The sequence below is a fragment of the Tursiops truncatus genome, chromosome 11 (assembly GCF_011762595.2).
Source record: "Tursiops truncatus isolate mTurTru1 chromosome 11, mTurTru1.mat.Y, whole genome shotgun sequence".
NCBI classification, from domain to species: domain Eukaryota; kingdom Metazoa; phylum Chordata; class Mammalia; order Artiodactyla; family Delphinidae; genus Tursiops; species Tursiops truncatus.
Window position 1 is genome coordinate 91,256,653 of NC_047044.1, and position 288,358 is coordinate 91,545,010.

Here is a 288,358-nt window from a genome sequence, read left to right on the forward strand (position 1 = left end):
CAAGGACTCAATCTGGGTTGTACTGTGAAGAATGCAGCTTGAGAAATACACCTTGTGTCACTGGGCAAGAAGGGGAAGCAGAAAAAAACACAGTCTTGCTAATGGAATCACTGAAGGGCAAGCTGCTGCCTAGGTTGAAGACTCCACCGGAGAATACAGAACCCACTCAATTCCTAAATGTGGGGTGCTGAAGTTATTAAACTGACTGAAAGATTCTTCTCTAAATTCTTCTCTAAGTATATCAAAGTAATTCTTTCAAAAATGATTCCTAGAAGTTCTATTTTCTAAGTCCTTAAACATTTGCTACCATAACACATGAACTAAAATTAACTCAGTATAAAATTTCATGGTCACAACGTTTTCTCTCAACAGAGTCTGCAGATGATTCTTCAACGGCCACATCAATCTGATTTTTACTATTTTGCAGGTAACATTTTCCACTTTCCCTTCACTGGAACGTTCACAGTTCCTTTTTTTTTTTTTCCCCCTTATGTACCAATTCAGAGACTACTATTTTCTTAATAGTTGGTATGCAGTTACCCCTAGGGAGAGACTTACCTTTGTTGAGCAAAGGTTTTGATAAGCCTAAAACGTAAAGGTTTAACCTCCAGGACCAGGGCCCATAGACTGATGGGTTTAGGCTTGAGAGATGGGGTATATTTGACTGAACATGTCATGTGCCTATGAAGCTAGCCCCAGCCAAATGTGATCCCCATGATTTGATTTAGGTGAAACATTTTTGCCAAGACTACTACGTAGGTGATGTTATGCACCTCCCATCACATCATATCAGGAAAAAACACTAAGGTTTGTTTATTCAGTTCAGGAAAGTTTTCTTGATAGTGTTTTTTTTTTTTTTTTTTTTTTTTTTTTTTCTTGATAGTGTTTTGATCAGTGCTTCTATTCAATATTTAATTTGATTTCATCTTCAGTAAGAATATCATTTTTAGGCTGGACTTTAAATTCTTTTGTGTCTCTCACCTTGACATTCCTTTTCCTTTTTATCTTTTCCCTCTAATTTTTGGAGGGCCTCATCAATTTTTCCTTCAAATGACTGACTCAGTTTTCAACAGTGTCAATTCCTGCTCTTTGCTATTAGCCTCCAATGGAAATATCAATTCTACTATGAAATTTTTAGTTTTCTATCAACCTTTTCTTATTCTATCCATCTCCCCTTTCATCTCATGCATTTTCTTCTCAACCTGTTTTTCTTTATAAACATTCTTCTCTTGGGAAAGAGAGGCTATTTTCTCATATCCTATAGAATATGCTAAATTTTTTTTCTAAAATTCCTTTGGGTGCCTAAAATTGGGAGCGTCTAGAAATCTGAGCTTTCAGGGTGATGTTCCTTTCCCCTCGGTCTGCAATATTTTTCAGACTCCATGTTGTGGAGTTCTGGTTCTTGTTTCTGATTTAAATTGAAATCTTTACATTGAAAGAGCTAGCAGACAGTGTATGTTTCTCAACAGAGACAGTATTCAAATTTCTCTTGGCAACACTCCTCAGAACTCCCTTCTCAAACTGCAGTTTTCTGAAAGATTGATATGCACAGTTTATATCAAAATTCCCTGTATCCAGGAGATGTTCATCTAATTTACTCAGCTAGACTGAATTAGGATCTTTTCCAAGTAGCATTATCTTGAGTTTTGACCCCGGGTTATATTTACATGTTAATTTGTAGCCACTTTCCAAGAATTAACTGCCTATGATTTGTGTTCTTTCTGTCTTCGTTTGAAAATTATCAATAGCAAACTGGACTCACCAAATATTGATCAAGCACTTTTCATTTATTCATTGTTACACACCATTCAGGCTTAAATCCTTCCTTATAACCTGAAAGAAGATCGGGGACATTTAACACAGGAATATTTTGCATCCGTAGTCAAGGTTAAACACCACTACGAAGGGGTTGTGTTTTGCTAATTGTTTTTATTTGGCATTTGTACTTCTGTCTGTAGAATGAGGAGAAAATGCTAAGATGTTAAGAGTGGGAGAAGAAACGTAAATTGAGGAACTTGGTGGCAGCTACTCCAGGATATAGCCATTTAATTTAGAAAAGAGGTAGAAAAAGAGAAATCATGAAAAAAAAAGAGCTGTCAGGCAAAAAAAGATTACATCCCTTAAACAATGCAGAAAATATTCTTGGCCCCAAAAGTATTCAGGAGTGCCTTTCTCAGCCTCTTTGGAAGTAAAGATGGAGACCAAGATGCCTGTCAGCAGGGTAGAAAGTGTATAGTTGTCATCTGTAGGAAAAAAAATAATAATAATAAACCATCTAATTAGTATTCAGCTTGTACAGAAACTTCTCTCTTAACCTCTGCTCTTTCTGCTTCAGTCAGCCCACGCTTGATTCACATCTCGCCCCTATACCATTGTCCCAAAGCCAAGACATGCTAGTGGCCTTACGATCACTGACCAATGGCAACCCCACTTTTCTGTACCCAATTTACAAGACACCTGCAGTCTGGAAATTATAATGGATTGCAGCCTTTTTAAAGCACGAGCAAATGAGTCGAAGAGAGGATAGGCAGACAGCACAGAATTGCACTATAAGTCATCAAGGGACTTCCCTGGTGGCGCAGTTGTTAAGAATCCGCCTGCCAATGCAGGGGACATGGGTCTGATCCCTGGTCCGGGAAGATCCCACATGCCGTGGAGCAGCTAAACCCGTACACCACAACTACTGAACCTGCACTCTAGAGCCCGCGAGCCACAACTACTGAGCCCACGTGCTACAACTACTAAAGCCCATGCGCCTAGAGCCTGTGCTCCGAAACAAAGAGAAGCCACCACAATGAGAAGCCCACGCACGGCAACAAACAGCAGACCCCGCTCGCCGCAACTAGAGAAAGCCTGTGTGCAGCAAAGAAGACCCAACGCAGCCAAAAATAAATAAATCAATTAAGTAAAAAAAAAATAAGTCACCAAAACAAGCTCCGCAGGCATCAGGCTTGAGCCCAGGATTTCTGAGGAATGTCCATTTTTTTCTTTGGTTCTGCAGCAATTTGAACTCAATATTCTGATCCCCAAGTACCAAATGATCAGTTTAACGACCAAAACAACCTGCACACACACAAATGGAGGAAAAGAACAAAAAAGAAAGGGAAAATTAACTACGGAAGTAAACACACAGAAGAGAAGTTGAATAGTAGTCTAAAATATTACCCTACACACTTTTCTTCCGAGAAATTCATGTTTAACTTAGTAAATTTTGCACTACTAGGTTAATTCGGAGAGGCTGAGGCTTATTGCTCAAGGAAGAAGAAAACAAAAAGACCAAAGAGTAAAATTTGTGGTCTTGCGTAGACACAAACCATAATCTTCAAAGCCATTAAAATGTAAGGTCTGTGCACCTGAGAAAGAAAAATGTTTTGAAATATTCAAAAGCTTGGCTTGGACGCTTAAAAGGCACAGTTGAAATAAAAGGGCATAAAGTATATTCAAGAGCAATAAAGTGGAATAAGGACATATAATAAGGTATTTAGTAGATAATAAATGTCTGTAAGGTAATAATTTATAAGGATGTATAATAACTCTTATCCAAGCAACTAAAATGTTTGAAGAGTGGTTAAGAGAAATACACAGCAGTTTGATGCAAGGACCAGCGCCATCCTTCCCCTAGGGGTTGAGTTGCCTATTTGATGGGTGGGGTAGGATGTGGGAACATTTGGTAATAGGAACTCCAGTTAGGTCTAGAGTTACCAGAGCAGAGGAGGTTATGTTTAAACTTTCCAGAATGTAGCTCATGAACTTGCAAGGAGTTAGGTCTCCTACATGACATCTGAGTTGTAGAAAAGCAATGACCGAAGGTGGCATCTGGGGAGACTGGCTGACACACACCAAGTCGGAGTATCTTTGACTCCCTACTCCACACACTCCCCCACAGGGCTCAGGTGGGTCTGATAGTGAGCCAGAGGGCCCAGAAGAATCCAAGTCTGGTTGGAGAGGTTGCCAAGAGTACCAAAAACAGCTGGCTGACTTCCAAAAAAATGTGTGTTTTATTTCCGTACTGAGAGGTGACATCCCAGCTGGAGGCTGCATTTCCCAGCCTCTTCAGCATCTAGGTGTGGCAGTATGTCTAGTTATCGCCAGTGGAATGAAGCAGGAGAACTTTCCCATATTCTTTCCCCTTCTCTGGCTGGAAGAAAACATTCCAAGACCCCGAGTGATTGTTCCTGCATACAGTTTGACAACCACAATGAATTCACAAGGGGTACCTAGGATATACTAAATATTCACAGGAAATAATGTTATCAGCAGGACATACCACAGGGGACTAAAGGGGGCACCTGAGATATTATAAATCTTTGAGGAAAACATAGTACCATCTGGGACACCGAGTACATTACTACTTCTAAATTGTTTGGCCCTAACTAATTAATGAAAGAAACTGTTAGATATTTCTTTGGGCCTGCAGCCCCAAGATTGTATTACTGAGACGCTCGGGGCACTATATGAGCGAGGAAAGATTAGAACATCTGCCTTAGAGAATGGTGGAACCACAGGTGAAAGGACACTGGATTCTTACATTTCTACATGAAAGAAAGCCAGCAACTAAGCAACTCCCACATTGGTCTGGAATATGAGTCAGAAATACATTTTGGTTGCATTAATCCATTGAACTTTGTCATTACCTAACTAATACACAGAGCACATAGGAATCCAGGCCTGAGGCCAAGAGCCTCAGATGTCAACAGTGGATTCCTGCCACTGTTGTACCACAAGGAGGACGGAAGAGATGAACTTCATCTCACTGGAGTCCACCAAGCCAAGAAGATGGCTCACAGAATAGATGCCTCCTATTCAATGCCCAGTCAATACATAAGCCCCTGAAATGACGATCAGCCTCAGGAAAGGGGGAAAGAATAAGGAGGAGGTGAAGTTTGCTTAGAATTTAGCCCAAATGAGACGGAGTAACCTTAAGTTTGGTATTCTCAAATTTCTACCATCGATGGATAAGTGTTTGAATGCTAAGCTAATCATACCTTTTGGAAAAAAAACAAATTTACATGATGTACATTTTATTCTGGAACTGTAAGATTTTGAATCCACCACATATATGTTACAGCAAGGGAAGAAACATAGACAGAGGCCACTGTCTCTGTTTCTACAACTGGTCCCCCAGCTCTAGTTATTCATGACTTCTCTTTTCCTGTTCCCTTTGCTTTGGGCCAGCATCCCAGCTGGTTGGCGTTCTTTGCCTATTGGAGTGAGGGGCCTGAGTCACTGGAGGGGCGGCCTAGGAGAGGTGACAGCACTCTAGTTAACCTTTTCAGGAGGACATGGTGATACAAGGGACTCTCCTGAGCTCCTTCTACTGCCCCCTCCTGCTGAGTAGCAGTGCTATATTCATTCAATTGTCAGGCTCACTCACTCTGACCAACACTACAATCCTATTCTTGCCTGTTTCTTTCACAGGAGCCCAATAAAGGCCAGGCAGAAATTTAAAATTCCAATTCAGTGAAACAGTTATTGTGTCTCTTGGTGGAAACATATCTCCTCCCTTGCTCACTGAAACTTCAAAACCAATAGGGTCCAGATTCATGAAAAATTGGTAATAGGAACTGGGTAATGAGTGGTGAGTAGCCCAAACCGCACGTGTCTATCTGCTACAGAAGTGATAAAAACATTGCACAGTCAACGTCTTCTTTGGTCCCCCTCCCCTCAGCTTTGCTGAGTTTAGCTGCTCATCTCCCTCCTGGATATGTAAACTGACAATTTAAAGAAGGCAAGATCTATCATCCTCGAATTCAGTGATTCTCGACTGAGGGCAACTTTGCTCCCTAGGGGAACGTGTGGCAATGACTGAAGACGTTTCTGATAGTCACAACTTAGAGGGAGGTTCCAGTGCATAAAGACCAGAGGATGCGTAGGACCACACCCACAACGAAGAATTGCAGTGGTCCAAAATGTCTCGGCACTGAGGCTGCTAAACCCTGATCCACTTAATTTGTTTACATGTATAACTTGCTTCCCGCACTAGAACGCAAGCTCTGTGAGGGCAGGGACTTGGTCCTGTTTACTGTTCTGTGCCTGGAACGTGGAATTCAGCAAGTATTTGATGACTAAATAATAGATGAATGAGTGTCTCTGCATCTTACACATGATCGCATCCAACCACTTGCTTCTTGGATTGGAAGGGTTATAAGGTGAAAGAGGGTGGTGGAGGGTAGCATGACTGAAATATTTGGGGTGACACAACTTCCTTTTTAAATTTTTTTTATCATCTATTTTATACATATTAGTGTGTATATGTCAATCCCAATCTCCCAGTTCATCCCACCACCACCACCCCGCTTTCCCCCCTTGGTGTCCATATGTTTGTTCTCTACAACTGCGTCTCTATTTCTGCCTTGCGTTTTTCTAGATTCCACATGTATGCGTTAATATACGATATTCGTTTTCCTCTTTCTGACTTACTTTCTGACTTCCCTGAATGTCCTATTGTAGCTCTCTTCTCGACATGGCACAATCAAAATGTTCATCATTTTCCTTCACTATTATTTTCTAACTTAAAGAAAAACGGACATTGCAATTTTTACAGTGTCCTCAATTCCTTCATTCATGTCTATTCATTACATGATATTATCATCCAAGTACTGTGATAGGTGTTGTCACCAAACAAAATTATGACTTAGGACTCGTGTTTAACATTTTGCACAGAGAGTTGATGTAACTGTTCTGTATCTCTTCTAGCGATTACAAATGTGTTTCCCCTTCTAGGAAATGTGCCTCTTCTCCTCCCTTCCCATTAACACTTCAGTTAAGCTTGGAAGAAAGATGGAGAAGAAGGGAGTGTCTAGGCCCCCAGCTGGGTTCCCTCACAGACCCTTAAGCAGAGCTTTATTGCGGCAATAACGTCAGCTTCCAGTACCTGTTTATTTATACAGTTTTATCCCTACTTGCCTGTCATAGACATGCTGTTAATGGTCTTTATATCACTGGTACCTGACACAAAAGGTGGGCTCAACAGATGCTTACTGAATAAATAAAATGCCTTTTGCCTACTTCACAGTGTCACCCAGGGCACCCTCTGCCGACTTCACAATGTTACCCAAGGCATAGTTTTGCCTACTTCACAATGTCTCTTTCAACTGGTCCCGCACAGAAATGGGGACTTCACAGAGGGTTTGGAGATATATCTGGTTTCAGACCCATCTGAATCACTCGCCAGTGGTGGATCCAGCCAATGAAGAGAAAAGCAAACGATCCAAAGTCTTGAGCAACAGTCAACGGATTTAGGTTAAACAGCCTGAGATGGAAGGGCACTGACCTGGAGTTAGAAGGACCAGTGAAGACCTCTCCAGAATGGCGAAGAATCGGAGCTGCGTGTAGGCAGGGGTATGCATTTCTCCACGGCCAGGGGGTCTCCTCCCAGCTGCTGCAGACGAGTGGCCGGCCCTAGAGGCTAGCCGTGTGGAGATGAACTGATTTGTTCCAGCCCAGGGCCGCCAAACCGCCCGACGAGTGAGGGGAAAGCAGCACGTAGCCTCGGCAGGCCCCAGAAGTTGAGCAGGGGAACTGTCCCAGCCCTGCCCACAGGGCGCTAGAGGGTCAGAAAGGTCCCGCCCTTCCCCGACTGGGGCCCAGCAGGGCGAAGGTTGTCGTCAAGGCCACGTGAGCCTTCCTCGCCTCTAAAAGCCCCAAACAGGTCGGGCTCAGGAGAGAGGAAAGTTAAGGACGCTCCAACCTCTGCATCGCTGCGCCCCACCACCGGCAGCAGAACCGCTCTGCCAACAGCCGCCTGGTCCAGCCGAGCGGAGATCGCGGCCGCCGAGCGATGTCCCGCCGCAGCCCGGACGGGAGCCTCGGGCTGCTCTCGCCGCCGGCCCTGCTGCTGCTGCTGCTGCTTCTGGCCGCCGTGGTGCCGTCGGGCCTGGCAGGTGAGCAGCGCGCCCCGCGGGCAGCCCGGGCGGGGGGCGCCGGGAGGGGCCCTGGACGCCCGCGCGCTCCACGCTGAGCCCATGCCGCTCGGTGAGTTCCAGAGTCGGGTCAAGTTTACTTCCCGCGGGTGTGTCCGTCTGGCTTCTGGGTGGACGCCAAGGAACGCGCTTCTGCCGCGGTTGCTCCAGCCCTGCTGGAGCTCGGGGATGGCCCCAGACGAGGGCATAGGGTGTGTGCTTCTGCGAGCTTAAGAAGCGCTGGCCAGAATTCCTGGCAGACAAATCGGTTCGCTCCTGCACGACTCTTGGCTTTGCTGAGCCTTGGCTGGTCCTAAAAGCGTCAGCCAAAGGACATCTGAATATATTTATTCGCACCATAGAGAGGTATGATCCCAGAATGCCACTTTTTTTTTTTCCTTAATTGACAATGACTTTGGTTTAAAATGATGAGAAGTGCAGCCTGGTATTGTCAGTTTGATATGTGCCAGGCAGCGTGCGGAAGGATGTGTGTTCTTTCATATAATGCTCACTACAATCCTAAGTAGGCTTATTATCCCCATAATACAGATGAGAAAGTTTGAGACTGAGAGATTTCAGTAATTTGCATAAAGATACACGGCCAGTGAAGGCAGAGCTGAAGTGCAAAAGGCCATTTACTTGACTACTCCCCTCTTAGTAAAACAGGTTTTAAAACTGTTTTATTCCTACAGGTATGGACACTGACCCTTTGCCTAAAAAAGAAAAAAAAAGTTTGGGCTTTGTCACTTTCATTCCCAATGAGTAAAACCAACATTAAGTTAAAAAAAAAAAAACTTGAAAGACTTGAAAAGTAATATTAAGAGAGGATTCATTTCATTTTATTTCCTAATCCCTTTTCTGTGCTGACCTTGTGAAAGACTAGGGTGGGGTTTGGGAGAGCAACCCCTTCCTAAAAGCACCTACTGCTTCTTGTTCCTCCACCTTCCTTCAGCAAGTGTGTGCAGTCCAGATTTCAAGACCTTTGCTTTCGCAACTTGCCCACTTATCATTCTTAAATATTTCCAGTCTTTGAAGCTGCCTGGGCTTCTGCGCTCAGAAGTGACCAATCCCAGGCTCCTGACCCATGATTTGCCTGCACAGTCTGGAAGTGGTGGAGTCCCCATGCCACCCCTTAGCCCATTGAGACTGCTCATTAGGACACACCTGGGACAGGCTAGGGAGCGCCCTGGAAATGGAAATGGCTTCTGTGTCTGGAGTGCTGGCGGAATCTTCTCTCCCTTTTCTGTTCTTCTTTTGGATTATTGGGATTGTTTTAAATGTTTCTGTAGATGTGAGGGGCAGCCTAAGGAGTGAGGTGGAGACGTTGTTTTTCTGAAGATGGGGCACCGTTTATTCAAGAAAATATCAGCCAACAAGAAACAGCTTCTTAAACTGAGCTCCCCAAATAAGAAGCTGAAGCCATGCCAGGTGGAGGGAGTCAAGGCAAAGAGTGAGGGCACTTCTGCGCAACTGGTCCTGATGGCACTGTGCCCAGCCATCCAGAAAGACGTCTTATCATGGCATTGAGGAATGACTGGTGATGCCCACCCCGACTATCTCAAAAGATGCGATCTCTGTTTCCTTTGTTCCACCCATATTAACCTGTATTCTAGTGCAGCTTTTGGGGTCTTTGTCTTACCCTCAACTGCTGGACTGCCAACAACTTTTGGGCAGAAAATGGGGCCTTTGCTACCCCTTGCTTTCCATGTTCTCTCTGAAATGCCCAGCTCAGTACTCAGCATTTAACGAGTGCCCAATAAACACTAAAGGGATTGTATTTTCAACCCCCTGGAATGAATTTTGTATCTGCTAACATACACCTCTTTATCCAAAACCAACTTCCTTAATTTTTGAAAGTTACGTTGTAGTTTCATTATTCTAGAAATCGGCAAACAACTACCAATTCATCCTAGCCATATATTTCAAACTATTAAAGACTTCAGACATATAATCGCATTGCCTTTATCTTTCCAGACTTTCAAGCCCCACATGTGTTTTTAGGATGTCTTGTATAATTTTTCTTTTCTTTTCTTTTCTTTTTTTTTTTTTTTTTTGCTGCATAGCTTGCAGCTCCTACCAGGGATTGAACTCGAGCCCTTGGCAGTGAAAGCTCGGAGTTCTAGCCATTGGACCACCAGGGAATTACCAGTTTTTCTAAGTCGTATGTATAGTGCAGTCAGGTTGTCACCAGGGAAAGAGGTGGGTTGGTTGCCAAGAGACTCGTAAGGTGGCATGTGCCTTGTAAAACTGGTTCCAGATCTGGCCCTGGGACTTGCAGGGCTAGACTCCAGAAATTCATTCTTTCCAGTTCTCCAGAGCTGATCAGATACAAGGAAGCTGATTTGTCCTGATAAACACACGTCTATTCATCAAAATACTAATTGTTGTTCATTTTTATCAGACTGGTTATTTGTGTAGCCTGCTCCAGGCACATCCTCACTGCAATCAAACTACACAAGATAAAAGAATATCAGGGATTCTTAGGCTGGGGACCTGATTCATCTGCATCTCACTAGGACTGGACACTTCAGTCAGCCCATGGGTCCTCCTTACCAGACACTGCTTGCCCAAAAACCTGGTCACCAACTCCTTTTCCACTCTCCCATGACTCACCAGTGCCACGTGAGACTAACAGATTGCCTCTCTAAAGAAGCTAATCCCTTTATGTGGCTGTCGAGGAGTTTACAGTCCTGGGAGTTGTTCAGTCTCCTTAACTGATGTAGCAGACCTATGGCTGAGGCCAATCTCAATTGATCCTTTATCTCTGAGAACTTTCTTGTTTCCAGATTCCCTGAGGAAGTTGCTCCATATGTTCACTCTTTCTATGGCAGGTCTTCATTCTTGGAAGTCAAGTATTAGAGAGATATGATGGAATTCCAAGACAGAAGCTGTAGAGCCAGACTGCCTATGTTTGAATCCTGGCTTCAATACTTACTAACCACATGACCTTCGGTCAGTTATCTAACCTCTCCATGCCTCAATTTCCTCATCTGTAAAATGGGTATTATAATAATATCTATATCATAAGTTTGTTGTGAGGAACAGTGCCTGGCACATAGTAGGGGCTATAAAATTGACCAGCCATTGGAATTGCTTTTCTCTGAAAAGGCGTCGTGGATCTCTTGATAAGGCAAAAGGATTGCAAAAAGATTGTTATAAAAACAGAATTTTTTCTTAATCATGGCCTAACATTGGGGTCCATACCAGCACATTAAGCAGCTGTTTCAGAAAACACTTTCCTTGGTTATAACTGTCTGAAATCATCTTGATTATTTTTGCCACAGTGCAATTTTTATTAACCATGGCTGCTTTAGAATTTCCCAACACTTTTCTGTCTTTCTGAGACTCACTAAGTCTTCCTACAGCTCATTCCCATTGTCTTAGTGTTTTAGACCCAAAAGAAGACAGTGCTCTGTGTGAACTCAAACATTTTCTTGTGCTCTTTCTATACTAGTTTTTTTTAATGTGGTATCTTTTTTTTTGAACTTTTTATTTTATATTGGAGTATAGCTGATTAACAATGTTGTGATAGTTTCAGGTGCACAGCAAAGTGACTCAGACATACACGTATCCACTCTCCCCCTAACTACCCCCCCATCCAGGCTGCCACATAACATTGAGCAGAGTTCCCTGTGCTATACGGTAGATCCTGGCTGGTTACTGGTTTTAAATATAGCTGTGTGTATATGTCAATCCCAAACACCCTCACTATCCCTTTCCTCCACCCTTAGCCCCTGGTAACCATAACTTCATTCTCTAAGTCTGGTTCTGTTCTGTAAATAAGTTCATTTGTATCATTTCTTTTTACATTCCGCATATAAGCGATATCATACAATGTTTCTCTTTCTCTCTGTGACTTAGTTCACTCAGTAAGACAATCTCTAGGTCCATCCATGTTGCTGCAAATGGCATTATTTTATTCTTTTTAATGGCTGAGTAATATTCCACTGTATATATGTACCACATCTTCTTTATCCATTCCTCTGTTGATGGACATTTAGGTTGCTTCCATGTCTTGGCTATTGTAAACAGTGCTGCAGTGAACATTGGGGTGTGTGTATATTTTCGAACCATGTTTTTCTCTGGATATATGCCCAGGAGTGGGATTGCAGGGTCATATGGTAGCTCTATTTTTAGTTTTTTAAGAAACCTCCATAGCGGCTGTACCAATTTACATTCCCACCAACAGTGCAGGAGGGTTCCCTTCTCTCCACACCCTCTCCAGCATTTATTGTTTGTGGACTTTTTGAAAATAGCCATTTTGACTGGTGTGAGGTGATATCTCACTGTAATTTTGATTTGCATTTCTCTAAAACTTTGCGATGTTGAACATCTTTTCATGTGCCTCTCGGCCATCTGTATGTCTTCTTTGGAGAAATGTCTATTTAGGTCTTCTGCCCATTTTTTGATTGGGTTGTTTGTTTTGATGATATTAAGCCACATGAGCTGTTTGTATATTTTGGAGACTAATCCCTTGTCGGTCACATCATTTGCAAATATTTTCTCCCATTCTGTGGGTTGTCTTTTCATTGTGTTTATGGTTTTCTTTGCTGTGCAAAAGCTTTTGAGTTGAATTAGGTCTCATTTGTTTATTCTTGTTTTTATTCCCATTACTCTGGGAGATGGATCGAAAAAGATATTGCTGCAATTTATGTCAGAGAGTGTTCTGCCTATGTTTTCCTCTAGGAGTTTTATAGTGTTTGGTCTCACATTTAGGTCTTTAATCCATTTTGAGCTTATTTTTTTGTATGGTGTTAAAGAATGATCTGATTTTATTGTTTTACATGTAGCTGTCCAGTTTTCCCAGCACCATTTGTTGAAGAGACTGTCTTTCCACCACTGTATAGTCTTGCCTCCTTTGTCATAGATTAATTGACCATAGATGCATAGGTTTATTTCTGGGCTTTCTATCCTGCTCCATTGATCTATATGTCTGTTTTTGTGCCAGTACCATATTGTTTTGATTGCTATAGCTTTGTAGTGTAGTCTGAAGTGAGGGAGCCTGATTCCTCCAGCTCCGTTTTTCTTTCTCAAGATTGTTTTGGCTATTCGGGGTCTTCTGAGTCTCCGTACAAATTTTAAGATTTTTTGTTCTAGTTCTGTGAAAAATGCCATTGGCAATTTGATAGGGATTGCAATAAATCTGTAGATTGTCTTGGGTAGTATAGTCATCTGGACAATATTGATTCTTCCAATCCAAGAACACGGTATATCTTTCCATCTGTTGGTGTCGTCTTCAATTTCTTTTATCAGTGTCTTATAGTTTTCAGAGTACAGGTCTTTAGCCTCCTTAGGTAGGTTTATTCCTAGGTATTTTATTCTTTTTGATGTGATGGTAAATGGGATTGTTTCTTTTTTTTTTTTTTTTTTTTTTTTTTGCGGTACGCGGGCCTCTCACTGTTGTGGCCTCTTCCGTTGCAGAGCACAGACTCCGGACGCACAGGCTAGCGGCCATGGCTCACGGGCCTAGCCACTCTGCAGCATGTGGGATCTTCCCGGACCGGGGCACGAACCCATGTCGCCTGCATTGGCAGGTGAACTCTCAACCACTGCGCCACCAGGGAAGCCTGGGATTGTTTCTTGAATTTGTCTTTCTGATCTTTCATTGTTAGTGTATAGAAATGCAACAGATTTCTGTGTATTAATTTTGTAACCTACAGCTTTACCAAATTCATTGATGAACTCTAGTAGTTTTCTGGTAGTGTCTTTAGGATTTTCTATGCCTAGTGTCCTGTCATCTGCAAACAGTGACAGTTTAACGTCTTTTCCAATTTGGATTCCTTTTATTTCTTTTTCTTCTCTGCTTGCTGCGGCTAGGACTTCCAAAACTCTGTTGAATAAAAGTGGTGAGAGTGGACATCCTTGTCTTGTTCCCGATCTTAGAGGAAATGCTTTCAGCTTTACACTGTTGAGTATGATGTTAGCTATGGGTTTGTCATATATGGCCTTATTATGTTGAGGTAGGTTCCCTCTATGCCCACTTTCCAGAGAGTTTTTATTGTAAATGGATATTGAATTTTTATCAAAAGCTTTTTCTGCATCTATTGAGATGATCATATGGTTTTTCTTCAATTTCTTAATGTGGTATATCACACTGATTGATTTGCAGATATTGAAACATTCTTGCATTCCCTGGAATAAATCCCACTTGATTGTGGTATATGATCCTTTTAATGAATTGTGCTTTCGAATTGCTAGTATTTTGTTGAGGATATTTGCATCTATGTTCATCAGTGATATTGGCCTGTAATTTTCTTTTTTTGTGATATCTTTGTCTGATTTTTGTATCAGGGTGATGGTGGCTTCATAGAATGAGTTTGGGAATTTTCCTTTCTCTGCCATTTTTCAGAACAGTTTCAGAAGGATAGGTGTTAGCTCTTCTCTAAATGTTTGATAGAAATCACCTGTGAAGCCATCAGGACCTCGACTTGTTTCTTGGGAGTTTTTTAATCACAGTTTCAATTTCAGTGCTTGTGATTGGCCTGTTCATATTTTCTATTTCTTCCTGGTTCAGTCTTGGTCTATATGTCTATTTTTGTGCCAGTACCATCTAAGAATTTGTCCATTTCTTCCAGGTTGTCCATTTCATTGGCATACAGTTGCTTGTAGTAGTTTCTTATGATCCTTTGTATTTCTGTGGTATCAGTTGTAACTTCTCCTTTTTCATTTCTAATTTTATTGATTTGAGTCCTCTCCCTTTTTTTCTTAATGAGTTTACTAAAGGTTTATCAGTTTTGCTTATCTTTTCAAAGAACCAGCTTTTAGTTTCATTGATCTTTGCTCGTCTCTATTTCATTTATTTCTGCTCTGATCTTTATGATTTCTTTCCTTCTACGAACTTTAAGTTTTGTTTGTTCTTCTCTAGTTGCTTTAGGTGTAAGATTATGTTGTTTGAGATTTTTCTTTTTTCCTGAAGTAAGATTGCATTGCTGTAAACTTCCCTCTTATAACTGCTTTTGCCACATCCCTTAGGTTTTGGGTCATTGTGCTTTCATTTTCATTTGTCTCTAGGTGTTTTTTGATTTCCTCCTTGATTTCTTCAGTGATCCATTGGTTGTTTAGTAACATATTGTTTAGCCTCCACGTGTTTGTGTTTTTTACAGTTTCTTTTTTTCTTGTAGTTTATTTCTAATCTCATAGTGTTGTGGTTGGAAAGCATGCTTGATATGATCTCAAATTTCTTATATTTACCAAGGCTCTCTTTGTGGCCCAGCATGTGGTCAATCCTGGAGAATGTTCTGTGTGCACTTGAGAAGAATGTATATCCTGCTGCTTTTGGTTAGAATGTTCTATAAATATCAATTAAGTCCATCTGGTCTAATGTGTTATTTAAAGCTTGTGTTTCCTTATTTGTTTTCTGTCTGGACGATCTGTCCATTGATGAAGGTGGGGTGTTAAAGTCCCCAACTATTACTCTGTTACTGTCGATTTCTCCCTTTATGGCTCTTAGTATTTGCCTTATATATTGAGGTGCTCCTATGTTGGGTGCATATGTATTTACAATTGTTATATCTTCTTCTTGGATTGATCCCTTGATTATTACATAGTGTCCTTTTTTGTCTCTTGTAATAGTCTTTATTTTAAAGTCTATTTTGTCTGATATGAGAATTGCTACTCCAGCTTTCTTTTGATTTCCATTTGCATGGAATATCTTTTTCCATCCCCACTTTCAGTCTCTGTGTCCCTAGGTCTGAAGTGGGTCTCTTGTAGACAGCATATATATGGGTCTTGTTTTTGTATCCATTCAGCCAGTCTGTGTCTTTTGGTTGGAGCATTTCATCCATTTACATTTAAGGTAATTATCGATATATATGTTCCTATTACCATTTTCTTAATTGTTTTGGGTTTGTTATTGTAGGTCTTTTCCTTGTCTTGTTTTCCTGCCTAGAGCAGTTCCTTTAGAATTTGTTGTAAAGCTGGTTTGGTGATGCTGAATTCTCTTAGCTTTTGCTTGTCTGTAAAGCTTTTAATTTCTCTGTTGAATCTGAGTGAGATCCTTGCTGGGTAGAGTAATCTTGATTGTAGGTTTTTCCCTTTCATCATTTTAAATATGTCCTACCACTCCCTTCTGGCTTGCAGAGTTTCTGCTGAAAGATCAGCTGTTAACCTTATGGGGTCTTGCTCTTGTGGGCAGGGATGTGCTCAGTAAAACTTTAGTCCACTTGTCTGTTGATGGATGTGGCTGTGTTCCTTCCCTCTTGGTTGTTTGGCCTGAGACAACCCAGCACTGGAGCCTACAGGCTGTTTGGTGTGGCAGCCTCTGGGAGGGCTCATGCCAATGAGTATTTCCAAGAAGTGCTGTTGTCAGTGCCAGTGTCCTTGTCCCTGTGGTGAGCCACAGCCGTCCCCCCCCAACCCCGTCACAGGAGACCCTCCAACACTAGCAGGTAGGTCTGGTTCAGTCTCCTATGGGGTCACTGCTCCTTTCTCCTGGGTGCAAATGCACACAGGCCTTTGTGTGTGCCCTCCAAGAGTGGAGTCTCTCACTGTGGCTTCTCCTTTGTCTCTGGATGTGGGTATCTTTTTTGGTTGGTTCCAACGACTTACTGTTGATGTTGTTCAGAAGTTAGTTGTGATTCCAGTGCTCTTGCAAGAAGGGGTGAGTGCATGCCCTTCTACTCCACCATCTTGAACCAATCCAAGCTCTATACTAGGGTGCTTATAAGAATGTATACAAGATCAGTTCCAGAAATGGGAAGAGCTTCAACTAAAGTGATACATAGGGAAGAAAAGGAAATAGATAAAAGCCTGAGGACTTGGTAAATGGCCAGGAGGGATGACTTCCAGATCAAAGTGGTGGATGTTTCTTGCCTTTATCAAGGTGAGAACTAAAGGAAAAGGCACTTTTTTGAGGACTGGGAACAGGGTGACTTTAGTTTGGGACACATGGAGTTTGGAATATTTTGAGAAAATTTAGGGAGGTTCTCTCATAAAGATTAACCTACACATATTTTGACTGAACATTTATTGTAGACTTTGACAGGGCAGAGACAAGCGTAACACCACGTTTATTGATTAGACCTTAGCAAAAAACTTTTTTTTCAAATAGATAAGTTCCAGAAGAATTTCTGGGAGAAGTACTTATGAATCTTTATTATTAAATTTTGTTTCCTGGTCCTGAATCTGATAGCAAAGATCAAAAACTTTCTCTGGAAGAAAATTTAAAAGATCTTCCTTCAGTATTGAAATTGAGGTAGAACATTTTAAGTAACTATTTCATGGTGATTTACTTTCCATGATATATTAACTGTTTATCACGTGAACTTCATCTTGGGTCTTGGTTCTGACACGCAAAATAGAAACTTTAGTTTTCACACTTATTTAGACATTATTTTTACTTTTGTCACCTGTTATGTTTTGTTGGATTCCAAATTTCAAAGCATTACTATTGAAATAGCAAAAAAGGTAGTAGCAACAATAATGGAATGAATCTCAAGGGATTAATTTTGTTTAACATTTAAGAGTTTTTTAAAAAAATGCATTTGTTTCACCTTTTTTTTTTAATAGAGAAGATTCCAGTTGCTCCTACAACTTATATTTCACAATCTTTTGATAATTTGGCTTTAAGATGTGGCTAGAAAATGTATTAATAATGTTATTATGTAGGTTTTTTGTACTACTGTGAAACAGGAATTTACTTAATGTGGTTAAAAAATGAAACTAATAGAGGTAGTGAAATTATGAGGAAACCTTGCGTCGAAAATTTGAAACTCTCTGTCTGTATAGACAACAGATATGTTATCATCTTCTTGGGGAAAATTGTGCAAGTCTCTTGATTGAGAGAGACAGGCTTGCTCTGAAATTTGTCCTTCAGTCTTGCACACACAGCTACAATTCCAATATAAGGTAGTGTCGAGTTACTCAAACCAGACCTAAGATATCAAAATTCTAATCTGCAATTAGAAATTAAGAATTAATATACTGTAGATGTGATGTGAATCTGTCTCCAATGGTGACCCTCCAGCCAGTGTGAAAGTTGGGGATTTACGTGGCCATATAATAAAGCATTGTGTTAAGCCCAAAGGAGCCAATACAATGAAATTTAAGATGCTACCCCTCATTCTTAAGAAGTTTGTAATGAAATTTATTGGACCAAATACACACAAATACATGTAACTGAAGAGTGATCTAGATGAGCAGTGAGCTGGGTGCCGAATCAGAATGGGGCAAAGTTGACTTTCTGTTGATAAGACTTTTGGCAAGAACTCTGAGTTAAGCCAGCAATGAAGAATAGGTACATTTTTAGGAGATGAAGGAAAGAGATCATTCCAGAGCCAAGCAAATCTCCAGCATTTTAATGTATTAGTATTTTGTTTCCTTGAAGCTCTTTTTTTTTTTTTTTTAAACTAATCCCTTTCAACCTGCCTTGTGTATCAGGCACATTATTCATCCCACCTCACATCTTCTCACCTGCCTTTTATTCTAGTTTCTCGTATATAAGCTGAGGCACCTCACCTCAGCCAGACTGCAGGAGCCCCCTGCTTTCTACCTCAGAGCTCCTCCGAAATCATAACTGTTTAACACTGGAGCATGTGCAAACCTGAGAGTGAAGGATTTAGCACCTCATTTGACACTCCCTTTGACCTATGTGGGATGGGAGCAGTTGGATAAATGCTCCCTCTTCCATCCCTGGGATGGGATCTTCAGAGGCTTATTCTGCACACCTCTTTGGACCATCTCAAAATGCACCCTCCTGCTTTCCCTCCCTCCCTGTTTCACTCTCCTGGCCCCCTAATCCTGTTCTCTGGGAGCACTTCCCCAAATAATTCTCCTTTCATCAACAATCCCAGGCTCTGATTTCTGGAGGGAGTGAGAGCTAAAATACCTACTTACAGTTTTGCTGCCTAGAGGTTGATTATTCATGAATCAGTTATTTTCTTAATGACTCTGATGAAGAGACAAAGCAAATCTAAAACAAGGTATCAATTTACTGAAAGCCCTTTCGAAGAAGGAAAGGTGCAAAGCCAAGGTACACAGAGGGATGCTGAATGACCATGCTCATTGAGCATAAAAGAGAAAAGCAATTCAAGGATCACAGTCAGTAAACTATTAGCTAAAACCAATCTGGATAGATTAAGTTGCAATTTTATTGTTTTTATATTTTTCTCTGACATATTCTGCCTCTGCTTTCTCATGCTTCTTTTTTTCTCTAACTGACTGACTACATCAGGCAAAAATTGTATTGCTCAGGGTTGAAAACTACTTCCTCTTTCATAAATGAGGTGCTAGCAAACTTAGGTTCCAAATATGGGAAAGAGTGATTTAGGCCACTTATGATTATTTTACAAATTCTAAGACAGGGTTAGGAATTATTTTTCAACTGAAAACAATTAACTCATAGAAAATATTAGAATAAACAGGTAAATAAAAGAAATTCAATTTGGGTGTTTGGGTTTTTAGAGAGAAATAGGAAAATGATGGGACCTCTTTCATCTTTATTTACAGAAGAAAAATACTCTGCTTTTAGAAAGTAATATTCCCATTCATTCAACAAATATTTATCAAGTGCATTGATTCTAAGGATGTTAATGTTAAAAATGTTTAAATCTGGGACTTCCCTGATGGCGCAGTGGTTAAGAATCCTCCTGCCAATGCAGGGGACACAGGTTTGATCCCTTGTCCGGGAAGATCCCACATGCCACGGAGCAGCTAAGCCCGTGCACCACGACTACAGAGCCCGCACTCTAGAGCCCATGCTCCGCAACAAGAGAAGCCACCACAATAAGAAGCCTATGCACCGCAGCGAAGAGTAGCTCCCACTTGCCACAACTAGACAAAGCACGTGCACAGCAATGAAGGCCCAACGCAGCCAAAAAAAAAAAGTTTAAATCTCATTTTCATTTTCATGACTCTAGAGAAAATATCAACACGTGGCCCTTGTCCCTTGGGCATCTGAACGTCCTCTAGGCTCCTTACCCAAGCACGAAGACATACGACTTGAGTTATTTTAGATTAACTTCCGTGAATGTTCAGATAAATTTCACTTTTGGGTCAAGAACACACACAATTAAACGAGATTCATCAAAGAAACATTACTGTGCCAGCTACAGCACTCCCAGGATATAGGGTCATAAGCAGAAGAGGTCCCTGCCTTCACAGAGCTTGTATCGAGCTAGACTGAGATTAGAATTATGTGATATTTTTCTACCTTTTTGCTATTGCCCTTTCCACACCATTCGCCTCACAACATGATGTTTTTTTAAAAATAGAAAAGCATAAGGCTTAAATTATTCGAGGATTTAAGAAAATCAGAAAAAAGCATGGGACTGGGCAACCAGGAAGAGTTGATACATGGAGAAAACATTGAGGAACGGAGGACATCAATTAGGGGTAGCAGGAGAAACTCAGATTTTGGCTTAATTCTCAAAGCATTTGCTAAATTGGTCAGTGTGGGGCTTCCCTGGTGGTGCAGTGGTTGAGAGTCCGCCTGCCGATGCAGGGGACACGGGTTCGTGCCCCAGTCCGGGAAGATCCCACATGCCGTGGAGCGGCTGGGCCGGTGAGCCGTGGCCGCTGAGCCTGCGCGTCCGGAGCCTGTGCTCCGCAACGGGAGAGGCCACAGCAGTGAGAGGCCCGCGTACCGCAAAAAAAAAAAAAAAAAAAAAAAGTAAATTGGTCAGTGTGTTAGCAGTAAATTTTTCTCATTGAATTCTCTTGAGGACTGGGTAAAAGATTTTTTTTCCATGCATGGGGGCACATGAGTGTCAAAAAAGCACAGATTTACAGAAGTTTATTATTTGTGGTCAGAAAAGTAGATAGTACCAGTAACAGTGAAACAGCCACCCTTTTTCATTTCCTACAAAGCTCACTGGAGGTGAGGGTGGGAGAGAATGCATGAGAAAAGCTGGAGAGGGGCTGAGGCTGTGTCCCAAAATCAGTTTGGAAAACATACTTATTATATTTGGGAGGAGAAGAAAGGACATATCTATGGATGATGCCAACAATTGTCCAACTGTGGTCAATTGACTTAGTAACAGTTAGACTCATTCATCACCAGCAGCCTGTTGACATGTATTCTGCGCCTGCCTATGTTTATCAGTGCCATTACTTCCACGTTACCGTTTTTAAAGAAATCCAATATGGATTTCAATATGGTCATGACTCAGTTCAGAATAAATTGACTTTCCTGCTCAAGATCATTCTTTAAGGGTCATAATCAGCATTAGCTGATTAGCGTCTTGACCAAGTCCCAGTGTATCACCCTCTTGGGCCAAGGTGCCACGATGCTCTAGTATTAAGTTTCTAATTTTAGTGCTAATTTTCATAGACAATCTTTGCATCAAAAAAGATAAAATACTGAGTCAGTTTTGAATGTGGAAAATAGATAACCATAGATAAATATTTAATCTGAGCTTTATAGTATCTTAACCACTAAAAACTTAGTGTGTCCGAAACTAAACTCATATTCCCTCCCAGACCTGTTTCCCATCTGCTCCCTCTCTCAGTGATGATACAACAACCATCCACTGAGTCACAGCCTAGAATCTGAGTCATTCTGGCCTCCTCCCACCTCTTTGATGACCTTAATAAGTTTGTCTTTAACCTGAGCAGCTGTACAGTGGTTTCTTAGGCAGAGAGATAAATGCACTACATACCATTTCTTCTCTTCATTTCTTCTTTTTTCTTTTCTCTCTCTTCCTAAGTCTTCCTTCCTTTCACAGATGTTTATTGAGCACCTGTTGTGGGTCAGACACCATATCAAGTGCTGAGGAAACAATCTCTGGCCTCGAGTTCACAGGCTAGAAGCAGGGGCAGACGTATAAATTGCATTACAATGTGATACAACTGGAAGAAGACCTGCTTTCAAGGTACATGGAGCTTGTAGAGCAAGTCAGTCCCTACAAAGGGGGTGTTGCTTCCTGAGTCTTAAATAGCAATTTTGAGATTGCTAGGTATTTCACAAGGGAGAAAATGTCAGACATAGGAAACAGCATATGCAAAGTCAGAGGTGCTGGACCAGCTCATGGCAGGTTGGAGAGCTGTGTGTGCAATGGTTTCAAGATCACAAAGTGCATGGAGTGGTGGATGAAACTAGATAGGTAGGCAGAAAGCAGGTCATGAATGTCAAGAGGGTAAGTCAAAGAATTTTAATTCTAGGAAGTAGAAGCCATTGAAGATTTGGGGTAATTAAGTAAACAAATCAGTTTTGCATTTTAGAAAGGTCACTCTGGTAAAGTATGAACAATGGTTTAAAGGTCAGAGAGACCTGGAAAAAAAGCCTCTTCATAGTTCAGAAACTATGAGAAAACTCTTTGCATTGCTGTTTATCAAGAAGATCCAGACTACTTATGGAAATGTTTGCAATCTGTGAAAAGGCCAACCTACCCTGGAATTAAAGTTGTCATGGTCATAGATGGAAATTCAGAAGATGATCTTTACATGATGGACATCTTCATTGCAGTCATGGGCAGGGACAAATCAGCCACTTAGATCTGGAAGAACAACTTCCACATGAAGGGTCCTGGTGAGACAGATGAGTCACATAAAGAAAGCTCACAACATGTCACCCAGTTGGTCTTGTCCAACAAGAGTATTTGCATCATGCAAAAATGGGGTGGAAAAAAAAAAAAAAAAAAAACAAAAATGGGGTGGAAAAAGAGAAGTCATGTCCACGGCTTTCAGAGCACTGGGACCAAGTGTGGATTATGCACAGGTTGGTGATTCAGACACCATGCTTGACCCTGCCTCATCAGTGGAGACAGTAAAAGTTTTAGAAGATCCCATGGTTGGAGGTGTCAGGGGAGATGTCCAGATTTTAAACAAGTGTGATTCCTAGATCTCCTTCCTCAGCAGACTGAGATACTGGATGGCTTTTAACATAGAAAGGGCCTGTCAGTCTTATTTTGGATGCGTCCAGTGCATCAGTGGACCTCTGGGAATGTACAGAAACTCCTTACTGCATGAATTTGTGGAAGACTGGTACAATCAAAAATTTATGGGCAGGGGACTTCCCTGGTGGTCCAATGGGTAGGACTCTGTGCTCCCAATGCAGGGGGCCCGGGTTCTGTCTCTGGTTGGGGAACTAGATTCCACATGTATGCTGCAACTAAGGATCCTGCATGCCGCAACTAAAGACACGCGTGAGCCAAAAATAAATGATAAACAAATAAATATTAAAAAAAAATTATGGGCAGCCATTGTGGTTTTGGAGATGACAGGCATCTAACAAACTGAGTGCTGAGCCTGGGCTATGCAAGAAAATACACAGCTCGATCCAAATGCCTTACTGAAACACCTAAGGGATATCTCAGATGGTTAAACCAGCAGACCTGTTGGAGCAAGTCCTGCATCCGAGAGTGGCTGTACAATGCAATGTGGTTTCATAAACATCACTTGCGGATGACCTATGAAGCAGTCATCACTGGGTTCTTCCCTTTCTTTCTCATTGCCACAGTAATCCAGCTCTTCTACAGGGGTAAAATTTGGAACATCCTCCTTTTCTGGTTAACTGTCCAGTTAGTGCGTCTCATAAAATCATCTTCTGCCAGCTGCCTTAGAGGAAATATCATCATGGTCTTCATGTCCCTCTACTCAATGTTATACATGTCAAGTTTACTTCCCGCCAAGATGTTCCCAGTTGCAACAATAAGCAAAGCTGGGTGGGGCACATCTGGAAGGAAATCCATTGTTAATTTCACAGGACTCATTCCAGTATCAGTTTGGTATACAGTCCTCCTGGGTGGTGTGATTTTCACCATTTATAAGGAATCTAAAAAGCCATTCTCAGAATCCAAACAGACAGTTTTAATTGTTGGAACATTGCTCTATGCATGCTATTGGGTCATGTTTTCGACACTGTATGTGGTTCTCATCAAAAACTGTGGCAGGCGGAAGAAGGGACAACAGTATGACACGGTGCTTGATGTACGATCTTACATTTGATGTTTGTAGTTACAGATGCAGACACACACAAAACCTTACTTCCTCTAGGGACTGTATGGTTGTGGCATCAGATAATGCCACCAAAGGAGACACATCACTGCTGCTGGGACTTGAACAAAGACATTTGTAGGGGTTTATTTTAATTCTGCCAAAGTAAAATGATACATGAAGAAGAAGAACTCACATTTAATCTGATACTTCTATGAAAATGGGAAGAATTCTTTGTTTATGCACTTTTTCCTTATTGTACATCCACCTAACAGTGTTTTGCCCTATATACCTCACTAGTCATGCTTTATGTGGGTAACCATGGAAGAAGAGGATTTTGGAAGCTCAAGGAAAAGTTCTTTCAACATATACAACCTAACTTATGGACTGCGTTGATGCTAATTTTTTTTTAAGGAAGGGTTTTCTGTTTAACTCTACCAAATGAAAGGCCGAAGGAAATTTTACAGGCTGTTGTCTGTGCTATATTTTTATATAATTGTACTGTGTTTTAAAATTTTGTATGCAAATTTTAAAACAAATTTTGTATACTTTATATTTTACTTCTCTGCCAAAATACACCTGTTCTTCCTTTTTTTTTTAAATAAAATAGGTTCTGAAAAAATTCATACTTAAAAAATTTCTACCCAAAATGTGAAGCTTGGTTGATTTATGTTGTTCATGATAGAAAGAATAAAATGTTTCTCTCTCTCTCTCTCTTTAAAATTGAATAGTTTGTTTCTGTGAAAAAGTATTTAAACTTTCAATATTTTAACTTTTTTTCATTTCTTTAGAAAAGGCCAATATACCTGTCACACTTTGGGAGGAGAAATTCATACTTATGTGTACAAAAAAGAAGTCACTGAAAACCAAGGCCAAAGGGGTAGAAAAGTACAATTTTTTCATAAGATTGAAAAAAAAGGGAATGCTAGTTCTCAAAAGAAAACACTAGGCGTCCAGCAGTGGACAAAATCTGGGTATTAAAGATAGTCTTTGGAGATTCTCACAGTGTTTTCCCAGGCTAAGTAAAAAGGAAAGTGGGAAAAATTATCTGTACAATTTGGACAAATACAAAGCAGTTCATCATTTTGTTCTGTGACCTGTATTCACTGGATCCTGTCTATATATTGAACATACTTTACCTACCCTTTTTTTTTTTCCAGCTTGTCAGTTCACTTTACATGTTAGTATGAGGTTTATACGGGTGAGTGGGATAAATTATAATAAGGCTAAGGCATACAGATTTAAAATTGGAAGAATCAAGCTCCACATGTCCTCTTTAACTTGCTAGGGAAGATTTTTTTCTGAATTATACAGATAATTGCTTCATCTCTTCTGTTCCTGGCCTACATAAATGTGTTTACATAGTAGACATGATATCAAGGCTTAATAGTTATATCAAGAATTGGCACAGGGCTTCCCGGGTGGCACAGTGGTTGAGAGTCCGCCTGCCGATGCAGGGGACACGGGTTCAGGCCCCGGTCCGGGAAGATCCCACATGCCGCGGAGCGGCTGGGCCCGTGAGCCATGGCCGCTGAGCCTGCGCGTCCGGAGCCTGTGCTCCGCAACGGGAGAGGCCACAGCAGTGAGAGCCCCGCGTACCTCAAAAAAAAAAAAAAAAAAAAAGAATTGGCACATAAAAAATTGATGGACCAGGTATCCTCAGCCTTGTTAATTTAGCTACTCTGGGGTCTTAGTTATCCAGTTTGACTTTTGACATGACCCATCTTGCCTTGTAGCTGGTGCTGTGTAGACCTGTGTTTAAAAACAATTGAACACATGAAGAGTCGCATAAAAAGTATTGTGAGGAAGCATAAATGGGGAGAAGTATTCAACCATGTGTTTCTTGCCTTTCTGCTTCCTTTTTATGCAGACACCTATATTCCATCCATCCTGCTTAAGAAAAAACTGCACATTCTACCTTCAGAGTACAAAAACTTACATAATGTTCTACAACTTAGACTCTCACTGATTGGAGAGCTTGTGAGAAACGAACAGACCATGCCATTAAATGAGACTAAAACTTGAGTTTGCCTTTTTGACTTTTTATGTTCTAAGTTAAGCTTTGATAACATTCAAATGTCAATTTCTCTCATTCTCATAAAACATGGAATTAATTGCCTATATTTATTCTAGCAATTATTCAATGCATTTCCAGTGTAGGATGTACAGTATAATTGAATTTTTTTGTAAATAAGGTATTTTTGATAAGGAAAAACAAAAAGAATTAAGCAGGAGAGATAGGATAGAAAGTGAGAGAATACGGGTGCTTTGGTCCAACTATTGAGGGGGATGGAAAGGGTTGCAGACCAGGGATGTGAACCCTATTCTTGGTTGAATGACAAGGTGGGTGAGAGCTCCAGCTCCTGCCTTGCCCAGAATCCCATCTCTAAGGATGAAGCACTTAGACCCACCTCTTTGATGCTCCAGCTACGCCCCTACCTTTGACCTGGTTCTTTGTGCTCTAGGCTCATCCCCCTTGGTCAAGGCTCTGGTATTTTCCCACTTGTAACAAGGACAGACTATAGCGTGGCAGATTTCCCAATTCTGTTGTAACAGAACAGAACTCTTTAAAAGCAAATGTGCTGGAATTGTTGGTTACAAAGAAAAAAAAATGTATCAGCAGTTCAGTTCAATGACATCCTATCATTATTCGTTTTTCTTTTTTTCCAGGGGTCTACTATGCAACTGCATACTGGATGCCTACTGAGAAGAGAATACAAGTCCAAAATGTCCTAGACAGGAATGGGGATGCCTATGGCTTTTACAATAACTCTGTGAAAACCACAGGCTGGGGCATCCTTGAGATCAGAGCGGGGTACGGTTCTCGATCCCTGAGCAATGAGATCGTCATGTTTGCAGCCGGCTTTTTGGAGGGTTACCTCACTGCCCCGTAAGTACCCAGTCATGGTGGAGAACTGCCAGGCAACCTCTGTCCTTTTCTTTGCCCAACAGTGGTTTTTTCTTCCTGGCATTGTACACTAGAATTGAAAATTTGCCATGGTTTTTCTCATACGATAGAAAGATTATCAGAATTACATTTGAACCTGTAGTAGTCATACCTGCCTAGAAGGAGCAAAGCCCCCAATTGTGACACATTTTAAAATCTTTCCCTCTCATGAAACTCTTTTAAAAGACTGCTATGTCATTTCATCATACTAGTCATTTATTGTCAGGTAGAAAGCAAATGGAGGTGGAGTGGCTCTTTGAGGACCACAAACAGAGAAGATTAATTCAAAATAAAAATAAAATGTAAGAGCATTTATTTTCAACCATCTTAGAACAATACTTTCAAGTGGGGGAAGATTTTAAATTGAAATTTTAATGTCTAACATGAATGTTCTTTCCAACTCTATTGTTATTTAATTCTTGTGTTCTTCCCTTGTCTTATGGAAATAACAAAATATGTACTTATAATAATGCAATCATGACTCATCCTTTTTAGAGAACAGATCTTTGAGGAAAGGAAAGTTGCAACTCATTTAAACAAGCCTCATTCTTCCTTTGATATAAAATGTCTTGAGGACGTGGTTTTCTTCTTTTATGCTCTGTGACCTAGATTGTTGAGTGCAGTTTAACCAAACCTTATTTTGCACTGTTACCATCTTAGTCATAGTAAATGCAGTGCTGATCTTAATCTGTTTATGAGTACTGGCAATTGTATCAAATGTTGAATGACTAATTGCTGGACTCTGGCTGCTCTTTTTTAAAATTTAAACGAAAAATTCCTGGTTTTGTTTTTATGCCAAATTTTTGTTACCTTACCATACAAGTCCCCTTAATAGGGGACTCTCAGTTTGGAGATGTAGAAAACTTTATAAACTAAATACGATTTAAAAAACATGTTTAAAACTGTATTCAACATGTAAAAATCTGAACTTCTTCTTTTCCCCTACAAATCTTTATTTCGGGATCCACTGGTTTCTGACTGCATTCTTGAAATTGAGTTGCAAGTTTGGAGAAATAATTCAGATTGAAGTTGTGTGAACGTAAATATATTCAATGAAGTCATGCATAAGATACATATGAGTTATTAAGGGAAGCTATGTAACTTGAGTGGAGCATCTCTAATCTGTGTTAGAGATGCTAACATAGATTGAACGTTGAGAGCCTAAGCTTGTCTTCCTTGGACTTTGTCATCAGTACTAGAGAGCTCAGGGAGTTTGACCGAGGAGACTTCTGACAAAAGTGACCCTTCTGTTATTCTTATGTCTCAGGAAAACCTAAGTTTTAACATCTCACTTTGGGAAGTAGCTTTATGATTTCTGCCTTATTCATAATATAAAGTACTGACCTATCCTTGAGTTCCTTTATCCATAACCACAAGCTGTGGGGCTAAATAAATAAATAAATGCTACTATGTAAAAAAAAAAAAAGAAAGAAATACAACCAAAACCATCTTTAGAAGGGCATTTCCCAGAAGCTCCTTTTCAGAGGCTGTCATTCTGACTGCATTGCTGAAAAGTCCAATAAGTAGGGGAATTTCTGAATCAGCATGCATTCAAAGGCTCTGCTCTGTGCTTCACTCAAAGCTCAGAACAGTGGGATGTGACCCGGCAAGCTTAAAACAGACCCCTGGCAGTGGGTTGGGGAAGAGGGAAGAGACAGAAGTGGTTACCAGTTTCCTGCCTTCCTCTTCTGATATGGTCTAGGAGGTGAAGGCTTACTACACATTCTGTTGCCCAAGAGTTTAATTTGGAGGAAGGAGAAATGCCAAATGGAGTAAAGAATCAGGGCTCACAGAGACAAGAGCTCTGGCAGGGAGACAGGGCAGAGGGGAGGCTGGAAGAATTCATGTGCTTGAGACTCTCAGACCCAAGGCGCCACCCAGGAAGGACTGCACCAATAGGCACCCCGTGCACTGTCTCAACTGAGCAGAGAGGCAGTGAGGCTCCCTCCGAGCAAAGGTATCCAGCATTCTCTGAAGCAAAGCAGAAGAGCTTAAAATGTCAACCCTCTGGAAGTTGTGACTGTAGCCACAAACCAATGGCGGAGAAAGAATACAGGTCATAGGCTAGAGTTTTTTGTTTTCAGCTACACAGGGACAGTTGTATGAGAAGCAATAGCATCTTCATACAGACATCATTTTATCAATTTAAGACATATACTGCTGGGGACTGTTTTGCAAAGGACAATTCCACGTACCAAGACACAGCCTTGGAGCCAGGGCAGAGAAGGTGAGTTTGTGCCAGAGGCCAAAAGAAAGAACTGCCTTGTTTTCCTCTCATCTTGCAGAGCTGCTCAGGCAGCTGCCAAGAGCAGTGGGAAGTATAGGGCTGCCACGTTTTCCCACATCACCACATTTAAAATGCAGTGGTGTGCCTTATATTCTGCCGCACTTCGGGGGGAGATGTGTGAAAGGACGAACATCGTGCGATGAACGACTGAGATAGGCAGATAAGGACGTTGGTTTGACGGCCTCAGAAAATATAATTTGCTTTTACCAACCTATGAAACGCTCGAGAGACCAAATCAAAACACAAAGAAATACGCTCAAATCCTCCATCACTGCCTTCGAAGCACGCAGCAATTTGTTGCTTCTTTGAGCTTTTACGACACTTTTACGACACCTTCCCGGGCCCGCCCTCTGTCCTGTATCCGGAAGCTCCTGGCGGTGTACCTGCGCGGCTCCTGCAGGGTTATCTCGCCGTGCGCAGCGGAGGCAGATCCACCAGGCCCACAGCCTCGGGTAGGCATTCACAATTTTCAGGAGCTTCTCTCGCTGTCTTGCTCTTCTTCACACTCTCTTCTCCCTCTTCTTCCACTGCCCCACCCCCGGCCCCTGAGGAGCCCCTCACTGCGTGATGCACCACGCAGACATGCATTCGGAGGGCCCCCTGAGGCTTGCTGTGATGCCCCTTCAGCCTCCCGCACAGCCCCATCCTAGCATCTCTTAGAACTGTGATTCCTGAGAGCCAGATGCTGCCTCTGCCGTCTCCACCTATCAAAATCCTGCGCAGGGCTTCCCTGGTGGCGCAGTGGTTGAGAGTCTGCCTGCCTATGCAGGGGACACGGGTTTGTGCCCCGGTCCGGGAAGATCCCACATGCCGCGGAGCGGCTGGGCCCGTGAGCCATGGCCGCTGAGCCTGCGCGTCCGGAGCCTGTGCTCCGCAACGGGAGAGGCCACAACAGTGAGAGGCCTGCGTACTGCAAAAAAAAAAAAAATAGATCCTGCTCAACCTCCAAGACCCATCTCAGATGCTCTCTTCTTTTTGTTTTATGCCTTTTTTTGAAATTACAATATTTTGTATTGTGTGTCAATATGATGCTACATCATATAGCTGTTAGAAATGACCTTTTTTTTTTTTTTTTTTTTGCGGTACGCGGGCCTCTCACTGCTGTGGCCTCTCCTGTTGCGGAGCACAGGCTCCGGACGCGCAGGCTCAGCGGCCATGGCTCACGGGCCAGCCGCTCCGCGGCACGTGGGATCCTCCCGGACCGGGGCACAAACCCGCGTCCCCTGCATCGGCAGGCGGACTCTCAACCACTGCGCCACCAGGGAAGCCCAGAAATGACCTTTTTTAATACATCTTTATTGGAGTATAATTGCTTTACGATGCTGTGTTAGTTTCTGCTGTACAACTAATTGAATCAGTTATATGATGCTCTCTTCTTGATGAAGCTCTTTCTGATTCCATTTCCACTGGATCAGAGCCCCATCTCTCCCCTCCACCACCTGTTAGTGCCTTGAGGACAGGGTCCCCATCTTATTCATCTTTATATACCCCAGGCGCCTGGCATAGCACTTCTGCCCCCCCCCCCCCACAGTGGTTACTTAACTACACGCTTATGAAGTTTAATTGAATCCTGTTGTTCCTGTTTTATGAGAGATGAATCGGAAGTGTCAGCTACGTATTTCCATGTAATGCATCGTCTAGCAGCCTTGGCCAAATGGAATTTCTGTCTTCATTTTTTTTAACTCTACTGGGTGGCTCCCTAACAGTTGCAAATTAAGAGTCTCTGATGCTCACTAATGATGTAAAACCTGATAAATAGTCATTGATAGTCAATAAAATAAGTCAGGAAACCTTTCTGGAAAGAATGGTGATGGGGGTGTGAGGACCTGGTCTGCTCTAGTTTTTAACAAAGTGGCTGATCTCTTGTGTTGCTGAGGCACATGTAGAAATGACCTCCTCTGGAATTACCTAGCCAGTTTGGATGCCACAATTCAATGCGACACACCCTCGTTATACTACCTTGTGCCGGGCTCTGGGGATAGAGAGACAGTGGGGAGTGAGTTCCTGAGTACTCTCCCCACTCGTTTTAAGGTAATGTGTTGACACAGCAGTTGGTAAAACTATGATGAAAAGAGGTTCTAGCAAGATTATGGCACAAGTAGAGAGACTAGTCAAAGGCGGAACCTTTTTGGGTGTTTGTCTTACCATCGAGAGATACTTCAAGAATCTCCTCCGTACCCCCCAACTTGCTCCTTCTGATATTAGAAACTGAATATGGCTCCAGGTCAAGGCTGTAGCCAAAGCAAAGATAAGTAAGACACAGTCACACCCTCAAAATTATCAAATGACCCATCAGTTGGTAATTATTTGGGACTTAACATGAAGCACAAAATAGTGATGATGATGATGATGATGATGACGACTAGCACTTATATTTATATATATATACACACACATACACAGATATATATAATTTAAAATATGCCGGGCATTGTTCAAAACATTTTATATATGTTAAATTATTTAATCCACAGCCACGCTGTGAGGTATATATTATTACTATCCCCATATTACTGAGAGAAAACTTGGGCACAGAGAGGTAAAATAAGTAGCTGAAAGTCACAGAGCTAGTTAGCAGCAGCCAGAATTGGAGACCAGCTGTCCAGCTACGGAGTCTGTGCAAATGCACACACACACACACACACACAAGTGGATTAATCACAATGGGAAATACTAAAGGAGCCTGATACGGTGTCAGACCCAGGAAGTAGGAAGTTGAAACAACTAGGAAAGAGTAGGAGAGATCACCTGACAAGCACTAAATGATATGGTATTAACATAATGCAAAAAGACGCAGGGAAAAGTAGGTGTCCATATGTCTTTGTGATTGTCACAAAGTGTGTGTGAGAGATGGAAAGATGGGCAAAGTCTCGGCCAACTTAGGAGGAAACTTACTGACTTTACACACCACAGGAGCTGAAACGAAATCTAACACATCCTTGACATGGAGACTGGTCTTGGCTCTGTTCGATGAGAATTCGGAAGCATGGTGAAGTTGGGAATCCTGCTTATGGTTGTAGAGCCTACAAGGAGTGGATCAAGCTTTGAGTTCAGAATTCAAAGCCTCTGCTCTTATCTGCTGTCCTGTGTTGCTCCAGCACGCTAAGGTATAGGGCCCCAGGCTCAAAGATCAGAGAAGGGCCTCAACCTTCGCAAAGGTATAGGGCCCCAGGCTCAAAGATCAGAGAAGGGCCTCAACCTTCTCAGGGGACTGTGAATGGATTATGTTCCTCAGGGCCTCTGGGTGGGGCAGGGTCAGGTGAAGCCTCCACTTCTGGTCTCAAGGTGCAGGTTTCTCTTCCGCAGCTCTGAATATCAGAATCAAAAAGTTTAGCCCCTCCCCCTCCCCCCCAAAAAAGAAAGAAAAAATATTAGTAATTCTGGCCTAGTTACCCTCTTTTATCTACATCTGTCTTTACCGTTACATGGACCTCCACAGCAACCACCCCCAAGTCAGGATGAATGTTCCTCTGTTTCAGGGTTTCTCAACCTCAGCACTTTTGACGTTTGGGATTGAATTATCCTTTGTTGTGCATTGTAGGAAGTTGAGCGGCATCCCTGGCCTCTACCCACTAGATGCCAGTTGCACCTTCCACCCCCCTATTGTGACAACAAAATATGTCTCCAGACATTGCCAAATGCCCCTTGGAGGGAAAAATCACTCCGGTTGAGAAACAGCCCTATATTGAAATAGAATGAAAAATCGAGAGGATCTGGAGCTCTGGGTGGAGCTGGGCAGGGTGCAGTGATGGAGACTTTAGGTAAAAAGTACGAATTTTTGTATCTTTACCTGAGTGCGCATTGGTAGGTCAATAGCCCACAAATTATTTTTTCCCAAAACAGAGAACTTTATTTCCATTTAAATCATTCTAATTTTAAGAGCCCATTCCTCCTCATGGCAGGAAATGTTACCATAGTCATTTCTATAGGGACAAAATCTCATTGAAACTGAGTCAATTCAGAATGTTCCAGTCCTCTTCCAAACACTTTTTTCCAGAATGGATTGGTGTTACTGAGGCATCTTGGAGGGAGGGGGGATGTTTAAGCAGTGGTTGTCCTGTGTCCTTCTCTGGCACGTTTACTGAAGTGGAACAGTCTCATTGAGTCTTTAGCTGGGGTGTTTCCCCACCTGACACCTGATGAGGCTTCCATGGTCTCCCTGGTCTCCAGTTGCAAAATCAATGCCATTGAGGTTGCAGTAGTCACCCCAAGTATAAGTCCTCTGCCCCCAGGAGGTCCATCAACTCCCAATGTCCTCTTATTCCACCCCAGGCCAGACAAGAAAGCCTTTAGCTGCTCCCTGAAACTCATGGAGGGGGGCAGGGGTGCTGCATTTGGCTTCTGAGCCCAGACAGTCCTGGCAGCCATCTCTACTTCCCCATGCAACCTCGGAGGGAAAACTGAAGGGCTTTTGCTTCCCTAAGCAACTAAATCAAGCTGTCCCACTCACCTGGAGTTTCTGCATTCCATTCACCTGAAATATGAGGCCAGGGCAGAGGGTCCCTTCCCTGTCAGCCACATACCTGTCTAGCTTTATTGCTGTTCTCTCCCTCAGTTTTAGAGATGATAGAAAAGGGGCCAACTTGATAGAAGAATAGGTGTGGCAGCATAAAAGATATGTAAACAAATATGATAATTCAATTTTAAAAAAATATTTACAGATAATTTGAAGGAAAAGCACTCATGAAGTTTGTTGAATTCAAGGACCATAAACTAAAAAATTTCAAAGGATTTTAGTGTTCTTTGCCTCACTGGCAATAAAACTCTATTCGCATCAATTTCAGTTCTGGAAACTATTAGATAAAGATATCTAAAGTTCCACAGTGCTGGGGGCCAAATTCCCATTTTTGGAAGCCGAGTCACCTCCTGCTTACAGTGCTGACCTCTAGGTCGATAAAAAGCATCAAATAAAAACCAGAACTCAGACTTTAGGTAAACTTCCAGTCCAGAGGGTGCAAGGGGCTCACAATTTGACCCACTTCGCTCCAAACTTAGAGCAAATAGTAGATAAAATGTATAGAAAGAGAGCATCATGGTAATATAGCTGGAGCCCCCAAACAAGATTAAAGATCTCTTGAACCAGAAATGAAGCAGAAAAGCACTGGGGTCTGGATCTGCTGGGCCCTTGGCATGAAGCAGGCAGAGACAGCCACCCCGGCTGGTGGGTGAAGGCCTCTGTGACCTGAGGGAGCTGAATCAAGGCTGGGAAGCAGAAGTAACCTTGCTGCTTTGGACTGTTTGGAAAATAGGAGGCCACACAATAACTTCTGCTGATGTGCACTCTGGTGTAGAGATTTATAAGAAACCGTGAGCTTGACGGGAGGCGGGGTGTGCAAAAGAACCAAATCATCCATGTGCTGGTTCCAGGACACATATACGTGCAGCATTCCATAGGAAAGAAGTCCCCCAGAGCCGCTACAAGACCTGGTTCTCAGGGAGTCTGATGGAAGTACCTAGAAGGAAATGAGAGGCAAGAAAGAGGGAGGGAGAAAGGAAGGGGGTGGGGGGGGGAAGAATTTAAGAATGTAAACAAACACATAACTTAAAATGCCTGAATACCAAGTTCAAAAAAGCACAAAGACATTTTTTTCTTAAATTCCATATATATGTGTTAGCATACAGTATTTGTCTTTCTCTTTCTGACTTACTTCACTCTGTATGACAGACTCTAGGTCTATCCACCTCATTACAAATAGCTCAATTTCGTTTCTTTTTATGGCTGAGTAATATTCCATTGTATATATGTGCCACATCTTCTTTATCCATTCATCCGACGATGGACACATGAAGAACCTAGGGATAAGACAGGAATAAAGACACAGACCTACTAGAGAATGGACTTGAGGATATGGGGAGGGGGAAGGGTAAGCTGTGACAAAGCGAGAGAGAGGCATGGACATATATACGCTACCAAACGTAAGGTAGATAGCTAGTGGGAAGCAGCCGCATAGCACAGGGATATCAGCTTGGTGCTTTGTGACCGCCTGGAGGGGTGGGATAGGGAGGGTGGGAGGGAGGGAGATGCAAGAGGGAAGAGATATGGGAACATATGTATATGTATAACTGATTCACTTTGTTATAAAGCAGAAACTAACACACCATTGTAAAGCAATTATACTCCAATAAAGATGTAAAAAAAATGATAAAAAAAAGCACAAAGAAACTGAATGCTAAGAAAAAGCAAAATCAATAAAGTAAGTCATTAATACACTCCAGATGAATTTTGTAGATGGTTTAACAAAGACTTTAAATATGCTTAAGGTACTCTAAGTTTTAAATGAAGGAAAACTTGGAAATTCCCTGGTGGTCCAGTGGTTAGGACTATGCGCTTTCACTGCCGAGGGCGCAGGTTCAGTCCCTGATTGGGGAGCTAGGATCACTCAAGCTGCAGGTCCCAACAATGACAACAAAATATATGTATACACACACACACACACACACACACACACACACACACACACACACACATATATGAAGGAAAACTTGAAAAATTTATGGAACAAAAAGGAAGAAATAAGACAGGTAGATATTTTAAAAGAAACTGCTTGAAATATCATAAATGAAAATTATGGAAATTAATTTTTAAAAATATCAATAAGTGGGCAAACCCTGGTCTAGACCATCTCAGAGAAATAATTTCTGAATCAGACATTAGTATTGAGGGATTTATACAGTACACTGCCCCAAAAGAGAAAGGGGTAAAAATAATGAGAAAGCAACTCCAACATATGTCTATTAGGAGTCCCAGAAAAAGAAACTGGAGGGAATTGCAGATAAGCAATAGTTGACAGGGTAACAGTGAGAATTGATCAAAATTGAGAAAGACACGAGTCCTTAGTTGGAATACACAGCCTATTAAATTGCTACAACACAGGATGAAACTACAGAAATTTGAGGATAAAGGGAATACTTTTAAAAGCTATCAGAAAGAAAAACATTGATTTCAAAGGCATCTCAGCTTGACTGCCAGCATACCTCTCATTAGCAACAATAGACCTAGAAGGTGAGGATGATATTTTTAAAGTACTGAGGAAGAATAACTAACTAGAGTTTTAAAACCGTTTAAATTATCCAAGAGCAAGGGCAAAACAAGGATATTTTTAGATATATAAGTTAAAATATTTTACCATTCACAGACTTCTAATAAACTATTATAGGACATACATTAACAAAAATAGCAAGAGGGAACATTTGGGATATAAGGAACAATAGTTAACACAAAAAACAAAGAAGTTAATAAAATTTGATTGTAAAAGTTAAACAATAAAAATTATTTTAATATTTTTTTAATTGAAAAGGTAAAACTAAATCTTCGAACAATAACATGATGGGTGATGTCAATGGGTAAAGCTTGCTAAAATATGTATGTTTGGAGGAGGAGAGAAATAGAAAATTCATTTAGATTTTATATAAGAATTCCCTGGCAGTCCGGTGGGTAGGACTCCATGCTTCCATTGCAGTGGGCACGGGTTGATCCCTGGTCGAGGAATTAAGATCCTGCATGCCACGTGGTACTGCCCCCCCCCAAAAAGTCATTTATATTTTATAATAAAATGCATAATAATGAATGTTTTCACAATTTTTAATGATGATCACTAATGGAATAGAAATGCAGCTGACCCTTGAACAATGCTGGGATTAGAGATGCTGAGTCCTCACCCCCAACCCTGCACAGTCAAAAATCATGTAGACTTATGGTCGGCCCTCCATATCCAAAGAGTATGTATTTGCTGAAAAAATCCATGTATAAGTGGACCCTTGCTGTACAAAGTCATGTTGTTCAAGAGTCAATTGTACATTTTATATAAAGCTTCTAAATTAGCAGAAGTAAAAAGAAGGATAATGAAAATGTTATTTAAACAGAGAAACCATAAAAGAGAAACAAAAAAAAGGGATGGTAAATGGAAAACAGAAGGAACTGCAGAAATAAATCCAAGTATATGAAAATCACAACAGATGTAAATGGATTATTTTCATCAATTCAAAAACTAATTGAGGAGATGTTGTTCAAGGATACAGACTTGCAGCTAGTAGATAAGCCCTGGAGAGCCAACACACAGCATAGTGATTATAGTCAACAATACTGTATTATAAACTTCAGAGTTTCTAAGAGATTAGATCTTAATTGTTCTTACCACCAAAAAGAAATTACAATTACGTGACATGGTAGAGGTGTTAGCTGATGCTATGGTGATAATCACATTGCAATATATAAATGTATCAAATCATTATACAATGTTGTATGTCAATTGTAGCTCACCAAAAATGTTTACTGTATAGCGTATGAGGGACATTTAACTTTTTAAATAAGTTTTAAAAAATCTCAAATAGCCAGTAATGCTGAGGGGAATGGAAATTAAAACACAGAATCATTTCACATACAACAGACTGTTGAAAATTTGAAAGTCTGACTGTGCCAAGTGTTGGCGAGGGTAAGGAGCAAGGAGAGATCTAACATGTAGTTGGGGAGAACGTAATTTGGTACAATCACTGTGGAGAACAATTTGGCAGTATCTAGTAACTATAGATGTATAGAATATTCAACCCAGAAATTCTACTTTTATATGTATATGTATATATACACATACATACTAGAAAAACAAATGTGTAAAAAGAGACATTTACAACAATGAAGTTGCACTGTAATAGCGAAAAATTAAAAACCAGTTAAATGTCTATCATAGGACTGCATAAATGAATTTTTATATAGTCATAACATGGAATACCATCAACACATGAAAAGAATAAGTTTAAGCTGCAGATGATAACAGATAATTCTTTTAAAATATCATGTGGAGAAAAATAAACAAGTTAGGGTGGTAGATAGTATGATCTTATTTATATTTGTCCTGAAACATTATTAATAATAATATACATTATTTATGATTAAATATATATATAGAGAGAGATGGTATAAAAATGTGCATGAGAACAATAAATCACTCATTCAAGACTGCAGTTGCCTCTGGGGAGAAGGGAGGACAGTTAGTGTCAGCGGTTGAACTCTATCTTATGTTTTATATCTTTTTTAAAAAATATGAAGCAAATATGGCAAAATATAATGATTTTATATAGTTGGGTAGTGGATACTTGGGTGTTTGTTATATTCTATGCTTTTCTATATGTTGGGAATATTTCCCAATTTTATTTTTTTATTTTTTTAAAATTTATTTATTTATTTATTTTTGGCTGCGCTGGGTCTTCACTGCTGCGCGCGGGCTTTCTCTAGTTGCGGCGTGGCGAGCAGGGGCTACTCTTTGCTGCGGTGCGCGGGCTTCTCATTGCGGTGGCTTCTCTTATTGCAGAGACCTGGCTCTAGAGCACAGTCTCAGTAGCTGTGGCGCACAGGCTTAGTTGCTCCACGGCCTGTGGGATCTTCTCGGACCAGGGATCGAACCCTTGTTCCCTGCATTGGCAGGAGGATTCTCAACCATTGCGCCACCAGGGAAGTCCCAATATTTCCCCATTTTAAATTGTGCATTTGATGTATAAAAGAAGATAGGGAAGGTTTGCCATAGGGAACATCCCAGTTAGCCAAAATACTGGATAATTTACTGTGATGGGAAAATCCAAGAAGAAAAATGGAAATGTAACAATTTTCATCTCTCCTTTCAGACATATGTTTGACCACTTCACAAACCTCTACCCACAGCTGATTAAGGAACGTTCCGTGTTGGATAAAGTACAGGAGTTTTTAACGTAAGTATTCCTCTTTCTTTAACGTAAGCTTTCCTCTTCTCATTGCTGTTGAGGCTTCAGGGCTTGAATCTGTCATTTCAAACAGCAATTTCTCCTTCACCAATTTCTTTTCCATCTCTTAGGCAGGACTCTGGAGTAATTCTTGTAGTTAAGTATAGCACCTTTTGGTGATGGCATGAAAACTGGTTGTGGACAAATGCCTTCTAATTTGTGCTCTTTCAGAGGTCAGGTTGAATATCCCATTATCAATTGCTGACGCAGCTAGAGGAAGATCTCACCAGTGCAAGACAGGCAAAGTCAAATCCCCGGATCCCTTCCACCTGGGGGCTCCTCTCCTTGCAGAAATCATTCCTTCTCCCTCTGAAAGGTGCTTCCATTTCATGGACCTGGTGACTCTTCTTAGCTGGGAAGTTAGCTCATATCTAAAGTTATAATTCTTAACATCCTCTGAGAATATTTCCATTTTAGTAAAGTTTTCTGAAGACTAATAATTCTCAATATTCAGAAAATATGTTTTATATTTGTGGGATGACAGACTATGAGACTAATTTGGGGATAAAGGAGCTCTTGGTTTGGCCCTCCAAATTATATACTAAGCAACCCCTTCATCGGATGCTAAGGTCCTACAGAGCATCTGGGCTAGATCCCATGAAGCAGTGACACTGTATTTTTAAATTGATCTAGAGATAGCCTGAACACATCAGAAATAGCTTTTAGTATACAAATTTATATCAACTCATCCTGCATAAAGTGCAGACAACAAATAGAGAAGAGAGAATGAAAGGACTATTAAAAAAAAAGACTTTTTCCTAGGACAGAGGCATTGAGGCTGTTATTAGCGACAACTGGAATAGGGCAAACCATAAACTATGAAAATGATCTGAGAGAAATACAAATACAAACCACCCTGTCCTTAAGAGCTTTTGTTTTTTTCCTGTTGTTTATCACTTCTATCTACAAAGTAAAGTTAATCAACTTGTCCTTACCGATTTAGTGAAACATGATTTTATATAAGATATATTTGAACCAGTCTATCCTCAACTTTCTTAGGTCTCAGTATCACAGATAAGTAAATATTACACCTGTGTTTCTAGATAGTTCTAGATAGAGCATGGGGGAAGTTATAATGGAAGAGTCCTAGTCCTTGGGAGAAATTGAAAATCACTTAGGATTTGCTCTGATATCCTTTCAAAGTGATTGGAATGTTATAAGATCCAGAATTTAAATTATACTAGCTAACATAAGTATCTGAATATATAATCTCTAAATACCTGGGTTTAATTTAGCTTTGGATGAACAACCATGGAGACCTCTAGTACAAATCTAATTTGTCTTCCAGGAAGCAAGATCAGTGGGCCCGGGCTAACATCAAAAATTACAAGGATGACCCGTTTTGGAGACACACAGGCTATGTTATGGCACAAATGGATGGGCTATATGTAGGGGCAAAGAAGAGGGCTACAGTAGAAGGAACAAAGGTAAGATGTTTTAAAAGCTACTCAGGATTTATATGGTATGGCAAGAATATTGAAAATTATCTTTAAAATTATTGATACATTCCAATTAAGGAGAAGATCAAATTAGGACTAGAGAATAAATTTCTTGCACAGAAGAACTGTCTTATCTATCTCATTGCTAGCACCTGACTCAGTGTCAGGTTAACTCACAAATAAACCAGCTTGTTGCTGTGTTCTTTCAGTCTCATTCATGCTATTCTCTGGGGTAGGTTAAAGAGCCCCATATGAATGTACTGGCTATTTAATTAACCTAATAAAGCAAGTGTTTTAGACAATACGTTTGTTAAGAAAAATGTCTAAGTTTTATAAAATGTACAATAATATTCTATGATTATATATTATTATATATTATTATGTATAATATTCTATTTTTTAAAAACTGTGAGGTGGGTAATAGGAGTTTATTATTTTTCCTTAAACTGTGCATATACATCTTTATTCTTTCATATGTATGGTATCATTCTTAATTTTTAAAATAAAGGCAAAATATTTAAAAGCAAATTACAAACTGAAAGATATATTGCAATTCATCTCGGAGACAATGAACTAATCTCTCTAATACTTAAAGAACTCTTAAAAGTAGGTAAACAAGAATAACCTGGTAGAAAAACAGATAAAGCACATTCACAGTTCACAAAAAATAAATCCAAAGATTTTTAAACATATGCTCAGCAGTGCTCATGGTAGAAGAAATGCCAGTATAAACTACAATGAGATACTGTTTTTCACCTATCAAACTGGAAATAAACTAATTGTTTAATATGTTGTTAGGCTGTAATAGTATAATTGAAATAAGCCCTATGAAGACAATTTGGAAATATCTATTAAAATCAAAATCATTTCTAGAGCTCTGTCCCACACACAGACTCACACACATACAAAATGATGTGTCCAAGTCTGACTATTGTTACATTATTTATATTAGCAAAAGACTAGAAACCACCTGAAAGTCTACCAATAAAATACTGGTTAAAAATATTATAATGCATCCATTCATTGGAATACTATTTAAAAGAATGAGGAAGATTTTTATATCAAATATGGAAAGGTCCCCAAGATATGAAAAGATATTAAGAGAAAAAAATCAAGGTGAAGAGAAGTACATATAACACACTATCGTTTATGTTAAAAAATGTATTTGTAAGACATTTTTAGAAGTCTAGAGATATGCAAGAAACCAATAAAAGTGGTAGTAAGCTGGAGACAGGGTGGGTCTTGAGTGAACAGAGGATAGGAATGAAGAGAATTTCCACTATAGATCTTATAATTAAAAAAAATATTGAATAATGAATGGATTACTTATTCAAAAACAAAACAAAGAGAATGTTTATATAAATAAATAATCAGGTGTTTTTTCTTTTCTTGCTTTTGCTTTTGTTAAAATTGTCATGTGTATTTGCTTCTCACCACCTCTGCCCGAAAACCAATTTGTTTGTAGATGCCTAGCCCTGGGCGACTCTGGTGGTTTGAATCTTGCTGGAGCAGTGCTCTCTAGTTAACACAGAGTTCATGTTCAAGCCTGATAATTGCTTCAGGTTTAATGCTGTCAAGTCTGTTAGTCCTGTTTTAAACATACGATCAAAATCAAAAGCACCTTAGTTGAATATTTTCGCTGTAAAGCAGTGCTTCTCAGCTAAGGATGACTTCTCACCAGAGGACATTTTGCAATGCCTAGGCATTTTGGGTTGTCAAAATTGGGAGGGTGCTACTGATATCTAGTGGGTAGAGGCCAGGGACGCTGCTAAACTTCCTACAATGCCCAGCCCCCCTGCCCAACAAGAAAGACTTATTTGGCCCCAAATATCACTAGTGCCAAGACTGAAAAAACCTGCTGAAGAGGAATGCAAGCAGAGGGCTCTGTTCATTTTACTCTCATAGGACCCACTCCCCAGATCTGTGGCTAACAGGCTAAAATGTCTCACAAACTATAAAGTAATAAAAATCATTTTATAAACTACAATAAAATCTAGTGTATCTGTTACATTAGGGAACCTTCACAAAGGAGTAATGTAATGGATACCTAGCAACAGGAGCCCTCACAATAGAAAATGACATCTGAGTGTCTGAAATCAATGTTAAGTGCTGTCTCTCTCTTTTCCCAGCCCATGACCCTGTTCCAGATTCAGTTCCTGAATGCTGTTGGAGATCTGCTGGACCTGATTCCCTCACTTTCTCCCACAAAAAACTCCGGCCTGGAGGCTTTTAAGAGATGGGACATGGGACATTGCTCTGCTCTTATTAAGGTGAGACATGCGACAGCCTTTCTCTTCGTCCTTCTTCTGGTCCATATGGACTTTTTCTATATGTCACCCAAGTATGGTAACATCTCATCACTCCCAGCTATAGTTACATATCAGCTCATGGGTTCCTCTGTCATAGAAGTTAAGAACTAGAAGGAACTGATGGAGGGAATTGGATGTACGTGATGTTACCCGTTTCTTCCATCATTTTTCCCATGCTCTATGTACCTGCCACTCCCACCATCCAGAATCTTCCATTTTGGAAGCTAGGACAGACTCTGTTTTGTGCACATTAAAGGTTAATTTTCCAGTAACAAAAATAGCAGTAAACGCCTTAATAGACATAATCCCTCTACACTTCCTACATTTGTAGTCAGTTATCTGTATACTTCACTATGATTCTGGCTATAGGTTCTTCCTGGATTTGAGAACATCTTTTTTGCTCACTCAAGCTGGTACACGTATGCTGCCATGCTCAGGATATATAAACACTGGGACTTCAACATCATTGATAAAGACACCAGGAGTAGTCGCCTCTCTTTCAGCAGTTACCCAGGTAAATAAATTTAGAGAGACATCTGAGTACTCTGAGTACTATTTCAGGATAAAACCTTAGTGATTTAACTGGAATGGAAGAAGAAATGTTTAGTGATTAGCATACATTAATCAAAATTGGTTTTTAGAGTGCTATGAAATATAGCTCTAATACTTGTATTTAATAGAATGTCATAAACTATGTTAATAGGGTTGACAAAACTTTACTTCAACAAATGCCAATTGAGTATTTAAGCACAAGGCACTTGCCTAGGCTCTGCAGTAGAATCAAAGATGAACGAGGTAGATCCTGTCTCAGCATCTCCTTGAGAGCCTGTCTCCATTTCTCTTTTTTTATGATTTCTTTTTTTTAATTGGAGTGTAGGTGATTTATGCATTTCTCTTATTCTTTGCAATATCCACAGCAGTTTACCTAGTATGTGGCACCTAGTACTTAATAAATTTTTGCTGAATGGATGGGTGAATGAATGTACGAGCTTATAGATCTTACACAGACAAGATAAGTACTATACAGATAAGAACAATATTATTACTGGATACTGTTTAGGCTACAAAAGAAGTGTAAGAAATGTTGTGAGTATTCAAAATAGGGACAACTCACATCTGATTGTTGGGAAAAGGAAAAAGGTGGACATTTGAGATGAACCATGAGCGATGACTAGAATTTGAGCAGGTAGAGATGGATGGGAAGGATGATCTTTGTAGAGTTGGGATTGCAAACTCCTATACCTAAAGGAGACAGAAGATGATGCAAATGAATAAAGGGGCTGGTATAAGAAAATAGAAATGGAAACAATTTTAGCAAATACATGGTCCACTGACAGGGAGCCAGTCAGTTCCCACTGACTATTGTCACCCAGCCATGTGGAGATCAGTATTTCCATATCCTCTAGCTTCTCAAGAGAGAAATATGGACTTGAAAAACAAAACCCCAAAACGTGTGTCTGCTAGCTGGAATTGCCCTCAACTGCAGGTTTGCACCCTCTTCAGGAAACATCATGAGCAAAGGCAAAGGGGAAATTCTTACCAAACATCTAAGTGTCCGATGCAGATGTGATGTGGACACTTTTGACCTTTAATTACATATATGCAACTTACAGGGCGGTTATACCAACCACCTGTCATATCTAGCTTTGTAAGAGTATTTGTGTCAGAGTATTATTGTCCCTTCTGGCACTGTTGTTCTTGATAATATTAACATCACCCTATTGGGAATTCTGACCAGGGGAATAAAGTGATGTCTTTCTGTCCTTGTGACCTGATCCTTCCTTTGAGACCACTTTGATTTCATCTTTGTCATAGTTTGCTTAATTGTTTTAGTACTGAGGGGGACTGAGAACTCCTTTCTCCAAGTTAGACTGTGCTTCGATTCTTCTGTGTTCCTTTGCACTGAAATGTAACGACGGCAAGATACTGAGACAGTCAAATATTCGTACTCTTCCTCTTGTTTGTGATAGAATGCAAAGTCCAGCTGTTACCTGAAACTTTTGCTTTGAAATCTCTGCAGAATGGTGTTCTTCCATAGTCTTACTAGTCTTGAATCCCAAAGGTAGTGGTGGAGAAGGACGTGGAGGGATTACCTGTGAAACTTTTGACCTTGCTCATATTTGCATATATATCTTCCAGAATAGATAGATTTAGAAGTAGACATATAGATAATAGAGCTCTTTTTTTTTTTTTTACTCCAAGATGTTTTTGCAGGAGCCAGTGGAGCAATGTCATTCATAATTTCTCTAACTGGACTGCTTTGTTCTCAACAGCAAACATGTCGAATTTTATTTATATTACAAAGAATTGTTTAGTTATGGGATCAGCCACACGGAATTCATCGCATAGACATAAAACTAAGCTTTACCATGAACTTTATGCCATGTGTATGTGCTGTTGATGCCAGAAATAAGCTAGGTGACTTGTTGTTTTTCTTTGGTGCAGGAGTACCGTGATAGATTGAGTGGGTTAGGAGCGTGGTGTCAGTTTTGTATTCTAAGGGGCAGGACCTGGAGGCTCTTCCTGATACGGACAAGGATATTAAGAGTTATTGAGTCAGAACCAATAGATCAAGTCATGATATAATTTATTCAGCTACAATTTTCTATTAAAATGTCCTAAGCAGAGTATTTGTGATGAAAAACAGGACAAATGCAGCCCCTATTCTAACAAACTTTACATTCTGGTGAAAAATAGACACAAATAAAAAAGCAATGACTAAAGTGTGATTTGGGTAATAATAGAGAAGCCTAGTTTGGGGATGAATAGATAGCTTTTAAGAGAAAGTAAAATTTATGTTGAGACACAAAGGCCAGTGTAAATTCCCTGGGATAATGGGGTGATAGAATGTTCCCTGTGGAACAAGCAGCACATGTAAAGGCCTATGGGCAAGAGGAAGTGCGGAGAAGGCCAGGGAGAGGGAATGAAGGGCAGTGCAAGACCATTAAAATTACAAGTGAAAGTGACATTAATAGATTTGCATTTTAGAATTACAAAATGTCTGGCCCACGAGAGGAGGACTGGAGAGGCTTCCCACAGAACATGTAGAAGCCTGAGGCAACAGTCCAGGCAACTCAAACCACATAAAGTTTTGCAGATGGTCAGTCAATATACGGATGGAAGATTGATATTGTAATAGTGTTCCTGTTGTCCTTGCCAGAATCCTTGAGGGATAATTGCCTAATAAGAATTGTTGGAAGGGCACTCCCAAAACTGTACTCTAGCATAGAATAGGAGGAATAATAGTCATCCTTCACAATACAGTCATCGATGTTGCAAAAGGATTTGCAGACCCCAGCTCACCCAGGCTTATCTAAGCCAGTCTCATGCTCTGTGTTCACGAGAGTCCCAGCTGACTCCGTAAAAATACAGGTAGTTATTCAAGGAAATAATATAATAACCTCCATCCTAATCTGGAAAGGATTTACGGTGGGGTCCAAGGTGGCAGAGTAGGAAGATTCTGAACTCACCTGCTCTCACAGGCACATTAAATCTACAGCTACATTTGTATCATTTCCTCTGAAAAAGATCTGAAAGTGAGATGAGCTGATTCCCACAACAGAGAATGAAAGGACCACACTGAGACAGGTAGGAGAGGTGGAGACATGGTCTTGCAAAAGACCCCACTTTGTTGTGTGCAGCAACACGCGATAAGGAGGGATCTCATGAGACAGGTGCTTCTCCAGGAGGAGCAAGGGATTGGTGACGCCCACCAGGCACCCCAGCCCCTGCGATCCGCACCAGAATGATGAGCTCCCAAAACGTCTGGCTTAGAAACCCAACGGGGCTGATGTCCAAGGGTACCAAAGTGCTATAGGAGACTGAGATTCCCCCAGTAAAGGATTTGCATGTGGCCTTACACACCCCAAGACCCAGCAAAATAGCAACAGTTTGGAAAGTGCCAAATGTGAGGAAGATTCATTTGCCCATCTAAAGGCTGGAGGGGCCGGGGACAGCCGAAACGGTCTGCAGGCAGAGGCGCTGGCGGAAGCCATTGGCGCATTCTCCACCTAGCGTGCTAGCACAGGTGGGTGAGCCTGGATGCAACACCCTCCCACTGCCTAGCGAAGCGGGCAGCGGTGAGTGGTTGTTGCAGTGTCCTACTTCCTTGCTGAAGTCTGCACGTGCAGTGGTTGCAACACTCCCCTGCCCCCTGGGGGGGGGGCTGAAGAACTGCCTTCCTGAAGCCAGTGAGCGGGCCCCATCCCCTCCACTCTCCAGCTGACCTGCTAAAGCCAGTGAGCACTTTCAGTCCACATAGGGGACACCTCTTGATCTCCCAGCCTTGCTCGCCAGGGGCCCTGGCATTCCTGAGCTCCACAGGACGGTAACGATCAGAAAGACAGCTCTTGGCAGGCTACCACGCCCAGGGCACTGCACAGACAGCAAGCTGAAATAAAACCCAAGTATCCCTGTGAAAAAGACCTGTTTACTTAGCCTGATGCTTCAGCTTCAGACAGGCTTCAGGTTTCCCATGCATCTAGAGGCTAAGGAGACATTGCCAGGAGACATAAGCTGGGAGACACCATCTTTGTACATCCCCTTGGCCTCACTACAGCTCGGCAACACTTCCCAGGTAAAAAGCTTATTCACTTGTCTGGAGCCCCAGTTTTTGCAACTGTCACTAGGCCCTAGGCTGCCAAAGGTCACGCTTACCCTTGGGCTTAAGCGTCTACTTTCACCTGTGTTCTCAGTGCAGTGCTGCTTCCTTTCTACCCAAGGGCAGCAGGGGAGGTGACAAGTGAGCTTTACTCTGTATGCTCCCCCACTGACCCCTGTGGCAGTCACGGCACCCCCTGCAGGCTCTGCACCACGTGTTCAGCAGTGCTGTGGGGAGGGCTGGCCCTGGCCCCTAAAAGGGCTTTAAAAACCTTACTTTCGGGCTTCCCTGATGGTGCAGTGGTTGAGAGTCCGCCTGCCAATGCAGGGAACACGGGTTCGTGCCCCGGTCCGGGAAGATCCCACATGCCGCAGAGCGGCTGGGCCCGTGAGCCATGGCCGCTGAGCCTGTGCATCCGGAGCCTGTGCTCCGCAACGGGAGAGGCCACAACAGTGGAGGCCCGCGTACCTTGCTTTCTAACACAACCAGGCCTTTGTAACAGATCTCATGCCTCCAGCTGATGAGGTGACTTCCTGCTTTCACGAGTTGGTTACAAGTTGGATGGATATTCTGTGGAGCAGCTGAGACTGCTCATCTGCCTCTTACCTCAGGCTTCTCACCTCTCCTACCCACAGGTGGGAGTGTATCAAAGGTAGGGGTATAGGCAGCATGGATAGAGATCGCATTCTAGGAGAGCACTGATTATAGCATAAGAAGTCTGAGAGAAGACAGACAAAAGTTGGAAATACGTTGATGTATGTTTACTGTATAAAATTCTGAATGTAATTAATGACCAGGAAAAGAATTATCATTCACATTTTTCTTAATACTGTGGGTAAGACTTGCTATTGTGGTCATGATTAACAAAGCACAGTAATGATTTCTGAGACAGTCATTAGAATTCAGTATTCATAGGCGACATGATAAACGTTGAAGAGTCATTAAGTAAATGGTGTTAAGGAACTGCAGAGGCAAAGAAATCTATGTTGTTTCAGTGCAAACAGGTCACAAAGAGTCATGGCTTTGAGAGTAATAATAGTATTGCTGCTTTTTTCTCATGAAGGGAGATATAAAATTTTCCAGAAATAATGTATCGGACTATAAAGAATACAAAGAGGTGGTACCTGGACATTACAAAGCATCTTCACATACACTGATTGGGTGATAGACAAATACATTAGTATGTTTCTCTGCTCATTATTCTAAATCTTCATTAATAAATCCCTACACTTCACATGGGCCCTTGAATTTTGTCATCTATTTCTTAATCCAATTGTTTATTTAGGCAGGGGCCCTGCAAAAATTACTTGCCTGAAGCTCTGAATACTCTTAAGAAAGGTGGCCCTGTATTATTGAAGCAAAAAAAGAAGGTTTTGAATAGCCATGGTCTGTTTTACCTAAGAGGTGATAGGGCAAAGAAAGATAAAAGCCCTGGCTAGTCCTCCGCCAGGATACTGTATACAGACAACTCTTGATTTGGCTGTGCAGTCAAGAATCCCATAGGGAATGACGGCATTGAAAAGGTGGGCATTACCACTGCATGAACACTGCAGTGCAGAGATCTCCTTACCATCAAAAAGAACACAAATAACAAATGTTGGCAAGGATGTTGAGAAAGGGAACCCTCGTACACTGTTGGTGGGAATGTAAATTGCTGCAGCCACTGTGGAAAACATTATGGAAGTTTCTCAGAAAACTAAAAATACAACTACCATATGACCCAGGAATTCCACTCCTGGGTATATATCTGAAAAGAACAATAACACTAACTTGAAAAGATACATGCACCCCAATGTTCATAGCAGCATTATTTACAATAGCCAAGACATGGAAGCACCCTAAGTGTCCATCAACAGATGAACGGATAAAGAAGATGTGGTACATATACACAATGGAATATTACTCAGCCGTAATAAAGAATGAAATCTTGCCATTTGCAGCAACATGGATGGACTTGGAGGGCGTTACACTAAGTTAATTATTTCACTTATGTCAGACAGAGAAAGACAAATACTATGTGATATCACTTATGTGGAATCTAAAAAATACAACAAACTACTGAATTTAACGAAAAAGAAGCAGACTCACAGATATAGAGAACAAACTAGTGGTTACCAGTGGAGAGGTGGGGGAGGGGTTTATAGGGTAGGGGGAGTGGGAGGTACAGACTATTGGGTGTAAGATAGGCTACAAGGATGTATTGTACAACATGGGGAATATAGCCAATATTTTGTAATAACTGTAAGTGGAATGTGACCTTTAGAAATTGTATTAAAAAATAAAAATAAATAAAATTTGTTCATGTCAAGAAAAAGATCTGCTGATTTCCATTGCATTGAAGGTTTAAGTCAATCAGAGATAATCAACCTGTCAGTAATACTGAGTCTTCCAGCCCACAAATATTGTTTCTCTATTTATTTAGATCTTCTTTAATTTGAGCGATGTTTTGTAGTTTTTAGTATATGGGTCTTACATACCTTAAATTAATTTGAATCCTAAATGATTTTTGATGCTACTATAATCAGAATCAATTTTTTAGTCCTTTTTCCAATTGTTCATTGCTTGTATATATGCATTAGTTATCTATCGCTACATAACAAATCACCCCCAAAATTAGTGACTTGAAATGACAGTAACCATTTAGTATCTCATAGTCTCTATGGATAAAGAACTTAGATAGGGCCCAGTGAGGAGAGCTTGTCTCTACTTCACTATATCTGGGGTTTTAGCTGAAGACTCAAGAGACTGAGGGGCTGAAATCTCTGGTAACTTAACCAAAGCTAAAGGATGTACTTCCAAGGTGACTCACTTCCATGGTCAAGAAGATGGTGCTGGGAAATTGATTCCCCTCCATGGGCCTCTTCACAGGACTGCTCAAGTATCCTCAGGGCAGGATTCCTGGTTTCCCCCAGACCAAGTGATCTGAAAGAACACGGCAGAGACAGCAATACCTATTATGACCTAGTCTCAGAAGTCATATACTCTCACTTCCACCACATTCTATTTGTTAGAAGGAAGTTATTTTGATCAGCCCACATTCAAGAAAAGGAAATTAGAATCTATCGTTTAAAGGGAAAATTGTCAAGGAATTTGTGGAAAGTTAAACACCACCACAATATAGAAATATTATTTTTTTGTATATTTACTTGTTCTCTTGAGAACTTTCTAAGTTAATGTATCAATCTAATAGCTTTTTGTAGATTTCTTGGGATTTTTCTAGTTACATAATCAGGCCATCTTTGCATAAAGACAGTATTACTTCTCTCTTACCTTGTATGTCTTTGTTTTCTTTCATGAATGTACTGGATAAGACCTCCAGGACACTGTAGACTAGAAGTGGCATGGAAATCTTTGCCTTGTTCCTGATCTTAAAGGGAAAAGTATTCAGTCATTCACCATTAAGTATGATGTTAATTGTAGGTTTTCTGGATACCCTTTATAAGGTTAAAGAAGATCCCATCTCTTCCTACTTTGCTTAATGTTTTTATCATGAATGAGTGCTGCATTTTGTGCAGTTCTCAGCTTCTATCTATGATCATGTGATATTCATCCTGTATTAATATGGTGAGTTCCACTGATTAATTTTCAGATATTAAATCAACTTGGCATTTCTGGGATTAACCCCACTTAATCATAATATATTATTCTTTTTTATTTATTTTTTATTCAACATACTAATATTTTGTTAAGGATTTTTTCATCTAGTATTCATGAAACATATTGGACTGTGGCTTCCTTTTCTTTTAATTGTTTTGGTATTGGGGTAAGCTTGTTCTTATAAACTGAGTTTAGAATTATTTTTTCCTTCTATGTTTTCTGAAAGAGTTTGTGTAGGACTGCAATTATTTTTTTCTTTAAATGTTTTAAAGAATTCATTGACTAAGCCATCTAGACATGGAATTTTATCTGTTGGAAAGTTTTTAACTATGAGTTCAATTTCTTTCATTAATATAGGTCTATTCAGGTTTTCTAATTCTTCTTGAGTCAGTTTTGAAAATTTGTGTCTTTCAAGGAATTTGCCCATTGACTCTAATTTATCATGTTCATTGATATAAAGTTATTTATAATATTTTTATTTACTTTTTAATGTTGGTAGGATCTGTAGCTAAGTACCTTTAATCATTCATGATATTATGTCTTTTTTTCTTTATCTGTCTAGCTAGAGGTGTATAAATTGTATTGATATTTTCCAATAACCAGATTTTCTTTTCATTGATTTGTTTCCTATTGTCTATTTTTCTTCCTCATTGATTTTCATTCTTATCTTTATGATTTTCTTTTTCTCTACTTACTTTGTGTTTAATCAGTGTAGTTTAATAGAGAGCCAAAGGTTTTGGCAGGGACTAGCTGAGATTTTAGAGCTAACTCTCTCTGTGGTTTTCTTGTTTCTAAGGTTTTCTCTAACTTTCCACTTGTTCTTCCAGCTCTGGGTTTTGCCCTTTGATAGCTGGAGCAGTCTCAGCTGTGTATGAGCTCGGAGCAGAGCACCCTCTGTCAGAGTTGCAGCAGATTTGTATATCTCTCCAGTAAGAATTCGGTCTTACAAGGGTAAATCTCTCAATTCTTTCTGGTTTTATCCCAAGCTCTTTGGCATCTCTCACATCCTTGCATAGTTAGTGGTCAGCCAGGAAACTAGGCAGAACTTATGTTCAGATTTTGGATCTCTGCTCTTCTATACTTCTCTCTTGCTTTCAAAATTTCCCCCTTTGGGACTTTCCTGGTGGTCCAGTGCTTAAGACTCCCTGCTTCCACTGCAGGGGGCATGGGTTCGATCCCTCGTCCAGGAACTAAGATCCCGTATGCTGCGTGATGCAGCCAAAAAAAAAAAAAAAAAAAAATTCCCCCTTAATTTCTCAGATATCTACAGCACTGAACTTCGAATACCATCTCAAGTCACTATGGCTGCAGTTCCCCACCACCAGAGCTGGCAGTGGGGGATTAAGGAATGCACTCAAGCAATGAAGCCACATACTCATATTCTTTTTTAAAAAAATTTTTGTTTGTTTGTTTTGCCGCACTGTGCAGCATGCAGGATCTTAGTTCCCCCACCAGGATTGAACCTGTGGCCCCTGCAGTGGAGGCGTGGAGTCTCAGCCACTGGACAACCAAGGACGTCCCCGTACTCATATTCTTAACTAATAGGATCACTGCTCAGTTTTTCCCTGCCTTTGGTCATTTTCTAGTACCTTCAACTAGTTATTTTACATAATTTTATACAGTGTTTATCCTTTTTACTTGTGGGAGAAATCATCAAATTTCTTTGTGCTGCCACTGGAATACTCACCCTTGGTATGAGCATTTTTATTGCCTTTTAATGCGTTTTACCCAAATGTTTTCCATATTAACAAAAGTATCGCAAGAGCTCCTGGTCGAAGCCTTCGCTAATTTTCAGGCTGAGTCAGCTACCCCTCCTTTCAGCTTCCTCGGTGCCTCGTGCACAGCTTCTTCAGAGCCCAGGTTCTGTATTCATGTCTGCATCCTCAGGGCCAGCAGAGCCTTGCACGTTGTAATCACTGAACAAATATTTATGCAAGGAAGGAGAAAAGGAAGGAAGGAGGAAAAGATAATGGGAAGAAAAAAGAAAGGAAACAGGCAGACAGGTTACAGATAACCCCTTCTGATGTGGACAGGTGGAAACTGGAGAAAGACAGACGGGAAATGCAGTGAGAGGTGGAGGAGGGGCTGCCTGAGAGAGCATCATCTATCAACATATCACAAGCTCATTGTTTTCTCTTCATCCTGCCCTCCCTTTTATACCCTTGATTTGAAAAGAAGAGTCCGAGATGTTCATGAATTGGTATCAAGGCATCTCAGATGCAAACCTGTATGTTCAGCACAGGGATTGGACCTTGAAGCCAATCCTTTGCAGCCACCCTGACTATGAATGACATGAATAGGACCCAGCTAGTTTTATGGGAATTGGGCAGCACCCAAGATTTAAGTAAGTTACCTTAAAATCGTTTGTGCTTAACTTGTTATTGAAATAAAAAGAGAAGTAATGTTTGTTTAGCTTCTATTTATGTGCCTGGCGTTATAACTGACACCCTGTGTATGCATAATACACATTTGGTGTGTATCATGTCACTTAATTTTCATAATAAACCTAACAAGGAGGGTATTGTATCAGCATTTTTCAAATAAAGAAACAGGTTCAGGGAAGTTAAATACCCAGCTCAGGAGTTGGGCACTGGGGTTCAAACACGATGTATCTGACTATAAAATACCCAGTGTTCGTTTTCAGAAATGGTTCTGTTTGTATCTAAGTTAAATGGCTAACACTAAAAGAGCCATGAACTCAAAGGACCTCCTGGGATGCCAGGTGGGTGGAGCTTTTGTGTGGGAACAAAGTGTTTTAATTGAGGATTACAGTAAATAATGATGATCCCTAGGAGGCTGAGGCTTCATGCTTAACTATCTGTAAGTGGAGCTCTCTGGAACACACTTAGTGTGTTTCACCCAGCATGCATGTGTTCCTACTTTGCATCACATCTGGGCATCCCATCACCTCCCACACACATGTACATACCCCTTAAATTTTCCTCTGGAGCTTGCTAAAAATGCGGATTCTAAAGTGCCATCCGTAAGAATTCTTATTTAGTTGAGCGGGGCTGGTGCATTTGTAACAAGCACCCTAGGTGATTCTAACATATTGGGTCCAAGCCCATCCTTTCAGACTCTGGCAGTCTTTCTGGTCTGGGTAGCCATGACTTTGCTCAGCCTTCTCCTGTTTGAAGTTCAAATACTTGAAAGTAGGTGCACAGGGAGATAAAAGAATAGTCTTAAGGCCCCAAGAAAATGTAGTCAAGTCTCCTTCGTAATCCATAATGTTATTACTTTCATGTGTTATTAAATTGCCTCTGTAGTTGTAAACATTTTTAATGTAATTGTATAATTACTTTTATTAATTTCATGTTACCTCTTTTATCTTAGATCCTTTGATCATAAGGCTGAAATATATACAAACAATCTGTGATTTAACACATGCCAAGATTCATATCTTCTGCCTTTAAAAAGTAGAACCAAAGGAGAAGAAATAAAAGTAGAACTAGGGCACCCATTCCAAAGGACCATAGATAGATTTTGTAGCACTTCATTTCTGCTTTCCTAAGTATCAATACCTTCCTTTTGTTTTGTATTCCTCTTTGGCACCATCCCAGGATATTGATGACTTCTGCCAGGCCACAGCTGTCTTGAACATCTTTCCCCACCTAGCTAAGGAAGCTTCCTGCCTTCTATCTTTCCAGAAATCCCACCTTATTTTCCACACTTTTCTTGACTGACTGGTCATAAGGTGATTTTCCCCAACTCCACCCTGTCTAAACATGCAACCCCCCATGATTTACTCTCTTCCCAATTGCTTTGAATGCATTTGCTCTATTGTGTAGAAGTGTCACTGTTTGCCATGACTACCTATCTGTTTCCCTCACATCTGTCAGGCGTATGTTGTAGTGGAAAAGGCATGTGTTGAGGTTCAGTCCTAAATTTATTCCTGACAATGCTGTTTATTAGCTTTAAATAGCTAAATATTTTTTAAATTAGCTCATCTAAGTGCTCTTTTTGTGAAGATCAAATGATAGTATCCATCCTTCTAAAGCAGGGTTTCTGGTGTGTCATAGGTACACAGTGAATGTTAGTGACCACCATCTCTTTCTTCCTTGGATTTAACAGTTATTTATTGAGCACCTACTATGTGTCAGATCCTTTTCTGGCGCTAGAGTGAACAAGACAGAAAAAGTTCCTGCCCTGGTGGAACTTACATGCTATGGGATAGATGGAAAAGGAAACAGTAAACAAGCAAATAATATAACCTAAAATAAATAATTTATTATTGAAGAAAAACAATTTTATGTGGATAATAACAGAATATTGGTTAAATGTAAGCCACCTCTTCATAATTACTTTCTATAATCTTTAAGAGATTATTATTATTATCTTAGAATTAGAATTATACTAATTCTTTTATTTGGACCACTGCAGGATATTCAAACTCCCAAGTATGGCTTCATGTGCTTGAATATCTAATAGTATGAATCCTTCATTGATCACCTTCCTATTGCAGGATTAAGCAGAAATCTGCTAAAAAAAAAATACATACTTGATAGAAGAATAATTACTGGAAAGTGAAGGGGAAATTTATTGGTTCCAGTTAGGGTCTTGGCAGGAAGAGAAGTAAATGAATGCCATTCTGGAAGGTAGGAAGACTGAGTCCATTGCAGAGTAGACAGAATAAACGGCTGGAGGATTTCATGTCCTGGGGTAACAAGGAGAGCACAGGCTGCCTTTTCTTAGGCAGGAAGCGGAAGACTTTCCAGCTGTAGACAGTAACCTTACATAGGAGTTCTGGTGGAGACTCAGAGGGGAGCAGAGGTGGGCAGAGAGGGCAGTCTGGGCATATGCCTTTTGAAGAAGCTCCTGAGGGAATTCTGATACAGTCTCTGGGCTGAGACCCATTGCACAGTGCTTGAGATACAGTAAGTGTTTAATAAACATCTATTGACTGTCAGACTGGCTTAGAGAAATCAGACAGCCCAGCATAGGTGGGTGCTTTTCACAGGTCTGAGAAGTGATACAGTTCCTCTTCAGCTGTGGGAAAAAGCTGAGCAGAAAGGCTGAGTATGGCGCCAAGATGTTATTTTGTTTTTTCTCTTTTTAAAAAAAAAGAAAGAAAAGAGTTCCCAAAGTGTCACATCCATCTGTGTTAAAATCAAATGGCAGGGCTTCCCTGGTGCCGCAGTGGTTAAGAATCTGCCTGCCAATGCAGGAGACATGGGTTCGAGCCCTGGTCCAGGAAGATCTCACATGCCACGGAGCGACTAAGCCCATGCGCCACAACTACTGAGCCTGTGCTCTAGAGCCTGTGAGCCACAGCTATGGAGCCTGCGTGCCACAACTACTGAGCCCGCGCACCTAAAGCCCGTGCTCCACAACAAGAGAAGCCGCCGCAGTGAGAAGACCGCGCACCGCAACGAAGAGTAGCTCCCGCTCTCTGCAACTGGAGAAAGCCCGCGGCAGCAGTGAGGACCCAGCGCAGCCAGAAATAAATAAATAATTTTTTTTAAAAAAGAGAGAAAAGAATCAAAATAAAATAAAAAATCAAATGGCAGTAAGGCATTTCAAAGCAAAATATGTTGTATAATTGGATTATTATTATTATATTAGCTACTGCTGAACCTCCAAATTTTGTGCTGGAAACGTGATTATTATTGCTTTTGAGTCCACACGGCAGCTAAATGGTTCTTTCTGGTGTCTCCGCTGGGCACATCGTGGGTCTGAGGTTGGCTGGGGTTGGGTGTGCAGCTCTGCTGACCTTGGATGAACTCTGTAGCACTTCGGGGGACTGGCCAGCTAGAGGCTGGCCCTCCTGCACGTGGTCTCCCATCCCAGAGACCAAATTAGACTGGGCTGGTTTACACTGCTGTAACAGGGTTACAAGAGGTGAGAAGAAGTATGCAAGGTCTCCTGAAGCCTAGACTCAGAAGTGGCGCATTTTGTTAGCCGAAGCGAGTTCCGGATCCAGCTCAGATCTAAGAGATGGGGAAACAGACAATGCCTCTTTCTGGGAGATGTTGCAAAGTCCCGTTGCTGAGTATGGATAGAAGGAGGGGTGAGGAAATGCAGCACAGCTATTTTTACAATCATGATCCACACTCCTGACCCTGAGTTGTATGTCATTTATGTCCTTTGTCAACGCTGAATCTACTCTTTTGGAAGGAAGGAATGTGTGTGGTCTTCAGAGGTTTGGAGCAGCTAATGCATGTGATATGCAAATAAGCACATTTTAAGTTTTTTATTTTATTTTTTAATGGTTTATAACATGGTATAAGTTTTTTGTGTACCTACGTATTATGTTTCGACTTCTCTATATACTACAGCATGCTCATTCCCAAAGGTCTAGCTTCCATTCCTCACCATGCAGTTGACCCCCTGTATCCATTTTGCCATCCCCCTGCCACCCTTCCCCTCTGGTAACTGCTGCTCTGTTCACTGTATCTATGTGTTTGTTTTTGTTTGGTTTGTTCATTTATTTTTGTATTCCACATATGAGTGAAATCATATGATATTTGTCTTTCTCCATCTGACTTACTTCACTTAGCATAATACATTCTAGGTCCATCCATGCTGTCACAAATGGCAAGATTTCATCTTTTTATGGCTTAGTAGTATTCCATGATACACACACACACACCACATCTTCTTTATCCATTCATGTGTTTATGGGCACTTAAGTTGTTTCCATATGTTAGCTTTTTTTTTTTTTTTTTTTTTTTTTTTTTGCTGGTACGCGGGCCTCTCACTGTTGTGGCCTCTCCTGTTGCGGAGCACGGGCTCCGGACGCGCAGGCCCAGCAGCCATGGCTCATGGGCCCAGCCGCTCCGCAGCATGTGGGATCCTCCCGGACCGGGGCACGAACCCACGTCCCCTGCATCAGCAGGCAGACTCAACCACTGCACCACCAAGGAAGCCCCATATGTTAGCTATTTGTAAAGAATGCTGCAGTGAGCATAGGGCCGCATATATCTTTTTCCAATTAGTGTTTTCATATTCTTTCAATAAATACCCAGAAGTGGAATAGCTGGGTCATATGTTAGTTCTATTCTTAATTTTTTGAGGAACTTCCATATTGTTTTCCACTGTGGCTGCACCACTTTACCTTCCCACCAACGTATGAGGGTTCCCTTTTCTCCACGTTCTCTCCATCACTCTGGAAGGAGAGAACCATTCTGACAGGCATGAGGTGATACCTCATTGTGATTTTGACAGGCATGAGGTGATATCTGACAGGCATGAGGTGATATCGCATTGCGATTTTGATTTGCATTTCCCTAATAAGAGTGATGTTGCACTTCTTTGTATGTGCCTGTTGGCCATCTGTATGTCTTTAGAAAAATGTCTTTTTTAGCTTCTCTGCCCATTTTTAAATTGGGTTGTTTGTTTTCCTGTTGTTAAGTTGTATGAGTTCTTTATATATTTTGGACATTAACCTGTCATTTGATATATGATTTGCAAATATCTTCCCTCATTTGGTAGGTTGTCTTTTCAATTTGTTAACGGTTTCTTTTGCTGTGAAGAACCTTTTTAGTTTGATGAGGTCCAATGTGTTTATTTTTGCTTTTGTTCCTCTTTCCTGAGGAGACATATTCAGAAAGATATTGCTAAAACCAATATCAAAGAGCATCTTGCCTATGTTTTCTTCTAGGAGTTTTATGGTTTCAGATCTTACATTCAAGTCCTTAATCCATTGTGAGTTGATTTTTGTGTATAATGTAAGATAGTGGTCTAGTTTCATTCTTTTGCATGTGGCTGTCCAGTTTTCCCAACACCATTTGTTAAACAGACTATACTTTCTCCATTGTATGTTGTTTGTTCCTTTGTCATAAATTGATTGTCCATGTATATGTGAGTTTATTTCTGGGCTCTCAATTCTCTTCCATTGATCTCTGTGTTTTTCTGCCAATATCATGCGAAATCAAGGAGTGTGACACCCCCAGTTTTGTTCTTTTTTCTCAGGATTGTTTTGGCTATCTGGGGTCTTTTGTAGTTCCATATAAATTTTAGGATTTTTGTTCCATTTCTGTGAAAAATGTCATTGGAATTTTGATAAGGAGTGTACTGAATCCATAGATTGCTTTAAGTAATATGGACATTTTAATAATGTTAATTCTTTCAGTCAATGAGCACAGAATATCTTTCCATTTGTGTCATCTTCAACTTCTTTCAACAATGTCTTATAGTTTTCAGTGTACACGTCTTTCATCTCCATGCTTGAATTTATTCTTAGGGATTTTATTCTTTTTGATGCAATTATAAATGGAATTGATTTCTTAATTTCTCTTTCTGCACAACAGATTTTTGTATACTGATTTAGTACCCCGAAACTTGACTGTATTCATTTATTATTTCTAATCGTTTTTAGGTGATGTCTTTAGGGTTTTCTATACATAGTATCATGTCATCTGCAAACAGTGACAGTTTTACTTCTTCCTTTCCATTTTGGATGCCTTTTATTTCTTTTTCTTGCTTAATTGATCTGGCTAGGGCTTGCAATATTATGTTGAATAAGAGTGGCAAGAGTGGATGCAGAAAAAGCTTTTGACAAAATTCAACATCCATATGATAAAAACCCTCCAGAAAGTGGGCATAGAGGGAACATACCTCAACATAATAAGGGCCATATATGACAAACCCACAGCTAACATCATATTCAATGGTGAAAAGCTGAAATCATGTCCTCTAAGATCAGGAACAAGACAAGGATGCCCACTCTTACCACTTTTAGTCAACATAATATTGGAAGTCCTAGCCACAGGAATCAGACAAGAAAAATAAAAGGAATCCAAATTGGAAAGGAAGAAGTAAAATTGTCACTGTTTGCAGATGGCATGATATTATACACAGAAAATTATAAAGATGCTACTAAAAAACTACTAGAGCTCAACAGTGAATTTGATAAAGTTGCAGGATGCAAAATTCATATACAGAAATCTGTTGTATTTCTATACACTAACAACAAACTGTCAGAAAGAGAAATTAAGGGAACAGTTCCGTGTACAGTAGCATCAAAAAGAATAAAATACCTAGGAATAAACCTATCTAAGGAGATAAAAAGACCTGTACTCAGAAAACTATGACACTGATGAAAGAAATTGAAGACCACACAAACACATAGAAAGATATACCATGTTCATGGATTGGAAGAATTAATATTGAAATGACCATACTACCCAAGGCAATCTACAGATTCAATGTAATCCCTATCAAAATACCAAAGGTATTTTTCACAGAACCAGAACAAATAATTCAAAAATTTGTATGGAAACACACAAGACCCTGAATAGCCAAAATAATCTTGAGAAAGAAGAACAGGGCTGGAGGAATCATGCACCCTGACTTCGGACTATACTACAAAGCTACAGTTATCAAAACAGTATGGTATTGGCACACAAAAAAAACAGATACATGAATCAGTGATACAGAATAGAGAGTCCAGAAATAAACCCACACACTGATGGTCAGTTAATCCACAACAAAGGAGGCAAGAATATACAATGGAGAAAAGACAGTCTCTTTAATAAGTGGTGCTGGAAAAACTTGACAGCTACATGCAAAAGAATGAAATTAGAACATTCTCTAACACCATATAGAAAAATAAACTCAAAATGGATTAAAGACCTAAATGTAACACTGGAAACCATAAAAGTACTAGAAAAAAACATAGGCAGGACACTCTTTGACATAAACTGTAGCAATATTTTTTGGATCTGTCTCCTCAGGGAAGGGAAACAAAAGCAAAAATAAACAAATGGAACCGAATTAAACTTTTGCACAGCAAAGGAAACCACTGACAAAACAAAAAGAGAACCTACTGAATGGGAGAAAATATTTGCAAATGATATGACTGATAAGGAGTTAATATCCAAAATATATAAACAGCTCATATAACTCAACATTAAAAAAAAACCCAACTTGATTAAAAATGGGCAGAAGACTTGAATAGATGTTTTTCCAACAAGACATACAGATGGCCAACAGGCAGATGAAAAGATGCTCAAAATCATCAATCATCAGAGAAATGCAATTAAAACCACAATGAGATATTACCTCACACCTGTCAGAATGGCATCATCAAAAAGAACACAAATGACAAATGTTGGTGAGGATGTGGAGAAAGGGAACCCTTGTACATTGTTGGTGGGAATGTAATTGGTGCAGCCACTGTGGAAAACAGTATGGAGGTTTCTTAAAAACTTAGAAATAGAACTACTATATGACCCAACAATTCCATTCCTGGGTATATATCAAAAAAAACAAAAACACTAACTTGAAAATATACATGCACTCCAATGTTTATAGCAGCATTATTTACAATTGTCAAGATATGGAAGCAACCTAAGTGTCCATAAACAGATAAATGGATAAAGAAGATGTGGGATATATATATATATATATATATATATATATATATATATATATACACACACACACGCGCACACATATATGATGGAATGTTACTCAGCCATAAAAAAGAAATATTGCCATTTACAGTATTACTAGAATCTTCCCTCTTGATACTGCTTTTGCTTCATCCCATAGATTTTGGTAAGCCATATTTCCATTTTCATTTGTGTCTGATTTTTAAAAATTTCTCCTTTGATATCTTTGTTGACCCAATAATTGTTCAGTAGCATGTTGCCTAGTTGCCACATATTTGTGATATTTCTGGCTTTCTTCTTGTAGTTGATCTCTAGTTTCACACCGTTTTGATTGGAAAAGATGCTTGATATGATTTTAATCTTCCTAAATTTATTGAGACTTGTTTTGTATCCCAACATATGGTTTATCCCTGAGAATGTTCCACGTGCACTTGAGAATAATGTGTATTCGGCTGCATTTGGATAGAATGTTTTATATATGTCTATCAAATCAATCTGGTCTAAGGTTCATTTAAGGCTGCTGTTTCCTTGTTGACTTTCTGTCTAGGTGATCTATTCACTGATGTAAGTTGGGTATTAAAATCACCTACTGTTATTTTGTTGTCTCCCTTTAGGTATGTTAATAATTGCTTTATATATTTTGGTGCTCCTATGTTAGGTCAGTATATATTAATAACTGTTATGTCTTCTGGACGAATTGTCTGCTTTACCGTTACTTAATGTCGTCTTTGTCTCTTGCTACCATTTTTGCCTTGAAGTCTGTTTTTTCCCATGTGAGAATGGCTACACCCACTTTCTTTTGGCTGTTATTTGCTTGGAGTATCAACTTCCATTCCTTCACTTTGAGCCTGTGTTTCTCTTTAAAGCTGAGATATGTCTCCTGGAGGCAGCATATAGTGGGGTCTTATTTTCTAATCCATCCAGTTATTCTGTGTCTTTTGATTGGTAAAGTCAATCCATTCACATTTAAGGTGATCGTTGATAGATGAGGACTTAGAACTGCTATTTTATCTTTTATTTTCTGGTCGCTCTGTATCTCCATTGTTCCTTTTTTTTTTTTTTAACATCTTTATTGGAGTATAATTGCTTTACAATGGTGTGATATATAACAAAGTGAATCATTTATACATATACATACATCCCCATATCTCCTCCCTCTTGCGTCTCCCTCCCATCCTCCCTATCCCACCCCTCTAGGTGGTCACAAAGCCCTGAGCTGATCTCCCTGTGCTATGCGGCTGCTTCCCTCCATTTTTCCTTTTTCCTTGTGTTTCTGTCTGCCATTTTAGTATGGTGGTTTTCTATGATGTTTTTCCCTATTTCCCCTTGTTTTTATGTTTCCTCTCTCTGCTCTAGATTTGTGTTTTGTGGTTACCATGAGATTTGTATGAAACCTATCATGGATAAAATTGTTCTTTTTCTGCTGATAGTATCTTATCTTCATTTGCCTACATGCGTTTCTTCCTTTTCCTCTCCCCTTTTTACTTTTTTGTCGTCTTAAATTATTCCTTTTTGTGTTGTTTGTTACTAAATTAAAGTAGCTAGAGTTATTTTTACTGCTTTTTTCCCTTTAATCTTTATGCTGTAATTAAGTTTTTAACAACCTATTCTGATATAGAATAAGTTGCAATTTTTTTATTCTGTCTGTCCAGTTACCATTTTACTCAAAGTTTTGTGTACAGTACTTTTCCCTTTTCATTTCAGGTAGAAGAGCTTCTTTCAACGTTTCTTTTAAGGCACATCTAATGTTGATGAGCTCAGTCAGCTTTTGTTCGTCTGGGAACGTCTTTATTTCTCCTTCATATCTGAAGGATAACTTTGCTAAATAGAGTATTCTTGGGTGATGGTTTTTATCTTTCAGTATTTCGAGTATGTCCTTCCACTCTCTCCTGGCCTGTAGAGTTTCTGCTGAGAAGTCTGCTGATAGACTGATGGGGATTCCTTTGTAGGTTACCATCCTTTTTTCCCTGGCTGCCTTTAGAATATTCTTTCTTTGTCATTGACTTTTGACAGTTTTAATATACCGTGTCTTGAAGAAGGTCTTTTTGTATTGAGGTAATTAGAAGTTCTCTTGGCTTTGTGGACTTGTCCATCCAGTTCCCTCCCCAGGTTTGGGAAGTCCTCAGCTATTATTTCTTTAAATAAACCCTCTGCACTCTTCAGTCTCCCTTTTCCTCCTGGGATACCCATTACCCTAATGATGCCCTTCCTAAAAGAGTCAGATGGTTCTATAGGATTTCTTTACTTTTTAGATCTTAATTCACTCTCCTCTTCTCCCTGTATCATTTCTAGATTTCAATCTTTAAGCTCACTAATTCTCTCTTCCATGTGGTCTGCTCTATTTCCAGTGCTTTCTAATGCATCCTTCATCTCATTTATTGAGTTCTTCAGCTCCAGAATTCCTATTTGGTGCTTTTTTTGAATTTCAGTCTCTTTGGTAAAGTATTCCTTCTGTTCATTCATTTCATTCCTGAGGTCATTGAACTGCCTTTCAAAGTTTTCTTGTAGCTGGTTGAGTATCTTCATGACAGCTATTTTGAATTCTCTATCAGATCACAACATTCCGTGACTTTAAATTTGGTTTCTGGAGGACTGTCATTTTCTTTTTGTGGTACTGTGTTACCGTGGTTCTTCATGGGGCTTGATGAGTGCTCCTCTGCCAGTGCATTTGAAGTGGTGAACATGTTTCTTCTTTAGGTAAAGCTTTTTTTTTTTTTCCTCACTTGCTTGTAGCTATTCACTAGGTTAGTAATTAGATGCCTTTCTTTTGTTTCCCAGTAGGTGGCGCTATAGCACAAGTTTTTGGTTTCTCTTACCCGTGCTGGTTATTTTTGAGAGCTGGCACTTTCCACCCTCCACTGTCCGTGTCAGAGGTGTCGCCTGGTGCCCTCCTTGTCACTATTTCTGTCTCCAGGGTTGTCGGTTCCTTGCTGCTGCCGGTGTTGCTGACAGTGCCACCTGGGGCACGGAGATGGCCAGCACTGCCTTCACCGTCCCTCTGGTTCCACCTACTTTATGTGTTCCAGTCCACCCACCCTTAGATGACAGAGATGTGGAACTCTCCAGCATGCTGCTGTGTTGGGCCGAGGAACCTTTGTTGAGTCATGGAAGTTTTACTGGTTTTACTGGTCGTAGATTGAAGGGGAGAGACAAAGGGAGTGTCTCACACCCCCCATGATGTTGATGTCACTCTGCCAAATGGGCACATTTTAAATACATTTGATAGGATCGTAAGGGTAAACTTTTCTGTGTTTTACTAAGCAGTAGGTCTAAATGGAATCAGAGGAAAGTGGTCCTTGTTCATGTTTACAATTCAAGCGGTCACATATTTTTTAAGTCCTGAAAGATGCTTTATTAACGGTAAGGGTTCTCTTATTTCTTGATTAAATTTAGCAAGAAGCTTACTATGAAATGTTACTTGCTGGCTGGCTTTCATACTGAAGTGTTTCACTTTACCCTGATCTAAAATAGTGTGCCTTCCAAAGCTACTAGTGACAGATAAGAGCAGGAATACAACTTTACACAGTCAAGGAACATTTGTTTCTCTTATAATGCACTGTTCCAGGACTTTGTCCCCTCTCTGGGCCTTTTCCATTTTTTAATCTTAAACTCTGAACTATAGAGTTAAACTCCTTGACTAAAGTTTTCTGTAAGACAATTTATCTTCTTTGTTTCAGAACTATGTTTCAGAACTCTGGCCTACATTTCTTTTGTCTTCAACAAACAGTCTTGCTCTTGAATGAAGGACTGCTCCTTTCATGTTAGTATTAGTCACTCACACATATGAAAGAACGCCTGCCCTCTTGTGTCCATAGAGACTGCTACAATAAGGAGTGAATTAGCAAGTTTATCACGCCAGAAATACAGAGTTCTCTCCTGTGGAGATTTGTTACCAGAGTTTGCTCAAGGCTGCCAAGTATGGCTGTACAGTTCAAACACTGCAGAACAACCTCAGCCCAAGAGCTGAATGAACAGTCATTGAGGGACTTCCCTGGTGGCGCAGTGGTTAAGAATCCGCCTGCCAATGCAGGGGACACGGGTTCGAGCCCTAGTCCGGGAAGATCCCACATGCCACGGAGCAGCTAAGCCCGTGCACCGCAACTACTGAGCCCGCACTCTAGAGCCCACGAGCCACAGGTACTGAAGCCCTGGCACCTAGAGCCCTTGCTCCCCAACAAGAGAAGCCACCACAGTGAGAAGCCTGGGCACCACAAAGAAGAGTAGCCCCTGCTCACCGCAATTAGAGAAAGCCCGCGTGCAGCAGTGAAACCCAACGCAGTCTAAATAAATAAATAAAATTTTTAAAAAAGTCATTGAAATTCATCTCATACTTTGCTTGTCAATCACGCCTCCTATGTCTAGACTGTGTCTTCTCAGAGGGGTTGCCCATTAAAATTTCATTCAAGGCTGCCATCCCCTCATAAAGCTTTGCACCACCTGAAGTGTGCCTCCTTCTGTCATTTATGCAAATCTCTGTATTGGCTAATGACAGCCTCGTGGAGGCTCATTGTGAGTTAGTTGTACACTGCTCTCATCATGTAACTTTGCTACTCAGAAATTTCCAGGAATTAAAATTCAGAATTGGAGGTGAATGACATCACATAGTCCCTGGTTATCAGAGGAAGGGAATAAGGAACAGAGAGGCAAGAGAAGTGCTAAATTTGTTGGTGGCGATGCAGGGAACTAAAAGGCCGGCCTTCTGACTCCCAGCATATACGCTCTGAAGTCTTAGGCGATCCCGTTGTTTTACCCCACCCCACCTATCCCTGTCAGGTCTAGAGTAAATGCACAATAGTTTGTTTGTTGAGTGAATGAATGAATGACTGTCTTTGCCCGGCTTCCCAGAACACGCACTCTCCTGTGCTACATCTACTGCTGTGCACCTTCACTCATAGTATTGTTCCCACCTGTGATGCTCACTGCTCTCTACCTGGTCAGCACTTACACCAGCTTCAAGACTCAGATCCACTTCCTCCATGAAGCTCTCCTCTTCCAGCCTTCATTAAGCCAGAAGAGGGAGCGCCATGGAGGCTGAGCATAGGTGTTCAGACTTAGCAGAAGAGCCCTGGACTGGATCAAGGACCTGCATTCCAGGCCCAGGTCTGCCAGGAGCTGGCTCTGTGATCCTGGATAGATCCCATCACCTCTCCTCTCGGAGCGCCATTGGTGTTGCTCAGTGCAGGACATGCATAGTTCTAGTGAGGTGACATTAGGGACTTCCTGAAAATGTATTTTCTTGCATGTTAATAGAAATGTATTTGCTTAAATGTACTGGTTTTGGGGGGAAAAAGCCCCCAAAACATTAGACCCATGGTTCCTTGGATATTATTTTATGTGATAAGGCTAAGTATTTTAAGTTTAAAAAGAGAGCTCATGTAAGGAAAAATATTAAGTAAAGCATGATACAAGTAGTAATCAGACATGGCAAAAATAATAAAGTAGTATAAAAATGGTGGGAGTTTGCGAAGCCCTGGAGGAGCTCACCACCCTGGTTCCTTTTAACTCTCCCTGGGCTCTTCTCTGACCTTAATGTAGCACCGCCAGTTTGCCCATCACTGTTAGTTACTGACGACAATATAGCCTCTCTCGTTGTTACAGCTGTGTCTGATATTCCTTGATCTCTACCACACTCATCACAAAATAAATCACACAATAGGCCTTTAAAAAAGACTTGTGGGCTTCCCTGGTGGCACAGTGGTTAAGAATCCGCCTGCCAGTGCAGGGGACACAGGTTCAAGCCCTGGTCTGGGAAGATCCCACATGCCGCGGAGCAACTAAGCCCGTGCACCACAACTACTGAGCCTGCGCTCTAGAGCCTGCGAGCCACAACTACTGAGCCCGCATGCCATAACTACTGAAGCCCACGTGCCTAGAGCCTGTGCTCCGCAACAAGAGAAGTCACGGCAATGAGAAGCCCGCGCGCCGCAACAAGAGTAGCCCCCGCTCGCCGCAACTAGAGAAAGCCCGCGCACGGCAACGAAGACCCAACACAGCCAAAAATAAAAACAAATAAAATAAATTTATTTAAAAAGACTTGTGGCTCTGCTGATTTTCCAACATTTGTAAAACACATTGACCCAGAGTGTCAAAACCATGTTCACTTTTATAAATGTAGATACTTTTTCTACTTAAAAAAATTAAGTAGACTCATTACATAAAATGTGGAAAATACAGAAAAGGAGAAAGAAAGAAGGCATCCGTATTCCCTCTATCCAACAATGAATCCTGCTAATATCTCCCCCTAATTAAAAGTTTTCCTGGAAAATCCTAGCAAGTGAGGATCTACTCTGTTCGTCATTTTGGAAACTTGGAATAGTCCCGAGTTAATGTATTCTTGTCATCCCAAATCATAAAATCAAAAATTTTCAATGGCAGATCCAGGGATGGAGGTCCACTGGCACCTTTAGAAACGGCAGTTGAGTAACTGCCACAGAGGGGAACCAAGGCTGGGAGAGGATAATAATCACGGCCACTGCACAATGCACTGTGTACACGAAGCTCTGTGCTAACACTGATGGCTCAGTATTTTGCATATGTGTTACGCTGATTTGTATATTCGTGTTTCCTGTAGGGTTTTTGGAGTCTCTGGACGACTTTTACCTTCTCAGCAGTGGTTTGGTATTGCTGCAGACCACAAACAGCGTGTATAATAAAACCCTGCTGCAGCACGTGGTACCCAAGTCTCTCCTGGCCTGGCAAAGAGTCCGGGTGGCCAATATGATGGCAAACGGAGGCAAGCAGTGGGCAGAGGTCTTTTCAAAATACAACTCTGGTAAGTGGCCCTGCAGAGTAACTTTTAGGCATGTACGTACGTTTAGATCTGGAGTTAACCAGTAAAGCCATACCCATGCCCTGTCTTCATGTCTCCCGATATTTCAGGCACGTATAACAATCAGTACATGGTCCTGGACCTGAAGAAGGTAAATCTGAACTACAGCCTTGGTAAAGGCACTCTGTACATCGTGGAGCAAATTCCTGCCTATGTAGAATATTCTGAACAAACTGATGTTCTGCGGACAGGTATTTTCTTCATGCTAGAAGTCTGGAAGTCTGGTGTGTGTGTGTGTGTGTGTGTGTGTGTGTGTGTGTGTGTGTGTGTGTGTGTGTGTGTGTGTGTGTGTGTGTGTGTGTGTGTGTGTGTGTGTGTGTGTGTGATGGGTAATATGTGCTGTGTGAATGTATGATGCGGGGAGTATATGGTGGGGAAGGAAGGAGGGGAATGCCGTTGCTAGTCACACAGGGAAAAGAATGACCAGGTTCAGCACAACATGTAAAACCTGCCCCTCAAACTCTTACGTCACAGCATGATCTACCTTTATGCGTAGACTGGGACAGAGCCAGGCATTCACAATCTTATGACTACTTATGGTTCCAGTATTACCTTCTCTGCTGGGTTCCCAAGTAAAATTTTAGTTCAGCAACTATTTATGGGAGTGCTACTCCGGCCAGGGACTGGAAAAGCGTGGATGTAGAATCCCCAACACACAGTCTGATAGGGAAGCAAGGCACCTAAAGAAGCTGTTAGAGCCCAGAAAGCAAACAGCAGTGATGCGCTCTGGTGTAGCAAACCTGGTGGTGACGCCGTCAGTGGGAGGGATGAGAGAAGGCGGTTCTGGAGGGCAGGGTCACAGCCCAGACGTTGGAAGTACTGGTTTTGGAGTCACATTGCCTTGATTGGACTATCTGTTCCTCAAAATCTTATCCACTCTGTCCAAGCCTCACTTTCTTCATCTGTAAATCCTGACAGTAATGGTACAGGTCCCTAGTCACTTATTCGTAATTACAAAATCTCAAAACTCTGTAAGTTCTTTGTTCCTTTGTCTTTTGTCCTAGCTCACTTGTGGTAGCCAAGTATGACCTGATCTGAACTCACTCGGCAGCAAAAACTAACTTGAACTATTTATGGCCTCTATTTATTCCCTCTCCTCTGGAGAGAATTTATACGTCAGGCTACAGAGTTATCAATGTCTTTGATTATGAGGGGCTCCCCACAGAGACTGCAACATCATCTGTAATTTACACACCATTGCTGTTCTACAATCTGGAAAACCCTGAGTTCTGAAACACATCTGGCCCCCAAGAGTTTTGCGATGTGGGAGTGTAGACCTTTGCAATTTCACAGGGTTGTCACGATAATTAACTGAGATAATTTTTGTGGATTCTTGAGCACATTGCCGACACTTGGCAAGTCCTAACATCTTGCATTGAACGTAGTGCTCAGCACACATAAGAAGTCCTCACTGAATATTTGTTAAATAAATGAAAGAGAAGATGATGTCTGCGTGGAGGTTTACAGGCTAGAAAGGAGCTCAGCCATTTGACAAGGGGACAAGGTCAAACAAATAGAGGCATGAAGACCATGGTGTGAAGGAGAAACTATTAGCCCAAGACAGCTAGAGAGAAGGCTGTGACACGGAAGATAGGTAGTCAGAGGAAAATACAGCCTTTGGATCCTGATGAGCAGTCAGTTTAGCCTTTATACAAAGTCCAGAGATAAACCCATGAACCTATGGTCACCTAATCTACGGCAAAGGAGGCAAGAATATAAAATGGAGAAAAGACACTCTCTTCAATAAGTGGTGCTGGGAAAGCTGGACAGCTACTTGTAAAAGAATGAAATTAGAACACTCCCTAACACCACACACAAAAATAAATTCAAAATGGATTAAAGACCTAAATGTAAGACTGGACACTATAAAACTCTTAGAGGAAAACATAGGCAGGGAAAACATAGGCAGAACACTCTTTGACATAAATCACAGCAAGATCCTTTTTGACCCACCTACTAGAGTAATGGAAATTAAAACAAAAATAAACAAATGGGACCTAATTAAACTTAAAAGCTTTTGCACAGCAAAGGAAACCATAAGCAAAACAAAAAATCAACCCTCAGAATGGGAGAAAATATTTGCAAACGAAGCAACCGACAAGGGATTAATTTCCAAAATATACAAACAGCTCATGCAGCTCAATATCAAAAAAAAAATAACCCAATCAAAAAATGGGCAGAAGACCTAAATAGATATTTCTCCAAAGAAGACATACAGATGGCCAAAAAAAGCACATGAAAAGATGCTGAACATCACTAATTATTAGAGAAATGCAAATCAAAACTACAATTAGGTATCACCTCACACCAGTCAGAATGTCCAACATCAAAAAATCTACAAACAATAAATGCTGTAGAGGGTGTGGAGAAAAGGGAACCCTCTTGCACTGTTGGTGGGAATGTAAATTGGTACAGCCACTATGGGGAACAGTATGGAGGTTCCTTAAAAAACTAAAAATTAGCCTTTATCCTTTAGAAAACTGGAGCCTTTGAAAAGGGAGAACGCACAGGTCAGAGAGAAGACAGGAGGAGAATTAGGAAACTGTTGCAATAGATCAGCGGAGAGATGAGAAGGAACAGAACCAAGACACGGTATGGATCCTGGGGGTCAGGGCCGGTCCTTCATTTCCCAGGTCCTCGAATCCATTTTGTAAGGACACCCAGAGGGAACCGCCTCACTCCAGGGTGGCTCCTGCCAGCTAAATGCATAGAATGTGCATAAAACAGAATTAATTAAGGGGCAACTTCAAGAAGATCCGATGCTACCAAGTAGCGGACCTACCTCCTCTTCTTGTTGGAAAATCCACCTGAGAAGTCAGATGGTTAGGTGGCTACTTGGTTGGCGTGGCAGTTCAAAACCGAGAACCTAGCTGTCTGACTTGGTTCTCAGAGCCTGATAATCATAGGAAGCCGCTGATTATATGCTGGTAGATTCAGGTTCTTTGCAATCCCATCCCTAGATCCCATGAAGAAATCTACCCTGGGACTAAAACAAGTTGATGCTGATCTGTCTGTAGTTTTGTTTTGTTTTCCCCCAGAGGCAAGAAGAACAGAGAGTTAAACTCATTGAGTGTCTACTATATACTTGACATACCTTTTACTTATATTCCTTTGTTTGACCTTCATAACGTATTTCCAGATAAGTAGTTTCGTTACCGTCTTACTGTAAGGGAAGAAAGGCTCAGAAAGAAACATGTGATTTTCCTAAATAATTAAGCGATATCATATAGCCATTTAAAAAAAAAAAAAAAAGTCCCGCAAACCTCCTAGTATTTGGAAGCAGCTGTGATATGCCGATAGAAGCCCTGGGTGATTTTAGTCAGAAGGAAGGTATTCGACCTCTCTGAACCTCTGTTTCTTCCTTTAGAAGGAGGGATGCAATATTTATACATCAGCAGGTATTGTGTTGTTATATAAGATACTCTATTTTAAATCTTTTCTTAGTCATGAAGCTTTATGTGAAGTATAAAGCGGCCATTTTTATTATTCATTTGAGCTATTCACATAGAGAATTCACATAGAGAACTATAATTATAAAAGTTAATATTCATCTAGTGCTTACCAAGTACCAGACCCTGTTGTAAGCTACTCCATCTGTTTGAACTCATTTAACACTCACAATGATCCTTATAAGGTAAGTACTATCATTGTTCACATTTTATAGACTGAGGCACAGAGAGGTTAAAAAATTCGTGTAAGGTCACATACCTAATAATGGCAGGACCAGGCTTAAGGTCCAGGCAGTCTAACTCCCAAGTTGTATAACCTAGGTACACTGCAATAATAAATGTGACTTTTAGCCTGCACTTTCAATGTTGTCTTTATCTCACTTCTTCCTGATGCTGGCTCTGTGCCCCAGAATCAGCAAGGTTGAATGTCTTGTCATTTGTTTTCTCTTAATAAGTTCACCCCCGAGTAGGGGATCCTATAAAACAGTAAGAAGGGAAAAAGGCAGACAAGGGCTAAGAGAATATGGGAGTGGGAATTAATCCCTGAATGCTGAAGGTTGACTGTCCTATAGGCAATACCCTAGGCCACTGTAATCTGAGCTGTTCCCAAAATGTTGATTTTACTAAAGTTGTGTCACACGTTTGACGCCTAGTGTCGTTCGCACACTGTGAAGCTCTGAATGCAGCTGAGCCTTTATGAATGTTGAGCGTCAGAGGAGTTAAATGCCTACTGGAACCATACAGACCATCTCCATTCCCCTCACATTATGAACTCTTCCTTTCCCTCCTCCTGCTAAAAAAAAGGGGTTGGGGGAATGAGGTTAACTGCCTAAGGTCTAGTTATTCAACCCTGAGCCTAGAATTCAGATAATCTTTTGCTTAATAGATTGCTTTAAGAATTTGGGGTGAAAACCCAAAGAACCCTGATGCTTTTCTTCCCCTCATGGAATAATCTAGAGGTCTACCGAGTCTGTAAATGTCAAAGGATCTGTTTGATTGCCAGGGTTCCCAGTCATTATTTTCTATGTAGTATCATTTTGTAATTACACAGCTGTGCCAATTTTCAAAAGAAATTACCACGAATAACATTTCTTTGGTTTCCTCTCTCTTCTGTCTTCCTCCCTGTCCATCCCACCCTTCCCTCCCTTCCACTCCAAATTAGGCTACTGGCCCTCCTACAACATTCCTTTCCATGAAAAAATCTACAACTGGAGCGGCTATCCAATGCTGGTTAAGAAGCTGGGTTTGGACTACTCTTACGATCTGGCTTCACGAGCCAAAATCTTCCGGCGTGACCAAGGGAAAGTGACTGATATGGAATCCATGAAATATATCATGCGCTACAACAGTACGTAGCACATTTCTCAAGAATCATTCTTCAAAACTCCTTTTCTTCCCCATGGATAAAGAATCCATGTCATTTTATCATCTCTGTACTAGAAGGAATTATAAGAAGTTATTGAATTATTTAGTATTCAATTGATACTATGCATATTATATACACAACAAATAGAATTTTGTCCTCTTTTATAAAAATGATAGGGAAGAAGATTCTACATTTTTTTTTTAACTGAAAAAGTTATATGTAAAACACAGAAGAAAAAACCCATGTAGGGTACTTTTTATACCCTACCGTCCCAAACACAGATTTCCTTCCAAGGAGAAAAGCAGCTACTAAAACAGCGATTATTCATAAACACTTTATTTTTGATGAACAGTATCGAGTCAGATTTGTATTTATTTTGTTAAAAAAAAATGTAGTACATTTGTCCTCTGTTACCTTTCTTCCATCCATTCTTCACTGTGCGAGGTTCTTGAGACCAGGCTGAGCCTGGAGCAGGGGACTTGGTGGTTGCCTCTTCCCAGTACAAGTCGGAGGTGACTTCTGTGTATGGGAGCAGGCTGGGCCGAGGAGGTCTCTGGGGTATACGCTCTGATCATCTAGGCTTTAACAGGTCCAGTTTACTGTGGATAAGTGGATCTCAGAATGGTCAGTGCTCACTCTTTTCCCCATCACTGTTTCCTAGATTACAAGAACGATACTTACAGTAACGGTGATCCCTGCAATACCATCTGCTGCCGTGAGGACCTGAACTCACTTAATCCAAGTCCTGGAGGTTGCTATGACACCAAGGTAACACGCTATTGGTTGTTTTGGTTTTTTTTTTTTTAAGTTTTTGTTTTATACTGGAGTACAGCCAATTAACAGTGTTGCAGTAGTTTCAGGCGCACAGCAAAGTGACTCAGCCATACGTAACATGTATCCATTCTCCCCCAAACTCCCCTCCCATCCAGTCATTACTGGTTTTTGAATTTAATTTCTACCAGCACCTAGGCCTTTTCAAAGGCAGAGCTGCAGAGGTTTTTGTGGCATAAAACACAATAATGTCTCTAAACACAAACTCAATTCAGGAATCAGCTTTTTCAGAGATTCTGGTGGTAGGTCCTATCGCCTAACTTCCAGTTCCTGCTCGGCCACTCAGCCGTAAACCACATAATCTTTTATGCTTCTGTTTCCTCATCTGAAAAATGGAAGTAAGAGTACTTGCCTCAAGGGTTGTTGTGAAGAATCAACACTTAATAGCTATAAAATGCTCACAGCAGTACTTAGTGGGTTGTTTGTAAATATACACGATCATGATGATGATGACGGTGATATTGTGGAGGTTTTAAGGTTTACCAGACCGGCCCAAAGTCCAAAGAACATACTGAGAGCAGTGTGATTTCACGTTACACAGGAATTGAATGTAGCCGAAGGAACAAGTATTGGACCAGATGCTCAAGCAATAAAGACTTTTCACTATGCTAGAATTGTTAAGTGCCGTAATGTGTCCACAATATAGGTAATAAGAAGTTTGCAGTGGGGCTGAAGCCCACTCATATAGGCTTGTGAGAACCAGTTGTTAAAATAGTTGACACCAAGTTGATAGCTTGAAGTGGTGGAATAGTTACATCGTGGAAATCAGCAAACACTACAAATTGGGGTCTTTTTCCCTCAGAGAGCTAGTTAGTTAAAAATTTACCAGGATTTGGGATGTCCAAGGTTGTGAGTTAGCCATTTAGTTGGTGGAAGGAATCATTCTACCACATCCTTTTGCACTTTTGGCTTGGGCATATGTCTTTTCATTTGCATCTCCAGTCCTAAATTCTAGAAGAAATCTGTTACAAGCGGAGTTAACTGTTCTGTCTGAAGCTCTGATAACTGTAAGAATGCCAACCCCCCATACCTTATTTTTTCTATCAGCTTAATGTCTAAACAGAAGATGCCTTAGAAGAGTTTGAGCCAAGCTTTAGCCTTAATGACTCTCAAAATGTTGTGTAAGAAAAATTTAGCGGATGTAGCGAGCCTGGCACACACGAAGCCCCAGTGAATGCTTTTGCATTTATTTCTTTTTAATGGCATTTGCAAACATTCAGTAAAGTGTGTGAAAAGTGTTATATGCATTCCAGAACACACAAAGAGAATGACTTGAACTGGGGAGAACCCAAGCCAGGCTTCCATCTGCCAAGTTTTACTTTCTTCAGGAGACAAGAGCCTGCCAATTTTTCATCAGAAAAGTCTCTGTTGAAGCATATACTTTAAAAATATCATTTCTCTTGAGCCATTTTGAATATGAGGAAAACCAGAAGTTATGAGACGTTTCCTGCTTTCCCCTCTAGGCTTAAGATCTGCTGCTCCCCAATGTTCAAGTGTTTTTAAGAACCACGGACCTCACTTTTCATCGAGTTCCTTCTACTTTAATACTCGTTAGTGCCCTGATTCATAACAACTTTTACTGAGGAATTAATCTATTCTAGGCACTGCTTCAAGTATTTGCTCTCATTAATCCTTATGACAACTCTTCTATGAAGCAGAGTTTTTTACAAATGAGAAAACGGAGTCAAAATACGTTTTGGAGCTAGAATTCCAAACGTGAGTAACCTGATTCCAGATCTCACACTTTTGGCGGTTAGTTTAACACACTTCTACTAGTCAGTGCACATTTGAATGCCAGATAGATGCAGAAGAACGTTATTGTGGAAGCCTGTAAGATTTCACTTTAAGGGGAGCTAATATTGTGACTTTGGACGAGGAGCAGGAACGATAAGTACAGCAGGGATGTAGTCTAGCTTTTGCCCAGCGGTTTCCTAAAATGTCCCCCTCTCCTCTCTTTGCAGGTGGCAGATATCCACCTGGCGTCCGCGTACACAGCCTATGCCATTAGTGGGCCCACAGTACAAGGTGGCCTCCCTGTTTTTCACTGGAGCCGTTTCAACAAAACTCTCCATGAGGGCATGCCAGAGGCCTACAACTTTGATTTTATTACCATGAAACCAATTCTGTAACTTGACATGAAATGGAGGGAGGTGAGATACAAAGGGCACTATTTTAACTACGTTTTCCCATTCAGACTTAGTCTTAAAATATATTCAGTCCAGTCTATCACTTGCATTTTTCACTGCCAATTTTGTCATGTTTAAAACAAGCTTTTACTACAGGGTGGAGCACCGTAGAAGAAAACATTACATACGATGAACGACAATACCGTTTTAGCGCACAGCTTATACACAAGAAAGTATGGTAGAAGCTGCTCCCTCGCTCACCAAAATCCATTCTCTGCTTTTAAGCCTGGGCCCGCAGACCACACCTCCCAGGCTGCCCTGGGCAGCTGTGCCACGTGGCGGAGTTCTCGGGAGTGGACTTTTTCCAGGCCTGGCCCCTAACAGCCTGTACTGCTCATGCTGTTTCCCCTTCTCCCAGCTGGATGTGCTTGATGACAGAGCTCTAGGGGGTGGTGGGACCTGCAATAGGAATACTCCAATAGTGTTCTTTTCCTGGTCATTAGGAAGCAACAGCTGAGTCTTCTTCTGGCGCAGGATAGGCACATAATACAGCAAACTTTAACGTTGTCTCCCATTAGTTAAAAGCAGCATATCTAATCTGGGAGCAACTCTGCATAACAAACTTTTCTTTCAAAGCTGGAGAACTATATGTGGTTTGAGTACCGTGGTACTGTCAAGTTAAGTTAAACGAGCCATACTGAACGGTGTAACAGTGACTCTCAACAAGGTGAAAGACTCCCAAAAGAAAAAGCAAAGAAACACAAGGGCTGAGAATAATCAGAATGAATCAGAGTACACAGGATGTGAAAAACCCAGCAGTTTATTTCAAAGTATAAATTTCAGGCTTGCTGAACAAAATCCCACTACAGTTAACACTTATACAGACAACACTCTACTGTACATTTAAAAAAGAAAAACCCCACAAAAACCTTCAAAACCTAATAAAAATAGGGCAACTTGCTATAGCCCAGTTTCTATTAGACATTAGGAAGGTCTTACATTGTCTTATTATTTACACTTTCAACTGCAATAAAGAAAAATCAGGATGCAAGTTTACTACAAAGGAATTATTTTTATATTTAAATTTGAAATGGTTGATAAAACACTAAAGCCAGGATTTCCCAAAAGGTGTTTGATTGCCCAGTTACCTTATTTACAAACAAAATTTTTTTAAAAGATGGCAATTAAATATAAATGAGGGGTATTAACTGACTCTACAAATAAAAAAAAGATGAAAAACTTATTTAGCATGATAAAATAATTTGACCAGAAGACAAAGCATGTATTTGTATCATCCTATTCCTCCCCACTGGCTGGCTCAAGGGGAATAAGTTTTAGGAACTGGATAAACCTGCCGCACTAACAAAACACCGTATAGGAATTGTTCTAATCTTTTTTTTTTTGTCCCAAAATTTTAAAAAAGGGGAGGGAGCCTCATTTGCCCAGTAAATAGTAAGGCAGGCAGAATCATACACTGGTTTTAGATAGAGTTATTTTCAATAATCTAATACTGGGACATGGTATTTCTGGAAATTAAAATAAAACAGGCCAATGATAAAGCTAAAGTAATGAATAGCCCAAGAAGGAAAGTCCCGGAGAACACTTGGAAGTGTTTGCCGTAACCTACTGTGCTAAGATCACAGTGTATAAAGGTGAGAGAGGAGGATACCACAGGCATTATTTTCTTAATCTTGTACAGTACTGGAAAATTCGCAGAATAAGACAAAAGTGTATGCAGTATTAACACCTTGCTGCATAAATGATCATTTTGAAAGTGTAAGCAAAAGAGCAAACAACAAAAAAAACCCACGTTAACACTTAATCCAATATAGCAAGAGAACTGTATGGTGCGGCCCACCTAAGGAGGTCTGCTGACAGGTGGTCCTAAGATTCCAAGCTCCTTGCTTTAGGTCATTTTTTTCAATTAAACCTTTCATTTACTATCTGGCAATGGGGGTCAGGAAAGTGGGGAACACCTCTCTGTGAGGCAAATGGTATCCCAATAAATACTCACTTCTCAAGGAAGAAAGCTCTGCTCTTCACTTCTCTCATAAACTTCTACTGTGTTAAACAGCACACAGTTTTCTGCATATTTTAAAAAGTGAGTCCAGAGAAATAGAGGGATATAGTTACCTCATAAAGTTACCTGTTAACAACAGATGTCTTTGTATGTAATTTATAAATTTACTGGCAAGAACATAATTTTAAAATGTGAGGCTTACACTTAAAACAGGGTGAAGATTACTCTGACAAAGTGCAAAGCAGAGAGTAACAAACATCACAATTACCTTTAAATGTCATATAAACATCCTATATTTCAGGCTGAAGTATCAGAAGTTCCCAGGATTTCCAATAAGGCAATACTTACACAAGTATTGTCAGGCTAAAAAGGTAGCAAACTTGCATTCCCAAAATGGGATTATCAAGTTTATTTATAACACTCTGTGAAAAGATATTGTGAAATAAAAAAAGGTACCATGGAGTGTGAACTGCTATTAAAAAAATCTGTAACCAGTAGCTATTTCTAGTTGAGTCCTCCATTCTCTGTCCCCAAAGAAACAAACCAAACAAAAAGAAAGTACTCCTCAACATGAAAACCTGCCCCAAATAAAAGCCTAGAGTTCTAGCCTAGCACCCATAAGTAACTCCAATATAGCTGCTGCCTATGAATCCCATGGCAGGCTAACTGAAGGAGACCATCTCATAATATCTTTTCCCTCAAATAATCACAATTTCTCTTTGTACCTTCCCTCCACCACCTGTAATAAAGTTTTATTTTACTGTAGAAAATCTATTTTTAGGGTTACTATTTAAGTATTTTTTTTCTCTGACAGAAATGACACAATATAGGCTAAAATAATATTTTCATTCTACTGGGCTTTCTTCACCTGATTATATAATGCTATGAAAGCTTTAAAAAAAAAAAGAGGATTAGTAAATATAAATAAAAAACGTTCACCAAGGGCACCTTTCTAGGCTAGGTAAGCAAATTATTATCAAGTGACCACAAAACCGGTCAATAAAGAACAATTTCGAACGTGGGCTTTCTATTCTGTAGACAGGAATGATCTTGAACACATAATTAATACTGCAACCATTGCAGGTAAAAACATATATACATGCAGATATAAGATAGGTGCTCACACACATCTAGAAGATCATCAGTTTCTCCCTTTAAAGTTTCATTGGCATGACATTGGCAACTTCTTTACCATCATCATTAGTACTAGAATGGGTAACGTCTACATAGTTGGTTGGCAAATACAATTAGTGGAAACTTTAATTCTTATTGTGGTCTCATTTTCTGAAAGCAAAAGGAAGATTTTGGATTTACTTTTGGCAATCTGTAGGCTTTCTTGAGCATCAATCAGACTTCACACCCAACACGACAGTACACTGACCGGTAAAAGTCTCTAAAGAGTTTCTTTACAACTAGAATGCTTCCTTATTACAAGCCACCGAAGTTGCAAACAAAGCAGCATTAATATTGAAGCCATAGCTCCTGCTTATAATTCCAGGAAAAATTAATGACTGACTTATTTAAGAAGGTAGGAGTATGAATTCAAATATGATATGGGAAGATGACTGGAAAATTTGTTTCACAAACTCCACAAATTCCTTTCCACGTATGGCCAACCACGCTCTCACCCCCCAGATTACACCACCTCTCCTGTCTTAAGCTATCTACACTCAAACATGTACCTGATACCACGTATAGCTGGCACTCATAATGAAAATCCATGACCTAAGCTGAACTTGATTAAAACTTTGAAGAAGAACAGAGATGCACAGAAGTTATATCTAATTGTTACATAAAATGACTCCAAAGGATATACTTTAAAAATCCTATCCAAAGCTGACATACAGTAAATCAGACAAAACTTAGCACCATCAAAACAAAGTTAAAAGATTAAGACAGGAAGAATGACAGGAGCATAAAGAAGAAACGGAGCTTTCCCTTTGATAGTTTACTCACTGTATTTTGTGAATTTTACTATTTACTTCCTTTGAAAGAATACTATGCTTTGGGTGATAAGGTAAACTAGAATTGCTTTCATCATCTCTAAAACCTTGTGCAACATAGATACCAAAATATATTTGAAGGAAAATTTTCTTCCACAACGTGGTGCAAAAATAAAAAGCATTTATATTCTTGGAAGAAAAGAGCAAGTCAAATTTTTGGAGTTAAATGTAGTGATGTCACTGATGAGACTATTTATAAAAGGCTTGGTCTAAAATTTACTTGAGGGAGATGTGCTACGTTTGGTGGAGATAAAGGAGAGATGAGGGTGAAAGGCTGTCAGGGAAGAGTAAATAATAATGGACAAACGGCCCTGTTTACTTTTGTCGTTAATCTTTAAGGCACAAAATAAATGGAAAAACCAGATTAGAAAAGGGAGGGCCCATTGCAGATCTTTTTCATCTAACTGACAACCCAGAAGAGACAAAAGAAAAGATGAACAGATCCTTTCCTGTGTTCAAATTAACCTATTTTAAACTATTTAACCATTTTGCTTTTTATTTTTTCTTTGGGTTCCATTTAGATTCAGTTTAAATCATTTATCTATGAACCTACAGATCTCTGAGAAGCAGAATCATGCCAGATACATACCTCAAATCCTTTGATCTACTTACTTCACACTGGAAGAGAGGTAAATTTGAGAATGAAAATGGGAGATTCCACTGCAATAAACATATAAATACAGAAAAGCACAAACACCCACACACATACCCCAGCCTCAGAACTAAAGCAAGGTGCAATTTACATTTCAAAACCTTGAAGCGTGAATTGTTCAGGAAAAGATTCTGCTTTATGGGCTGAGTTTATTCTGATTATAAACAAATGTAATGTATATACACATCTGTCCAAGAAATCTTGCACAGTGTGGATTTTACAATGGGTATCATGCACAAGATTAAAGCGAGACCCAAATGTGGAACTTTTGAAGAAAGAGGAAGAGATAAAGGCCCCAAGGTTTAACTGCTCTGGGAAGAAGAGATCACATCCGTTGACTGAGGATCACAGAAAGGTCCGAAACGTCCATAAATATCCTTGGCTCGTACTGCAAAGTAGTATTTGCTTCCAGATACAAACTGGGTGAGAGTGCATGCCATGGGCAAGGGAAGCGCCTTTACTTCTCCAATCTTCTTCCACTGGGAGGGCACAGTGGCACTGGGCTCCTCATGGTAAGCGTACAGATGGTAGCTGTCGACGGCGGCACAGCTTCTGTCCACCTCGAGGACGCTCCAGGACAGCACAATGCCGTTTTGACTCTGCACCCGGGCTAACTTCAAGTGCGGCTTCTGAGGCGGAGATGTGCTGGCGGCCTCTGGGGGCAGGCGCTGCGGCTGCGGGGCTTCTGGTAAGGGCGCCGGGTGCACAGGGCGTGAGGGGGGCTCCTGGAGGAGGAAGAGGCACGCCAGTTTATAATGGCCACAAAGAGGGCCGCTGCTGAAGGGAGAGCACAGCATCCTAGAGAACATTTAGAGGGGCTTCACCTTACACCAAGAACCCTGGGAGACACCAGACCCCATGCCATTTCTGGCAAGTTCTAGTTGATGATTTGTAACCAGTAACGCCCCGCACGGTGAGAGCTAAGTTTCCTCCCACTCTACGTCTGAGGTCTAAAATACTGAGTTTTCCTTGGGAAACAAAAGCCCTTGCTGCTGGAACATCATCTTGATAAAAACTGAAATAAGCATCTACTTCTAACAAAATAATTTATGATTTGATGATCTGTACTACAGATACTTATTTTAATATAACATTTTTAAATAACGTGTGGCAGTCTATCATGTAAAATTTGAGTATCAACTCTACTTTCATTTTCAAACTGCTTTCCCAAATAAAGACAGCAGCGTATTCTCATAAGTAAGCACATTTAACGCTGAATGTATATATTTTTTCCCTTGGTCAGCACGAAAAAGGTGACATTTATATTCGACTGTGAAAGATAGAATTTAGAAATGTAGCAATAGTCACAGACCTTTCTGCCAGTAGGTAAAAGCATGAGCAAGGGCATGGGGATAGGCAAGTGAGGGGATTTATGGGCAAAAACAAGTATTAACTTTTATTTAGATATCGGGTATGTGAAGAAGAACATACACATTTGGAAAGGTAAGTTAAGGCCAGATGACGAAAATGTATGAGGTATGACCTTGGGCTGGTTACTCAACCCCTCTGTACATTAGCGGCCATACCTATAATAAAGGTATTAAATAAAAACTAAAGTTAGAACATGAAAAGATACTTTTTAAAATATCCTTTTTAATACTCCAAAATGCTCTTTTTAATTTAACCATGAGTTTAAAATGGTCTATTTCACTTTGCATGCCCCAGATATGGACTCTTTTTATACACTGTTCACCACCACAAGCAAACTCAGCAATCCTCAACCATCATTCCCTACAAACATTTGCTCACAATGGTAAGGTCTATTTTCTTCAATAAACTTCTGCTGGAGACACAGAAGATCTGTCATTTCCTTTTGATATAACCAGTTTAAAGAAAAAGGTACCAACTGCAATAATATTTGACGGCTTTACAGGTGAGAATTTTGTGAAACCAAGCATCCACACTTACAGTATGCACTTGTGGTGGTCGGTGATGCACTGTGAGCTGAGGTCCTGTTGATCCCAGGGTTAATCCATTGTTTACAACGTATGTAGTTGCTTGAGGCACTCGAACTGTAACACCTATAAAAGAAAATTCAGTGACAAAATTAGAATTCTATTCCAAATTTGGTAGAACACTGAATTAAACATTTAAAGTCAGTAAAGTGATGTTTTTAAAATTCAAAAGGAAAAATATTTCTATTTTTCCATAAGTCTATACTCAGCTAAAGTATTATTTGAGCATGAGGATAAAGAAATTCTCACATATGCGAGCTACCAAAATAAAATCTACCTCTGTGAACTTTTCCTCAAGTAGCCACTGCAGGATATATGCTCCCCAAATGAGAGAGAAAATCAAGAAAGAGGAGAACAGGAGACTTAGTGGACAGGAGAGAAATAAATGCCGTCCCTACCAAAAGGACTATAACCGAAAATCCTAGAACGCTGAAACACTGGAGCTGTAGACATGTACAAGGCAAACAGGTCAGAATGAAGCAGTTTGACTCTAAAGAGAGAAAACTTGAAGCTATCTTCACAAAGATCGCTGCCGCCTCCAGGACAGGGAAGTTATCCTTGCCTTGCGTTAATGAGGTTCCTCTTTCTTTCCATGCCCTGCTGATCAGCTGAGGATACTCATTTCATCCAACAGAAAACTCTTCTGACATACATCAGGGCAACAAAAGCAGAAAACTTAGAAGCCACCCATGCCTCAACCATATTCCTGCCATATATTCAGTACCACCATGTACCCTGACTGGGGTGAGCCCAGTTTCCCAGAATTCATTCATGACACAGTTGACTGATCTCCCCAGAGAAAGCTCTTGTAAACTTGAGAAAGCTGAAGCCAGAATGTGAACCAAAGACTCTGCTTAGTTTATTTTCTCCTAGAAGCCATCACCTAATAATGGCATTACTGAAGTTTCTTTAAACAGCTGGATTTGCCCTTGCTATTAAATTTTGCAAAACTAAATATTTTTAGTGATACATATATAGATTGCAAAACCATACAGAAAAACAGAAAGTAAGTAAGGATGATGGTTACCTCTGATAGAAAGGGAGAGGGATGCAATTAAAGGCGGGCATATAGTAGACTTTTGGATACTGATAAAGCTCTATTTCTTAGGCTGGTGGGGAATTCATATGTGGTTCATTTTGCCATTTTTCTTTAAATTTTAAATATATCTTTTACAGAAACTTGTTTGTATGATATATTTTACTACTAAAAATATATATATATATATTTTTTCCATTTATATACACATACATATACATATGGAAATTACAAGTTACCTTTAACATTTTCCCATCTTTTATTTCTCAGCCACTTTCCATACCTTTAAGACTCTCTCATTGGAGGCTATCTTTTACCATTATCTCCATCTGGGCTAAGTCACAATTGATCATTCCCACTTTAACTAGGCAAGGTGTCTCAACAGAGTACAGACCAACATCAAATGGGGTACTGTGATAGTACAGGCCATAAGTAATTAAATTGAAGACAACGCCCAGAACACATATCAGATAATATACAAGTCCAATTTTTCTGGTTAACTCTCCTAAGGGAAGAAAAATGAATTAATAATAGTTTTAATATGATATTTAGCACTTTTTGCTAAATCTAATGTCAATATAAGCTACTCCAGCTAAGTGCTAAAGAACTACGTGTAACTTGGAGCCATATACAGGAAGAGTCTCTTACTATTTTGGGGATTGACCTGCCGAACAGCAGGAGCCTGCATAACAGTTCCTCGCAGGGAAGCCTGAGCTGGTGGTGCGGGGAGAGCTGTATAAACCACTTGATGGTTTGCAGGAGCTCTTGGTACAGGGAGCCTCGTGGTCACCTGAGTTACTGGACGATGCGTTACATTCACGGTGGTTGGAGCTAATGAAAAGCAGAAAAATATATTAAAAATGCAGTAAATGTTATGCTAAGTAAACAGTATTAAATGATAATTATACAAAATCTGATTTACTATAATAAAGAGAACTAGAGACAAGCGATTCCTTTTGTAATCGTGGAAGGTAAGAATGACAGGGCCAATCAAAATTAATACTACTACAATCCAAGCTTCAGAAGAAAAGAGTACCTCAACCAGGTCCAACGCCCTTCCTACTCTAGTTTAACTAGATTAAATAAGCAAGTGAAGATGAAGAAAGGGTTTAGACCTTGAGAGTATGATCTTATAGGAGTGATTTAAAAGAGTAAATTTTCCCTTCCTCAGTGTTAAATTATTCTTAGCAGAGTGGAACTTTCGGCCCTCCAGGCCTTCTACCGATGGGTATAAATCCAAGAGAGTAACTCTGTGTTCCCACAGTTTAAAAAAACTGGCTATTATAATTGACATTTTCTTCAGATGAGCCAAACCATTTCTTACTCAAAACAATAAAACACCCATTAAAATACAGGCTTCTTCCTTCTCTACTGTGGCATTCCTCCTAATTTATGTTCCAGAGAGCATTAATGCCTTGAGTGATATTAACACATATTTATCAAAATATGAGTCCTAGATGTTCACTGACAGCATAGAAATACAGTAATGATTTCAGGAGTTAACAGTTTCTTGGTAATAACTCTCTGAATTAGAATTTCATTTTATAAATGACCACATATTAACTATATAATAAAAATCAATAGTAAATATACTTTCATATGGAAAAATGGGCTCTATAATAAAATAAATTTGGAGGTAAACACTGGATATAATAAAGAGACTGCTTAGTCTTTACATATCCTAACTTTCAACGTGAGTCTTTCAAAAGCGGAAAAAAGTAAAGTATACAAGGAGGAATACTTATCTCTTCATCTCCTTATTCCCCATTTTACTATCTGTATTGTTCATGGGTTTGCATAATGACATTTCCTTCTAAATTATCTAAATTAGGTGACTGTGATTTTAATTTATTTCACTGGATCAGATTCCATGTGAGCTCAATGTATACCTTAATGAGAAGAGTGCTTATATAAGCATTTTGCAGCTCAATCTCTTAAGCAATAGGCTATTTTTTGAAGAAGACAACCTGTCTTGATTGGCTTCTAAACAGATTAGGAGATACAGGCGACATCTTGAAAATGTCTGATTTATAGTTTCTTGAGAGGTAGCAGGTAAAATATTAGTGGTTCTGACAGTAGTGTTAGGCCAGTTAAAACTATTTCTAGTTAAGAATCATTTAAAAATTCTTGTTTGATCAGTCAATTATAACTTCTTGGTTATAATCAGAATGAATCATTACACTCATCCCTTCCAGAGAAACTATATTCATTTCTGCTGTTTACAGTGGCAAAGACATATATAATTGAACTCTTCTTTATAACTATTCTGTATCAGTGCTGCTACTTGAGACTGTCCACGAAATTAAGTCATACTGCATTCAAAACATACATTGCCTTCAAAGTAACAATGAGGACTAGTCTTAATTTTCTGTCTAATCTTTTTTTAAAATACTTTATCGTTTTTATAACTTATTACTAACATAATTAGGGTTAAAATCCAATTCATCTCAAGGGAATGAGAAGACAAGCCACAGACTGGGACAAAATATCTGCAAAAGACATATTTGATAAAGGACTATTATCCGAAACATACAAAGAACTCCTAAAAATCAACAATAAGAAAATGAACAACACGATTAAAAAGTGGACAAAGAATCTGAACAGACACCTCACTAAAGAAGACAACAGATGGCAAACAAGCACACGAAAAGATACTCAACATAACATGTCATTAGGGAGATGCAAATGAAATACCAATGAGATTCCACTACACCTATTAGAATGGTGTAAATCTAAAACACTGACAATACCAAATGCTGGATGTGGAGCAATAGTTCCTCACACTCATTGCTGGCAGAAATGCAAAATGGTACAGCCACTCTGGAAGACACTTTGGCAGTGTCTCACAAAACCAAACATATTCTTCCCGTATGATCCAGCAATCACGCTCATTGGTATTTACCTAAATGAGCTAATTTTCTGTCTAATCTTTCCATTCAATTTCACAGTCATATTTCACTGCAGGCAAAACTAAAGTTTCAGCTTAGTGATTCAGCATATTTACCTGTAGGTAGTAAGTGTATGGTTGTCTGAGATGGTCCACTTGTTGGCACCCCAGATGGCTGAAGAGGTGGTGCTGGCTGGATGGGTTGCAGTGGTCGAGATATAGGCTGAGAAGAGCTCATGGTTGACACAGGAGTGTGATTTATCTTTTTAGGGTCTGTTAATTAAAAGTGAGACAATATGATTATTGATAGAAAAAAATTAGAAATACAAGTTTATCCTTGCCATTCATCACATGTACCCCTAAGAGAACAATTTCTTTGTATTTTAATTAAGTGTACTTTTGCCAATTTGAAAACCAAGTCAGGACCTTAAACAATTCACTGTTGGCTCTATCACAGATTCTAATTCACATTTAAAGAAAACACAGTTTTACTTTTTTTTTTTTTAACGAAAGAATCCTACTTCTAACTCAATACAACAAATTCAAGGCTTCAGCAACTGCTACTTTAATACTTGAGTGTTGATGAAGAACAATGCACTTTAGATGGGAGAATTTAAGTAACACTCAGTGGTGGGGCAATGGAAAGAGACTCCAAGAGGCAGGGGTGATAGAAAGGGAACTGACAAGAGCACTGATAACAAACTTTGCTTACTTTACTTTTTTATCTAGAACCAGCCTTACCTGTGTCTTCTCAAAAATAACCTGTATTTATTTTTGTGCTCTAGGAAATTCCTTCCATTAAGATTTCTCTATTAAAAAAAATAGTAAAAGCAATACAGAAAATCTGAAACTTTTAACCAATAATCAGACGGGCATGAATTCAACCCTGACAAATGATGGCACAAATCTTCCAATTTTACATCAGTTTTATACAAAAAAAAAAATTGACTTTAATGTCACATAATGAATTGTATAGCTAATTAATTTTGTTTTCCTAAAACCAACTTAACTATCTTGTTCCCTAAAACGTAATTTTTAAAAATCTTTAGTTTTAAAAAAAATTTAATGTCTTTAAGGTAAAATAATTAGCACCTGATCCTATTAGATTTTCCACATGTATTATATAATTACCACCACAAAGTTTTACAAATATGTCTGTGAACAGTTATTCTCAAATAAGTTTGAGAAATACTTTATAGCTTGAATCATTCTTGGAGATTTACACTGTAAATTAGCATAGCAAAGGCTCGGAGAAATCTGTATTAAGGAAAAAATCCATATAATTTTAACTCAGCATTTTCCAAGCATATTTAACCATGAACTTTTATCACAGAACACCTATTAACACTGTGGAAGAATAACTGGGAATATTGGTTAATATCTAACCAATATAATTTCTAAATATTATAACTCAGAATAATATTGAGAATTCTGGGTGTGCATGGTTTTTAACATTACTTTCATTTAACATCTACATTAAAACACACACACACATGGAAAAAACATTTAATTTAAAGTCAAAAGACTTGGGTTTAATTTGCGCTCTGAATCTATCCTCAACTCTAAAATGAGCAGTATAGGGTTATTGTAAGGATCAAGTGAAATAACATATAAAAGGAGAGGTGTTCCACAAGTCAAATATTCTCCTAGTTGCTCTGTTTTCCTTTATGCCTTGTTCATATACATTCAAGATTTGATTTCTATTTTTTAATTCTAATCTTAAAAACCCTCTTTCTAAAAAGGACACAAATAATGGGGTAGAGATCTGTATTCACTGAATATAATGGATTAAGAGAGAAAAATGGTATCAAAGCATTCCTTAGTAGGATTACTTATATTTAAGTACCTTGTGAAGCTCCACTCTCTTCATCATCCATTGTCAGATCAATGACCCCACCTGAATCGTTGCCTGTGGCTTTTCCACTCTGAAAAAAACAAAACATCTGCATTTTGCAAAGAAAACTCTGGCAGACATAAGGAAAATAAAATAATACTGAGGGGAAACAAGGATAATGCACAGCCTGGTTCAGCTTGGACACCTAATGGCTTCACCTGAAGAAAGAGTGTTTGTCAGATAAATGACCCAAGGATACTCATAAGCTAAATATGTGCCACATAAAAAGTAACTTTGAAATCCTTTCACAATAAATTCTTTTTTTTTAAATTACACTGTCAATTGCATAGAGCTATTAAAGTGATGATCAAGTGTGTTAAGTGATTAAATGTAAACAATTCATTTTCCTTTTTTTAAATTTTTTTTTAACTTTTTCTCTCTTTTTTTTTTTTCATGTGGACCATTTTTAAAGTCTTTGCTGAGTCTGTTACAATATTACCTGTTTTACGCCTTGGTTTTTGGCCCCGAGGCATGTGGGATCCCATTACCCCGACGAGGGATTGAACCCACACCCCCCACATTGGAAGGCGAAGTCTCAACCACTGGACTGTCAGGGAAGTCCCATACAATCCATTTTCTAACATTTAAATGTTGACCAATCCTACACTAAATTATCAACGTTAATTCACAAAAACACCAAAGGCAACTTTAAAGCCAGAATTAGGTTACATAAAATAATATATTTTCCCCTGAAGAATGCTGTCGTTTGATAGGATGTGATGTGCTGTAATCAACTGCCATCTAAGTTGACTGAAGTCCACACACTGCCCAAAATCATTAGAAATGTAATTTAAAAATTTAACTACATAATAGCAACAAAAAAGGAAAGCAGTACAAAACAGACCTGAAGAGCCAAGATCTTCAAGTCAAAAAGACTGAGTGCATCTTTTAGTTCCAACACATACAAGCTATGTGAATTTATGTTAAAAGCACATTTCCTCAATTTCCAAAATTTGGATATGAAGTCTATTATAAGAATTAATGCAAATATGCATACAAAGAGCTTAACACCAAGCATGATACATGGTAACTACTTAATAAATGCTAATCATAATTACTTTATGATATATTATATCAACTCCAAATGATTAAGGCTTTCATCTATAAAACTCCAATTCTGCAAAATTAAAGAAAATAATTCTTTGATGTTATATTCAGGCCAAATCCAAACACAATGATGTAATTCTAAATCTTACACTTATAAACCTTTCTTTGATAATGACTTCATAGAAAATGACTTGTTTACAAACATCACAAATCTGAAAAATCCAAAATGAAAAGTTCTTAACAAACCTTGAAGAATATAACAGAATCCACTTGCTACAACAGATCTATATGGTCCACTTTTCAAACTAAGGTCCACTTTTAAAATTAAGTTTTAAATTCATCAAAAATTACTAGACAAACACGCAAACACCAGTAAAGTAGAACCCAACTAAAGACAAAAAGATAGTCAATAAAAATAACTCCAAGTGGAGCCAGATGTTGAATTCAGCAGACTTCAAAGCAGCTGTTAAAAATATGCTCAAAGAATTACTAGAACAAATAATCCTAAAATTTATATGGAATCACAAAAAAACCAGAATTGCCAAAGCAATCCTGAGGGAAAAAAACAAAGCTGGAGACCTAACACTCCCAACTTCAGACAATAAACAAAGCTACAGTAATCAAAACAGCATAGTATTGGCATAAAAACAGACATATGGATCAATGGGTCAGAATAGAGAGCCCAGAAATAAACCCACACACCTACAATCAATTGACCTTTGACAAAGGAGGCAAGAATGATACAATGGAGAAAAGACAGTCTCTTCAGTAAGTGATGTTGGGAAAGCTGGACGGCCACATGTAAATCAATGAAGGACAGAACACTCCCTCACACCATACACAAAAATAAACTAAAAATAGCTTAAAGACTTAAATATAAGATATGATACCATAAAACTCCAAGACAAGAACATGGGCAAAACATTCTCTGACATAAATCATAGCAATGTTTTCTTAGGTCAGTCTCCCAAGGCAACAGAAATAAAAGCAAAAATAAACAAATAGGATCTAAAGAAACTCATAAGCTTTCACACAGCAAAGGAAACCATAAACAAAACGAAAAGACAACCTTTGGACTGGGAGAAAATATCTGCAAACGATATGACTGACAAGGGCTTAATTTCCAAAATATACAAACAGCTTATACAACTCAATAACTAAAAATCCAACAACCCAATCAAATGATGGGTAGAAGACTTAAATAGACATTTCTCCAAAGAAGACGTACAGATGGCCAATAGGCACATGAAAAGATGCTCAACATTGTTAATTACCAGAGAAATGCAAATCAAAACTACAATGAGGTATCACCTCAAACTGGTAAGAATGGCCATCATTGAAAAGTCTACAAACAGTAAATGCTAGAGAGGGTATGGAGAAAAGGGAATTCTCCTATACTGTTGGTGGGAATGTAAATTGGTTCAACTGCTATGGAGAAAAAGAGGCTCCTTAAAAAACTGAAAACAGAGTTGCCAGATAATCCGGCCATCCCATTCCTGGGCATATATCTGGAGAAAACTCTAATTCAAAAAGATACATGCACCCCAATGTTCACAGCAGCACTATTTACAATAGCCAAGACATGGAAGCAACCTAAATGTCCACTGACAGATAAATGGATAAAGAAGATGTGGGATTATATATATACACACACTCATATATACATATACATACATACATACATATAATGGAATACTACTCAGCCATAAAAAAGAACGAAATATTGCCATTTGCAGCAACTTGGATGGACCTAGAGATTATTGTACTAAGGGAAGTAAGTCAGACAGAAAGACAAATATATGATAACACTTATACGTGGAATCTAAAATATGATACAAATTGACTTATTTACGAAACAGAAACAGACTCACAGACATAGAAAACAAACTTATGGTTACCAAAGGGGAAAAGGGGGGGAGGGATAAATTAGGAGTTTGGGATTAGTAGATACAAACTACTATATATAAAACAGATAAACAACAAGGTCCTACTGTATAGCACAGGAAACTATATTCAATATCTTGCAATAATCTATAATGAAAAAGAATATATACATATGTATAACTGAATCACTTTGCTATACACCAGAATCTAACACAACATTGTAAATCAACTATACTTCCATTTTTAAAAAATGAAAAAAATATGTCAAAGAATTAAAGGAAAATATGATATTAACAGATGTGCAAATAAGAAATCTCAAAAGTAGAAAATGAGAAAAACAGGAAGACAACAGAAAAATTAAGATAGAATATTAAAAAATCAACACAAAATAAAAGTAGGAAAAAAAGTACTCAGAAACAAAAAAACAGATGACATATTTTTTAAATTACAGAACAGCAGACCGAAATTCAACCATATCAACGACTATACTAACTAAATGCAATGAAATTTCCTATCAAAATTAGGGATTGTCAGATGAAATAATATATCAAGAAATCAAGAAATCACTAGTTTTCTTCTCCTAGATACTCACTTTAAATACAAATACACAAACACTAAAAAAAGCAAGCATAAAAAAACTGTTGTAATCACATTAATGTTAGATAACATATAAGGAGGTAAACCTTATAACGATAAAACAGTCAATTTGTTTATTTCTTTTATTGTTTTCACTCATGTTTTGATGCTCTATTATAAGGTGCATATTTTTCTATAATGTATAATATAACAGGAAGAGAAGATCTATAATCAATGATGTAACCTACATTATATTTTTATTTACCATAACCTGACTGATAAAATTCATCTATTATCACATACTACAGGTAGTTTCCTGGTTATATTTTCTTCTTGAGAAATAAAACTGAATTATTTCAATAACTATTAACAGCAATTATAAGACAGTCATGATAGCTGGCACTATTCCCATCAGGCTCTGTGCTAAGTGTTTTATCAATACATTCATTAACAAATTTAATCTTTACAATAATCCTGAGGTTGAGACCAGCATTAGCCATATTTTATAAGTAAGAAATCAAGGTGTTAGATAACTTATTCAAGGCTTACACATTATTAAGTGACAGGAGGCACTGTCTGACTCTAGAGCTTATTATTTCTATGCCACTAGGTGCAAATTTATATATCTTCACATTTTTTCTGCCATCAATTCTGAGAAAACTTATGTAATCAGGGACATTACATGCCTATATCTGCATTTACACACATTACAGAATTACTCAATTTGAAACCATTAAAAAACATCTTAGTTGTATCAAATAGGTTTTAATACTAAGAATCTATTTTATTAAAAAGTTACTTAATCATGTGTCCTTCCCGCAAAATGAGACCACTCTCATTAAGTGAACACTAAGAAAATTTCAAGAAAGCAAAGATACTGGCTTTGTAGGTTTTTTGGTTTTTTTTTTTTTACTGAAACAAATAACAAGAACATATTTGAAAGGCTAGAGTAGGGCACTTCAACAATTGCAAGGGAAGTTATAAATACAGAAGACCTGGTTGTTCACTCCACACACATCTCTCCAAGGGGACTTGGGAACTACAGGCAGGCTTGGTTGGCTACCAGGAATGTGACCCTTAGAAAGTTTACGTTAATAAATGATAATTTTCTTATGTACTCCTTAAACAGTGTCATACTGGCTTATCAGGATTGATTTGCACAGACATCAAGTCTGATGATGCACACCTGGTTTCATTGTTGGGGTCCTGAGTTTTGACTGCCATGGCTGGTTACAAAGAAAGAGGCAGCTATATAGTCAGCTCAGACCCTGATACTCAGTCAGTCTTCTCTGGGCAAAGACTATTGGCACATGTCCCTGCAGTTAATAACCAGAGAGACAGCACATCCTGTGCAGTGCTGGACAGGAGAGAATATGGAGGCCTCAGCCTGACCGCACTTAATCCCACTTGATGCATATATTTTTCCTGCTGTTTTTGCTCTCTACCTTTTGCTGTGATAAACCATAACCATGAGTATAACCTGTCACAGGTCTTATAAGTCCTTACAGCAAATAAACAAAATTGAGGCTGATCTTGAGTCCCTCAAAAAAGTAATATAAAACTACAGATGTGGCAGAAAAAGATTTCTATACTGTTTTACAACATACGATGATACTTCAAATAATGTTTTTCACCATATGAAATATATTAGTAATGTACTATATGAAATGAGATCTATGAATAAAATATGTAGTAATAACTCATTATATGGAATATGTTAATAAATACTTATTTGGAGGACATTAGAGAAATCTTCAAGGACTACAAAGAGAATATTTTACACATTTAATTATTTTCAAATTAGCTATGTCTGAACAACGATCATTTCCATAAAAGTCATCCAGATTCCTTCTAATTTATAATAGCCTTAAAGTGTTCAGAAGTACAACTAAGTAAGATTTGGCAGAGAAAAAAGAAGCTGGCAGAGTATACTTAGAAAGTTAACAGTCTAAAGAATCACAAGCTACCTGTTTCATACCAGAGTCTACTTGCTACTAAGCAACATACAGGGGAAAAACCTAACGATCATTTCTTAATATATCTTCAAAAAACAATAGTGTTGGGGCTTCCTTGGTGGCGCAGTGGTTGGGAGTCCGCCTGCCAATGTAGGGGACGCGGGTTCGAGCCCTGGTCCCGGAGGATCCCACGTGCTGTGGAGCGGCTGAGCCCGTGCACCACAACTACTGAGCCCGCGTGCCACAACTACTGAGGCCTGCACGCCTAGGGCCCGTGCTCCGCAACGGGAGAGGCCACGGCAATGAGAAGCCCATGCAAGGGAGAGTAGCCCCGGCTCACCGCAACTAGAGAAGGCTGTGCGCGGCAGCGAAGACCCAACGCAGCCAAAAATAAATAAACAAAATGAATAAATTTATTTAAAAGAAAATAGTGTTACCTTAATCAAGGTATTCAGCACAACAACAAAAATTTTATTTGTAACCCAAAAGAGCCAGTAAAGCATCAATTTATAACTGGCAGCACATATATATTTCTTATCATATAATAAAGCTTGCATATTATATTTATTATTTAAATCCATAACTGGTACTCATTCAAAGCTGAAAATCTTTTTTTGACCAGGCATGACTTTGGCAGGTTAGCTCCCTAGTCATGCTACTTGTATGTGTTTTTCGTACAATGGTATTGAATTACTCTTCCTGTAAGCCAAATAAGATAACCACTGAGAGCTTAATATTTGGCTGCACTGTCTCTCTGCTACCTGATGCAGTCTCTTACTATTTCAGGCGTCTTTTGGATCGACTGGTTCATGAAAATGTAAGTTATACAATACAATGTAAAGTAAAACATTTTAGATTCTAAAACCTGTGAAGTGGGGAGTAACACATGATGTTTTAGAATTTCTAGAACATAATAAGCAGCTGGGTGTTACTGGATTTTATATTATTTTGCTTTGTTGTTTTTCTTTAATTTAAAAAGGATATTTTTAAGTAAACAATTTTAAAAGTCTAGCAAACTTTTATATCAATTTTAATTTCACCTAGATGTTTACAATATTACATACGCTTTATTTCAGCAATCCAGTATAACTTTCTGCAATGATGAAAATGTTCTGTATCTTTGTTTTCCAAAATGGTAGTTACTACCTATATTTGGCTATTGAGCCTTGAAATGGGGCTACTCTGATATAGGAAGTAAATTTTTTATTTACGCCTAAATTAAATTAAATTTTAATTTAAATGGCCAACATGTGATTAGTGGCTACCACATTAGACAGTACGACTTTAGAAGAATCATCTTTTTTTTTTTTTTTTTTTTTGCCGTACGCGGGCCTCTCCCTGTTGTGGCCTCTCCCGTTGTGGAGCACAGGCTCCAGACGTGCAGGCTCATGGGCCCAGCCGCTCTGCGGCATGTGGGATCCTCCCAGACCGGGGCACAAACCTGTGTCCCCTGCATCGGCAGGCGGACTCTCAACCACTGCGCCACCAGGGAAGCCCAAGAATCATCATTTTTAATAAGATAAAAACACAGCCATTACAATGTCCATTTTTGTGTCTTGAAACATTACCTAGTATGTCCAGACAAACAAGAAAAAAAATTACTGAGGGAAATAAAGTTGTTTGTAATTTCTTTGTTTACTTTTAGGTTTACTTTATAAAGTAAGGCTAGACTTCCTATAAATGTTCCATAAAAGTCACTGAATATATCAACATTTCCTATACCATGTGTCTTCCAGAAAGTACTCCATATACTTTTAATTAAAAACACAGCTACCATAAGACATCCTCAGAAGCAATCAAAACTCTGATCTTTAATATCATATAAAAAGACTGCTAAAATTTGTAAGAAATAAAATATTTCTAATAGCTTTCTATAAAGCATGGTGTACACCTATCTTTGGTTAAAAATCCATCATTTTAAAGGAAAACAGTCAAAATTAAAGATTATGCCCTTGTTTTAAAATTCATGTAATTTATTCATGCCCGACTTATTCAAGATTTTTTATTTTTCTAGGAAAAATATATGCATTTCTTGATATGATTAAGAGGAAGGGAAGAAAATAAAATTAGACTATCAACAACCTAATGACTTCCCTATAAATCTATTACACCTAAAGCAATATAGTAAAAGAAGTATGATGAACATTGTCAATTTAATACAGGAAAAAAGTAGTTACTCCATTCCTGAGTGATTTAAATTTAACATGAAAAAGTACCAGCACTGGCAAAGTGCTAATAAGCTATCAGAAAGACCAAGATTTTCTTTCCATAAAAGCTATCTCTGATCAGCTTTGAAGAAACTAAAATGATGTCTCCGTGTGTGTTGGCAATGGCAGGACAGAGGACTGGGTGGGGGGATCCCCGCGGGGGAGGTAAACCAGAGAGACCTTCTTAAAAAGATGGGCCAGGAAGAAATTACACATGGAGACTTAAAACTTCACAATATATGAACAAAAACAAGTAGACTGCCGATTATATATAATCCAAGCAGTTAGTTAATTTAATAAACATATTATTTCTAAGAGAACTACTAAGCAAAAAAACTCAATTCTTGTCAAACAACACAGAGACACTGAAAATTTTTGGACAGTTGTAAAAAGCAGACTTAGAATAATTTTCATTTTACCAAAGAATATTGATAGAAATTCATTCTCTTATGGACTATAATTAGAATTTTACTTTGAAACAGTAGGAAAAATCTTACCTGTGATGTGCTATCAGCTGCTTTCTTATTAACAGAAGCATCTATTGTTTTGTTTGTCTGGTTTTCTGAGGAGTCAAAAAACAAAACAAAGCAAAACTCAGAGCTATTCTTAAAGGCACCTACAAAATGTGAAAGGATGGGTTGCTTTACATACAACAATTCATGTTAATTTTCTCCAATTTTTTTTTTGTCTGTCAACATGTTACATATGTAAAGAGATCCTCTCATAGACCACCACTACAAAACCTTTCAGAAGGACAAATTCATAATAGAGATCAAAACACTTCACATACTCATTAACCAGAAATTTTAACTCTAACCTAAGGAATATTGCAGGGAAACAATTTAAGACATCTGTAACTTAAATGCTGAAACATGAATAGTTAAATAAAATATAATCCTTCCATACTATATACCTTTGGAGAAAAAAAATTTAATAGCATGGCAAAAACGTAATAAATTCACTAGAAAAATAGTTACAGTGATTCTGATGAAATATACATGGATGATCTCAGTAGGTCAATCACAGATGATTTTTCTTTATTCAGTTTTCAATTAACTTGTGTTGAGTTTGTGGCATATGTATGTGTGTGCATGCATGTATGTACACACACACACACACATGAAAGTTGTATGTATAGAACTACAACTATATAGTTGTAAAAAAGATAGCTGAATGAAAAAACAGCACAGAAAAGAAACCAAGTAGGTTTTTCTGCCTCAATTTCTAAAGAGAAGGTATTAAATTTTATCAAATGTCTTGAGCATCTACTGAGGTGATTAATCAGCTTTTTCTCTTTGGTAATGTGGTCAATTATATTAATAGGAATTTTCTAATGTTGAAACATTCCATCCTTGCTTTTTTGTCAAAAAAAAACGTTGGTCAAAATGTGGCACTCCTTTCATCTGTAAATCTTCATAACACACATATAAAGTAAACCATTTATATTAAAAAAACAAAACAGAAACAGGAGACATAACCATGTATTTCTACATATAAATCTGTATGTCAAAAAAATCAGGATAAATATCTACCTATTAAAAAAGAAGGTTTTCTAGGCTAGGCACATAAAAGGAGGCCCTTACAATTTCTCCCTACCCTATCTGAATTATCTTAGTTCCTTTCGTAGGACGAATATATATTATATATATAACTCTAACCTAAGGAATATCACAGGGAAATAATTTAAGATGTGTATAACTTAAAAAAGATATATACATATCTTTAATACCTTAAAATTACTTCATTTACAATGAATCAGCTTCTCTTCTGGACTGTGAAGTTCTTGAAATACTACTTAATAAAAAACAAATTCCAGGGTACTGATCCTACATGGTTGAGTATTAAATTACACTTATGATATTACCAAAACATCATCAATTTACTACCAATTTTTTTAATACATATATACAATGTCAATACATTCATTTGGAGTTAAAAGACATTTTCATTTCCAAGTGAAAATAAAAGGTAAATTCGGAAGCAAAGTAGGTGAGGGAGCTTCATTTTTATTTTCTGTTGAAATATCCTCATACAATTATCCTCAAGACTCAGAGAAGATTTAGACTGCTTAATAAAATGTTTTACTTCTTTACACACACACACACAAACACACACACACAAATACTAATAACTATGAGAGTTCTGTTATCCAGAGTGATTCTTTGACGTAACTGTCTCAGGAAAAAGAGTTAATTATTCACAAAGCTGTAATAATATTCCTTATTCTAGATTTTCAGTTAACTTCCCCTACCCCTTTATTACAGATTGTTTTCTTGATTCTTAATCATTTTATAGTCTCACTGCATCTTTTGTTTTCTTTTACTATAATATCTACTTTAAATAAATTCTGGTTTTGTTTTTGTTTTTTGTTTTTTTTGCGGTACGCGGGCCTCTCACTGTTGTGGCCTCTCCCGTTGCGGAGCACAGGCTCCAGACGCGCGGGTTCAGCGGGCATGGCTCACGGGCCCAGCCGCTCCGCGGCATGTGGCATCCTCCCGGACCGGAGCACGAACCCGTGTCCCCTGCATCGGCAGGCGGACTCTCAACCACCGCGCACTAGGGAAGCCCCACCCTGCCAATTTTATTGCTTGATAGATTGATTTGTAACTTTTTATTTTCAGAATTTATCTAAAGTTGGGGCGCCTGCCGATGCAGGGGACACGGGTTCGTGCTCCGGTCCGGGAGGATGCCACATGCCGCGGAGCGGCTGGGCCCGTGAGCCATGCCCGCTGAACCCGCGCGTCTGGAGCCTGTGCTCCGCAACGGGAGAGGCCACAACAGTGAGAGGCCCGCGTACCGCAAAAAAAAAAAAAAAAAATTGTACCTCAAATTCTTTCTGTCATATGGGAAACATCTCTATCTTTTTATGTTGAAAAGATACTGTCACTTTTTACCAACACTGCATTTTTACCAGAATAATAAAAAGGTTTTACAGGAGTGCCAATTAGTAGTATACCCCAGTAGGTGCTGGATAATGGTATGAAAATGAATGCAATGCAAGACCTTTAAATCATTTTTACAACACCATCTCTCATTCAGATCACTCCAAGAGCCTCCTAACTGGTCTCCCTAACTCTGTTTTTCCCCCTCTAATCCATTCCCCTCACTGCAGCCAGGGTTCATGGATGTCACACTCCTTCCTCTCTGTAAAAATCCTTTAAAACCTTATTTCCCACCATCTTTTGATTCACTCCATTCTCATACCATCCCAGATCTCCCATATCCTCTCACAGAAACCGTCATATCTTTACACTCATCACATTGATAATTAATTATTTATTTAATATCCAAGTTCCGTATTTGATTATGAGCTTGGTTAGAATAGGGACTATTTTGTACATTTCTGTGTATCTGCAGGATTTTAGAACAATACAAGCATTTGATATTTTATGAATAAATGATATAAGCTATAATTTGGTCTCTAAATTTCCAAGTAGTCCTTAGAACAATTTTTACTTTACATTTTACAAAAAATATTGACTTACTCTATGGGGATATATGTATATAAAATACATACAAATGCATGTCTAGTTATACAGTATATGTTCTCATTAAGTAAATAAAACCTACATAAGCATAGGATTTAAAACTAATTACTTTAACACATTAGGGATGTATTAAAGTTTGGTTCAACCTTCATATTTAGCCAAAATTTGCTATTTGGCTTCAGCTTAGGCTTTGGCGAGCCTCAACAGCTAAATGCCTACTTTAATGCCATTTATGGCGCCCCTAAAATTATGCATGATCAAAGAACATATCATCGCATAGGATCTCATTCTAATTAACATTATGAACAACATAAAAACAAAGCTTATCATTAACATTTTTGGTTAATATCTAATAATTTACTTTCAAAAGTAGGTAAGCATTCTAAATAGAACTCAAAATGAAGATCTCCTTAATATAATTTATGTATTAAAGTACATATAAATGTGTTAAATATATGTTAAAATATAAAATTTTAAGTGTAAGTATAAATGTATATTATCACAAAAGCAGAGTGATGTTCTAATTAATAATAATGGGGAAAACGATTAATTTTATATACAAAAATAATCAAGGACAGTCAAGTAATTAAATAAATACAAAACAGACTAACACTCATTACAACTAATAAAGCGCACTAAGCTAGGTAACTTTGGGAAAAACATACCTTTTGTGTCAACAGATGTCATACAATGTTAACAGGATAATGAAACTGAATTACAATTCTGATACTGTAGAAGTATTTAGGGTACTTGCATTCATAACATTAAACAAAATAATCTTTTAAGTTATTTATTTCTTTTCAGGCCATGGTCTTTCAGGGAAAGTTCTATATTTAAGAATATATCTTATCTTGCGACCATGAATTAGAAACAATGTCAACTAGGCTCAAAATTTCATAAAGAAGAAAAACTCCAGAATCTCATAAAAGAATGTCCATGATAATCATCTCCCACCTGACATATTAAAAAACAGTAATGACTGGAAGAAAAATAAATTAGAGAAATATGAAGTAACCCCCCAAAATCTTGCTCATCACTGACCTCAATTAAAAGTAAGCATCTTTAGCCTATAAGGATGTGATAGCAGATAATGCTAAAAAAATATGGTCACTGTACCATGCAAATATTTAATTTTAAATACTAATAATTCTATTTGAAATTTCAGATTTACTCTTATATCCCAGATGTTAATTGTATGAGGATGATATTCAGGTTCAGTCCAATATTAATTTTTAGCTGCCATTCATTTACTCTCTCAATAACTCTGAAACACCATCACTATCTTATGAGAAAATATAGTCAGAGGGCAAGTACACTACTGAAGACTACATGAGAACTTAAAAAAAACAAGGCTTGTATATCTCACTTGTAAGAGTAATTTTGTACTTTATAATCTGTTTCTTATATTCCATGGTCACTTCCTACATCAGTAAGACAGATACTATTGGCAATTTCATTATATACATGATGCCTAGGCTCTCTTTCCTGTCTTTCCAAAAGCAGTGGGGATAAATGTGAAATCAGAAATAAAGAATAAGCAAGTTCAAGAATGCATAAAAAATGTATGCTTTTGAAGAACAAGGAAGACATAGAGTTTTACAGATTTTAAAAACAGGAGCAATCAAGTTCTCCTTTTTGCAACACTTCGAAGTATATATACATATGCAAACATAATCATATGTCATAACGGAAAAATATATAAAAGAGAAAACAAAAAGCAAGCAAACATTCTGTAGTAAATTAAAGAGGGAAGACCTAGTTTTAAACCTCTCAAATTTGCAAGATATGAGTGATTGCACAGAGGATTTTTCCAAATGGGTAGGGAAGATATGTGGTTTTTATTTTCTTCTTATTAGCATATATTATGTCAATTAGATCCTTTAAAATATACTTGCTCTATTCAGATATATCTGAAAAATGTATTAGAAAAGTAATTCATAATGCTTGCTACAAAGCCTAAATTAAAGATTCGCACAGATTAGGAAAACTAGTAAAAGATAAATTACAAATGCTAACTTCTCACTCAAACTCTCTCTCAAATCCCACTGTAACAACATCATTTCTCTTAGGTAACAAAAAACTTACTAAAAATAATCTCCGTGAAAATTCTATTTACTCTGCTCTTCCAGTAATGGTAGTCACTTACACACACAAACACACACACACACACTCACTCACACATGTTCAATTACCTATAGACTATTAACATGCTTGCATTTCTATTATTAAACGTCCATATTGACTTACCAATTCTTGTGGTGGCCATGCTGCTCTGTTCTGCAGGAGATGAAGTACTAAAAGCAGAAATTGGAATTTTCATCTGTATAGGGCCTCGATTATTTGATGGACTATAGAGTCCTGATGGGCCTACTGTGGGTAAAGAAGTCCTTGTGGCTTGTACAATAGAGTGCGCTGTTGGAACAGCCTGTACAGCAAGTGTTGTTCCTAATGGTGCAGCACCGGCAGGAGAATTCCTTTGAATACTAGGACTGGGCACAGAAGGAACGTTGTTTGGTTTAGTGGGGTTTGGCAAGGATGGCAAAGATACTGGATTTTTGGTTAGACCACTCATTGTAGGTGGGCTTTGTACAGAAATGAATTCAACGTTGCCAGATGGTTGATTGGTCACTAAAGTCCCTGGATGGCTCTGTAGGAGCTGAGGTTGGGAGGATACAGCAACAGGTACATGCAAAATCACTGGTAAAGACTGTAAAGAGATTGTAGGTTGGGGATTTCCACTAGGCACCTGAGTAGAAGCAACTACTGTAGCTGTGTTGGGTGCAGGAAGAACTGACGTTGCTGTCAGAGAACCCGACGTCACTGGAGGCTGCAATTTAGGTTGACTACTGACAACTGTTGGAGGAGTGACAAGATTGGTTGAAGATACTATAAAAAGAAAAAAGAAGTCTCAGCTTAAATAGCTATCTTTATCAGCTAAGATAATATAATACAAATTTGATGTATTGCAGTATATACACGCAAGTCTCTCATAATTAAATTTTTAATTCAAGATTTAAATCCTTGAACTCTTAGATTATCTGTAGAAGCATTTTTGCATCTGTATTTGGTACATTATGAAAATAGCACATGTTTTATGATTAAGGCAGAGGACTGCTATCTCTGTATAAAAGTCTCTGAAAATTATTATACTTAGTTCAGAGTAACTAGTTGGAAAAACAACTAAAAAACATTGAAAACTAGGTAAAATTGTATAGACAATTTTGAAAGTACATTAAATATATTATAAATGCCTTAGAACACTGGCAATACATAAACTCAAATAGAAAATCTAGAAAGAGTACCATTAATGAATAACAGGTAAACCTGGTGATGGTATTTTGTCATTTGGACAATGTGAAACCTCTATCTGTGGATCAAAAATTTTACTGGATTCCCTGGGGAGGAACTGGTGAGGAGAGGCTGTCTCTATTAACACTCTATTGACATTATGTGATATGGAAAATAGCGCGGTGAAGATGGGAGATGAATTAAGGAGTAGATAACAAAGAGCAGAGAAAATCAAAATGCTTGTCACTGTAGTTTTACAGTCATTTTAGTTCAACCATTTGTGTTTATTCTCATTTGAACAGGTTTAAAATCAATGTCCAAGTTTCTTCTCAATGATTTGTAGTCTTTCCAAAATCATAGGCACGCTAGAGCAGCAATTCTCAAGGTGCAGTCTAGGGAGACACCTGGGGATTACTGAGACCCTTTCAGGAAGTTTGAAATGTCCAAACAATTTCCATAACAATAAGAAAACATTATTTGACTTTTTTACTGTGTAGATATTTACAATGATGGAGCAAAAGCAATGGTGAGTAAAACTTTTGATGTCTCAGTATAAAAATCAAGGTAGTCGTACCAAACCATCACTGCACTCCTTAACACCACATGTGCACAGTAAAAGCCAAACAAAATCAGTTTCATTTAAGAATGTTCATTATGGGGCTTCCCTGGTGGCACAGTGGTTGAGAGTCCGCCTGCCGATGCAGGGGACACGGGTTCATGCCCCGGTCCGGGAAGATCCCACATGCCGCGGAGCGGCTGGGCTCGTGAGCCATGGCCGCTGAGCCTGCGCGTCCGGAGACTGTGCTCCGCAACGGGAGAGGCCACAACAGTGAGAGGCCCGCGTACCACAAAAAAAAAGAAAAAAAAAAAAATTAGAACTTTGGAAAATACGTCTACCTGCCACTGAGGGCATGACAGCTTCCCAAATCTTTAAAGACTTGTCTGAGAAGAACTGATAGTGAAATAAATAAATACGATTTTTAAAAAAAATTTATTAATGAAATGTGTCAACATTTGGAACACTCAGAAAACTCAGTGAATATTTTCCAAATGATCAATGATATTAGTAAAAGATCCATCCAAGTACAAGACAGACAAATGAATTTTAATGAAAAATTTAGAAAAGTTTATTGGTGTGGTTTCTGATTCCACTTTGCAACTAACCTGTAAGAAACTACTACTTGCTGTATCAAAGAAGAATATCCACAACTCACTAAAAGGGCTAGGCCTTTTCCAACTACATATTGGTATGAGGCTGAATTTTCTTCACATATTTCAACTATAACAACAAATTGCAACAGATTGAATGCAGATGCAGATATGAGAATCCAAGTATCTTCAGCCATCTTAATGTTTTAAGTGAGGTATAAAAGAGATTTATAAAATTTTAACACAATAACACTCTTTTTGCTAATTTTTTTAAAGCTTGGAAAAGAGCTACTTTTCATCAAAACATGTTACTTATGGTTCATAATATAGGTTTGTAATCATTTTAAAGTGAATAAATAAACATTAAAAAATTTTATGTTTTAATTTTCACCATAGTAAATATCAATTAGTACACCCACATAAACAAAGCTCTTTGGATTCTTAATAATTTTTAAGATTATAATAAGGGGATGTGAAGACCCAAAGGTTTGAGAACCACTAGAGTAGAGATCTGAATTTCTGTATTTTCATGCATATCTGCGATCTTGATTTTTAAATAAACTTTGTGCTTAGCACTCAGTTTTACATAACTGTGCTCAGTTTCTTAGTCCATTTCAACCTCAAAAGAACGTAAGAAAAGAGAACCAAAACCTTTAATTCCTAAGAAAATGTATTTCAGTGTTAAGAATATTACCTGTATTCACAGGGGTTTGAAAGGATGGCGGTGTGCTCTCGCTTATATTTCTTTTGGACTCCAACATCTGTCTCACTGTGTTTGCATTTCTATGAAATATATATACACACAAATGGTCACTTGATATGCCATTCTAGGGAATATCTATTTATGTATAGAGAAAGCAGTGGCCCCTTGGAAAAAAGGGTGGCTAGACTTGGATATTAAAGCATTAAACTGAGAGTGAAGGCAGTGAAGCAAAGCTGGCGCAAAGACTTCGGAATGCTGGGGTCTACAGCATTAGGGGAGAGTCTTCCTTCTATATTCTATGTCTTCAATACTTGAACCTGAGAACCAAATGTAGGTCCGAATATCTGCACACATTAGATTTTATCACCCCTGATGAAAGCATTTCTCAGTTACTTAATACTATTTAACACAAGTGGTTAAAGAAAGCCTTATAATAAATTAGCAAAATCAATATCCATAGGTGAACAGTTACAACAAAGCAAAAAGGAAGCAAATATACTTAACCCACTGCACCAAACACTTACCTCTACATAAATACACAGAATCACGTTCCAAGATTTTCTGCAAAGAAAACCAGAACCTTGTTCTCTTAATTAAAAACTTGATAAATAGACTGTTTACAATTCTCACCTGTAGGGCACACTGTTATTGCTGCCGCCATCAACTACAGACTTTCCTGGTGATACAGGTGGGTTTGGTGGATTCTAGGGGAGAAAAATACCAAGGTAAAATAAAACCCAGTTCACAAGGGATCTTTTAAAATAAGACCTTTAAATGCCTTGTCAATATGTTATCTGTTATTTCTCTAATATAGTGGAAAATCTTACTGAGAAAAAAATTTAAATCTTGGCATTGCCACTTGTTAAACCCCTTACACAAATTACTTAGTCTAAGATGACACAACTGCTTATCATATGAAAAGTGAATAGAATAATTCTTAAACCTCAGTTTTTGATATGAGTAAATAAAATAGAGAATATGAAAGTAGCTTATATGTTCTAACGGTTCAGTAAACATTAATATGAATCTAAAGAATAATTAGACACTCATTCAATAAATATCTAGTGAATGCCTCCTATATATCAGGCAGATCAGGCACGATTACAGGCAGAAACTCAACAAACAAGGTAAGTATTTATTTTTCCCCAGAAGTAATTGATTGCCAATTAAGTGGTATCCTAGGTCACAAATCAAAATTATTTTTACAATTTTTGCTTAAAAAATAAATACTTGCCACTATGTGACTTACAATTTCATAAAAAGATGTCCCAATTCTAAACTTCAGAACAAACTAATTTAACCCTTTTCGGCTCCCCAAAACAGGGAATATAGAAAGAGAATTCTAATATTTATATGCTAATCACCATTATTTGGGCCTCCATCATTAATGACACTATCATCATTTATTTCTTAAATTGAGAAAAATAAATAACTCCACTCAAGAGTTAATTAAGTATAATAATACATATAATACTAAACAAAAGGTGGTAAGTGCTTAGGATCACATCAAGCAGATGCCACTAATCACTCTTCTCAACAACAAATATATCTTGCTGCTTTTTATAGGATAAAAGGATGATTTTAACCAAACAGTATAGTGTTGTACTAGTTATCTGTGTAGAGGAGACAAAAGATAAAGAATTAAGATAAACTCTTCTAACCTGGCTGTGGATGCAAAAACATTTGAAATAAATAGAAAAGCAAATGAAAGTAACACTGTAGTATTACTCGAAAAAGTTTAAAAATTTTAGGGGAAAGAAATGCATCTTCTAACAAGTCTTTGAGTAATTAGTACACTCAAAATAGTTAAAATGAAGGTAAACAACATTGCAGGGAAAACAAAAAAGGAGCAGTATACGCATAATAAATAAGTATAACAGGGCTTAGAGTCATCAGAGGGAAGACCTTAAACACTACAGTGCGGTGACATCAGCAAGACGGCAGAACTGGAAATCCTATGCCCTCCTTACCTCATGAGGACAATGATTTAGCAATATAAGAACAAATTTCACTGGTAAGAAGTCCAGAAACCTGTTGAGAGATTATAGAACCCCAAGTGAAAGCAAGCCCCAGGAGACATATGGTAGTGGGTAGGAAAGTCTGCTGCCCCTACCCACCATGCTCCATCCCCTTCCTCGCACAGTGTGGTGCAATCAAGAAAGACTTCCCAACAACTGTCCTCTCCTTTGGGAAGGAAAGAGAAGAGTGGAATTTGCAGGCAATATTCTGGCTTTTTGGGGGTACTGATAAGGCACTGGCTTCAGTCTCACCTGACTTGGATAAAGCAGCACAAGCTGGACGTCTGGGGACTAGATGAGAACAAACTTGAACCCCTTGGCTTGGTACCAAACCAGAAAAATTGCAGTAACACAGACAGAAAACAGCGGTAACTCCAGTCATGGCTTGCTAAAGCAGCATAAGACTGCAATATGGAAAGTAGATACCAGGTGAGGGATGGGAAGTTCCCAAGTAGAAAGAGATAAACCTCTTCAGATGAAAGATACATGCACAAGCTCCAAGAAAATGCATCTTTAAAAATAGGTTTGAGAGGACACCAGAGTATCTACCCAGACTGACTAGTAAAGGTCTTCATCTGTATACAGATATTCCAAAAAGATGGGGAGGTTATTTTTTCAAATGCCCTAATTTCAACAAAAGAGAACCAGACATACAAAAAAACAGGGAAATATGGATCAATCAAAGAAATAAAATTCCAGAAACTGAAGAAACAGATCTATGAACTACCCAACAGAGAATTCAAAATGACTAACATTAAGATGCTCAATGAGATAAGAAAGGACAGAAAATGAAATGAAATCAGGAAAACAATGCAAGAAGAAAAAGAAACTTTATAATAGAACCAATAGAAATTCTGAAGCTGAAGAGCACAATAACTGAATCGAAACCTTTAAGAGAGGGGATCAAAACCAGACTGTAGGGCTTCCCTGGTGGCACAGTGGTTGAGAGTCCGCCTGCCGATGCAGGGGACACGGGTTCATGCCCCGGTCCAGGAAGATCCCACATGCCGCGGAGCGGCTAGGCCCGTGAGCCATGGCCGCTGAGCCTGCGCATCCGGAGCCTGTGCTCTGCAACGGGAGAGGCCACAGCAATGAGAGGCCCACATACCGCAAAACAAAACAAAAAAAAGACTATCAAACTATCAGCAAACCTGAAGACGAGTCACTTGAAATTATTGAGTTAGACCACCAAATAGAAAAAAGAACGAAAAATGTAAAGACAGACTAAGGGATTTATTAGACACCATCAAATGGACCAATATACAAATTAGGGAGACCAAGAATGAGAAGAAAGAAAGTGGGCAGAAAGCCTACTTAAATAATGGCCAGAAACTTCCCAAATTTGAGGGAAAAAACTGACAAATTCAAGAAGGTGAAAAACTTCCAACTGGAATTAACTCAGAGACCTACACTAAGAAACATTATAGTCAAGCTGTCAAAAGTCACAAAGATTTTAAAAGTAGCAAGAGAAAAACGACCCATCACATTTAAGGCAGCTCCCATAAGATTATCAATGGTTTTCTCAGCACAAACCTAGCAGGCCACAAGGGAGTGGAATGACATACTCAAAGTGCTGAAAGAAAAAACTGCCAAGCAAGAATACCATAACCAGCAAAACTATCATTCAAAAATGAAGGCAAAATTAAGATTGTCCCAGTAAATAAAAACCTGATGGCATTCATCACCACTAAATCCACCATACCAGAAACGCTAAAAGGAGTCCTTAGGTAGAAATGAAAGGACACTTGGAGGATTCCGGGAAGATGGCGGAAGAGTAAGACGCGGAGATCACCTTCCTCGCCACAGATGCACCAGAAATACATCTACACGTGGAACAACTCCTACTATCCATACCCCCTTTCCGGGGAGCCTGTGCAGCCCGCCACTGCCAGGGTCCCGGGATCCAGGGTCAACTCCTCCGGGAGAACACACGGCGCGCCTCAGGCTGGTGCAATGTCAAGCCGGCCTCTGCTGCCGCACGCTCACCCGGCATCCGTACCCCTCCCTCCCCCCGGCCTGAGTGAGCCACAGCCCCCGAATCAGCGGCTCCTTTAACCCCGTCCTGTCGGAGTGAAGAACAGACGCCCTCTGGCGACCTACATGCAGAGGCGGGGCCAAATCCAAAGCTGAGCCCCTGGGAGCTGGGAGAACAAAGAAGAGAAAGGGAAATCTCTCCCAGCAGCTTCAGGAGCAGCGGATTAAAGTTCCACAATCAGCTTGATGTACCTGCATCTGTGAAATAACTGAATAGACAACCAATCATCCCAAATTAAGGAGGTGGACTTTGAGAGCAAGATTTATGATTTTTTCCCCTTTTCCTCTTTTTGTGAGTGTGTATGCTTCTGTGTGAGATTTTGTCTGTATAGCTTTGCTTCCACCATTTGTCCTAGGGTTCTATCCATCCGTTTTTTTTGTTTGTTTTTTTAATTTTTTTCTCTTAATTAGTTTTTTATTTTAATAACTTTATTATATTTTATCTTACTTTATTTTATTTTACTTTATCTCCATTCTTTTTTTCTTCCTTCCCTCCTTTCTTCCTTCCTTCCTCCCTCCCTCGCTCCCTGCATTTTTTCTTTCTTTCTTTCTTTCTCTCTTTCTACTTCTACTAATTCTTTCTTTCTACTTTTTCTCCCTTTTATTCTGAGGCGTGTGGATGAAAGGCTCTTGGTGCTGCAGCCAGGAGTCAGTGCTGTGCCTCTGAGGTGGGAGAGACAACTTCAGGACACTGGTCCACAAGAGACCTCCCAGCTCCACATAATAGCGAACGGTGAAAATCTCCCAGAGATCTCCATCTCAACACCAGCACCCAGCTTCACTCAATGACCAGCAAGCTACAGTGCTGGACATCATATGCCAAACAACTAGCAAGACAGGAATACAACCCCACCCATTAGCAGAGAGGCTGCCTAAAATCATAATAAGTCCACAGACACCCCAAAGCACACCACCAACGTAGACCTTCCCACCAGAAAGACAAGATCCAGCCTCATCCAGCACAACACAGGCACTAGTCCCCTCCACCAGGAAGCCTACACAACCCATTGAACCAACCTTAGCCACTAGGGACAGACACCAAAAACAACGGGAACTACGATCCTACAGCCTGCAAAAAGGAGACCCCAAACACAGTAAGATAAGCAAAATGAGAAGACAGAAAAACACACAGCAGATGAAGGAGCAACATAAAAACCCACCAGACCTAACAAATGAAGAGGAAATAGGCAGTCTACCTGAAAAAGAATTCAGAATAATGATAGTAAAGATGATCCAAAATCTTGGAAATAGAATAGACAAAATGCAAGAAACATTTAACAAGGACCTAGAAGAATTAAAGATGAAACACACAACGATGAACAACACAATAAATGAAATGAAAAATACTCTAGATGGGATCAATAGCAGAATAACTGAGGCAGAAGAACGGGTAAGTGACCTGGAAGATAAAATAGTGGAAATAACTACTGCAGAGCAGAATAAAGAAAAAAGAATGAAAAGAACTGAGGACAGTCTCGGAGACCTCTGGAACAACATCAAACGCACGAACATTTGAATTATAGAGGTTCCAGAAAAAGAAGAGAAAAAGAAAGGGACTGAGAAAATATTTGAAGAGATTATAGTTGAAAACTTCCCTAATATGGGAAAGGAAATAGTTAGTCAAGTCCAGGAAGCACAGAGAGTCCCATACAGGATAAATCCAAGGAGAAACACGCCAAGACACATATTAATCAAACTGCCAAAAATTAAATACAAAGAAAACATATTAAAAGCAGCAAGGGAAAAACAAAAAATAACACACAAGGGAATCCCCATAAGGTTAACAGCTGACCTTTCAGCAGAAACTCTGCAAGCTAGAAGGGACTGGGCAGGACATATTTAAAGTGATGAAAGAGAAAAACCTGCAACCAAGATTACTCTACCCAGCAAGGATCTCATTCAGATTTGATGGAGAAATTAAAACCTTTACAGACAAGCAAAGCTGAGAGAGTTCAGCACCACTAAACCAGCTTTACAACAACTGCTAAAGGAACTTCTCTAGGCAAGAAACACAAGAGAAGGAAAAGACCTACAATAACGAACCCAAAACAATTAAGAAAGTGGAAATGGGAACATACAGATCGATAATTACCTTAAATATAAATGGACTAAATGCTCCCACCAAAAGACACAGATTGGCTGAATGGATACAAAAACAAGACCCATATATTTGCTGTCTACAAGAGACCACTTCAGACCTAGAGACACATACAGACTGAAAGTGAGGGGATGGAAAAAGATATTTCATGCAAATGGAAACCAAAAGAAAGCTGGAGTAGCAATTCTCATATCAGACAAAATAGACTTTAAAATAAAGACTATTAGAAGAGACAAAGAAGGACACAACATAATGATCAAGGGATTGATCCAAGAAGAAGATATAACAATTCTAAATATTTATGCACCCATCTTAGGAGCTCCTCAACACATAAGGCAAATACTAACAGCCATAAAAGGGGAAATCGACAGCAACACATTCATAGTAGGGGACTTCAACACCCCACTTTCACCAATGGACAGATCATCCAAAATGAAAATAAATAAGGAGACACAAGCTTTAAATGATACATTAAACAAGATGGACTTAATTGATATTTATAGGACATTCCATCCAAACACAACAGAATACACATTTTTCTCAAGTCCTCATGGAACATTCTCCAGGATAGATCATATCTTGGGTCACAAATCAAGCCTTGGTAAATTTAAGAAAATAAATTGTATCAAGTATCTTTTCCAACCACAATGCTATGAGACTAGATATCAATTACAGGAAAAGATCTGTAAAAAATACAAACACATGGAGGCTAAACAATACAGTACTTAATAACGACGTGATCACTGAAGAAATCAAAGAGGAAATCAAAAAATACCTAGAAACAAATGACAATGGAGACACGACGACCCAAAATCTATGGGATGCAGCAAAAGCAGTTCTAAGAGGGAAGTTTATAGCAATACAATCCTACCTTACGAAACAGGAAACATCTCGAATAAACAACCTAACCTTGCACCTAAAGCAATTAGAGAAAGAAGAACAAAAAAACCCCAAAGTTAGCAGAAGGAAAGAAATCATAAAAACCAGATCAGAAATAAATGAAAAAGAAATGAAGGAAATGATAGCAAAGATCAATAAAACTAAAAGCTGGTTCTTTGAGAAGATAAACAAAATTGATAAACCATTAGCCAGACTCATCAAGAAAAAAAGGGGGAAGACTCAAATCAATAGAATTAGAAATGAAAAAGGAGAAGTAACAACTGACACTGCAGAAATACAAAAGATCATGAGAGATTACTACAAGCAACTCTATGCCAATAAAATGGACAACCTGGAAGAAATGGACAAATTCTTAGAAATGCACAACCTGCCAAGACTGAATCAGGAAGAAATAGAAAATATGAACAGACCAATCACAAGCACTGAAATTGAAACTGTGATTAAAAATCTTCCAACAAACAAAAGCCCAGGACCAGATGGCTTCACAGGCGAATTCTATCAAACATTTAGAGAAGAGCTAACACCTATCTTTCTCAAACTCTTCCAAAATATAGCAGAGGGAGGAACACTCCCAAACTCATTCTACGAGGCCACCATCACCCTGATACCAAAACCAGACAAGGATGTCACAAAGAAAGAAAACTACAGGCCAATATCACTGATGCACATAGATGCAAAAATTCTCAACAAAATACTAGCAAACAGAATCCAACAGCACATTAAACGGATCATACACCATGATCAAGTGGGGTTTATTCCAGGAATGCAAGGATTCTTCAATATACGCAAATTAATCGTGATACACCATATTAGCAAATTGAAGGAGAAAAACCATATTATCATCTCTATAGATGCAGAGAAAGCTTTCGACAAAATTCAACACCCATTTATGATAAAAACCCTGAAGAAAGTAGGCATTGAGGAAACTTTCCTCAACATAATAAAGGCCATATATGACAAACCCACAGCCCACATCGTCCTCAATGGTGAAAAACTGAAAGCATTTCCACTAAGATCAGGAACAAGACAAGGTTGCCCACTCTCACCACTCTTATTCAACATAGTTTTGGAAGTTTTAGCGACAGCAATCAGAGAAGAAAAGGAATCCAAATTGGAAAAGAAGAAGTAAAGCTGTCACTGTTTGCAGATGACATGATACTATACATAGAGAATCCTAAAGATGCTACCAGAAAACTACTAGAGCTAATCAATGAATTTGGTAAAGTAGCAGGATACAAAATTAATGCACAGAAATCTCTGGCATTCCTATACACTAATGATGAAAAATCTGACAGTGTACTCAAGAAAACACTCCCATTTACCATTGCAACAAAAAGAAAAAAATATCTAGGAATAAACCTAGCTAAGGAGACAAAAGACCTGTATGCAGAAAATTATAAGACACTGATGAAAGAAATTAAAGATGATACAAATAGATGGAGAGATATACCATGTTCTTGGATTGGAAGAATCAACATTGTGAAAATGACTCTACTACCCAAAGCAATCTACAGATTCAATGCAATCCCTATCAAACTACCAATGGCATTTTTCAGAGAACTAGAACAAAAACTTTCACAATTTATATGGAAACACAAAAGACCCCGAATAGCCAAAGCAATCTTGAGAATGAAAAATGGAGCTGGAGGAATCAGGCTCCCTGACGTCAGACTATACTACAAAGCTATAGTAATCAAAACAGTATGGTACTGGCACAAAAACAGAAACATAGATCAATGGAACAGGATAGAAAGCCCAGAGATAAACCCATGCACATATGGTCACCTTATCTTTGACAAAGGAGGCAGGAATGTACAGTGGAGAAAGGACGGCCTCTTCAATAAGTAGTGCTGGGAAAACTGGACATGTACATGTAAAAGTATGAGATTAGATCAATCCCTAACACCATACACAAAAATAAGCTCAAAATGGATTAAAGACCTAAATGTAAGACCAGAAACTATCAAACTCTTAGAGGAAAACGTAGGCAGAACACTCTATGACATAAATCACAGCGAGATTCTTTTTGACCTGCCTCCTAGAGAAATGGAAATAAAAACAAAAATAAACAAATGGGACCTAATGAAACTTTAAAGCTTTTGCACAGCAAAGGAAACCATAAACAAGACCAGAAGACAACCCTCAGAATGGGAGAAAATATTTGCAAATGAAGCAACTGACAAAGGATTAATCTCCAAAATTTATAAGCAGCTCATGCAGCTCAATAACAAAAAACCAAACAACCCAATCCAAAAATGGGCAGAAGACCTAAGCAGACATTTCTCCAAAGAAGATATACAGACTGCCAACAAACACATGAAAGAATGCTCAACATCATTAATCAGTAGAGAAATGCAAATCAAAACTACAATGAGATATCATCTCACACCAGTCAGAATGGCCATCATCAAAAAATCTAGAAACAATAAATGCTGGAGAGGGTGTGGAGAAAAGGGAACCCTCTTGCACTGCTGGTGTGAATGTAAATTGATACAGCCACTGTGGAGAACAGTATGGAGGTTCCTTAAAAAAACTACAAATAGAACTACCATATGACCGAGTAATCCCATTACTGGGCATATACCCTGAGAAAACCATAATTCAAAAAGAGTCATGTACCACAATGTTCATTGCAGCTCTATTTACAATAGCCCGGAGATGGAAACAACCTAAGTGTCCATCATCGGATAAATGGATAAAGAAGATGTGGCACATATGTACAATGGAATATTACTCAGCCATAAAAAGAAACGAAATTGAGCTATTTGTAATGAGGTGGATAGACCTAGAGTCTGTCATACAGAGTGAAGTAAGTCAGAAAGAGAAAGACAAATACCGTATGCTAACACATATGTATGGAATTTAAGAAAAAAAATGTTATGAAGAACCTAGGGGTAAGGCAGGAACAAAGACACAAACCTACTAGAGAATGGAGTTGAGGATATGGGGAGGGGGAAGGGTAAGCTGTGACAAGGAGAGAGAGAGGCCTGGACATATATACACTACCAAATGTAAGGTAGATAGCTAGTGGGAAGCAGCTGCATAGCACAGCGAGATCAGCTCGGTGCTTTGTGACCGCCTGGAGAGGTGGGATGGGGAGGGTGGGAGGGAGGGAGACGCAAGAGGGAGGAGATGTGGGAACGTGTGTGTATGTGTGGCTGATTCACTTTGTTGTACAGCAGAGGCTAGCACACCATTGTGAAGCAATTATACTCCAATAAAGATGTAAAAAGAAAAAAAAATGGAATGGAAGATGGCACAGGTGACATAATAATACAGAAACCTAAAAGAATATATGTGATCTATTAGAATTAATAAGTGAATTTAGCAAAAGCATTGAGATACCAAAACAAATTGTATTTTTACATATCATTCAAAAAGAATTTGAAAATGAAACTTTTTAACATGACATTATTTTTAAATGATACTTATACCCAGAAAATGAATACAAAGAAATAAATCTAATCAAAGATGTTCAAAACTCAATATAGAAAGCAAAAAAGCATTACTGAGAGAAACTAAAGATGTAGAGAGAAATTTCCTAATTTAGTAATGAAAGACTCAGTGTTGCAAAGATGTCAATTTTCCTCCATATTGACCTATAGATCTCATACAATCCCATTCAAAGTTCTCCTGAAATTTTTTAATGGAAAATGACAAGGTGATTCTAAAATTGATATGAAAATTCAAGGGCTCTACAATAGTCACAGCAATCCTGAAGAACAATGACATTGGTAGAGTGATGGGAAAGTATGATCTTTACATTAAGTATTTCTTGGGTGAATGAGACATCCATATTTTAAAATATGAATCTTAATCTCTATCACATAGGATACACACACACACACACACACACACACACACACACACACGTTAATTCCAGATAGATTAGATCCAAATGTGGAAGGTAAAAATATAAGGTGCCTAGATGATAGCATAAGACATATCTTTATAACCTTTCTTAAACAGAACACAAAGAGTAATAAGCATTGAAGGAAAGATCATAAAGACTACATTGTTCTGTTCATCAAAAGACAACTTTAGGAGTGAAAAGTAGAAGATGTTTGCAAGCCATATATTAGACAAAGGACTTATATTTCAAATATATAAAGCACCACTGTAAATCAATAAGAAAAAACAGCAACCAGTTTTATTTTTTTGTATCTTTGTTGGAGTGTGGTTGCTTTGCAGTGTTGTGTTGGTTTCTGCTGTGCGGCAAAGTGAGTCAGGTATGCGTATGCATTTGTCCCCATGTCCCCTCCCTCTCGCGTCTCCCTCCCACCCTCCCCGTCCCACCCCTCTAGGTCATCGCGGAGCATCAAGCCAATCTCCCTGTGCTATAGCTTCCCACTAGCCATCCATTTTACATTCAGCAACCAGTTTTAAATAACTGACAAAAGGCATAAAAGAGGACATCCAAAAAACTGATAAACTTACGAAATACTGTTGAGCCCTACGTCAAGGACACCCTGTATCAAGGACACAGGACAAAAATTCCAGAATTAACCAAGCCCCCACTGCAACTGTTGCCATGGGCTCTCCTAATCTAAACCAGAGAGCCCCCCGACTCCGTATTAAGCAAAATAATCACCATGTAGTAACCTCAGAGCATCCTGACAAGAATGACCTAGTGCCATCTTGCCAGCAGGAATTTTCTTTGTCCTGAGGCTATAAAAGTTGGCTACTAGCTCACAAAGAGGATCAGCTCTCCCTGATCTATCAGGAACTCGGCCCGCTGTATTTGCAGCACCCCTCACTAACTCTGCCCTTTGTTCTCAAGAAACTCACTCTTTTCTAAAATACTTCGTTTCTGGAAATTCTTCTTCCAACCCACACTCAGACCATGATAAATACTATTCAACATCATTAGTGATTAGGAAAATTCACTTTAAAACCACAGTGGTATATCATTACACACCATTATATTGGCTATTTTGTTGTTGCTGTTCCAAAACAGACAATAGCACGTATTTGTGGGGATACAGAATAATGAAAACTCTCCAGCATTGCTGGTATGGATGCAAACTGTGCAACCACTTTGGAAAAGTTTGTCATTATCCACTCAGTCTGAAGATATGCACATCCTTTGACCCAGCATTTCCACTTCAAGTTATACAGCTCACAGAAATACGTGCTTGTGAGCACCAGACACTTGCACAGATGCTCATGGCACATTATGTGAAATAGCCAGAAACTGAAAACAGTACATATGTCCCTCAACAGCAAACAGGATAAATTGTGTTACATTCAGACTAAAAATGAATTAACTACAGCTATTCAAAACAACACATAAAAATCTGAAAAGCATAATGTTGAAAGACAGAATCCAGGCACAAAAGATTAAAAGCTCTATGAATCCACTGACATAAATCTTATATAAAGACAGAATAGGTTACCTTTCGGGAAAGGGTAATGACTGGGAGAGCGCAATGGGGAAGTTTATAGGGTTGTAATAATGTAGTTTTTAACCTCAGTGATAGTAATATTGGTATGTTTATTTGGTAAAAATTCATCAAGCTAATATATATTATATATATCTATGTGTGTATACATGTGTATCTATGTGTGTATACATGTGTATATATGTGTGTATATATGTTATAGTTCATAAATTATGTTCACAAATGCTGTAGGAAAGAAGATTAAATGTTTACTGAAGAAAAAAAAGAAAGGACACGACAGCAACTTGAAAGCAAATGAAAATATGAAATTCTCTGGTAAAAGTAAATACACAAACAAATGCAGAATCCTGCATTACTGTAAAGTTGGTGCAAAAAACATATAATTCTGGTACAGAATTTAAGTATAAAATATAATTGTAAATCTATGTTGAAGTATACACAATACAGGGCTTCCCTGGTGGTGCAGTGGTTGAGAGTCCGCCTGCCAATGCAGGGGACATGGGTTCGTGCCCCGGTCTGGGAAGATCCCACATGCCGCAGAGCGGCTGGGCCCGTGAGCCATGGCCACTGAGCCTGCGCGTCCGGAGCCTGTGCTCCGTGGCGGGAGAGGCCACAGCGGTGAGAGGCCTGCGTACTGCAAAAAAAAAAAAAGTATACACAATACAAAAAGATATTATGTATGATATCAATAACATAAAGTAGTGAGAGGAAACATGTGACTGAAGTTGTTACTAGTTTAAAATAGGTGTAAACTTAAGATATTTTATGTAATCCCCATGGTAATGACAGAGAAAATACCTATAGAAGATACACAAAAAAATGAGAAATGAATTAAAGCACTGACACTACTAACTAATTAAGAAAATAAACAAAACACACAGGAAGTAAGAAAAAACTGAAGACAGACAAAACAGCTCCAAGACAAACAGAAAATATTCAACAAAATGGCAATAATAAGTTTGTCCCTACAATAATTACTTTAAATCCAAATGGATTAAATTCTCCATAGAAAGATATACCCTGGCTTAATGGATTCAATAAAACAACAACAAAAACAAAAAAACCCAAGATCCTGCTATATGCTATCAACAAGAGGAACACTTTAGGTCTAAAGACACAAATAGGCTGAAAGTAAAAGTAAGGAAAAAGATATTCCATTCAAATGGTAAGCAAAACAAAGTAGAGGTGACCATACGTATTTAAGACAAAATGCATTTGAAATCAAAAACTATTACAAGAGACAAAGAAGGACACTACATAATGAAAAGTCAACTGACCAGATGTAACATTTATAAATATATATGGACATATCATCTATGCCTCCAAATATAGGATGTAAAAATTGGTTTTTTTTTACAGAAAATCAGAAACACCATAATAGTAGGAGTCTTCAGAACATCATTTTATATAATGGATAGATGTTCCAGACAGAAAATCAGTAAGGAATCTCTAGAAATGAACAAGACTAAAGATCAAACAGACAAATGTAGAAATTTTCACCCAACACACATTCTTCTCAAGCACACACAGAACTTTCTCCAGTATAGATCATATATTAGGTCACAAAACAAGCCCGAACACATTTAAAACAATGAAAACCATACCAAATATCTTTGTGAATCACAATGGAATAAAACTTGAAATCAACATCATAAGGAAAATGGAAAAAAGTCACAAATATGTGGAAAACTTTTAAAAATCCAGTGAGTAAAATAAGAAATCACAATGGATACTAGAGAATATCTGAGATATATATAAACAAAAACACAACATACTAAATTTATGGGAAAATTGGTGCAGCAAAAGTAGTACTAAGAGAAAAGTTTGTGGTCGTAAATGCTTACAAAAAAACAAAACAAAACAACAACCCTCAAATCAACGGCCTAACTTTATACCTCAAGGAACTAGAAAAGAAAAAAACAAACTAAACTCCAAGTTATAAGAAGGAAGGAAACAATAAAGATTACAGCAGAAATAAATGACATAGACAATACAAAATCAATAGAAAAAAATTTTAATTGGTAAAACCTTATCTAGATTACCTAAGAAAAAAGAAAGAAGGCATAAACAAACAAAATCATATATGAAACAGGAGGCATTATAACTGATGTCACGGAAAGAGAAGGATCATAAGACACCACTGTGGCAACAAATTGGATAATCTAGAAGAAATGGATAACTTCCTAGAAATATGCAACCTACTAAGACCGGATCAAGAAGAAATTAACTTGAACAGACCTAAACAAGTACAGAGATTGAATCAGTAATCAAAAACATCCTAACAACCAAAAAAGTCAAGTACCAGATGGCTTCACTGGAGAATTTACCAGACATTTAAAGAAAATCAACAACAGCCCTTCTCAACTCTTCCAAAAAACTGAAGTGGAGGGAACACTCCCAAACTCAGTTTATGAAGCCCACATCATCCAGATACCAAAGCCAAAGACACCAAAATAAAAGAAAATTACAGGCTAATATCCCTGATAAACATATATACAAAAATTCTCAACAAAATGCTAGCATATAAAATTCATCAGCACATTAAAAAGAATTACACAACATGGCAAAGTAGGATTTATCCCTGGAATACAAGGATAGCTCAACATATGAAAAGCAATCAACGTAATACTCCACATTAAAAGAATAAAGGGAAAAAAACCCACATGATCTTCTCAATTGTTGCAGAAAAAGCATTTGACAAAATTCAACACCTTCTCATGATAAAAACACTCGACAAGTTAGGAAACTACCTCAATATTAAAAAGACCGTATGTCAAAAGCCCATAGCTAATATCATACTCAATGGTGAATAACTGAAAGCTTTCCCTCTAAGATAAGGAACAAGGTAAGTTTGCACGCTCTCACCAATTTCTTCAACATGGCACTGGAAGGGCCTCACAAGAGCAATTAAGCAAGAAAAATAAATAAAAGGCAGCCAAATCGAAAGGAGTAAAAGTATCACTGTTCACAGATGACATCTTATATTTAGATAACCCTAAAGAAGCCACACACACACGAAAAAGTCTGAACTAATAAATGAATTCAGCAATGCTACAGGATAGAAAATCAACACGAAAAATCAGTTACATGTGGAATGTAAAAGCTAAGACAAATTAGTGAATATAACAAAAAAGAAACAGACTCACAGATATAGAGAACAAACTAGTGGATACCAGTGAGGAGAGGAAGTGGGAGAGGGGCAAGATAGGGACAGGAGATTAAAAGGCACAAACTATTATGTATAAAATAAATAAGCTACAAGGATATACTGTACAGCTCAGGGAATATAGCCAATATTTCATAACAACTATAAAGGGAGTATAACTTTTAAAAATTGTGAATCACTATGTTGTACACCTGAGAGTTATATAATATTGTAAATCAACTATATCTCAACAACAAAAAAGAAATCAGACGTACATCTATATACAAACAATGAGCAATCTGAGAAAGAAATTAAGACAATAATCCCATTACAATATCACTAGAAAGAATAAAATATTTAGGCGCAAACTTAACCAAGACAGTAAAAGACCTTTACACTGAAAACTACAAAACCTTGTTGAAAGAAATAAAAGACACAAATAAACGGAAAGACATATTCATGGAGATTGAAAGACTTAATATTGTTAAAATGTCCATCCTTTCCAAAGTGGTCAAAAGTTTCAATGCAATGCCAACCAAAATCCCTGTCATTTTTTGCAGAAGTAGGAAAAAGCATCCTAAAATTCATATGGAATCTCAAGAAACCCTGAATTGCCAAAACAATCTGAAAAAAGAACAACGCTGAAGGCTTCATACCTTCTGATTTTAAAAGGCTACAGTAATCAAAACAGTTCGGTGCTGGAATATAGACAGACACATAAACCTGTGAAACAGAATAGAGATCCCAGAAATAAACTCTTATGTATACACTCAAATGATGTTCTACAAGGGTGCCAAGGCTACACAATGGGGAAATGACAGTCTTTTAACAAATGGTGTGAAAACTGGATATCCAAATGCAAAAGAATGAAGTTAGGCCATTAAACCCTATACAAGAATTTATTCCAAATGGATTAGAGACCTAAATGTAAAACCTAAAACTATGAAATTCCTAACAGAAAGCCCAGGGGGAAGCTTCATGACAGTGGATTTGGCAACGATTTCTTGGATCAAAGCAAAGGCAACAAAAGCATGAAAAGACAAAGATTACATCAAACAAAATTTTCTGCACATGAAAGGAAACAATCAACAGAGTGAAAAGGAAACCTATGGAATGGGAGAAAATAACTGCAAATCATGTATCTGGTAAGGCGTTAATGTCCAGAACATATAAAGAACTCCTACAACTTAACAACTAAAATACAAGTAACCAGATTTTAAAATGGCCAAAGGCCCTGAATAAACATTTCTCCAAAGAAAATATGCAAAATGACCAACAAGCATATGAAAAGATGCTCAGCATCACTAATGAGAGAAATACAAATCAAAACCACACTGAGATACAGCCTCGCATCCATTAGGGTGGTCACTAACACAAAACAGAAAAAAAGCAAGTGCTGACAAGAATGTACAGAAATGGGAACCCTTGTGTCCTGCTGATAGGAATGTAAAATGGTGTGGCTGCTAAAGAAGAGTCTGGAGGCTCCTCAAAAAACTAGTCACAGAATTACCATATGCCCCAGCAAGTTCACTTCTGGGTATGTATATCCAAGACTTTGATCTCAAAGAAGTCAAAGAGGTCACACCAATGTTCACTGCAGCATTATTCATAAGAGCCAGGAGTTGAAAGCAGCCCAAATATCCATCAATACATAAATGGATAAAGAAAATGTGGTATATACATATAATGGAGTATTATTCAGCCTTAAAAAAGGAAATCCTGTCACATGCTGTAACACTGATGAACCTTGAGGACATAATGTTTTGTGAAATAAGGTAGTCACAAAACAACAAATACTGTATGACTGCACTTATGAGATATCTAGAGTAGTCAAAATCATGGAAACAAAGTAGAACAATAGTTTCCAGGGGTTAAAAGGGAGGGGAAATGGGTTCTATGGGTACAGTTTCAGTTTTGCAAGATGAAAAATTTCTAGAGATCTGTTACACAACAATGTTAACAAAGGTAACACTACTGAGTTTTAGAATTTAAAATGGTAAATTTTGGACTTCCCTGGTGGCGCAGTGGTTGGGAGTCCGCCTGCTGATGCAGGGGATGCGGGTTCGTGCCCCGGTCCGGAAGGATCCCATGTGCTGCGGAGCGGCTGGGCCCATGAGCCATGGCCGCTGAGCCTGCGCATCCGGAGCCTGTGCTCCGCAACGGGAGAGGCCGCAGCAGTGAGGGGCCCACGTACCACAAAAATAAAAAAAAAAGAACAACAACAACCAAAAAAAAAAGGTAAATTTTATGTTAACTATTTCTATCATAATTAAAGTAAAAAGAATTTAAAATATTTTTTAATAAAAAATTGAAATGTAGGATTTAGATTCAATCTAAAATTTGTTTGAGAATCAATTATGTCATTGATTTTCATAGATAAAGGATGAGAAATATCTTGATATTTATTTTGCAGTAAAAAACTAGAAAGGATGAAAGTTAAAGATATCAGTCATAGAGGAGTAAAATAGATTAGATTATGCGTGTGGTCTTAATAGCAAACTGCCTATGAGGATTTTCTATTCTTTCCGAAATTAACAGAAAATGTTTTAAGACAAACCTGAATAGTGGGGTTCACTATTAACTGGTTAATATCAAAGGACCAAGGAACAAATCTAAATAGAAGAAAAGCATCTGAAGTGTCATTGTTTGTTTAGTTATTTTCAGGATAAAGTTCTAAACATTCTTTCTACATGTCTTATTTTTAAAACAGCAAGACACAGATGTAAAAGTACAGTGGATACCATAATTAAAGGGAATTAAACACGAAAGAACAAAATCTTTGAAATTTCTACACATCTCTCTCACAAGAAGAAAACATTAACAAGAATGAGTTAGAAAGATGTCCAAGTTTTGAAATTTAAAATTGGCCTTGTTCACAAACTAAAGAAGGAAGGAACAAAATTTGAAAAACTGAATACTACACCTTAACATTTCCTTCAAGTGCCACATATACTAACTGTCCAAATTAATCTTTTCCAATCTTTAGGAATTACACAGTATTTGTCCTTGTTTCCATACCAGTTGTAGCCCTTCAAGACAAACTTTTCATGGATTGTAATATTTTCATTTTTATTCCTTAAGATCTCTGCCTGTCTTCTTTAACTAAACAAACAAGACTTGGAAAGTAGATACGAGAACAAATTTGATATGCATAAACACTGGAAAAGTACACGGTGGGCAGCACTGCTTAGTTCAGACACAGGATGAAAGGAAAAAATGGAAATTCATATTGCACAAAACAATGGAAAAATTTCAAACTCCTATATTTGGTTGATGCATAGCAAATAAAGGTTAAACGAAGATTTATACCAATTTTCTAATGTAAGAAATAAAACAGCTTAGTTTTTATACTGTGACAAAAAAACAAAGCTGAGAAAGTGGAGTTTAAAATCAGAGAATTAATTACATCATCGAAGAGGACCATAATTAAAAAATCTTTGGCTGTGGCCAAATGAGGGTTTGATGAGAATAGCCTGTGTAAACAAAGATAAAAACTATCAGTTGGGCTTCCCTGGTGGCGCAGTGGTTGAGCGTCCGCCTGTCGATGCAGGGGACACGGGTTCGTGCCCCGGTCCAGGAAGATCCCACATGCCGCGGAGCGGCTGCGCCCGTGAGCCATGGCGGCTGAGCCTGCGCGTCCGGAGCCTGTGCTCCGCAACGGGAGAGGCCACAGCAGTGAGAGGCCCGTGTACCGCAAAAAAAAAAAAAAAAAAAAAAAAAAAACCAATAGAAGAGAGATAAACCCATGCACATATGGTCACCTTATCTTTGATAAAGGAGGCAAGAATATACAATGGAGAAGAGACAGCCTCTTCAATAAGTGGTGCTGGGAAAAAAAAAAAAAAGAATACAGAGATGCAGAACAGATTAGTAGTTGCCAGGGTACAGGGAGTGAGGGTAGGGTTAAAGCAAGGTTGAAACTATAAAAGAACAGCATGAGGGAGTCCCTTTATGGTGAGGGAACAGTTCTGTATCTTGACGGTGGTGGCAGGTTATATAAATCTATACATGAGATCAAACTGCGTAGAAACACACACACACACACAATTAATTCGTGTAAAAACTGGTGGAAACTGGTATGGTCTACAAAACTATTTAATAGAATTGTAACAATTTCTTGGTTTTGATATTGTACTACAATTATAGAAGATTTCACCATTGGGGGAAGCTGAGTGAAGGGTTCATAGGAGTCTACGTATTATTGCTGCAACTTCCTATGTATCTATCATTATTTCAAAGTAAATTTTGTTTTAAAAAGTCAAGTAAAGAAGATATGAAAATGATTCAAGACAGAAAAATCCTACAGTAATAATGACTACTACTGAAATAATTATTATTGGCAATTACTATGTCCCAGGCAATGAAGATATCAAGACACAAAGAAATGTAACTTGCTCAAATGATTAAAAAAAAAAAAAGAGGAGGAAAAGAAAGAAATTCAACTAAAAGCAATAGTGCAATGTACAAGTGCTATACTAAAAATACATATTACTGAATAACTAAGGAAACAACAAAAGCAAAAGTGTGACTACAGACTAGTTTGTGTGCTATGCTATGACACTTGGACTAAACTACATGGGGGAAAAAAGGAAGAGGAGAACCAGGCTACTTGAGGCAGTGTATACTAAAACATTTTGGAGGAAATAATAGTCTAGACTAGGATACTGGCAAATACAGGCATACCTTGTTTTATTGCACTTCGCAGATACTGCATTTTTTATAAACTGAAGGTTTATACCAACGTGCATCAAGCAAGTCTATAGGTACCATTTTTCCAACAGTATTTCCTCACTTTGCATCTCTGTGTCACATTTTTTGGTAATTCTTGCAATATTTCAATATTTTATATTATTATTATATTGCTATGGTAATCTGTGATCAGTGATCTTTGACATTACTCATTGTTTTTTGTTTTGTATTTCTTAATTAGGTATGTACATTGTCTTTTTAGACACAATGCCATTGCTCACTTAATAGACTATAGTGTAGCGTAAACATAACTTCTACTGTTTTTTTAACGAAAAAGTTTTTTACAAATTTGTGACTCGCTTTATTGCAATAATCGCTTTACTGCAGTGATCTGGAACTGAACCTGCAATATCTCCAAGGCATGCCTGTATGTAAAAAGAGAAACAAGGTAAGGCAAATCCCCAAAACACAATTTTAAAGATGGATAGAAAATACAATTTCAAGAATGCCTTATATAAATAGATTAATATGTACCGATGTATGAAAACAGTGAGGATTAGAAACGATTAATAATTAGTTCTAGAGTAGCAGCTCTGGAAACAACATGCAGGAAGTGCACAGTATGAAAGCAAATTTCCGACCTGTAATAAAGAGTTTCCTCCTAAATCAGCACTTCCTAATATTACCACTTAAGGCTAAATATTAATTATGCAAGAATAGAAATTCTTACTTCTTGTCTTTTCTTAAGATCTTCTTTGGCTGCTCCAAAGCGTTTGGTTAACCTGGCTATCTTGGCCTAAAAAGAGCAAAAATGAGACGGAAATCAAATGGCATTATAGTATTAAAAAGAAACCCATGCATACATAACAAGAAACCCACAGGTAATAGGATCCTCAGAAGATAGCTAACAGCAAAGGAAATAAGGCAAGTTGACTGTAAAACATATATCTGAAAAATACAGAAAATCATAACAAAAACGTAAACACTCTTAATTTTGTAAGATTGGCTTTTTTCCTCCTTGAACTGTGGTTGTTTGCTCACAAACCAGTATATTTCTGAATATGTGTGCTTGCGTTTGTTATTTTTTAACACAGTTGTAACCACACTTAATTTTCTCACTGAGAAGTGTATAGTAAGCATATCTATAAATCCCTTACTGATAGTACATATGAGTATATGTATGATATATTGAATCATTAGTTATACAGTCTCTTTCCTACTGGATGTGTTCAGTTGTTTCTTAACTAACTGTGTAGTCAAATAACATGCAATTAATAATTTTGTTCTTTCAGATTACTTACTTAAGCTACATTCACAGAGGTGGAATTCCTGAGACAGAGTGTATTTTTAAGGCTCCTATCTAAATGCTTTTCAGACAGGCTTTGTTAATTTACACTTTCAATAGCAATGTATATAAATGTTCACATGATATTACTCTTTGAAGTATTTAATTTCATATTGTGTTAACCTTTAAAAAACTGACAAAAATGTTACCTTCTTAGTGTTAACATTTGTGAGATTATTTTATTAATCATTTGTACTGCTTATTAAACACTGCCTGATCACATATTTTGCCCACATACATATTCATAAAAATTTAATACCAGAGGCAGAAAGGAAAAAAACAGAAAAATTACCCCATCACCACATGAATATTTTCTTTGTATTTATTTCCTTTAAGTCTTTTACCAAGGCATTGCTATGATACTCAATTGTTTTTCTTGTGGCTGTTGCTGTCATTTTACGATAAATGTATTTTTAAGAATTTTAAACTTCTGAGTGCGTTCACGAGGCCTGCCTAAGGAAGTGCTCTTCCAGATAATTTCAATTAGCCAATACAATCATATCATAAAAAGAAAATATTATTTACTTTTAAACCCTTTTTTCCCAAAATAGTCACTTCTAAAGAAGACCCCAAAACTTAAGAAGTATTCAAGTCCACCGATATGGGCTAGGCAATCAATTCCTATGACTCCCAAGGTGAAGATTTTCCTCAGGACTTAATTATTTATGCATATTATTAACACCCAAGGACATGTACAGCACAATTTTTAAAATTCTTAATATGGATTTACCTTCCTGTAACTAAAATATTTCAAGTAATTTTTTCAAGAAAGGTATATATGAGAAAGTGTTTTCTGTACTCCAACTTATACAAGAATGTCTTTCATTTTTTCTTTTGGCAGGCTATCTAGTAGGTATTCTATAAATTGCATAATATGTATACTATTATTATTTGCCCTTAAAAATGAAAGCAAATTTAAAACATTATTTTGTATATGTTATATATGGGGAAAGGTCTAGAAGAATAAACACCAAAGCTAACGGTGGTTACCTCTAGAGGCTATGATTGGCAGGCAGTGTAAAGAGAGCTTCAATTTCATGTCATATACATCTATAGTATATTCAAATATTTCTTAAAAAAATTTTTTTATCACTTCAAAATTTAAACTACTGGCAGAGGAAAAAAATAACAAAATTTAGACACAGACATGCTTTCTTCTGCCATTTAATATCATAAAAAAGAAATCAAAGAGCAGACTTTTTGTGTTGTTTTAATCTAGGGAAACTACAATTTTTTAATTATAATTCAAAATATCTGTCATAATATGTCTAAGATTGGGTCTCTTTTTCTGGCAAGTATTCTGTGAAATCTTTTAAAAAACTCTATAAACAAGTCATTTTTTTAGTGAAGGAGGTAATATTCTATTACTATATCTTTGATTACTACTACTATTTCATTTGCTCTTGGTTTCTTAGGCATATCTATCATTTCTTGTATAATGGCACAATGGTACCTGTTTACATAAAAGTTGCATAAATTGTTGGGATTCAGACACACTGGGGCCTTGTTTAGCAAACTATGCAAACCAAGAATTTCTTTGTTATTTACCAAGGAATATCTCAGGAAATAATTCTGTGTGGGGAAAAAAAAAAAGTAATCGTATATCGTTTGCCTAATAACAAATGTTAGCACTCAAAAACGCTAGTGAATAAACAGACACATGGTATTCATTATTCAAAATTCTCTCGTGGATTAGGCAGCCACAGATTTACTCATTGAGGGAGGCGAGTGGGAGGAGAGACTGAAAGAAAAAACTGAAAAAGCTATTTTCAGTTAAAACTACTTAAAATGGCATTTTATAAATCATAACCAATGGAACATTGGATTCCAGAGTGTGTTGACAGTTTTTCCATAAAAAAATCCAGTTGAAATATTGAGTATCCTGAATTTGCATAGTGATTTGAGAGGACTCAAGTCTTCCTATCCAGGAAATGGTAGATCACTGTTGACTCGTGCTTTCTTTTTCTGTCCGTTTTCTTCATAATGGTCTTGAAATTTTGTTTTTCGGTTTATTCTTAAGTATTTTCTTATTTTTAAATGTCTACCATATGTAAAACTGTTTTCTCATTACAATTTCCCACTGGTTGTTGCTGATGTACAGCAAGGCTACTAGAATATGTTTTCCTTTTATCAGTTAGTTGCTAAGCATTACAGTTTATCATTTACCATTATTACTCCTCATGCCTTTTTCCTGTTTTATTTTATTGCCCTGTCACCAAAGTTCTAAATAGCAGCACAGATAAGGCATCCTTGTCCTAGTCTCAACTCTAGTGGAAATATTTCCAAAGATCCACTATTAAATATGATATTTATAACAGGTTTCTGATCATCTTTATGAGATTTAAGGTACTTCCCTCCTATTTTTTCCAACACCTGGTCAGTTTTAGCAAATCCTCCTTGTTTGGTATCTACTGAGATGATCACACAATTTATATCCTTCTTCTGTTAGTACAGTGAAATATAATGGTTAATATTGAACCAGCCTTACATTCATGAGAGAAACCAATGCTGGAAAATAAAACTGGCCTATATTTGTTCTTTTCTAACGCCACAGAATTCCACAGTTGGGTGTGCTTCATAAAATGAGGCCTCATCTTTTCCTATACTCTGGAAGTGTTTATAGGAGAAGTGAATTACCTGTTCCTCAAATGTTTGTCAGAATTTTCTGGCAAGGCTTTTGGGGCCTAATGATTTCTTCAGAAACAGATCTTTCACTACAAGTGACTACAATTTTAACAGAGTTCCTCATAATTTTCAGCTTTCTACTTTCTTCTTAGATAAAATGGACTTCACAGGTATAAGGTTGTATATAATAATGTTCTCTTAACTTAAAGAATCTCCTCTAGATCTTTATTTCTTGCCTTTTTGAATCCTTATACAGTTTATTTGTGCTTTTCTTTGTAGATCAAAAATGTATCTACTTTTAAGGCTTTTCAATAAGCTTTTGTCTTTATTGCTCAATCTTCAAAAAGGGTCGGCTTTTTTGCTATTTCTATTAACTCCTTCCTCCTTCTCTGGGTTTTAGTTTGTTCTTGCTATATTTTTCCCTAGCAAAGGAGATGCACATATAATGCTTTTTTATTTTTCTGTTTGTTAGTAATAAATTAAAGTTATAAATTTCCCTTTGAATACTGCATCAGCTTTAACTTACAAGTTTTAATATGCAATGTATTATTATAGTTCTGACCTAAAGAGTTGAGAATGTCCATTTTTAAATTCCTCTTTGTAATTACCTGGAAGTATGTTTTGGGGGAGGGTACCATCTGGGAGAGGAGAAAAGCTAAATATCTGTCGATAATTTCTAATTTTACTACATAGTTACTACTGAATCCACAACAAATGATGGTGGTTAGCATTTTAAGATGCTCTTAGAAATCACTACATTTCTAATGTGACAATGCATTAAAGATATATAAACCTAAAAATTATATGTTTTCCTACTTAAAAAATAATAAAACTCGTGGACATAACTGTTTGGATTTACCTTACAATTTGACATCTCTGAAAAAGTGAAAATACATAAAACTTTTTCAAGATTCAGAAAGCAACAATCCCTAAACTAACACAGAAAATAATTATATAATGAATTCTCCATATATTCCAATGTTGACAATTTTTTCAGCTCTTATAAAATATGTTTAGTACACAGAAAATAAGCTAATAATTACAAACAGGCTTTATGGACAAAAGTCATAATACACAGTGAACTATTATTTAAAACTTAAAAATGACTTTAATCAAGAACTAGTCCATTGAAAAAATACATAAGAATGGCAACTAATTTGAAAATCCATAAAAATCTAACTTCCTTTATCTATAGAGAAATTTATACATTAAAAATTATAGCAGAATAGAGACCTTCATGAGTTCCTTCTAGAGGTAAAGTCCACATTACTCAATTCTATCCTCTTACCACAGTTTTTAATGTATGGTAAATTTTTATACTTATGGCAAAGGATCACAAGTCCTTTAAAAGTCTATTTTTTTGTAACTGCAGAGTTAAAAAAAAGAAGAAGCCACTAATACTAAAATTAATAATATTAAATTATGTATTCCTTAAAGCAAAATACCTACTAAGCCACTGGTGATTAATTATTTGCTTTCAATTGTGTTTTGACTTTGAATGCTATAAAACTCATACTGGATTCTGCCAAAGGAAGTCAGGTATAATAAATGAATATATATGCATATCAGGAAGATGTACTCATCTACTGCTATGATATGAGATACAGAAGTACTATATACACACTGCAATATTTTCAAACAGTTTACTGTCAGCTCTACCTAAAAATAGTAAATTATTTAATAAAATACACAGTTATCTGCTGAAGCATATGATAAAGTAGGCTTTAAGTTGAAGAACTTGAAAACAATAATTATTAAAATATTGAAAGAGTAAGTGACATCACCAAAAATGCCTGAGTGGAAATTCAGGGTTGTCTCTTCCCCAAAGCAACTAATTAGCTTGCAAGCATTGTTGGAATCTATTCAAAAACTTACAATAGCTAAGGGAAGACTTAGGGAATAATAAAGCTGCACTTTGCAGTATGACAGCACTGAGGTCTTTTAAAATTGTCCTTTATGATTCCCCACACCCAGATCAGCAGCAGCTATAAGGATGACAGCTGGGATACCTGAAGCAAGTTATGAGTGCCACAGGAAGCAATATGCACCTTATTTTCTCTAGTAACTCCCTCAAGAAACAGCACAAAGGCTGGCCTTTGATTCACCCAAGTCTGAGTAATTCCCAAGGCTGGGGCAGCATTCCAGACAGATTTTCCCAAAAAGATTTAAAGGTGCTGGTATTGGCACAGCAGCTTGAGGCATAGAACAATTTGGACAAAGAATATAAAGAAAAGCCTGGGATAGAAAAGGGCAGAAAAAAGACACACAGCAAAAGGGGGCTTTAAAAGCTCTCACCCATGTCAGGAAATTGAGAAGAATACCTGAATGCCCAGGGCAGAAAGCATGCTCAGAAATGGGCTGAAAAGACCCTAAGCTTTCACCTCTGACTGGCTTTCAGAGTCTGTGCAAGCAGGAAGAGAAGGATAAGGCAAGTCTGATAAAGCAGGTTGTAAATGGCCTAGATTAAGTGTGGAAGGAGTGCTCCAACACAGGCAATCTGCTAAGACCTGGGAGAGTAATTTTTTTCCTTCTTTAAGCTCCAGGCATTTAAGGTAACTGTCAAAACACAAGCTGACCACTAAGCTAATAAAACACAGACTTTAGTGGTCACACACAATAATGAATACATACTTTCCAAAAATAGTTGAGAAAACTCACTAAGCAAGCAAACAACAAACCACAACAAGCAGCAACAACAAACCCTGCACAGGACAGGAGAATCTGATTTTCTGAACTGCCACATTACAATATTCAAAATATCCAGTTTTCAACAGTAACAACAAAAAAAATTAGGAGGTATACAAAGAAATAAGGATGGTTTACTCACAGAAAAAAAAAGAATTAACAGAAATATAGCTCAGGCATAGGACTTACTAGACAAAGACTTTAAACAGATGGTTTTAAATCTATTCAAAGAGCTAAAGGACACAACAGAAAAAGAACTTTAAAAAAAAAAAGGAAAATAATGTCTCACCAAATAGAGAATATCAATAAAGAGACAGACATTATATAAAGAAAACAAATATAAATTCTGGAGCTGAAAGTATAATAACTGAAATTAAGAAATTCACCAGAGAGGTTCAACAGATTTGAGCAGGACAGGGCTGTAAAGGAACAGTTTTGTATACTATTGAAGATAAGTAGGTATTAATTCAAGATGTTAAGTGTAATCCCCAGAGTAATCACTAAGGAAAAAGCTAAAAAATTTACAGAAAGAGAAAGACAAAAAGAATCAAAATGGTTCACTAGAAAAAAATCAATCACAGAAGAAGGCAGTAATGTAGGAATTAAGGGGAAAAAAGGTGGAAGACAAATAAAATGGCAGGAGTAAGTCTTTCCTTATCAGTAACTAATGTAAATGTAAACAGACGAAAACTGTCCAATTAAAAGGCAGAGACTGGCAAAGTGGGTAATAAATCATGACCCAACTCTATGCTGTCTACAAGATTTCATCAAAATTTGAAACTTCTGTGCATTAAAGGACATTATCAAAAAAGGAAAGTGAAAAAACTTACACAGTGGGTAAGAATATCAATAGTTATAAATCGTGTATTTCTAAGTGTTCAGTATCCAAAATATGTAAAGAACTCTTACAGCTCAACAATAGAAGGGCAAAACAAACAAAACAAAAAGAACTTGAATAGATATTTCTCTAAAGAAGATATGCACATGTTCAACAAACACAGGAAAAGATGTTCAACATCATTAGCCATTAGGAAAATGCAAACCAAAACCACAACAAAATATCACTTCACACCATTAGGATGTTATAATAATAATTTTTAAAATACACAGTAACAAGTGTTGGCAAGGATGTGTAGAAATGGAACCCTCACATTGCTGGTGGGGAGTAAAATATAAAATGGAGTAGCTGATCTGGGAAAAAGTTGAATGTTCTTCAATAAATTAAACAAAGAATTACCATATGACCCAAAATTCCATTCCTAGGTATATGCCCAAAAGATTTGAAAACAGGTATTCAAACAAATACTTATATATGAATGTTCATAGCAGCATTATTTACAATATCCAAAAGCTGGAAACAACCCAAATGCCCATCAAATGTTCATCAGCCAAAGAATACATAAACAAAATGTGTGTGCGTGTGTGTACACACACGTTAACATCTTGAATTAATTCCTACTTATTTTCACTAGTACAGAAATATAAATATTACTTAGCTATGAAAAGGAATGTAGTATTGATACATGCTTCAACATATATGAACCTTAAAAACATTATGCTAAGAAAAACAGGCCAGACACCAAAAGTCACATATTGTATAATTCTGTTCATATGAAATATGCAGCACAGGTAACTCAGTAGAGACAGAGAGCAGATTCATGCTTCCCGAGGGTTAGGGGGAGGGGGAAATGAGAAGTGACTGTTCAGTGGGTACAAGGTCTTCTCCTGGATTGATGAAAATGTTTTGGAACCAGATAGAGATGATGAACATACAACAGTGTGTATGTACTAAATGCCACTGAAGTGTAAACTTTAAAATGATTGTTATCTGAATTTTACTTCCATAAACAAAGAAAGAGATGGGAACTAAATTGGGCTGAGTAAAATTTAAATAAATGGCATGGTAAGGGCAGATCATAAATGAATGGGAGAAGCAATATGAAGTCAGAGGCCTGAAATAAAAATACTATGGACATTAATACTCTGTAGAACAGTGAAGCAACTGGTGGGTATTAGGAAAAGTGGATCAAAATCTAGGAGATCCAAATTACAAATCGAAGAATGAATACAGGTTTAAACTGGTACACAGTTGAGCAAACTGGACTATACAGAAGAGAATGAACAAGAAGTATTTTAGAAAGATGAGTACAATCCTTGAGAAGGACCAGCAAAGACTTAAAAAGCAGTACCAAAGTGGTCATGTAAAAGGTTGTTACTATAATCAAGAAATTGGGTAATGATGGCCTTGCAGATAGAAGCAAAAGATAGACTTTTATAAGAAACAAAAATAGTTGTAATTTGGCAACCCACTGTGTATATGTGAAGTGATACAGAGGAATCAGTTTCCAAGAACTAAAAAATTGTGAATAACAGGAACAATGGGAAGATATTCCTTGAAGATTTTTCTAAGAATTCAAGAATCGTGAGTTAAGAGGAACAATGTGAAGGGGGACTTATTTGTGGAGAAGATGATTGGTTTGATGTTGGAAAGATTCTGAGGCTACAAAGAAATATCCAAGTGCAAAGGTTTATTAAATGTTAGATGCAGACTTGCATCTTAAGCAAGACTATAAGAGTCAAAATCTCAGGTTCTAGAAACACAAAACCATCGATGCAGCCACGGGAGTGATAACAAACAACGAATGAAATTACTTTCTTAAATCTTCAGACATTTTCAATTTCTCATTCAAAATTCTTAACAGTACTAGTAAAATAAAGTTTAATGATGAGACAATGCTATCACTATATAAGGACCTGCTAAAGGTAAGAAACAGGACTAGTGGTGTCCTAAATGATACATTACAAAATTATTAATAATAAAGTCTTTGTAGTAAAGTCTCACTGTAAACAAAACTAACAATATGAAACCAGAAAAGTAACTTGTAGGCTGCCAAATATAATACCTAAATTCTAGTCACATTTGGTTGCAATTTGCTTTTAACTGTGAAGAAGCGACTTTATTATCACAGACCACTTCTCCCTCATTTGTAAAAAAGGCTCTATAAGTGGTTTGCAAGTCAGCGTCTGAGACTATGCTTATATAGAATGAATGTACTGATAAAATTTTCCAGTTTCTTAGTCTTGGAATAAAATGAATTACTGCACCATGGTACCGTGTGCTCATTTCAACTGATTAGAAGCTCTAGCAGTACATGTTAACATACAGATGTATTTAATAAAAAATTAAAAGTAGTAATTATTAATAAATATAGATTAACAAGCTAATATCTTTAAAAAATATGATTCATGGGAGAAGTAGATTAAAATAAAAAGAATCACAGCAAATATTATTTAGTACTCATGACATTTTAGATGATGCCAGCCTTTCTTCACTGAATGAAGAAATATTTAAGATGCACTAAGTTAGATTATTTCTGAAGCTCTGCTATGGGTTGAACTATGTATCTCAAAAGTATATGGAAGTCTGAACCCCAAGTATCTCAGAACATGACCTTATTTGGAAAGAGGGTCATCACAGAGGTAATTACAGCTGACTCTTGAACAACACAGATTTGAACTGTGTGGGTCCAATTATACATGGATTTTTTTTCAATCAATATAGTACCTATATTTTCACTTTACAGATCTTTAAATTAAGTGTGGGGAAAAGTTTGTGTTCAGTTAGAGATCACCAGACGTGAAATCAAAAGAATTAGGGCTTGAGTTCCGATTCTATCTGAAGTGTTTCAGCTACTGCCTGGGGTGAGTCATTTATCAACTCCTTCATTTTTTTTTTTTCTTTGCGGTATGCGGGCCTCTCACTGTTGTGGCCTCTCCCGTTGCAGAGCACAGGCTCCGGACGCGCAGGCTCAGCAGCCATGGCTCACGGACCCAGCCGCTGCGCAGCATGTGGGATCTTCCCGGACCGGGACACGAACCCGTGTCCCCTGCATCGGCAGGCGGACTCTCAACCAGTGCGCCACCAGGGAAGCCCCACTCCTTCATTTTTTGAAGCAGATACCAGTGTACAGATTTTCAACTGCAGCGGGTGGGGACAGCACCTCTAACCTTCACATTGTTCAAGAGTCAACTGTAGTTAAGACGAGGTCATACTGGAACAGGGTGGGTCCTAATCCAATATGACTAGTATCCTTGTAAAAAGGGAAAATTTGGAAACAGACAAACATACAGAGAGAGCACCATGTGAAGATGAAGCCAGAAATCAGGGTGATACTTCTACAAGACAAGGAATGCCAAAGACTGTCAGTAAACCATCTATAGCTAGAGTAGACATGAGGAACAGATTCTTCCTCACAGCCCTCAGAACCAATCCTGACGACAGCTTAATCTTGGACTTTCAGCCTCCAAAACTATGAGACAATACATTTCTGTTGTTTAAGGCATCCAGTTTATGGTACTTTTTGTTAATGGTAGCCCTAGCAAACTAATAGAGGCTCCTTTTATTTCTAATACTTAAAAGTTAAATATACTTTATTGTCAACTTCAAAAACATATCCCAGAAAGTAAGTTATAAAAATGATGACACACGGATATGCAATTCAAGTCAGTGTACAAACCTGTAGTTCAGTTAAAACTGTTTTATGCCTCTTGTTACACTCAATCTTTTCCACTCGTGTTTTCAATTCTGCCAATGTCTTATCAAATACACCACACTGTAGCGCACACAATTTTTCTTCCAGCAACCACTGTACAACCTAAAAAAATACATATGCCTTTGTTATAGCAAAAAAGGAATTTCAAGCAAGCAGCAAACAGTAAATATTCTGAAGTACTAATAAGATAGTACTAATATATTAATTAAAAAAAAATATTGGCATCCATAACACAATGCTATCTGCTGAAATCCTCCACTTCTACATATATAATATCTACTATAACACAATAAAATGTACTAAAAATAGAAAATTTCCAGAGGGTGAAATTTTTAAAACATTTTGAAATTGAAGTTTTCATATTTTCTTCCCACACCCTCTACTGTGATTTAAAAGAAACCAGTTGAAGGTAAGGAGCAGATTTTAAATTTTCTAATCTGTTACAGATGATATTTTTGTGAGACACTAAGAATGTCACTGGACTATGAAATTCCTATAAAACATTTCTAAATGCCTACTCACGATTTCCATATTTATCTCATTATGGACCCATAACAAACAGGACACACAGTGCAGCCCACAGACCATCCCCAAATTACACTGCTCTAGAGGAGTAAACCCTCAGTACACACAGAAGTATATTTCAAAATGCTTTCTCATAGCTATCTTCATATTTCTAATAGCTCTATAAGAAAGACTAAACAAGCATTATTATCACCATATGGTTAAAAGAAAAAAGACACTGGGAGGAAAAAAAAGCCACTTTTGTACTGCCTCTCTGTTCCTTTCTCTAATGGGGATATTTATACTTTATCTGAGTAGAGGAACACTGGCCTAGAGTATTTATAATTTCACCATTAAATCTATAAGACCTTGAAAAATTTTCACCTGAGTCTTCTATTCTTCTCTTAAAAAGGCATTTGTCATCAATATTTGTGAACACATCTTAAAACATATATTAAATACTTTATATTTTCATTATTTCTATCTCTAGTCTAACACATATAGGGGGAAGTTTCCAAAGTTTGTACTTTAAATATTCCCTTTCCCTAGTCATTCGAAAGTCTTGTCCATACCATTTTTAATACTAAGCCTAAGGTACATAACAAAGATTTTAGAACATAGGGACTTATAGCCATGAAACCAGCTTATGACAAAACTTACAAAAACTAAAATGTTAACATATAAGACTCTAATGTTTCCATTAGAATAAAGTTCAATATAGAAGAAAAAATAAAAGCTAAAAACTGGTATTCAGTTTTGTTACTAAAGCAAATAAGAAAAGAAGCCATGGGCTTCCCTGGTGGCGCAGTGGTGAGAGTCCGCCTGCCGATGCAGGGGACACGGGTTCGTGACCCGCTCCGGGAAGATCCCACATGCCGCAAAGCAGCTGGGCCCATGAGCCATGGTCGCTGAGCCTGTGCATCCGGAGCCTGTGCTCCGCAACGGAAGAGGCCACAGCAGTGGGAGGCCTGCATACCGCAAAAAAAGAAAAGAAAAGAAAAGAAGCCATAATTTCTCTCCCATTTTTAAAATTACTACCATATCTAAAAAAACAAAACAAAACAAAAAAACTATTTAGCTTCAAAAGAGTCATAAGGAATTTTAGAATTAAATTATTAAGGATAATAAGCTTAACCAATTTCTTCAAGTTCTTTCTTTCTATGAAAAAGCTGAATATTTCAGTAAAATACAGAGTAATGTCAAAAATCTAGTAGAATAAAGATGGTGGTGTTTTTTGTTTAATATGGTTTTAACTTATAATCTCTAACACCTTTTGTAGCTTCTGGTTTATATCTCCTTTGGCTGTAATCTTTACTTGAAACTCTGCCTCATATTCTTCTTCCATATATCGACGTCGTTTGGACTGTACATTGTCCATGTCCTCTGACTTAGAACGTTTTCTTCTAAAAAATTCACCTGAGAAGAAAAAGCATAATGACCAGTCAGCTGTTTTTATTATACGTAGACCTTAATGCCTCTTCTCCATCCTCAGGAAGATACTATTTCTAGCTATCAAAACAGCACTCTCAATAAATTATTTTATGAATTGTTTTTGTGATCAGAAAAGTAAATACATAGCTTTTACCTTAAACTTGAAATGATTTTCAATATGCTAAATAAGAACCTCCGAACACTAAATAAGTAAATGTACAAACAACATGAACAAAGAACATTTTTTCCTTGAAATCTTCGTATTAAGATGGAAGCTCAACTAACAATATGGGATGAGACGAAATCATCTCAAATTCATTCCTTTCAGTAAATTCTCTAGTGTATATGAATTCTCTGACAAAATACAGTATTCATTCACAAGTCACAGATTTCTCAGTATTTATTCTCACATCACATGCTTCTACTAACTGTGCATAGCTTTAATTATTTAATTCTTCATCCTCAGTAAATTTTCTTCCTCAGTAAGTTTAGGAAAAATTCTTTCTTAATCACCAGCCTTAGGAAAATAGTATTAGTTATTCTTAACATATCCTAATAAATTTCAAATATATAAAAATAATAAAATTAATGTCATTATAAAGGTAAATTTGGTAAAGAACAAACATTCAAAGACCTTCACTTAGAAAATTTGTTTCAAATATTGGTAACACTCATGAGATCATAACATATTTTATATGGTTTCTTTTTCAATATAGAAACAGGGAAATATTAAAATATTAAAATCTCCACACTATCTATGAGCCTATTATTAAAATCCAATTCTATTCTACAATTTCCCTTGTATCAAAACTTACATAGTCACAGAGAGATAAGGTCAAGATGGCAGAGTAGAAGTAGGTACGCTCATCCCTTCTTACAAGAACACTGGAATCACAACTGCAGAGCAACCACTGACAAAGAAACACTTGAACCTACCAAAAAAAGATACCCTACATCCAAAGACAAAGGGGAAGCCATGGCGAGACAATAGGAGGGGCACAATCGTGATAGAATCAAGTCCCATACCCACCAGGTGGGTGACCCACACACTGAAGAACAATCATACCACCGTTCTCCCACTGGAGTGAAAGTTCTGAGCCCCATGTCAAGCTTCCCAACCTGGGGGTCTGGCAACAGGAAGAGGAGGCCCCAGAGGGTCTGGCTTTGAGGGCCAGCGGGATTTAATTGCAGGACCTCCACAGGACTGGGGGAACCAGAAACTGTACTCTTAGGGTCTTGTGCACATCAGGACCCAAGAGAAAAGAGCAGTGATCCCACAGGAGACTGGGCCAGACCTGCCTGCTAGCACTGGAGGGTCTCCTGCAGAGGTGGGGAGTGGCAGTGGCTCACTGCAGGGACAAAGACACTGGCAACAGCAGTTTTGGGATGCACTCATTGGCATGAGCCCTCCCAGAGGCACCATTAGCCCCACCAAACTGCCTGTAGGCTCGAGTGCTTGGTCACCTCAGGCCAAACAATGAAAAGGAAAGGAACACAGCCCCACCCATCAGCAGACAAGCAGATTAAAGTTTTACTGAACTCTGCCCACCAGAGAGACACAACCCAGTCCTACCCACCACCAGCCCCTCCCATCAGGAAGCCTGCACAAGCCTCTTAGATAGCCTCATCTACCAGAGGGCAGACAGCAGAAGCAAGAAGAACTACAGTCCTGCAGCCTGTGGAATGAAAACCACAATCACAGAGAGGTAGACAAAATGAAACGGCAGAGGATTATGTCCCAGATGAAGGAACAAGATAAAACCCCAGAAAAACAACTAACTGAAGTGGAGATAGGGAACCTTCTGGAAAAAGAATTCAGAATAATGATAGTGAAGATGATCAAGGACTTCAGGAAGAGAATGGAGGCAAGGATTGAGAAGATGCAAGAAATGTTTAACAAAGACCTATAAGAACTAAAGAAGAAACAGAGATGAACAATACAATAACTGAAATGAAAAATACACTAGAAGGAATCAAAGCAGAATAACTGAGGCAGAAGAACAGATAAGTAACCTGGAAGACAGAATGGTGGAAATCACTGCCATGGAACATAATAAAGAAAAAAGAATAAAGAGAAATGAAGACAATCTAAGAGACCTCTAGGACAACATTAAATGCACCAACATTCTCATTATAGGGATTCCAAGAGGAGAAGAGAGACAGAAAGGACCTGAGAAAATATATGAAGAGATTATAATTGAAAACTTCCCCTAACATGGTAAACAGTCACCCAAGTCCAAGAAGCACAGAGAGTCCAAGGCAGGATAAACCCAAAGAGGAACACACCAAGACACATAGTAATCGAATTGGAAAAAATTAAAGACAAAGGAAAAATATTAAAAGTAACAAGGGAAAAACAACAAGTAACATGCAAGGGAACTCCCATAAGGTTATCAGCTGATTTCACAGCAGAAACTCTGCAGGCCAGAAGTGAGTGACACGATATATTTAAAGTGATGAAAGGGAAGAATCTACAATCAAGAATACTCTACCCAGCAAGGATCTCATTCAGATTTGACAGAGAAATCAAAAGCTTTACAGAAAGGCAAAAGCTAAGAGAACTCCTCTAGGTGGGTAAGAGACCAGCAACATAAAACAACCTTCTACATATATAGACTACTATATCAAAACCTCATGGGAACAGCAAACCTAAAAACTACAATAGGTACGCACTCAAAAAAGAAAAAGCAACCCATACACAACACAAAGGATGGTCATCAAACCACAAGAGAAGAGAACAAAAGAGGAAGGGAAGAAAAAAGACCTACAAAAACAAACCCAAAACAATTAAGAAAATGGTAATAGGAACACACATATTGAGAATTACCTTAAATGTAAATGGATTAAATGGTCCAACCAAAAGACACAGACTGGCTGAATGGATACAAAAACAAGATCTGTATATACGCTATCTACAAGAGACCCACTTCAGACCTAGTGACACATACAGACTGAAAGTAAGAGGATGGAAGAAGGCATTCCATGCAAATGGAAATCGAAAGAAAGCTGGAGTAGCAATACTAATTTCAGACAAAACAAACTTTAAAACAAAGACTGCTATAAGAGACAAAGAAGGACACTACATAATGATCAAGGGATCAATCTAAGAAGACATACCAATTGTACATATATATGCACCCAACATAGGAGCACCTCAATATATAAGGCAAATACTAACAGCTATAAAGGGAGAAACCAACAGTAGCACAATAATACTGGGGAATTTTAACACCTCAGTTTCATCAATGGACAGATCATCCAGGCAGAAAGTCAATAAGGAAACACAGGCCTTAAAAGGCACATTAAACCAGATGGACTTAACTGATATTTATAGAGTTTTCCATCCCAAAGCAGCAGAATACACATTCTCAAGTGCACATGGAACATTCTCCAGGATTGACCACACGCTGGGCCACAAAGGGAGCCTCAGTAAATTTAAGAAAATTGAAATCATATCAAGCATCTTTTCTGATGACAATGCTATGAGATTAGAAATAAATTACAAGAAAAAAACTGTAAAAAACATAAGCGTGTGGAGGCTAAACAATATGCTACTAAACAACCACTGGATCACTGAAGAAATCAGAGAGGAAATCAAGAAGTACCTAGACACAAGTGAAAATGAAAGCACAATGACCCAAAACCTGTGCAATATGGCAAAGGCATTTCTAAGAGGGAAGTTTACAGAAATATAATCCTACCTCAGGAAACAAGAAAAATCTCAAATAAACCACCTAACCCTACACCTAAAGCAACCAAAGAACAAACAAAACCTAAAGTTAGTAGAAGAAAAGAAATCATAATGATCAGAGCAGAAATATAGAGACAAGCAAAGATAAATGAAACTAAAAGCTGGTTCTTTGAAAAGATAAACAAAATTGATAAACCTTTAGCCAGACTCATTAAGAAAAAAAGAGAGATCACTCAAATTAATAAAATTAGAAATGGAAAAGGAGAAGTTACGACTGACACCACAGGAATACAAAGGATCATAAGAGACTACTACAAGCAACTGTATGCCAATAAAATGGACAACCTGGAAGAAATGCACAAATTCTTAGAAAGATACAGTCTCCCAAGACTGAACCAGGAAGAAACAGAAAATACGGACAGACCAATCACAAGCACTGAAACTGAAACTGTGATTTAAAAACTCCCAACAAACCAAAGTCCAGGAACTGATGGCTTCATAGGCGAATTCCATCAAACATTTAGAGAAGAGCTAACCGCTACCCTTCTGAAAATGTTCCAAAAAATTGCAGAGGAAAGAGAACTCCCAAACTCATACTATGAGGCCACCATCACCCTGATACCAAAACCAGACAAAGATACCACAAGAAAAGAAAATTACAGGTCAATATCACTGATGCATATAGATGCAAAAATCCTAAACCAAATACTAGCAATCAGAACCCAACAATACATTAAAAGGACCATAAACCACGATCAAGTGGGGTTTATCCAAGGATGCAAGGATTTTTCAATATCCGCAAATCAATCAGTGTGATACACCACATCAACAAACTGAAGAATAAAAGCCATATGATCATCTCAATAGATGCAGAAAAAGCTTTTGACAAAATTCAGCACCGATTTATGATAAAAACTCTCCAGGGCTTCCCTGGTGGAGCAGTGGTTGGGAGTCCGCCTGCTGATGCAGGGGATACGGGTTCGTGCCCCGGTCTGGGAGGATCCCATATGCCACGGAGCGGCTGGGCCCGTGGGCCGTGGCTGCTGGGCCTGCGCTGCGCAGTGGGAGAGGCCACAGGGGTGAGAGGCCCGCGTACCGCAAAAAAAAAAACAAAAAACAACTCTCCAGAAAGTGGGCATACAGGGAATATACCTCAACATAATAAAGGCCATATATGACAAACCTACAGCTAACATCTTACCCGACGGTGAAAAGCTAAAAGTATCTCCTCTAAGATCAGGAACAAGACAAGGATGTCCACTCTCACCACTTTTATTCAACATAGTTTTGGAAGTCCTAGCCGCAGCAATCAGAGAAGAAAAAGAAATAAAAGGAATCCAAATTGGAAAAGAAGAAGTTAAACTGCCACTGTTTGCAGATGACACTATACATAGAAAATCCCAAAGATGCTACCAGAAAACTGTTAGAACTCATCAATGAATTTGGTAAAGTTGCAGTTTACAAAATTAATACACAGAAATCTGTTGCATTTCTATACACTAACAACAAAAGACAGAAAGAGAAATTCAAGAAACAATCCCATTTACCATCACATCAAAAAGAATAAAATACCTAAGAATAAACCTATCTAAGGAGACAAAAGACCTGTACTCCAAAAACTGTAAGACGCTGATGAAAGAAATCGAAGACGACACAAACAGATGGGAAGATATACCATGTTCTTGGATTGGAAGAGTCAATACTGTCAAAATGACTATAGTACCCAAGGCAATCTAGAGATTCAGTGCAATTCCTATCAAATTACCAATGACATTTTTCACAGAACTAGAACAAAAAAATCTTAAACTTTGTATGGAGACACAAAAGACCCCAATAGCCAAAGCAATCTTGACAAAGAAAAACAGAGCTGGAGGAATCAGGCTCCCTGACTTCAGACTACACTACAAAGCTATAGCAATCAAAACAGTATGGTACTGGCACAAAAACAGAAACATAGATCAATGGAACAGAATAGAAAGCCCAGAAATAAACCCACACACCTATGGTCAATTAATCTATGACAAAGGAGGTAAGACTATACAATGGAGGAAAGATAGTCTCTTCAAGTGCTAGGAAAACTGGACAGCTGCATGTAAAAATATGAAATTAGAACATTCTTTAACACCATACACAAAAATAAGCTCAAAATGGATTAAAGACCTAAATGTGAGACCGGACACTATAAAACTCCTAGAGGAGAACATAGGCAGAACACTCTGACGTAAATCATAGCAATATCTTTTTCAATCTGTCTCCCAGAGTAATGGAAATAAAACCAAAAATAAACAAATGGGACCTAATTAAACTCAAAAGCTTTTGCACAGCAAAGGAAACCATAAACACAATGAAAAGACAACCCATAGAAGGGGAGAAAATATTTGCAAATGATGTGACTGACAAGGGATTAGTCTCCAAAATATACAAACAGCTCATGTGGCTTAATATCATCAAAACAAACAACCCAATCAAAAAATGGGCAGGAGACCTAAATAGACATTTCTCCAAAGAAGACATACAGATGGCCAAGAAGCACATGAAAAGATGTTCAACACTGCTAATTATTAGAGAAATGTAAATCAAAACTACAATGAGATATCACCTCACACCAGTCAAAATGGCTATCACCAAAAAAATCCACAAACAACAAATGGTGGAGAGGGTGTGCAGAGAAGGGAACCCTGCTACACTGTTCGTGGGAATGTAAATTGGTACAGCCACTATGGAGAACAGTATGGAGTTTCATTAGAAAACTAAAACTAGGGCCACCATATGATCCTTCAATCCCACTCCTGGGCATATATCTGGAGAAGAACATAGTCCAAAAGGATACATGTACCCCAATGTTCACTGCAGCACTGTTTACAATAGCCAGGACATGGAAGCCACCTAAATTTCTATCGACAGAGGAATGGATAATTAAGCTGCAGTACATATATACAATGGAATATTACTTAGCCATTAAAAAGAATGAAATAACGCCATTTTGCAGCAACATGGGTGGACCTAGAGATGGTCATACTGAGTGAAGTAAGTCACAACAGAGAAAGAGAAATATCGTACAATATCACTTATATGCATAATCTAAAAAGAAATGACACAAATGAACTTATTTACAAAACAGAAACAGACTCACATTCTTAGAGAATGAACTTATTGTTACCAGGGGGTGGGGGAAGCGTGAAGAGAAGGGATAGTTAGGGAGTGTGGGATTGACATGTACACACTGCTATAATTAAAATGGATAGCCAACAAGGACGTACTGTATAACACAGGGAACTCTGCTCAATATTATGTAACAATCTAAATGGGAAAAAAATTTGCAAAAGAATTGATACGTGTATATGTATAACTGAATCACTTTGCTGTACACCTGAAACTACCATGACATTGTTAATAAATACTCCAATATAAAATAAAAACTTAAAAAAAAGAAGATGGAAAAAATTTAGAACTGTGTCTGGTACATAAAGTGTTATCAACACAGTTGCTTTTATTATTATTAAGTAGTAGTAGTATTGAAAGTTTTAAAAAATAATAACTTACATAGTCACAGATGGAGAGCAGTATGACAGGGAGAGTTACAGAACCCAACCTAATGACATTCAGTAACATCGTTTCCCCTTCTCTTACAGCTTAAGAACTTTAAGTAGAGATTGAGACACATACTTCCATTTGCCTATATCATCCCAGACAAAATTCCTATGGTCCAATGCTCTAAAAGCAAATCTAAAACAATTTCTCTCAAGACATTCAGATAGCACCTTACTAAATAGTAAGCTTAAATCTTTCTATGGAGCAATGGAAAGAATAAATAAACAATAAAATACATGAAGTAATTAATACTTTCAAAGATCCTTGGGTTAGCCATCAACAAAACGATTTAACTGTGGCTTACTTAAACTGAAAAATTTTACAAGCATCTCATGGACAGAAAAGTATTTTCCACAGCCTTAAAAGCAGAAACAATTTTTAAAACTATTTCAGGTTTGTTTGTACATGCTTACTTTTCTCAGGTCTTTCATCTTCATGTATCACTTGCTCTTCTTCCTCAGGTTTGCTGCCCTTTTCATTACTTTCTACTTCTTCTGTAACAAAAATAGAAAAGGAAATTTTCTTCCATCAGAATTTGTAACAGTTCATTATAATTTATACTTTTGGTGTAATTATCCAGTTGATAATATTTTAGGAAATCAGAGTCTCAAAATGTAAAATATTAGGAATAAAAAGGGAGCATGAACTGGTGGAAATAAGTGGACAAGTCTAGTTTTAAATGTTTCTGCAAGTTCATAATAAACTCTTAACATGGAAAAAAATTAAATAATATAGATTTTAAAACAAAGAATCTTAGTAATTTACTGTCATCAATAGATTAATAAAATGTGAAAACAACTACTATAAAGCATTCAGACTCCTTTACATTCAATTATTAAAACTAAAACAGTGGTTGTGGCAATTAAAAAAAATTATAAATTACTGGTGAACTCAGAACATCTAATATTTTGACCAGACAGGTTGAATCATTAGGTTATTTTAATGGTTACGGATAGGGAAAAGCTATCCTAAAGATAATAAAAGTTTTACTTAAAAGTAATAGCTACTTTGATACCAGTGCCAACAACTAACTTAGCTCGGTGCTTGACATTTATTAGTTCATATCCCCCCAAAAATCCTACACTATAAACAGTATTTTTGCCATCATATATATAGATGAGGAAAGTAACGTTCAGAAATGTTAAGTAATTTTCACAAAAGGCACATAAAATCTAACAACTAAAGAGTGCTACCAAAAAATATTGCTAAAAATAGCCATACAGTTGCATTGTTACAACAAATAAAATCCCAGAGGCACCGTAAATGGTCTTTGGTCAATCAATCTATAGCTCCTCAACTAACTTAATCATTTAGGGGAGAAGAACAAGTCACTAACATGTTTGGGTTTCTATTTTCCCCCTTACATCCCTGCAAGTGGCTCCCCTGCAGCTTCAATAAAGCATGCCGTATTTCATCATATTCTACAACCACAATTAAATAAACAATCATGGGTATATAGAACTATATAAAGATTTTGATATGGCATCTCTGCTCCAAACACCAGGGTTTTAATTTCAACAGCCCTGATGGTAGAAGCCAAGGTTAAAAAAACTTAAAAGAATTTTTAGGTGAAAATAGGCAGAGACTAGGATCATTGATGAACCTATTACAATGTTTTTCACATTAAGATAAACAATAAAGCTGTAAAACGTGAACACAGTAATACAAAAGGACATTTACACAGTACATATAGAGATCACTGAGACTATTTTTAAACTTTAACATAAATGAATATTAAAAAATTAACTTTCCATTTACCACCCTATGCTCATTAAGAAATTTTTTTAAGATCTCATCCCTCAACACCAGTTCAATGAAATGAAAGTTTGTTTTGCTCCCCTGTAGACTGCACACTCATTACATAGCATTTTTTCCTATATATACTTTTCCAAGTTTTCCTGCCTTTAATACTGAGGATGGTGACTCCTATAGTTTCCTAGTTTCCAGAAACACAGAGAAATTGGGTTGCTTAAGATGAAGGTTTACTTAGTCTTTATTTAGCAAACCACCCTTCTACCCAAAGAACAAAATTAGCCCTGGCTCCAATCAGGGTTACTTCAAGCCAGATCAGAAAACAGCAAAGCAAACTGGCCTGGTTTGGTCTGCCTCTTTTATGCATATGTTAGATCCCTCTCCGCCCACAGACATGTCAAGCTTAGCTCCCAATTCCTTCATTTTATTCAAACAACTCCTCTTATCATCAAATTCCCATTTTCCAGGTATGTTTAGAAGATATGACTGGATTCTCAATACTTAAAACACTTATTAGGAGTTTGAAATAGACAAACAGAATTAAAATTTAGCCTCGAGTTTTATATAATAAAGAAGTTGGGATTTTAAAAAATGGTACTAACAGAGTCTACAGAAGGGAGTAAGGCCCTATATTTCTTTAATTTTTTTGTTGTTCTTCACAAAGCCTGTAGAGAATCTAAGTGAACCTCCATCAACTCAGAATAATAATCAGAGGCTCAGGTACACAGTGTTTATATATATATATAATTTCAAGTAGTTTCTGGGACTCCTAAAACTCATCCAAATACTTGGGTTAAGACTGTCTTTTTTAGAATCTGTCTTCATTCAGTTTCTGCTATAATTCCTCCCATCTTGAGTATAGCCTCATATGTTGGCATACATTCACAAACAGTTCTATCTGTGGTATTCTTTCCTTTCAACCAGACTAGACAGTAAGCTCCTTAAGAGCAGGTACCAAACCTTGTAATTTTGGTAACCCTAAAAACTCTGGGGAAGAGCTGAGACAAAGTAGATATTTAATATCTTTCTAATGACTGTTATCTTTAATAAAATTCATTAAATGAAGGTGGAAAAACTGTATTGTAGAGGATTAGAAGACAGAATTTACATTAGGGGTTGGTTTCCCATTTTCAGAATTACATAGAACTTTATTCCAAGAAAATACAGACAAAACCGTTGCCCTGGATCAGGGGTTGGCAAACATTTTCTGTAAATGGCCAAAACGAAGTATTTTCGATCTTGTAGGCTCTAGGGTCTCTGACACACTACTCAATTCTGTCCTTATGGTGGGAATTGATGATAAACAATATGTAATATGTAAACGAATAGATGTGGCTATGTTCCAACAAACCTTTATTGACCAAAAACAGTTAAGGCCTATAGGTCACAGTTTGCCAATCCCCTGTCTTAGATTAATGGCTCTACGAGAATACTTAAAACAAAAAATTCCTACAGACTAACTGAAGACAATATATCCATCAGAAAAAATGGGCAAAGAAGAGGAAGAAGCAATTTATAGATAAGGAATACAAATGTAAGATTCTCAGCCTCACAAGAGGAATCAGAAAAATGTGGCATTACTGGCAATGTGACTTTTCCAGAAAATTTTTAAAAGCTTTATTTAACTAATACAAATCTCTAAATAGTATCTTCCACAGTAAGTTTCTGTGCTCCCTTTTAAAGCAAAATTTGGGGGGTAAGTTACATTTTATTATCTCCAATTCTTCTCCTCCCCTTCTCTCTGAAACTCAATTATCAACTAGGCTTTCAACTGCACTGCCCCCTGTCAAGGTCATAAATGATCTCCAGGTCATTAAATATTTCTCTTCCATCTTAACTGAACAAACGCCTGCATTTGATACACAAATAGAGTTACTCCTTCCTCCTCAAAACATTCTTTACTTGACTTCTAAGACAACAAAATCTCCTAATTTTCTTTCTAGCTGAAGTTTTTTCTTGGTCTCCTTTGCTGGTCCTTCCTCATATCTTCAACCTCTAAATACAGGACTGCCAAAGACCTCAGTTCTCGGATCTCCTGTCACTGAATTATACTCACTCTGAGGTGATTTCATCTCGTCACTCAACTTCGACTAATGTCTATATGGTATCTACCCCTAATTTTTTCTAGACAGTCCAAGCCTCTGCTCTAAAATCCAGACATATATCTAACTCAGGCAACAATCGTCATTTGAAACTGATCTTCCTCCCACACTCCCCTTTCCAAAACTTGCTTCATCTTTGATCTCACTCAACTCTGAAAAGAAAAATCTGCAACTTCTACAACAATGTACAGGAATACAAGATTCCATGAAGAAAATCCAAGTACGTAAGACACAGTTGAATATAAATGGGCTGAGATAATAAAGAATTTTAGCTGAACACATTAAATAGTGAAAACAAAATATCAATAAATTTTAATTATGTAAACCATGGCAATTCTACCACTATTAACCTAAAGCAAAATTAGACAGAAACCTTAAATTTTATTCCCATGCAATTATCCTCATTAGCATTTACGTTCATCTAATTTATCTTAAGGATCCAATGAAAGGGAAAAACAACCAGATATTTTTAAAATCTGAAATAATATTTGGAAGGAAATTATGTCAGAGCTTAGGGTAAAATCTTATTTACTTTGAAACAGATTTTTCTCCTCAAAAATATTAAGAAAAAACAATGTTTAAAAAATTTAAAAAGCCGAGTAGAAAAGAGCTCTCCCTCTCATTTCTACATAAGAAACAAAATGAGAAGGGCCAAAAGGGAAGAAAATAGAGAATGCAGTAGACTGAAAGCTAAGGAGAATCTCAATAGGGAGGAATTGTTATTAAGAGGTCATCTAAATATGAGAGAATAAAGACAAATAAAGGATGCCCCTGGATTTAACAACATGAGCATCAATGTCACTCCACTGAGAACAATTAGGAAAGAGGCTGGGAACGTGGAAATCACAATCCAATTAAGTTAAAGAGTAAACAGGAGAAGATGAAACTGTGCTAGCTTTGTTAACATAACTTGAAGAATGGCACTGAAGGAGAGGAAAGATGGAACAGTAGTAGAGGAGAGTATATGGTATGGAGAATACATGGAAGGTAACTAATACGTGTACCTCCTCTGGTGTTGTTTGAATGTTCCCAAAGAGAAACCTTTATTTTCCTAGACTTCTTAAACAGACTATGATTGTAAACATTTAATGAGTATCAGGTATTATACAGTATTAAGCAACAATATGACAGCGTCCTCAGGCCTACTAAGGAACATCTGCAATCGTTTTTTAGGTCTTTCATCTATCTTTGTAAACCTGAAATCGCTTTTCCATTTGTTTTCAGATACCTTTCATTATTTTTTGCTGCTGCTCATATCCATAACTGCTATATTTAAAACAAATTTGCTAAAGTGTCTGAAATAATAGAGGTTTATGTTTTCCTACTAGTACAGCACATAAATGTTAGTACTTAGAGGGAAAAGCCAGACTTATAATCCTGTGTTCTGAAAACATTAAAAATTATTCAAGAATAAAGAATCTGAAGAAAGTAATACCTCAACAGATGAACAACAGCAAGTATGACATGTAACAGATTCTACTACCATATAAACAGAACAGAGAACCGTTTAAGAACCAATGAAGAAACCATACTTCAACTTACAATACACAAAATCTCCTTTGGGTCAGGGGACAGAAAATAAAAGTTCAGTTACCAGCTAAGAAATTAAATCTATCACTAAACCTACTCTAACAGCATACAATCAAATAAAAGTCTAAAAGTAACCAAAAATAAACCGAACTCTGAATTTTCAAAGTATACAATAGGGATGGTTTAATATTCATCTTTCTGCATTTAACCACTGGGTGGGAGGGATGGTCTCCAATCTCCAAGATTCTGACATAAAGGTAAAATGTATAAACTCATTAAATAATTAAGCTTCAATTTGCCATGACTTTCTTATACACACTACCAAAAGATTTTTTTAAGGACTTACCCCAGTATTACTCTCTATATTCTTACTGAAAAATGAGTGAAGTTCTCCTTAAACATTGTTATTTATTATCTTTCCAAAATGTAAATTTCATCGTGTCATTCTTCTCTGCTTGAAATCATTCAATGGCTCCCCGGCGTTAGTATGTTTTAGCATTGTAAGCAAGGTCCTCCACAACACTCTTCTATTACCAATTAATTAATTCTACAAACATTTACTGAGCACTAACTGTGACCCAAGCATTTTTTTGGTCTGATTATGATGGCTCAAAGCAGGGGTGATAGCAGTGAAGATGGTATGAAGAGACTGCATTCTAGATCTGTTCTGAAAGTAGCACCAACAGGATTTCCTGACAGATTGGATATGGACTATGAATGAAAAAAATAAGAATGGCTCCAAGATTTTTGGCCTGAGCAAGTAGTATGGAGCTGCAATTAAGAGGGATTATCTTCCTTAAAACCCTATGTTACACAGAGAGTGAAAGGAAAGTGCTTCCCTGAATACATCTATATTCTCAAAGTTACTCTCCTCTAAACTCCCAGCATACCAATTTAACATTACTACTGTATTCACAACCATGTATTTAATGGCTTGCAATTTAATTCTTGTCAGAATCCTCAGGGCAAGTAATGAACTTTATCTTTAAATCCCCAAGCCAAGAAAAGCTTGGCCTTTCTATATATACAGGTTTAATAAATGAATGAATGCTCTTTGGAAGTGAAGTCATTTTTTAATAAGAAAACGTTTCTATCTCCAAAAGTAGGTATGACATATTGGGGGTGGGGGTGGGTGGGAGGGAATCCTCTGTGTCTTCTAGGCTTTTTTTTTCTTTGAACACACTAAAAACCAGATGTTGTTTTTCTTATTACAAGGTCACTCCACTCACAGGGCTCTAAGGCTAAGAGAATGTGACACGATGGGAACATAAAGGTATTCACACCAGTCTGAAAGTAACTGAGAAAGTTTCACAAAGTTTCAAACAAGTTTCACACATGTTTGAGTTTGACCATGAAAGCAAAGTAGGATTTTTCTCATTCGCTCTTTTTTCTCTAGTAATAATAAAAGAGATGGAAAAGACAGGCATTGACCAAATCATGAAGTTTATATAGCTTTTATATAAGGAGTTTGAAATTACCCTAAAAGTATTGGGTTGGCCAAAAAGTTTGTTCAATTCTAACTAAAAATAAAGGACAAGTATTTCATTTTCACCAAGAATTTTATTGAACAGTGTATTCACTAACCAAACTAACTTTTTGGCCAACCCAATAATAGTGATCTAATGAAAGAGAGGAACACAGTCAAATAAAAGAGATTTAAGTTATTGAGAGATCATTCAGAAAATGAGGGGAGTACGTTAGGTAGAATCAAGAAGGCTTAGGAAGCAAATGGATAAAGTCTTTATCAAACATATAATTAGACCTCTAGGTTTTTGGCTTCCAGCAATGGTGGTGCTATTCCCTGGACAAAGAATATTAAAAGAATCAGATTTCAACTGGAAAATTAATTGTAAAATGGAATTTGTTACACTTGAAGCAAATAAACTTGTAGGCTTTTAGATTCAAAGTTATTTGGTTGCTAAGTGATAGCATGAACAATTGCTAGGATTTTGATCAATTATGTACTGGAAATTGTTATATCATGGTGTTAAACTGGTCCATCTTATCTCTATTCCCAGTCTATAAGTCCCTTACGGGCAAGTGCAAAATTTTCTACTTATTTTATCTCCCTTCTCAGCACTTCACACAATGCTGCTCTCAGAGTGGTTCTCTGTAATTCTAAATTCTGTGAAGTTAAGAACCTGTGAAGTTAAGAGATCATTCTAGTCACCATCATTCTCAACTTTCTCTGTAACTAAAAGAAATTTAAACTTTAAGAGAATGTTTTACTAAGCAGTTTATCAAAGCTAATCAAAATCTTTAGAATTTAAATAATATGCTAACCTGGAGAGCATGTCTCATTTTGTGATACAACTTCAGACTCATCCTTTTCACCCGAAATATCCTCTTCATCAGAGAGGACCAAAAAGGCTTCTTTTGGCAAACTCTCACTACTTTCTTGTTTAGATGGTGAACCAAAAGAACCTTCCATCTTTTCTTCCAAATCTGGATTTGTCTCATCAATTGGAAGGAGAGAAGCTTTAGAAAAGCAAGTAAGTTCATCTTCAGCAGGTGCAAGCTTTTCCAAAATAGGAATGATTTCATCTGTCTCCATAGAATCTGTATTTTCTAAGACATTCTCATTTTTGTCATCTTTCATAACATTTTCACTAATGGTTTCTGCAAGGTCTGCAGAATTTTCTTCTTCAGTCTTTTCACTTTGGTCAATCTCAATACTGCTAGATATAGCTTCCTCTCCAAGAGCAGATTCTGTGATAGCATCTTCTTCTATCTTCTTTTCAGGAGACACATCTGAACAAATAATTGTATCATCTGTTTCTAGAGCTTCTGCATCAACATCAACATTACTATCAGCTTTATTTTTCTCATCAAATGGGAAAATTTGATCTAACTTTTCATCACCTCCATTTTTTTCAAGAAAATCATCACCTTTATTGCTACTAGGCTCTGTACTATCAGTTTCAGGAACTGGTTCACAGACTGGTACAGAATTTGGTTCGAAGGTGGGATCAAAGACTGACTCAGAAGTTGGTTCATCAGAAACTGGTTCATCGGAGGCTGGATCACCAGAGGCCGAATCACCAGAAGCTGGATCACCAGAAGCCAGATCACCAGAGCCTGGATCATCAGAGGCCAGTGATTCAAAAGCATGATCACCAGAGGCTGGATCATCAGATGCTGAATCACTGGAGACCAGTTCAGTGGAGACCGATTCACCAGGGACTGGTTCAACAGGGACTGGTTCATTGGAGACCAGTTCATCAGAGACTAGCTCACTGGAGACCGGTTCACTGGAGACCATTTCACTGGAGACCAGTTCACCAGAGGCAAGATCACCAGAGACAGGATCAACAGAAGCAGAATCACCAGAGGTGGGATCACCAGACGTTACTGCTTCAGAGGCCAAGTCTCCAGAGGCAGAATCTCCAGATACCAGACCTCTAGCAGCTAGTGCACCAGAGGCTGTATCAGCGGAAGATGGTTCAGCAGTCAGTTTAGAGGCTAGTTCAGGAGTTATATTATTAGAAGACACAGGTTCACACTTTAAATCATCATCCTGCTTGTTTTTTACATTAACGTTTAAGGTAGAGGGTGTTTCTTTCCATTCTGATTTACTTTTTTCGGAGTCAAAACAAAGCTCTTCAATGCCATTCACCTCGTCCTTGTCACTAATATAATCCATACTTTCCAAAGGCGAGGTTGGGTCCAAGTCTCCATTTTCATGGTTGCCATTTAACAGCTTGACATCAGTTTTCAACAGTTCTTCTTTGACCTTGTACACTGCTTCAAGTTGTTGACGATCACTCACTCGCATTGTTTTTCGAGCCTTAAAGACTTTTTTCTGAGGTTCTTCTATACTATCCATTTTGAATCTTTAAAAAGAGAAAGAGAAAGACAGAGTTTAACAATTGAAACCGAAGCCACCTAATTACAGACTTACTGCAAACTGATCTTATAAGCAAGCAGCCCTTTATGTAATTTTGAAATAATTACATATAGAAAGCATAATGATCCTTGCTGTGTGTTAATTTTCACATTTATTGAATTTATATAATATAAAATTGATAGCAGATACAGTTCACAGGAGATCAATTACTAGGCAGTATTAGGAAAAAAGTGACTAATTTCTAGTTTTCATTCTCAGTAAGCTAATGGATTCACAGAGTCCGGAGGAGATAGCATTAAAAAAAATACATGAAGTAAAAAAGTAGCTGTCAAAGGAAAGATAAAATTATAAGAGAATGAAAGCAGTAGGGGAATGGGAGAGAGGTATAGCGATAAGGGGAAAAAAAGCAGGGAGAATTAAGGAACATAAGGAAAGATTACATTTGCAACCAGGAATATCTAAATTAACAACTGTAAACACATTAATAAGAGGTTACTATCAAGAAAGTGAAAAGACACAATAGAAGGAAATACAGTCAACCCTTGAACAACAGAGGTTTGAACTTCATGGGTCCTCTTAAACTTGGAATTTTTTCAATAAATACATACTACAGTACTACCTGAACCACAGTTGGTTTAATCTGTGGATGTGAAGGGACAACTATAAAGTTATACGAGGATTTTCAACTGTGCGGAAGGTCGGCCCCCCTTAACCCCCACATTTTTCAAGGGTCAACTGTATTTACAAATCATACATTTGCAAATAATGTATCTGATAAGACACTTGCATCTGGAAAATATAGAATATAAAATATTGTTGCAGTTGAAAAGTAACAACAAAAAAACCAATTTTAAAATGGGCAAAGGACTTGAACAGACATTTCTCTAAAAGATACACAAATAGCCAATAAGCAAGAAACATGAAAAGATGCTTAACATCATTTAGTCACCAGACAAATGTAAATCAAAACCGAAATGAGACAACAGCTCACACACACCAGGATGGCTATATCAAAGAAAATAATGAATGTTGGCAAGAATGTGGGCAAATTGAAACTCTCCTGCAATGGCAATGGGATTGTAAAATGGTGCAACTGCTTTGGGAAAACAGTCTGGCAGGTCCTCAACATGCTAAACATTAATCATTAATTTTTAATCTTTCCCTTTTTTTGTAAGTGTATCCATGTAAAGCTATAAATTTCCCTCTAAGTGCTGTTTTAGCTGCATCTTACATTTTAATGTGTCATATTTTTCATTGTTGTTCTACTAAAATATTTTCTAATTTCCATTGTGATTTCTTCTTTCATCTGTGAGTTACTTAAAAGTATGTTTCTTTAAAAGGTAATACACTATGACCATGTGAAGCTCATTAAAAAAAATACAAGGTCAATTTCATATTAAAAAATTAAGCAATGTAGATTTACGAGTGAGACACGAAGCATTATAGCTTTATTATAGGCCCAACCAAGATGTCCACTTGATAAAAATACATTAGAGCCCTAAGCCCTAATTCCTCAAATTGTGACCTTATTTGAATCGGGTCTTTGCAGAGATAATCAAGTTAAAATAAGGTCTTTAGGGTGGGCCCTAATTCTGTATCATCAGTGGCCTTATAAAAAGGGGAAAATCTGGACACACACACACACACACACACACACACACACACACACACACGGGAGAACGCTGTGTGAAAAATGGAGTTAGCCACAAGCCACAGCTGGGAGAGAGGTGTGGAACAGACCCTTCCTTAGCTTCCTCAGTGGGGGCATGGCCCTGTCAACACCTTGATTTCAGACTTCTAACTTCCAGAAATGTAAGACAATACATTTCTGTTATTTAAGAAAAAACATTTTTTTCAAGCAGTGTGATTTACCACAAAAACAGAATATAGGATGAAAATAAACAACAGATCATCTCAACAGACACATAATATTCATTCATTTGACAAAATTCAACACTGACTCATAAACTCTCAGAAATCTAACAGAAGGAAACAACTCAAATCTAATAAAGATTATCTACAAAGAAAACTGCAGATATCATACTTAATGGTAAAATAAGATCAGAACTAAGATAAGGATATTCTCTATCATTGTTTCTGTGTTAACATCTGGTCAGTGTAGTAAGGCAAACAAAAGACTTGGTCCTAGAGAAAGACAATGTTGCCAGTCTATAGTGGAATAAAACAAACGTCCTTTAAGGACTAAGATATACAGAATCAAGAATATTAATTTTACATTGGATATTCACTTAACATCACCATTACCAGTAGGAATGATGTTAGGATATACTTGCTTTGGTTGGAGAAGGGAAAAAAGCAGCCTCGGAAGTCTGGGAACTTATCTAAGGCTCAAAGCTCACTGTTGTTATAAACTGATTTGATGCTTATAGCTAAATCATGTTGGACATAAAACGACTTCACCATTCAAATTAGACAAGGTCACTGTGCAACCCAGCATCCCGTAAAATACTAAACATCTCCCTCTCTGACTAAGTGATAGCTACACTTTTTTATCAATTGCAGCTTTATCCTCGCTGTAGTTTGTCATCCCTATAGATAACAGTTGCTGAGATACACAAGCATAGAATTGCCCCTGCTTTCTGATAGCACCTAATACAGAGTAAGGCTCTACTGCCTCAACCCCCACCCCCAAAACCCCAACTATACTATAACTGAATCTTTTACCAGGTTTTTTTCTAACATCCTCCTACTGATATGCCTCGCTGTTTCCCCATGGTGAACATTCTCTCTCACTGCAACAAATAATAAACCCAACTTGTTCAATTACAGGTGTGTTCTTGGTGTTCCACTGTTCCTCTAGCTGAAAGGCATAAAACTATGGCCCAGCCTATTTGCTGGAGGCCAATAAAGCCTGAGAACCAACTATTTTGTCACAGTACTTCTAGACTGTGGTATAAAATCTGCATTCATTCTCTTACTTTAAGCCAATTACTTATGTTTCTTGGTCTTTCTAGGTTTTTAATTTAAATTATGGAGCTGAGTGAAACAATTTACAGAAATTACCTTAAAATTGAGAAGAAACGTCAACGCAAAATTATCATAGGCACTATTTTAAGGGTTATTAACTGCAGCTAAAATTTAAACTTCAAAATTTTTCCCATCTACCATCCATTTGAAACTCACACTAACTGAAAAATTTTCTGCAAAGATACAATGCAAATTTTTTAGTCACTTTTCCTTGCTGACTCCAAACATACAAAAGGATTAAATTTACAGTACAAGGAGTATGGTTACCCTTTAAATATTTTCAAATACTGAACTGCAATTCTTTGGGACTTTGACCTCATAACAGCCACATTTCTCAACCATTATGCAGAAGTGGCAGTTATTGCCAGTTGCAGTAAAAGCAAACACTCCTCTTTTTAAAAAAAAGTATATTTTCATAATTTTTAGTAATCCCATTAAGAACATGAACTCTGCAAACAGAAACATGGATTTGAATTCTAGCTCTCCGATATACTATGTGACAGACGGCAAGTTACCTAGCCTTTCAATGTTTAGTTTCAGCCACCTTAAAAAGGGAATATCAGTACCTGACACAGAGGTTGTAATAATGATTAAATGAGATTCTATACATTAAGCACCTAGAAGGTAGTAAGCACTCAATAAATGTTATTATCATAATTGTCTATGTATATTCACAATGTCTTTAGGCATAAACTAGAGAATCCGAAACAAATTTCTCTTAAATACTTCTGGGATTTTTTGTATATGAATTAGAAAATCCAACACGCAAACATCACGTTCAGTGTTAATAGCCACCACCAAGTAACATTTAATAAAAATAAATGTTATCGAAGCAAGCTGGTTTTATCAACAAAACTGCCATTCAATTCCTTTAGTACACTAAAGGACTACCTATACAAAGAATTACAGAATAACTACCACCTATACCCACAAGGGTGCACACTACAGCCATTTACAAGATTTTTTATGGGTTCTAAGTATAATGAATAACAGACAAAGCAATAAGGAAGTAGCATGAACAACCGTAGCATGAACAACCAGTTCAAACTAGTTCAGCCATATCTATGCAAACCAATCAGCAGTTAAGTTTTTAAAAATCTATTTTGCATGAGCAATGTATATTTAAGAAAGATACACATTAGAGAAGGGTGTGTTTACCTGAAAACAAGTCTCCATGACTGTAGTACCGGAACAAAACATTTCTAAAGATCATTTTAAATACTATCATCTGGAACTGAGACGCCATTCACAAAACTATTTGACAAAAGAAATATTACTTTTTTAGGTGGCAACACTAGAATCATGAAGCTCTCACAAGACTGTAATTTATTTTCACAGGAAAAAGCATTTATATTTTACAGCAGAAAATGTCTGCCATATCTAGAAGTAAATGTGTAAAACGTGATGAACTACTTTCTCCTGAAAACATTTTTTCATGAGAAAGACAGTAAGAAAAAAGTGCTTTTAGGTCCTTACTCTATATATTCAGATTCAAGAACTCTAGGGAAATACTATCACTATAAAAAAAAAGAATCTTTTTCTACAGCATTAACAAGGATTTCACCTTTACTTAAGGAATTTATATTTAAATAACCAAGAAGGATGTGTTACCTGCAAATAAGTCTCTATGGCTTGGAATTTTTTTTTGAAATTTGTGTAAATTATTTTTAAGTAAAGCCCAATGAGCCTCTTCTTCTTTAAGTGAAACCATTATTTTCTATTCTGCTTCATCCCCCTCCACCCACTCCCTCCACACTCTTCTTTCTAGCAAAGAGATTATAGCTATGAAACAACAAAGAGAAGTATTACCAAAAGCTGCAATGTCTTAGCCTACAATCTGCCTGCTCAAAAAGCTCAAGAATTTAAGTGGCTATTCAAGAGCTGGTCACAAACTCAGCCAATCAGTAGCCAGCATTCTGATTCCTGCCCAGCAACAGGAGACAGACAATAAGGTCAGAAAAACATAGTTAAAACCTGGATTCACAACACTTCAGTGAGGTTCTTTGTCTGATAAAAGTAATCTAGAACATAATTGCAAAGAATTCTAAGTCCATAATATATATTAAATATATCATATAAATAAATTAAAATAAGATAAAAAGTATAAATCTTATTTATTTTCATTTAAAGAATGTTTCCAGAAATATAAATCCATTCCCTACCTGGGGAATCAGTCAAACATGGACAATGCATAACAAGAACATACTTTTCTACACAATGGGTTAGAATCTGCAAAATTCAAATGTAAATTTCTTTTTAAAATTCCATAGTCCTTAATGTTTATAAAACATTTATACTAAAAATCCAGCAAAACCTTAAATCCAAACAACTAACAAGATTATTTTCACACTCACCTACCTCTATTGTTACAGATTTCCAATTGCAAAAATTAATTGTGTTCTGGACCCAAAAAAGGTTTACTATGGATAGCATTATAAAGTGTTTTGTTGTCTACTGCACTGAACTGATTTAGTTTGATTCATCTAATGAAATTAAAATGTGATTCTTGATAACCTGTATTAAGTGTTGTAAGTACAATTACTACATTATTTTCTCCTTAACTGCCCTTGGCAGCAGGTTACAAAAAGGTTATGAGCTCTCCCCTTTTGAAGAAATAAAGCAAATGTGTATATTACATAGTAAATACTCATGTAAACTAAAGGCAAATTTTTCCTATATTACATCATTCTACAGTCCTTTAAATGTAAAATTATAAAATAAAAATAGGAAATCTGTCATCAGAATTTTTTTCTCAAATTTACTACCTATAAAATTTTCTTAGTAATAAACAAGTTTTTAAAATAAACCTCACGTTTTTCTCCTTCAATTACAGATAAACCCTGTAATTTTTCAAACACACCCAAGAGGGAGCTTGCTGCAGCCATACTCTTAGTTTATATAGTCTCCCCATAGGAAAAATAAATCAGCAGCTGCTTGAATGCTTCAGTCCTGTGAGAGAACTGAAATTCACTGCCTGATTGGCTCAAAGCCGTAGTTGCCTAAACCAATCAGACATCAGCATCACGTACCTTGCCCGGCAACAAGGGAAGCAGATGAGGGCAAGTGCTCTACCAAGAATCCAAACGGTGTGAAATTAAAGGTGAATGATGAAACTGACACATATTCGTAATATACCCCCAGATTCTTTGCTTCAATAACAGGTCTATGGTGGGGTTTTTCTGAGTAAATAAACAAGGATCTATACTACTGCTTTCCAAGAACTGCCTTAACTAACAATGTACCAGGACTGTTGGGTCAAAACGCGCGCACACACATAAACACTATGTTAATTCAAAGTATGGATACTTGATGAAGTGTATATAAAAATAAAACTTTAGCAAAAATTTTCAAAATGTTAAGCAAAGCTACTTAAGTGGACTTGACACTTCTATCTTTGACACAGTTACTCCAATTAAATTCATGCTGTTAACTGACATTAGTATAACATTATTCTGAATAATGGGATGCTGAAAATAATTTTTATTCAGATCTGAGTTTGTTAAATGGCTTAAATAAATATTAGTCAATAGGCTTGACTAATAATGGCTTACTCCTAAAGAATCACTTTATGCTGAGGATTCCTAGCCTCTGTAGAGGCTCTGCTACTGAGTTCTTTGAGAATCCCATTGTCAGTTGAGAGCTCTGTGATTTTACTTTGCACTCCTAAATTTTACTTGAGAATTCTGCAATAGTCCTGGCAATAAAACCATAAAGAATAATCAGTGTGTTGCACAGTAAACGTTAATAATCTGCGTATGTTTACTGCCCATTAATGAAGACTGGTGAAACTGCTAGTGCAGTGATTCGTCCTCTTGATACTTATCTGCTCAAATTTAGTATACAGACTTCCTAAATTTTTCTCTTAAATACTGGATATCTTGTCATCTCTGTCAATAATTATTTTTCTAAAACTGTAGTGAAACAAAATCACTACTTCTGTTAAAAATCCCGCGAAGATTTTCATCTTGTTTCCAAACTTCTCTCTCCCAGCCACTCACAAAGCACTGGCAATATTTACTTGAGGATCCAGAGTCCCTTATAGTTCACAATTCTTCATTTCTACTATGCTATGGTTCTTCTCTCACATGCATAAAAACACTGTCAATAGCTATCCTACCACACTTTAAAAAACATTAATAGGTGAAATCTGTTCCTTACCTAATACTCACAAATTCAGTAAAGTATTGAATGTTCATAATATTTGACACTACAAATAACCCCTTCTGCCTGTCATCAAGCTAATGATATAAAAATATGTAATGGAATATCCCCTAGGAAACAGGGAGTTTGCTTTACCAACAATTCCTTGGACAAAGCAGGAGCAAATCAATATTGGTTATGCACATCAAACCAGAATGGTCACTACAGTCTAACTTGTTGCATTCACTGATATTGATCTTTTGAGAAATTCTAAGGTAGTCTACATGAAAAAATGCAAGATACCTTAAAATCACTTCTCCAAGTACATTCTGGGGATCATTCTGTTATACAGGCAAAGTCAAATTAATTGACCTGATCCAACAAATGCAATTTTAGAACACACTTACCAAATTACACCCCCTTAGAAAATTAGCCAGTTATCCATCAGAGCCCTACCCACTAGCTTATCTCACTCACCAAATTCCACCAGCAATGAGTAAAGTTACAGAAGGCCATGTATTTTATTTCCTCAGGAATTTAAGAACCACTTGTCCAAAATTTTTCACACTTTACCTGGGTGAATTACAACACCCAGAATGATTTAGGACAAGCTGAATGATGTAAATCCTTCAAATGCCAGGAAATAGCTTTTACTTTTCTTATTGACCCAACCTAAGTTGAAAGAACGGAGAGCTTACTTTCTGTGTCAGTCAGCTTTCACTAGGTGATAATGCAGTATGAAAAAAAAATTTTTATTGGCTAATAACTAAGATTCTTCTTCATTCTAAGTCATAGGCTGAAGGAGCAGCAACTGTCCCCCCACCCCCTGCAATTCTAGGTCTTGTGGCAGAGAGAAAATCCACAATGACAGAACCATACAGTATACAATGGTTTTAAAGCTTTTTCTTAGACATAGTACTTACTTTCTTAGACACAGCACTACTTTCACTCACATTCCATTTGGCTAAAGCCAAGTTAGACATTAAGAGGGCAGAGAAGAAAAAAGCTCTCATGGGGAAAGACTTCATGTCACATGGCAAAAGGCAGGGATATATAATCTTACCAGAACAAGAATAACAGTGAGCTATATAATCTACCACACCTCAAAAATACATAATTATAAAAGCTTAGCACAACAAAGATTTCTAAACTAACAAAACTGAATCTACTCCATGTTCCAGCATTACCGTAACAGTTGTCATAGGATAAATCACCCAAACTCTCTAGATTTCACGTCGCTCAACTGTAAAACTGAGGTTAGACCAGATGGTTGCTAAGTTTGATTCTAGCTCAAATTTTGTATTATTTTACTAATGTCTAGCTATACTGATGCTCTTTTATAATTAATTTTTCATTATGAAATACACTGAACATGCAAGATATAAAGTCTGATATAATGAACACATGTGTATACATTATCCAGATAAATTAAAAACAAAGCCCTCTGTGTAACACTACCAGATAGCATGCTCCTCCTTCCCCATCCCCAACTCCTTAACACAAAGATAAGCATACTCTTGAATTTGATGTTTATTAGTCCCAGGCATACCTTATACTTTTTCTATAAATTCCCCTTTTCATTAATGAAACAACACACCTTAAAGGGATAAAAGGAACTGACATTTATCAAGGGGTAATTATATGTCAAGCCCTAAACCAACGCATATTCTTTTCCCATTTATTTAAGTGACAAGTTATACAAATTCAACTTTACATCTGAATTAATACATCAGTAACCACGCTGCTATCATTCATCTCATTACACAGATAATAATTAACTTAATAAGGTCAACAGACACCCAATTTCAGCATGGAGTTGTCTCCATTGCATATGAACATTTCTTATGCATTTCATCCTTTAAATTTTGCAACCAGGGAGTGTTCTAGCGTTCAAAATGCTAAGCGATAAACTATACTGTATTGGCCACAATTTTCTTCTCTATCTCTCTGAAAATGGAAGAGTCATTTGATATAATTGCTAAGGCCCATCCACACAGTAATGAGTTCTGACAGTACACACTCAATTTAACCACCCTGCACACTGGTTCATATATTAGCTCCAACAGGATTACCAAGAGGTTCTTAAACATTCAAGTATCTTTTTAAAAGTAACTTTTCATTAAGTCATCCAAGCAAATAACAACAGAACTCACTCAACAAACCAGAGAGTTTCCTCAATCTGATACAGAGCATCTAAGAAAAACCCACAGCTAACATCATACTTGATAGTGAAAGACAGAAAGCCTTCACCCTAAGATCAAAAACAAGACAAAATGTCTGCTCTTACCGCTTCTATTTGGCACTGACTAGAGGTTCTAGCCAGGACAATTAGGCAAGAAAATGAAATAAAGGTCATGCACCTTGAAAACAAAAAAGTGAAACTACCTCAACTTGCAGATGATAAAATCCTGTACATAGAAAATCCTAAGGAATTCACTAAAAATTGTATTAGAACCAGTAAATGAGTCTAGAAGGTTGCAAGATATAAGATCAAGATATTAAAAAATCTGTTGTAGGGCTTCCCTGGTGGCGCAGTGGTTGAGAGTCCACCTGCCGATGCAAGGGACACAGGTTCGTGCCCCAGTCTGGGAAGATCCCACATGCCGTGGAGCGGCTGGGCCCGTGAGCCGTGGCCGCTGAGCCTGCGCGTCCGGAGCCTGTGCTCCGCAACGGGAGAGGCCACAGCAGTGAGAGGCCCGCATACCACAAAAAAAATAAAATAAAATATAAAAATCTGTTGTATTTGTATATACTTGCAATGAACAATTTAAGAATGAAATTAAGAAAACAATTCCATTTACAATAGCATCAAAAATAATAAATTTAATAAAATGTACAAAACTTAATACTCTAAAAAACTACAAAACATTGAAGAAATTAAAGAAAACCTAAATAAGCAGAAAGATAACTTAACCTCTTGAATCAAAAGTCTTAATATTAACATGTCACTACTCTCGAAACTGATCTACTGATTCAAGGCAAAGCCTTGGCTAGGGTTGAGGGTTGGGGAAGAAATGAGGAATGGCTGCTAAAGCGTACAGGATTTCTTTATAATGTAATAAAAATGTTCTAAAATTAATTGTGGTGATGGTTGCACAAGTGTATGAATATTTCAAAAACCACTGAGTTATAAACTTTAAACGGGTGAATTGTATGGTATGTGAATTACATCTCAATAAACCTGTTTTTTTAAAACAGCAAACTAGAGTTGAGTATTTTTTCATTTATTTTTAACCTATGACTTTTACTGAGTCACACTTTCATGATGGACAAAACAACTATACCAAAAGAACTGAGTACCGGTTCCTACTTTAGGGAATTTACATTTCTAGGCCAACAAGTATACGTGTAATTATACTAGTGATAAAGGGCAATATACAGAAAATAACAGCAATCTTGTTCTCCACGTGTTCATCTTAGATAAGCCAATTACTTTTTTTCCCTTTCCTAAATGGGACATAATTCTATGATATTTATCTCACAGGATGGTAATAATGGGCATGAGATACTCATATAAGATAAACGAACAAAACAAATTTTATCAACAAAAACAGTACTGAGCATGGTGCAAATGAACACTCCAGGTACATATACGAATAAAGTCTTCCACACACGGAAAATGCAATTAACCATCTTTACCAAAAGGACTAGGAAGTCTTAAGTGAAGCAGGAGCATTCCCTTTTATTATAAACTGGCACTATAATCAAAAGGCCTTACACGTAATTAATGATAATATTTATAAATGAGGTATACTTACTGACCTTTCTGGAGTTACATAAAGCTTTGTCACATTTTATCAATACTGTCTTTATTCAATATGAAGTGTCTTGCCACTGTATTTACCAGTACTTTACATGTATCTTTCTAGAAATAATTATTAGGGGAGGTAATGGGGGGATGGGTAAAACAGGTGAAAGGGATCAAGAGGTACAAACTACAAATTATAAAATAAATAAGTCACAGGGAAGTAATGTCACAGCACAGAGAATACAGTCAATAATATTGTAATAACTTTGGTGTGCAACATATAATATCGAATGTTTTATACCTGAAATATATAAAATTGTAAGTCAACTACACTTCAATTTTTTTAAAAAAGAAATAATTAGTATAAATTGACTGAAATACCTATGTTTAATGAAACACTTTGGCACATCTCATCATGTATTTAGTATAAGATTAATACATTTTAAGTGCCCAAGCTTCGTTGTCAGAAAACATCTTAAAATATGCTGGTATCATTATGACGTACTTCAGAGGTCATTTAACAAAAGAACAAAAAATAAAGTAAGTAACCTGGAATAATATTTATGAGCTACACAGTGTCTGGCATATAGTATACACTTAGTAAATACTGACTAAAAGAATAATAGGCTATATACATACAACTAAAATCAAAAATAATTCTTAAGCGAAAAAACTAAATTATTCTTTATAAAGCAAAGGTAGTAATCTAGAATATTTCTGACAGAATTGCAAACTAACATGCTGGCATGTTCAAATACAGCAGGTTTACATACAAAGGTCAACCTTCCTTTGAGGAGTCAGAATGCTTATTTACTAACAAAAAGTAACATATGCCTACTTACACAAAATGCTGCCTCTGACAGGGTGCAATACATAGCAGCATTAAAATTAATCTAATCTGACATGAGAGACATTTTTCAAGGCTCATAAATCTTGTTTAGATAGTTGATTTTACATTTCAAAAACTAAAATACTGTTTTGAAAGAAATCTACTTTTGCTTATTACTACATAATGATGAAAATCCTCTAAAATAATAAACATACCCCAAAGGAAAACCCCTGCAGCCATCTTATCAGTTCTCTCACTGCAACAGAAACTGAAATACAATTTGCATAGTCACTGTGGTTGGCTAAAGAAAGCAGGTTCATGTAACCAATCAGAAAGCTAGAAATTGGGCAATCATAAGGGGAGAAATTTTTAATCTGCCCGGCAACAGCCTAAAAATAGAAACAATATGCTAGTATGAATCCCAGAATAGATGTGACTATAAGAGCAAAACCACCAGCAAAAAACCTTTACTTTCTTGGGGAAAAAAGATGCACCTTGCATTTCATCATCTAGAATATTAAACTTGCAACTTTTTCTTACTAAGTGGCAGTTAAAGAAAAATGAATGCTAAGCTAAATTAATGGGCCACTTTCAAGTTACATGCCATTATCCATATTATTTTACTTATATACATATGTGTGTGCATGTACATATATATTTAAGCATTCTTTTGTCAGGAGAAAAATTAAGCACTTTAATCATAGTTCTTACATCTCTAAACCTCTAAAAATCTCTCAAATCTGAACACCACTGCATTTTTTCCTATCACTTTTCCCCTGCAATCATTTGAGAATCTTACTTAAGGGTAAAAGACTATTTACTATGTATTAAAAATACAAAGATTAAATAATTTATCAAAGCAGATCTCTAAATAGGGTGGGGATTATGCCTTATTTATTTTTGACACAAACTTGTTCCAACATACAGTAGTGTCTTCCATATGGTAGACATTCAATAATTGTTTCCTCAATCAAACTAAAACAATTCCTGTCAGTGAGGAAAACAAACCATCTTATTGTATATGTCAAGTAAAAGTTAAACATGTAAATATATAATCTGTAAAATACTGCTATCTTTGGTTTTTCAATTTTGTCTAATGTGGGATAATATTAAAGTTGACAACACTTGACTTTTCTTATTCTGTCACCCAAGTAAAAGAATGTTTTTCATCATTCTAACTTTCCAACCTAAGTATGCTTAGTATGCATGTTTCCTTGTACATAACAAATTTACTTTGGAGAAATTTTAATTCCTAAAGATGGCAAACAATGTGCAGTCTAATGTAATAACCATGAAGATTATGGGCTACTGAGGAATGACCAAATTTAAAAATAAATAAACAGAAAGTAAAGAGAAAAGGAAAAAGAACTTTTTAATTTCAAAAATTTAAATTATAGCTGCTGAAATGAAAGGCTGGTTAGACAATCAAAGCATATTAAAACAAATGCTATTTATCAAATTTCACGTTCTACACATTTCTTACATCAAACCCTCCATCAGTATGTTTTAGTGATGTAGTAAATTAACTTTAAAATGTTTTCTTTGGTCAAAAAATGAATTCATGTATTTGATACTAGGAAAGTCTTAAAAAGTTCGTTATGAAAATTACATGTAAAGGACTTATTTTAATAAAGCTTAGAAACAATGTCTCTAAAACATATAAGAACGCAGAACAGTTTTAAGTAACAAAAAGAGCTCCTGTGAAGGATGACGAAACATCAAATGAGCAATCTATTGAGCAGTATATCCTTTTAATCTAGACATTTAAAGATAGGTAGATTTTAAAATTAAGTTTAACCATGCCTTTTTAAAAACATAAATACTATTATTTTAAACATTCGTCTGAATGAAAAGTAACAGCTTATTGTCTTCACTTTTCTTAACGTTGTATTCACGTGACTTGGATATACAGATCTAACTACAACTGTATTCACATCTTTAAGATAACTTAAATATTATATGTACATAGATCTTGTTTACTTATCTGAACAAATAAACTATGATCCTCATCACAAAGGGAAGCAGTATGAATTAACCTATGAGTTACAATTAGTGGGGGAGAATATAACAAATGGGTCAAAATTTGATAACAAGGCACAAGTGGGAAAAAGTATTTTATAATTCCAGATATGTAAGTCAAATATCCCTTTAGATATACATCTCAGCACTTCGTATTTTCTTAGGTATTATTTAAAGCAGTTATAATACTTTTTATTTTTACTTACACTAGCCAGTTTCATTTCAAGAGAACAGAAAAAGCATGAGGTTTGCAGAATATTATTCAAAGTAAACATTTTATCACACACCAATAGGAATTTGGGGGGGGATTGAATAATCAATGGCACCTTAGTGTTAAAAATTAGTACAGCAACTAAAATGCCCTGGACAAGTTTAGATGTGTTCCAGAAACATCACCCTCCATCTCTCCATTCTCTGCCCCATCCGTAGACCCTCCCCTCCAACAACCCACAGGAATTTAAAATGTCAGCTGAGAACCAGATGTTCTTGTGGCCCTAGCCTATGGGTACAGAAGTCTAACTTTAATAACAAATATAACTAAACTAAAAGAAGAAACCTAATCTTCTTTCATATCCCAGAGGAAACTCAAATTCTTCTTTGTACCTATAATTTTTCTCTTCTGTAGCAAAGCAATATTGCTAGTATGTTATCCCTTTGCAGCTCTAACTAAAATTCTATTTACCACAACTTTTTGAGCTGATCTTATCTGCAAATCTGTATCTTTCTTCAGTTAGAATTTCAGGAAAAAAAAGTTATGCTTTTGATAACAAGATCTCTCCTGGGCATACAACTCAGAATGGACCAGCACCCACCCCCAACCCCCCCAGGGAGCAAAAAAAGAAAAATTACGTTCCTAGTCTGAAATCTTTCTGGCAAACAATACGTGAGAATATAATCTACTTGCTTCAGGCAAATGTTCCTAAAAAGCTGAGTTAATACAGGTTGGGCTATCAGAAGCTACTATCAAAAGTTCGTGATGTATTTTAAGAAAATACAGAGTTCCTTTACCCAAAATCAAGGATTATCACTTTGTTTCCTCTTTCAGAACCTAAAAAAATCTGCAGATCTGACCAAAAAACACTATACTTTGGAAACTCTCTTAGTCTCTCTCCTCTTAACCATCAGACCAAATGAGCTGATGTTTTCCACACATTCTATGAACATACAATTGATAACCACAAGCATACTGAGATCTCATGTTCTTCTACTCTCATCTAAATCTGTTCATATTAGTTGTGCTTGTTACCGAATTCAGTTGTATGTTTCTAATTTAAATTACAGAATACAATTAAACTTCGTATAAACTGATGAAACATGAATGCAAAAAAAAAAGCTGTTAGATCTGTATCGGTAAGAGAATAATGCAGAAAAAACGCAGATTGGAGAGATTTGGGTTAGGCAAATCATTTAAAATCTTTAGGTCTAAAGTTTTCCATCTGGAATAAATGGAAAACAAATTAGAAGACCTGAGAGAATACTTATATTTTGATTCTTAAATAAAATTTTAATAAATTCCACTCTAAAGTCCACTGCTCTACTGAGAAATGGCGAAGATAGCTTGGTGTATTCATGCATTTATCAAATGTCTACATGGTCACTATTAAAGGACAATTTTTAAGACACTAAAGAAACAATGTGATTAAAAGTATAAAAATATAGCCAAAATTTAAGTGTTACAACATGTAGATTTTAACATAAATGTGGGAAAAAAATATAGGCAGTAATACTATGTGTGGTCATCTTTCCACATGAATGACCACGAAACTTAGGAGAAGTACTCTATTTTCCACTAACTGCCATCTGTCCAGTATAGACTATTCAATCCTAATAATCAAAAAAAGGCTTTCAGATGTGTGATTACAAATAAACCCCTACAGAGCCCTTACTGTCTTCCTGATAGGGTTAGTACACCCAAGTTTTATGAGCCAGATTTCTAAAAACTGACTCTGCATAAAGAATAACTCAAATTTAAATGGGAGGGAAAAAAAGAGTATGCCTTTCTTACCAATCTCAATTTCAATTGCACTTCTGCTCATAACCCTATTTATAATTCAGTTAGTTACATCCACAAGACTTCACAAGTAGTTGCTTAGAAACAGCAACATGCTGAGTTCAGGGCTACTGGAAATCTGGCTGTCTGCCACATTAAAATATTTAACTGAGCCTAGAGCCTCCAGAATTTAAAAAAGAAGAAAGGAAAGAAAGGGAAAAAAAAAAGGAGATGGGGGATAAAAAAAAAGCCCAAAGAAATACAATGATAAATGCAATACACCACCAAGCTCTTTTCAAGGGTTCACAAATTCAGAATCAAAGACCTTATTTTGGTATTTTCAAATATTTGTTATATTTCTCTAGGAAATTTTTTATCATCTTTTAAATGTTGGAATGAAGAGTCTGAAGCTATTCTACTGGAGAACAGAAGAAATGTGATTAGCCACCTCACTGTTAATGGCATAACAACTGACTCAATAATATACTGTGCAAAGAATAGCCCCAGTCTGTAGGAAAATGACTGAGACTTCCTACACTAGATCTTGAAGGCCCAGAGACAAAAAACTATACATTCTCATCAAAGTACTCTATCCCTGTAGGCCTGGTTAAATACTAAATGAGAAATTTTCTACCCCAAACTGCACTGTTTTTCCATTTTAAACACCTCTAATAATTAAAAACTTAAGCATATTCAGAAATGTATTAACAACCTAAAAATTAACTGTCATTTTTCAACAGAACCTAAAAAGGCACTGAATACGTTTCAAGACTCATTTACTGATAAAAATGAAAATTAAGAACATAAAGACTGTTCCTTTAGCTGATAGTGGCTACTTCAAACCAACAGGAAACTTCACATTTAGTAGTAAAACACCATAGGCATTTCCACTAAAGGCAAAAACAAAAGTGTAATACTATATTCACACATTTATTGTTCTAGAAATCCTGACCAAAGCAGTAAGAGCTCAAACAAAAAAGATATAAAGAAGAAAACATTTAATTCAGAACAGCAAGAAAAAAAGGTATCTAGAAACATTAACATATAAGAAAAAGATTCATGAAGCTATGAAAATATGTGAAATATTAGAACTATGTTGGGTATATGACTCAATGTAGAAAAATATCAAAGGCACAGAAAAGTACTACAAGTCACCACACGTTTTGAGAAATACGTGAAAGATAAAAAACATAGTGGGGTTGCACTCCAGCCCTTCCCAGCTGGACCTTCCTTCCCTCTCTGCTCGCCCTGTCTTCTGTGAGTGCTGATCTGCTGATCTTCAGATCTTCAGATCTTCCGTGCACACCGGGTACTGCACTCAGTCAGGGTGCCTCGCACGTGCTGGTGGGCTGCAGGTGGCCAGCTCCAGGCTGCGCCACCGAATAGCCGGGGAGCGCGGCCCGGGGTTGGGAGGCGGGTCTACTGCACAGCCGCAGTGACAGAGGAGCCGCTCCCAGTTTAAAAAAAAAAAAAAAGCGTAGTGGTATGGAATTAGTTCCAGAATAAAAAAGAACATCTATTAGTGAATAAAAAGGACAAAAAATTCAAAAGAAAAGTAAAAAAAGAATCAAACAAGTAACTCATTAAAATAAGTTAGAAAAAATGTTCAACTTCAAAATAATCAGGGAAAGACAAAACAAAGAGAAAATACATTTTTTTTTTTTTTACATCAGATTGGCAACTACTTATTGTTAGCAATAATGTACAGCAATGAGTAGCACCATACATTGCTGGTAGAAGACTTCACTGTCATAACTATTTTCAGGGGCAAATAAGCAGGAACTGTGCACCACTTTGACACACCAAAGACACTTTGAGATGTATCTTAAATACACTAATAATATGTTTTAAAAAGGTAATATATCAGGATACCTACTGCTGCACTGTACTAGCAAACAATCAAATTTAACAGCCATCACTAATAGTTCAAAAAAAAAAAAAAACTTCAGCATCCACAGTAAAGAATAAAGAACACTGGGCTTCCCTGGTGGCGCAGTGGTTGAGAGTCCACTTGCCGATGCAGGAGACACGGGTTCATGCCCCGGTCCGGGAAGGTCCACATGCCGCGGAATGGCTGGGCCCGTGAGCCATGCGCTGGGCCTGCGCATCCGGAGCCTGTGCTCCGCAGCGGGAGAGGCCACAACAGTGAGAGGCCCACGTACCGCAAAAAAAAAAAAAAAAAAAGAATAAAGAACGCTAAGAAAAGTAAAGAATGTGGTAGATCTCTTTTAAAGGCATGAATATTAAGTGTACAAGCAGCTACAGAATTCACAGTACTTAACAGTACAAACACTGAAGGCAGACATACCTCTTTGAATATGGTATGATCACTTCCTTGTGAAGTTACCTGTCCAAGATACTTATTCTCTCCTTGCCTCAGTATCCTCATCTACGAAATTGAGACTATTATAATGCCTGTCCTCATAAAAATGTTATGGGGATTAAATGAGAATGTAAGTAGAAAGTTCTCAGACATATAAGTAGTCAGTAAGTGTTTCCAGTTTTTATGCAATTATGTTTTAAAATGCAAAATAATATATTTCTAAACATTTATATATCTCAATATATAATCTCTGAAATATCTCAACTGATATTTCAAAGTCTGGAAGGATAAATGCCAAACTAGTTACAGCAGTTCACTTAGGGAGAAGACAGTAGAATATACAGACTTTCACTTAGACTTGCTATATCAGTTTCAATTTTAAAATGAAAACACATTCATGTGATTTTTATCTTAACAGTTAAGCTCATTCCACTTCCCCCAATCTCTTTAATGCTAATGCTAAACCAGGGCAGCAGTGACATTTATGAATGTGGAAAGGGTAGTGACCCACACAAACCCAGAAGAGACAGGGAAGGAAGGCTACCATTCAAAACACAAATTCCCAGCATATGCCATGAGAGGAAGTACCACCTCCTTCACAATCACTTGGGTCAGCATCTACCCAACATAAAACAGGAAAACTCAAACACAAAAAGGAGTACAATCAATTAAAAATTCAGGCTGGGGGGGGTGGGTAAGGATTATACAAAGGAAAAACAGAAAGAAAGGAGGCATAGGGGATACACCCAGAAGCAACAACTTTCACCAAAGAGGATTTATAGAAAAAAAGAACTGAGAAAAAAAGGAGAGAAGAAAAAAATTCACAGATCCCCCCTCCCAAAAAAAAGTTTTCCATAGAAAAGGCCTACTAATTACCAAAACAGACTAAATTAAAATAAGAAAAAAAAAGTTTTTAACACTTAGACATACTGTGTTAAGATTTCAGAAAAACAATATGAATAAATACTAATATCTTAGAATTTTTAAAAAAATCATTTTTAACTACAAAGGAATAAGAATTAAACTGACATCAGACTTGTCATCAGCAATACTGAATGCTAAAAGAAACAACAATATCCAAAGTTCAGGGGAAAAGTTATTTTTAGCCTAGAATCCTATTGCCAGAAAATCAACAAGGATAGAAAAACTAAAGGTATTACTTCTGAGCAAAGTCTGAGGAAACAGATTATTGCTAACATAATTATATAAAGATATACTACAGACTCAAGACAGCAAAAGGCCCTAGGAAGAAACTCAGATAAGGGAAACAGCAATGCTCCATAAAACAAGTAAAACTCATGGGCAGACTGAAATAACTGAGGACCCACCATCTTTAAAACAAATATTCTGGAATCAAAATCCAAGATAATTACAAAATGGGAGTTGATGGACTTAGAGATTGTGGAATATGGCACAAAAATAAATAAAACTATCATCTAAAAATAACTTAGGTTTCAAGCTGGGTAAAATATAAATATCATCAAATATGTGCTATAAAAAAGAGACATACCTTAAAAGAGCATAAAACGTTGAGAACTAAGAGGTGAAAAATGATACATGACGCAAATGCTAACCAAAAATACAAAAAAAAAAGTTAAGTATACATATAAAGCCTATATGTAACATATTAAAAAAAAAAGTTCAAATTGAAGATCAAGTAATGGGACAAAAAAGATATTTCTAATTAATAAATGGTACAATCCACTAGAAACATTATCTTTGATATATCTAAATAATATCGCTTCGAATAACATAAAGAAAAAACACGTTTTTAAAAATTCAGGAAAAGACTAATAAATCCACAAAGACACACCTTTTTCTAAAATCTACAGATAAAAACAAAAGAAATATTAAAAAATGCATTTCTCAATTAACATGCTAGAAAAACAGAAAAATAAATAGAATTGTATATCAAAAAACCCAGAATATGAATTTTTTATGAACAAAACCAACATACATTAATATTGACTGTGCATGTGGTGACAAGGAAATCATAAATTCCAAGACCACCCCCCCCAAAAAAATTCCCACAAGGCCACATTCTCGGGCCATAACATAATACATTTAGATAAACAATAATGAAATGAGAGGGAAAGTTATCTCCTTATAAATTAAAAAAAAAAAAGAAAAACAAAACAACTTTGGATTAAGGAGGAAATCAGTGGTAAAAATAATAAAAACGACAAAGTATTAACAAAATACAACCCAGGGAATTCAACTAAAATGATACTCTGGAGAAAACCTTAAATGCACGTATTAATAAAAAAGCACAAACTCAAAAATGCTAGTAAAAGTTATAAACCCAAAGCAAGTAATTACAATAAAAATGGAAAATTATCATGGGAAACTCAATAAAACAGCAAGCAATCAATGAAACCAAAAGCCAGTTCTTTGAAAAGACTACTAAAAGGGGGAAAATATAGCAAGGAGAATCTAAAGAAAGCATAATAAACAATACTAGAAATCATGAAGAAAATATAACTACAAATATAAGGTAATACTCTTGGTTCAAATATTTAAGTATATTAAATGTTATCAATGGAATACATGAAAAAGACTGAGGGATTTTAACTTACCGCAAACTCAGTAAAATTCAACAGTGGGAGGAGGCTGCCAAAAATGTCAATGCAAAGTTAAACTGCAGAACAGAAGTACACAGTCAGAGGAAAGGGATATTTTTTAGTAATACATTTACTTATGAGCATCACAGATAAAGAGAGACTTTTAAGAACAGCAGGATGACCAGGCTAAAGAAGGACCTAGAACAATGTAGTGTATGAGGAAACGTTGGAAAACAGAGGATATTTAGCCTAGAAAACACAAGGGAATTTTAATGGCTTTCTTTAAATAGTGCAGATCTGTCATGTAAAAAAGATAGATACACAGAGAAAGAGACAGACACAAGGTAGAGGGCAGGAACAAAACAATGAAAGGCCAATTTTGTCTCAAAATCTGCAAATGTTAATTTTTTTTCAGATATCCAACAAAAGAAGGAACTGCCTTAAGAAATTAGAGCCTCTCTCTTCTGTCATTAGAAAGGTTGACGCAGAAACTAGATAATTACCTGTCAGAAATACCAAACAGTAGACTCCCATGCAAAGTGTGATGTTAGAACTACTAGATCACTTAGGCCCATTTCACTTTGAAGATTTCATAAGTCTACACTGCTTGCTAAATAAATTTTGTTGCCTAAGAGGAACACAAAAACTAAAAATGCAAATTTTATCCCCCAGATTTTTGGATCACGCACACTCAACCTCAGCAGTCTCAAAGATTACACATCTTTATGCTCATGGCCTTTATTTTTTTGTCTTACCTGCTTCCTTTTAGGTTTATTTCTCTATAGACAGAATACTCCTCTGTCTTACTTTCCATCATCTTTCTCTTCCATGACCCCCAACTCTAATACCAATCAGTAAATTCCTCTGTTTTTTGGTCTAACAACTCCTTGCCTCTTTACCTATATATATAAACCAGTCAGTCTATTTCCACCATCTTCCCAGCCCAATATTCTCCTAAACAATGGCTCAAGAAAAGTCTGAAAATATTTCCCAACCATGCTCTCCACACCAGGAGAACACATCCAACCTCATTCTTCCATCCAACCTCAAGCACATTAATCGAAATTGATATATTTCTACTATCAGCATTTCTCCAATCCTAAGGAATTTGTTTACTTAGAGGAAATACACCCACAAACATACATTTTTATACTTCAACAGAACATACGTTAAAACAATCATTTTAAAAATCCCAAGCAATATTGTCAAAGGGCGACAGGAAATAGTTCATGCCCCTGAAACATGAGTGTGCCTTCTATCACAGCTGGCCTCTAGTTTTTTTTAAGTACTCAACTACACAGTAGTAACAAATGACGAGCACCGTTCAGAATCTAGAGAACTGAAGTCCCACCTAAAACTAACACTTTCAGTTTGCAGAAAGAACCTGCTATTTAACTCCCAGAAGGCAAAGGCAGAGAACTGCCTAATCTAATTCATTTCCTCCACTTCTCTAAACTAGCCTCTCTAAACTACCACTAGAGTGGTAGCCTCTAAACTACCATCCTTCATTTCATCCAACTTCCTCACCTCCCCCTAAAATTATTATTAGATCAATCAGTAATATATTTTATCATTGGCCATACTGATATCAGTATGCATTTCTTTATAAACATAAATCTTCATATCTTTACAGTAACAATTATATATTCTTTATTTTATATAGTTTTTTACTTCAATGAGATTTTTTTGTATGCAATTTTTCAGACATACAAAAAAAGAATAATATAACAAATGCCTATGTACCTTTCACCTACCTTAAGAAATAAAATATTAGATTCAATGGAATTTCTAATTAATACACTCATGTTAGTTTTAAATTCTTAAATTCACTTTGTAAAATGGTGATATATTTAAATATGTGGAAATGGAAACGATGAGGGTGGTAGAGAAAACTTGACCATGTTATATATATATATATATATATATATATAAATACACATTATCTAATGTATGCCAATGAGCTCCTTGTAAAAACATAAGCATTCTGATTTTGATGAAGTCAAAGGGGTACATTTAAACTAAAACTTTATAGTTTAGTAAGGTTACAAAATGTCATCGCTCCGTATGTACCAGTTGGTGTCACTACAACGGAGAACACAGTAACAGGACTATAATGATGAGAGACCTAAAACTGATTTCTATGTAATGTGAATATATTGTATGCATGAGTAATGTTCACATATGACACCCACTGTTAATTTCAATTCGAAACCGAGGAAAATTAGAGAAGGTGAAAATAATATTTTTTTAAAAATCAAATCCAAATATGACATTCAGAATCGCCTGAAAATTAACATTAAACAATCTAGTAATCCTGGTATTACTAAAACTAAAACAAAGAAAAACTTCCCAAAGGTGAGAGACAGATGTAAGGCCTGAGGAGGGAGGGGAGGCAGAAGGGTTATCACAGAAAAAGGACCTGAATCTCTTACCTGTGGACAGCTTGATACTGTGAAAAAGATTTCCTCTTCTGTTAACCACTGCTACTCAGTTCATCTGTATAAGCATTAAAAGCTAATGCAGATTTCTAGATCAGCCTTTTTGAGCCTGAATTCCTCTTTTGGTACATATTCATTAAAAATAATAATAATAATAGGAATACAGTAGATTGGCTACATATTAAAATTCCTTTCAAACAGTGGTTCACATCTGTTATGTAGTTTGTGCAGCAAACATCCCATCAGCCACAAAAGCCAGAAGACATCAGACAGCGTGTCAATGAAGCTCACAGAACACTCAACATACATCTTCCAAAGGACTGTTGCAAGTGAAGATGCCTAGAATCAGAATTCTTTTGTATGGCTTTCTATGCTGCCAACTATTAGGTCTGCAGCAACTGTGTGCAGTTAGGTACCTCCCACATATTACCCAATAGTATCAATAGGCATGAATCTGTAAAAGCAGAATAGAAACTTAAAAGGCTTATAGCTTCTTACTATTCCACATATTCACTGGCAATTGTTCAGGTCTCAGTATTCCTATTCTAATGCATCAACTCTGCTCTTTCAGTCCAAAAGGCTGCATTCTTATACATTCCAAACAGAAAATCCATGACACATATTATTTGCTGCCCTAGTACAGCCAGACTGCAGTTACAGCTAGCTGGCGCCAGAAAGAACAATTTACATAAAGCAGTCCTCATTTCATGACCAAACTAAAGAAGAATACTGCTGAGTAAACCCTCCCCCATCCGTTCCCCAACAGGCACTGACTGGTTCTAGAATATATCTAGTTATCTATTTATTAATATGATTAAAATCCAGGTAATAAGAAAAAATCAACTTGTAGCTCTTATATAACTGAAATACCACCTCCACCCCACCAAAAATATTTTTAACCCCCAGAGATATTCAAAAGCCTTAGTTTATTTGTGGCATGGGCCAATATAATTACATAAATCCAATGACTGCTATTTTTAACAATCATTAAAAATATAAACTATAATTCATATTAGCTAAACGCTGTCCTCATTCTACTCTACAGCTGCCTTTCAAATTTAACTAATCACTAAAATAGTAAATGATCATTAAATAGGTGTGTTCTTAGAACCAAATTGCTTTATGTTTCACCAAATATAACAGGACAATACATCTTCAGGTATCACTGTTGTGATGTTTAAATAATTCAACATATTTACCACTAGTTAATACTACTAAAGCATGCACTGAATATCAAAACTCAGGCGTGTTATATTACAAATATCTACACAAGAACATATTTTGTGTGGCATATTCTTTTTTGAACCTAAATCATTTGTGTATTGTTTTAATTGGCCAGATCTGACTGGGCAAGAGTTGAATCATTATCTATGAAAGTCCTCTGTTTAAAATTTTTTTATAGTTACTTTATGACCTACTAATAAATAGTTCTATACCTCCACTTCTATTTTTCCACTACTTTATTGAGTTTAAATATATTAAATTTCATTTTCAAATAATAAATGCGAAACTAGTTTAGTGCCACATCTAAAATGGTAATAAAATGAAAAGTATTTAATACGCTAACTAGGGGTTATCCAAAATATGTTCCTTATTTTTTAATCTTATTTTCAGCTGTCTTAAAACATAGGTCTTAAATTATCCCTATCACACAATAAGGATAATAAGGCCCTAGATAGGGGAATGATAAAGTTACATATCAACAGGAATTGGTGGACTTCTAATATGTGGATAATCTTAAATGTTACCCACATTATCTTTGATAAGCTGTAGTAGATTTCCTCAAACAACTATACTCTCTTCTTAGGATCTGTGCCCCCACCAGCGGCAGATGAAGGTACAGGGACAAATGCATAATAAGACGGTGTAACTTCACATAGTAGACCCTGTATAAGCAACACTTTGTGGGAGGAAAGGTCTTATACCAAAACAACAATTGATCATAAAATCTCAGAGTTGGAAATCATCTAAGTATTGTATTCCTTCCATTTTTAATTTTGCTTCCTCCTTCTCTCTTTCTACTTTATACACCCAACTATTTGAATAAAAGTACTTTAAAATCAAAGGACCTAAAATCCTTTAGTCCATCAGAAAATATAATGTTAATGACAAGTATTTAGATACTGTTTTTGAAAGTCAAATAAGTTAAACAATCCCCTCACAATGAATTAATCATAAGAAGCTCAAATTCTCTACAGCCTGCTTAAGTGCCAACAATGGAAGTTACCATCTAGCTGAGCATTTCTCAAACTAACAATGGTAAAGACCCAATGTTTTATTTCCAATCCATTACATACCAATATTCTTGTAAAATACAATGAAAATGAATTATTTGGGGGAAAAAAGGCATATAAATTAAGCCTTTTTCTTATTTGATCTGATATAAAATTATTTTATTAGACTGATGTGAAATTTCTAGACACTTTTTTTTTTTCTAGACACTCTTAATTTCAGTTATCTAATGGAGAACCAGGAACAGATGAACTGAGGAGAACTGACCTTGAACTGATCCACGGAACACATTCTGAGTAGGGCTCACCTAGGCACTACTTATCCCATCCTACCCCCGGCATTCTCAATCTCTCAGCATGTTAAGCATCTCATATTTACTTCTCTCTTCCTTTTTTCCCTGCCCCAATGTAAACTCCTTGGGGGCAAGGGATATTGTGTGCCTGCAATCAAAACAGTGTCTGGCAAATACCAGGGGCATAATAAATATTTGTTAAATTTGTTGGATCAGTTGATTATTCACAGTCCATTTTTGTTCTCACTCTATCATGCTGCCCTAGCACAAATAAGAATGCTTGTTTTGTCCCCTTTAGGTTCTTTAAAGTCTTCAATTTGAGATTTAAACACCTTGCTCTCCGGCATTTTTACTGTATTATCAGCCAGGTCCCTAACAATCCCCTCTCCCTAAAGATCCTTTTCTAAAGTATCCAGTACCCCAGATTTCCCCCCCAATTTCATAATGATTGAAAAAAGAAACAGAGAAAAAAAAAATCTGTGCTGGAGGAAACCTTGTGAGGAAAAATAACCAATCTTACTCACACTTAATTTGTATCACACATACACTAGGTACTTGTTATGCCCATTTAAATCCCAGTATCAACTCTGTATGGTACTTTATTCCCATTTTAAAGATAAGAAAGCTAAAGTTCTGAAAATAAGCAACTAGCCTCATCCCATAAAAAATAATGCATAAGACCTATTGAGCACTTACTGTAAATAACCATTATACTTTGAGCACTATTGTACGCTTTTCATATAAACTTCTAACTAGTGAGTGGAAGAACATGAATTCACCTTGACTCCAAAGTTTGTGTTCTTCCCTGTAGTCTAACCACCTCCCTTGTTTAATGGTCACAGAATGGCATTAAGAGCTTAAATAATTTATCCAAACTATACAACTACTCACTAGCAGCACCAGAACTATCACTTCTATACTAATACTTTCCACTTTGCATGCGATGATACTTGTATGTCAGCAAAAGAAACACCAGTCAGATGACTCCACTGGGCAGCAGTGCCTGGTTTACTTCAGCAGGGAAGGTAGAAGCCCTCAGGAAGATGCAGAAGCAACTCTTTTCTCTGGTGTTAAACTCCCCCCTTCATTAAACTCAAAGAAAACTCCCTCCTTCATTAAACTCAAAGATTCGTTGAGTCAATAAGCACTATTTTCATCATCTCCATATTCACACATTAATGTCCAATAACAGACTGTTACAAATTACTAATGAGAACACTTAGTGAAAGCTCTAACCTGAGCAATTTATTAAAAATCCCTTCTTTGAATAAACTTTAAGCTTTCTCCCAAATCACTTTCTCTTTCGGGAGTGTAAGAAGTGGAAAACAGGGGAGCCCATCAGTGTTTCCTATGCAAGTTAACCGGTGTTTCAATTTTCGCTAAAGCTTTCTCTCTAATTTGAAAGCCATTTTCCAAAAATGAGTAAATTTCTTTTAGCACTTCCCTAGAGTTACCTATGTCATGGTATTACATGAATGCTAAGAAGCTGGCTTTTACTCTGGAAAATGTGGAATTCAAATTTAAATCAGATCATTATTATACACCGCCAACGTTTCACGGATCATGGTAGTCTTCACGTAGTTGAGATGGTCAATGTTTTGTAAACAGAAGTGATATTTTTACAAAAATAACAGCCTCTGAAATTATCTAGTCTAGTGCAGTTAAGAACACTTTCTTTTAGGAACTTACTCATTTTAAGTGCTAAAATTTCTTAGCTCAATCAATTTAGGCAAAAATCTTTTATAAAGCTCATTTCATTTACCTGTTCAGGAAACTGCACATCTTGAATATAATTTAACATTTTTTTATTCAATATCATCACTATGAACATCAAGTCAACAAATAGTGATGTCTTTAATAGTGATAACATGTAAAGAAATGAGAATTTATTATCACATTAAAAGACCTCAAGGAACTTGTATGTTTCTAGTTTGTATTTTTTTAATCGCCTCACTTTCAACCAATTGTCAGTTTTTCCTGTTGTCACTGGATCTCCTTCAATCAGCCACCAATGGTACTCTAATATAAAAATCAGGACAAGAAAAACGTTAGCAATGTGCCGTATCTTCTAAAGAGCAAGCTGACTTTATATATGCTCTCTCTCCTACCAAGTGAAGTAGGTTAGATTTTACTTATGTTTACTTTCTTCTGGATGAGAAGCTGTATTTTAGATATTAAAGGTTGCCAACAATCTGTCAAGTAAGTGGAATAGGGATTGAAAAGGAACAGCTCTCAGGGGCCCAGAATCAATGAAGAGGACCAGCTGTGTGGAGTAGGCCCTATCTGAAGGAGACAGTAGCTACTCAACTGGAGGTTATTTTTCTCAAGCAAAAATACATTTCTAGCACTGCCCAATATTCTATTTTCTGACAGATGAGACATGCAGATTTTTGTGTAAAATCTGACAACTTTAAATGTTAACTAGAGAAATACGGCAGTGGTTAAAGGACCAAAGAAGTCTGCTGGCTGCCAGTTTGTGGCCAGTGAAAGAGAACTATACTGTAAAGACTTTCATTTGTACTGAAACATATAAAACTCTAGGCCCTGAATTCACATCATCCCTTTAGAGAAGTTATTTTCTCACTGCATATTTGGACTACTCAGCCAGACTAGAACTGAAACATTTCTCCTACTCTGATTCTGTAATGACAACATTCTATATTGGCTTTACTTAATAAACACATCTGCCACTACCCACATACAGCAAAGGATGGCTAATTTATTTAACAGAGTAGAACCCAGGAGTGCAAACATGAATATATCAATTACCAAGTGGATGCTTGGTAATTACTTCTTGCTTCTAAGCATGAGTTCTGCTTCTTGCTACTTCTTGCTTCTGAGCATGAGTTCTATGAGAAATTTCCCATTCTTTCTAAACATACTACATTCCCTGATCCAATCACATTTGATAAAGTATATGACATCTGAGAAGCAAAGAAACTGAAGAGCATTCAAATACTACTGGAAAATTAGCATGCCAGATATTTGTAGAGTATTTCCTGGTACTATTCAGAAACATTATATAAACTAATCATCAACATATCCTTGCCAAATAGATAGGATTTTTTCCCTCCATTTTGTACATAAGGAAATGAGAGTCAGAAAATGGAATGGCCAATATAAGAAAAGGGTAGCAAAAACAGAATTCAAATTTTGATTTGAACTCTTGGTCAGTGTTCTTTTCACTACCTCAACATTTCTCTTAAAGGTTTATGCTAGTGAAATGGCTTGTGAAAAAGGGTATTTCCTGGTACTATTCAGAAACATTATATAAACTAATCATCAACATATCCTTGCCAAATAGACAGGATTTTTTTCCTCCATTTTGTACATAAGGAAATGAGAGTCAGAAAATGGATGGCCAATATAAGAAAAGGGTAGCAAAAACAGAATTCAAATTTTGATTTGAACTCTTGGTCAGTGTTCTTTTCACTACCTCAACATCTCTCTTAAAGGTTTATGCTAGTGAAATGGCTTGTGAAAAAGGGTAAACAAATGGGGAGGACAAGAAGTGACAAAATAATAACATAACACCTCAATTACCCAGCACCCAGATTTATTATGCCCTCAATTATTCAGCGTAATAGCTAACCTGGCATTCAGCATAGAAAATTTGAAAACTGTCACCAACCCCAAAAGTAATAATCCCAGTGAGGTCTAGTTTATGTTTATAGTTGCAAAAATGCAACATGGCACTGAAAGAATTAGCAATAACATCCTGAGTAAACACAGAGTGCTGGTGTTTCCCCATGTATAAGTAATAATCAGTGGATTCATCTTGTGGAGGGGAGGGTGGATGTAAATATTACAGTCCACAATAGAAGGCAAGAAGAATGGATCATTAAAATTTCCCTGAGGTCCTACTCTGAAGGTTAACATAAATTGATCAATAATTTCAACCTGGCCAGTTTCTCTCCAGCAATAAAGAATATCAAACCAAGTAGCTGGTTTACATGGTATGCAATTTTTGAAATCCAGTGAGCTGTTCACACTATGAGAGGCAAAAAAAATAAGAGTGATTAGAGTCACAGCACATTCACTTGCCTATGTCATACTCACTCTAGGGCACAACCTTACTGAAGTGAAATGCACGATGGATAGAACCTCTCACATATATTGGATTTGTCATGCATATTGGATTTGTTATTCTTTTTCCCTTTCAGGAGCAAGCTCCTATATACATTTACATAAAGAAATGTTCAGATTATGAGAATCCATTATTATCACATAAAATAGTCCTAACAATGTCACAAAGTAGTAAGTTAATGGAAGTAAAATAAGCATACTACAGCTGTTGATAAAACTGAGCTAATTATTCCAAAAACATTTTAGGCCACCGAACAAATAAATACTGATTAACTTAGGAAAAACAATAATGTTGCTAAAAGAATTTTAAAATAAGAACAAGTAAAAACACAATTTGGGGGCAAGGCAGCAATTTTAAACTGTTAAATCATGTAAATATAGAACTTATATACTACCTTCATGAAAATTTGTAAGTCAAAAAAGAACATGAAGAATATATGTTCTAGAATACTTCTCAAACTGAATTCCATAGTCCCTTAGCGCCTGGATGTCTACAATTAAGTGACCTAGATCCTGACACTAATAATAAGATCATAATTGTCATACGTGATCTGGTTTCAAACCTTTATTTTCATCGTAACAGCCTAATTGTTCTCATTTTATTAAGAAAATTAATAAGTAAATGTTATAATTTTACATTATAAAATAATTACACAATAATAAAATACCATACATATATCCCTTTAATATTCTGGGGTCCTTCATAAGAATTTAAGGTGCAAAAAGTTACTGTCTTTTAAAAGTTTCTGTATTTAGAAAGATCAAAACTTACTGTTCTATGTCATATTAGTCAGGGATATATTCATAATACTCTATTGACAAAGCTAGAGGAATGCACAATACTATTTAGAAAAAATTTTATTAAGTACTGCGATCCAAACATCAGTGCTTTAATTATAACTAACTGTTCTGCTATCTGAAATAATACGTGAATAAAAATTTCATTCTCCTACTTTCTGGGTCACTATGGACTTACAATATCTCAATAAACTTTTCTATTGATACTTCAGAACAATGTTAAGAAAGCTTTTTGAAAATTTTGAAACTAAATTTACAAAATTATTGAGTCATTACTTTTAAATATATCACAGATTTTAACTAAGATAAGGTGGACATCAACAGTTCATTTCACTTAACTAAAAAACCGAGATTTACTTCAGCCCTGTTGTATAAGCATACATTAGATACAAAGAAAAAGGGTATCCAGACCTAGAAGATGTGAATTATTTCTAAATTCAAAATCTGAATCTGAATGCCAATTTAAGCAAAAACTAGTTAGGATGAAAAGTTAGCCCCATCAAAAATGTGAAAAATTGGATGGCTGGGAGGAGGCAGCATAATGAGAAAGAACTGAAACCCAGTTAAAAAAAAAAAAAAAAAAAATCTAACAATGTTAAAAATTTGTTTATTTTTGTAACTGTGATTTACATCCAGAGAATTAACATTCTTCCCAAAAAGCTACCAAACAATACCTCCAAAACACACACACACACACACACACACACACACACACACACACACACCCCCAGAAAAATCACAATCTTCATGCAAAACACGGCTTACTTATGGCTTCTTTTTAAAAAAATCTACTGAGATAATATATTGTTTTTAATTTCTACAAATAAATATCAAGCAAACTAAAATATCCAACATAAAAGGAACATTAAGTTAATCAGGGCCAGAAAAGCACTACTGTGGTGATCAATTGTTCTGGCAATGTCAGAACATAAGACGGTGAGAAATTACAGGAATTTAACCTTTGACCTCACCATCCTATGTACTGTTTCCATAACAGAGGCTTCAATGTTCTATCAGCAAACATTTCAACTTCTTAGCAAGCAAGCTCTTAGTTCGCCTTCCTATATAAACTTAGTAAAATTCAAATGTTTTTTAATTAAAATGTTCAGAGATAAAGAGTAATGTGGTTCTTACCTCTGGTCCTGATGCATGTGACAAATCTCCTCAGTGGCATAGTAGCTGCCTAAGCAGCTACAAAGACTAGGTTAGCAGCCATTTTGAGACAGCTGCACTGTCTCAGTTGCACTAAAGTGTAATTAAGATGGCTCCAGTGTGCACTCAAGAACTCACACAGTGGAAACTCAGCTATGTATCAAACAAAGCCCCTCCCACTTTGTCAGCCTGCAGGAAGCTGAACACTGACAACAGCTAATGCATATACTGCAACAAACAATGCAGCTACTCACAACACAGCAAACAGAGAAGGCAGCAAGCCAGTTTTGTAACATAATGCCTGTGAATCCCGACTTGCAATACAGAGTTTGGGCACATCCTGATCCCAGACAGCTTGAAGTCCATGCCACATATTAGCAGTTACAGAGATAGAGCCAAATCACACACAGCAAACATCAGGGAATTTGCTTGAAAGAAAGCCTCCATTTCAGTCCAGAAAAAAAAAAAAAGTCAAACTATGCTCAAGGTCCTTTTTTTTTTTTTTACTCTTTTATAGTACTTTTTACATAAAAAGAGTGCCAATTTTTATAATTTCTAGAAAGTTAAGTTGTTTAAATCCTGATAATCGATTTCCATTTATAGAAGGCTAATTAAAGGTTTTTCCCACAGAATCTAAGCCCCAAAGTGCTCAAATCTAGCCGAATGGTTAAAGCTTGCAATCAAATTATTGAATCTTGACAATAATTTTAAATAACTGCTGGGGAAGACTAGAGACATTAGAGCTACAGTGGCAACAAAGCTTATTTTGAGTAATCTGCCATAAAGATAAAGAACAATTTCTTCTCTTCTGTAGTCCAGATGGTCACAAAGACATCTCCAGGTGAGTGGTTGGTCCCAGGGCAAATTAAATTTCATGCAGTGGCTCAGACCTCCCAACATTCTGATATGGGTGAAAAGCAAATAAAATAAAGAATGTAGACACCCCCGGGGGGAAAAAACAAATAGGAAGAACAAAAGGGTAAAATTCAGTCTGAAAGTGGGTGTATTAAGAAGACAAATTTGTTTTAACAGTAACCAACCATCAAGAGAAGGACAAAAGCACAGAAAGAACCTGTTTGCTTGATAGCTCACATCAGCTAGGAAATCCATCTTTTCCTTTTGTCTTACTTGGTTTACCATCCTAAAATTTAGCTGCCTTGTGCTGTTTTGTCTCTATCTACCACTAGATGTAGGTATTTATTAAAACACGTTAAGGGTGTAAGGGGGTGGTAGGGGTACAGCAAAAAGGAGACTGGCCCCATAAATTGATGATTGTTCAAGCTGAGTGATGGGCACATGGAGCTCATTTTTTCATTCTATTTCTGTATATATTTGAAATTTTTCCATAATAAAAGTTAAAAAAAATACTCAGCTTTTAAAAAGTCTTTATTTATTCTCCCTGAGGTAAACCAGATAACGTAAACTGCTTTAAGTACTGTATGAGGGAAAAAAAAGTTTATAGTTGATCTAAGCCACATTAATTCTTCAAAAATATAATGGATTCTCTGAGGGTGGCTCGAATCTATTTGCTAAAAGCAAGAGGTAAACTAGGAAAGATTCGAACAGGATAGACATTACTGGAGCACTAGAATGTGGCTAAGGTTAACGGAGAGACAACCAACCAAAACATTTAGAGCTGCCTGATGAAGAGCAGCTGATATTCAAAAAGCAGATTCTTTCGGAAGCCTGTTCCACAAAGGTTTAAATTATGTAATATACCTTCAAACGTGCGGTGCTCCCCACACCTCCCTCAGCCTCCCCCGTCTCGCCAGACACCTTCCAATGTAAATACTAAATACTTTTTTCTCAGTCTAAGCTTTCCCGGGCAAGCTAAGATGCTGGCTATTGGCTATAAGATCTACCTTTTCACCCAATTTAGACTTCAAAATAAGAGACATAATCTAAGTTCCCTCCTTATACCAATCCTCCTCCAGCCACTACGATCATTTTACTACTAATTTACTATATCCTCTCTATTATCCCAAGGCACGTAAGTCAAATCAATATAATGATTGCCTACTTCATGCAAGGGGCTTTAGAAGACAAAGGAGTAGGGAAGTCCATTAATATAAATCAAGGCTTCATATAAGTTTTTATATACATTGTTTAAACTAATTCTCACATTAACCCTACAAGATAGGTTTTATCTCCAATTCGTGATCGAGGAAACATGCTCAGAAATTAAATAACTTCACGAAAGCGCTAATAGCTAAAATACATCCTAGACTACACTCAGCCCAAGCCTACTGGAGCTTTGTCTGTCCCTTCCCACACTGGTTCTGTTTCTGTGCATCACGGAAACAACTTAGGAAAGAATAACGGTTAGGCTGTTAGTCAGGTAAGTGGTGTCACTGCCAATGTTTCATTCACTCTTTATCCCAAAGAGACTATCCCGGTTCACCCAATAAACCCTACTCATGATTCAACCTAAATTATCTTATCACTGACAATCTCTTCCTTGCTCTCCTTTCCCCTTACTATGCCCAACCCACAAATTGCTGGTGTAATCGCTCTCTCAAGGTCTTTTATATATACCATCATTATACTTAGCATATTTCACTATTTATATCTTTATATATGAGTTCTTAAAGGACAGAAACAACTTAATTCACTTTCCACTCACTTTCATAGTGTGAAATAGTATTTATTTGCTCAATAGATGGTGAGTTGAAAGTAATTCCCTGTGTTTGCATTTCTACCACAAAAATCTCCGAAAATTCTACATCCTTAGGAACCTTCATTTTTAGGATCTCAACTCTTACTTTCTAGCAAGAAGAAGAAGTCAGCTAAGTTTTTAGTCTTGACCTAAACAGCTCTGTACTTCAAAACCCAAGGTGGAAAAAAATACCTTTTGCAGGGCATTTTTCAGTTTTTAAAGTGTTTTTAGAGGCACTACATAGGAGCTAATATGTGTTAGAATAAAGTCTGAAAAATGTCTATAAAAATTATAGAAATATATTATTTACTTTAAAAAGTTTTTAACATTACTAAGAAAGAGTACAGCTTGATTATATAATGTCATAGGTTAAAAGAAATTTGGTTTTGGAAGGGTTAGTCAGAAAACCCAATCATTGCTTATTTGTGAAAGCAAAACACATTTGGAAGGCATTTCTAATGTAAGGTAAACATCTCCATGATTACTCAATGTTTTACCTCTTCCTAAATAAAACTAGCCCTTTTCATATAATTTTTTCATTTCACTCTTACAATGACCATGTAAAATAATAGTGCTATAATCTCAAATTTTTCACGACCAGAGAATGTAATCATTTGCCAGGGGTCACACAAGTAGTAATGAAAAAGAACTATAGGAGAATTAAGTTTAGTCAACTACTACACTTTTTATATATCATATATCACACTATTAGAAATCTATGGGGCTTCCCTGGTGGCGCAGTGGTTAAGAATCCGCCTGCCAGTGCAGGGAACATGGGTTCGAGCCCTGGTCCGGGAAGATCCCACATGCCACAGAGCAACTAAGGCCAGGCACCACAACTACTGAGCCTGTGCTCTAGAGCCCACGAGCCACAACTGCTGAAGTCCACGTGCCCTAGAGCCCGCGCTCCGCAAGGAAAGAAACCACCACAGTGAGAAGCCCGCACACAACAAAGAGTAGTCCCCACTTGGAGCAACTTGAGAAAGCCTGCACTCAGCAACGAAGACCCAATGCAACGAAAAATAAATAAATAAATTTATTTTTTTTTAAAAAGAGAAAAAAAAACTTTGCACATGCAGAATATTGAAAATTCCATGGAACCTAAAAAAATGGTTTCAGCGTATTAAGTAGAAAGTAAACACACTTTTCATTAATTTAGTTAATACACTTTAATTACACAAGTTACTATCAACGTTTTATATATATATATATATATATTTTAAAAGAGAAAAGGAACATTAGAAGGTTACTAAGATGATAAACTGAAAACACCTAACTTCACTCCCTCAAATCCCACTAAAACTACAGTGGAGGTATTTTTTGAAGGCATAAATCCTCAAGAACAAAGAGAAAAGTAAAAGGGACAATAGCTACATGATTTGCGGAGCTGGAAAATAAGCAGAACCACTGGTAACTAAGTCAGCAGTTCCCAAAACGCTATATTCTAAGCTGCATTGGGGATAAATTAAGAACCAGTTTGATTTACATGGCAGAAACTTCAAAAGACATAGTAACTAGAAGAACTAAGCACTTTGGAAATTGGGGTGAAGGGAGCAAATAGTAGGATTGTATGACTAAAAAAGAGAATACCAGTGAAAGCTGTTTGTGAAGCAGTAAGATACCGTAGATGTCCCTCATCACATTCCACTGAATGCCTGCTCTCCCCAATCCTAGCAGAGGTCTGAAAACAATATCCACAGTTAAAAATGAGAGTAGCATACCAAAAAGACGGACTGAGTGCTCACTGAAGAGAATCCAATCCTCTTCCTCCATTAATCTCCCAGAATGCTAGCAATCCGATCCTTACTATGTATGAAAATGTAAGACTACTCTCTGAGGGTAGTTAACAAGCACAAGACACAAGGCCTTAAGGTCTTGGGAGCTCTCCAAAAGCAGCCCACCCAGATCAGCCTCTATAATGAAGTCCAAAACTGACAAATTTAGATATGCTAATCAACTTTTTACTCTTCCACAACATATTATATACAGTCAGGCAAGGAAGAGAAAGGCAACTAAGAAAAGTCTAAGAGTCTAAGATGGAAGACAGAAATAAAAAAAAAAAACACAAAGCAACAGACTACACAGGAAGAAAACTTCAAAAATAAATTAGTATCTATATATATCAAAAGATGCTGCATTCATTTGTCAAGAATAGAATACTACAGGCAAGGATTACAAAACAGAAATTAGGAATATGATAGAAAAAAATGAAAAACTCAATAAAAGGACCTGATGATAAGAAATCTACCTGAGGGCTTCCCTGGTGGCGCAGTGGTTGAGAGTCTGCCTGCCGATGCAGGGGACACGGGTTCATGCCCTGGTCCGGGAAGATCCCACATGCCGCAGAGTGGCTAGGCCCGTGAGCCATGGCCACTGAGCCTGCATGTCCGGAACCTGTGCTCCGCAACGGCAGAGGCCACAACAGTGAGAGGCCCGCGTACCGCAAAAAAAAAAAAAAAAAAAAAAATCTACCTGAGCAAAACGACAAAGCTGTCAACAAGAGAGAGAAGAAAATTTGAGTATCCATCCAAAAATTCACATTGGAATGATAGAATGGCAGAAAATATCACCAATGAAATCATTTAAGAAAAATTCCAGGACTGAAAGGCAACAGCTGCTAAATTGAAAGGGCCTGATGAATTCCAGCAAACAATAATAAATAGATCCATTTGAAGGAATTAAAGTGAAATTTCAGAACACCTGGAAACTAATAACAGATTCTACATGCTTCCATTGAGGGAAAAAATCAAAAATAAGCACGGCTTCAGATTTCTCAGTAGTAACAGAAGCAAAAAGCTAATGGAGCAGTGCCTTTAAAATTCTAAAGAAAAGTGATTTCCAACCTAGCTTTGTATACCTAGCCAAACTATCAATCAAGCATTAAAAATATAAAATGACAATTTTCAGACACACATAAGTCTCAAAGAACATATCTCCTATATATTCTTTCTCAAAAAGCTACTAGAGAATGTGGTCCACTCCCCCTAATGACAGAATAAGTCAATAAAAAGACATAGCACATGGAAAACAAAGGTCCTACACAGAAGAGGGGTGAGAGAAATCCCCACAATGGTGAATAAAATTCTAAGGATGAAAGTGGTATACCAGATATAGAAAGCAAGTAGGCTAGCCTGGAAAAATGAAAATCAAGAAACAAAAATGAGTCACGATCCTTGCTGCCACTGTACCTGAGGAGGAAAAAAAGTGTCTTCTAAATAAACATTAAAAAATCCTTAGTAAAGGATTGTACCAAATCATCTCAACTATTACTATTACATGGATGAGATTCATGGATACAGGCATCCTGGTATAAAATTACCTTCATGGATGGACCTCTGTCATAACTGTATCAAGAGAATGAGTCATGATTTCCATAATTCTGTTATAGTTCAGGGCAGACAACTTTGTGTAAGTAGATTACTTAACTCTAGATCAGGAGGATAAGAATTATTTAGGACTAAATGAAATGATTTAATTGTGGTTAACATTTTCTTTTTAATGGTCATATAAGAAAAATACTTTCTTCTTAATCTACCTTTAACCCTCAATTTAAGATATATTTTGTATAAACAGTAATTTAAATAGTATCTTGATCCAATACCCTCAGAATTCCGGGGGGGCGGGGGGGCAGAATATCCTATGAAAGACCTTACTACAGGTTTTAAGTTAATAATCTATGAGAATATTTTAAGAACAATTCTATAAAAAAATACTGAATATATTGATTGGCCTTGTTTAAAAACTACTTAGAAGAATGATTAAATCTTGTATAGAGTATCATAACTGAGTCTCTCTACTTTTTATGAACCCACTTACATAGTTTCAATGAGAATCTGTTTTCCTTCCTTTCAGAATAAAATGGATAAATCAAATTTGTAACCATGACCACAGAAAAATGCAACGTTTAAAAACAAATCTCTTTTAATTAGCTATGACAGGGAACAAGGACTGCATCTCAAATGTAGAAATGATGCCTTCTAGGTCTTCACAGGAAATCAATACAGTATCTCTTTCATAACTTATGGATTCCCAGCTTTAAGAGGAATAAAGAATATCACTTCCTGACAGACAAGGAACACTGACAAATGTGGGACTCTTAGAGAACCATGATACCATACAGTTTTAAGTAATGCAGGCAAAATCTCATTGAGATAAATTAAATGGCTCTTGGTTCCTAATCTTGTACTCAAGCAAATAAATAAGTAAATTATTATGCTTTATAAAACTAGACAGAACTTACCTCTTATATCAAATGGACATAGTTTTGTTAAGCAGACAAAGAGAAGCCTTTCTATACTTAACAATACGTCATTAGTTCAATAAACGAGTCAAACAAAACATCGAAATAAAGAATCAGAAAATTATTAAACAAACTTATATGATCAAATCTGTACCTTAGGGGCAGAAACTTGGCCAAGGGAAGGGTTATGGAAGAAAACTGACACTTTGTTTTACCTCAATTTTAAGTGAGCATGCCCAGCAAGTTCCATAGCTGAAGGGTAAATAAGGGGTGAGGGATCACCCTGCACCCTAAAATTACAAAAAGAAAACAGGATAATTCTATGTGGATCTAGCTCCCAAAATAAATGACTTCATCTCTAACTTTGGCAATAATGACAGTCTGAAGAATTATGACAAACCTTGAAGATAAATAATTAATGTGAGAAAATGGCTGCTTTTTCACCATGATGAGGCTCAGAGATTTAGTAATCTTTGAGGGGTTTTTATTCTTAAATACTCTGGTAGTGCTTTTTGGTTTTGTTTTTGTTTTAATTTAATGAATAAGTCCTAAAGCTGGACTCTCTCACAAACCTTTGCAAATAAACTACGTTTCTAAATTCATATTTTTCCTACTAGTAAGGGGCATGATTAAACCTACTTTTCTAAGTTGCTTTTTAAATGTATATAAGTTCTAACTCCAGTAAGGAAGAATACTGTCATTTTCCATATATCTCCTTGTACTGCAGGGCTCCCTAAAGCTTCACGTAGCTGCCTCTTAGTAAATATTCATGTCTTACTAATAGATTCATCAATTGGTTGAAGCCAGAGATTAAAAGTGTGTCAGGAACAAATGCTAACATTTTATATAATTAATCTCATTTAATCTCTCAAAATAAGCCTACCAGGTAGGTGGTATCACCATTTTATATGTAAGAAATACTGCTGGGAAACACAAATTGGCCAGGTTCCAATACAAAATTACTGTACTTTCCCCTTCATGATATTACTAACTGGTTTTAGGAAAATTCTTTGTCTTTTCTTTTGTTCTTTCTTTTTCTTCTGTCAATTTGCTTGCATATTTTTAATTTGCCAACTATTATATCACTTAAAATATGTTTGATGGAGAAGAGAATTACACAACTCAAAATAATTATGTCATTCCATCTTTTCATCAAACCCTTATTAATTTCATACATATGTCCTTCAGAATTATATTTTAGAAACTTCTTATTAATAGGTAAGCAATGGTGTTTTTAAAATTTTTTCTATTTCTTAATGAATGGGATTGAAGAATTTTTTCCAAGTTATTTTACTGTTTATAATTTTCCAGATGCAAAGTGTCTGTCAAATCTTTTGACAATTTACCCAGTGGATGCTTGCTTAAGTAAACTTCATGGTTAATTATTTAAAAACAACAACAACTAAAAGTTCTGACATGTAGATTATCATGCATTAAATGAAAGGAGCTAGAACATCTTACCTTTTTTTTTTTTGCACCTAAAACAAAGGGGTTCTATTCTTTCAATAAGCAAATATTTATTGAATATTAAGGTAGGTATTGTGGAATGCAATTTTATACTTTTATTAGCAGTCTTATTATACCTAATTAGAAAGGGTTTGTCCTTAAAATGCGACATTTGCCAGATACATCAGTAAGATAAAATTCCTAACTGCAGGAAGCTTATAAAGTACTATACAAATAATCATAAACATAAAAGTTGAAAGGAATAAATGCCTTTAAAAGAGATACAAAGTAAAAAGAGAAATTAGAGAACTTCCAGCTGAGGATAACAATATCCTTTATTAGGTACATTATGTAGGCACCATGGCATCAATGATTTTTTATTTACAAAAATCAAGGATTTATATCAGAATATGTTCTCCTAAATGTAATACTTTCTTTCCCACCTCTGAGATTTTGAATACCCTCTTTATTCCCTTTACTAAGAATATCCTTGTAATTCTTCTTTTAAAATACAACTCTTCTGGGATATCCCTGGTGGTCCAGTGGTAAGACCCTAAGCTCCCAATACCGGGGGTCCAGGTTTGATCCCTGGTCAGGGAACTAGATCCCACGTGCCGCAACTGAAGATCCCACATGCCGCAACAGAGACCCGGTGCAGCCAAATAAATAAATAAATATTTTTAAAAAAATTTTTTTAAATACAACTCTTCTAAGGTTTCCCTGACCTCCCCCCAACAGAGTCCCACTTTCTGTGCCTTACACAGATATCTATTGTGTTACACTTATCATCTACAAAGAGCTGTTTTTAATTAGTTACTTATTACTTACTTATCAGATAAGTTTTACTTGTAAGCAAAGAATTTATGACCACAGTTATTTTTTACCTGTGTATATTACAAGGCCCTCAAAAATCACATTTTCCATCTTGAGAAATCATAAACTCAACTTTGAAACTAAAAGAAGCAGTTCAAACAATTGTCAGAGTTTACCTACAGTCCTTCATCCTTTTAAAGTAAGTTAACTGGCAAGATTCAAAGATAGTACACTGAATTCTTGCAAAACTAATCATGATTTAATGTTTTCAAAAGCAAGCAGAAAGAGGAAAAACTCTGCCTAATAAGGTAAATATTTATAGTAACTACAATCTGTCAGGAATCATGATTACAAAGCTCTCAAAATTCCATTTCAAAGGAAGATATATAGTTACAACTGGATCTAATTCTTAAAACAGAAAACCAGTTTTCAATATCAAATTATGAATTAATTAGAGACCACTTCTCCAGCTGCCTTTAGTAGCAGAAAAGGCTAACTGTTCTCTAATACCCATTTCTCTCCTTCTTTTATAAAATTTTCTAATTTTAGCTGAACACATGGTTGTCCAGCCAGATACTACATTTCCCAGCCAAGTATGTTCCAGTGATTAAATTCTCACCCATAACACATGAATCTAAATGATAGTACTACTTCCAGATGAGGCTCTCAAAACAATGAGCGTGCACTCCCATTGTTCTTTCTCCCTTGCCCCTGGCTGGTGAAAGCAGCCATGTTCAACCCAGAAATCATGTTCAACATATGGAAACCATACATTAAGCCAAAGCCACTTACAAACCTGAAGAGTTTTTCTCTGTATTATTACACAAGAGAAATAAACATCATCCTTAACAGTAACAGAGTGTCTCAGAGCAGTTTAGCCTTTACTGTAATCCAATCAGCTCCTGACATTGACTACCTAAAAGGAAATAAAAGAAGTTCAAAAACAGTCTCTTTTCCATACTCTTCCCCATTTCTTCCTTCTCTTGAGACATTTAATCTAATAATGGTAACAGGGCAGGTACACTCCTAAGCTGGCAAGTCTTAGTTGAAAATGAGCTGAAGCAGTCAAGTTGTTCGTTACTGATTCACCAAAATCTCTTTTTCTTTTGCTCCTGGTCCTCAAAACAGCAGAAACTCTTCCTACCTTCTAAGTTTACCTTTCCACAAAATGGAAGACATCATCTTGGACAATTACTGGCTCAAGGAGAGATCCTTTTACAGCCCTGTCCGTTCTCAGAACCACTATTCCAACATACAATTCAAGTTCCTTATTAGAATGTAAAAGTGCCATACACATAATTCCTGGGTACCTACCAAGACAACAGTTCCCAAAGTAACACAGGGCTACACAAACAACAAAGAAAGGGAGAAAGGATTATACGGTTTGACATAATAACACTACTACCTCACATCATCATCATAAAAAGGGGTCTCTCTCCCAAACTAAAGGGAATATATCTAGTTATTCCTAGTTACTAGAACTATAACTGATAATTATTTTTTGTATAACAAAAAATAACACAAAATTCTTAATAATATTCTAAACAATGAAAAATTGCAGACATGAATAAGTGAATATTTCTGATGGTAAAGTTAATATTTCTGATGGTAAAGGTCATCTTCATTTCCCAGACATTCATGTTTACATAGGCCCAATTATAAAGACTCTCAGGAAGATAATATCAACTGTACCCTTAGGCCTGCCACATTTTTTGGAAGGTGACCAAGGAGATGCCCGGGTCATTCTCTTAAAGACTCAAAAACCCAAAGATCAAAATTCAAAACTGAAAACGTTCACATTGTATAAATAAACACTAGCGCCCTGGTTTTCTCACTTTGCAGCACTTAAAAAACTGGAAATGCTGCCCAGCAATCATAGTGTCTCCGATACAAGATGGATTCCACCGTACAACCTGAAGCATATATAAACGGTTTAATTTTGTGGAATTCACTTCTCTGTTTTGAAAAAAGTAAAATAACAGAAAAAAAACACTGATTTCCTCTGCAGATTGCATGACAATCTAAGAACACTGAGAAGTAATTTTTAGTCTTGGACTCTCTAAAGAACATAACAAGATCAAATGGGCAAGGATTTTAAAAAAAGAAGCTCCACTAATGGATAGGTAGTTTCTAGATACTCTAGGAAACTAACAAGGACAATGCTCTCCAGAGCTACTTGATATTTTTTTATAATCTACTGTTAAAATATCACCTTATTTTTATTTATAATGCCCTACAGCTGTTAGGAACTCAAAAGCAAGAACTTTACTCTCAAACTTCTTTCTACATGGGACTCCTTTGAAAAACTTGGTATGATAATGTATGAATTTTCCATATACCTCAAAACTTAAAAACAAAAAGTATAATAGAAATCTTTCTAAACCAAATCATACCCCTCTTTGTCTTCTTGAACAAATTTAGCATAATTAAATATTCCTATAATTCAGAATCATAATAAGATCATCTATTACCATAATGAACATGCTATAAATAATGTGTCTTTAAGAATAACAATTCCCAAATTAAGTAACCTCAAAACTAAGTTTTTTAATTCTTGTTCTAACACTTGGAATCTGACAGCTCTTCTCTATCAAGATGCCAGCCATCTCTTCTTGCCCCTATCCATATGCATTTTTCTAGTAGCATTTCTCCTGTCCCTAATTAACTATTATAGTCTGAAAACACAGATACCACAATACATCAGAACTATGAAAAGTTCTCAGGTAAGGGCAAAGGTCATACACAAAAAAATAAAAATATGCAAACTGCTATAAGTGGATTTGCTTGAAAAATATCCAAAGACAAAATTTTTTCATTAGAAAAAAAATGCTGAAGAAAAGCCAATAATATCTTAACACAATTTCTACCTATTTCCTAGAGTTATTTTTATAAAGCCAATAATATTTTACCATTTGATTTCTATCTTTAACTTCCTTGATTTCTTCTTTACATGCAACAACCAATTTTTCAAGTTTAACTATATTCAACAAAAATATTTTTACAATAATCTGACATTCTTTCCTGTACCTAATATAAAAATAATTTTTAAAAAGTAGGATTACAACTAAAATACACTATCAATCAAGATTATACTTTTCACTGCAATCAGCACAAAGAATAGATTTAATAGAGAATGAATGTATACTAATACTTAGGGAAACATCCTTATGAGAGGAATATTTAATGTTACCAAAAGAGACTAAGATGAAAATTTTTTACCTTAATTATATATTATTTATTAGGCTCCACACTGGCCAAAAAATGAATCAGATAACTTTTCAAATTTTCTCTGTTTAAAAAAAAAAAAAGGTCGGGCTTCCCTAGTGGCACAGTGGTTAAGAATCCACCTGACAGAAGACCTAAATACACATTTCTCCAAAGAAAATATACAGATTTCCAACAAACACATGAAAGAATGCTCAACATCACTAATCATTAGAGAAATGCAAATCAAACCTACAATGAGGTATCACCTCACACCAGTCAGAATGGCCATCATCAAAAAATCTACAAACAATAAACACTGGAGAGGGTGTGGAGAAAAGGGAACCCTCTTGCACTGTTGGTGGGAATGTAAATTGATACAGCCACTATGGAGAAGAGTATGGAGGTTCCTTAAAAAACTAAAAATAGAACTACCATACGACCCAGCAATCCCACTACTGGGCATATACCCTGAGAAAACCATAATTCAAAAAGAGTCATGTACCACAATGTTCAGCAGTTCTATTTACAATTGTCAGGACATGGAATCAACCTAAGTGTCCATCAATAGATGCATGGATAAAGAAAATGTGGCACATATATACAATGGAATATTACTCAGCCATCAAAATAAATGCAGTTGAGTTATCTGTAGTGAGGTGGATGGACCCAGAGACTATCATACAGAGTGAAGTAAGTCAGAAAGAGAAAAGCAAATACCATATGCTAACACATATATATGGAGTCTAAAAAAAAATCGTTCTGAAGAACCTAGGGGCAGGAGAGGAATAAAGACACAGACATAGAGAATGGACTTGAGGACATGGGGAGGGGGACGGGTAAGCTGGGACAAAGTGAGAGAGTGGCATGGACTTATGTATACTACCAAATGTAAAATAGATAGCTAGTGGGAAGCAGCCACATAGCACACAGAGATCAACTCAGTGCTTTGCGACCACCTAGAGGGGTGGGATAGGGAGGGTGGGAGGGAGACGCAAGAGGGAGGAGATATGGGGATATATGTATATGTGTAGCTGATTCAATTTGTTATAAAGCAAAAACCAACACAACATTGTAAAGCAATTATACTCCAATCAAGATGTTAAAAAAAAAGAATCCACCTGCCAATGCAAGGGACACGGGTTCGAGCCCTGGTCCAGGAAGATCCCACATTCCACGAAGCAACTAAGCCCACGCACCACAACTACTGAGCCTGCACTCTAGAGCCAGCGAGCCACAACTACTGAGCCTGCATGCTACAGCTAATGAAGCCCATGCGCCGAGCCCATGCTCCGCAAAAAGAGAAGCCACCACAATGAGAAGCCTGTGCACCACAATGAAGAGTAGCCCCCAATCGCCGCAACTAGAGAAAGCCCACACACAGCAACGAAGACCCAACACAGCCAAAAATAAATTAAATAAATAAATTTGGAAAAAAAAAAAAAGGTCTACGTTAAATACACAAGAAAAATTCTGTTTTCAAATACTGTAGAACACTATCTTGGTAACCTATTTTTCTCATTTCTAACTTCATACTTGCACTATTTTCATGATGCTATATTCTAAAGCAGATTAAAACTGGAAATGTTGTCCTATATCCTCTATCATGTCATCCCTATTAACATTATACCATTATAGGAAACCAGTAAGATAACACCTTAATAGAAAGTAACAGTACCACAATTTTTCTCAGAGTTCCTAAAAACAATACATTTTTGTAGGATCTACAGAAAAATGCATCATATTCGTGAATTAAAAAAAAAACTAACAGTATAAAGATGTAAACATACCCTAATTTAGGTTTTATGCAATTCTAAACAAAACTTCAAATAGTTGGTTTTTAAACTTTGCCAAATGTATGTACAAAAGGAGGGAAAATTAGCTTAGAAAATTGTGAAAAGGAATGATATCTACTGCCCCTTCATATATTTATATAGTCTATAGCACTACAGCAAATAAGACAATGCAGTACTGCTATATAAACAAGGCCCAGTTCCAGGGTTGTTAACCTGCTTTTAGATTTTACATTACATATTCTTGTGAGAAGCTGATAAAACTGTAACTCTTTCCCCAGGAAAAAAAAGCACATATGTACACTCACACAAAATTGCGTATATCATGGAATCCACGGAAGTTTTTTAAGTATCTCTAGAACCCCCAAAGGTCAATGGACCTCAAGTTAAATATCCCTAGTAAATGAAGCAGAATTGATAGCTCAAACTTAGTAAGTTATGATCAAAAGAAGAAATGTATCATCAACATAAAATTCTAAGAAAATTAGGAAAAGATGGAAACTAGCAACCCATCTCAATGTCAAAATAAACTCCATATAGGCCAAAAGGTATTTTTTAAGATAATTAAAACATCTAGAAAAAATAAACAGAACAGACGAACATTTAGTTCATCTTACAATATTTTTTATGCAGAGAAGTCCTGAAAGAAATAACACATGAAAAAGCAGTGCATTTGACTTCATAAAAATGTAACAATTCTAAATATGTAAAACCATAGCAATTAAAAAAAAAAAATCTTAACTAAAAAAAACTTCAGGGCTTCCCTGGTGGCGCAGTGGTTGAGAGTCCGCCTGCAGATGCAGGGGACACGAGTTTGTGCCCCGGTCCGGGAAGATCCCACATGCCACAGAGCGGCTGGGCCCGTGAGCCACGGCCGCTGAGCCTGCGCGTCCGGAGCCTGTGCTCCACAACAGGAGAGGCCACAACAGTGAGAGGCCCACGTACCGAAAAACAAAAACAAACAAAAAATAAAATTCAAAAAATATGAAAAGCAAAGGGCTAATATCCATAAATAACTTACACATAAGGAAGACATTAACATTTACCACAGAAAAAGATACACAAAATAACCTCAAACAGCAAAGTCACAAAAAATGAGAAAGTTGCATATATATTAAATATTTAAAAGTTCAATTTCACTAGTTATCAGAAAAAATGCTAACCACCAAATTGATGGTGGTATAGGAAATGCTTTTCAATAAAACTAAGTTTTTATCAGTTTTGTAAATTACTTTAAAAGTCCTTTGTAACAGTAATTTCAAAAAAATATTATGAGATGTAGATCATGACTCATGTACAAGGATGTTCACTGCAGCTTTATTTATAATAGAGAAATGGGCAACGAAATGTTCAATAAGGAAAGAAAGATTTAGTAAGTCACAGTACATTCTTATTAAAGACACCAATATTACATAGCCATTTAAAAATATATTTCAAGAACATTTGATCATTTGGGATATTTTCACAAAATAACTATTATGTAATCATTAAAAAAAAATTTCAAAAGAATAATGAAATGGATAAATATCCACAATAAAATACTAAGTTAAAAGGGCAGGAATGAAATTATGATCCAAATGATAAACTAATTGATCAATCAATAAATGGAAATGTCACAAAAATCACCAAAAAAGTGTTTATTTCTAATTAATTTTCAATACTTTCCAAATGTGCTATAGTGAAAAAGATTTTAAATGACTCCCAGTAACTTGGTATTCATTTGGTAACCTAGTCTTAATATTAACTGAAATTCCACAACATGCTTGTTATTGACAGAGTACCAATGAACAAACAGTAGATGTTCAGACAATTCATTAATCTTAGTTTTAAATTTATAGAACTATATTTGCCTTTCTAACAAATGTAACAGCAAGACTGTCCTACCAATACATATTTACATAGTACATTATGTTCTTCAGTGTTTCAAGTGCCTCTTATGATCTTCCACATTAACCTAAGAGGCAATCATTTGTATATGCAAATGAAAACATAAGCTTAAATATATAAACCAAAATATTTCACTTTTTTGGAAGTGCAGAATGAACCATGCCCTATAATCAAAGTTCTTTTCTTAACCTAACACATACACACACACACAGACATAGACGTAGATACAGAAAATACAATGTATTTCCAACTCTACAACACCTGAAATAATGTCTGGAGGGTGGAGGCGGTGTGCTGGGTAATTAGCCTGGAAGCATAAAAGGGAAAAGATTACACAACTGCCCTCTAAATATATTTCTCTGTAGAAGACTTCAGGGGTTCAAAAATTATATCAACAAATTTTCTGTTGAGAAAAAAAAGAATTATTCCCTTCACTTCATTCTATCTCCTTTGTGATGTCATTTTTTAAAACTCCACCAACCAAAAGTACTCCCTTCAATTACATCTATTTGATACTTAACCGTTCTTGTAGGCAATAAAGTCCCTAAACCAACCAAGATTATAAAGCAATAGCCACTTCTTCATCTGACAAGTGACTGACTTAAACTCAGAGTTACATAACCAACCAAGAAAACAATTGTTGTATATACAAACCACAGATGAAATTTATGACAACCATTTACAAGTTTTCAGCTCAGTAAGAAATAATTTACACAATGGTAGAATTATATCAAATGTATAAAACTTCTCCCAGGGGTTTATATAAGATTTAAATATAGTGACACTACCATTTTAAAGTAAAATAATCAGTAACATACTTATAACTACTTTAAGAAACTAAAACCAGGAACATACAATTTTTTAAAATCTAACACAATTGTATCTTACACACATGTATATATGGCAGTTTGGTTTTTTTTAATCAACTGATTTATCAATGATTCACAATTTCCTCATAAAGGCCTCAGTGTAGTTGGGAGTTCTTTGTAGAATTCTTTATCAGAAAAATTTACCAAGTTTAAGTACTATACTTTATATATCATTACAAACAAAATGGTAAGGAAATGATTAATTTTAAAAGTCAAGGTACCAAAAATAATCTAACTGAAGCAGTAATGGACAAGTGATCAGAGACAGAAAAAATGTAAAACTCAAATGCAAGCAAGATCAGAGGCACACACTGATTAAATTAAAACTTCACCGACTGAGGATCAAATTTTTTTTAAAAAAAATAAATACCCAAGGAGATTGAGATTTCTTTTTAAATGACATTATACAGATTCTTCCAATGCCCCCTCCCCTTCATTTTTCCAAAACTCAAATTGTTTCTAGTTTGAAAACATTCCAACAGAACTGGTAAAGATAGGGTTAAAAATGTATTTGCAAATATGCAGTTCAAATAATTGCACTTCCCGTGAGAACACCACTAGGTGCTGATCTTCCGCTCCCTAAATACAAACTTGAATCCAGCAATACCCTTAAAGTGAAGTAAAAATCGAGAACCACAAGGGGACAATCATTTTTACACAAAATTAAGTCCACAGCTTCTCAGAGAATCGGAGAAATACAAGAAAGGAGTTTGAGGTCGGTACGGGAATACAACATAAGAGAAATGTTTTCCATTTAAAATATAGGAATTCGAGCGTAACAAAACGAAACCCCTCAAGAATGAGGAAAATTAAATCTAGAACCCGAATGGCGTCCAACAAGAACATTCTATCTTGAAAATGAATATTGCGCTTGCGCAGCCACCGCCCCGCCAGCTGCACAACTGCAGCTAGAGCCCGACCCCGCAAGATCACGTGCTCCCATGCAGCGCCCGCCCGCAGCTCCGCAACCGCGCAGGCGCAAACACAGCTCCCGCAGCCGCCATAATGCGGTCTCGACTCTAAAGAAATACAGTAATAATTTAACAAAATGTGGTTATAATAGACCCTGGGACTCACATATACCTTTCGAGGTGGGAGAGGAGGGAGGGGGAACCAAATTCCTTCCTACAGAGCCGTCCCGCGCCTCCGTCCCCTCCGCTGCAGCCTCAGTCTCGCGCGCTCCAGTCGCCGCGCCGCCGCCGCCGCTGCCGCCGCCGCCGCCGCCTCCGCAGATTCAAAAACAAACCCGCTTCTCCCTTGCACGCGCCGGGGCCGTTATGCAAATTATCGTAGGCGGGGCTCGGCGGTCGTAATATTGGTCACGCCCACCATGCTTTTAGCCAATGGGCTCACGGACTGGCCGTTCCCCATGCAAATCTTCTGGTTTTTTATTTGAATGAGAAAAATTGGCCCCGCCTCCTGCCGTGGAAAAGAGAAGGAAGTCTGAGGTGGTGGCGCTGCGCCTTTCAGTTGCAGTGAGGTGTGTGTTTTGAGTGGAGCCTTGCCCAACCAGTGAGTAGCGCTTTGTGAGCGCCCTCTATGAGCCTCAGGAAGGAAGGAAGGGAGGAAGGGAGGAAGAGAGGAAGGAAGGAAGGAAGGAAGGAAGGAAATAGGTGAAAGTTAAAGAGCTGAGGTAAAGATTTTCGAAAAATGCTGGAGTATGTTAGGTTGTTTATCGTTTATATTAAAAAGTCAGAAAATATACCTCAAACTGTGTAAGTCACGAGGGAGTGGCACAAACACATCTTTTCTTTCCGTCCTGTGGCAGAGCAAGCGCTTCCAGTCATACCCTTCCACCTGTTGTATCCCTGTTATTCAGTTTTATTTAGGGAGCCAACCCTTCATGAAGGCCACAGAGTGTAATGAAAAAGGTGCCCCTGTATTTGTTGGGATATCTGGGCTTACGTCCAAGGACTCCTGCTTACGTGCCTGTTCCTTGAAATAAGTGTGTTACTCAGTTTTCTCTTCTCTAAAATGGTGATAATGGCTATAATTCAAATCAGTTGAGAGGGCTAAATGATAGGATAAATATAAGTGTGTTTTGCAAAGCAAAAGCAGCCTAGCAAATATATGGTGAGGTTTGGTTGTCGTTTTTTAACATCATTTCTCCCTTAAATTAATCTATTCGTTCAATATTTATTTAGCAATGCTGGTGTTCCAGACCTGTATTAGGTGCCTGTCCTCAAGAAATCTCTACTACAGTGAAGGAGACAGAAAAGTAAACAGGAAATTTTTGTAAGTAATAAGAAATTAGTGCAGGGTGGTTAATACTTATTTCTATAATTTGGGGCTTTCAACTTAGTTGAAATACTGCGTGGCTTTTAGGAGGATCACCTAATCTAGACTTGGAGAATCAGTAATGCCTTCCTAGAAGAAGTAATCTCTAACATGAGAACTGATTTAATAGATGTCTTGCCTAAAAGCTGGACTTCATTGTGAAAGCAATGAGGAATCACTTAAAAGGTTTTAAGTTAGGAAATAACACAATTAGATTTGCATTGCTTAATTGCTAAGCTTTGTAAAGTCCTTAGCACAGAACATAGTACATGGGTGCTCAATAAATTACAAATAGAGGCTCAGTTATAACAAATTATGTATTGTAATTTATTTAGTACGTAGTGCTCAATTATAAAATAGATGCTCAGCAAATTATAAATAATATCAATATTTAAAATTCCATTCTATAAAAAGAGAAATGGGATAGGAATAACAGAGTTCATTAGGTTTCTCTTTGTCTTCTATAAGCAAATAGAAAGGAATCATTTTTATAATAGTTCACTCTCAATTGTCTTGGCTAATGGCAAAGGGAAAGTAATTGAACATGAACTCCAACTGATCAATTTTCTTTCTTGCTCATATTCTAGACTTGCCTCCCTAAAACTCCAGTTAGACAGTTTTATTGTGTTTGAATCTCCTCAAATATCCTCAACCATGTGTTTACAGTCTCTTTAGCTGTCTACCTGCTGGTTAATCTAACCAATCATTCATTGTTTCATTCAACAAGTACAGCCTTTATTATTTATTCACACACTGTTCTAAACATTGGGGATGCCCAGAGGAAATGACACTGCCTCTGGTAGGGAAAGAGTCATATATACAGATATACATTATGAGATCATTACTATCATGGAGGTATATACTAAGTATATACTAAGTATAAAAGAAATGTAAAACAAAAGAACCTAAAACTTCCTCATGGAATATAGGAAAATTTCACAGAACAGGTGATGCTTGATCTGACTTATAATGTAGAACTTAAAGTGGCTGTCAGAATAGGTACAAAAGAAGGAGAATTCAAATTAGGTAAAACAGAAATGCAAAGACACTGAAAAAAGAAAAAGACATGGCTTCAATTTATAGGTGGGATGATATTCAGAATGTTTATCAATCCTTGTGGTACCAGACACTGGTCCATTAGAATACAAGAAGGTTTGAAGACCCCCTATTTTATCAAATGTTAATCCTCTAGTTGTAGGATTGTGGAGAACCCAGGGGTTCTTCAGCTGGGCACCAAGACAGACTGGCTGGTAGGAGGGGTATTCATGGTAGGGCAGCTACTTACCAATCAGTACTGAAGGATTTCCATATTTTACCCACCATTGTGGGCTTATTTATATATACAGGCTGAATAGACTTCTAGAAAAAAAGTGCTGGAGTAAAGCAGTATCACAAAAAAAAAAAAAAATCCAAAAACAAAAAGCAAAAAACCCTAAAATAATAAACAGTTTTAAATGAATTTCAGTAGTAGCAATTGAGCAAGGAAAACTGAACTTTTGAAAAACAGTATAAACTTGAAAAAGGAACAACTGAAGAGGAAGACTGAAGTTTCTAAGTACTATAATATGAGACAGTCTAATTTAGTGATTACAAAAATGGGCTCTGAAGATTTACTACCTGAATTAAAATTTTTTCTCTACTTCTTACTTACTGCCTGTTCTAAACTTCTCTAACCAAATGGTTCCAGAAATATCAAATGCACATGAAAAAAATAGCCCTTATCTGGTAAGGTTTTTACAAAGATTAAATTCTGGTAAAACACTTCAAGGAATACTGGGTATATAGTAACACTTTGATAAGTGTTAGCTAATAGTAATCATAGTAGTAATAGTAGTACTAGTACTAGTAGTACTTGTCAGAGTAGTAATGGTACAGGCATAGATCAGCTTGAGCAGTTTCTATCTGTACATCCTATACTACCATTAAGAAAGAAAATGAATTAACCATAACCTGATAATTCTTATTATTATCCTACATTTCTCAGAGAAGTTTACTGAGGTGTTAATTAGGCAAACCTGAGAAAACTTAAGAAATAACTTTCTGGAATAGGAAGTGTGATAAATAGAATTCTAAGATGATCTCCACCCCTTTGCATTCACACCCTGACTCTCCCCTTGACTGTGGACAGAACCCATGACTTACTTCTAACCAATAGAATATGGCAAAGGTGAATGAATTTTCCAGATGTAATTAAGGTCTCATAAAAATTGATTATGAATAGATAAAAGAGAGATTATCTTGGATGGGCCTGACTTAAACTGGAAAAAGCCCTTTAAAAAGGAACTGGGACTTCCCTGAGGAGAGAGGTTCTCTTTAATGGTTTGATGAAGTAAGCAGCCATGTTGAAGAAACCCACATGGAAAGTTACTACAAGTGGCCTATAGAATCTTTGGACAGCCTCTAGAACCTGAGGGTGGGCATTAGCCAACAGTGAGCAAAAAAGCCAAGACTCTCAATCATATAGCCATAAGGAAATGAATTCTACCAACAAACAAAATGAATTTGGAAGTAGATTCTTTACCAGTCAAGCTCTCAGATGAAAATTCAGCCCAAATAACACCTTGATTATAGCCTTATGAGACTCTGAGCAGAGGATCCATCTAAGTCAGACTCAAACTCCTGACCCACACAAACTGAGATAATAAATGCCATTATTTTAAGTTACTGAATTTGTGGTAATTTGTTACTTGGCAATAGAAAACGAATACAGGAAGTCATCAAAGAAGGGAAGGGATACCTTAAAATCTTCAAAGGTAGATAGGTGACCTAAATGGATAAAATGGGTCCTAAGTAAAAGATATTGCCTGGCATTCGTAAAAAGGCTAGAACTAGTACTGTAATTATAGCTGGGCAAGAGGGACCTGTGTTTGGGTCCTCATATTTTAGAAGGCCCCTACATATAATAAACATACACACACACACATTTAAAAGAACACATGAATGCCTTTGTCACTCAGAATATGACAATCAGCAGTACCACATGGGGAACTGTGATCTTAAATATCTGCTCTCCTAATACTTTTCAAGGCCTCAGGGGAATGATTCCCCATATTTCTTGCTCTGTGTCCTCAAAAACAAAAGGAAACTATCAGAATGTTGTGAAGGTTAGGGAGTAGAGATACACACACAGCTTTAGAGTATGCAAATATTTGAGCAGCAAGATAGGTAAGAAAAAAACTTGAACTTCTCAGATGCTTCTCTGCTATTAGTGCAGACTTAATAGATTTTTGCACAGCGAATTCACTTGCCAATAGTGTCAAACCTCCATTTTCTTGCTTTTTTGAATGTTCCAGTTTGTGGTTCTGTAGATACTCAGAATTTATTGCAGTATTCCTAACATTTGGGGAAAAAATTTAATATTAAATAATCCATGTTATTCTTATATTTGTATACCATACATGTAGATGTTGATGGAACATATATGAAACATGATATTCAGTTTTTAAATTAGCAACTAAATTACACTAAGTTCTAGAATTATAAGTAATTCTATTTTCATAAAAATACTTCATTCCTGAGCAATGGGTCAAAAAAGAAATCAAAGAGAAATCAAAAAATACATTGAGACAAATGAAAAAGGAAACAAAACATACCAAAACTTATGGAATGCAACAAAAGGATTTTCTAAGAGGGAAATTCATAGTTATAAATGCCTACATCAAGAAACAAGAAACTAACACAACATTGTAAAGCAATTATACTTCAATAAAGATGTTAAAAATAAATTAATTAATTAAAAGAAACAAGAAAAATTTCATACAACCTAACTTTATACCACGAGGAACTAGAAAAACAAGAACAAATGAAGCCCGAAGTTTGTAGAAGGGAGGGAATAACAGAGATCAGAGCAAAAATAATTAAAATAGAGGCTAAAAAAGAAATATTTAAAAGATCACTGAAACTAAGAGGTAGTTTTTTGAAAAGATAAAAAAATTGACAAACCTTTAGCTAGACTCACCAAGAGAAAAGTCTCAAACAAGTAAAATCAGAAATGAAAGAGGAGAAATTACAACCTACCAAGACTGAAGCATGAAGAAATAGAAAATCTGAACACACCAATTAACTAGTAAGGAGGTTGAATTAGTAATCAAAAATTTTCCAACAACAAAAGTCTAGGACCAGACAGTTTCACTGGTGAATTCTACCAAACATATAAAGGCAAGCTAATTCCAATTCTCTTCAAAATCTTCCAAAAAAATAGAAGAGGAAGGAACACTTTTAAATTCATTTTAGGAGGACAGCATTACCCTGATACCAAAACCAGAAAAGGATGCCACCAGCAAAGAAAATAACAGACTAACATCCCTCATGAACATAGATGCAAAATCTTCAAAAAAATATTAACAAACTGAATTTGATTAGCAAACAACACATTAAAATCATAGACCATGATAAAGTGGAACTTATTTCAGGTATGCAAAGATGGTTCAACATCTGCAAATCAATCAATGTGATACACCACATTAAAAAAATTAAGGATAAAAATCATATGGTCAGCTCAACAGATGCAGAAAAAATGTTTGACAAAATTCAACATCTATTTATGATAAAAACTCTCAACAAAGTGGGTGTAGAGGGAACATACCTCAACATAATAAAGGCCATATACAACAAGCCCACAATTACTATCACCCTCAAGGGTAAAAAGCTAAAAGCTTTTCCTCTAAGATCAAGAACAATACAAGAATGCCCACTCTGGCCTTTTTTATTAACACTGTATTGGAAGCGCTAACCAGAGCAATTAGACAAGAAAAAGAAATAAAAGTCGTACAGATCAGAAAGAAAACAGTAAAACTGTCATTATGACAGTTTTATGTAGATGACATGATATGATATACAGAAAACCCTAAAGAGTCACAAAAAATCACACACATACACACACACTCACACACCTGAATAGCCAAAGCAACCTTGAGAAAGAACAAATCTGGAAGCATCATCGTCCCTGATTTCAAACTATATTACAAAGCTATAGTAATCAAAATAGTATGGTACTGGCATAAAAACAGACATATAGGTCAGTGAAACAGAATAGAGATCCCAGAAATAAATCCATAAATATAGAGTAAATTAATTTACAACAAAGGAGCCAGGAATATACAATGGGGAAAGGAAAGTCTCTTCAATACATGGTGTTGGGAAATCTGGTTAGCCACATGCAAAGGAATGAAGCTGGATCACTGTCTTACACCATATATAAAAATTAACTCAAAATAGATTAAAAACTTAAGTGTAAGAACTGAAATCATAAAACTCCTAGAAAAAAACATAGGTTTTAAACTCATTGACATTAGTCTTAATGATGATTTTTTTGGACTTGACACCAAAAACAAAGGCAACAAAAGCAAAAATAAATAAGTGGGAGTATATCAAACTAAAAAGCTTCTGCACAGCAAAGGAAACCATCAACCAAATGAAAAGGCAACCTACAGAATGGGAGAAAATATTTGCAATTTCATAATTGATAATGAGCTAATATTCAAAATATATAAAGAACTCATACACTCGATAGCCAAAAAAAAAAAAAAAATCCAATTGAAAAATGGGCACAATATCTAAATAGACATTTTTCCATGAAGACATACAAATGGCCAACGGTACATGAAAAGGTGATCAAATCACTAATCATCAGGGAAATGCAAATCAAGACCACAATGAGATATCACCTCACTCTTATTAGAATGACTATCACCAAAAGGACAAGAGATAACAAGTGTTGACGAGGTTGTGGAGAAAAAGGGAACCCTTGTGCACTGTTGCTGGGAATGTAAATTGGTGCAGCCACCATGAAAAACAGTATGGAGATTTCTCAAAAAATTAAAAATAGAACTACCATATGATCCAGCAATTACACTTTTAGGTATTTATCCAAAGGAAATTCAAATACTAACTAAAGAAGATATATGCACCCCCATGTTCCTTATAGCATTATTTACAATAGCCAAGATATGGAAGCAACCCTAAGTGCCCATCAATGGCTGAATGAATAAAGAAGATGTGGTATATATAGAGAGAACAAAATATTATTCAGCCATAAAAAAAAAAACGAATGAAATCCTGCCATTTGCAACAACATGGATGGATCCTGAGAGCATTTGGCTAAGTGAAATAAGTCAGAGAAAGACAAATACCATATGATCTCGCTTACATGTGGAATCTAAAAAACAACAAAAAAACAAAGTAGGACTTCCCTGGTGGCGCAGTGGTTGAGAGTCCACCTGCCAATGCAGGGGACACAGATTTGTGCCCCGGTCCGGGAAGATCCCACATGCCGTGGAGCGGCTGGGCCCGTGAACCATGGCTGCTGAGCCTGCACGTCCGGAGCCTGTGCTCCACAACGGGAGAGGCCACAACAGTAAGAGGCCCGCGTACCACAAAAAAAAAAAAAAAAAGTAGTTGCCAAAGGTATGGGGTAAGGAGGTGAGTGAAAGGGGTCAAAAGGTACAAACTTCCAGTTATAAATAAGTCATGTGTATGTAGTGTATGGCTTTGTGACTATGGTTTAAAACACTGTATTATGTATTTGAAAGTTGATAATAGAGAAATCTTAAAAGTTCTCACCATAAGAAGATATTTGTAACTATGTGTGGTGATGGATGTTAACTAGACTTATTGTGGTGTTCATTTTGCAAGATATACAAATATTGAATTATGTTGTATATCTGAAACTAATGAAATATTATATGTCAATTATTTCTCAATGTTTTTAAATTAAAACTTTTTTGCATCAAAGGACAATATCAAGAGAATAGGAAGACAACCCACCTAATGGGACAAAATCTTTGAAAATCTGAATGAAAATCTAGAATTTATAAAGAATTCCTATAACTCACAACAATGACAACAACCATACCCAATTCAAAAATGGGCAAGGGACTTGAATAGACACATCTCCAAAAAAGATATACAAATAGCCAATAAGCACATGAAAAGATGCTCAACACCATTAATCATTAGGAAAATGCAAATTAAAATCACAATGACATACCACATTATAGCAATTAGGAGGGCTATCACCAAAAACAAACAAATAATAATAACAAGGGTTGACAAGAATGTGAAGAAATTGGAACTCTCATGCATTGCTGGTGGGAATGTAAAATGGTATATCCTCTGTGGAAAACAGGTTGACATTTCCTCAAAAAGTTAAACGTAGAATTACCATAGGATCCAGCAATTCCATTCCTGGGATATAAACCCAAAAGAATGGATAGAGGGAATCAAAGAGATGTTTGTACACCCATGTTCATAGTAGCATTTGTCACAATAGATGAATGGTGGGGAAAAAAAAAAGTGTCCATCAACAGGTTAACAGATAAATAAGACATGGTATATACATATAGTGGAATAGTATTCACCCATAAAAAAGGAAGGAAACTCTGATACCTGCTACAATATAGGTAAGCCTTGAAAACTTTATGCTAAGTCAAATAAGCCAGACACAAAAGGACAAATACTGTATAATTCCACCTATATGAAGTACCTAAACTTGGCAAATTCATGGAGATAGAAAGTAGAATAAAGGGTTACCAGGGACTTGGGGAAGTGGGGAATGGAGAGTTACTATTTAATGAGTTCAGAGTTTCTCTTTGGGGATGATGATAAATGTTCTGGAAATTGATAGTGGTGATGGTTGCACAAAATTGTGGATATATTTAGTGCCACTGAATTGTATACTTAAAAATGGTTAAAATTGTAAATTTTATGTTATGTATATTTTCCCATGATAGAAAAAATAAAAGAACAGGGACAAAACACGATCTTGGATATTATAAATATCATCACCAAACTTTTAAAATTAAAGTATTTTTGGAATAAGTTGTCAAGTTCAAGAAAGAAAAACAGTGGAAAATAGGAGAAAAAGAATTCTTTAAAAAAGGATTGCTCCAGAAGGTCCAGCATCTAACTAATAGTTCAAAAAAGAGAGAAAAGATCTAAGAGAGGGGAGGAAATTTTCAAGATATATGAAGAAAGAATTTCCCAGAACTAAAGGATACAAGAGTCCTAATTCATAGTGTTCATTGCAATTCAGTACAAAACATAGAACATGTACCTAGGCCCTTCACTTTGAAATGTCAAGATCTTGGGAAGAGAGGAAAGATCGTAAAAGCTTATGTCAGGGTGGGTGTAGGGGGACAATAGACCACATATTAAAATAAATAAAAGTGATATTAGTCTTCTTCTATATTGGAAGCCAGACAAAATTTTGAAGTATTATCTTAAAATTTCTGAGTAAACTGCTTCTCAACATTTAATTTTATAACTAAGCTATCAATCAAATATGAAGCTAGGATAGAGACATTTTCAGAAATGCAAAATGTCAAAACTTTACCTCTCATATGCAGTTACACAGGAATCTTAATCAAGGATGCCATCTACCAAAAAGAGGACATTAACCAAAAAGAAGTGAGTAGGTTCCAGGAAAGAGATCCCAATATAGTAGAGAGACAAAGAAAATTCAGAGGATGAATTAAAAAGGAAAAGAAGTCATGATCGGAGCAGGACAGGAGACTGCTTGAGAGAGGTCTTGAGAGAGAAATACTGGAAATATTAGATCATCTGATACATTGAACCATGTGAAAAATTATCTTTAGAGGATGTTTAAAGATGGGGTAAGAAAAAAAAAAAAAGATGGGGTAAGATAATCCTCGATAAAAAACTGCTCACCAACAAATGAAAAGCAGGGCAATTACTATTCATAAGAAAAATTAACTTAGACAAGGATATATAATCATAGGGTACTATTTGGTTCAACAACAAATAATATTTACCTGGTCTTAATAATGTAAATACTGGATGTTCAATTCATAATGCTTTAGCTATATTGAGAGAATAAAGGGAAGGGTAGTTTGGAGGAATGGGGTATAAGTGAGGTTAATTCTGATCTACCATACCAGTAGGTTATAAGTCAATGGGTGAACAAAGAGATAGTGATATATGAATGTCACTTAGAAACATGTGGCCAAAAAACAGAAGAACAGAGCATCAAAATTTTAAGTGGTTGTTTTTGGAGAAAAGGTTAGAGTAGGGAAAGGAGGAATAGTAGAGTGCTTTTTTTACTATAAGACTTTTAACACTATTTGATTTTTTAAACTATAGATCTGTATCTGGTAAAAATTAAAATGAATATGTTAATAAATAACTTCAGCAAATAAAAGGATAAATATGGTAATATGATAAAAAGATAGGATAGGATAAAAAGGATAGGATAGGATAAAAAGGATAGGATAGGATAGGATAAAAAGAATAAATAGGATAGAATAAAAAAGAATAAAACTATTAGATGTTCAGCTATCAACAAATATAGAGCTTCTACAATCACTAGTAAAATAACAGCACTGCAGTAAATTATGTATGCAGCAGTTACCCTTTGGTGGGAAGAATTTCTTAAAGCAGAATCTTTCTAGTTCTTTCCTTTTATACATGCTAAGCAGTATTCTTGATTAATTATATTGAGTTGAAGAATATAGAATAATTATCAAAGCATCTTGTCCCTAATTTTCATATGCCAGGTCTCATTCAATCTGTACTGATAAAATCACTTTTAGAAAATTAATTCCTGAAATCAATCTCTCTAATCCCCCTTTGTAGAATTATAGTGTTTTCAGTCACAGTATAAATTTAAAAATGACGGTACTGCTTTTGTATGGAAGGAACACTGTGATAAATGAAAGAAGCTGCTTATGGTCTGTGAAGAAAAAGGTAACTGGGGTTCCAGCTGCCCCAGACCCAAGCTGACTGTACTGATAGCTGAGAGGATCAGTGTATCTATACATCTGTAACCCACACATGGCACATCAATGAACCTTAGCATATCATTGTACCTTGGTACATCAGTTAGGAAGCTCTAGTCTACAAGACCCAAATTAATATTTTTTTCTAAGAAGAAGAAGACCTGTATTAAAAGTTTGTTGGAGAAGAAAGGAAACTAGAGGGGGAAAAAGAAGGTTTTGGGGGATGTTAAAGAGGGTAATACATATATTCAGCAAGGAAGTATTTTTAATTTATTTCTTTTTTAATTTTAATTTTATTTTTGTCTGCGTTGGATCTTTGTTGCTGTGCACGGGCTTTCTCTAGCTGTGGGGAGCAAGGGCTACTCTTTGTTGCGGTGTGCGGGCTTCTCATTGCCATGGCTTCTCTTGTTGTGGAACATGGGCTCTAGGCGCGCAGGCTTCAGTAGTTGTGGCACACAGTCTCAGTAGTTGTGGCGCACAGGCTTAGTTGCTCCATGGCATGTGGGATCTTCCCGGACCAGGGCTCGAACCCGTGTACCCCGCATTGGCAGGCAGATTCTTAACCACTGTGCCACCACGGAAGCCCAAGGAAGTATTTTTAGAAAGGGGAAGCAATGAAGAAAATTATATACTATATGCTGGGCCCTATATAGGGTGCTTTTAAAAATTATAACAAATTATACATAATAGATATTATCCTAATTTAAAATAATAAACATTTAGTTTCCAAGGTAAAATAACATAAGCATTAATGTGGTAATTTGAATCTGTATGACTGTAAGGTTGAATTAGAGATATTAAGCACAAAGCCAGCCAGTCCATATCCCTTCTAATGAAAGTTCCTAAAGTTCACAATAGTTGTTTTTTTTGTTTTTTGTTTTTTTTTGCAGTACGCAGGCCTCTCACTGTTGTGTCCTCTCCCGTTGCGGAGCACAGGCTCCGGACGCGCAGGCTCAGCGGCCATGGCTCACGGGCCCAGCCGCTCCACGGTGTGTGGGATCTTCCCGGACCGGGGCACAAACCTGTGTCCCCTGCATCGGCAGGCGGACTCTCAACCACTGCACCACCAGGGAAGCCCCACAATAGTTGTTTTTGTCTGTCCACAGACATTTCTCCTCCTTCTGGTTAGAGAAGTACATCATTCTGGGTTCAGTGAAGGGAGAATAATCACTAATAAGTGTTAGAATAGGATAACAATTGGTCACATGCTTTCAAGTGATAAAAGCTGATCACACGGTTGTAAGTGGTATTCATAACTGAATTCTTCTACTACTCATTACATGTTGCTATTCCCCTCAAATGGTTCTGTTTCCCTACCTGTGATGATCCAAACTTTTGTTTCTGAAGGGTTTGTTCCATTAATGGTCCTGATTTTACTGGTTTGTTGTAGTGTTCCCATTAATTTTATCACAGGATATGGGTGTACTAAGAGACACCCCCAGAGTAACTCCTGTGTTCCAGACATACTTCTCTTTATGTCCATTATGTAGCAACAACCTAATTTCCCCTTAATAGTATTAATTACCCCCAACCAGTACAGTATCATTCACTGGCATGAGTTGCCTAAAAACCAGGTAATTTCTCGTTTAATAAAATCAATGTATTCGCTGGTGGAACAGTCTTCACTTGGGAACAAATACCTCCAGATCAGCAGAGCCTAAAGTTGTGGGATAGGAAGCAAAGAATTCACTAGTGGAACATTAAGTGTAATTGCAAAAGGCGGCACTCGCATATCCAGCCTTTGATTTTGAGACTCATGAATCCTACTTTTGTCACTGAATCAGAGTATATGTCACAAACTGGACAACATTATCTCAGCCCCACAAAGTGTTGCCACCCAGTTGACATCATAACTAAGCCTTCAAAAGGCCATTCTTGTCTTCCAGATTTAGCTCAGAAAGCTGAAAAGAGTGTCACCCTTACAGCAAAATAAATTATCTGTGCAAATTAATGACTTTTCTTGAACCCGTTTGAGAACTGCAGCTATAGGGCAAACAACTAACCTGAAATCTGGAGAGAGACAGAGAAAAACAAGGTCTGAGCACTTTTTTACCTTGGCAGATGCTTCCAGATATCATTTAAGCCAGTAAGAAGATGCAGCTAGCAATTTTTTACCAAATGGCTAAAGTCCAGGTATGGGCTAAAATGAGTGTGAGGCTCCTGAGGGACATAGACATGCAGGGGATTGCACACTCTTTCAGGCTTTTCCTCCAGGAATCCAACCACTCCCATGAGGAAGAGTGGGGGAATCCTGAGAAAGATTGCTTCACAGCGCCGGCTGGGAGAGGGGAACACAGCCACTGCTGAAACCTGTCTCTCCTATCTCCTCTGTGGAACAAAAACCTTAATTTGCAGTGAAAAAAGCAACAAAAACTAACTGTAGGACAAAAAGAATGCTCTACCCCTATAGGAGGAGCAGGAAGACATGCTAGGCCTAGTATATATTTGCAAGAGACACAGAACACTTATGAAATCCACACCCCAAGACCCAAGTTTACAGTGCCTGCTTAAAGCTATGACTTAATCTCCACATTATATCCCCCACCCTTCCCCACCACCTCATGCTAAAATGATTTGACTTTTAAAATAACAGTACAATATGGCTGGGAGAGCTAAAAAAAAAAACACAGTAATGGAGGTGAAGAATGCTGTAAATGAGCTTATCAGTAGACTCAACATAGGTAAGCACAGAACCAATAAACTTGAAGATAAGCCAACAGAAATTACCCAAAGTAAAATGCAAAAAGAAAAACAAGAATGAATGAACAAACAGAACAGAATAACCAAGAGATGTGGGATAGTATCAAATGGTGTGATATATACATAATTATAATCCCAGAAGGAGAAGAAAGAACAAGGCAGAATATTTGACTAAATAATGGGCAAAATTTTTCCAAAATTAATGACAGACAATAAGTCATATATCCAAAAACCTCAGAGAACCAAGTAGGATAAATATCAAAACCCCACAACTTAGACATATCATATTGAAAGAGCTGCAAACCAGACAAACAAAAATCTTGAAGTCATCCAGAGAAAAAGATACATTACTTACAGAGGGGCAAGGCTTAGAATTATAACATATGTCTCATCAAAAACTATGGAAGCGGGCTTCCCTGGTGGCACAGTCGTTGGGAGTCCACCTGCCGATGCAGGGGACGCAGGTTCGTGGCCCGGTCCGGGAGGATCCTGCGTGCCGGGGAGCGGCTGGGCCCAGGATCCATGGCCACTGAGCCTGCACATCCGGAGCCTGTGCTCCGCAGTAGGAGAGGCCACAGCAGTGAGAGGCCCACGTACCGCAAAAAACAAAAAAAAACAAACAAAAAAAACTATGAAAGCAAGAAGACAATAAAGTGACATCTTTCAAGTGCTGAAAGAAAAAAAAAATCAACCCATAATTCTATACCTGGCAAAAGTATCCTTAGGGCTTCCCTGGTGGCGCAGTGGTTGAGAGTCCGCCTGCTGATGCAGGGGACATGGGTTCGTGCCCCGGTCTGGGAAGATCCCATATGCCGTGGAGCGGCTAGGCCCGTGAGCCGTGGCCGCTGAGCCTGCCCGTCTGGAGCCTGTGCTCCGCAACGGGAGAGGCCACAACAGTGAGAGGCCCGCATACCGCAAAAAACAAAAACAAAAAAGTATCCTTAAAAATGAAGAGGAAATAAAAATGTTCTCAGACAAATCAGAACTGAGGGAATTCACTGTCAATAGAACTACTCTAAAAGAAATGTTGAAGAAGTTCTCAGGGACAAAGAATATTAGGTGAGAAACATGGATCAACATAAAGCAATAAAGAGTATCAGAAATCAATAAATGAAGGTAAAAGAAAATATTTTCAATTACTCTAAAAGACAACTTAGTCTTTAAAGCAAAAGGCCATTCTACCATTCTATTAGGACAGTTGTTTTAGGTGATGGGGACATGGTAAGACTAGTGAATTCTATGAGATGAGCATATCACCATACGTCATTTGCTGTAAAATGAGTTCCTTGGTTGGAAATGCTATTCTTTGGAATATTATGATGAAGGCATTCTGTAAATCCACAGGTTGTAGTGATTTTGGCAGAAGTAGTGTAGGTAGGGAAGGTAAATATGCTTCCAAATTATATTAGTCTGAAATAGTCTGTTTCAGTGAGAACAGTGTGTACCCTTTGAATGATGGAATTAATCTAATGTAATCATCCTCCTACCAAGGTTGGCTTATCCTCCAGGAATGGTTCTAAAGCAGGAGGGTCATTGTTGATCTCTACTGTTGTAGCTTGGGCTCACTGCAATGGTTTTGGTCAGTGGAAATTCATGTTGCTAAGTCTATGCATAACCTCCATCCCTGACCACATGACCACTTTGTGCAAAAGCCCATTTAACAAGGACAGGGATGTCTGAGGAAAAATGATGCCTGACATCTGCAGAATGGGTCATCTTTTCTGCCTTATTATAAATATCCTCTTTTGTTGAGGTTGCCCTTTGGTGGTATTCACATCGGATGCAAATATCTCCATACCCTGTCCTCATTTGGAGAGGTCCATTCACATACCTCTACCCCAGACGCTGTGTCATCAGTCTTCCAATTCTGTATCATCCCTGACCATCCAGCCAGATGTCAGCAAATGCCCATGAATGTAGATCCATACTTCTGGCCAACTATTTGGTCCAGATACAGTAGACAGCTAAATGTACCACTTGAAATCCTGCCCAATGAGGTTTTTCCTTCACCAGTACTCTTCAGGTCCACCCCAGGGTGTGGCTGTGGGACAGCAGCCATCCAATTTCAGGTGGTGCCAGCATAGAATTCAGAACCATCTGTAACCCAGGCCCAAATTTTTCTTAGTTATAGGAATTTTCAGTGCATTCACAGGTGCAAGAGAGAGAAGAGGCAATGTAGCAGGAGATGGAACCAGACTCATAAAACTTACTACTTTCTGTAGGAGTTTCTCAAGACCAATCTAGATTGATGATAGAGTGCTGCTGTGCATACGTAATTTTAGGGTTTTATGTGTCTTACAATACTCAGTTCATGATGGGCAGCTGAGGTCACATGGTAACTTAGTGGCTTGTGGTCAAGCTATCAGTCTGTATTAGGGCCAATAGCAGGACAGAGCTATTTCTCAAAGGACAGTAGTCATCTGCAGAAGATGGCATAGCTCTGTTTCAAAATCCTATAGGAGCCTGCCAAAGGCTTCATACAGTATCCCTATCCATACCAAAGAAAGCACAAGCACAATCATATCTGCTGAGTTATATGGCCCAAATGACAGAGCAGGTTGTGCAGAAGCCTCAATCTGATGCTGAGATTCTTCCAGGATCCACACCAAACCAGCAGGCTTTTGGGTTATCCAGTAAGTGGATCAGAGTATGTTGTCTCTAAAATCCAAAGAGGCCCAATAGGCATCCTTACTGGTAGGAAGAATCAGATGAAACAACTTGTACTTTATCTTGGAAGGGGTACCTTCCAAGTCCATACCCTGGATCACTGGACCCTATAAATCAACCAGTTCAGGAAAGGTCATCACTGGTTCTTCAGACAAGGGGAGACTAATTTACAGAGACAGAGTACAAAAGGCTATTTCTGATGCAAAAGATGCTTGACAAAATTTGGGTTCTTAGCCTAAATGGAGTCTCCTCTATGTTCCCACCCCAATTCTCTCACTCCTTCCAATCAATGTTCTAACATTAATATAAGAGACCATTTGATGTTATAATTTTAATTTGCATTGTAACCTAGCCATCCACATGACTAGACTTTGGGCTTGGTCAGAAACCTTGACACTCTGCAGCTAAAAGAAATAAAGGTTTATTTTAGGGCAGTCATAGAAGCCATCTTGTTCCTTACCTGGATCTAAAACTGGGAATTTAAAGTTCTGAACTAATCATTTTCTTTCTTCAAGTTCTATAGTGCATCTGGAAGCAATCAACCAACACTATTGTTTTTCCCCTAAGATAATCTATGGTATCAGCTATTTCTATAGGCAGTTGATTTCTCATGACCATGTGTTATAATTTAAGTAACTATTTTGCCACTTCATGCAATAGGCTACCATTTTATTACTGGCAACAGGGTCATTAATCCCAAATTTAGGTAGATCAGAGAATCAATTCTAAAGTCCCATCATCATGTTTCTGTTCCCCTGGAACAATTTTCAGTACCAATAACAATATCAGCTGAGTTTAGTGAGAGAAGCAGAGATCTTAATAAGTCTTATGGGATAAGAGATTTACTATAGGATTTAAACCTTCTACACCTGTAGTAGGAGCTGGGGAAGTAACAGCCAGAGAAGGCTAGTTGAAGGAACAGAGAAGGAGTCACCAACTAACTAATCAGAAAAGTAAAGCATATATAGCTGCCTAAGTGGGACTGCAAAGGGCAAGCTATTGCCTCTGCGTAGTTAGTTATTGCCTCTGTGTTTAAACCAAGTGTCTGTTGCTCATCAACAGGTTTGGCAGATAGGAAGACAAGTTGGAGGTGAAGTGAAGGAGAGTGAGGACCATCTGGAACTTGTCAAGGTCAATATATGACCTCTTTGTCTGTTCATCACCACATTTGACTAAGATAACCTTCAGAGAGCAATGGCCAGTGCTTCACTTCAGCTTGGTATGGGCTTAAGAGGGTATATATGCCGTGGTGGGTATTTGGTGGGTAGGTGAAAAATGGAGACACAATATGCTATATTTCAAAGAACAAAAATCAAATTAACATCAGACTTCTCCTCTGTTATATTAAATACCAAATACTTAATTGAGCAATATTGTAAGAGTTTTGGGAGGGAAAGGATGGGCCATTAGAAATTATGTTTAAATTGTCTTTCATGTAGAAAAGTAACAAATTTTATTCTTTGATATGCAAAGGTTCAGAAAATATATGACCTATCTACCCTTTTAGAAGAGCTACTGACAGTTATAGACCTATTTATCTAAGAGAGTCACCAAAATTAATACCTCCATAATTAGAAGGTTTGGGTATTAGTTAAAAAGATTTGTTTAAAAGAACTATTTATAGGCACAGCACACAACTCCCAACAAAAATTCTGAGAATAATAATTTAAGAAGCCATAATGAATTGACTTTACCATCCTAATGATCTTGCAAGAATGCAAAAGTGTGGATGCCTCCTTCTCAAAGAAAATTGGACAAAATTTAAAAACAAGCAGTCTCATTATAAATATTATTTTCCTTTAGGATTTGACAAAAAAAAATATTTTTTAGGTAACCTCACCTCAATCAAAGTATATACTTACTTTTAGAATTTCAATTAAATAATGAAATAATTATAAACTATCTAGCCCTAGGATAATTTCTGTAAGAAAATACATCAAAATAATGATGTAGCTTTATTGAAGTGATGGCATTTTGATTGAGTTTTGTCTTTCTATTTGGAATTATTTTCCAAATTATCTTTCATAAGCAATAATAAATTTGTTAATTGCAGGAGTTATGCTTCCAGGTAAGATGTAGTCAGTCTCACAATGCCTAGTCTAAAAGTCCTGCCAGAGGAATGGGTATGTTATACACACAGGAGAGAACTCCAGATTTCACCCTCAAGATGTTTGAAACCTGAGGTGAACTCAAACAAAATAAACTTGTAATCTAAACCCAACAGAGCATAATCCTGATTGGATCAAAGTAATGTTTCTCAGTCTAGCTTCCTGACAGTAGAAAAGACACGCACTCTCTGGGACAAAATAATATTTCAGTTCCCATAAATTTTTAGATATATAATGTTCAGCATACAATTAAAAAAAGAAATGAGACATGCAAATATGAAGGAAAGTGTGACTTGTCAACAGGGAAAACACAGCCATTAAAAGCAGAACCATAGATTACCCAGATGTTGGAACTGGCAAACAAGAACTTTTAAATTACTATTAGGAATGTGTTAAGGAAAACAGGGGAAAAGACATATAAAACAGTTAAAATAGGGCTTCCCTGGTGGCACAGTTGTTGAGAGTCTGCCTGCCGATGTAGGGGACATGGGTTTGTGCCCCAGTCCGGGAAGATCCCACATGCCGCGGAGTGGCTGGGCCCGTGAGCCATGGCCACTGAGCCTGCGCATCCGGAGCCTGTGCTCCGCAACGGGAGAGGCCACGACAGTGAGGGGCCCATGTACCGCAAGAAAAAAAAAAACAGTTAAAATATAGAGAACTTAATAAAAATAAATTTCTAAAAAACAAGCAAGTATATATTCTAGAACTGAAAGATACAATAATTGAAATTAAGAATTCATTGTATAGGCTTAGCAGCATACTGGATGTAGGATAAAGGATCAGTGAACTTGAAGAAAATCAATATATATTATCCAAGCTAAAACACAGGGAGAAGAAGAAGAAAAAAGAGATGAGAGGGCTTCCCTGGTGGCGCAGTGGTTGGGAGTCTGCCTGCCGATGCAGGGGACATGGGTTCGTGCCCCGGTCCAGGAAGATCCCACATGCTGCGGAGCGGCTGGGCCCGTGGGCCATGGCTGCTGGGCCTGTGTGTCCGGAGCCTGTACTCCGCAGCAGGAGAGGCCACAACAGTGAGAGGCCCACGTACCGCAAAAAAAAAAAAAAAGATGAGAGAGTGGGAAGAAGTAAAGGAGAAGAGAACAATTGGAAGAATTTTGGAAAATTTTCTGCTGTTATCTCTTCAAATATTTCTTCAGACACTTACTTCTCCTCTCCTTCTGAAACATCATTTAGATTCATATTAGACTTTTTCATTATGCTAACATTTCTCTTATGCTCTTTTCTGTATTTTTCATTCTTTTTTTCTTTCTGTGCTTCAGAAAATTTTTCTGTTTTCAGTTCACTAATGATCTCTTTTGTGCTAATCTACTGTGGGACCCTTCCATTAAGTTGTTAAGTTCAGTTACCACTGAGGTGAGATTCTACAGTTTAGAATTAGAAATTCCATTTGATTCCCTTATATAGATTCCAGTCTTCTGATTAAATTCTCCATTCTTTCATCAGTTTTGTCCATCTCTACTGTGATTTTCTTGAACACATTAAAGTTCTTGTCTGCTGTTTTCAATATCTGGATCAGCTGTGGATCTATTTCTGTCCTCTATTTCGTCTTCACTTATCTATTTTATGTTCTTGTCTCTTGGCGTACCTAGTAATTTTTGACTGGATGCTAGATATCATGTATAGAAGTTGTAAAATCTCCAGATGATATTGTTTCCTTCAGAGAAGATTTACCCTCCCTTTTTCTTTGAAGACAATAGGTGCTCCTTTAATCAAAGGGCCACCATTTGGGTAAGGATTTTTGTCTGCCCTTGTTTTTTCCCCTATGCTTATGGTATACTTCTCCAGGACTTTCAACGAAATGCCTGATATGTTACCCTGAGCCCTTCCCCAGAAAATTCTAAATTCTAATCTTTACCTCCTTAGTACCTTGAGATTGCAAAACTCTCCACTCTAATTTTTGGAAGCACTCTACTTTGTTTCTTAGCTTAAGAATTGTAAAACTTAAGAATTTAGCAAACGACAAGGGGAAACTCTCTGCATGTCAACCTCAATTCTCCATTCCTCTCTTCTTACTGGCATCTTAGCTCCTCATGCCTTCAATTGTGTTTCTCTAGCAAAAACTGTGACAAAACTCTGTTAATTTCTCTGTTCTCCAGTATTGGCTCTCTGGGTAAATCCTGGAATATCAATCTCTTGCTTTGTGTCCAGAAATAGAAACTTCCTCAGTGCAAAAGCACCAATAGACATCATCAATCTATAATAGGATACTCTATCATGTCCCTCAGATGTTTCACTTTAACTGAAGAACAAGCAGAACTGATTTAAGCAGAAGAGGGAGAAGATCAGATTTACATTTTAATATTAATATTTTACAACCTCTAATGAAATAATAAATTCAGGGAATAATCATCAATGGCTACTAAATTCATAGGCTCAGTTGTTCTCCACTTTTTTCTCGGGGATGCCTCACACTTTTAAAAATTATTGGACACCACAAGGAGGTTTTCTTTTTGAAAGTTATATATCTCAATATTAATTACACTAGAAATTAAAACTGAGAAAAATTTAAAACACAAGAATGTCATGTAGCATCTGAAAAACTCTGCTGTACACTTGTGAGAATATAAAGAGGAAAAGCAAATAATGTCTATTATTATTTTGAAATATTTTTGACCTTGCAGACTCCCTGGAAGAATTTCAGAGATCCCCAGAGTTTATGGACTACGATTTGAAAACTATGGCATTAGCTGAAATACTGTTAGGAAACTCGATGATGAATGAATTAGGCTAACAATACCTGAACTCAAAGCCAATCTTGTCCACACAAAAAAGGGCATTATTTGACTCATGATGCAATACAATATGAAGTATACAGCACACATGCTTGCCAAAGAATATTGAACCCTAATCTAATAAAATTTCTAGATTTAACAAGTTTACAGGAAATACAAGGAATAGAAGAACATGTTTGCAATTAGCAAAATCTATAAAATGGGAAATTCTACATACAAATAAACCAGCTTTTTAAGCAAACAAATGGCAAAAAGAGGAAAAGGGAGGCAGGGATTATCGATTTTTTTTTTTAAACTGGAAGTTTGTACTTTTTGACTCCCTTCACCCATTTAGCCCACCCTCTCCACCCCCCTGTCTCTGGCACCCAGCAATCTGTTCCCTATATCTATAAGTTTCATTTTCTTTATGTTTTTTAGCTTCCACATATAGGAGAGATCATATGGTATTTGTCTTTCTCTGTCTGACTTATTTCACTTAGCATAACGCTCTTGAGGTCCATTCATGTTGTCATAAATAGCTAGACTTCATTCTTTGTTATGGCCGAATAATTTTCTATTGTTTGTACATACCAAATTTTCTTTATCGTTCATCTGTGGATGGACACTTAGGTTGTTTGCATATCTTGGCTATTGTAAATAATTCTACAGTGAACATGGGGTGCATATATCTTTTCAAGTGTTTTTGTTTTCTTCAGATAAATACCCAGAAGTGGAATTGCTGGATCATATGGTAGTTCTATTTTTAATTTTTTGAGGAATCTCCATATTGTTTTCCATATTGGCTGTACCAACCCACATTCCCAGCAACAGTGCACTGCTGTTCTAGCAGGTATGAGGCTATAACTCGTTGTAGTTTTGATTTGCATTTCTCTGATAATTAGTGATGTTGAACTCTGCCTATCTTTGAAGACTTCCATTTTGCCAGACTCATGTGAATATACCTTCCCACTATATGAAAATAGTCTTGTTAATGTCAATTAGTGTTGAAATATAACATCATTACCATATATAAACAAGAAATGCCCCAGTAGGACCAGGATACAGTCTCATGGGACCTGCAATCTACAGATGGTCAGATAATAAGGGATATAATGATATCCCTTATTATCATTATATAATCACATATGGTAGGAAGAGAAATTTTAACAAAATTACATATGTTAAGCTTGACTGAATCTGGTGTACAGGTATCCAGTGGGCTCCTGATAACATTTCATATAGAGAGATGCAAAAGACCGTGAGAACTTTGTCAAATTCCTTAAAATTTGTGACTTGACCATGTTTGTAGTTTTAGTCACCTTATCTGTTTCTTTACTGCCTTAAAGCCCTTAGTACATTCCATTTACTGAGGGTTTCCAGTGTGCCTAGTACTGTGCCAGGTATTTTAAATATTTTGTGTCATGCAGTCTTTACAACCATGATAGGTAGATATAACCTTCATAGTGGAGGAAATTAGGAATCAGAGAGATTAAGTGACAACCACAAAGCTAGTAAGTGGGAGGGACAAGATTTACATACTTGACTCAATATACCATAATCTTTTCAATACAACTGAGATCTCCAATTATGAAGTACATAGGAACTAGTAGAAAGCTGATTAAAAAAAGAGAGAGAAAAAATCTCAGGCCCGCCCCCAGACTATTAAATCCACATCTCTCTGCTAACTGCCAATCTTCGCCACATTTCAAACTCCTTAGTCAAAATTACAGAGGAAGCTAGGGTGTTTGTCTTAGATGTTTACAATCACATGTTTAACAGGTAATCTCATAGGTTATAAACTAGCTTCCCTCCAATCATGTACCTACCCTGATCTAATCATTAATCCTGAAATGCAATTCAAGGTGGCTTCGCTGAGTAGGGCTTGAGTTAAAAGAGGTTAGTGGGGGTGGTAGCTAGTATGACTTTATGTCCTGTATATTTCACTTTTTGGGTGTAATGCATGAAACGTCTCCTTATGATCTATCGTGTGAAAAACTATAAATGTATTCAAATTGTTGTTAATACACAGTTTAACTACTCTATCAAAAAGTGATATTGGGGCTTCCCTGGTGGCGCAGTGGTTGAGAGTCCGCCTGCCGATGCAGGAGACACGGGTTCGTGCCCCGGTCCGGGAAGATCCCACATGCTGCGGAGAGGCTGGGCCTGTGAGCCACGGCCGCTGAGCCTGCATGTCCGGAGCCTGTGCTCCGCAACGGGAGAGGACACAACAGTGAGAGGCCCGCGTACCGCAAAAAAAAAAAAAAAAAGTGATATTGGACTTCCCTGGTGGCACAGTGGTTAAGAATCCGCCTGCCAATGCAGGGGACATGGGTTAGAGCCCTGGTCTGGGAAGATCCCACATGCCGTGGAGCAACTAAGCCCATGTGCCACAACTACTGAGCCTGCGCTCTAGAGCCTGTGAGCCACAACTACTGAGCCAGCGTGCCACAACTACTGAAGCCCGCACAACTAGAGCCAGCGCTCCGCAACAAGAGAAGCCACAGCAAAGAGAAGCCCGCGCACCACAATGAAGAGTAGCCCCCACTGGCCACTAGAGAAACTAGAGAAAACCCACGTGAAGCAGCAAAGACCCAACACAGCCAAAAATAAATTAATTAATTAATTTTTTTTAAAAAGTGATATTAAGACGTGTAGTAGGAGAAAAAATGTCCCCTCCCCTAAAAGGTGTATTTACTTCCTAACCCTCAGAACCTGTTAATACTAACTTATGTGACCAAAGAATGAATATTACCATGTATGGCAAAAGATGTGATTAAATTAAGGATCTTCAAAGGAAGAGTCTATCCTGTATTATCTGGGTGGGCCTGAAATACAATCAAATGTATCCTTATAAGAGAGAGGTAGAGGGATATTAGAAAGACACACAGAGGAGAAGGCAATGTGAAAACAGAGGCAGAGTTCAGAGTGATATGGCCAAGAGCCAAGGAATGCCAAGGAATGGCAGGCAACCACGAGTAGCGAAACGAGGCAAGGAATCACATCTCCCCCAGAGCCTTTGGAGAGAGTGTGACCCTGCTAACACTTTGATTTTGCACTTCCGAACCCCAGAACTATGAGAGAATAAAGGTGTGTTTGTTTTAAGCCACCAAATTTGTGGTGATTTTTTTATGGCAGCCACACTAAACTAATACAAGGGGTAATTTTCAAAGTTGGTTTTTCCCCTTCAGTTCAAAATCTCCAGGCATTTTATGTTAGCCCTCTGATTCCTTTGGGGACCTCTCCAAGTTTTACTCCTTGCTCTTCTTTAGTCTTTGGACTAAATTCTAAATGTAAATACCACAAACATTCCCTGTTGATCAGTGGTTTACAAATACTGGTGGCATAGGAATACCCAATCTTCACTCATCACTAATAAAGATTCTTGGACTCTACCGTAGTCTTTAGAATCTAAGAACCTAAGCATCTAAGAAACTAAATTTTTTGACAAGTAGCACAGATCATTTTGATAGGCCTCGGACCACATTTTATTTTTATTTTTATTTTTGCCACACCTCGCGGCACGCGGAACTTCCCTGACCAGGGATCAGATCCATGCCCCCTGCAATGGAAGTGTAGAGTCTTAACCACTGGACCACCAGGGAAGCCCAGACCACATGTAAAAAACCAATTATTTGAAATAGTGGAGGAAACATGAAACATTACTACATAAAGTCAGGCTCAGCTGTGAGTGATGGAAAATCAATAATACTGACTTTTAAAAGATAGAAGTTTATTTCTCTCACACATAAAAAATAGTCAGAGGTAGGCAATCCAGGGCTGTCACAGCCCTCCATTATATAAGAAATTCAGTCTTCTTCTAAATTGTTTCTCCTTGTATCTGACAGCAATATCATCCTCAGCATGGACCTTTTGCCTCATGGGACCAAAATGGCTGCTTGAGTGCCAGCCATTATGTCCACATTTGTCCTATGGGAAATTACCTTGATGCAACAGTAGACTTTAAGTACACTACCATGCAAGCTGTCACAGAAGTCATGAAACAAAAAGGTCTGCAGACCAAGTAAAGATGCTCAAATTATATGGTTTATTAAATCAATTTAAAACAGAATGAAAAACAAGGAAAATGAAATGGGATAACAATTTTGCACATTTAAGATAGGATGCAAGTGGGATGGAAGGACCACATTATCTGAACCCTGGGTTACATAATGTTCATATATTCTCTTTTTCTCTCTACCACACATATCTTCCCCTTTGATGGTGTGATTTTGACGAGCAGAGCTAGGATTTGAGCAAGGGAGCTTGGCAGACAGGAGGTGTCTGGAACCAACACACTCATGTGTTCTATCAGCAAGAAATGGGTGAGTATGCCTGGCTACCAGTGTAGCTCCCTAATTAGCCTGCTGAACAATTATGTGTGTTATCTATGTTTGTAGGGTAGAGCACATGTGAGGCCAGAATGATACCATAATGAATATCACTAATGAGTAGCTGTATTCCTTTCCTATTGTTGTGTCTCAAATTACCACCAATTTGGCAGCTTAAAACAATACCCATTTAGTAGTCACAGCTCTGTAGGTTAGAGGTCTGGCACCGCATGACTAGGTTCTCTGCTCAAGGCATCACAAGGCTGAAGTCAAGGTTCAGCTGGGCTGAGTTCTTGTCTGAGGCTCTGTGGACAAAACCACTTCCAAGCTCATTCTTCTTGTTGACACAATTCAGTTCCTGAAGTTGCAGGACTGGGGTCCCCTTTCCTCAGCGACTGTGAGCTAGGGGCTGCTCTTGGCTCCAGCAGGGTGCTGACATTCTTGGCAACGTGTCCCCCTTCCATCTTCAAGGCAGGAATGGTGCATCAATTCCTCTTGCTTTGAATCTCTGGCTTTCCGTCTCTGATCTCTAGGCCTGTGTGTAAAGGGCTCTAGTAGTTATAGGTCAGGCCCACCTGAATAGTCCCCCTATCTCAAGGTCAACTGATTGAGGATCTCAAATACATCAGCAAAATCCCTTCACAGCAACACCTAAATCAATGTTTGATGAATAACTAAGTGAAGATGTGTAGATAACCAGGGGCCAGAAATTTGGGGGGCCATTTTACAATTCCGCCTACCACAGCAGCCGCCTGAAGGATGGCCTCGCTGTTAGCCTAGAGATGTATCTACACCTCGTGACTTGACCTTTTTACCCCTTTCTACCTGTGACTAGCATTCTTGTTTGTCCTGTCATACACTCCTTTTTTTTTTTTTTTTTTTTTGGCCACACCATGCGGCATGTGGGATTTTAGTTCCCCCACCAGGGATGGAACCCGCTCCCCCTGCAGTGGAAGCACGGAGTCTTAAGCACTGGACCACCAGGGAAGTCCCTATACTCCATTTATTATATGTAACTTCAACATGTTTTACAAGTTACTAACTTACCTAAAATCTATATTTAACACATTTTATAAATTCTGCCCATGTCTCACAAGCTACGTGCTTACACATTATCTGCAGTTAACACCCTCCACAAGTTTCACCTGTATTTCATAGGCTACTAGCTTACCTGGTGTTTAGGCTTAGTACTTCTTAGGAGTTTCAAATATCTCATTTGTTTGTCTTATCCTGAATGTAAGAATTGAATATTCTCAAATAAGATGACACACATACATTCTTTCAGTCAGCAGGAAAAAGAAGGAAGTGAAAATGGTATGTCCCTACTACCCCCACTTAAGGACTTTCACAAACAGCATTTCTCCTTATATTCCACTGGTGAGAATGGGGTCACGTGCACATACCTAGCTTAAAGAGAGATGAGGAAAAGCAGTCTTTATTTTGAGTAGTCATGTACCTAGATAAAAACTGAATGTTCTGTTACAAAGGAAGAAAGGAAGAAAGGAATAGTGAAGGAAAATTTGTAATTTCTATTACAATTAGTAAAAAGACAAAGTAGCAATAATAATAAATATGATGTAGAGACTATGGCTAAAGCTGTCACGTCTGCAACTGGTCATGAGGCACTAGCTAGTGTTGACGCTTAGTAACTGACCCCTCCCTTTACCTAGACTGTGTGTGCTTTGCCTTCTGGTGGCACCTCAGCTTGTAGGAGTCTACTCCTCCTTTCCCTCTCCTCCCTCGCCTACTCACCCAACCCACAGTTGAGTGATTCAAAGCTTTCATTCTGAGAGCAATGAATCATTTGTGATCCTGCCTGGTACCACTAGATAACAGTAAGAGGAGATGCCCCCAGGAGTTCCCTAGGATTCTTGCTGTACTCTTCATTTCTCCTTTATAATCATGATCCATCATCCAGCTAAAGTCATTACTTCCTTTTCTGCCTCTTGCTTTGGTGTCATAGGAGCCTGAATTAGCCAGATGGTAGCTGCTTCTTCAAACTTATTTCCACTATTACTACATCCCATCTTCTTGGTTACTAAGGCTTGAGAGCTGAGAAGTCCATTGTTTCAAGCTCAGGAAACAAAAATTCTGAAACAATTATTAGGTGCCATGATGAGCAGTGCCACTCTCAAGTACACTGCTTGTTTCCTAGATTCATTCTTCCTTATAGGAGAGAAAGTATCTTTGTTGGTCACTGGTTCAGTACATTTATCACATTCTACAAGACAGGACTCTAACTTTTCAAAATGGGGTTCCCAATTTGATACCCTGGTTGGATTTTCAATAAAATATTCTTCTTTCTTCTAAAGCCAACTTGTGGGCACAACAAAGTATGATAACAATACTCTGGGCTTCAGCCTCATTTGTTTTGCTGTGAAGAGCTATGTGAGACAATGTGGATGGAGTGTCATAATGATGCATAATGCATCCAATAACTTTATATATGATGTCACTATAACTATGGAACTGAATACACAACCAGAGTGAGTCTAGGTGAGGACAAGACATTGTCCTCTACTTGTCAGGAGAGCTTGATGAAGTTGACTTATAATCAGGTAGACTGCTTCCCCTTAAAGCATGGATGGGCTCTCTCTCTATTTTCCTCTTAATTGTTCACTGATCACTGTGGCTTGCCGATTAAATCCTTAGCAGTGCTAGCAGATGAATTAGCCTTGGTGAAGTGAAGTCCAGGTGATAAACGCATGATGGCCTCCTTCACTGCCACCATTGCTGCTTTGCTCATGGGCCCATTGAGCAAGAACAAGGCCAAGGATGATTGACAATCACAATATGGGTCGTATCATCCAGCTAAATAATTAGCCATCATGTTTTAAGCAAGAATGAGTTCAGAATCAGACTGAGCCAACTGGGCAACAAATTCATTGCTAACTCTCATATCTCTAAGCCCATATTCTGACAAGTGGAATTAGTGATGTCCTGGGTCCTAAGAACTTGGTATGTTAGGTCACAGCCAATATCAAAAAGTTTTGCTATTTGCCCTCTCCCGCTGTGTGATGTTATATCATCCTTTCTGTGGGGTTTCTCATCTCACATATATTCAGATATTTCACTTTTAAACTTGTCAGAGAACTGCCCAACTGCCTGTAATTTTATTACTGTGGTTTAAACCATTCTTTGTTATGTCTAGTGTTTTTCTGAAGTACACATTAAGCAACCTCTTAGTAAGCTGGTTGTCAGATTTTTCTTGCAAATCCCACTGCTCTAAAGTTAAAACCATTGATATCTGGAGTGAGGCATCTTTTGGCAGGACTCATATTACAGTGTCTAATTACCCACTGCTTTTCTTTTAACTTCTGCGATTGCTGTGCCTGGACCACTACACCCGTTTTATTTTCTTAATAGTTGCCACTTGGTCTAGGTCAACCCCAATTTCTCCTAACACTGTAGTTACCAATTGTATTTTGGGTTTTGCCTCCATATCAGTTGGTATGGAAAATTAGCTTTCAAAGCCTATTTTCAAAATGTGTTCTAAGGACCTTGTGCTTAAGAATTCCCTGGGAGGTCTTGAGTAAAAATTCAGACTCCTGAGCTGATCTCAGTTCTATAGAATCAGAATATCTGAGTACAAGGCCAGGAATCTTCATTTTAACAAGCTTCTTAGGTAAGTCTACAATAAGAACCATTGCCTGGTTGGCCTTCTGTTATCAATTGAATCCTAATGGATAGAGAGAGGGGTGGATAATTGAATCTTGATTGATGAATTGGCTGGGACAGTGAAGAACCAGTAAAATATTCCTTCTTGGGAAAGAATTTATATTTCCTTTCAACATAAAACCAGATAAAGAAAGTGAGGCAAAAAGAGTTAATGTATTTATCTAAGATCACAAGCTAGAAGGAGTTATGCTGCTTTCTTAAACCCCTGTCCTATGCGACAGACATAAGGTCTTGGAGTAGACCACAGAATAAATACCTCAAAACATATAACTAAGTTGTAATTGAGTGGAAGAGCCAAAAGTAAGTTTTGCATATTATACAGGCATAAATAAATGTAAAAAAATTATTCATAATTATTTGTGAGGCGGCCTGAAATGTGGAAGTTATATTAGAACTTGATCTGCTTCAAACTCCATTTCTCCATTTTTAGAAATTCAGCTAAAAGTGTTCCTATTAAAGAAATATTAGCATTTATTTGCTTAAAAGGAAAGTAAAGGTATTACAATTCTTGCTTTTGCTAATAAATTAGGGAAAAATTCTCAGTGAAAGCAGTTTTAGGTGACCTGCAGGGCCCCCTGGCTTGGGATCGCAGCAAAATGCAAAAATGTGGCAGAAGTAACAGAAATAAATGAAAGTCTAGAGAAGAAGTAAATTTGAACTAATTTTTTTCACACTTTACTCTCATTCTTGTTAAGAAAATTTATCCAACACTTGGAACTAAAGCAAAAGGTTAATGTATGTCCTTTCAATGTTATACTTCATCCTGTTAACAGGTTGTCTCTAGTTCTAAGATTAAGTACTATGGTTTAGGACTGTAGAGGTACATATCACCATGCAGATTTTTTTTTTCTGGCAGATATATAAGTAATAAATGTTGTATAAAAAGATATCATCATAGGTTATAGCATTATGGACCAGTCGGATTTGAATCACTTTTATACCAAATGTAACATTTTTTTCTGTATGTCTTTCTTGAAGGTTTTAATAGTCCTTAATTTCTCTAATTCTCCTTTAAATCAACTTTACAATCCTGCTAGTCCCCTCATTAATGAAAATTGTTGATGGTGTCATTCTATGTGTGGTTGAGTCATTTTAAACGTTTTAGAAATAAAATTATACTTTCACAGTTATGGAAGCTATTCTACCTAGATGCCAACCTGGACTCACCCAACTACAGCCAGTGAAATTGAGGAAGTATACCACATGGAATACTCAAGGCATTTCTCTTTTTGGCCTTTGGAGTGAATTCTAGGCAGCAATATAATTTTACTTTCATTGACTCTCCTGTATCTCCTTTTTTGTGCAACTCTGTTTTGTTTTGTTTTTTTGTTTGTTTTAATTCGTTTTTTATTTATTTATTTATTTATTTGGCTGCGTTGGGTCTTCGTTTCTGTGCGAGGGCTTTCTCTGTTTGCGGCGAGCAGGGGCCACTCTTCATCGCGGTGTGCGGGCCTCTCACTGTCGCGGCCTCTCCTGTTGCAGAGCACAGGCTCCAGATGCACAGGCTCAGTAGTTGTGGGTCATGGGCCCAGTTGCTCCGCGGCATGTGGGATCCTCCCAGACCAGGGCTCGAACCCGTGTCCCCTGCATCGGCAGGCAGGCTCCCAACCACTGCGCCACCCGGGAAGCCCTGTTTTGTTTTTATTTTTGGTTCTTGGCCAGGTTTGGTTCCAGTTTTGGTGTGCACATAGCTGATAAATTGTTTCCCATTGGTAGCAACAAGAATTAGAAATCTGATTTTATGATATGAGTCTTTGGTGATCTCTATTGATTTGGTGGGAATCTATTCTTTGTTTAATGGGACATGGCAGAGAATTTTGGCTTATTCATCATTTTGCTCACTTATTTGACGTTTTGTGAATCCAAATGAATTAAGCAAATGTTTTGTGCCCACTGGAAAGAAGACGTGTCTTTGGCTATCTGGACTGGTGCGTTTTTGTGTTCTGGGTTTACTTTTTGCCCATGGGTAAGGTTGTAGAAGAGAATCTTCGGGCTCTCAGTGTGTCTTTATGACTGTTATTAAAAATAGCATACACATCCCATTGCATGAGTACAAGGTAATATATTACTTTTGGAATCTGTTCACAAATTAGATTATAAAGCCTCTAAAGTTAAAGGAGCTCCAATTTTGTTGGTTTATAGAGACTAAAAAAATCTTACAACCTACAAAGAGCATAAGAATTCCAGGGGAAAACCCCTGAATTTCTAAGACTCTAAATGTGTTGGCCTTTCAAGAAGAAACAAATCTTCTCATTGAAAACTTCTAACTCAGATGCATTTATATATAAAAATCCAAGTTCACAGGACTATGGTGAGTCCTTGGACATATGGGACTAGTTTGATAGTTTTGGTTTTAAAAAAAAACTGTCTTCTTGATTTAATCAATAGAGAGTATAATATAAGAATTTAAGATTATGAAATATGTAAAATTATATATTCAATTAAATTGAATTATAGTTCTAATAAAGTTCTTCATATCAATAGTAATTATGTTCCATAGCATGTCAACTTAAACAAAATCTCCAAGATCCCTAGTTAATTTTAAGATGCTAATATTGGCTAATTAAAGGTTCATCTTTGATTACATGGAAAATTTCTAAATATGATAGAATACTGAAAATTGGTCATTATATAATATATATATATATATAATATTAAGTATGCATGTATATATAAAGTATACATGTATTTTCATATATACTTTTCCTTCTTATGTTTATACATTATTAAACAGCTGTAAGTGTTCATTTTTGCAATCTTAAGAAAGTGTTTAAGTGATGTGTGTATGTATGTGGCTATGAGGGTCATCATAGATACGCTCCAATGACGTGCTAAAATGCTTACATATGACAAGTATCAACATCCTATCTCCTGGGTCTCTTTGTGAAATAGCAGTTAGTTAATTTGTTTAAAATGTATATGCAATATGGGTAATTAAGACTACAGGTAGTCCCCACTTTGCACAGTTCTGACATGCATGAATTTTAGTTACCACATTTTATTTTACCATGTGTATCATTTTATAATTTTAGTTACTGTGAGAGAGTAGAAAATATGTATTGGTCTCTGTCCCCCAGTTCCTGGCACAGGGCTCCCGAAACCCTTATAATTTCCTGGGTGATAAGTGTCTTTTGTTCTAATGTGATGACTCCCAGGTGAGGGCTGGTCACTGGAAAGACCAAGCCATGATTTGAAGCTTGGAATTGTCGGCTCTGTCCCACCCCACCTCATTCTCTTGAGAACAGAGAAAGGCTGAAAACGGAGTCAATGATCGATCATGCCTATGTGATGAACCTATGGGATGTGATACTATCTCCAGGGCCATAGTGTCAGAATTAAGCTAAACTGCAGGACAACACCCAGCTGGTGTTGCAGAATTGCTTGGTGTGGGGAAAAAAGAAAAAACAAACAAACAAACAAACAAACAAAAAAAACCCAAACATTTGGTGACCAGAAGTGTCAGAAATGATATGTTCTGTGTGAAAGTAAAGGAGAAAGACCCAGGAGGAGAAATGTAGTTTTCCAATATAGTTACAATGTGTATTAGTTTCCTAGGGCTGCTGTAACAAAGTACTATAAACTGGGTGGCTTAAAACAACAGAAATTTATTCTGGAAGCCAGAAGTCTGATGTTGCAGCTCCGTCATTCCTTGCCTCTTCCACTTCTGGTAGCCCCAGGTGTCCCTTGGTTTACAGCTGCATAACTCCAACCTCTGCCTCCATCTTCATATGATTTTCTTCCCTCCTATCTTCACGTCATCTTCTTATAAGGACACCAGTCATACTGGACTAATTTCAGTATGACCTCATCTTAATCAATTACATCTGCAAAAACTCCTATTTCCAAATAAGGTCACATTCTAAAATACAAGGGGTTATGACTTCAAATTATTTTTTAGGATCATCATTCAACTTATAACACCATCATTTAGTTAAATAACACCAATCCCCCAATAACATGTTTCAAATTTCAATTATCATGGTATATTAATTGTAAGTAATTGCATAAAGTAAAAACTTTGCTATAGGTCTTATTAAAAAACAAGACAACAGACCCCAAATGGAGTTGCTTATGCTAATAAACCTCGGGTTACAGTTTCTGCTCTCCCAGAAATGGAATCTTAAACTAGTCAATTAGGAATTACCTCATCAGCACTAGTTACTAATCTGCCTGATAGACCCCTGTGATCCTCTAAAGGAAAGCAACTTTGCCATAACCAACTTGCTTTTTTGCCAAGTATAAATTCCTTGCTTCTGCTCTCTTCTGCTTATAAAGTCTTTCATCAAATACAGGTCCTCGGATCTCCTTTTTACCTGCTAAATTGCACGCTGCCTGCTTCAAATCAGTTTTTGCTCAAAAAACTCTTAAAATTTTTAATATGATTCAGTTCATCTTTTAACACAAAAATCACTATGTAAATATGGTCAGCGACCAATGTCACTTCTTTCAAGGTCTGTCGGTGACTGACCACTGTGCATATCATGGAAGTAGCAATTTGCAATAAGCAGCTAACACGCTTCCTTTGTACTATAGCAACAAAGGGAAGCAGTTGGAATGATTAAAACTTAGAAATATAGAGGAAAGTTCCCGTGACACTAAAATCTAGACTTCTGAGGAATCAAATAGGTCCTGAGGGGGCATCAGTCACTGCTGGTGTCTCTAAGGGTATTGAAGGCACACTAAAGTTCATCCGGCCACTGGTGGAAAAACTGCAAACTATATTCAACTGCTGCTACAAGAAGGAACTGCTGCTGCCATGGTGAAGAAGCACTGCCAGGGCGATGCTTATAGGAACCACAAGGAGACAGGACGCAGACAGGATGCAGTCCTCTAGCCTTGCAGTCTCCCTCTAACATCCCTTATGGAGAGAGCATAAAATGGAGCCATCTGGCAAAGCAGATATGTTGTATGAAGAATCTTAGCTTTACTATCACAGTGCAAAATATGGAATGGTGGGTTTGGAGCTAGAAGACAGTAACTTAATAACTGGTGCATGATTCTAGAGGCAATAGTGGCAGAGAAATATAACCAGGTATGCAAGGTAATGGGTTGTACTTAATTTATCAAGGGAAATTGTGAATAGTTGTGGGCTAATGTCCCTTGTTGATTGACACTATAGAAAGAGAGCTAATGATGAAACTTAAATGATTATAGAAAATTGTAAATGATATGCAGAATGTGGACTTTATTTGCTGTGGCTTCTAATGCCTGCAATATCTGAAAAGAAGGAATGAGTCTGAAAAACCAGTAATGAATATGTTTTTTAAAACACAGGGGAAAAAAAACGTAAAAAAAAACAAGCACATGGAGGCTAAACGATATGTTACAAAATAACCAAGAGATCACTGAAGAAATCAAAAAGGAAATCAAAAAATACCTAGAGACAAATGACAATGAAAACACGACGATCCAAAACCTATGGGATGCAACAAAAGCAGTTCTAAGAGGGAAGTTTATAGCTATACAAGCCTACCTCAAGAAACAAGAAAAATCTCAAATAAACAATCTAACCTTACACCTAAAGGAACTAGAGAAAGAACAAACAAAGCCCAAAGTTAGCAGAAGGAAAGAAATCATAAAGATCAGAGCAGAAGTAAATGAAATAGAAACAAAGAAAACAATAGCAAAGATCAATAAAACTAAAAGCTGCTTCTTTGAGAAGATAAACAAAATTGATAAACCATTAGCCAGATCATCAAAAAAAAGAGGGAGAGGACTCAAATCAATAAAATTAGAAATGAAAAAGGAGAAGTTACAACAAACACCACAGAAATAAAAAGCATCATAAAAGAATACTACAAGCAACTCTATGCCAATAAAATGGACAACCTGGAAGAAATGGACAAATTCTCAGAAAGGTATAACCTTCCAAGACCGAACCAGGAAGAAATAGAAAATATGAACAGACCAATCACAAGTAATGAAATTGAAACTGTGATTAAAAATGTTCCAACAAACAAAAGTCCAGGACCAGATGGCTTCAAAGGTGAATTCTATCAAACATTTAGAGAATAGCTAACACCCATCCTTCTGAAACTCCTCTAAAAAATTGCGGAGGAAGGAACACTCCCAAACTCATTCTATGAGGCCACCATCACCCTGATACCAAAACCAGACAACGATACTACAAAAAAAGAAAATTACAGACCGATATCACTGATGAATATAGATGCAAAAATCCTCAACAAAATACTAGCAAACAGAATCCAACAACACATTAACAGGATCATACACCATGATCAAGTGGGATTTATCCCAGGGATGCAAGGATTCTTCAATATACACAAATCAATCAATGTGATAAACCATATTAACAAACTGAAGAATAAAAACCATATGATCATCTCAATAGATATAGAAAAAGCTTTTGACAAAATTCAACACTCATTTATGATAAAAGCTCTCCAGAAAGTGGGCACAGAGGGAACCTACCTCAACATAATAAAGGCCATATACAACAAACCCACAGCAAACATCATTCTCAATGGTGAAAAATGGAAAGCATTTCCTGTAAGATCAGGAACAAGACAAGGTTGTCCACTCTGGCCACTGTTATTCAACATAGTTTTGGAAGTCCTAGCCATGGCAATCAGAGAAGAAAAAGAAATAAAAGGAATACAAATTGGAAAAGTAAAACTGTCACTGTTTGCAGATGACATGATACTATACATAGAGAATCCTGAAGATGCCACCAGAAAACTACTAGAGCTAATCAATGAATTTTGTAAAGTTGCAGGATACAAAATTAATGCATAGAAATCTCTTGCATTCCTATACACTAATGATGAAAAATCTGAAACATAAATTAAAGAAACACTCCCATTTACCATTGCAACAAAAAGAATAAAATACCTAGGGCTAAACCTACCTAGGGAGACAAAAGACCTGTATGCAGAAAACTATAAGACACTGATGAAAGAAGATACCAGTAGACAGAGAGATATACCATGTTCTTGGATTGGAAGAATCAATATTGTGAAAATGACTGTACTATCCAAAGCAATCTACAGATTCAATGCAATCCCTATCAAATTACCAATGGCATTTTTTATGGAACTAGAAAAAAAATCTTAAAATTTGTATGCAGACACAAAAGACCCTGAATAGGCAAAGCAGTCTTGAGGGAAAAAAACGGAGCTGGAGGAATCAGACTCCCTGACTTCAGACTATACTATAAAGCTACGGTAATCAAGACAATATGGTACTGGCACAAAAACAGAAACATAGATCAATGCAACAGGATAGAAAGCCCAGAGATAAAACCATGCACCTATGGTCAACTAATGTATGACAAAGGAGGCAAGGATGTACAATGGAGAAAAGACAGTCTCTTCAATAAGTGGTGCTGGGAAAACTGGACAGCTACATGTAAAAGAATGAAATTAGAACACTCCCTAACACCATACACAAAAATAAACTCAAAATGGATTAGAGACCTAAATGTAAGACCAGACACTATAAAACTCTTAGAGGAAAACATAGGAAGAACACTCTTTGACATAAATCACAGCAAGATCTTTTTTGATCCACCTCCTAGAGTAATGGAAACAAAACCAAAAATAAACAAATGGGACCTAATGAAATTTCAAAGCTTTTGCACAGCAAAGGAAACCATAAACAAGACGAAAAGACAACCCTCAGAATGGGAGAAAATATTTCCAAACGAATCAATGGACAAAGGATTAATCTCCAAAATATATAAACAGCTCATGCAGCTCAATATTAAAAAAGCAAACAACCCAATCCAAAATTGGGCAGAAGACCTAAATAGACATTTCTCCAAAGAATACATATAGATGGCAAGAAGTACACGAAAAGCTGTTCAACATCACTGATTATTAGAGAAATGCAAATCAAAACTACAATGAGGTATCACCTCACACCAGTAAGAATGGGCATCATCAGAAAATCTACAAACAGCAAATGCTGGAGAGGGTGTGGAGAAAAGGGAACCCTCTTGCACTGTTGGTGGGAATGTAAATTGATACAGCCACTATGGAGAACAGTATGGAGGTTCCTTAAAAAACTAAAAATAGAACTACCATATGACTCAGAAATCCCACTACTGGGCATATACCCTGAGAAAACCAAAATTCAAAAAGAGTCATGTACCAAAATGTTCATTGCAGCTCTATTTACAATAGCCCGGAGATGGAAACAACTTAAGTGCCCATCATCAGATGAATGGATAAAGAAGATGTGGCACATATATACAATGGAATATTACTCACCCATAAAAAGGAACGAAATTTGGTCATTTGTTGAGACGTGGATGGAACTAGAGACTGTCGTACAGAGTGAAGTAAGTCAGAAAGAGAGAAATAAATATCGTATATTAATGCATGTATGTGGAACCTAGAAAAGTGGTACAGATGAACCAGTTTGCAGTGCAGAAATTGAGACACAGATGTAGAGAACAAATGTATGGACACCAAGAGAGGAGAAGAGGCGGGGGGTGGTGGTGGTGGTGGGATGAATTGGGCTATTGGGATTGACATGTATACACTGATGTGTACAAAATTGATGACTAATAAGAACCTGCTGTATAAAAAAATAAAATGAAAAAATTTTTTAAAGTTCTGCAAAGTTTGCTCAGTTTTGTTTTTCTTTTTGCAGTACACGGACCTCTCACTGTTGTGGCCTCTCCTGTTGTGGAGCACAGGCTCCGGACGTGCAGGCTCAGCGGCCGTGGCTCACGGGCCAAGCCCCTCCGCGGCATGTGGGATCTTTCCGGCCCGGGGCACGAACCCACGTCCCCTGCATCGGCAGGCAGACTCTCAACCACTGCGCCACCAGGGAAGCCCGTTTCCTCACTTTTGATGTACCTATCCATAAACAAAATTTTTAAAAGAGCTTATTACTCATTTCCTGCCAAATATTAATGAACGTAGAATTTGGTTTTCTTTCTATTAAAATGGCAAAGTTTAGTCTTGGCAGATAGAGAGGTAGTAAAATGTTATTTAATGTTTTAAAATTTTAATTGTGATAAATACACATAACATAAAATTTACCATCAGCCATTTTTTTAAATAAATTTATTTATTTGTTTATTTATTTCTTGGCGGCCTTGGGTCTTCCTTGCTGTGTGCAAGCTTTCTCTGGTTGTGGTGAGCGGGGACTACTCTTCGTAGTGGTGCCACACGGGCTCAGTAGTTGTGGCGGCTTGTCTTTGTTGTGGAGCACGAGCTCTAGGCACGTAGGCTTCAGTAGTTGTGGCACATGGGCTCAGTAGTTGTGGCTCATGGGCTCTAGAGCTCAGGCTCAGTAGTTGTGGTGCATGGGCTTAGTTGCTCCATGGCACATGGAATCTTCCCCGACCAGGGCTCAAACCCGTGTCCCCTGCATTGGCAAGTAGATTCTTAACCACTGCACCACCAGGGAAGTCCCTCATCAGCCATGTTTAAGTGTGTAATTTAGTAGTGTTAAATATAACCTATTTTTGTGTAACCAATCTTCAGAACTTTTTCATTATGCAAAACCGAAACCCATTAAAAGTCCCTCCTTCTGCCTTTTCCCCACCTCCTGGCAATCACCATTCTAATTATTGTTTCTATGAATTTGACTACTCTAGATACGTCATATAAGTGAAATCATACAGTATTTGTCTTTTTGTCACTGACCTATTTCACTTAGCATAATTCATGTTGTTGCATATGTAGGAATTCCCTTCCTTTTCCAGGCTAAATAATATTTCATTGTATGTATATACCACATTAGTTTATCAATTCCACCATCAGTGAATATTTAGGTTTCTTCCACATTTTGGCTATTGTGAATAATGTTGCTGTGAACATGAGTGGACAAATTTCTCTTCAAGATCCTGCTTTCAATTCTTTGGGATATATACCCCGAAGTGGTATTGCTGGATTATATGATAACTGTTTTTGAGGAACCACCATACTGTTTTCCATAGCAGCTGTACCTTTTTACATTCCAACCAACACAAAAATTCGAATTTCTCCACATCCTTGCTAAGATTGGTTATTTTCAGTTTTTTGTTTATTTCTGATAGTAACCATCCTAATAGGTGTAAGGTGATATCTCAGTGGCTTTTATTTTTTCATTTACATTTCTCTAATGATTAGTGATGTTGAGTGTCTTTTCATATGCTTGTTGGCCATTTGTGTATCTTATTTGGAGAAATGTCTATTCAAGTCCTTTGCCTATTTTTTGAGTTATTTGCTTTGTTATGGCTGGTTTTGTGTTGTAGGAGTTCTTTATATATCCAGGGTATTTACTAATCAGATATATGATTTGCAAATATTTTCTCTTATTACATTGGTTGCCTTTTCATTCTGTTGTTTCCTTTGGTGCACAGATGTTTAAAATTCTGATGTAGTCCAATTTATTTTTGTTGTCTATGTTTTGGTATATATCCATGAAATTATGGCCAAATCCAACGTCATGAGCTTTTTCCCCATATATTCTTCTAAGAGTTTTACAGTTTTAGCTCTCAGATCTTTGATTCTTTTTGAGTCAATTTTTGTGTATGGTGTAACTTCATTCTTTTGCATATCCAGTTTCCTCAACACTATTTGATGAAAAGACTGTCCTTTCTGTATTGAATGGCTTAGCATCCTTGTCAAAAATCATTTGAGCAAATATGTGAGGGTTTATTTCTGAGTTGTCTATTCTATTGTTTCATATATCTGTCTTTATGCCAAGACCACACTGTTTTGATTACTGTAGCTTTGTAATAAGTTTTGAAATCTGGAAGTGTGTGAGACCTCCAATTATGTTCTTTTTCAGATTGTTTTGGCTATTCGAAGTCCCTTGAGATTCCATGTAAATTTTAGGATGGAATTTTTTCTATTTCTGCAAAAATAGAACATTATATTTTACTTTCTGCTCATATAGAAAAGATTTGTTTTCTCACTAAAATAATGTTCTGTGCCTTCTACTGTACTTTATTTTTCAGGGCTTCACTTCTGAAAAAGCTAAGGTTCCTTGTAATTGTGTTACTGTCTGGTATGTTTTTTAAATTACCTTATTGACATTTTGATTAATAGACAGCTAAGCTCTAACAATTTATTGTTCTAAGGTATGTATGATCCTATCTTAATCATGACCATATCTCCTCTTATAGTTTTTTTATTTTTTTCCATCCAAAATTAGAACTTAAATTTAGGGATAAAACTTAAGATATCTTTTACACTTAGGGGTTTTCCAGAGATCCCCTTGGTGATCAAAATGATTTGTTCTGTTACCTTATTAAAAAAAAATAAAAAGCTGAAAATGAAGTTTGTTTGGTATGCTCTATATTTTTTAATTATTTCAACACTATTTTAAGAGGTGCATAGAAAGAACTTCCCAGTCAATATAGAAACATAACTTTCCTTGTTTAATTGTAGTTAAACATTTTTAAAATTAAAATTGTATATATTTAAGGTGTACAACATGATGTTTTGATATACAATACATAATAAAATTATTACAACAGCAAGCTAATTAAGATATCCACCTCCTCACACAGTTACTTTTATGTGTGTATGTGTGTGTATTATAAATACCTGATATCTACTTTCTTAGCAAATTTCAAGTATGCAATACAGTATTATTAACTATAGTCACCATGTAATACATTATATCTCTAGAACTAATTCATCTGTACAACAAAAACTTGTTATCCATTGACTACATCTCCCCGCTGCCCCCTACCTCCCTGCCCCTGGTAACCACCATTCTACTCTCTGCTTCTGAAATTTTGACTTTTTTAGATTCCACTTATCAGTGCAATCATGCGGTATTTTTCTTTCTGTGTCTAGCTTCTTTCTTTGTCTTAGCATAATGTCCTCCAGATTCATCCATGTTGTATAGTACTGTTGAAATGGCAAGATTTCTTAATTTTTTAAGGCTGAATAATAGTCTATTTTCTGTGTGTATGTGTGTGTGCATATGCCAGTTTCTTTATTCAGTTATCTGTTGATAGACACAAATTGTTTCCGTATATTGCTTATTGTGAATAATGCTGTAATGAGCATGAGATCACAGATATCTCTTTGAGATGCTGATTTCATTCTACATATATATATATATATATATATATATATATATATATATATATGTATATCTCAAGAAAAATGATTTCTGAATCATATGGTAGGTCTATTTTTAATTTTCTGAGGAACTTCCATACTGTTTTCCATAGTGGCTGCACCAATTTACATTCCTACCAACGGTGTACAGGGGTTTCTTCTCTCCACATCCTTGCCAACACTTATTATCTTTTGTCTTTGGTAATAGCCATCCTAACAGGTGTGAGGTGATATCTCATTGTGGTTTTGATTTGCATTTTCCTGAGTAGTGCTGTTGAGTGCCTTTCACTTGATTAATTTTGAACAGGTAAAATATTATTAATATAAATATGTTTCAGATACTGTGTATACTTTATCTGGAGGAAGATTTGTCAGTGTTCTTACTGCCCCTAATATGTTATCTTCAGGAAAACACTGATAAATATTTAATAAAATTGTTATGTATTTTATCCTATAAAGAATTTTTTTCTCCATTTTATTGGCTAGTGTTATTAATCAGAGCCATTCAGCATTATCAACATGTGGCTTCTGCTTTCCTCTCATGCTTGTCTAAGAGCCTTGCCATAAACTCCTAGTACAAATTGAATCTTCAGCAAAGGACAGCTTTAGAGCCTCATGAACAGGACTGTACCAGGTACTCTGTCAACAATGAATAGACTCATCAGTATTGGCTTCTGAGCCAGCGTTATTTATACCTTGTCATACTGTGCTGGAGGACTGAACTGTGATTTTCAGATCAAAAATCATGACTTTGTGAAAACCTAGTAACCCAAGATCTACATAGAACTGAGTGAACTGATGAGAAAAAACTAATAATAATAATGGACATTTATTTGGGGTGGGGAGTATATTGTTGTATTACTCATAGTGTTCTATTTTCTGATAGATATATCAGGAAGCCCTTTTTCTATTTCTTCAAATTCTATCTCCAACCCTAAATATAGTAGGCTATGCTTTTTATTTTGTTATCTATTTTATACATATTAGTGTATATATGTCAATCCCAATTTCCCAGTTCATCCCACCCCCCCACCCCCACCCCCTGCAGACTATGCTTTTGCAAACTGAAATTAAACATTCTTTAAATGGTGTTTTGTTCTCCCTGATGCCTTGGCATTCAAGAATAAATACTTCTGCTGAGTCACTTTATTTTTCTTGCCAACATAATAATTTGCATACATTCAATAAGAATCTGTCCTACTTTCTATGAAGATACAGTTACATCAATTGTCCTATCAGGTCTATACTGGAGTATATTTTACAGAATGAATCTCATTTCATTAGGTATGAAAAGCCTACCATGAAGAAACTGGTAGGGTTCTTAATCTGTGGAAACCATACACATAAATGAATCAGGTTGCAATACGAGTCCAGCTTTTAAAAATATGTGTTATCAAGTCTAATTTTCAGAATTTTTTATGATCATAAGGAGGACTATTGAAAAAAATTATCCAAAACTCAGAAACAAGATTAAAAAATGACTGCATGTCCCTTTAATGTCTAACAAACTTCCCCAGCCCCCCCATCCAGGATTATTTAATTTTCTAGGGAATATGCTTTTGTGTGACTTAATACTTGATTAGACCCCAGACTTTGTGAAGTTGCTCATTAAGTTGTAAATTTTTTTCAGGGAAAGATGCAAATTATTTCTTTCCCATACGAAAACAAACAAAAAAACAAAACAAAAAAACCCAAAAACACTCCAAAATTTATTCCCAAACCTAACAAATGCATTTCTGTATGACTTTTCAGATGGACAGTTATATATCCTCCATTATTCTAATTCTTCTTTTAACTAACTTACCATTTAACTCATTAATGAGTAAAATAACTCATTAATGAGTTAAATAATAATCATTGACACGTGTTCATTCTATATTTGTATAAAAGTCATATCTTAAGAAATTATGCTCTTTTAAAATTATACTTCGGATGCGCATGCTATCAGGCAAGCTCTGCCTGCGGGAAGCAGCAGTCTCACAGGTGGGACCAGCCACAACCTGTCTGCTTCCCGCCTTTGCTGGAAAATGGGCCACAGAATATAGGTATTCTCAGACTCCCCAGCGTTCTCCTCAGTCTCAGACAACCCTTCGACCACAGAGAAGGGCACACCCCTAGAGAAGGACATGGTGACCAACATGGCCTAAGCTTCTTGGCCCTGTATTTCTCCTGAAGAAGGCTTAGCTCCTGGTGGCACGGAGCTGGGAAACCGTCACCAGAGTGACAGCGCTGCCTTTGACCCTACATGGGGAGGCTGTGCGCTCTGCCCTGTGTGACCCACCCTTCTCAACTTGCTCTCACCACCCTCCCACCGCCTACGCACCCAATGCAGGACCAGAACTGGCTGAGCTTCAGTGACCATAACTTCAGCAAAGACTGAAACCAGGACCCCTACCAGATGGAAACTGCTGACCATAAACGCTAAACCATAGGCTGGCTGGAGCCAGAGATTTGATGACTGAGATTCCTGAAACTTCACCCTGTTACCTCACCACTAACCAATCAGAAGAATGTCCAGGAGCTGATCACACACCCTGGGACCCTCACCCTAATGTTGCACTGAAAGCCATTAGGGAATGAGTGTTTTGAACACTAGCTGCCCATTCTCCTTGTCACCCTGCAATAACGCTGTACTTTCCTTCACCACAACCCAGCGTCAGTAGATTGGCATTCTGCTATATTGGCAGAGTCGAGCAGTTGCAAAAAGAGACCATATGGGGCTTCCCTCGTGGCACAGTGGTTGAGAGTCCGCCTGCCAATGCAGGGGATGCGGGTTCGTGCCCCGGTCCGGGAAGATCCCACATGCCGCGGAGCAGCTGGGCCCGTGAGCCATGGCCGCTGAGCCTGCGCGTCCGGAGCTTGTGCTCCGCAATGGGAGAGGCCACAACAGTGAGAGGCCCGCGTACCGCAAAAAAAAAAAAAAAAAAAAAAGAGACCATATGGCTCTCAAAGTCTGAAATATTATCTGGCCAGGCAAAACTATTACAAAAAATGATAACTAAGTGAAAAAAATATATTATCTGGCCCTTTACAGAAAAAGTTTGCAGTGTCCTGCTCTAATCCATAACTGCCAACCTGCAGTTGCCCCATCCTCACCACACTCCTGCTCCAGGGCAAAAGTCAGGAAGGAGCAGACTTAGGATGAATTTCCTGCTTGTGCACACTAGTCCTGGTCCTGTTTTAGAAAGATTATCCTGCCAACTTCAAAAACTAAGAGAAGAAATTCCCCCAATATTCATCCTGACCAAAGATTCCAAAATGGGAGAGAGGGACGTGCTCTGCTTTCCACATTCCACATGGAAGGAGCTGTGGCATCATAGTTCTCCACCCACACCATCCTGTGTCTCCTCTCCAGGCTTTTGAGCATTCTATTTCCTCTCCTGGGAAAACGCTTCCTTCCCTCTTTGCTGACCTAACCATTTCAAAAACCAGTTCAGACACAACTGATGCCTTCCTTCATCACTCATAGATCCTCTCCTTAGAGGTTACTGGTTCATTCAAGCTCTCATTACATCCTGCGTTGACCTCTAACCTTACCATATGACATTCAAATTATTAGTAGATATGTGTCCCTAACCTGACCATGAGCTCTTCAAAGACAGGGCAGGTCCCAAGGGCAAGGACCATGTCTCAGTCATTTTTGAATTCACAACATGCATGGCAGTGCCAAGCACACAGTGGGTACTCAGTATATACCACTTATTGAACTGCATTGAACACTGGTGGATTAGTCAGCTCAGGCTGCCATAACAAAATACCACAGACTGGGTGGCTTAAACAATGGAAATTTATTTTCTGGAGGCTAGAAATCCAAGATTGAGGAGGCAACAAGGTTGGTTTCTACTGAGGCCTCTCCTTGGCTTGCAGATGGCTACCTTCTGGCTGTGTCTTCACATGGCCTTTTCCTCTGTGCTCCCATGGAGAGACAGATCTGGTATATCATCTACTTTCTTTTTCCCCACATCTCTTAGCATATACTAAATTCTCACAAATATTTAGTTCTATCTCTGGACTCCCTAGCCTGATCCATAAATTTGTCTGTCCATTTAATGTACCACACTGTTTGAATTATTGTAGCTTTATATTAGCTTTTAATATCTAGTAGAGTTAGTCCCACCTCATTGCCTTCTTCTTCAGAAGTTTCCTGGCTGTCCAAGTTTGTTCATATTTCACGTGAACTTTAAAACCAGCTTATCTAATTCCATATCCTCTTCCACCAAATCTCATTGGTGATTTTATTCATCATGTTAAATTTATAGATTAGTTTAAGAGCCTTTATATATATATATATATATATACACATATATATATGTGTATATATATATATATATATTTTAGGACCTTTATATTTTATGATGTTAAGTCTTCCTATCCAAGTTCATGGTATGCCTTTATATTTATTAAAGTTTATTTTTGTATCTTCCAGTAATATTTTAAAGTTTTCTTCAATAAATATTTCACATTCTTGCTATGTTGGTAACTAGGTTTTTTCTTTTTCCTTTTTTGTTTCTAATGTAAATGGGACTTCCCCATCTCCATATCTGTTAACTGCTTGTTGTTTGTATACATGAAGATTTTTGATTCTGTATATTTATTTTGTACCCAGATATTGTATGAAATTCTCTTATTTTTTGTAATACAGTTTATTTGGGTGCTCCAGATGTGTAATCATATTGTTTGAATATAATGATAACTTTACCTTCTTTCCTATTTTATATCTGTTAATTTCCTTTTTTTTTTTTTTTTTTTTTGCGGTACGCGGGCCTCTCACTGTTGCGGCCACTCCCGTTGCGGAGCACAGGCTCCGGACGCGCAGGCTCAGCGGCCATGGCTCACGGGCCTAGCCGCTCCGCGGCATATGGGATCTTCCCAGACCGGGGCATGAACCCATGTCCCCTGCATCGGCAGGCAGACTCTCAACCACTGCACCACCAGGGAAGCCCTGTTAATTTCCTTTTGAATGCTTCCTTGGGCTAATACCTCAAGAACAATATTAAATGAGAATGACAATTAAAAAACTAAAATAAAATAATACTTTGACACTCCCTAATAGCTTCTCTGATTTTCCTATTCTTATTCAAACTACATTCTGCTGTCAGTCTGCTCTTCCTAAAATACCATTTATGATACTTACTCCCCTCCTTGATGAAACACCCTACCAACAGGATAAGTTTCCAAAAGTCATCAGCCTGCTATTCACAATCCCTCACTGTTGAGTTCCAGTTGCCTTTAGCACCTTATCTTCCACACAAACTCTCATTCCAGTCAAACAAAAATATAGTACTTTTTTAAAAACCAATATGTCATATTAAAACAGTGAGATTAAAAAATCTCATCTGAATTGCCTTATCTGTCCTCCTCCCCTCTGTAATTTCTATTTCAGCAAGCCAGCTCATTTTATGTCAGCCATTAACTCCCCATGGAAAGTGAATGCCTGAATTCTTACAGTGTTTAACACAACATAGATAAAGATATACTGTGATGTAATAAAGATATATCTGGTCTTTGTTCCTGGTTCCTGCCACAGAGCTTCAAAAACTCTTGGAGAGGAGTATCTTTGTTATACCAATGGGTGACTCATCATGGGCCCCTAGATAGCCTCAGGGTGGGGACTGGTCACCAAGAAGACCGACCATGTGATTAGAGGATAAGATGCTTAAGATTTTGAGCCAGGGCTTCCCTGGTGGCGCAGTGGTTGAGAGTCCGCCTGCCGATGCAGGGGATGCGGGTTCGAGCCCCGGTCCGGGAGGATCCCACGTGCCGCGGAGCGGCTGCGCCCGTGGGCCATGGCCGCTGGGCCTGCGCGTCCGGAGCCAGTGCTCCGCAACGGGAGAGGCCACAACGGTGAGAGGCCCACGTACAGAAAAAAAAAAAAAAAAAAAAGATTTTGAGCCAGCCTGACCTCCAGAGAGGCAGCAGGGGGCTAGAGATTGAGTTTAATCACGTGGTCAATGACTTAATAAATCATGCTTACATAGTGAATCCCCAGTAAAAATTCTAGACACCAAAGCCCAGTGGAGTTTGCTGGTTGGTGAACATATTGATGTGCTGGGCAGATGACTTGCCTGGATTCCATGAGGAGAAGGCACAGAAGTTCTGCATTCCCTCCCAGACCTCACCCTATACGTATCTTCATTTTACTGTTCCTGAGTTGTATCCTTTATAATAAAACTAATTGTAAATAGAGTACTTTCTGAGTTGTTCTAGTGAATTATCAAATCTGAGGAGGCTATGGGGACCCCTGAATTTATAGCCAAGGCAGTCAGAAGTGGAAGTTGTGGCTGGCGGCTCTAGAAAGAGCAGTCTGTGGAGGACTGAACTCTTAACCTTTGGAATCTGCACTGACACTGGTGGTGATTAGTGTCAGAACTGTATTGCAGTATACCCCAGTTGGGATTGGAGTGTATATCTAACACTGTATGTTAATAGTTGACATTTCATGTATGGAGAAAGCATGTTAATACATTTGTCTGCTTTATCCAGCCGTCTTCTCAGGAATTCTCTCCCGTGGCAGTGGACTATGTGATTTTTGCCTTTTGAGTACAGCTGATCTGATCAGAGTGGGTGTATGAACTATATGAACCAATAAGAGTCTGTCTTATTGACATGTGCATGGAATGTGTCTAGAAACACTGAAATGTTAATCTGGTGGTGGTGGTGCTGGAGCAGGAGGTGTCGGGTCCAAGCACGGGTTGGAGAAGAATTTCCAGACACAAGGCAGAATGTAAGGAAGACAGAGTTTATTGAAGAGAAGGGTCACTGCAAGAACAGCGGGCCAACTTCCCGGTAGCCAGGGAAGGTCGACAATGAGCATGGGTTGCTTGTCTGTTTTTATAGCCAGGAAACCTGCAAGTCATCTGCTGACTGGGCAGAGTATGTATACTTTCAGTGTGCTGAGTGGGAGAAAAACGGGGCAAATGTCTTTCCTTATATGGGATGGGAAAGGGACAGGGCATGCTCTGGGACATAGCAATGGTCTCATTGTGACAGAGTGATAGGAGTCCTGTAACCCTTTGTTCCGGCAATATTGGCCCTTTGAGTTTGTCTCGTTCTTTGTCCTTGGAGCACACCACAGGAGGTATCTGGCATAGTAAGTACCCAACAGATTTTTGTTGAATGACTACATGAAAGAGGTTTCTGTAACTTTAGGGCTTGAGAGGGCCATTTCCCCATATACATGGAAAACAGAAAAAAGTGAGAAGCAGAGGCAAAATGATCGCATGGATTGGGAAGGATGGTGAGATAACCACTTTGGACTCCTAAAGATTTTCCTATTCCAGACCTAGTGAGGCCCTTATACATCCTGCTTTGGTTTTCCTTGAAATGCATCTGTGTATTCCCTTTACATTTTCCCATTTGCCCAAGTTAGTTTGAGTAGATTTTGTGTCTAGTGTTTAAGGGTAATTTTCTAATGATAAAATCATGATTCTCATTACAAATATAAAAATAACATGTATTGAAGATTTTACTAACTCTATAGTTAAATGGGGAAACCAGCAAGGTGTTACAACAGATTCAAAGGAGAATCCACACAACAGACACATTTGTTGATCAAGAATATTGAAGTGGGGCTTCCCTGGTGGCGCAGTGGTTTGAGAGTCCGCCTGCCGATGCAGGGGATGCGGGTTCGCGCCCTGGTTCGGGAGGATCCCACATGCCGCGGAGCGGCTGGACCCGTGAGCCATGGCCGCTGAACCTGCACGGGCCGGAGCCTGTGCTCCGCAATGGGAGAGGCCACAACAGTGAGAGGCCCGCGTACCGCAAAAAAAAAAAAAAGAACGCTAACTTTGGGAAATTTTGCCCGGTAATATGAGAATTTCATTTAAGTTATATGAGAGATTCCTCACAAACTGAGGTGAAGTTGGGCTCTGAGTACATAATCAGAAGAGCACTTTCCTTTGGGACAAAGGGGACTCAGTTTGGAGTCCAGAAAAGACCTTATTTTTTGTGACTAAAGAAATTACTCTGGTACTACCTGATACTTGAATAACAGGAAAACTGTATTTTGTGTGATTTTGTAGCAAAGGAAAACTTAGTAATTCAAGACTGTAACTTAACTACTAGGAATGCTGTAGATTGGGTCATGAAGTGGGTGAAGCTTATGTCTGGCCATCTTTCCCTTTCTAATGCTTTCACCTCTTTCAAGTTTCTTTATTATCCAACATCTTTTATGTTCCATGTCCTTCTCAGTTAGCTAATTTCTATTTGTGTTATTCCTTTTTAAGTTATTAGTAATTTAAAAGTGGATTTTTTTCACTTTAATGTCTTATTTAATCCATTATATACAAAATACTATTTCAACCAGTAAATATTTTTAACAATAAGATATTTTACTTTTTTTTTTTGGTGTTGTCTTCAAAATCCAGTGTTTTAGAGTCTCAGTATGAACATTAACCTTTCATGAGAAAGACTTGATCTGTATTTAGATTTCATAAAATTTATAGTTGAAAAAATAAATTCATATACTCAAGTTCCTAACATACTTAAAATTGTTTTCTAATAACTGAATCAAATGAAGAGTTCTGCAGTTGGTGTTGGCTAGGAATTTAGAGAGGTGAAGGAAAGACAAATGGTGGAATTCTGGCAACATGGCAGCCTGCAGGAGAGATAGCTCTATCTGAATACATATTCTAATTCGTGAGCGATCCTCCTTTCTGCCTCTTGTTTCTACTGAGGTATGCTTACTTACTCACTACCACACAACTGCAATTGCTACTGACTCACTATTTAAAGTATTGAAATTTTGTTACATTCTTATTTTCCTTTCTTCTCTTTCAAGCAAAATATGTCAGGATCTATCATCAATTACTTATACCTTAACTGAAGCTTATTTACATTGTCTGCCTCGCCCAGATTTAATTGCATTTACCTTTTACTTTTGATAAACCTTCATCTAAGAGACCTGGACACCTAGCCCATGACCCTGATACAGACTTGACTGAGGAAAATAATCCTGATTCATGCCAAATGAAAGCTACACACTCTAATCCCACAGTGGGGTTTCAGGAGAGCAGGGCTCAGCAGAGGCAGCTGGATGCTGTAATCTCGAGATGGGTACCAAAGGCACAATGGATCATTTCCAACCAGCTCAGTGCTTATACAGCTGATAGAGCTAGGAATCAGTAGCCAATGATATCTCTCAGAGTATTTCCTTTCCTAGTATGGGCAGATATAGTTTATGATCTTTTGACTTCAAATATTATCCCATTTAGTAACACTCTTTCACTGAGCTCTCAATCTTTGGTCTCTAATAATATTTATTTTTTCTTTTATCTCTTTTCAAAGGAATTTCAGGTGTCAAGGGAGAGGGAGAAGAGTATTTGAGGAGTGGAGTAGTGAGCAGGGTAACCCTCCCATGGCCCCTGAAATGTTATTTGTCTCCATCCTGTGATTGTACCCAGTTGAGAATCACTAAATCTTCCATTTTATCATTAACAAAGATTTGGTCAAGTTTAACATGTTGTTCTTTGTGTTATTAAAGCAATATTAATTTTTATTTGCTCTCCAAATAGAAAATTATAATATGGAATATACTTATTCACACTGCACATATTTTCAGAGGTACAATAAATGTACTATTGATCTGTGCTTTGCTTTCATTCTTCAACATTCCTGAAATATGCTAACAATATAAACTTAAAGAGAAGATTGGTTAAACTTATAGAGAAGATTGGTTTTATTCCTTAAACTGGGTGTGTGGTTTGTAATCCAAGATTTTTTCTAGTTGTAGTGAAGTAGCTTCACACTGCAGATATCAGCTGAATTTTTTTGTGCTGGTGATGACAATAGAAGAATATTAAGAAGTGGAAAGTTGGGGCACAAAAACAGAAATATAAATCAATGGAATAGGATAGAAAGCCCAGAGAGAAACCCACGCACCTATGGTCAACTAATCTATGACAAAGGAGGCAAGAACATACAATGGAGAAAAGACAGCCTCTTCAATACGTGGTGCTGGGAAAACTGGACAGCTACATGGAAAAGTATGAAATTAGAACACTCCCTAACACCATACAAAAAATAAACTCAAAGTGGATTCGAGACCTAAATATAAGACCGGACACTTTAAAACTCTTAGAGGAAAACATAGAAAGAAAACTCTATGACATAAATCACAGCAAGATCTTTTTTGACCCATATCCTAGAGGAATGGAAATAAAAACAAAAATAAACAAATGGGACCTAATGAAACTTCAAAGCTTTTGCACAACAAAGGGAACTATAAACAAGACCAAAAGACACCCTCAGAATGGGAGAAAGTATTTGCAAACAAATCAATGGACAAAGGATTAATCTCCAAAATATATAAACAGCTCATGCAGCTCAATATTAAAAAAACAAACAACCCAATCAAAAAATGGGCAGAAGACTTAAGTATACATTTTTCCAAAGAAGACATACAGATGGCCAAGAGGCACGTGAAAAGATGTTCAACATCACTAATTATTAAAGAAATGCAAATCAAAACTACAATGAGGGGCTTCCCTGGTGGCACAGTGGTTGAGAGTCTGCCTGCCGATGCAGGGGAGACGGGTTCGTGCCCCGGTCCGGGAAGATCCCACATGCCACGGAGCGGCTGGGCCCGTGAGCCATGGCCGCTGGGCCTGCGCGTCCGGAGCCTGTGCTCCGCAACGGGAGAGGCCACAACAGTGAGAGGCCCGCGTACCACAAAAAAAAAAAAAAAAAAACTACAATGCGTCAAAAAGAGTCATGTACCACAATGTTCATTGCAGCTCTATTTACAATAGCCAGGACATGGAAGCAACCTAAGTGTCCATCAACAGATGAATGGATAAAGAAGATGCGGCATATATATAAAATGGAATATTACCCAGCCATAAAAAGAAACGAAATTGAATTATTTGTAGTGAGGTGGATGGACCTAGAGTCTGTCATACAGCGTGAAGTAAGTCAGAAAGAGAAAAGCAAATACCGTATGCTAGCACATACATATGGAATCTAAAAAAAAAATGGCTCTGAAGAACCTAGGGGCAGGACAGCAATAAAGACGCAGACGTAGAGAATGGACTTGAGAACACAGGGAGGGGAAGGGTAAGCTGGGATGAAGTGAGAGTGGCACTGACATATATACACTACCAAATGTAAAATAGATAGCTAGTAGGAAGCAGCTGCATGGCACTGGGAGATCAGCCCCAGTGCTTTGTGACCACCTAGAAGGGTGGGATAGGGAGGGTGGGAGGGAGACCCAAGAGGGAGGAGATATGGGGATATATGTATATGTATAGCTGATTCACTTTGTTATAAAGCAGAAACTAACACACCATTGTAAAGCAATTATACTTCAATAAAGAGGTTAAAAAAAAAAACTACAATGAGGTATTACCTCAAACCGGTTAGAATGGGCATCATCAGAAAATCTAGCTTTTTAATTTTTTCTGTAAAGCTTTCTTTTTTTTTTTTTTCTGTAAAAACACCAAATGGCAAATGACACCGGTGCTGTGAGAGGGCCCGGAGGGCCCGGAGGCTCCAGGGGCCCTGGAATGGGAGGCCGCAGAGGCTTCAGCAGCGGCGTCCATGGCCAGGGCCGGGGTCGCGGAGCTCGCGGAGGCAAGGCCGAGGACAAGGAGTGTCTCCGCGTCACCAAGCTGGGCCGCCTGGTCAAGGACATGAAGATCAATCCCTGGAGGAGATCTATCTCTGTTCTCTGCCCATAAAGGAATCTGAGATCACTGACATTTTCTTGGGGTCATCCCTCGTGGAGGAAGTTTTGAAGATCATGCCTGTGCAAAAGCAGACACTTGCTGGCCAGCGGACCAGGTTCAAGGCATTTGTTGCCATCTGGGATTACAACGGACGTGTTGGTTTGGGTGTGACGTGCTCTAAGGAGGTAGCCACTGCCATCTGTGCGACCGTCATTCTGGCTGAGCTCTCCATGGTCCCGGTGCGACGAGGCTACTGGGGGAACAAGATGGGCAAGCCCCATACTGTCCCTTGCAAGGTGACTGGCCACTGAGGCTCTGTGCTGGTGCGCCTCATCCCTGCCCCCAGGGGCACTGGCATCGTCTCAGCCCCTGTGCCCCAGAAGCTACTGATGATGGCTGGAATTGACGACTGCTACACCTCTGCCAGGGACTGCACTGCCACGCTGGGCAACTTGGCCAAGGCCACTTCTAATGCCATTTCCAAGACCTACAGTTATCTCACTCCTGATCTCTGGAAAGAGATGGTGTTCACCAAGTCTCCATATCAGGAATCCACTGACCATCCTGTAAAGATCCACACAGAGTTTCCATGCAGAGGACCCAGGCTCCAGCTGTAGCCACCACATAGTTTTCTATGAGAAAAACAAAGTGAATGAAACTAGTTAAAAAAAAAAAGAAAATCTACAAATAACAAATGCTAGAGAGGGTGTGGAGGAAAGGGAACCCTCTTGCACTGTTGGTGGGAATGTAAATTGATACAGCCATTGTGCAGAACAGTATGGAGGTTCCTTAAAAAACTAAAAATAAAATTACCATATGACCCAGCAATCCCACTACTGAGCATATACCCGGAGAAAAGCATAAATCAAAAAGACACATACACCCCAGTGTTCATTGCAGCACTATTTACAATAGCCAGGTCATGGTAGCAACCTAAATGCCCATCGACAGACGAATGGATAAAGAAGATGTGGTACATATATACAATGGAATATTACTCAGCCCTAAAAAGGAACAAAATTGGGTCATTTGTAGAGACGTGGATGGACCTAGGACTGTCATACAGAGTGAAGTCAGAAAGAGAAAAACAAATATCATATATTAACACATGTATGTGGAATCTAGAAAAATGGTACAGATGAAGTGGTTTGCAAGGCAGAAATAGAGACACAGATCAGAGAACAAATGTATGGACACCAAGGGGGGAAAGTGGAGGGGGTGGTGGTGGGATGAATCGGGAGATTGGGATTGACATGTATACACTGATGTGGATAAAATAGATAACTAATAAGAACCTGCTGTATGAAAAACTTAAATTAAAAAAAGTGGAAGGTTGGGTTTCACTTCTGTAGAGTGAACATTAAAGGTTATTCATGGACGGTGGGGAGACTCTGCCTGTGTGTGGCAGGAGGTGCATGGGAGCTCTCGTACTTACTGCTCAATTTTTCTGTAAACATAAAACTTCTCTTAAAAAAAAAAAGTCTGTTAAAAAAATATATCCAAGTAGGAGTAAAACAAGGTACCCATGTAGGGTCTTCCTTGGACCACATTTTGACACAAATAATAGTTAACATTTACTGAGTTTTTAACTATATGATAGATGCTGTGCTGTGTGATTCACATGCCATAGCCAAGACTGCAGCTGGTCACCACATATGTTCTTCTCAGTTTTTAGCTGGGTATTTGGTTCCCTTGAATAAAGCCTTTATTTTCTTCTAGCTTCCCTTGCAGGTAGGTGTGCCAAGTAACTAAATGCCTACCCATAGGGCACAACTAGAATTGGTGAGTACTTTTTTCTCTGGACAGTGTACTCAAAGGAAGAGAGCATACCTTTTTGCCTCTTCCTCTTAATAGCTTTGCAATTCTGCCGTACTCCCACACCTAGCTGAAAGGAATGCTTTCATAGTGTTGCACAGAACTGAGTTTTAACCAATAGTTATAAGCAAAAGTGAAATTGAGCAGGACCCTGTGGGGCTCCTGGGCATGGAAGCCCTCCTGTGTCCCTGTTTCTTTTTTGTAGGAAATCGGCTTCAGCCTCTATGACCTTCCCTGTGTTCCAAAGTGCAGATTCAAACAGTCGCTAATCAGGGAAGGGAGGGGAGGCAGAGGCAAGGGAGGGGGGGCAGAGACAAGGGAGGAGCTGTCAAGAAACAATAGTGCAGTCTTGGGACAGGGTCCTGGTTCCACCTCAAGGGATACACATAACAATATCTTTGAGCTCTTTTGCAGAACTAAAACCCCCAACAGGGACTTCCCTGTTGATGCAGTGATTAAGACTCCGTTCTCCCAATGCAGGGGGCCCGGGGTTCGATTCCCAGTCAGGGAACTAGATCCTACGTGCATGCCGCAACTAAAAGAGTTCACATGCTGCAACTAAGGAGCCCACCTGCCACAACTAAGACCTGGTGCAACCAAATAAATAAATAAATAACAACAAAAAAACACCCCCCAACAAATGGAAGATGTTAACTACTTGATGAACCATTCTTCACTCCAGAGAGGTCACAGTTTAATAACCTCAAAAACCACACAAGCTCATCAGGAGGCCACCTGAGGCCAGATTAAGGGAATGCAGGCCCTGCACACACCTTGATCCTTATCAGCAAACCTGCCCTTGAACCATTGCTATAAAACTCCTCACCAGAACCCCCCAGGTGGGGACAAACAGTTCTTAAGGGCATGAGCCTGCTGTGTCCTCCTTTGCCTGACAAAGCAATAAAGCTATTCTTTTCTGCTTCATCCGAAACTCTGTCTCCAAGATTTGATTTAGGACAGGTGCACAGAGGCCAAGTTTTTGACATCAAAAGTAGTTTCACGTACACTTCTGGAAAATCGTCTTTAAAAAGAGGAGGCATGATCTTCTTCACACCTTTCTTTTTTCTACTCGCTAGAAGCTCCAAGTTTTTAAATTTATTTTATTTATTTTTGGCTGCGTAGGGTCTTTGTTGCTGTGCGCAGTCTTTCTCTAGTTGCGGCGAGCGGGGGCTACTCTTTACTGCAGTGCGTGGGCTTCTCATTGCGGTGGCTTTTCATGTTGCAGAGCACGGGCTCTAGGATCACAGGCTCCGGTAGTTGTGGCTCGCGGGCTCTAGAGCGCAGCCTCAGTAGTTGTGGTGCATGGGGTTAGTTGCTCTGCAGCAATGTGGTATCCTCCCGGACCAGGGCTCGAACCCGTGTCCCCTGAACTGGCAGGCGGATTCTTAACCACTGTTCCACCAGGGAAGCCCTAAAAGCTCCAGATTTTGAGAAGGTTTTGAGGATGGAAGAGCAACAAGATAGAAGAATGGGTCCTTGAGGACTGGAACTGCTTTCAGACCCTGCCCCATTTACTTCCAACATAATATACATGAAAGAGAAAAAACTTCCATCTGACTGAACTATCTATTGTTTTTAGGTTTCTGTGTTTCATGCTAAATGGATTCACAATAAACACAGGATTAAATACTTAGAAGTGGGGTACTGAATCGAACAGAAAATAAATATCATAAATGGTACTGGCTTAGAAGGTGAGCAGCAGGTGCTATAGACTCAGTATGGCAGAGGCTGACCTTTGGTGACAAACATTCCCCTGCTTTAGCCTGAAAAGGAGACCATGTACTGACTGAGGCTATAGCTTTAGGGGAAATGATAGGAAAGATGAATGCTTCTGTGTGTCTTGACTGCTTCTTGACACTTTGAGCAAAGCCTTACAGGCTAGAGATGGGCAATGTAGAAACAGAGATTGACGGGACTACAGCTTTGCTAAAAGAACTGCTCTCTGTCTGAGGCCTGCAATCTAAGTTGATAGTATGGGACTTTGCAGGGATAAAACTACTTCTGCACCCCAAACTGAGCCAGTTATAAGCAGTGGCTAAAATCCAGCAGTTTTAGCAGATCAATTGCTAGCGAACAGCAGATTAAGGGTTCTTTCTTCTGACTCATCTATTTTAAATGACTATGCAGTAACTCCATTAAATTTAGAGAGAAATGGATGGGCAGAATAATACAACCAATAAGTAAAAGACCAGTATTCAGGCTTAAAAAAACAATGTCTAAACAAGATCTTGGCTGTGATTACAAGGACAGGGAATGACTGAAAGTAAATAAAAAGGAATTCCTATTTGAAAGAATTATATTGCCTGCAAGGAGGAACTTCTGAGAGAGCAAAGCTGGGGGCCATGAGGACAGTATTAGTCTTCTAGGGCTGCCATAACAAAATACCACTGACGGGAGCTTAAACAACAGAAATGTATTTTCTCACAGTTCTGGAGGCGAGAAGCCTAGGATCAAGGTGTTAACAGGTTTGGCTTCTTCTGAGGCAGCTCTCCTTGGTGTGTAGACAGCTACCTTCTTGCTGTGTCCTCACGTGGCCTTGCCTCTGGTGTCTCTCTCTTTTTTGAAGAATACCAGTCATACTGGATTAAGGCACCACCCTTTGAACCTTGATTACCTCCTTAAAGGCCCTATTTCCAATACAATCACATTGGGAGACTTCAACATACAAATTTGGGGAAAACACAGCTCAGTGCATAACAAGGATAGCAAGTGAAGTAGTTCATCACCAAGAGCAGAACCAGGGAATACCAGTAGGCTAATCAAGGAACTCCGTTCCCAGGCCAGGGAATCTCCTAATTCCTGCCCAACAGGGTTTGATCATTTCTATGGACAGGTGCGAGTGAGTGCTGTTTCCTATTTTTCCTTATCCAATTGGAATTTTTTCTTTTTTTTAATAAATTAATTTTATTTATTTATTTTTGGCTGCATTGGGTCTTTGTTGCTGCGCGCGGGTTTTCTCTAGTTGCGGCGAGCAGGGACTACTCTTTGTTGCAGTGCGTGGGCTTCTCATTGCAGTGGCTTCTCTTGTTGTGGAACACGGGCTCTAGGCGCACGGGCTTCAGTAATTGTAGCACATGGGCTCAGTAGTTGTGGCTCACGGGCTCTAGAGCGCAGGCTCAGCAGTTGTGGCGCACGGGCTTAGCTGCTCTGCAGCATGTGGGATCTTCCCGGAACAGGGCTCAAACCCATGTCCCCTGCATTGGCAGGCGGATTCTTAACCACTGTGCCACCAAGGAAGCCCCCAATTGTAATTTTAATTAAGGTTATTCCATTCCTGTTTTACCATTATATCAATATATCGAGTATGAGTGAGGGGGGAGGGAAAATGACTTTTAGTTTATGGATTTCTGGACTGTGAGTGGCTGCAACCTGCCATGATAGGGATGACTGGATATCACCCAGAGTTTGCAGACTTTGAGCTTAATGCAGTAACCAATGGCACTTTGCACTTATATCTCAAAGAGACAAGGTCTCTATGTGGAAAGAAGGAGCGTGTGGATGAGTGGTCTGTGGCAAGGATAGCTATTTGCCCCCTGATACCTGCCTTCTCACTCCTTCAAGTTTTAGCTGAATATAAGATTTCCTGAAATAAAGATTTCATTTCCCAGAATCCCTTGTAGCTGTGTGACTTTTCTTGGAAGTGTTTTTAAAAAGAATGAACAAACGCTACTTTACTTTTTTTCTCCTTCCTGCTGGCTGGAATGAGGACATGAGTTTTGGAGTTTTATTACCCGTATTACACTATAAAGTTTTCTGCTGTGGATAGCAGTGCAAAAAGAGCTGAAGAGGTAGATTCTTGTTGCTGTGGACTGACTACTGATAGGCTGTTTTTAGATGAGACAGAAATAAGTTATATATTTTTTTCTCCCCAATAATATTTTTATTGGTCACATGTCAAAATTATAATATTTTGAATCTTTTCATCAAATAAAATATTCAAATTATTTTCATCCATTACTTTTTATTTTTTAAAACATGGCTACTAGAAAATGTCAAATTACAAATGTGGCTCAAATTATAATTGTATTGGATAGCACTGTTTTAATTTTAGCTCTTCTGTTTAGGTTTATGCTTCAGGTTAGTTTTTGTATGGTTTTGGTCTTTTCCTTGTGTCTGTTTTTTCCAACATCATTTGTAGAAAACACTATCCTTTCCCCATTGAATTACGCTTACTCCTTTTTCGTGAGCAGATATGTGCATTTCTATTGATGCACTCTTTGTTCTATTCCATTGATCTGTACTATCCTTATTCCAATACCACTTTGTTTGGAGTACCTGAGCTAAAGTTTGTACCTCTATTTTCCCTCACCACTTTCTCTCCTCCCCGAATCCACTCCCCTCTGGCAACCACCTATTTCTTCTCTGTATATATGACTCTGTTTCTGTTTAGTTATGTTCATTTGTTTTGTTTTTTAGATGCCACATATAAGTGATAACGTACAGCACTTGTCTTTCTGTCTGACTTATTTCACTTAGCATAATAACTTCTGAGTCCATCCATGTGGTTGCAAATGGCAAGATTTCATTCTTTTTTAAGGCTGAGTAATATACCACATCTTCTTTATTCATTCATCTATTGGTGGGCACTTAGGTTGCTTCCATATCTTGGCTATTATAAATAATGAACATAATGTTTGCTCGGATAAACACCCAGAAGTGGAATTGCTGGATCATATGGTATTTCCATCTTTAATTTTTTTGAGGAATCTCCGTCCAGTTTTCCATATTGGCTACACCAATTTGCATTTCCACTAACACTGCACATGGGTTCCCTTTTCTCCACACCCTCACCAACACTTTTTATTTGTTATCTTTTTTTTTTTTTTTTTTTTTTTTTTTTTTTTTGGGTACGCGGGCCTCTCACTGTTGTGGCCTCTCCCATGGTGGAGCACAGGCTCCGGACGCGCAGGCTCAGTGGCCATGGCTCACGGGCCCAGCCGCTCCGCGGCATATGGGATCCTCCCTGACCGGGGCACGAACCCGTGTCCCCTTGCATCGGCAGGCGGACTCTCAACCACTGCACCACCAGGGAAGCCCGCCTCCTCTTGATTGGTCTTTTGTCAGCTTAATTCTCAGAGCACAGGCACTGAACCTAAGAGGGTAGGAGAAAAGTCTTTTCTCCCCTACACCCATAACCTGAAGCTACCTGTCCCAGAAACCAATCCATTATTTACAATAACCAGCTCAGAAAGCCAGCTCGCAAGTCAGACTTGAAGAAGTCAGATTGCTATCTCTAGTGATAGTCCAGGAAACCAAACAATAACCCCTGTGACAACTAGCCCCATATGGCCAAGATTTGGTTAATAATTGATAGCTTCCCTAATTTTTGTTTCCATTTCCAACTTAGGACCAACCAGAAAAAGCCAATATGCACCCTAACCTATCATGGAGGATGCCCCACTTCTAGTTAGCTTGCCTACAGTTTCCCTATGCCAATGGCCTTTATTTGGGGCATATTTGAAGCCTTCCCTTTTTTTCACTATGAAGTTTTCCCACTCCTCTGCCTGCCTTTGAGTCTTTGCCAAAACACGAGTGATAGTGGCTGACTCCCTTGCTATAGGTCTTTGTTTTTATTTCCACAGAATGCCCACCCTTGTAACTTTCTATGTGGGGCTAGTGTTTGAAGTTATTCCTTATCCTCTCCATCTATATTGCCCTAATATCAATGGCTTGCAGTTTTAAACTTCCAAATATAATGATGCTTTTCATCCCTGGATAAGATTGCACTTTAATCTCAGCGAGACAGAATTTTAGGACACCAAGAGAAAAAGGTCATGGGATTTCACATGTCCTTTTCCCGCCAGATTTACTCACAAAAACAATATTTAGATTTTACCAGTACTGCTTTTGTCCCTTATCCTTTGCTTGAAGGTGGGAATCTACAATTGTGTGAAGTTTCCTAGTCTCCTAATATAGTTCTGCACCATCAGTGTCTGAAGGCTGAAGACGCTTGAGTGGCTGCCTGCAGCTTTACTATTGAGTGTCTTCAGAGAAGCTTCCAAGGGAGGTGAGAGAGTGTCTCGACCATGTTAGGTCCACGTGGTGTAACTGCCTTACAACCTCTCAGACTGGTGATTTACTTATTTGTTCTCGGCCCTCATTCTCACACTTGTGTGCTCTGCTGGACATTGTAAGGTGCTTATATTCTGTAACCTACATATAGCTGATGATTTTTGGTCAGATCCTGCCAATGGAGGGAGATTAAAAGCAAGAGGAAGGGAGATGTAACTCTCTTTTTCCAGTTTCAAACAGTGGTTGAAACAACAAAGACTGCACCAGTGATAAAAGAATGGAGGTGGCAATAGTACTGGTGGCAGAGGCAACAGTAGCAGTGATGTCTGGGGCAGGGAAAGCTGCAGTGACTCAATCAGCGGCTGATGGTTGCGGGTTCCTGGGCTGCAGCTCAGGCAGCTGGGCTCCAATAACAGAAACCTCACTTGCACACACCCTTGGCCTCTGCTTAATGAGTTTGCTCTCCTAGCCTGGGAATGGTAGTGTTGATTACTCAAAGGTCACCTTCCCCTCTCCAGACTTCCCAACAAGTTTAACCAATTCCTTTATTTAAATATCTTCTGGTTGAGATAACTAAATTGGTTCTTGTTTTCCTAACTGCGTAATAATGGTAAAGGTCGTCAGTGGAGACATTCAGTTAGAATTCTGCCCAAAGTGAAGTCTTTGTGCATCTTTCTTTTGTTCTCTTTGGGATATAAAGGGACAAGTTTCCCTCTTATCTCTTTGGGAAGATATTTGCCTTAGAGAAAGAACCTCAGGCAGTGGATTTGCATAGATTATTCATTCTTTCTTAGTGCAGATACATAAACATATTTCATAAAAAGACTCTCATGACCTTGACCTACTTTGCTTAAGAATAACATTCATGACATCTTAGTACTCTTTGTTGATAAATTTTAAAAATATAAACAATAAACATTAAAAAAAATCATTACCAGGGCTGAGCCCCATGTGGAGGTCTTCCAGAATATCTCCCATAACACAGGTTTTTCCCAATCAGTAGTCTGAGTTATGGTGAAGGGTTGTGAAGGTAAATTAACATCTGTCATTCTCAAACACGAGTTTCGCTCTGTATGAAGTCATTATGCGCTGGTGTGGAAGCACTGTTTTTTCTTTTTGTTTTAAATACTTCTTTGGCAATAAGAATAATGCCCTAAGCCCATGAGTCTCTCCCCATCCTTGCAGCCCTGACCATCCTGGCCCCCGCCTTGGAACCTCCCAGACCTTCCTAAATTCAAGCAGCTAAAGGGTAAATGACCCTGCTTCAGAACTGTGACCAGTGTCCTTTCTGATTGGTTGATGTCCATGCCGGTCACTACTGGGCTGGGCTCTGGCACCACTTGTCTAGTCCACATCTACAAGGCACACGCCTTGGTGAGAGCTGGATCCTAAACCCAGTGGGGAAGACTGGGCCTCAGATGTGGCTCTGGCACCCCAGCATCCAAGACCCAGGATACACCTAAGAATCCCCTGTTGATGGTCCCGAGTGACCCTCATACAGCTGCTTTTGGGAGCTGTAGTCTCTGTAGAATCTTAGCTTTGAGCGAAAAAAGGAGAGAAAATGCAGTGGGCATGTCATAGCAGGGGCAAATGTAGCCATGGAAAGATAGAGGTCTGTACTTTCTGCTGGCATTGCAGATACTCTCAAAACAGAGGGGAAGATGCAGGAAAAGACAAGGCTCTTGGAGTCAGTTTGGAGCCAAGAGTGATGTGAGGTATAGAAACCACTTTTTAATATTCATGTTGAATTTCATATCCATTTAAAGGTGATGAATTCATTAAAACTCATGGACTGCCCATTGATCAAGAACATTAATTTTATCAATAAAAATGTTAACTAATACGTTTTCTCTGTGTCAGGTTCTAGTCTAAAAGTATATTAACTCATTTAAGAAATCATCATCAATCATATTTTTTTTAAATAATTCTTTTTTTTTTAAAAATTTTACTTATTATTTTTGGCTTCATTGCTCCATGCGGGTTTTCTCTAGCAGGGGCTACCCTTCATTGCGGTCCACAGGCGTCTCATTTCGGTGGCTTCTCCTGTTGTGGAGCACGGGGTCTAGGAGTGCGGGCTTCAGTAGTTGTGGCTCACAGGCTCAGTAGTTGTGTGGCTCGCGGGCTCTAGAGAGCCGGCTCAGTAGTTGTGGCGCACGGGCTTAGTTGCTTCACGACATGTGGGATCTTCCCAGACCAGGGATTGAACCCACGTCCCCTGCATTGGCAGGCGGATTCTTAACCATTGTGCCACCAGGGAAGTCCCCTATCATATTTTTAAAATGAGAAAATTGAGGCATAGAAAATAATTTAAGATTTATCTGACCAGCCAGCATTTGAACCCAGGCAACGTAACCTGGCACATGAGCACACATTAATTGCCACCTTTCATCTGGCCTAAAGGATTAGCTTTGTCTTATTTTTAAATGGTGTTGCCTATCTGACTTTTGATAATATGTATATTGATCATATAAAAATTAATTATTATTAAAAATGTTTTACTAGAAAAATTTTGGATGGAATGGCTTTTAGTTCAGCAGAAACTGAGAAATCAGCACCGTGAAAAACACTGCTGGTGCTAAGAAAAACTGAAACTTATTTATATTACAAGCCACTTGAGGTCTATCAGTTCAATTAAAATGTTGGAAAAATTTTATGGCAGTTCTGTCCATGGAATCATGATTCATACTGGAGCATCCTTTAGCTAGTGAGAGCTGCATCAAAGAGTAACACCAAATATTTTGAAAAATCAACAAATTACTTGGAAATTAGAATAATTTGAAGAACAATCTGCACCCAGCTTTTATCCTATGGTGCACAGTTCTACACAGACACATCCACATCCATACAAGGATAAAAAGTTTTATACAGATACACACACACACACACACACACACACACATATACACACATATTTTTATAAATGAAAAGTTTTATACAGATATACACACGCATATATACATATATCTTTTATAATTTAGAAATGGAAATTATATTTAATTTTTTTACATTTATATATTGATATATATGTTAATTTACAATACATATAGATGATCAAATATGCTGAATATCAGCTCCAGTTGCAAATATCAGCCAACCTCACCTCAAACATGCTAAAATAGTCAGTAAAGAAATTTACTTTTTCTCACATAACTAGTAGTCCAGGGTAGGTTGCAGGCTTAGTAATGCCATCAAGGGCCTTTCCATATCTGCTCTGTTTTCCTCAGCATGAGAGGACCCTTAGGCTGGAGCCCCTCATAATCTCAGCACAGCCTTCCTGCTGTTACATCTGTGTTGGATTAAAACATACCTACAAATTTTTTAATACTCCTCCCTGCAAAAGTGGAGCATAATCCCCCTCCTCTTAAATGTGGGCTTCATTTAGTGATGCACTTTTTACAGAATGTCATGGAAATGACAGTGTGTTGCTCCTGAAATTAGGACATAAAGGCATTGTGGTTTCCTCCTTATACTTTCTCTCGGATCACTTACTTTGGGGAAAGCCATCTACCATGTCATGAGGACACTCAATTAACCCTATGGAGAGGTCCACAAGGCAAGTAACAAGCCTCCTGCCAAGAACCAGCAATGAACTGAGACCTTCTGCCAACAGCCATGTGAGGGCACCATCTTAGAAGTAAATCTCCTAGCTCTGGTCAAGCCTTCAGAAGACTGCAGCCCTAGCAAATATCTCAACCATAACTTCATGAGAGACCCTGAACCAGAGCCACCCAGCTAAGCTGCTCCTGAATTCCTCCTTACACTGTGGAATACTAAATATTCGAGATAATAAATGTAACTTGCAACATAGTGCTAGATAACTAGTGTCATATCTATATATGACAACAGTTAGGGGAAGAAAGGAGCAACTCTTCTCTTTCTCTTTTTTTAAATTCTTTTGAGAAACTTTTCTGAAGCTTCCCAGCAGACTTCTTTGTACATTTCACTGGCCAGACTTAGGTCACATTCCAATTTCTCAATCACTGACTGGTAAGAGAATATTACCATGATTGGCTTATGTTGAACAAGATCCATCACCCTGAGCTGGAGCTGGAGTCAGCGTCTCTGCAAACAGAAGACTGTATAGAGATAGTGACTTCTGTTAGGAAGGAAGTAGGGTCGAGGAATGGATATTGAGGCGACTCAATCAAGGTAGTCTAGAGCATGCTGTGTAACCAATAGCCACCAATTCTTAATGGCCTAACACACCAGAAGTTCATTTCTCTCTCATCCTACCTACCAGTGTGGTTTGGCTAGAAGACTCCGGCTGAAAGAGGTTTTCAGCTCAACGCTTGCTCCTGTGATCTCCCAGAGACGGGATGGGAAAGTGGTGAATGGTTTACTGCGTCCTAAAGCTTTTTCCTGGAAATGACACATACCACCTCCTCTCCTATCTTATTGACCAAAGTATGTATACCTAGTTTCACAGTGATCAGATAATTCAATCTTATGTTGTGACCAGAAACTGGAAACGCAGAGATATTTGGTGAACATCACTGTTGAGTTACCAGGAGAAAAGCAGTGTCTGAAAAAGCTGCTTGCTGGAGGGACCAGAAACTGGGGTTGTAGTATGAAAACAGACTTTCCACACTCTACCCTCCGACATTCACAAACCTCTTAAGGAATCTCTCCTTTCCTGTTCTTTAAGAGCTGAAGTGGTCGAATAGATCAGATGTTAGGTACGTGGTACAGGAGAGATCCTAACTTAAGTGCTGGTGCTAGATCTTAGTGTAGCATGTGTGAACAGGTCTTAGCAGACTAACTGAAAATTTCAGTGAAAACAGTATTGACTCAGCATCAGGTATTTAACTGCACTCTGATATCAGGTCCAATAATGTGTAATTGTGCTAATAAACCTAAAGTTATAAATAACATGTTGAAAAGTTAAAGTGCTGCAGTGTTGAGATCTGCAGGTCAGTAGCTCACTTTTTGCAGGATTCTTCATGCTTGTGAAGTGGCTCTTATTCTAACAAGATGCAGGGAAGCCTTCTGGGCAAGGAAACAGATCAGCTCTCCCGCGAGGCTAGTCCTCTAGTTCCAGTCCTGCAAAGGTCCTGACCTACTGGACTTCAGCTTCCCCTCTTTGCCTTTATCTTTTGAGTATTTCTTTTCCCTTATTTTTTTTTATTGTGGTAAAAGTCACATGATATGAAACATACTATTGTAACCATATTTAACTGTACAGTTCAGTGGCACTAAGTACATTCACGTTGTTGTGCAGCTCTCACCATCACCCATCTCCCGAATTTTTCGCCTTCCTAAACTGAAACTCTGTCCCCTTTAAACACTGACTCCCCACTCCCCACTCCCCCACCCCCCTGGCGTCTACCAGTGTACTTCTGACTCTATGAATTTTACTATTCTAGGTACCTCATATAAGAGGAATTAAACAATATTTGTCTGCACCTAATGTACATTGGAATGCATTTTTTTGGAATGCATTTTTAAGGCTAACTTAATATATGTCCTGCAAACAGATTGTACCTTCTTTTTTTCCCCTGTGCTATATAGTAGGCACGCACCAGCCGTCTACTTCATACATAGTAGTGTGCATATGTCAATCCCAATCTCCCAATCCATCCCAGCCCCTCTCTCCCCTTGGTGTCCATATGTTTGTTCTCTATGTCTGTGTCTCTATTTCTGCTTTGCAAGTAGGTTCATCTGTACCATTTTTCTAAACTCCACATATATGCATTAACATATGGTATTTGTTTTTCTCTTTCTGACTTACTTCACTCTGTATGACAGTCTCTAACCACGTCTCCACAAATGGCACCGTTTTGTTCCTTTTTATGGCTGAGTAATATTCCATTGTATATAGGTACCACATCTTCTTTATCCATTCCTCTGTTGATGGATATTTAGGTTGCTTCCAAGTCCTGGCTATTGTAAATAGTGCTGCACTGAACATTGGGGTGCATGTATCTTTTGGAATTATGGTTTTCTCCAGGTATATGCCCAGGAGTGGGATTGCTGGGTCATATGGTAGTTCTATTTTTAGTTTTTTAAGGAACCTCCATACTGTTCTCCATAGTGGCTGTATCCATTTACATTCCCACCAACAGTGTAAGAGGGTTCCCTTTTCTCCACACCCTCGGCAGCATTTATTGTTTGTAGATTTTTTGATGATGACCATTCTGATTGGTATGAGGTGGCACCTCATAGTAGTTTTGATTTGCATTTCCCTAATAATTAGTGATGCTGAGCATTTTTCATGTGCCTCTTGGCCATCTGCATGTCTTCTTTCAAGAAAAGTCTATTTAGGTCTTCTGCCCTTTTTTGATTGGGTTGTTTGTGAGCTGCATGAGCTGTTTGTATATTTTGGAGATTAATCCCTTGTCAGCTGCTTCATTTGCAAATATTTTCTATCATTCTGAGGGTTCTCTTTTCATCTTGTTTATGGTCTCCTTTACTGTGCGAAAGCTTTTAAGTTTAATTAGGTCCCATTTGTTTATTTTTGTTTTTATTTTCATTACTCTAGAAGGTGGGTCAAAAAAGATCTTGCTGTGATTTAATGGCAAAGAGTGTTCTGCCTATGTTTTCCTCTGAGAGTTTTAGAGTGTTCAGCCTTACATTTAGCTCTTTAATCCATTTTGAGTTTATTTTTGTGTATGGTGTTAGGGAGTGTTCTAATTTCATTCTTTTACGTGCACCTGTCCAGTTTTCCCAGCACCACTTATTGGAGAGACTGTCTTTTCTCCTTTGTCATAAATTAGGTGACCATAGGTGCATGGGTTTATCTCTGGGCTTTCTAACCTGCTCCATTGATCTATATTTCTGCTTTTCTGCCAGTACCATACTGTCTTGATTACTGTAGCTTTGTAGCATAGTCTGAAGTCAGGGAGCTGGATTCCTCCAGCTCTGTTTTTCTTTCTCAAGATTGCTTTTGTTATTCAGGGTCTTTTGTGTTTCCATACAAGTTGTAAAATTTTTTGTTCTAATTCTGTGAAAAATGCCATTGGTAATTTGATAGGGATTGCATTGAATCTGTAGATTGCTTTGGATAGTATAGTTATTTTCACAATATTTATTCTTCCAATCCAAGAACATGGTATATCTCTCCATCTGTTTGTGTCATCTTTGATTTCTTTCATCACTATCTTATAGCTTTCTGAGTACAGGTCTTTAGCCTCCTTAGGGAGGTTTATTCCTATTTGTTGCAATGGTAAATGGGATTGTTTCCTTAAATTCTCTTTCTGATCTTTCATTGCTAGTGTATAGGAATGCAAGAGATTTCTGTACATTAATTTTGTATCCTGCAACTTTACCAAGTTCATTGATTAGCAACAGTAGTTTTCTGGTGGCATCTTTAGGATTTTCTATGTGTAGTATCATGTCATCTGCAAACAGTGACAGTTTTACTCTTTCTTTTCCAATTTGGATTCCTTTTTCTTTTGAGTTTTTTTATGTCTGCCTGATAGCTGACTGACTGATAATCTGGAGCTAAAACTAACTTCTGACTCTGAGCTCTGGTATCACTCTAGCTAACTCAATCTCATTTTTCAGCTCTTGACAAGAAGCTCTCCAATTATCTCACTGCTCCACCCAGGCTTACTCTGTTTTTCATGTCCTTTTCTCCTCCCACACACACCTTCTTATTCCCATCTTTACAAAGCATGTATCATACCATTCTGCAATGGCTGACTTCCTGGGTATCTTCCTTCCCATCCTGTAAGCTCTTTGAAAGTAAGTTTCATGTTTTACATGATTTTTTAAATTCACAGGTTTAGTGTAGTGAAAAGTAACATAGTGCCTGATCGTTAAGAAGTGTTCAATGAATGTTGAACGAATATTTGATACTACAAGGATCAAACTTGGGGAGAGGGATTTTAAGTCCCTGAGTTCTAGGAATTTCCGACACTCAGAGTTTTTAGAAATTCATTGTAAAGATCCATTGTTTGCACTTCCTAAAGCAGGGTAAGCTAACAGTATCTGCTGAAATATTATTAACAGGGGAAAGGTCAACAAATTTAGGCCTTAATTTAGTATCAATAGTTCATCCAATTAACTCTGTACAAGGGTGACACTGGCAGTGGTTCTCAACTTTGTTCCAAGTTGGGTGGGTGGGGGGGTGACACCTATCATGAAGTCATCCTCTGGCAGCAGAATCTCTGGGGATGGGGCAGAAGGCGTAGTTTGAAGAAGACCCTCAGGCAATTCCTATAAATTCACCTGGAGGAGAACGTGACCCATTTTCCTTCCTCCCCCATCACTGCACAAAGAGGCAATGTTGAGGCAGGCCAATCTGATTTTGGTCTTGGAGATTTTATGATGGATTGGGCTCCCTTGGGGCACCCAGAATCAGGTAGCAGGGCCTTCATTACCATGAGGTAGCTGAGCTCTTACTCTTTCTGGTTCATAACTGTTTACAAATTACATTATTTATAGGTGTGGGCTTTTATGGAAGATCGTTTGTTATTGAGTTTACAGTAACTTTTGTTCTTGGTCTTGCGGCTAGGGATTGACACCACGGTCCTGATGTCATCTTTAGGGAGGTCACGCCCTGGCTCAGCGAAGCTACAGCCAGTCTTCAATGCTACGGGTGTAGTCTGGCTGTAGATCACTTGAAAGCCCGGAGGAGTACAGTCACTGGTCGGCACACTGTCTTTCAGCCTTCTGAGCAGGAGTTTCTGAACTGCTGGAGTGGAGACTTGCAGGGGTGGGGCTGGAATGTCTTTCTCATTCCTTCTCCTCCTCCCCTCCCCCTTCCTCTCCTCTGCTGTCCCCTCTCACTTTCCTCCCCCTCCCCCTGCGCCGCCTCCTCCTTCACCTCCCCCTCCAGGCTGCGGTTGCTGGTTGCTGGCTGGGGGAGGGTGGCGAGTGGCTGGAAGCCCAGAGTGGGAGGACTTGAGCCCAGGGAGACCTGGTAGCTCCCAGGCCCCTGAGCACGTGGACATCAACCCTGTTTCACATTATCTGTAGAATTATTATAAAATAGGCAAAAAGGCAGGGCCAGCTTCACAAGGCGTTCTTAAAGGACGCAACAGTGTTTTAATTATAGTTTTACAGACAGCCAGTTCATTCATGATTACTAATCTCCCATCTGTAAAATGGGGATAAAACAAAAGTTAAACAAATATTACCCCAAAATAGGAAGCTTGCGCAACAAAGCTGTGTTCATTTCCTGTGAATAGTGGAGAGGAAATAAGTAACTGCGCTTTGTTGATTTTATTCCAGCCAAATACAAAGACGGACCTTATAACAACAAATGTTTTCCTTTGTTCTGGGCCTTGTAAAGAGTCATTTCTCTACAAAGAAAGGATCCCCTTTGTGCGTTCCCTGGCCCGACGGGCCGCGGGGATTATGAAGAGAAAGCTCTCTGGAGCTGTTTCCTGGTTAGATACTTTGTTCTGGAAAGCAGGCTGGGTTGCCATGGCTACGGCTCCCCAGAGGCCTCGCCCTGCCCCTTTCCACCCGGCCTGCCGGTGCTGTCTGCTAGTACCAGGGCAGTCCTGACTTCAAATGTTCCTCCCGCACAGCATGGAAATGGCAGGGAAATTCCAAACTATAATTCCCAGATGGCCTCTGGAACCCAGAGGCAGAAAAAAAATAATCCCTTGTACGGCAGCCCTGAATTGTCCTTGAAAAAACCGCCGTTAGATTGAAAGCTTGTTGAAGGCAGGAACCACGTCCTCATCGCTGAACCAATCCTTGCCTCTCACGTAACCATCTTACCCCCCAGCCGAAGGGAGGCTGACACACAGTAGGGTCTGGAAAAAAGTTTGTAACTATTTGCCAGTGAGGTGGCAGTTTAGCAGGGGGTTAAAAGCAAAGATTCAACCAGAATCTTGGTCTGCCACTTAGTTTGATGAAATACCTAATCTCTCCAAGCTCCATTTTCCTCATCTCTAGAATGGGAGCGATAACGTCTAACTCCGAGGTATATGGTGAGTACTGAATAAGATAATTTAATGTATGAAACACTTGGTACTGTGTCTGGCTTATAGTAAGCTCTCAGTATTATGATTCTGATTATTACTGTTATCGTCATCACTTCTATAGCCTCCTGCATGTTCTTGTGGGGAGAAACACTGTCCCCTACTAAAAAACAAACTGAAAAACCCTCAACAACAAAAAAACCTCCAGCAGAGTCTATAGCAGCCCCAGTCTAACAGTTAATGAAATGAATGTAAAAGTGCTGCGTAAGTTATTTATTTGTGTAATAGCGTCAACTAGGACATGCTAGTGACAAGCTTCGTTTATGAAAGATTGTTGCACATAAATAATGCACAGCGGATGTGTTCCAATTGTCTACCCATACGTCTATGGTATAAAGATTAAAATAGCACGGAGACATCTTTTAGTTTGACCTTCTCCCTCTCCCCTCCCCCAATCTGTCAGGGCATTTTGAAACCCCACAGAGCCGGTTTTGATTGAGTGTGCATGTTCGTGTGTGTTCGTGTGTGTGTGTGAGAGAGATCCGTACGCTCACAGGGGTCCTCACAGCCCTCCCCGCACCAGGGCTGCCTTCCAATTCAAACAAGCCTTGGGGTCTGGAGACACTTATCTTGTGCCTCTGGAAGATTCTAAACATCCTTGGGATACTCAGGGGAAAGGGAGTTCAGCACCCCACACCCCGAAATCTGCCCTGCCCTGCCCCCCCAGCTAGGTCGGGACTTGGGCTAGAATTCCTAGCCAGCCTTTGGAGTTTGGCAAGGCGTGGGGCGGGTGGTCAGGGGATGTAACTGGTCCGGGAAGGCTCCGAGCCCAACCTGGCCGCAGGATGTGCACACCCTCGACAAATGTGGACCACAGCTCAGACGACTGGGCTCTCACAGGAGCCACCTGAGGGTGGGGCTAATGAGATGTCCCAGGTTCCGGCACCTGGGGGAGGGGAAGCGCGGTCAGGGGCGTCATTCCACGCTTACCTAATACTGCTGTGTCCCTCGGTTGAGAAGGTATGTACAGCTTGTATGTATTTTAGAGCACGAATGAAAAGAGCATGTGGACGGCACTGTCGTTAACGCACAGGGCCGCAGGAGCCTGGTAATTATATGTACAAGGGCCAAGTGTACGCAGGGTGCTCCCAGGACACCTTTGTGCCGTGTGTACAGAGGTTGTGCAATAATGCAGCAGAGGTGCGAAAAGGCGGTGTGAACTGCAGGGTGTGAAGTGTCCTTCCCTCTCCTTCAGACCCTCACACACATTCTACCCCCTCCCCCCCCCAGCACCCTCATTAAACCTCCGGACACATAATCCTCCCCTCCCCCACACCGCAGCCAGCTTTCTCTGAAAACTGATACCCTGAGGCCCTTTTCCCTTACCAGCCACAATTAGGGGCAGTAAGAGGGAAAATGCGGACTGGATCCAGGCACAGAGGCACTGCTCTGTCGTTTTTCCTTCTGCAATAGGCCGCTGTTCCGGCTCCAGGCCTTATATTTTATCTGACTTTGCCACTCCAGGAAGCAGCTTTAGGCTCCTTCGGGCCCAGGCCAACTCCACTTCTTTCTGCAAAGTCCATTTTGTATTTTCCATTTCACCCTCGTCAAGTCTCAGCCGAGGCTGTTGTTCTCAATCCAGCTCAGAAACTGGCTCAAACCGCCCTGAACTGGATTTGGTGGCTGTTGAGACAGTTTCTGCCTCTTTGTGAGGGCGGATCCGGCCTCATTTGCTCTTCAGTTTCCCTCCCTCCTGTTTTCCCAGTCACCACCAGCAATTCCCCTCCCCCCTGCCTCTCCAGTTTGGCATTTTTTTACCCTTCCCTGGGCCAAGGCCCCATGAAGTAGATTAAATTCTTTAATAAAATAGTGGATTTAGGTTGTAAACCTTCAGCTTGTGTTACATTAACTGTTTAGTTCTGTTTTTCTCAAATTTGTTATCTAACCAGTTGACATGGTGCCCTTAAAATCTTGGCTCTCGTTCTAACCTAGAAACATCTTAAATTTTCACTCTGGTTGGAAGTAAATTTAAATTTCACATCAAAGGCTGGAAGGTGTTGGTGCATTACATTGTTAATTTCTGTTTTGTAACTATATTTAAATCAAAATAATGTATTCATTTCTTTGTTGAGAAAGGGCAAAACATAATATGTATAGAATTTTTACACAGTTACTCATACTGGCTGTTGCAACTGTGCGATTCCCAGAGAAAGAACTGAAAACTTGAGATGGTTTTGGTTTTCGAACATGTAATTTTAACCCTGGATCAGGTTCTGTGGATTGTTCAGTGAAGAAGGCTGTTCGGAGAATGCGCGGGAACCATTCCCAACGCGATGCCGGTGGAGGCAAAACCGGGAATGCGAGGGAATGAGGAGAGGACAGGGCTGGGCTTTTGTAAGTTCTCTCTGTATGAAACTTAAGCATTTCTTATGTGTTGGAACTAGACAGGGAATAATTGTACAATACTGTGAAGGTATTAAATGTACGCTCTAAAATGGCTAATTTTATGTTACGTGACCTTTTACCTCAGTTTTGAAAATTGAAGCGTTTCTGGACAAGAATTTTTCATTTTCTTGTGGTTTTTGAAAATTCAGAGACAGATAATAAGCAACCATTTTCGGGGTGTGGCTCTATTTGGTGCTTGACGACTCACTGGTCTCCCTCTGCTGGCCAAAGTGAGCAACGTGTCACGACGTCGCAAGGCCTTTTGAGCCTGTCTCAATTATATGTCGAAGCACAAATCCCGGGCTGCTTTACTGAAAATCGTCCTCAGTGCCTTGTTTCGTGTGCATTTTATTTGTTTTACTTACTTACGTGCTTGGTACAGGGCTCTTTTACTGCACGAGGATCACAGATGTTTTGCTTCTGCAGTGTTACAAAGGATTAATTATAACTCAGCAGTTTAAAATTCACCCCTACATCTCACAGCAGAACCAGAAACGTTGTCATTTCTCCTAGGCTAAAAACCAGATTTATATTGCTCATTTAAGTGTTTAGTTTCAGTAGAGCATAAAGCCCTGGAAAAAAGCCAATTATAACAGTAGATCTGGAAAAGCTATTTTTATCTGCACGAGAGGGCATCTGGCTTTGTGTAGTGACTCAGTACCCTGAGAAAAACTGGGTTTGGGCTAAGGTAGCCTTCAAAACGTACGTAAAAAAGGTGAATCCATCAATTGAATTTGTTTGTATGAGATTTACACATCTTAAGTAATTATTGTGGGAAGAAAAACAGTAGTGTATGCTGTACTGGAGGTCAAGTAATCTAGATCGGCCTTCTTGCTCCATCATCTCTTCCTTAAGGATCTTCCCACCTCTTGTTTCACATGCTTAAAATGCTTCTCCTTCCTCCAGTTCCTCCAATTCATGGTCAAGCCTCACCTGTCAAGGCTTTCCTTATATGTCACCTCTTCAGAGAAGCCTTCCTGCTTGGTCAAAAGTAGATTCCTTATACCCTGTTATCTCTTATATGGCATCCCCTTTTTTTTTGTTACAGCACCACTGTGACTTACAATTACAGTGTATATACTTGTTTTTTGTGTGTATTCTCTTCCTGCTTCACTAGCTTTCTAAATCCCCTAAGGGCCATATCTGTCTGAACAGAACTATTTAACCAGCCTTTGGAAGAGTACCTGGCAAAAAAATAACAAGGAATAGGTATTTGTTGAACAGAATAAGTTAAATTCAAATACCATGTCTCTAGCTCCAGCCCAGTACTTTCTGGACTACTTTTCTTCTTTTATACCTTGTAGCTTTTTCAAGAGTTAGCCTGTGTCCTTTTTCTCTTGTAAACCCTCAGTAACTACTGATTTGGTTCAGGGCTCCTCTTACCATAAAGGGAGAGCCACTGAGTGTAATGCAATCGTCACAGGTCCTCACATTTTAAGCCCGCTAAAAAAGAGAAACAGATGAATCATTTATTTCTTACAGTCTGCGTTTTCTCATCTGTAGCACCTGATTTGACTCTGAAACACCCCTCCTACCACTCCAGCCATGTGCCATCCCCGCCCCCAACCCTTTGATTTCTGAATCTGGAGTCCTTAACTTGGTGCTCCACCCACACCCACACAACAAAACTTTCCCTGCCGGGGGTGGGGGGTGGGAGTGGGTGGGGGGGTGGAAAGGGTCTACCAATTACTTCTTCAAAAAAGTTTCTCCCTCCAGTCCAGAGAAAGACTCCTCCATGCAGAGATTTAAATTCCCAGGAATTTCAAGTAGGCAATTTGCATTTCTGAGAACCTTTAGACTAGATGTCAGTCTTTTCTTTGGACTTCAGCCCAACACAAGAGTAATCCCTTTGAGGCATTTCTTTACCTAGGCTAATTAGCTATTATTACACTCTTTGGAAAGCTGCTCTAGGGGTTGAAGGACTTTTGTGACCTGTGGTTTTACTCTGTATTCATTGAATGGTTTTGATTGACTGATGGTTGTGTAACTGGTAGAATTTCCCTAGCTGCCTAAAAAATGCTGTGACTTTCACTCCTTTTAACTGGTATAGGGTAGCGGTTAAGAGACTAAACTACTGGAAGTCAGAAAAGCTCGAAGCTCTGAAGTCTTGGTTTTCTTACCCATTTTGGTTTTCATCTGCAAAAAGTGGATGTCCACTTTATAGAGTTGTAATAGTCATTATAATAGTATTTGTAGAGCAATTACTTTATGCCAGTTACTGTTATATATACATAATACTACATAAATATATGATTAGAGACATAGATAGATTCATTTAATCCCAGCCACCCTTTGGAGTAGGTATCATTGTCTCTATTTTACTGCTGAGGACACAGAGCACAGAGAGGTTAGGTACCTTCCCCAAGGAAACACAGCTGGAAGGTGGCAGAACACATACACAAACCCAGGCTGTTTGGGTACTGAGTCTATGTGTTTCAAACACAAGTCCAATTTACCAGGCACAAGGTGAATGTTGCTAAGTGTTAGTTTCTTATCTCCTCCCTTATTTCCATGAAGACAGTCACTACTTCCTCCAGGTGTCTTTGGGTTTTTTTTTTTGCTGAGCCGCAGGGCGTGCAGTATCTTAGTTCCCTGACCGGGGATCGAACCCGTGGCCCCTGCGGTGGAAGCCCGGAGTCTTAACCACTGGACCGCCAGGGAAGTCCTCTTCAAGGTATCTTAATACAAAACCCTAGAAATTCGGAACCAACACAATCCCCTGCGTTTTCAGATGAGGAGATGGAAGGCTAAAGAGCTTGAACCATTTGTACTGTTGTGGCTGAATGGAACTAGAACTTAGCCCTCCTGACTAATCTATGAAGAAATAATGGTTCTCTGTATTAATGTGTTCTATTTCCTTCCTCTTACCATTTTTGAAAAGAAAGATCCTTTTATGAATTTCACTCCTACTCCCACTTCGTTTTCCGCAATTCAGTAACACAAGCTGCACTTGCAGAGACTTAACTGAATGGAATGCACTGCTCTGCTGCCAGAGCACACAAGGGAGTGAGCTAGCATTCGCCCCTGGCAAAACCAGGACGGAGGAAAATTAGCCAGCACTCACTCCTTCATTCTGCCTCACTCTTTTCCCTCTTGATCCCTTCCCTACTTGTTTCTGGCTCCAGCTCTCTATTCCTTTCCCTGGATTAAGAGTATCGAGCTACCGCTGGTGTCCACCCTAATAAAAATCCCACCCTGAACCGAGATAGGGGCAGTAAGCTGGGCTGTCAGTAGCTGCCTAGTCTCCCCCACAGCCCCGCTTGAGAACAGGAGAGAAAGCCCTGAATTCCTGTCTTCATTGTGCTTTTATCTCTCTCTCTCTATATATACATTTGCATGATTTAGTTAACCTGTGCTAGACATACTTTTCTCGAAATCTTTTTATGAAATACTATCTTTCCTACTGTTTTCTCACAGGGAATTTTGGCTTGGCCATGAACAAGTACTGTGACAAAGCTCAAGAGACCACAATGTTTGCTTTATTTTGTTTGGCTTAAAATAAGAATTCTAAGAAGTATCACGTAAATGTCTGTAGTTGCAAAAGTGCAACATGGCTTTATAGTCTTTGAACAGCCCTATTCTAAAAGGCCACAATATGTAGTGTTATGCTGTAAACACAGAGAATATAATTTCCAAGGAAACGTATTCTTTTACTATCACGGAAGAGGAAATTGAGGGGGTTTTTTAGTTCTTCTTCTTCTTCTTTTCCTTAGCAGTTTTCTTTGAATTGGACCTTGGAGAAGTAAAGAGTATAATAAAGGGAGCTTCTGGCTGGACTGTTTGATGCACGATGAGTCACAGTGAGAAATAAGTTTGAAAATACAGGTTAGGTTCAGATAGTGGAAGTTCTTGATTTTAACAATACTTAAAAAAATTTTATGGAGTTTCTACAACATGCCAGGTTTTTGTTTTCTGCATATGCTGTATAATGTAATCATCACACACAACCTGATAGAGACTGAGACTTAGGCAACTTGCCTGAGCTCACAGAGAAGGCACAATTCCTTTCTAGGAATTTATAGTCTTCTAAGCACTGTCATAGAGACACATTCACACTACAGTGTGTCACAACGCAGGGAAGGATGATCTCAGACGAGGAGCGGAGAAGGAGGAAGGCGAAAGGCAACCTTGAAGGTTTAACAGAAGTGTTGCTGGAGCTGGGCGTTGAGGGAGGGGCAGGAGTTTGGGCCAGTGACGATGGGGGGAGGGGCATGTCGGTCAGCGGGGCTAGGACATTAAAGATACAGATACCTGAAGTAGCTACCTGAAGTAGAGCATTGCACCTGGGGAACAGAAGAAGCTAAGCGAGCGGAGTGTAGAGTGAAAAGGTGAAAACAGTGGGAAGGGAGGCTGGAGGAGCTTGCAGGCTAGATCACCAAGGGTCTTGGGTGCCATGCAATGGCGTTTGAACTCATTCCTCTAGGCCTGGGGTTTTCAGCAGAGCACTCCTTCTAAACAACAGACATTTTGTAGAATTCCAATACCCTCATTTGCAGAAGCCACTAAATCATGTCACAGTGCCCTAGAGGTTTGATGAACATAGTGTTCTAACTCCACTTAGCAGGCACGGTGGAGCCAGTGGAGAATTCTAGGTTTGCCCAGGACTAAGGGGGAGTCCCTGGATGAGGCACTTTCAGTTTTAAAACCTGGATGATTCGTTTACTCTAGTTTTAAGCAGGAATGTAACATCTAGCATGAAATTGACTCTCTAGCAGTTTGGAGGATGGAATGGGGAAGCAAAGGCAAGAAATGCAAGGGACCTAACAGTTATCGGATAGCGTTATGTTCCAGAGGGTGCTCCATGCCTTCCTGATAGTATAGCTAGGTGTCATTTATCTTATTTTACTGAAACGCAGGAAGTTTCCCCCCCCCCCCCCCCGGCAGCACTGCATGGCTTGCGGGATCTTAGTTCCCCAACCAACCAGGGATTGAACCCGGGCCCACAGCAGTGAAAGCGCCAAGTCCTAACCACTGGACTGCCAGGGAATTCCCTGAAACAAAGAAAGTTTAATTCGTCCAAGGCCATGCAGCAATAAGTGGCATCACTGGGATTTGGATCCAGGGCTGTTTGAACCTATGCTCCAAGCCCTATTCATTATATACAAGGGGAGGTCCCTGGAGACAAGGAGACTACTACTTAAAACTATAAAAATGACAGAGTGAATGAAAATGTAGGGGAAGAAGTGGGGAACAGCAGAGACTAATGGTGAATGTCTATATGTAAGGATGGGAAGAGAAATACAAGCCGTATCCCATCTGACACAAGGAGAGAGAGAGAAGCCAGGAGAGTATAGTTTGATGAAAGAAAATGGAAAAGTGATTTCACAAAGGAAAGGTTGGTGCCAAGTGTCCAATATGGTAGAAGCTGAGGGCAACGAGGACTGTGGAGAGATGACTGGAATTAGTACTAGGAGGTTGTTAATGAACTGTTTCAGGGAGAAGTCACTTTGGACTAAGTAACTGTGGTGGCTTTGTAACATTGTCAGATTGGCTAGGCTGAACTCCGTTTCTCCAACGTTCCTTCCCAGTATGTTTCCCTTTAAGGGTGGGCCACAAGAGATATTAACGTGGAAGACTTTGATGGCTGAGTGAGCCATGGCCGTTTTGGCTTCTATTTCAGAAGATGGGGGCAGGCCCTTTTGTAGCTCACGTGAATTGTCCCTTAGCGGCTGGCTCCCCTCACTGGTGTGGGGCAGCAGTCGGGCCTGCAGCTGCTCTACTTCCCCTGGATCCTCCTTCGGCTTCTGTGACCCCTGGGCCACTTGTGTGTCTACCTCTGTAGGGGAGACTACAGTCTAGAAAGGGAGACAGATGATTAAAAAGTAAACAGTCAGGTATGTATTACACATGGTATGAATACTCTGAAGGCAAAACAACAAAACCAAATCAAATCAAACCGACCCCCTCCCTGCCCCCCCAGTGACAAGATACTGAGGTCAACATAGAAGGGATATATTGGTTTAGATTGGGAGATCAGGGAAGCATTTTCTATGATGTGCATGTAAGCTGAAATCCGAAGGATAAGTAGGACTTAAGAAGATCATTTTAGGGAAAAGGAATAGCACGTATTAGCCCTGAGGTAGAAGAGGCCCAGGTGTTCAGGGAACTGCAGTTGCCTGAGCTCTTAGAGTCTGGTAAGGAGAGAGAGGGACCTGAATCAGGACTGGAGAAGAAAGCTTTGTGGTCAGTCAAGGATTCTGGAATTGATCCCAGGAGTAATGTGAAACAATTTTTAGTAGTTAAGATTCTCTGGTTGCAAGAAACAGAAATACAAATCAAAGCAGCTGAAGAGAAAAATGGATTTTTGTTGGTTCACATAACTGAACCACAGGAAGCGCAGGACTGGAGGTGGCCTTAGGGGCGAAAGAACACAAGGTATAAAGACCATTGAAGCTCTTTCTTTTTTCCATCTTCACTTCCCTTTACATGTCGAACTTCATCTCTATACTTAGATTTTTAATGAGACTGGATCCATAAATCACATCTCCATTGTTTTCCTCTTCCTTAGTCTACAACATTGTTCTTACTAGATCCAAAAGCTCTGAGTTAGAAGCAGATTACTTTGACCGGGGAAATAGAGAAACAGCTAACAGTGACCTCTCACGTTCTTGAGAAATCTCCTTATCATAAAGTGTTGCCCAAATTTTGAAATGAGCATAATTATGTCACTTTCCTCATGTCTGGATAGTAAAGTACATTTTTTTTTAAAGTTGTTTTCTTTCTTTTTTTAATATCTATTTATTTATTTATTCTTTTTGTTTGTTTATTTTATTTTATTTTGGCTGCATCGGGTCTTCGTTGCTGCACGCGGGCTTTCTCTTTAGCTGCCGAGAGCGGGGGCTACTCTTTGTTGTGGCGCGTGGGCTTCTCACTGCGGCGGCTTCTCTTGTTGCGGAGCACGAGCTCTAGGCATGCGGGCTTCAGTCGTTGTGGCATGTGGGCTCAGTAGTTGTGGCTCTTGGGCTCTAGAGCGCAGGCTCAGTAGTTGTGGTGCACTTGCTTAGTTGCTCTGCGGCATGTGGGATCCTCCCAGACCAGGACTCGAACCCGTGTCCCCTGCACTGGCAGGCGGATTCTTAACCGCTGCACCACCAGCGAAGTCCCAGATTACCATAATTTAAAGCTAACACTTTCAAAGGAGAAGAAAGGGAGACGATATATAATGGCCGCTGTTCTGTGTCATACATCACATCCTGAAGAACAGGAATAGCAGAGACTCTTGCCCTAAGAGTGGCATAAGTTCCTTGCTCGCCAGTTTGTTTGTCGTGGGCTCAGCTATCTGAAAAGCCTTCCCATCTTTATCATCACATGTGGCCACAGCCGAGGTAGTCATTAGGGAAGATTCCTTTTTTTCTTCCAACAGTCAAATTCCTTTGGGGAAGGTCTGGGGGACTTGAGTATTAATTGCCTTAGGGGTTGAGTAATTATAGGGCTTTGTTTTCCAAGCCTGGGGTTTCTAAGGCAATACAACTCCCTTATAATATTGGTGCATTTTTTTTCTATTCACATTTCTTGGGATCGTGACCAAAACCAAAATTCTTTTTTTCCTACTCTCTTGGAAACAAACATTGCTGCTTGGCCACCCACTAGCTCATAGCTTCTTGACCTCTATCATGGCCTATCAGAGGTGGGGAGACAGAACTAATTATCTCCTTCTTTTCTGGCTACATTCTAGTGGCTTTTTGCAAATGGAACAATTGTTCTTTTGTCAGGCAGGGAATGAATAACAGGAAGTGACTGGGCGTGATCTGTGGGTATCAGTATCCTGGCTTCCTTAGCATCCACTTCAGCTTGGAGTATGGAATTTGGATATTCTAATCTTGGAAGCCCAAGACTGTTACTCTCAGTCATCTTGGATTATCAACCATAGGAAAAATCTGTATTTTCTATTTTTTCTGTTTTTAGACAAGCCAGCTTCAAATAAAGCCTGGCTCTTCCTTGTTGGACCTTACTAAAAAGTAAACATTCCAACATAATAAATTTTCTATCAGGTTCTCCAAACATATTTTCTGTCAGGTCTCTAAACATCCAGCCTTGTTTGTTTGATACATGGAGAATCCTAAGATAAAATAGGCAGTAATTTAATCAGTTACTTTCCTATCAAAAAGTAAGAATTGATAATCATTCCTACTTGGGGAATGGGAGAGTCCTCACTACCCTGCACCTCACCTCAATTAGCCAATTCCATATTTGGGGGTCTGTTATTTTTAATATTTTTATTTATATTTTATTTTATTTTATTTTTTTGCCCTGGTGCACAGCATGTGGGATCTTACTTCCCCAACCAGGGATTGAACTCGTGCCCCCTGCACTGGGAGCACAGAGCCTTAACCACTAGACTGCCAGGGAATTCCCTGTCCGTTATTTTTAAATTCTGTATTCCTGATACTATTTGAAGCAATTATGTTTCCATTATAAGAGTCAAAACTCCAGGACTTCCCTGGTGGTCCAGTGGTTAGGACTCAGCACTTTCACTGCCATGGCTCTGGGTTCAATCCCTGGTCAGGGACCTAAGATCTCACAAGCCTGGCGGCGTGGCCAAAAAAACATAAAAAAACAAAAAGAGTCAAAACTCCAACTCAAATTGTATTCCATAAAAAGGATAATATATTGACTCCTGTAAGTGAAAAGTTCAGGAATAGCATTTGTCTTAGTCTGCTAGGGCTACCGTAAAAAAATACCACAGAATGGGCAGCTTAAAAAACAAATTTATTTCTCACAGTTTTGGAGGCTGGAAGTCCATGATCAAGGTGTCAGCAGATTTGATTTCTCCTCAGGGAGAGAGGCTTACACATGGTCATCTTCCCACTGTGTCCTCTGGTGGCCTTTTCTGTGTGTGTGTGTGTGTGTGTGTGTGTGTGTGTGTGTGTGTGTCTTCCTCTTTGTAAAAGAGCACCAGTTATATTGGATTAAGGCCCACCCTCATGACCTCATTTAAACTTAATTACCTTTTTAAATGCCCTATCCTCAAATACAGTCACATCAGGGTTAAGGCTTCAACATATGAATTTCGGTCATACACAATTCGTCTATAACAGTACTATTTTCATAGCTAATAGTACATGGATTTGGATTGATGGCCAAATGAGGTCATGAGGATTCTCTGTCTAATTCTTATCTTTATTTTCTTCTTTGTTGGTTTTATGTTCAAGCAGGCCTTCATGTGCTGGCCCTTTGACAACTCTAGATTTAATAGATTTAACTCTTATGATTTAATAACTTCAGTGGGAAGATAGTATCATTTTCTCGATAATTCTAGTAAAAAATTCCGTGGTTGTCTGCTGGCCTGGAATGGGATACGTGCATATCCTTGGGACAAGCATGAGAGCCAGGGCAAAAGGCTATGCTGACTGTCCAATCCTGGGTCACATGCCCACCCCTGGACCCAGGATGGGGGTGAAGTGCCCCAACTTGAACTACAGGAACTCAAGAGTAGGGAAGAAGGTGTTTCTCCAAAGGACATTAAAATGTTGCTATCAAGAAACTGGGGAACAGATAATGGCAGGTAAAATCCAGCAAATATTCCATGACATCTAAATTTTCTTCTAATGCCAGTATGTTATGACTTAATCCTGAATCAGTGAGTATTTTGAACCAAGCGTTGTTTTAAAGGACAGTGCTGGCATTGTTTATAAAATTCAGAGTTCTTTCCATAATCCTTGAAAGAGTAAAGGAAACATGTAATTAATTTTGAACTACAGAAATGCACTGAGGAACCTCCCTCTACTAAAAATGCTAAATTGGACTCTCAGAGGAACCATGCACCAGCTGTCATCTTAAGAAATACGAAGTTGAACTTCACCATAAAGGATCCTCATTCTGAGAGGATTTCTAAGATGGTCCTCTGCTGGTGGCTGTGTGCTGTGAGGGCTTCTCATGTTGCTTCTAGATAGGTGATTTAAATCAGTGTCTCTCCTCCCATCCCACTCATTTACAATATTAGTTAGTCATTAAGCTCTACATTTCATTTCAGTCATCTTCTTTCCTTTCACAGTATTCTAGTACTAAGCTTATGGCTTTATACCTGGCTTAATTGTGAAAGGCAAAACATTTTTATGCAAGAGTCCTTGTCCATATAAACAGTTTGAGTTACCCCACATCAGCATGTCTACCTTATTCTGGTAGCTCAATCTTGCAGAATCCCACAAAAAAATATTGCTCTCTCCGGGCACCTTTATAGACCTGAGCTGGCTATGGGCATAGCCATGGGCCTCCCTGTGTCAAGCCATAGGCATGAGTTTGGAACTCCTTTTGGTATCTGGGCAACCCATCTTAGGGGAGGAGGAGAGAGGGAGAGTACAGCAGATAGGGTTTGGAGAGTGTCCTGAAGGGAAGAAATGGGTGTGGGGACACTGTAGCCTTGGCTGGTCCCAGGCACTGGATGGGGACTTGGAAAATTTTGAGAAGGACCCTCCAAAGCACGGAGGGTGGGGAAGGGAAGCCCTGAGGCTTAGGACCCAGGAAAGGAGCTGTATTTGCTCAGGTCAAAGGTCGGTAGTGATCTTTCTATTATCTACAGGGTAAAGTCCAACCTTCTTTGTTTAATATTTTAATTCTTCCACAATCTGGCATAGTTGTCTAACAGGTATGGAGGTAGGGCCTTGATTCAGTGGTATTGTGGAGCCAGTTCTCACTGGCTTCCAAGAGTCAATTGTGGGCATTTCTTTCCAATTTCATGTTGAGTGATATCACGTTGGTAGCTTGAAATTTGCCATGGAGGCTTATTGGCAAATGCTACAAATTATGCTTTTTTGATTTTTGTTTTTGAGAGGCAGTTAGACATATATCCATACGCCACTGATTAGCTTATTATTAAAGGGATGTCTTATTACTAGAGTGAAGGTAGGTTTTTGCCTCGGCCCCCAGGAAGGGATGTTTTTCAATGTGTGCCCTAGACAGAATATTTTTTGGAGCTGAGGAATTTGAAGGAAGAAGAAAATTTACAGGAAAGGGACAGAATTCTAGGAAGGTAGGTTTATGTAGTCACACTTAATTTAACTAAGGCCTTTTGCATCGGGCAGACGTGGAAAAGTCGGAAATCTCTCTAATTATTTTTGTTAATCCAGCTGATTTTAATACCAATACCTGATAAGGATAATACAGAAAACAGAATTAGAGAATACAGATGAATATGTAATATATTCTATGAATGCAGTATTATATGAATATATTCTAGAATGCAATATGACTATAGATGCAAAAATTGTATAAAATATTAATAAATGTAATTCAGAAATCTATCCTATTAATAATAAACAATGCCCAATTAAGGTTTATAGGAATGCAAGGATAGTTCAATAGCAGGAAAACTATCAATATAATTAATTATATTAATGTTTTAAGAAATCATATCATATCAAAAGACTTCAAAGTGATAATTGATAAATTTTAGTAGCCATTCCTGATAAAACTCTGGAGTAAAGGAAATAATTGATAGATTTGACTATATTAAAATGAAAACTTCTCT

The 288,358-nt window shown here is 38.0% G+C and overlaps 2 protein-coding genes, 1 long non-coding RNA gene and 2 pseudogenes across 6 annotated transcripts; 4 read left to right on the forward strand and 1 right to left on the reverse strand.

Annotated features, from left to right (window-relative positions):
- Positions 1 to 7,019: 7,019 nt before the first annotated feature.
- Positions 7,020 to 75,735, forward strand: PLBD1 (phospholipase B domain containing 1). 2 transcript variants are annotated; one of them, XM_019937375.3, is made up of 11 exons: positions 7,020 to 7,883; positions 26,442 to 26,661; positions 38,621 to 38,704; positions 40,044 to 40,182; positions 42,324 to 42,464; positions 42,873 to 43,017; positions 67,606 to 67,806; positions 67,914 to 68,054; positions 72,475 to 72,660; positions 73,340 to 73,446; positions 75,471 to 75,735. In XM_019937375.3, the coding sequence occupies exons 1-11, from the start codon at positions 7,781 to 7,783 to the stop codon at positions 75,636 to 75,638; spliced, it is 1,635 nt and encodes a 544-aa protein (XP_019792934.1). In that variant the 5' UTR covers positions 7,020 to 7,780; the 3' UTR covers positions 75,639 to 75,735. The 2 variants fall into 2 exon arrangements, with proteins under 2 accessions (XP_019792934.1, XP_019792943.1); XM_019937384.3 differs by lacking the exon at positions 7,020 to 7,883 and adding an exon at positions 8,248 to 8,267.
- Positions 22,888 to 26,431, forward strand: LOC101316154 (hyaluronan synthase 2-like; annotated as a pseudogene).
- A 702-nt stretch (positions 75,736 to 76,437) lies between the features above and the next one.
- ATF7IP (activating transcription factor 7 interacting protein) lies at positions 76,438 to 204,066 on the reverse strand. 3 transcript variants are annotated; one of them, XM_019937285.3, is made up of 15 exons: positions 203,909 to 204,066; positions 152,758 to 154,307; positions 145,504 to 145,584; positions 137,648 to 137,793; positions 135,838 to 135,975; positions 125,396 to 125,461; positions 105,010 to 105,083; positions 104,371 to 104,459; positions 101,487 to 102,125; positions 96,249 to 96,313; positions 88,035 to 88,113; positions 86,306 to 86,461; positions 83,950 to 84,132; positions 82,219 to 82,331; positions 76,438 to 81,035 (listed from the first exon to the last, which is right to left on the reverse strand). In XM_019937285.3, the coding sequence occupies exons 2-15, from the start codon at positions 154,298 to 154,300 to the stop codon at positions 80,613 to 80,615; spliced, it is 3,795 nt and encodes a 1,264-aa protein (XP_019792844.2). In that variant the 5' UTR covers positions 154,301 to 154,307; positions 203,909 to 204,066; the 3' UTR covers positions 76,438 to 80,612. The 3 variants fall into 3 exon arrangements, with proteins under 3 accessions (XP_019792844.2, XP_033722910.1, XP_019792852.2); XM_033867019.2 differs by lacking the exon at positions 203,909 to 204,066 and adding an exon at positions 185,900 to 186,085; XM_019937293.3 differs by lacking the exon at positions 203,909 to 204,066 and adding an exon at positions 158,468 to 158,546.
- A 17,220-nt stretch (positions 204,067 to 221,286) lies between these two features.
- LOC141275785 (uncharacterized) lies at positions 221,287 to 229,363 on the forward strand. The gene is made up of 3 exons (XR_012324076.1): positions 221,287 to 221,422; positions 225,757 to 225,890; positions 229,281 to 229,363. It is a non-coding gene; the product is annotated as an uncharacterized lncRNA (long non-coding RNA).
- Positions 229,364 to 256,519: 27,156 nt separating this feature from the next.
- Positions 256,520 to 257,387, forward strand: LOC101327565 (small ribosomal subunit protein uS5 pseudogene; annotated as a pseudogene).
- Positions 257,388 to 288,358: the final 30,971 nt, after the last annotated feature.

Excerpts from the sequence above, each read along its gene's own strand:
- PLBD1 (XM_019937375.3), top strand. The coding sequence starts at position 7,781 with ATGTCCCGCCGCAGCCCGGACGGGAGCCTCGGGCTGCTCTCGCCGCCG. Across the intron at positions 26,662-38,620 it reads GAGGGTTACCTCACTGCCCC|ACATATGTTTGACCACTTCA; the intron begins GTAAGTACCCAG and ends CTCTCCTTTCAG. Across the intron at positions 42,465-42,872 it reads ATTGCTCTGCTCTTATTAAG|GTTCTTCCTGGATTTGAGAA; the intron begins GTGAGACATGCG and ends TTCTGGCTATAG.
- ATF7IP (XM_033867019.2), bottom strand. Across the intron at positions 125,462-135,837 it reads CAGTTTTAACTGAACTACAG|GCCAAGATAGCCAGGTTAAC; the intron begins GTTTGTACACTG and ends TGCTCTTTTTAG. Across the intron at positions 81,036-82,218 it reads GACCACCACAAGTGCATACT|GAGCCCCCCTCACGCCCTGT; the intron begins GTAAGTGTGGAT and ends TTCCTCCTCCAG.